The sequence below is a fragment of the Thalassophryne amazonica genome, chromosome 3 (assembly GCF_902500255.1).
Source record: "Thalassophryne amazonica chromosome 3, fThaAma1.1, whole genome shotgun sequence".
In the NCBI taxonomy this organism is placed as follows: domain Eukaryota; kingdom Metazoa; phylum Chordata; class Actinopteri; order Batrachoidiformes; family Batrachoididae; genus Thalassophryne; species Thalassophryne amazonica.
This window is the reverse complement of record NC_047105.1, coordinates 62,987,401-63,275,758: the sequence shown is the minus strand read 5'-3', so window position 1 is coordinate 63,275,758 and position 288,358 is coordinate 62,987,401. Positions and strand designations below refer to the sequence as shown.

At 40.8% G+C, this 288,358-nt stretch overlaps 4 protein-coding genes across 10 annotated transcripts in view; 1 reads left to right on the top strand and 3 right to left on the bottom strand.

The window, feature by feature from the left end:
• The window catches only part of LOC117506858 (glutamine-rich protein 1-like), a 22,481-nt gene extending 3,532 nt beyond the window's left edge, over positions 1–18,949 (bottom strand). The window contains exons 1-6 of one of the 2 annotated variants that reach the window (XM_034166518.1): positions 18,777–18,949; positions 17,852–18,111; positions 8,521–8,589; positions 4,709–4,840; positions 3,812–4,633; positions 1,935–2,094 (exon numbers count right to left, since the gene is read on the bottom strand). In XM_034166518.1, the coding sequence (XP_034022409.1) occupies positions 1,935–2,094; positions 3,812–4,633; positions 4,709–4,840; positions 8,521–8,589; positions 17,852–18,094 (1,426 nt within the window). In that variant the 5' untranslated portion in view covers positions 18,095–18,111; positions 18,777–18,949. The remainder of the gene's footprint in view (positions 1–1,934; positions 2,095–3,811; positions 4,634–4,708; positions 4,841–8,520; positions 8,590–17,851; positions 18,112–18,776) is intronic. The other variant, XM_034166517.1, reaches the window with a different exon arrangement.
• Positions 18,950–51,886: 32,937 nt separating this feature from the next.
• On the top strand, positions 51,887–86,706 carry tmcc1b (transmembrane and coiled-coil domain family 1b). 4 transcript variants are annotated; one of them, XM_034166516.1, is made up of 8 exons: positions 51,887–51,984; positions 62,438–62,616; positions 67,392–67,435; positions 70,359–70,624; positions 82,758–83,183; positions 84,563–85,047; positions 85,143–85,278; positions 85,392–86,706. In XM_034166516.1, the coding sequence occupies exons 4-8, from the start codon at positions 70,400–70,402 to the stop codon at positions 85,704–85,706; spliced, it is 1,587 nt and encodes a 528-aa protein (XP_034022407.1). In that variant the 5' UTR covers positions 51,887–51,984; positions 62,438–62,616; positions 67,392–67,435; positions 70,359–70,399; the 3' UTR covers positions 85,707–86,706. The 4 variants fall into 4 exon arrangements, with proteins under 4 accessions (XP_034022407.1, XP_034022405.1, XP_034022404.1 ...); XM_034166514.1 differs by having other exon boundaries at positions 69,848–70,624; XM_034166513.1 differs by having other exon boundaries at positions 69,845–70,624.
• A 5,346-nt stretch (positions 86,707–92,052) lies between these two features.
• LOC117507775 (protein B4) lies at positions 92,053–93,072 on the bottom strand. Its single transcript, XM_034167582.1, has 5 exons — positions 92,976–93,072; positions 92,633–92,880; positions 92,450–92,558; positions 92,333–92,379; positions 92,053–92,265 (listed from the first exon to the last, which is right to left on the bottom strand). Exons 1-5 carry the CDS (start codon positions 93,070–93,072, stop codon positions 92,053–92,055), a joined length of 714 nt encoding a protein of 237 aa, XP_034023473.1.
• Positions 93,073–141,724: 48,652 nt separating this feature from the next.
• Positions 141,725–281,684, bottom strand: cacna2d3 (calcium channel, voltage dependent, alpha2/delta subunit 3). Of its 3 annotated transcripts, XM_034166510.1 has the most exons (40): positions 281,549–281,684; positions 279,735–279,816; positions 276,510–276,737; positions 272,921–273,037; positions 267,951–268,010; positions 222,935–223,097; positions 222,478–222,609; positions 216,158–216,218; positions 215,930–216,080; positions 215,782–215,856; positions 215,601–215,690; positions 209,853–209,966; positions 206,351–206,429; positions 201,051–201,184; positions 200,101–200,118; positions 188,626–188,697; positions 188,470–188,550; positions 188,297–188,371; positions 187,417–187,500; positions 184,134–184,205; positions 183,981–184,042; positions 183,834–183,901; positions 183,668–183,713; positions 183,457–183,554; positions 179,713–179,806; positions 179,463–179,558; positions 179,252–179,373; positions 178,775–178,852; positions 178,608–178,669; positions 173,484–173,528; positions 173,330–173,392; positions 167,785–167,855; positions 167,611–167,686; positions 163,964–164,004; positions 160,634–160,689; positions 160,415–160,532; positions 160,179–160,291; positions 159,952–160,034; positions 148,748–149,032; positions 141,725–141,736 (listed from the first exon to the last, which is right to left on the bottom strand). In XM_034166510.1, exons 1-39 carry the CDS (start codon positions 281,671–281,673, stop codon positions 148,940–148,942), a joined length of 3,498 nt encoding a protein of 1,165 aa, XP_034022401.1. In that variant the 5' UTR covers positions 281,674–281,684; the 3' UTR covers positions 141,725–141,736; positions 148,748–148,939. The 3 variants fall into 3 exon arrangements, with proteins under 3 accessions (XP_034022401.1, XP_034022402.1, XP_034022403.1); XM_034166511.1 differs by lacking the exon at positions 200,101–200,118; XM_034166512.1 differs by lacking the exons at positions 141,725–141,736; positions 148,748–149,032; positions 159,952–160,034; ... (1 more) ...; positions 160,415–160,532; positions 160,634–160,689 and having other exon boundaries at positions 167,785–167,851.
• Positions 281,685–288,358: the final 6,674 nt, after the last annotated feature.

The following is a 288,358-nucleotide window of genomic DNA, read 5'->3' as shown; positions in this document are numbered from 1 at the left end:
TTCCATCTGCATCAGAAGCTTAAAGTGCTTTACAATTATGCCTCCCATTCACACAAACACCGATGTCAGGGTGTGGCCATGCTATTAGCAGTAAACTCCTTGTGTGAAGCAAATCAGCTCAGTTTTTACACTGTTTAACACAAATAATTTAAAGTTTAAACAAGGCACACTCGTGTGCTGAGCACCCCTGCTGGTAATTTGCATCAGGGCAATCAATTGGCTTAAATCATTCATTTTCTGAACTACAGAAAAAAATAATGAAAGCAAGACTATGTTGCCATCAGTATCTATTGCTTTCTTATAACTCTGAATCACTGAAAGCACTTTGCAGCATTTAACTATGCAGCAGTTCAAATGTACATTTCACTACGACCTTCATTTAGGAGTTCTGGCTACATCTCACTGATGTTAAGTAGACAGTTCACATTTCTATAAAGGGTACCGACACTAACAAGGGAATCATCAACAGACACACAAAGTGCCTGCTGCCCCCCCACCCTTACTACTATGTTTTGACTGGAAAGTATTCCAACAAAGGAGGAAAGCAATTCCACCCTTCAGCTATACCCTTAAGCCCCGTTTACACATAGACGGTAAACTCTCCCGGAAGCGTCCCAGCAGAGATTTTGCTCCCTCCGGGCCGTTTTAGGGATCAAACGCCGTAGTTAACGCTGGCGCACGGGGGCGTGGTTTGGTTCCGGCTTCACCGGGAATCGTCGAAAAAATCATTCAACATGTCGAATAATTCCGGGAGCGCTCCCGGAGAAGGGACCTGACGACGGAGACAACGCGAACAACGGCGCTTGATACTTTTTAATTGCCGTGTCATCCCGCCCCTTCCTGTAGTGCTGCAGTTTACACTGCCGCAATTGGTGGCCGGCGTTGTATCCCTAATCAACAGCGTGTAAAACGGCGATTGAGCCCACATCGGCGTCCTCAAAGGCGTTTTAACCGGTGACAGGCAGACAAAACGGCGGCGCTAGTGGACAGTACGCTGTTCTAAACGCCGCCTCCCGGTTAACGGTGTTCCAAACGGCCGATAGGCGGCGGTCAGTATAAAAACAGTAGCGCGCTGCATGCAGGTCTCTCACTCGCGGCCAGCTCCAGATATTTTTGCAGAGAAGCTCCAGTATACCTCCTAAAATAAAATTGGCAGCGGCAAGGACTTACCAAGAGGTGTGGTTCAGAAGCAGAGGGTAGTCCTGTGGTGCAGACGAGCAACACATTGAGGAGGGGAAAAAGAGAGAAAAGAAAAGGCTGAGAGATGAGCTCCCTGTCACTCCCTCCCCCTGCACTGACAGCTGCTTCAGCCTATTATACTCTGGGAGCGGTGCCTATAAGCAAAAGTTCCTGGAGTAACGCAGGATTTGCCTGGATAAATCCAGCGGTACACAGGGCATTATCGGCGGCAGCAGAACACCGCCGTTCTCACGCGCGTCTTAACCTGCGATTGTAAAGGATAGAACTGAGTATTAACCCCTGTTGCCTGACGTGTGCCGGATGCTACAACGTCAAAACTCCGCTTTATTCGGCGGATTTAGCGACGTTTTATCCGCGTATTTGCGGCTAGTACAGCGCTCAAAACGCTGGCGAAATGCTCCGCCCCTTTCCACCGTGAAAACAGCCGGAACTACCGCGAACTTCGGTCTACGTACTACCCGCGGACAAAACCGTCTATGTGTAACCTGGGCTTTAGAAACTGCTGCTGTAGCTCCACTACCCTGTAACTACTCAGATTTGGCTTTAAAAGTGCATCTATTTTCCAAAGTATAATGTTGTGGGGTGTTTTTTTTTTTTTTGCCTTTTCAACTAGTTTGTAAAGTCCTAGTCTGTCTATTTTCTCTGTCATTTCTCTCCTGCTTTATTAAGCTTAAATGTTTTTTTTTATTTTTCCTCTTTTGTATTTTTATTGTGTAGAATATATTATGACTTACGTCCTATAGGCGCTAGCCTTGTTGTTTCTTGCTTGCTCAGCTCTGTGTTTTTTCGCTTGGCCCAAAGACGCCACACGTTGAGACCTTCCTCTGGCTTTAGACATGGGGGAACCAAAATCTCTGTAGTAGGCACAGCATCAGCTTCTGCCTCCACTGGACCCTGTGTATAAGACAGACAAATACTTCCTTGGAAAAAACAGCAACTATGATGATTACACCAATGTTAATCACATTATAAATAATATACAGATATTTTAACATTAAAGCATTTCAGGGCTGGTAAAAAAATACTTTTTTTTTTTTTTAAAAAGTCATGATTTTTTATTTTTTTTCAATTTAAATACACTTATTGATTTGAATAGATATTTTCCATTTTTATTTATTTCACTCTTCTAGATATGCCTATACAAATAATATCATTAGTTATGATCTTTATTGACATGTTAAAACAATGCTGTGCATACAACATGTACATGCATCATTAATGAATGGTGCTGATTTCATATTTCAGTGAGGTTTTAAGTACCGATTAAAAAAAAAAAAAAATTACTCTAATTACTCTATTTGATTTTTTTTTTTTTACAGCAATTTAAATCAACTGATTTAAATCATACCAGCCTTGCAGCATTTCAAGTTTCTTTTTTTTTTTTTTAACCCCAATACCACTTTGACCAGAATCTTGAACAAAAAGTCCAGCTTTTCAAAATACTATAGCATGTATTCATGAGTTACAAGGTAGCTCAGTATGATAGGAGTTGGATAATATGCAAATGTGGGTTCAATTCTCGGCAACTCTACCTGTCTGTGTCCTGGGATGACGCTGCTTCTGCATCGTCTCAGGACACCCCAGCTATAAATGGGTCCTGGTCTTGATTAGGAGGATAATGTCTGATGTACCATCCAGGAGAAGTTGTAAACTGTTATCCATTTAATGCTATGGAATTTGGGGGCAAAGGGCAGCTTAGCTAAAAAGTTCCGTAACTATTGATCATTTTGTGACCTAAGCAACAAATTTGGCACACATATTCTAAATTAAGTAATGTTTATTTTCAGATATGGAGGCATCCTGGAACTATGAAGAATTACACAGGGGGTTAAAAATGTTCCAGTCACATTTAAAGATTATGCCATATTATTTGTCTAAGCATAAGGATTGCAAAAAGGTAGTTTGGACTATCTATGACTGTATGTTATGTATTTATGGTATTAAAAAAAGCAATATGGATGGCAAACATCAATTTCAGTTTGTATAGGGGTCAAAAGTTAAATTGCTCTAATTTTGGAAAAAAGTGATGCAAATTATTGGATGAGTTAAAAAGGAATACTTTGCGCCATCTGTCATGCTTAGTTATCATATTATGAGGTAACAAATATATGTCATAGAAACCAACAGGTGTCAACCTTGTTTGACCTTTATTTTGGAGATGAAGCATTCAACACAGACAAAACTATTCCATTTATTAATCCCATTAGCTCAACCTATAATTTGCATCACTTTATTACCAAAATTGGCACAACTTATGACCCCTGTACAAACTGAAATTGACCTTTGTCATTGTTTTTTTCTGTTTTTACCCCATAACTCCATAACATTTGGTCAAGGATAGTCTAATCTATACTTTTTGGAATCATTATGATCAGACAAATAATGCGGTCCACCTTTCATTATGATTGGAACACTTACATTTTGACTGCTGTATAATTCTTCATCGACCCCTGTAGGTCATTAGAGGTCGGCTCCACGATGCCTCCACATCTGAAAATATTACTTAATTTAGAATATGTGCCAAATTTCATGCTTTACTCACAAAAAATGCACAATCATTTTACCTATGTGCTGCACTACAGGACCGATGCAGCACTTATGACTGACTCACCTGCAGCTTGAGATGCTGTTCTTCTGTCTCTCCTTCACACTGTGGTTGAGGTGCATCCAATATGTGAATTGACTGTGTAGCGTTATACGTCCCTCCTGCTGTCTGCACTGCCACAGGGATGTGAAGGTTCCCGTTCATAAACTGCGCAGGGAAAAGGGTCTGTACTATTTCTTCTTGTGTACCAGAAGACGTTGACTGAACATTTGTAGAACCTGCTGAAGAACCTGGGGGTATTGTGTCCTTAGATTTAGTGGTAGCAACTTGAACTGCGCTGTATGACTCCTGTGGGATTGTAATTTGAGCTACACCTTGCTGTTGTGGAGTAGAGTATACAGGGATGGTCCAAGTCTCACCTGTGGGACCTGTGATTGTTCCTGTAGTGCTGTACAGTTGGGAACTGTCAACAGTGAGTAAATCTGGCCGTAGGGATACATAACTTTGCTGCTGTCCTTCAGGTATTGCAAGGACAGTGGCCACCTGCTGGCCCTGTGTAACAGCATAAGATACGGCAAGGGGGACATCCACTTTGCGCTTCTTTGCAGGCTGAATAACAGTGGAGAGAATGCCAGACCACCCTGCTTCTCTCTGAGAGTCCTCTTGTGTTGGAGACATAGCCTCTATAGTCTGGATCTGTATCTGTTGACCTCCTTGTAGCTGAATTTGTTGGCCAGCTTGTAAATGAATCTGTTGGCCAGCTTGAAGTTGAATATGCTGGCCCCCTGGAAGCTGAACCTGTTGTGCTCCATGCAGCTGTATCTGTTGGCCACTTGGCAACTGAATTTGTTGTCCACCAGCTACAGCTGCTACCAACTGTGCCTGAAGCTGTAAAATACAGGCAGCATAGCATGAGCCATACAGTTTGAGTTACAAGGACGTGCAGTTGATCAAACATTGTACCTGCTGTTGTTGCTCCTCTGTGAGCTCTTCTCCATGAACAAGCTGGGCTGTTGACAAAGCCTGGAGATCCTGTTGAGTGGCAACCCGGAGCACCTGGCCAATAGTTTGACCCTGTTGTCCCTGGATCTCAACCTAGCATAGAAAGGGGGTGTGAAACAGGCTTATCTGCAATGACACTGGGAAATATATAACTTACTGTTCCATGAGATTACTACAATCCTTTTTATGGAGTCGTGGACTATAATCCTGCTGTCGTTTGTGCAGTAATAATGCAAAGTTACATTTACACAGTGGTGGGCCCTGTTCCGCTAATCTACTAACCACTAATTATCGAAGCTAACTTTTTTGTTATCTCATTAGCTTTTCAGCTAACTTCAAAAACCATCAGTGGACAAATTAGCTTCCGCTAAATTCAGTTTCAGTAATTTTTAGTACGCTAACGCTTTATTTGCTGGCATAATAAGTAAAGCCGAACGGTCAAAAACTTTTGTAAACCCTAAAATCACACGTTAGTTCTTCCCTGTTGTGTTTTGCAGCAGACAAGCAGCTGTGAGGACCTGTCTGAGCTCAACACGACTCCAGCAGAAGGAGCCTGGATGCTACAATAAAAAAGTCATTTTCCTTCACAGCATACAGAGCCCGACGTGAGGCAGAAGTCATGAAAAGCAAAGCAGCTTTGACTTATGGCTTGATTTAAAAACCAAACTAATTCTGGACGGTTTATTTATATTAACGCTGTTATTTTTACAAAGTGAAAATATCACAAATATCTTTTAGTTTTAAAGTAATGCACTAATTCTAAATGTTTGCACATTACAACTCACAGATGCCCAGAGGCATTATGGGAAATGGAACCTCCTAATCACTGGTTGGCTGTAAAAAAAAAAAAAAAAACACTACTTAACGTGTATGTTGGTTTTTACAACTAAACCTGAATTTGCAAATATGTATTTTTTTTCATTTGTTAAAAAAAAAAAGGGATCTGCAAAACGGAAAATTCTGTTTAAGTCTGACTGATACAGCGCACCAAATGGCGACCGTATGACAGTTGGATGCTATTTACACTTACACCGCCATCCAGCAGATGGCGGTGTTCTATGCATTTTGGTCAAAATTTTTTATTTTGGGTGAGAGGATTTTAACCGCACGCTGCGGTCTGGCTCTACGTCCACATCTATGCTGTGAAACACTCCTGGACCACTGTTGGAGGTGAGATTTATGTTTATTAATTCTGTAACAGCCTGGCACAACAGTTCCATGTCATATCTCCTACAGAGTTAGAAGGTGATCATATATTACAGCGCAAGATCCATTTAGCTCCGAGCCTGACGCATGCAATGACGCGTTACTGCGCAACACGGAGAGGCACAGCTGCCCATGTTATATACAATTTTGATGGAAGCAATATTCACATTAGTGACATTGCCCATGGGGAGGAATGAACAAATATCTGGACTGTAAGGTCTATTGTGGATATAACAGCCTGTTCATATTTGCAGCGGTGTGCACACAGCAGCGTACCAAGCTTTCGGTTTGATAGCTGCTGTTCACATTCACTGTACATGATAATAATAATCATCAATTATTATCATGATGAAGTGTGCCACATACATTTCAACAGTTCCTTTGCACTCTGCGGGTGGGGTGGACATTATTATATGTGGCACATGCAGATGGCTGTCAGAATGTTTTAGAACTGAAATCCGACACTTTTCGGATGTGCACCAATTTGTCATTCTGATGCCATTCTGCATGATTCCAGCTATGTGTGACGGGGTATAACTCCACACATACACTGATATTTTAAAAATGGGAATTTCCTGCCTTCAGATCTGTTCTCTGAACACTGTTTCTAAGTAATGGCAAAACACAGTGTTCAAGGTTCTACATTAATTAAAAACAAACAAACAAAAAACCTCCAATAAGCAACACCAGGGTTTAAATTAACTAACTAGACTGGTGGCCAGACAATCTAATCTGTCCCACCACAGTCACTCCCCCCCAATAAAAAACAAAATTACACTCCTCATAATAACATAAAAGATATCTAATGTCTCAGTGTCTCTTATTCCATCATTCAGCCTCCTTCAGCTCCACTCCTCTCCCTGCTGTACAATCACACGGTGACTCAAACATGCACTGGAAATACGGGGTTGTTTTTAAAATGCCACATCATTCACAGCAACGTTAAATGCTACAGCATTCACTTGTCTAAACAACTTTATAACTGTCAATATATGACAGCAAACATACTGATGAGATCATTGAACAGAAACATTAATTTATAGTTAGCTAAATTAGCATGCTAGTTGTCAGCCCTCTTGCTAATGTCAGCCAACATATCAGCTGCTTAACATAAAAGACAAACTATAATGTATGTCATGTTATATCCAACTAACATTAGCTAATCATCTAAAATCAGCCATTACCAGTGGTTTCGGTTTTCCTCAAAGACCAGAAAAATTAAGCACAAAATAACATGTCCGCTACTAAGTTTTTGCTTTCAAGGCCTAGTGCTGGAAAACCTACTCAGATCATTTAATTTTAAAAGTAGTAACACCACAATTTGCAAATACTATTATATGTAAATATGCGGCATTTAAAATGTTACTTAAGAAGTATTAACATCAAAACATACTGAAAGTATCAAAAAAATAAAAGTACTCCTGTAGAATGGTCCATTTCAAAATGATGTACAGTATGTTTTGTCATATACCGTAAATACTGACATGAATGTGTTCACTTTAATGTTCCAACTGCTAAATATATCTATACATGACTTTACATATTGCAGAGGAGCTTATGCATTTCCAACTACGTACCAATAAAGCCATATTGATACAATAATATATTTTATATATTAATTTTGGTTTGTTAGTAACCTGAATTGCCAAAGTGACTAGCAACTAAAGTTGTCAAACAAACATCATAGAGAAAAAATTAGAGAAAAAAAAACCCTCTGAGGTTTAGTGGGGTAGAAAAGCACCATGAAATATAAATACTCAAGAAAAGTACCAGTACCTCAAATTTGTACTAAAGTACAGTACTTGTGGAGGTAATAGTCTAGTGGTTAAGCGTTGGACTTGAGAGCAGAGGATCCTCGGTTCAAACCTCAGCCTGAGTGGATACCACTAAGGACCCTTGGACAAGGTCCTTAACCCCCAGGCTTCTCCCAGTGTGTAGTAGCACCTTGGATGACAGCACCCTGACAGCAGTATGTGAGTGTGTCTGTGTGAATGGGTCGATGCAAGGCATCATTGTAAAGGACCCTGAGCTTCTGATTCAGATGGAAAAGCAGTCCATTTACCTTCATCATTTTTTTTTTAAACCAAGTTTAAAATTGTATTTTTTTATTTTGTATAAAGTAAACCAGTCCACACAGGTAACCACTTTGAATTCATTTGTTTTAAAGGCTCAAATGTGTTTGATTTTGTGTTTTGACCATTTGTGAAGTGTGTTAAACTCAGTGTCATTTATCCTTTGTGGGTGTAACTTTCTTCCTGTATCGTGATTTACATTTATAAGGCCAATGTATTTATAATTAATTCACCACTGGACCACAAACTTGTTAACAAGTACACAATGTTCAACATAGCTCTAAGCTCTTAGAGCTGCTCTTAAAGAGCACAGGACATGCATTTGACTTTAAAATGTACTAAACTTTTTTTTTTTTTTTTTTTGCTTAAAACAGGGACAACCCCCCCCCCCCCTCCCCCCAGAGCCCACCTACAAGGTCTGATGTCCCCCCCACCACCAGAGTCTCAAATACTCCTGTGTTAAACACTACATACATCAATACTGAGAAAAACAACCTGCACTTGCAGTGGCTGTTCAGACTCTTGCTGTACTGACAACTGAGGAGAAACTTCTGCTGAGGTCACCTGTATACACACAGAAAAAAAAAGAAAGACATTTATGAATACTGCAGATCAACAGGCATTACATCACGCAATCCACCTGCATCAAATATAAGGCACTTTTCCACCACAAAGACGAGATCCTGCGTAGCATACTACCTTACTTAAAGGTACTAATAACAGCTACAAAGCTAGGTCCTGCACTCAAATTTTTGTTTTCATGTCCGTAACTTTGAAACAACAAACATCAGCAAGTGACCTGTATGAACGGCTATGTTACCATCTAAAAATTAGTGTTTTCATCTTCAGATTTATGTAAAATCTGGTTTCTGTCCATTATTAAGAGCACATCAGCATGTGTAAAAGCAATCAAAATTCAGAATAAAGGTTCAAAATAAAGGTTTGCGTGGGCCACAGAAGATTAGTAGATTTCAAAGTGGGCTATATGTTTTTAAGTTCAGGAATAGCTGGTTTTGGCCATCACTGTGATATGTTGCTCATTCAATTAATTTAGTTTATATAGCACTAAATCACAACAAAGCTGCCTCAAGGCAGCTTCACAAAAGTAAGATCTAACTGCACCAACCCCGAGAGCAAACACACAGGTGAACATGTTAAGGAAAAACTCACTCTGATGATATTGAGGAAGAAACCTCAAGCAGACCAGACTCAGAGGGGTGACCCACTGTTTAGGCCATTCTAACAATTACGAGGTTTTTGCAAAGTTTTACAAAACAGAACATAACAAAAGATGCAATATTTGATGAGAAGTCTACGCATACATTCATTCCACAGACAGGGGTCATCCAGCATTCCTCATGCCATCAGTGGGCCTGTTCCCGTGGCAGAGTCCATTCCAAACGCAGACTGCAGTGTGCTGCATCAGCTTCAGGCATAGCACCTCACGGTGAGTCCGGCACCCTGCGGTAGGCAGTAGTCAATCCTGCAATCCCACGTGACATTAACAGTACCTCGGACAGAGAGAAAAAGAGCAGAATTGGATGGCCGGAAAAAACTACACCCAAGATATAATTCATCAGCATTAAATCAACAGAAAAGCAGAGACAACAGTAACTAATATATTAGTATGCAACAAATGATATATACTCATTACTTGTATATACAGCAGTTAGGTAAGTGGGATAAAGATTTTGGGCTACCAATATGCCAACCTGGGTTAATTTCCTGGTTGCGTTACCTGTCTGCGGCCTTGGGCAAGACACTTCAAGTGTATTGTCCCAGTACACCTGTAAACGGGCACTAGCCTTGGCTGGAGAAGTAACTTGCACAGGACTGGCATCCCATCCAGGGGCAGTCATATACTCTCATCAATTTTACACTATGTAATCAGTGGATATGCATCAGCACCAGTGGGGCTCTGGGTCTGTGTAGGAATCACTTCTTTCAGCTCAGGCAGGTATTTCTTTAAATCGGTTAAACATCATCTAGTTTTCAGTGCAAAAGGTGAAGGGGTGTATGCTCATTTAACAAATTTGGTCTGTTTTATTTCATTTGAGAAAAAAAACTAATCTACAAAAATTATTAATACAAACTATACTGAAGTTTCTGGATGTTATTGGGCTGTTGCGACTGACATGTCTATACGATCTTGCAATGAAGTCAGGGACAGTACCTCACCATTGCCAAACGGGGGTGGTGGACAGGAATCACACTTCATAGCCTTCCGGAGGAAAGCTTATCCCAGGGTACCAGAGAGGAGACTTGCAGTGCATCCAAAAAGTATTCACCGTGCTTCACTTTTTCCACATTTTTGTTACGTTAGTCTTATTCCAAAATGGCATTTTTTTTTCCTCAAACTTCTACACACATTACTCCATAATGACAACATGAAAAGCTGTTTTTTTATTTTTACATATTTATTAAAAATAAAAAAATAAATAACGTGTACATAAGTATTCACAGCCTTTGACATGAAGCTCAAAATTGAGCTTCATGTCAGCTTCATTGAGGTGCATCCTGTCTCCACTGATCATCCTTGAAATGTTTGTACAGCTTAACTGTAGTCCACCTGGGATAAATTCAGTTGACTAGACATGATTTGGAAAGGCACACACCTGTCTACATATAAGGTCCTACAGTTGACAGTTCATGTCAGAGCACAAACCAAAAATGAAGTCAAAGGAACTGTCTTTAGACAGAATTGTCTCAAGGCACAAATCTGGGGAAGGGTACACAAATATTTCTGCTGTTTTTAAGGTCCCAATGAGCACAGTGGTCTCCATCATCTGTAAAAGGAAGACGTGTGGATCCACCAGGACTCTTCCTAGAGCTGGCCAACTCAGTGATAGGGTTAGAAAGGCCTTAGGCAGGGAGGTGACCAAGAACACAATGGTCACTCTGTCGGAGCTCCAGCATTCCTCTGTGAAGAGAGAACCTTCCAGAAGGACAACATCTTTGCAGCACATTCAACAATCAGGCCTGTGTGATAGAGTGGCCAGACAGAAGTCATTCCTTAGTAAAAGGCACATAGCAGCACACCTAGAGTGTGCCAAAAGGCACCTGAAGGACTCTCAGACCATGAGAAACAGCCACATCTATCACTCAAATTTTGACTCCAGTGCAAGAGGGGTTACAGTTTTAATTGGGCACCGCAGTCTTGTTTGAGGGCGGGCGCTAAAGGTGTAAAATATGTAATTTCTCTACTTCCGGGGAAAAAAAACACAGCATTTTTCTCTGAGTTTTTGGGCAAATTACATGCAAACAAAGTGAAAATGCACAAAAAGTGATGAAGCGGTAGAAAGTGGACATGTGTTGCAGTTTCTATGTCAACATTTTATTGAGTCTTAAAGTAAATCAGTATGAAATTGGTCACTGGATCCTTGATCTCTGGACATAAATAGAAAGAAACAAAATCTGTAGTTTTTGTCAAAAGCTTTTCCTTTCAGACATTAATCAATCAATTTTCAATCAATTTTTTTTTTATATAGCGCCAAATCACAACAAACAGTTGCCCAAAGGCGCTTTATATTGTAAGGCAAGGCCATACAATAATTATGTAAAACCCCAACGGTCAAAACGACCCCCTGTGAGCAAGCACTTGGCTACAGTGGGAAGGAAAAACTCCCTTTTAACAGGAAGAAACCTCCAGCAGAACCAGGCTCAGGGAGGGGCAGTCTTCTGCTGGGACTGGTTGGGGCTGAGGGAGAGAACCAGGAAAAAGACATGCTGTGGAGGGGAGCAGAGATCAATCACTAATGATTAAATGTAGAGTGGTGCATACAGAGCAAAAAGAGAAAGAAACAGTGCATCATGGGAACCCCCCAGCAGTCTACGTCTATAGCAGCATAACTAAGGGATGGTTCAGGGTCACCTGATCCAGCCCTAACTATAAGCTTTAGCAAAAAGGAAAGTTTTAAGCCTAATCTTAAAAGTAGAGAGGGTGTCTGTCTCCCTGATCTGAATTGGGAGCTGATTCCACAGGAGAGGAGCCTGAAAACTGAAGGCTCTGCCTCCCATTCTACTCTTACAAACCCTAGGAACTACAAGTAAGCCTGCAGTCTGAGAGCGAAGCGCTCTATTGGGGTGATATGGTACTACGAGGTCCCTAAGATAAGATGGGACCTGATTATTCAAAACCTTATAAGTAAGAAGAAGAATTTTAAATTCTATTCTAGAATTAACAGGAAGCCAATGAAGAGAGGCCAATATGGGTGAGATATGCTCTCTCCTTCTAGTCCCCGTTAGTACTCTAGCTGCAGCATTTTGAATTAACTGAAGGCTTTTTAGGGAACTTTTAGGACAACCTGATAATAATGAATTACAATAGTCCAGCCTAGAGGAAATAAATGCATGAATTAGTTTTTCAGCATCACTCTGAGACAAGACCTTTCTAATTTTAGAGATATTGCGTAAATGCAAAAAAGCAGTCCTACATATTTGTTTAATATGCGCTTTGAATGACATATCCTGATCAAAAATGACTCCAAGATTTCTCACAGTATTACTAGAGGTCAGGGTAATGCCATCCAGAGTAAGGATCTGGTTAGACACCATGTTTCTAAGATTTGTGGGGCCAAGTACAATAACTTCAGTTTTATCTGAGTTGAAAAGCAGAAAATTAGAGGTCATCCATGTCTTTATGTCTGTAAGACAATCCTGCAGTTTAGCTAATTGGTGTGTGTCCTCTGGCTTCATAGATAGATAAAGCTGGGTATCATCTGCGTAACAATGAAAATTTAAGCAATACCGTCTAATAATACTGCCTAAGGGAAGCATGTATAAAGTGAATAAAATTGGTCCTAGCACAGAACCTTGTGGAACTCCATAATTAACCTTAGTCTGTGAAGAAGATTCCCCATTTACATGAACAAATTGTAATCTATTAGACAAATATGATTCAAACCACCGCAGCGCAGTGCCTTTAATACCTATGGCATGCTCTAATCTCTGTAATAAAATTTTATGGTCAACAGTATCAAAAGCAGCACTGAGGTCTAACAGAACAAGCACAGAGATGAGTCCACTGTCCGAGGCCATAAGAAGATCATTTGTAACCTTCACTAATGCTGTTTCTGTACTATGATGAATTCTAAAACCTGACTGAAACTCTTCAAATAGACCATTCCTCTGCAGATGATCAGTTAGCTGTTTTACAACTACCCTTTCAAGAATTTTTGACAGAAAAGGAACATTAATGGCATGAATCTCTCTCCAGACATCTGAGCTGAACTCAGACTGCTGCTGGAGTCTGCAGATCTGCAGCCACACAGTCCGGGGCTGCTGCACGTCAGCGCAGGACATCTCATTTTGGGAGGAAAAAACATTTTGATCGATTGCAGTTTACAGCGTTTGGAAAGAGGTGTCATTCTATTTAAAGTGGCAATTCGTTTTTAAGTTATTAATTCTGACCAGACATTAGACTCAGTAGAGAGCGGCGCAGTGTTTGGACCAACGGAACAGAGGACGATTCTCGTTTCTTTCTTGCAACAAGAAAGGAGTCCCAGTTAGTCACTTTAATCTGCACAAAAGTGACTCACGATTTACATATTTTAATGGCTTTGAGAGGGGTTAAGAAGCGGAGTTGCCGCTTCTGAAGAGGAGCAAGGCAATGAACCAATGAAGCAGTGGCTTGAAGCACTGCTTCGTTGCTTCATTGCTGCAATCAAGATGCACAAAAGTGACTCATGATTGACATATTTTAATGGCTGTGAGAGAGGTTAAGAAGCAGAATTACCGCTTCTGAAGAGGAGCAAAGCAATGAACCCACAAAGCAGCGGATCGAAGCACTGCTTCATTGGTTCAAGGTTCAAAGCAGAGCCACCCTGCAGAAACAGGTGATTGCAGACCCGCTGCAGGGACTGTAATAAATGTAGAGAAATGATCATTTTCCCGACAAACACCCATCAAAAACAATGGCCGATACGGGAAGGACCGATACGGGAATCGTTAAGCAAAAAGACTATTGATATCGGTGGTTCGAATAATTTCTTAACGATACCCAAAAAGAACCAGTTCTCGATACCCGATACACACATACATACATACACATACATACACATATACATATAAAAATTTCCTCCACTAAACATCCTTGGGAGGACCTCTTTGAATTTATGCCCCATAAAAAAGCGCTTATATTGCAGATATACGTATAATCTTGTTCTTTCAATGTACAATCATCCAGTCAATAAAATTATCTGTAATTGGGAACAAGAGTTGGGTCTGGAGTTTGGGGAAGGTTTCTGGGATAAGGCTGTAGACAGAATTTGTATGTCATCATCTTGTGCGAGACTTTCCCCAAATTCAGTTGTACACAGAGTGCATTTATCAAAGTCCAAATTATCCAAAATTTATCCCAAAGTTTCTGATCTGGGTGACAGATGCAACTCCTCTCCCCGTAATTTAAGTCATATTTTTTCTTTGCCCTGAACTTCAACCATACTGGATTTCATATATTCTTAGTCACACTGAGGTGTTGTCTGCTGGTCGCTATTTATTTATTTATTTAGCTATTTACTAACTCATAGGTAGATGCAATTGCCTTTATCTCATTGCTAGCATGACGCAGATTATTATTATCCTGGAAAGCTCCATGCCCCTCATCCATTTCTTTATGGTTGAAAGATCTTGGTTTTTTGTTTGATTGTTTTTTAAATCAAGTTTAGACTCAGAGGGGGGGCTGATGGGTTTCTAAAACGGTGGTAACCTTGTATCGCTTATCCTGGATCGTTGAAAACTTTGGACCTGATTGAACTGATTGTCAGGTCTGTGTTGTGTGTGTTTTATTTTTTATTATTATTTTGTATGGCCTATGGTTAGTATGTTGGGATTGGATGTTCATGAATGTTTATGAATTTGGTTTTACTTTAAATGTGCTTGTACTTTTGAAAATGATGTAGTAGTATTTTGTTCAGTACCAGTATTTTGAATAAATGTTTAAAAAAATCTGCATAATGGGTTCTTGAATGACAACCAAACGCAACTCACCACCCTGAAAATGATCTGAACAGATTTGATTCCAACGTTTGTGCTCCCACTGATTTTGTCGGCTGGCCTGCTTCCATAGTCTGAACTGTCTACAGTCTTTGGCTGGAAATCAACAGTATTCACTGTCATATAATGGCTGCGTGGATCTTTCTATTTTGATTGGTGCTTTGTAAATCATGTCACATTTAGGGTGAAAATTTGGTTCCATTTACTGTGCAAATTTGGTTTCATACATTTTGTACCATTGCACGCTGCTAACCCCGCCCATGCACACACGAGTGGTGGTGGCATTTAGGTAAACATGGCAGAGTTTGTTTTGCTGACGGATGACAATTTGAAGGAGCTAATTCTTCTAACACACACAATAAAAAAAAAAAAAAAACAAAAAAAAAAAAAAAAACAAAAAAAAAACATCCACTACGCTGTAAGCCATCTGGAGGCATAAAGAGCTTTTAGAATGAAGAGGGTGAAGCTAGGATGAAAACTTGGGCAAATTTCTGACGCGGTTTTTTGCTGGGCTGAGGAAGTACACAAAGTCAGTGCACGGCATCACAGACTACATCTTCAGAATTATTTTTGAACTATAGCTGTTTTTCCAAGTTGACTGAGAACAATTTTGGACTCCTATTTAAAGTTTGTGTTGGATTGTTGACATCAAAACACCAGTGATGAGCACCAAAATGTAAGTCCCTTTTCTGTTGTTTATAAATTAATATAATATCAAATGACAAGGATCTATTTTAGCCGTTATATAAAACAAATAATAAATGTTTTTACATTCTTTCAATGGAACAAATATTTAATTCAGTGAAAGTTGAACATCATTCACTTCATGAAATATTCATATTATTGAACTCAAACATTCATTCTTTGTATACTGTTTATGTGCACTCTACTTGCTAGACCCACTCAAGCTACAAGGTGCTGATGGATCTCAGTGCTGCGTTGATACCGTGGATCATCATATTCTACTTGATAGTCTGGAGAATCATTTTGGGATTACTGGGAGTGCCCTTGTGTGGTTGACGTCATACCTGACCAGTTGTTCTCACTGTGTTTTGTACAATAACACTCTCACCATAGTGACATGAAATTTGGGGTTCCACAGGGGTCGGTCTTAGGCCCCGCTTTTCTCCCTTCATATACCACTCCTTGGGCACATTTTGCGGCATTTTGGGATTACCTTTCACTGCTATGTTGATGATACTCAGTTATACATGCATACAAGTTATACAAACCTACCATCCCTGGTTCTCAAGACTAGGCACCTAAATGGCTCTACTCTAGTCTATTTTTTTTTTTTTTTAGATATACCTTAGTATACACTTGTAGAGTTCTACCTTAGAATTGGAATGTATTATAGAAGACATACCTTACTGAATTTTCATGCTGATAACTGCTGGTAATCTCATCCACATAAAATCCTTAGAAGATTGCCTTGCATCAGTGAGAAGCTGGATGTCTAGCAACTTCCTACTTTTAAACACTGATAAGACTGAAATGATGGTTCTTTGTCAAGTGAGACATTGACATTAATTTGACCAGCTAACGCTTAGCCTAGGCTCGTGTGTCATACTTCATACTGACAAAGTGAGGAACCTTGGGGTAATTTTTGAGCCTACATTGTCCTTTAACCTCCACATTAGAGATATTACGAGGACTGCTTTCTTCCACCTGCGAAATATAGCAAAGATTTGTCTTATCCCGTCTATGGCTGATGTTGATACCCTGACTCATGCGTTTGTCTCTTCTAGATTGGACTACTGCAATGTTCAATTTTTTGGTTTACCGCAATCGAGCATGAGGGCTCTCCAATTGGTTCAAAATGCTGCTGCCAGACTTTTGATACGAAGCAGAATGTTTGACCACATTACACCCATTTTGGCATCTCTTCACTTGGTTCCTGTCCCAGTGAGATCAGATTTTAAGGTTCTGCTACTAGCCTATAAAATTGTTCACAGACTGGCACCTTCCTACTTAGATGACCTAATTAAACTCCATGTACCAGCCTGGGCTTTGCGTTCTCAGGATGCAGGACTACTTTGTGGCCCTAAGGTGAATAAAAAGTCTGCGGGTCATAGAGCTTTTGCTTATCGTGCCCCTGTTCTGTGGAATGATCTCCCTGCATCAAAAAACATTCAGATTCTGTAGACTTTCAAGTCCAGACTTAAGACACACTTATTTTCCATTTTGTATGGCTAGCATACTGTCATAGTATGTTACTATGCTTTTTACACTTTTAATTAATTTTATTAGGACACGGAGCGGGCCACGGCCTCAACTTTATCTAAATTCTGGGTCTTTTAGTGAAGCTTAGGGTTAGTGGCCGGGGATCACCTTATTTCTTTTGTTCTTGTTGCTTAATGATGACAAATTATACTGTATTTGTTGTCTTTCTGATGCCTGATTCTGTTTTCCCCCCTTTCTGTTTAAAGTGCAGCTTCATCCAGAGATGAGTGTGGTGTCTGTTTCTGAAACCCTTTTGTCCTGTGCACCGGCAACATTTCCTGTATATTCGTTTTGTGAACTGTTTTGTAATTTGTGTTGGCAGCATGGCCAAAGCAGAGGGTCACCCATTTGAGTCTGGTCTGCCTGAGGTTTCTTCCTCAGAGGGAGTTTTTCCTTACCACTGTCGCCTGTGTGCTTGCTCTGGGGGTTGGTACGGTTAGACCTTACTTGTGTGAAGCGCCTTGAGGCAACTTTGTTGTGATTTGGCACTATATAAATGAAATAAATAAATAAATAAAACAAGGGATTGTGGAGTACCTTGAAAAACTCTATTGCATAAAATTAAAAAATAAACCTTTTCTTACCGGGCAAGCCAATTCCAAAATCTTACCGGGCAAGCCAATTCCAAAAGTGATCCAGCCACCTCGGTGCTGTCGGTGTAAACACAGTTGGTGTCCTGCTGCTGGTACACCATGGCTGTAGTGGTTCCACCCTGTTGGCTGAACTCCTGCAGCATCTCTGAACCTTTGGCAAGAGACTCCAGGAACTCCTTCATCCTGTGCTGGGGCACCGTGGGGGCCTTTTGACGCACGTACTCATCAAAGGAAACCACACCACTCTCTTGCTCATTCATGATCGCTGATCTAGATTCTAGAAAGATGACCAAAAAATGTCTTTAAAAAAAATGCAAACAGCACAACTTGGGTGTATTTATGCCCAGAAAGAGTAAGCAATCAAAGTACACACTCAATCTACTGAAAATACAAAACTCATGTTGCATATTCAAGGAAGGTGGGGATCAGAGGCTTCACTGGTTTATTTCATAGTTTATATTTTTATGTGTAAGAATTAGATTAAATAAACACAACAAAGTCAGGCGTTACGATAACAAGAAGGCAGGGTGCAGTCCCATTTGGTTTTTATGCTAATGCAAAGCTGATGTCGGGCTTTTTCCTATGATGTTGTTATATTTAAATTCAGTTTAAATTCAGTTTAGAATTCAACAACAGTTTAAACACAACCACGTGGCAGCTCATTTTACAGTGTTTAAACGACAACAAACAACATATTAGCTTCACTAGTTTGTGTTTGCAACATGCTAGCAAGCTAGCACTACAATTCCAGCAAGGTTTTCAATCCCGAACGATAACTGCTTTGAACTAACAACTTTTAACGGTACTCAAATATCATTTGCAACGAGACATGTGCTCTATAAAATAACGGTTTAAACATGTTTCTGAAAGACAGAGTAACAATCCATTCATTGAGCTCATGCTATCTAGCTAACTCTGTCGCTGCGAATCGTGTCATGCTACCTTAAATAAAACCAAATCCTCTCCTTTCCGCCAAGACTCCGAGTTTAAAACTTAAAAAAAAACTGATAAACAGCTGCGACTATCAGCAGCATGGCATTTATTGCGCTACACGGGTAATGAAACGGCAAGGAAGAAAATTAGAATGCAGTAAAAATGAACATCACCACCGAACAGGCGAGGTGTCACCAGATGATCTGTTCTAACAACTCCTACTGTTCCTTTAAAGCAAAGAGCGTGCATATAACGGAGTACGAAGTACTATTAATACCATCTACCACATATTTATCAGGAAGAACATGCTCTGTATTTATCCAGTAAAATATAAAATGACGGAAGTAAGTAGGCCCCGAAAACAACGCGACAACCGGCCTGCACCGTTTTATTATCGCTGTATGTCTCAAGCTGTACTCAAATTTTAATATTTTTTTAACTAATCAAATGCACCAAAATACATCTTAGATGGATGACATGATAGGAAAATTCAAGTATTTAACAATATGCAGGATTGTACAGATGATTCAGATAGCTAGACAGGCAAAAATACGGTTTCTAAATAATTTTACAATGCTTTGTTAGTTCTGGTGATGCCTGGAATTTTTATCAACGTCTGTACCTTTAACAAAATCTAACAGTGCCGGTCTGCCTTAAAGATCCGGGCATGTGCTGCAGAGGGTCTGCCCTGCTCTTTTCACAACAAACTGCCTCTCGCCCCTCTTAAGGTGGATCGAAAGAGTTGTCCAGTGTGTATTGGGTATCTACATAGTACACCGACTAGGAAGGAGTTAATTCACACACTCTGAAGGCCACCTAAGAAGTAGTGGAATCAAGAATGAACTTTTTCTAAGAAAAAAGTATTACAAATGTGACAATTACAAATTTTATGAACTCTCAGTGCTTATTTATCAGTACAGTACTACTTGTCCATTGTCTGGAAATATTTTGCTGTGTCGGTCATCCGGGGTAATCTCAGTACATGACATTGTTGGTCTGAAGGATACCATGGTAGATGAAACTTCTGTAGGGGAAACCGGGGCACAGTGGATCAGAAATGTTGTTTTGTGGTAGCATAAACACATTATGCATAGGTTTAGGTCATTCTATTGTGGATTTAATACAGATATTGTTTATAAGCAGGGGTGCACATAACTGGTACTCATCATGCTTGTGTGTGCTCAACATCATTAATGCACAGCAGAGGGCAACACTTTTCCTACAATCTGTCATTGCTTTCCTCTTATGAAGCACTTTTCTTGTGTTTTCTTCTGCGCATCATTTATTTTTAGCATGCACAAGCACCATGAGTACCAGTTACCTGCATGCCTGTTTATAAGGCTGTGTTATTTATTTCTCCCCAAGTGTAATTTACAGGTGTTTAAAATCGATTTTAAATTTTTTTTGATTCACTGTGCCCCGGACACAACTTCACAGGTCACAGTGAGTCAACTTAGAATATAATGACAAAACACATGATTATAAAGATTTCTTCAAAATTATTAAATATATGCTGATGCATATACAAACTATAATCCAGCAAACCAGCTATGTAATGTGTGAGTGTCTTATATAGTGATATAAGTCCTTTACAAACTATTATAAATACAACTGTCATAATTTCTGTTCAAACGTGAAAACAGTTGTTTAGTATACACAAATTATAGAAATAATTCATTCGCCCTATTGACGTTTCAAATCCCTCAAAACTTCGAAGAGTTCGCCGCTCTGCGAGATCTCAGTAACATTGAGAACTGCATTGAGATGCCCTGATCACGCTGCACTTTAACCGCTGTGCACGGACAACACCATTAACATCGCAACATCAAACTATTTTTATATTGTGCCTAAAACTCTAGTGAATATATTCTCTGGGTTTATAGACGTTGTTATTGCGTTGTTTTATGTAAACATGCGAGAATCACAGGCTGTCTCTCCGTTATTTTCAATGGGAGTTGCTGTGAGCTACACTCACTTCCTGATCATGTCGTTCTGGGGGAAAGTGAAGTTTGCTCTCTAACGTCTTGATTATTGTTCTTTACAACACTGTTTGTCCTCTTTGTTCCAGACTAATGTACGTATATAATATGTCTGAAATTCGGTTTCCGTTTATTAAATTACACGCAGATTAAATGACTTAGGCATGTCAGACCATAAGTGCATCTCCATGGAACTGCCTTTAGCAGGCCCATACAATAAAACAAAACGCCAAATCCATTTTAGAAACATAAAAGCAATAGACAGCAACCTTTTCAACCAGGATATACAAGACATCTCACTAGTCACACAGTTCACATCAGTTAATGGATCTGTTGACTATTACAATTCTAGCCTCTACAATATCCTTGAGTCTCATGCACCAATCAAAACAAGAACAGTTACATTTTCCAAGTCAGCCCCATGGTACACCACAGAGCTCCGCAAAATGAAAACCGCTGGCCGTGCCCTAGAGCGGAAATACACCTCTAGTGGCTTACAAGTAATCAAACAGGCCTACCATGATCATCAAAAATCATACACCAGAGCACTCGCCATAGCCAGGTCCCAATATTTCTCACTAAAAATCTGAAACAGCACTGGAAACTCCAAGTAGCTATTTTCATCAATACATTCTCTGCTCAAATCTCCCACACACGCACAAGCCAACAGCAGTATAGATCAATGCAATAGGTTCATGGACTTCTTCACAAATAAGGTGGCATCAATCCAGTCAGCCCTCCCTGTTACAGCCCCATCTTCCTCTGACATCACTCTCTCAACTCCACTCAACAGTTTTTCTGTCTTCTCAGGCGTTACTCAGACAGAGGTGGAGAGGATCATAAAAAGCATGAGGCCATCCACCTGTTTGCTGGATCCTCTCCCCACAGCACTATTAAAATCTCACATTACAGCCATCAGTCCATTAATCACAGCAATAATTAACCAGTCATTACACTCTGGTCAGGTTCCTCCAGCTCTCAAAACTGCTGTCATTCGCCCCTGTCTGAAAAAGCCCTCACTCGATCCCGAAATCCTGGCCCACTACAGACCCATTTCAAACATTCCGTTCCTTTCCAAAGTCCTGGAAAAAGTTGTAGTAGCCCAACTCCACAGTCATCTTCACATCCATAACGTGTATGAAAAATTTCAGTCTGGTTTCCGATCAGCTCACAGTACAGAGACAGCCCTGGTCCGCGTCATGAACAACTTGCTTATGACTGCGGACCAGGGCTCACCATCACTCCTCTTATTACTGGATTTATCATCTGCTTTTGACACAGTGGACTACACCATCCTACTCCATCGCCTCCAGTTTATAGTTGGACTTTCTGGGACCACACTCAACTGGTTCGGGTCATACCTCACAGGCAGGACAGAGTTTGTGACCCTAGGACAGTCCAAATCATCACCTCATACAGTTAGCTGCGGAGTGCCTCAAGGGTCGGTCTTTGGGCCGACCCTTTTCACCATCTACATGCTCCCACTCGGTCAGATAATCAATAAACACAAGGTGTCGTTCCATTGTTACGCAGATGACACACAGCTGTATATAAAAAAGGACTCCACTTCCACCACAGTTCTGCCATCTGCACTTCACTGTTGCCTGGAGGAGATAAGGGCATGGATGGCTGATAACTTTCTTCAACTGAACAGCAGCAAAACAGAAGCCATCCTTATTAGTACCCCTCACCAAACCCAGTCCTTCTCGAACTTAAACAGTATCTCGATCTTTGATCATAACATTTCCCTGTCCTTATCCGTTACAAACCTTGGTGTCAGATTTGATTCACATTTCACATTCGACTCCCACATCCGTCACCTTTGCAAGGTCTCTTTCCTCCACCTTAAAAATATCGCAAAACTCCGCCCCTCCCTTTCCCAACCTGATGCAGAGAAGTTGGTCCATGCCTTTTTCTCCTCCAGATTGGACTACTGCAATGCCCTCCTCGTCGGGATCCCTGGCAATAGTCTACAAAAGCTGCAGCACATTCTGAACTGTGCTGCCCGGGTCCTGACGAGAAGGCGCAAATATGATCACATCACTCCAGTCCTCAGATCCCTTCATTGGCTGCACATTCAACAAAGAATTCAGTACAAATTCTGTCTCCTTACCCACCAGTGCATACATGGAAATGCCCCTGCCTACCTCAGTGAACTCCTCACACCACACACCGCCCCAAGAACCCTCCGCTCCACCACATCCACCTACCGCCGGACCCAGCCCAGATCCAAGCTCTCCACCATGGGAGACAGGGCCTTCCAGGTAGTGGCCCCACAGCTCTGGAATGCCCTTCCAGAGAACCTGAGGGCACCACAGCGTGTAGGGGCATTTAAAAAAGGCCTTAAGACATTTTTATTTAAAAAGGCCTTTTAAAATGTTAAAATGTTTAAAATGTTATGATTTTATCTGTGTGGTTATGCTTTATAAATATTTTATTGTTTTTGACTCTGTATATTGTTTGTATTTAGCCTTTGCTCTGTAGCACTTTGAGATTCTATGGAATGTAAAGTGCGTTATAAATAAAATGTATTATTATTATTATATATACAGTTTCAGTATATACATCATATATACAGTGTCAGTACATGCATCATACATCATATATACAGTGTCAGTATATGCATCATATATATACAGTGTCAGCATATGCATCATATATCATATATACAGTGTCAGTATATGCATCATATATACAGTGTCAGTATATACATCATATATACAGTGTCAGTATATGCATCATATATCATATATACAGTGTCAGTATATGAATCATACATCATATATACAGTGTCAGTATATGCATCATACATCATATATACAGTGTCAGTATATGCATCATATATGCAGTGTCAGTATATATATCATATATGCAGTGTCAGTATATGCATCATATATCATACATACAGTGTCAGTATATACATCATATATACAGTGTCAGTATATGCATCATATATATACAGTGTCAGTATATACATCATATATACAGTGTCAGTATATGCATCATATATCATATATACAGTGTCAGAATATGGATCATATATACAGTGTCAGTATATACATCATATATACAGTGTCAGTATATGCATCATATATACAGTGTCAGTATATGCATCATATATCATATATACAGTGTCAGCATATGCATCATATATACAGTGTCAGTATATACATCATATATACAGTGTCGGTATATGCATCATATATCATATATACAGTGTCAGTATATACATCATATATACAGTGTCAGTATATACATCATATATACAATGTCGGTATATGCATCATATATCATATATACAGTGTCAGCATATACATCATATACACAGTGTCAGTATATGCATCATACATCATATATACGGTGTCAGTATATGCATCATATATACAGTGTCAGTGTATACATCATATATACAGTGTCAGCATATGCATCATATATACAGTGTCAGTATATACATCATATATACAGTGTCAGTACATGCAACATATATCATATATACAGTGTCAGTATATACATCATATATACAGTGTCAGTATATGCATCATATATCATATATACAGTGTCAGTATATACATCGTATATGCAGTGTCAGTATATACATCATATATGCAGTGTCAGTATATGCATCATATATACAGTGTCAGTACATGCAACATATATCATATATACAGTGTCAGTATATACATCATATATACAGTGTCAGTATATGCATCATATATACAGTGTCGGTATATGCATCATATATCATATATACAGTGTCAGTATATGCATCATACATCATATATACAGTGTCAGTATATGCATCATATATACAGTGTCAGTATATACATCATATATCATATATACAGTGTCAGCATATGCATCATACATCATATATACAGTGTCAGTATATGCATCATATATGCAGTGTCAGTATATACATCATATATGCAGTGTCAGTATATGCATCATATATCATACATACAGTGTCAGTATATACATCATATATACAGTGTCAGTATATGCATCATATATATACAGTGTCAGTATATACATCATATATACAGTGTCAGTATATGCATCATATATCATATATACAGTGTCAGAATATGGATCATATATACAGTGTCAGTATATACATCATATATACAGTGTCAGTATATGCATCATATATACAGTGTCAGTATATGCATCATATATCATATATACAGTGTCAGCATATGCATCATATATACAGTGTCAGTATATACATCATATATACAGTGTCGGTATATGCATCATATATCATCTATACAGTGTCAGTATATACATCATATATACACTGTCAGTATATACATCATATATACAATGTCGGTATATGCATCATATATCATATATACAGTGTCAGTATATACATCATATACACAATGTCAGTATATGCATCATACATCATATATACAGTGTCAGTATATGCATCATATATACAGTGTCAGTGTATACATCATATATACAGTGTCAGCATATGCATCAGATATACAGTGTCAGTATATACATCATATATACAGTGTCAGTATATGCAACATATATCATATATACAGTGTCAGTATATACATCATATATACAGTGTCAGTATATGCATCATATATCATATATACAGTGTCAGTATATACATCGTATATGCAGTGTCAGTATATACATCATATATGCAGTGTCAGTATATGCATCATATATCATATATACAGTGTCAGTATATACATCATATATACAGTGTCAGTATATGCATCATATATACAGTGTCGGTATATGCATCATATATCATATATACAGTGTCAGTATATGCATCATACATCATATATACAGTGTCAGTATATGCATCATATATACAGTGTCAGTATATACATCATATATCATATATACAGTGTCAGCATATGCATCATATATACAGTGTCAGTATATACATCATATATACAGTGTCAGTATATGCAACATATATATACAATGTCAGTATATACATCATATATACAGTGTCAGTATATGCATCATATATCATATATACAGTGTCAGTATATACATCATATATGCAGTGTCAGTATATGCATCATATATCATACATACAGTGTCAGTATATACATCATATATACAGTGTCAGTATATGCATCATATATCATATATACAGTGTCAGTATATACATCATATATACAGTGTCAGTATATGCATCATATATCATATATACAGTGTCAGTATATACATCATATATACAGTGTCAGCATATGCATCATATATACAGTGTCAGTATATGCATCATATATACAGTGTCGGTATATGCATCATATATCATATATACAGTGTCAGTATATACATCATATACACAGTGTCAGTATATGCATCATACATCATATATACAGTGTCAGTATATGCATCATATATACAGTGTCAGTGTATACATCATATATACAGTGTCAGTATATGCATCATATATACAGTGTGAGTATATACATCATATATACAGTGTCAGCATATGCATCATATATACAGTGTCAGTATATACATCATATATACAGTGTCAGTATATGCAACATATATCATATATACAGTGTCAGTATATACATCATATACACAGTGTCAGTATATGCATCATACATCATATATACAGCGTCAGTATATGCATCATATATGCAGTGTCAGTATATACATCATATATACAGTGTCAGTATATGCATCATATATATAGTGTCAGTATATATATCATATATACAGTGTCAGTATATGCATCATATATCATATATACAGTGTCAGTATATGCATCATAAATCATATACAGTGTCAGTATATGCATCATATATAATATATACAGTGTCAGCATATGCATCATATATACAGTGTCAGTATATACATCATATATACAGTGTCAGTATATGCATCATATATCATATATACAGTGTCAGTATATACATCATATATACAGTGTCAGTATATGCATCATATATACAGTGTCAGTATAGGCATCATATATCATATATACAGTGTCAGCATATGCATCATATATACAGTGTCAGTATATACATCATATATACAGTGTCAGTATATGCATCATATATCATATATACAGTGTTACTATATACATCATATATACAGTGTCAGTATATGCATCATATATACAGTGTCGGTATATGCATCATATATCATATATACAGTGTCAGTATATACATCATATACACAGTGTCAGTATATGCATCATACATCATATATACAGTGTCAGTATATGCATCATATATACAGTGTCAGTGTATACATCATATATACAGTGTCAGTATATGCATCATATATACAGTGTCAGTGTATACATCATATATACAGTGTCAGTATAGGCATCATATATACAGTGTCAGTATATACATCATATATACAGTGTCAGTATATACACCATATATCATATATACAGTGTCAGCATATGCATCATATATACAGTGTCAGTATATACATCATATATACAGTGTCAGTATATGCAACATATATCATATATACAGTGTCAGTATATACATCATATATACAGTGTCAGTATATGCATCATATATCATATATACAGTGTCAGTATATACATCATATATGCAGTGTCAGTATATACATCATATATGCAGTGTCAGTATATGCATCATATATCATACATACAGTGTCAGTATATACATCATATATACAGTGTCAGTATATGCATCATATATAATATATACAGTGTCAGTATATACATCATATATACAGTGTCAGTATATGCATCATATATCATATATACAGTGTCAGAATATGCATCATATATACAGTGTCAGTATATACATCATATATACAGTGTCAGTATATGCATCATATATACAGTGTAAGTATATGCATCATATATCATATATACAGTGTCAGCATATGCATCATATATACAGTGTCAGTATATACATAATATATACAGTGTCAGTATATGCATCATATATCATATATACAGTGTCAGTATATACATCATATATACAGTGTCAGCATATGCATCATATATACAGTGTCAGTATATGCATCATATATACAGTGTCGGTATATGCATCATATATCATATATACAGTGTCAGTATATACATCATATACACAGTGTCAGTATATGCATCATATATACAGTGTAAGTATATGCATCATATATCATATATAGTGTCAGCATATGCATCATATATACAGTGTCAGTATATACATCATATATACAGTGTCAGTATATGCATCATATATCATATATACAGTGTCAGTATATACATCATATATACAGTGTCAGTATATACATCATATATACAGTGTCAGTATATGCATCATATATCATATATACAGTGTCAGTATATACATCATATATGCAGTGTCAGTATATACATCATATATGCAGTGTCAGTATATGCATCATATATCATATATACAGTGTCAGTATATACATCATATATACAGTGTCAGTATATGCATCATATATACAGTGTCGGTATATGCATCATATATCATATATACAGTGTCAGTATATACATCATATATACAGTGTCAGTATATGCATCATATATCATATATACAGTGTCAGTATATACATCATATATGCAGTGTCAGTATATACATCACATATACAGTGTCAGTATATGCATCATATATCATATATACAGTGTCAGCATATGCGTCATATATACAGTGTCAGTATATGCATCATATATCATATATACAGTGTCAGCATATGCATCATAAATACAGTGTCAGTATATGCATCATATATACAGTGTCAGTATATACATCATATATACAGTGTCAGTATATGCATCATACATCATATATACAGTGTCAGTATATGCATCATATATCATATATACAGTGTCAGTATATGCATCATATATACAGTGTCAGTATATGCATCATATAATATATACAGTGTCAGTATATGCATCATATATACATTGTCAGTATATGCATCATATATCATATATACAGTGTCAGTATATACATCATATACACAGTGTCAGTATATGCATCATACATCATATATACAGTGTCAGTATATGCATCATATATACAGTGTCAGTATATACATCATATATGCAGTGTCAGTATATACATCATATATACAGTGTCAGTATATGCATCATATATCATATATACAGTGTCAGTATATGCATCATATATACAGTGTCAGTATATACATCATATATCATATATACAGTGTCAGTATATGCATCATATATCATATATACAGTGTCAGTATATACATCATATATACAGTGTCAGTATATGCATCATACATCATATATACAGTGTCAGTATATGCATCACATATCATATATACAGTGTCAGTATATGCATCATATATCATATATACAGTGTCAGTATATACATCATATATACAGTGTCAGTATATGCATCATATATACAGTGTCAGTATATGCACCATATATCATATATACAGTGTCAGTATATACATCATATATACAGTGTCAGTATGTGCATCATATATACAGTGTCAGTATATGCACCATATATCATATATACAGTGTCAGTATATACATCATATATACAGTGTCAGTATATGCATCATATATACAGTGTCAGTATATGCACCATATATCATATATACAGTGTCAGTATATGCATCATATGTACAGTGTCAGTATATACATCATATATACAGTGTCAGTATATTCATCATATATCATATATACAGTGTCAATATATACATCATATATACACTGTCAGTATATGCATCATATATCATATATACAGTGTCAGTATATACATCATATATACAGTGTCAGTATATGCATCATATATCATATATACAGTGTCAGTATATGCATCATATATACAGTGTCCGTATATGCATCATATATCATATATACAGTGTCAGTATATGCATCATATATAGTGTCAGTATATGCATCATATATCATATATACAGTGTCAGTATATGCATCATATATAGTGTCAGTATATGCATCATATATCATATATACAGTGTCAGTATATGCATCATATATACAGTGTCAGTATATGCATCATATATCATATATACAGTGTCAGTATATACATCATATATACAGTGTCAGTATATGCATCATATATCATATATACAGTGTCAGTATATGCATCATATATAGTGTCAGTATATGCATCATATATCATATATACAATGTCAGTATATACATCATATATACAGTGTCAGTATATGTATCATATATCATATATCATATATACAGTGTCAGTATATGCATCATATATACAGTGTCAGTATATGCATCATATATCATATATACAGTGTCAGTATATGCATCATATATAGTGTCAGTATATGCATCATATATCATATATACAGTGTCAGCATATGCATCATATATACAGTGTCAGCATATGCATCATATATCATATATACAGTGTCAGCATATACATCATATATACAGTGTCAGTATATGCATCATATATACAGTGTCAGCATATGCATCATATATCATATATACAGTGTCAGTATATGCATCATATATACAGTGTCAGCATATGCATCATATATCATATATACAGTGTCAGCATATACATCATATATACAGTGTCAGTATATGCATCATATATACAGTGTCAGCATATGCATCATATATCATATATACAGTGTCAGTATATACATCATATATACAGTGTCAGTATATGCATCATATATCATATATACAGTGTCAGTATATGCATCATATATAGTGTCAGTATATGCATCATATATCATATATACAGTGTCAGTATATACATCATATTTACAGTGTCAGTATATGCATCATATATCATATATACAGTGTCAGTATATGCATCATATATAGTGTCAGTATATGCATCATATATCATATATACAGTGTCAGTATATACATCATATATACAGTGTCAGTATGTGCATCATATATCATATATACAGTGTCAGTATATGCATCATATATACAGTGTCAGTATATGCATCATATATCATATATACAGTGTCAGTATATGCATCATATATAGTGTCAGTATATGCATCATATATCATATATACAGTGTCAGCATATGCATCATATATACAGTGTCAGCATATGCATCATATATCATATATACAGTGTCAGCATATACATCATATATACAGTGTCAGTATATACATCATATATCATATATACAGTGTCAGTATATACATCATATATACAGTGTCAGTATATGCATCATATATCATATATACAGTGTCAGCATATGCATCATATATCATATATACAGTGTCAGTATATGCATCATATATACAGTGTCAGCATATGCATCATATATCGTATATACAGTGTCAGTATATACATCATATATACAGTGTCAGTATATGCATCATACATCATATATACAGTGTCAGTATATGCATCACATATCATATATACAGTGTCAGTATATGCATCATATATCATATATACAGTGTCAGTATATACATCATATATACAGTGTCAGTATATGCATCATATATACAGTGTCAGTATATGCACCATATATCATATATACAGTGTCAGTATATACATCATATATACAGTGTCAGTATGTGCATCATATATACAGTGTCAGTATATGCACCATATATCATATATACAGTGTCAGTATATACATCATATATACAGTGTCAGTATATGCATCATATACAGTGTCAGTATATGCACCATATATCATATATACAGTGTCAGTATATGCATCATATGTACAGTGTCAGTATATACATCATATATACAGTGTCAGTATATTCATCATATATCATATATACAGTGTCAATATATACATCATATATACACTGTCAGTATATGCATCATATATCATATATACAGTGTCAGTATATGCATCATACATCATATATACAGTGTCAGTATATACATCATATATCATATATACAGTGTCAGTATATGCATCATACATCATATATACAGTGTCAGTATATGCATCATATATCATATATACAGTGTCAGTATATGCATCATATATACAGTGTCAGTATATGCATCATATATCATATATACAGTGTCAGTATATGCATCATATATACATTGTCAGTATATGCATCATATATCATATATACAGTGTCAGTATATACATCATATACACAGTGTCAGTATATGCATCATACATCATATATACAGTGTCAGTATATGCATCATATATACAGTGTCAGTATATACATCATATATGCAGTGTCAGTATATACATCATATATACAGTGTCAGTATATGCATCATATATCATATATACAGTGTCAGTATATGCATCATATATACAGTGTCAGTATATACATCATATATCATATATACAGTGTCAGTATATGCATCATATATCATATATACAGTGTCAGTATATACATCATATATACAGTGTCAGTATATGCATCATACATCATATATACAGTGTCAGTATATGCATCACATATCATATATACAGTGTCAGTATATGCATCATATATCATATATACAGTGTCAGTATATACATCATATATACAGTGTCAGTATATGCATCATATATACAGTGTCAGTATATGCACCATATATCATATATACAGTGTCAGTATATACATCATATATACAGTGTCAGTATGTGCATCATATATACAGTGTCAGTATATGCACCATATATCATATATACAGTGTCAGTATATACATCATATATACAGTGTCAGTATATGCATCATATATACAGTGTCAGTATATGCACCATATATCATATATACAGTGTCAGTATATGCATCATATGTACAGTGTCAGTATATACATCATATATACAGTGTCAGTATATTCATCATATATCATATATACAGTGTCAATATATACATCATATATACACTGTCAGTATATGCATCATATATCATATATACAGTGTCAGTATATACATCATATATACAGTGTCAGTATATGCATCATATATCATATATACAGTGTCAGTATATGCATCATATATACAGTGTCCGTATATGCATCATATATCATATATACAGTGTCAGTATATGCATCATATATAGTGTCAGTATATGCATCATATATCATATATACAGTGTCAGTATATGCATCATATATAGTGTCAGTATATGCATCATATATCATATATACAGTGTCAGTATATGCATCATATATACAGTGTCAGTATATGCATCATATATCATATATACAGTGTCAGTATATACATCATATATACAGTGTCAGTATATGCATCATATATCATATATACAGTGTCAGTATATGCATCATATATAGTGTCAGTATATGCATCATATATCATATATACAATGTCAGTATATACATCATATATACAGTGTCAGTATATGTATCATATATCATATATCATATATACAGTGTCAGTATATGCATCATATATACAGTGTCAGTATATGCATCATATATCATATATACAGTGTCAGTATATGCATCATATATAGTGTCAGTATATGCATCATATATCATATATACAGTGTCAGCATATGCATCATATATACAGTGTCAGCATATGCATCATATATCATATATACAGTGTCAGCATATACATCATATATACAGTGTCAGTATATGCATCATATATACAGTGTCAGCATATGCATCATATATCATATATACAGTGTCAGTATATGCATCATATATACAGTGTCAGCATATGCATCATATATCATATATACAGTGTCAGCATATACATCATATATACAGTGTCAGTATATGCATCATATATACAGTGTCAGCATATGCATCATATATCATATATACAGTGTCAGTATATACATCATATATACAGTGTCAGTATATGCATCATATATCATATATACAGTGTCAGTATATGCATCATATATAGTGTCAGTATATGCATCATATATCATATATACAGTGTCAGTATATACATCATATTTACAGTGTCAGTATATGCATCATATATCATATATACAGTGTCAGTATATACATCATATATACAGTGTCAGTATATGCATCATATATCATATATACAGTGTCAGTATATGCATCATATATACAGTGTCCGTATATGCATCATATATCATATATACAGTGTCAGTATATGCATCATATATAGTGTCAGTATATGCATCATATATCATATATACAGTGTCAGTATATGCATCATATATAGTGTCAGTATATGCATCATATATCATATATACAGTGTCAGTATATGCATCATATATACAGTGTCAGTATATGCATCATATATCATATATACAGTGTCAGTATATACATCATATTTACAGTGTCAGTATATGCATCATATATCATATATACAGTGTCAGTATATGCATCATATATAGTGTCAGTATATGCATCATATATCATATATACAATGTCAGTATATACATCATATATACAGTGTCAGTATATGTATCATATATCATATATCATATATACAGTGTCAGTATATGCATCATATATACAGTGTCAGTATATGCATCATATATCATATATACAGTGTCAGTATATGCATCATATATAGTGTCAGTATATGCATCATATATCATATATACAGTGTCAGCATATGCATCATATATACAGTGTCAGCATATGCATCATATATCATATATACAGTGTCAGCATATACATCATATATACAGTGTCAGTATATGCATCATATATACAGTGTCAGCATATGCATCATATATCATATATACAGTGTCAGTATATGCATCATATATACAGTGTCAGCATATGCATCATATATCATATATACAGTGTCAGCATATGCATCATATATAGTGTCAGTATATGCATCATATATCATATATACAGTGTCAGTATATGCATCATATATAGTGTCAGTATATGCATCATATATCATATATACAGTGTCAGTATATGCATCATATATACAGTGTCAGTATATGCATCATATATCATATATACAGTGTCAGTATATACATCATATTTACAGTGTCAGTATATGCATCATATATCATATATACAGTGTCAGTATATGCATCATATATAGTGTCAGTATATGCATCATATATCATATATACAATGTCAGTATATACATCATATATACAGTGTCAGTATATGTATCATATATCATATATCATATATACAGTGTCAGTATATGCATCATATATACAGTGTCAGTATATGCATCATATATCATATATACAGTGTCAGTATATGCATCATATATAGTGTCAGTATATGCATCATATATCATATATACAGTGTCAGCATATGCATCATATACAGTGTCAGCATATGCATCATATATCATATATACAGTGTCAGCATATACATCATATATACAGTGTCAGTATATGCATCATATATACAGTGTCAGCATATGCATCATATATCATATACAGTGTCAGTATATGCATCATATATACAGTGTCAGCATATGCATCATATATCATATATACAGTGTCAGCATATACATCATATATACAGTGTCAGTATATGCATCATATATACAGTGTCAGCATATGCATCATATATCATATATACAGTGTCAGTATATACATCATATATACAGTGTCAGTATATGCATCATATATCATATATACAGTGTCAGTATATGCATCATATATAGTGTCAGTATATGCATCATATATCATATATACAGTGTCAGTATATACATCATATTTACAGTGTCAGTATATGCATCATATATCATATATACAGTGTCAGTATATGCATCATATATAGTGTCAGTATATGCATCATATATCATATATACAGTGTCAGTATATACATCATATATACAGTGTCAGTATGTGCATCATATATCATATATACAGTGTCAGTATATGCATCATATATACAGTGTCAGTATATGCATCATATATCATATATACAGTGTCAGTATATGCATCATATATAGTGTCAGTATATGCATCATATATCATATATACAGTGTCAGCATATGCATCATATATACAGTGTCAGCATATGCATCATATATCATATATACAGTGTCAGCATATACATCATATATACAGTGTCAGTATATACATCATATATCATATATACAGTGTCAGTATATACATCATATATACAGTGTCAGTATATGCATCATATATCATATATACAGTGTCAGCATATGCATCATATATCATATATACAGTGTCAGTATATGCATCATATATACAGTGTCAGCATATGCATCATATATCGTATATACAGTGTCAGTATATACATCATATATCTTTGGCTGCTTTCAGTGATGCCGGTATTTGGTTAGACTCTTTCTCTCCGATTGTTCTGTCTGAGTTATTTTCATTAGTTACTTCATCCAAACCATCAACATGTTTATTAGACCCCATTCCTACCAGGCTGCTCAAGGAAGCCCTACCATTATTTAATGCTTCGATCTTAAATATGATCAATCTATCTTTGTTAGTTGGTTATGTACCACAGGCTTTTAAGGTGGCAGTAATTAAACCATTACTTAAAAAGCCATCACTTGACCCAGCTATCTTAGCTAATTATAGGCCAATCTCCAACCTTCCTTTTCTCTCAAAAATTTTTGAAAGGGTAGTTGTAAAACAGCTAACTGATCATCTGCAGAGGAATGGTCTATTTGAAGAGTTTCAGTCAGGTTTTAGAATTCATCATAGTACAGAAACAGCATTAGTGAAGGTTACAAATGATCTTCTTATGGCCTCGGACAGTGGACTCATCTCTGTGCTTGTTCTGTTAGACCTCAGTGCTGCTTTTGATATGTTGACCATAAAATTTTATTACAGAGATTAGAGCATGCCATAGGTATTAAAGGCACTGCGCTGCGGTGGTTTGAATCATATTTGTCTAATAGATTACAATTTGTTCATGTAAATGGGGAATCTTCTTCACAGACTAAAGTTAATTATGGAGTTCCACAAGGTTCTGTGCTAGGACCAATTTTATTCACTTTATACATGCTTCCCTTAGGCAGTATTATTAGACGGTATTGCTTAAATTTTCATTGTTACGCAGATGATACCCAGCTTTATCTATCCATGAAGCCAGAGGACACACACCAATTAGCTAAACTGCAGGATTGTCTTACAGATATAAAGACATGGATGACCTCTAATTTCCTGCTTTTAAACTCAGACAAAACTGAAGTTATTGTACTTGGCCCCACAAATCTTAGAAACATGGTGTCTAACCAGATCCTTACTCTGGATGGCATTACCCTGACCTCTAGTAATACTGTGAGAAATCTTGGAGTCATTTTTGATCAGGATATGTCATTCAAAGCGCATATTAAACAAATATGTAGGACTGCTTTTTTGCATTTACGCAATATCTCTAAAATCAGAAAGGTCTTGTCTCAGAGTGATGCTGAAAAACTAATTCATGCATTTATTTCCTCTAGGCTGGACTATTGTAATTCATTATTATCAGGTTGTCCTAAAAGTTCCCTAAAAAGCCTTCAGTTAATTCAAAATGCTGCAGCTAGAGTACTGACGGGGACTAGAAGGAGAGAGCATATCTCACCCATATTGGCCTCTCTTCATTGGCTTCCTGTTAATCTAGAATAGAATTTAAAATTCTTCTTCTTACTTATAAGGTTTTGAATAATCAGGTCCCATCTTATCTTAGGGACCTCGTAGTACCATATCACCCCAATAGAGCGCTTCGCTCTCAGACTGCAGGCTTACTTGTAGTTCCTAGGGTTTGTAAGAGTAGAATGGGAGGCAGAGCCTTCAGCTTTCAGGCTCCTCTCCTGTGGAACCAGCTCCCAATTCAGATCAGGGAGACAGACACCCTCTCTACTTTTAAGATTAGGCTTAAAACTTTCCTTTTTGCTAAAGCTTATAGTTAGGGCTGGATCAGGTGACCCTGAACCATCCCTTAGTTATGCTGCTATAGACGTAGACTGCTGGGGGGTTCCCATGATGCACTGTTTCTTTCTCTTTTTGCTCTGTATGCACCACTCTGCATTTAATCATTAGTGATTGATCTCTGCTCCCCTCCACAGCATGTCTTTTTCCTGGTTCTCTCCCTCAGCCCCAACCAGTCCCAGCAGAAGACTGCCCCTCCCTGAGCCTGGTTCTGCTGGAGGTTTCTTCCTGTTAAAAGGGAGTTTTTCCTTCCCACTGTAGCCAAGTGCTTGCTCACAGGGGGTCGTTTTGACCGTTGGGGTTTTACATAATTATTGTATGGCCTTGCCTTACAATATAAAGCACCTTGGGGCAACTGTTTGTTGTGATTTGGCGCTATATAAAAAAATTGATTGATTGAATTGATTGATATACAGTGTCAGTATATGCATCATATATACAGTGTCAGCATATGCATCATATATCATATATACAGTGTCAGTATATACATCATATATACAGTGTCAGTATATGCATCATATATCATATATACAGTGTCAGTATATGCATCATATATACAGTGCATCCGGAAAGTATTCACAGCACTTTTTTCACATTTTGTTTTGTTACAGCCTTATTCCAAAATGGATGAAATTATTTTTTCTTCAAAATTCTACACACAATACCCCATCTCTCTTTGCCTTGTTGTGTTAAGAGACAATACAAACAATAAATAAAATGTATATTAACAGTTTTTTTTGGTGGGGGGGGGATTGAAGCATTTCATAGCCTTGGTGGTCCCCTTAAATATACTTTGATTTGACGCTGAAATTTGTGCTGTAGTAATTTCTTGGGTCATGTAACAAAATAAACCTAGGCACACTGGCTACACTCCTGTTCAGCATTCACCCCTGCAGATCAAATTAATAATGTGCATTGTCATGGAATGAAAGAGAAAGTAAATCTTTTCTGCACGTGCCTTCACACTGTCACTTCATGTGACTTTGTGCTACTGTAAGAATCTTAACGTAATCCTTTAGAGAAGGGATTTACCTCAACACAGCTGTGGTAGAAAAAGGTTGGTAATGCATGTAGGCTATAATTAGCAGGGAATTCTTTATAATATGTTGTATTTTTCAAACAGGTATAATCATGTATTGGTGCATTTTTTTTTCTTTTTTAAAAAGCCTTGTTTCCTGGTTTGGTTTTGTCCTTGTATTCACAGGTGACATTAAGATGGGAAGATGCCAATGAAGCAGCTGGTGCAGTAATGAGAATGAGACGTCAGACTGAAGTGATGGTTGTGATGCTTGTTAATCCAAAGCATACAACCTTCACACAGACTCTTGATGAGCCTCATAAACTCAGATGTTACACATTTTTACACTGCACCTATACGAGTATATGGAGTGTTTCCCATGACACGATTAAAAAAGAAGCAGAGCATCAGGATCTCAGGTATGTGTTATCTGCTGAGCATTTTGATTAATATGTGAAGTAATGTTATGAAACAAAACCCCAATATACTTTGACATGCATACAGTTATCAAGGTTTTCAGTATTTTGGGGTAAAATATGAAGAATTTAAATGATACAGTACAAGACATTTTGATTTTACTCATATTTAGATCATATAAGTGGACATAAAGAGGAATAATGCTTAATGTATTTGTCATCTGAGCCTACTAATTCTTTGAGAAACTAAGTAATTACATAATCATTATAACATAATATTTATTAGACAAATAATGTATCCATTTTATTTTATTTATTTATTTATTGTGAATTTCAATGGTTTGATCATGCTGTGTTATATATTTACAAACACAAGTCATTTACAGTCATTTATATAATATAATAATATAATTATATAGTCATTTATATAAATCCACTAGACTGTAAAGGGAATTTCTTCTGCTTCATATGATTTAAATACAGTTGTATGCAAAAGTTTTGGCACCCCTGAAAATTTTCATGATTTCCTTTATAAATCATTGGTTGTCTGGATCAGAAATTTAGGTTAAATATATAATTTAGCAGACAAACACACTGATAACTGATAAGTGAATTGAAGATTGTAGCATTTACAGAAAGTGTACAATAATTATTTAAACAAAATTAGGCAGGTGCATAAATTTGGGCACCCTTGTCATTTTATTGATTTGAATACATTTAATAACTGGAACACAAAATTGGTTTGGTAAGCTCATTGACCCTTGACCTCCTTACACAGGTGCCATTTGCAAATGTTTCCCCTCTTTGCATCTTTTCTAATGAGTGGCAACGTGGGAGCCTCTAAACAACTCTCAAATGACCTGAAAACAAAGATTGTTCAAAATCATGGTTTAGGGGAAGGATACAAAAAGCTATCTCAGAGATTTCAGCTGTTAGTTTCCACTGTGAGGAACATAGTGAGGAAATGGAAACTCGCAGGCACAATACTAGTTAAGGCCCGAAGTGGTAGGGCAAGAAAAATCTCAGGTAAGATGAAGCAAAGGATGGTGAGAACAGTCATAGTCAACCCACAGACCTGCTCCAAAGACCTACAACATGATCTTGCTACAGATAGTGTCTCTGTGCATCGTTCAACTATACAGCACACTTTCCACAAACAGATGCTGTATGATGCTGTAATGCAGAAGAAGCCTTTTCTGCGTACATGCCACAAACAGAGTCCCTTGAGGTATGCTAAAGCACATTTGGACAAGCCAGCTTCATTTTGGAATAAGGTGCTGTGGACTGATGAAACTAAAATTGAGTTATTTGGACATAAGAAGGGGTAGTATGCATGGCTGAAAAAGAACACAGCATTCCAAGAAAAATGCTTGCACAGTAAAATTTGGAGGTGGTTCCATCATGCTGTGTGGCTGTGTAGCCAGTGCAGGTACTGGGAATCTTGTTAAAGTTGAGGGTCACATGGATTCCAGTCAATATCAGCAGATTCTTGAGAACAATGTTCATGAATCAGTGACAAAGTTGAAGTTGCACCGGGGCTGGATCTTTCAACAAGATAACAACCCTAAACACTGCTCAAAATCTACTAAGGTATTTGTGCAGAAGAACAAGTCCAACATTCTGGAATGGCCATCTCAGTCCCCAGACCTGAATATTATTGAAAATCTGTGGTGTGATTTTAAACGGGCTGTCCATGCTCAGAAACCAACAAACCTGAGATGTTTTGTAAAGAAGAATGGTCCAAAATACCTGAATCAACCAGAATCCAGACTCTCACTGGAATCTATAGGAAGCATTTAGAGGCTGTTATTTCTGCTGCATACAGAGGATCTACTAAATACTGATGTATTTTTTTCTGTTGGGGTGCCCAAATTTATGCACCTGCCTAATTTTGTTTAAAGAATTATTGCCCACTTTTTGTAAATCCAATATACTTCATTTCACTTCTCAAATATCACTGTGTTCGTCTGCTATATGATATATTTAACTGAAATTGCTGATCCAAACAACCATTGATTTATAAAGAAAATCTTGGAAATCATCAGGGGTGTCCAAACTTTTACATACAACTGTATATTGAATGGACTGCATTTATATAGCGCTTTTCCATCTGCATCATACGCTCAAAGCGCTTTACAATTATGCCTCACATTCACCCCAATGTCAGGGTGCTGCCATACAAGGCGCTCTCTACACACCGGGAGCAATAGGGGATTAAAGGCCTTGCCCAAGGGCCCTTAGTGATTTTCCAGTCAGGCGGGGATTTGAACCCATGATCTTCTAGACTCAAGCCCAACACCTTAACCACTAGACCATCACCTCTCTTACATTAATATTAACATTTTGATAACACAATGTTAATCTAAATTTTCCCATCAACCTTCTTACTTTGGAAACAGAAAAAAGTAATCAGATCTACAGACATGAAATTGCATTTAACTTTTCTTTGTATGGTGATCCAGTTTGGTGATGGCGATATCTTTACAGGACAACAAAGGTCCAAGTCTTTCGGTTCCAGTGCTTCCTGTCTTACTGTATGGTTGAGACTTGGATACTAACCAGTGACCTAAGGTAATGATGGGTGGGATATCATGGGGGTCCTTGAGGGTCCTTGGCTACCACTGGAATGACTGTGTGACAAATGAGCTATTACTTATGGAGATTCAGATGAGGAGTCTCAGTTGTATTGTGAGGAAAATATCAACTTTGACATTTTGGCCATGTGGAGCATTTCTCTGCATGATCCAGCACATAGGTACCTGAGTGTTGAGGATCCTAACGGCTGAATAAGATGAAAGGGACACCAACAGTTCACCTGGTTGTGGCAGATAGATGGCTACTTTTGACAGGTGTGGATGGACCGCTTACCCTTCACCTTTTTCAGTTGCTGGTGCCCCCAACACTCATAATAGGTTAATAATTAGGGAAGTGCACCACATGACTGTACTGTCATAGCTGATGTTCCCTCACAATGCAGGTAATATGGCTCATCTCAGTCTCCCTAAGTAACTATGTATTTGACACAAAGCCATTGTAGTTGTCCTCAAGGATTCTACAAAGACCTCTGGAACCAAAAACATCCAGTTACTGTCTAAGTGCAATGGCAAGTGTTCAAGTCTTACAGCCATACAATAAACTGGAATCATTTGAGCCCTCATTTCAATAGTATATGAACAGACATGTTCTTGTATGCATATTTATTTCTAAGAAAAGTGTGGGATTCTTTCATTTTTTTTACTTGTGAATGTGCGTAAATTTACACACCTCTGACCATGTGTGCGCATAGTAGTTTGTGGAAGATAAGTCAAACTGTTAATGAAACACCATCCATCAGATAGAGTAAGGGCTAACATCCATCCATTTTCTATACCTGTCAATTCAGGGTCACATGGGGCCTATTCCAACAGTCACAGGGCGTGAGGCAGGGTAAAGACCTGATTTAATGGAGCAAATTATAATCCATAATCCATTAATAATTTCTTCATGCATTTCAGGTATAGACACTTATACAACTAATAGTGTTTTCAGGGTTCTATTGGATTCATTAACATGGCATTTTGAATAATGAAGTCAGTTAGAAAGACACTGGAATGTAGGATTGCAGACAGTTTAGTTTCACCAGTTAAATATGAAAGCCAACGCTGTCGTTCCAATTATGCTTTAGATGTACTGGTCCATAGCAAACAGGGTAGATTCACTCTGTTCCCCTGCTGGTGCACTTATACCCATTTTCTAGTTAATTGTTGTTTTTTGGCATGTTTTCAAATGTAACTATTTGTTTTCCATTACTGCACTTTTTCCAAAGTCAAGCAGCATTATTTTTCCAAAACAGGTGACGATCTGTGAGCTGCAATATGGTTTCATGCAGAGAAAGAGCACTACAGATGCAATGTTTGCCCTGCGAATAATGATGGAGAAGTATATAGAAGGCCAGAAGGAGTTGTATTGTGTGTTTGTGGATTTAGAGAAGACAGGGTGCCAAGAAAAGAGTTGTGGTATTGTATGAGGAAGTCTGGAGTGGCAGAGAAGTATGTGAAGGCAGTGCAGGACATGTAGAAGGATAGTGCAGCAGCAGTGAGATGCGCAGTAGGAATGACAGGCTCATTCATGGTGGAGGTGGGATTACACTAAGGATCAGCTCTGAGACTTTTCTTGTTTGCAATAGTGATGCACAGGTTGACAGATGAGATCAGACAGGAGTCTCCATGGACTATGATGTTTGCAGATGACATTGTGATCTGTCGTGAGAGTAGAGAGCAGGTTGAATCTGGTGTGGAGAGGTGGACATATGCTCTGGAGAGAAGGGGAATGAAAATCAGTAGGAGCAAGACTGAGTACATGTGTGTGAATAAGAGGGAGCCCAGTGGAATAGTGCAGTTACAAGGAGTAGAGGTGGTGAGTTTAAATACTTGGGGTCAACTGTCCAAAGTAATGGAGAGTGTGGTAGAGAAGTGAAGAAGAGAGTACAGACAAGGTGGGGTAGGTGGAGAAAGGTGGCAGGAGTGATTTGTGACAGAAGGATATCTGCAAGAGTGAAAGGGAAAGTTTACAAAACAGTAATGAGACCAGCTGTGTTGTACAGCTTAGAGACGGCAGCACTAACAAAAAGGCAGGAGGCAGAGCTGAAGATTCTGTGATTCTCTTTGGGAGTGATGAGGATGGACAGGATTAGGAATGAACATATCAGATGGACAGCTCACGTGGAACGGTTTGGAGACAAAGTCAGAGAGGTGAGATTGAGATGGTTTGGACACATACAGAGGAGGGACCCAGGGTATATAGGGACAAGGATGCTGAGGATGGAGCCACCAGACAGGAGGAGAAGAGGGAGGCAGGTAGTAAATCCGACAGAGGAAGTTACAGAGGACAGGGTGAGATGGAGATGATTGATCTGCACTGTAAAAAAGAATAGTTGAGAATACTTCAAATTTGCAGGCAACAGTCTGCACTTGTTGGGAAAGTGTAGTGACACGGACCCACAACAAGGGGGCGTAAATGAACGGACAATGAAAGAGTCAAATATGAACACTTTACTGTTGTGAAACAAGCACAACCAAAACACAGATGATTACAGAATTTATGCAAACAGTCAACCTAGAAAGGTGACGTGTGGGCAGGCTCGAGGATAGAAGATGTCTGTCCTGAGAAGAACCGGAACCACACGATTTGCTCCGCCACCGAACCTGGAGAATACTGGAGCCGCCAAGTCCCGAATTCCCAGGTGGCCACACTCTCCGGATGTCGGATCTGGTACTGCTGGCGAGGAGCAAAAACAGTAAGAGGTGGGTGCGTGCACACCCAGTAACAACAATGGTGGAAATATCACCTCCACCTCTAATACAAGAACGTGCAGAGTAATGCAGTTATCTCTCAGGGGGAAAAGGAATACAGTCCTAGCTCCCAATCACCAGCTCCTGCTGTCCTGAGATTAAACAGGTACTCCTGCAAAACACGTACAGAACAAAGACTTATGTGTAAGCACACGAACGGCTGAGAGTCGTTACCTCTACAGGTAGATGATATCTCGGCAGCGAGGTGGAGATGACATCCGGCTTTTATGGAGTGATGAAATGAAGATGGGTGACAGCTGTCACGAGTTGATGTGTGACAGCTGTCACTCCCGGCTGTGTCCGTGGCGGCAGCGCCCTCTCGTGCCTGAAGCCCGCACTTCAGGCAGGGCGCCCTCTGGTGGTGGGCCAGCAGTACCTCCTCTTCTGGCGGCCCACACAACAGCACTAAGACTTTTATGTTGTGCTGATGATGAACTATATATAGTTCATCATCAGCAGTTACTATATAGTTCATATACTATATAGTTAATCATCGGCACAACATAAAAGTCTTAGTGCAGACTGTTGCCTGCAAATTTGAAGTATTCTCAACTATTCTTTTTTTACAGTGTGCTGTGACGACCCCTAATGGGAGCAGCCGAAAGAAGAAGAAAGAGGCAGCATTTTTTCCATTTTTCTTTAAATGTTTTGTTTTCCCATAGTTATCTGAACCAATCCAAAATTGCTCTGCCTACCCTCTTAGTGGGGCCCTCTCCCTAGATTGTGAATCACTGGTTTAATTAATGAACAGAAGTTAAAATGCCTTTTATTAACTGAATGACATCTTTTGTATTTCCAGATGTGAGCATTCCTGCTGCAGCAATGGGGACTTTATCTTTGACCTTCGTTGTACTAATGGCACCTCTGTCTTCATTTGGAAGCCTTATTCCAGCTTCACAATCACTACAAGATAGCCCTTACTCAGTCTGGATGACTCAAAGTGCAAAAGGAAGAATTGGTGACAAGGATGTCCTGACTCATGAAGAATTCTTTAATTCAGAGATCGGCAGTGATGCTGTGGAAGCGAGTGGACACAATGCTGACAGTATACAGACAAGAGAACTGTCTGACAGCTACACTGAAATCTCTCCATCACATCAAGATGGAGACAGTAGAAATTTAGAAAGACTCATATTTAAACCCTCCTTCCTGTCATTCTTATTGGGACCCCAGAATATCACCAAAAGGAATGTCATTCCAAAGGAACCCAATCAAGTCATCCACAAAAATCAGTCTGGAACCACAATAACTACAACCCCTGCAGTTACTCCACCCATGATAGGAAGTAAGGGCAAAGAAATGGGCAAATCTGTTACTTCAGCTACTGAATTGTCAAACTCAGATTTGATATCAGAGAAATCTCTCTTTGAAGAAAGTCAAATAAGAGATGTACAATTTACTGCGTTCATGGAAAATTACAATTTTATTACTGGTAACTTCGTATTATGGCTCAAGTTAAATCTACAGTTTACCCACTTTTGGGCTTTTACATATTTTTATTTTCTTTTTAAGCATGTAATTACTTATATCTGGATGTATGCATAAATTGTGCACATATGTATAATTTTAATTTTTGTTTTATTTTTTGGAAAAACCTGAAATCCAATAAATATATTGATTGATTTAAACAAATTAATTCTGCATTATGTAATAGCTAAAACTGTGCTAGTTACATTCATGGGTAAAAACTGTGACACCACTAAACTGATAAACATTGAGTGAAAGCTGCAGATAATAATTAACTCTTACCTTTTAGTAGATTAATTTAGCTTTAACCATTTAGTTTTATTATAATGGATTTTTTGGGTGGTGGTGGTGGGCCAATGAAATTAAACAGGTTACATTCAACAGCTTATTCATGGTGCAGAAAGTATTAAAGAAATTTGAAGAAATATGTAAAAATACTGATGGTAAATAATCCCAATTAATGAATTTACTCTGGTTTCACCTCTTGCTGCTCTACAGTGCATCCAAAAAATGTTCACAGCACCTTATTCCACAATGGAGTAAATTAATTTTTTCACTCAAAATTCTACTTACAACATTCCATAATGACAATATGAAAAAAGTTTTTTTTTTTAAGTTTTTACAAAATTATTAAAAAAAAAACAACAACAACAACAACTCAGCATTAACATGTACACCCTTTGCTCAATACTTTGATACACCTTTGGCAGCAATTACAGCCTCAAGTCTTCTTGAATATGATGCCACAAGCTTGGTGCACCTATCTTTGGGCAGTTCTGCCCATTCCTCTTTGCAGCACCTCTCAAGCTCCATCAGGTTGGATGGGGCGCGTCGGTGCACAGCCATTTTCAGATCCAGAGATGTTCAATAGGATTCAGGTCTGGGCTCTGGCTGGGCTTTTCAAGGACATTCACAAAGTTGTCCTGAAGCCACTCCTTTAATATCTTGGCTGTGTGCTTAGGCTCATTATTCTGGTCAAAGATGAACTGTCAGGAGCAGGTTTTCATCCAGGATGTCTCTGTACATTGCTGCATTCATCTTTTCCTCAATCCTGACTAGTCTCCCAGTTCCTTTTGCTGAAAAACATCCCCACAGCATGATGCTGCCACCACCATGCTTCACTATAAGGATGGTGCCTCCAAACACGATACCTGGCATTCACACCAAAGAGTTCAATCTTCGTCTCATCAGACCAGAGAATTTTGTTTCTCATGGTCTGAGAGTCCTTCAGGTGACTTTTAGCAAACTTCAGGTGTGCTGTCATGTGCCTTTTACTAAGGAGTGGCTTCCATCCGACCACTCTACCATACAGGCCTGATTGGTGGATTGCTGCAGAGATGATTGACCTTCTGGAAGGTTCTCCTCTCTCCACAGAGGAATGCTGGAGCTTTGACAGAGTGACCATCGGGTTCTTGGTCACCTCCCTGACTAAGGCCCTTCTCCCCTGATCACTCAGTTTAGATGGGGCAGCCAGATCTAGGAAGAGTTTTAGTGGATCCAATCTTCTTCCATTTACTGATGATGGAGGCCACTGTACTCATTGGGACCTTCAAAACAGCAGAAATGTTTCTGTACCCTTTCTCAGAGGTCTACAGACAATTCCTTTGACTTCATGCTTGGTTTGTGCTCTGACATGCACTGTCAGTTGTGGCACCTTATACAATGTAGACAGGTGTGTGCCTTTCCAAATCATGTCCAATCAACTGATTTTACCCCAGGAGCACTCCAATTAAACTGAAGAAACATCTCAAAAATGATCAGTGGAAGTAGGATGAACCTGAGTTCAATTCTGAACTTCATGGAAAAGGATGTGAATACTTATTTACACGTGATTTCTTAGTTTATTATTATTATTATTATTATTATTATTAATAAATTTGCAAAAATCTAAAAAAACCAAACCAAAACAAAAACAACCAAACTTTTTTAAAATTGCCATTATGGGGTATTATGTGTAGAATGTTGAAGAAAAAGAAGGAAAAAAAAAAAAAACAATTTCATGCATTTTGGAATAAGGCTGAAACATAAAAATATGTGGGAAAAAGTGAAGTGTAGATGCACTGCATATTCTTGACGTAAAGACCGTTGCCTTTGCCAGATGTCTTGATTTTGTTTACCGGGTTAGTGTTTAAGCTCCAGCAGGAACAAATGTATAATTTTAAGGTTCATGAACATTTTTGACCATGAAACTTTATGTTGTTTAAAAACTCAAATGACTAAAAGTTAGTAGAATTAAATTTAGTGGAAGCTAATTAGTTGGCTAATGGTTTTCACATTTCGCTGAAAAGCTGAACTATTAAGAAAAAATAGCTTAGTTAATTAGGTGTTAGCTGAACTGTGCCCAATACTGACTATAATATCTATGTCCTTACTTTAGTTGTGTTACTTTAGTTGGCTTTTTAAATTTAAGGGTGGAATTCAAAATATTTGATAAAAAAGCCCAATTCATTCTTTTATTGATTTCATACAATAAAAATATGGAAAAGCCCAATGGTGAGGAGACAATCCAGTGTATGTTGTCAGAGTTCTGGCTTTTGTAAATGAAGATTTAAAAGAAATCTGTTCAATCAGCTCCCGATGAACCACTGAGTCATTTTAGTGATGCAGTACAAAAATCCAAATGGAATAAAATATTAAAACTATTCAATACAAATGCACTGCTACACTGATTTGTCACCATGTACTCCTTCCTGCTCTGTCTCTTTTAGGTCTAAGCACAGAAAGCCCTGTCCAAACCGAGGTGTTTGCTACCATGTCAAAACTGAACCTGTCTGGATCAGGACGTCCCTGTGTGCTTGGTCGTAGTCCTTGTGTTGTTCCTGCCAACATAAATAGCACAAGCCTGACTTGGGATGACATGAGGCGCACGCTGACATTTGCCTGGGAGCTACATGTTTTTGGATTTGCTACCCTTTTCATATTATTGGCATGCCTGGCTGTTTTGGGAATAGCTGGTGCATGGACTCTCCTTCATCCCCTCTGTGATGCCCTGACTGTGGCAAATAGTCTTTTGATAGTAATTGGTACCCTGCGGGCAGTGTTCCTTTTGCTTGATCCTTATGGTACCCGGCAGATTTTGTCTCTTCCTACTCTGGCAGCACTCTATAATGCTCCTCTTCAGCTCCTTCTGTGGGTACAGGTTGCTCTCTCTCTGGTTACATTCAAAGAATTGAAAGTCATCCTTTTCTCCCTGCAGCTCCAACTCCCTTGGGTGGCCTGTGGACTGGCTGTTTCACATTGCACTCTGTTACTGGTAGCAGATATTCTCTCTCCAAAGCTGACCCCGACTCTGCCTCTGTTGTTGCAGACACTCTCGCTCTGCTGGGGCCTCCCATCCTGTCTGGAAATTCTCACCAAGTCTTTGACCCATTTACGTCCCTTTACCACATCCTCTGCACCACAGAGATTAGCTTCACAGAAGACTGAAAACTCTGCAAACCGAATAACAGCACTGTGTGCCCTCCTTGGGGTTCTCTGTTGCAGCCTTCAAATGTACAGTCTTCTCTGGCTGTACGGGTTACTGGGGAACTGGAGACGCTTTGGTTGGGTCTGGTGGCTCTGCCAGGTTTGGGCGAGAATTCTTGAGTTAGCATGGGGATTTTCTTTGCTTGTTCTGGGATCCTGGTTCTTCTGGACACCCACTAGGGGATATTCAAGGGGTGGCCATGTGAAGGGCAGAGGTAAAGGGTTGAACTGGGCACAGGAGACAAACCTTTGTGGCAGGGCATTGACAAACCTTTGGAAAGGATGCAAAAGAAAATCAGAAAAAAACTGGGAAGATTTGATGCCAAACAACTGGGCAAGGTATAAATTGTCTAGAACAGGTGTCAGCAACAATATAATGTCTCCTTATGATGACCAGTCTTGTACCATCATAACAGAATACAACCTTGAGCCATTTAGCAATGGCAGCTGTGACTCTCAGCCTGCACAACTGTGGCAAAAATTTGGCGAACATGAAGGTATTCTTTCCCTTATAGATTTTGACATCGGATCTCCGTCTCCTATTAACCTCAGGCGCAGCACTAATGATGCCCTCCATCAAGGGCATCTTGTAGCAGAGTTGTTCAAATCGTCACCTCCTATGCAGAATGTGGGCATTGGTGATGAACACAGCGGTAAAACAATATTCTCTCCACCTTTTTTCTCTGGGAAGATGTTGAACACAGAATCTGTTTCTACATCTCATGACCATTTCCAAAAGAAAGAGTCAGTGCAGTCACAGACCAGTGCTTCTGGTGATAATGGTAGCACTGGGCCTTCAAATGGAGGACATCTTCGGGACTTAATTTTCAGTTGAAAGGTATTAAACGTTCAGCAATGGTGGACAGGCAGCAGGCAGTTCCACACAAGGAATCTGCTTCATGAAATAATGTTTTGGAAGTCTGGCATTAATATTTGAGTCAGTTTGATCATGTCTTCTGTATGATTTTTGTTTCACTGTATATTGTGATATATTTTCGTGTTTGTGCACAAATCCATCCTCTAATGAAGTACATGGACATGGCAGCAGCAAAGTGCAATGCTTATTTTCATAAGGTGTACATGAGAATTTTTCCCCTGAGAGTTTATTTTTTATAAAGCTCAGTTTTATGCTATATATCTGTATGGAGGTCATTGGGTCAAGATCACGGAAGTCAACATCAACTTGATAGAAATTGAACTTTTCAGCTCCACACTTAACAGGTATGTATCTTGCAGTAAGATCTCAGACCAGCTTGGATATTAAGGTTGCAGTTATTAATTTTCTGTATATTTTGTATTTTTGACCTGATCATAATAATGCAGTAGATAACAGAAACACGGTGATACAAGCACCAAATTCAGCACAAATGCTCCTTTGACATTACTCTTTGGAAAAAAAAAAAAACTCAAACCAAACCAAACAAAAAATGACTAACCACTTGAATTTTCAATAGGCAAGAATTGCACAGGGGTCAAAATTTTAAAATATTCCAATCATATTGAAAGCTATACCACATTATGTGTCTGATCACAAAGATTCCAGATATGTAAAGCTCGGACTGTCTATGACTGAATGTTATGAAGTTATGGGGTAAAAACATTAAAAATGGTGACAAAGGTCAATTTCTGTTTGTACAGGGGTCAAAAGTTAAAGTTACTTCAATTTTGGTAAAAAAAAAAAAAAAGTGGTGCAAACTGTTGGTTGAACTAATAGGATTAATAAATGGAATAGTTTTGACTGTGTTGAATGCTTGGTCTGCAAGGTAAAGGTCAAACAATGTCGCCGTCCATTGCATTCTGTGGCATGTGACATATGTAACCTCATAACATGATAACTACGCATGATACATGGCGCAAACTATTCCTTTTTAAACCCCATCAATGCAAACAATAATTTGCATGATGCTTTACAATAATTGGAGCAACTTTAACTTTTGACCCCTGTACAAACTGAAAATGTCCTTTGTCACTGTTCTTGCAGTTTTTACCCCATAACTCCATAACATTTAGTCATAGATAGTCCAAACTATACATTTTTGGAATATTTATGTTCAGACAAATAATGTGGTATAACTTTCAGCATGATTAAAACATTTTTAAATTTTGACCCCTGTATAATTGTTCAAGTGACCCTTACCTTTCCGCCTATTGAAAATTCAAGTGGCTAGTTTTTTTTTTTTCAAAAGAGTAATGTCTAAGAAGTATTTGTGCTGAATTTGGTGCTTGTATCACCATTTCAAGGATTCCTCTGTAAATATTCTATGATCTGCTGCACTATAGTTATAAAAGCATCAGCTTCTGTGCTTATTGTTTATTCATGTAAAAAAAAAAAGCTTTGGGTGTTCAGATTCCAAAGTTCTGTCTTGTGCTTAAGCTGCACGTTTTATTTAACACACTGTGACACATTAATTTCCATTTGTATCAGGGATTGTCCCGTTATTATCTTAAGTATGTCTCTCTTTTTCCTAGACTTTGAATTCTGTAATTTGTTTTATGTCTCCAAATTAAAAAGGTAGTTCAGAATTTTTTTTCTTTATTTTTACTGGGATTCCACCTAATTTCTGCAACCAATATGTTGCTTTTCCACCAACACCACTGTGGCAGAAATAAGTTTTAAGTTTTCAAACAGCGCTTGTCTTCGATCACCCTTTGGTAAACGTCATAGCCTGTGTGCGTGCGTGCATCGTACGGGATGTCAGCTGACCTGATGCTATCTGACGTCACCGTGGGCGTGTTCGACCATCGGGAGAAATGAACGGTCATCAACACAATCCTCTCAGCGCTCATGTAAGTTAATGCTGTAAAAACCTCACTCGCACATTTTGTTGTTGGACTTTTGAATGAAACGTGTCCCCACACGTTGTGTGTGTGTGTCCGGAGGTTAATGTTATTTATCTTATTGCCACCCTGTAGCTGTATTTTTTTTAACAGAAAGCCTCGTCAAGTATGCGTTTGTTTTAAGTACCAGCACAATGCGGAAGGGCGGTGTTACGGATAGAGAATTTTGTTGGAAAAGTGAAACGTTGGAATTGACAGCCAGGTCGACACTTAATTATAAACATTTAAAAGAATAGTTTTGCTTTGTTGAATTTAACCTTAATAGACCCATAAAAGCTGTTGAGGACCTACCTATGTGCCATAGCTTATCTAATCACCTTTATAGAAAATAACAAATTTTCTTGTATTTTGCAAGTAAAGTCCTTAAAATCAATTGAAAATTCGTCAAAATTTTGAAATCCTGCTAAACATTTGTGCTTAAGTAACACGTTTGTATTTGAAAGCCATTTTATTGTTTCTATGAAAGCCAAAAGGTGGGATTGCAACTGATTTTTAAAAAATTGTTCTTTTTTTCTCTTTTAAAAAACTGAAATGCACGTTACATTTTTCTTGAGTTCAAAGTACTGTCTACACACAAACAGAATTTTTGCACTCCAAAACTGGCCTTCATTTCTGAAAGTGCCTCAGTGTGGAGGACTCCAGCAATGATAAAGGGCCAAGGGGATGCCCATGTTTCATGCATATTGCAAATCTGCAGTATTCTCACATGGGACCTGGACCTGGACTTGGAATTGTGCAACTGCTGTGATTAAGGACCAAAAGTATTGTTCAAATGTTCACATATTTTAGAATAGAATAGAATAGAATAATTCTTTATTGTCCACCGATGTGGAAAATTGTCTTTGGCTCACCAGCACAAAAAAGACAAAAAAACAGTCATAAAACATTCATACAAACACACGAATAAAACAAAAATAAGATACATAAAATACATGGAAGTAAAAGAAGAAATAGAATAAGACCTAGTAAGATAAATAAAATGTACAGTAAGATCTAATAAAATCAAATAAAACAGAAGTAAAGCAGTTCAGGTTTAATTTGTGGAGTGGTCACTTTTTTGAGTTCATTATGGTGACGGCATTTGGTATAAAAGATTTTTTGAAAGAACCTTTGGCCAGAGGAGCTCTGTAGCGCCTCCCAGACTTCAAGAGCTCAACAAAAATTATCTCCTAATTCGAACCCTTATTCTAAGGCAAAAAAAAAGTAAGTCCCTTCGCCCGCTTCCTTGTCTTCACTCGGGGTCACCACAGGTGATCCGAGGTGGATCTTGCATGTTGAATTGACACATTTTTTTTTTTTTTTTTTAACACCGGATGCCCTTCCTGACGCAACTCCACATTACATGGAAAAATGTGGCAGGGGTGGGGTTTGAACCGGAAACCTTCCGCACTGAAACCATGTGCACTAACCACTTGGTCACCATCCCCTATTCTAAATCATTTAAGGTAAAATGATTTGCAAAATTGCTAGGCAGTCGAGACTGGTTTAGAGGCTCTGTCCAACCCCAGAAGTGCTTCCAGAAATTGCGGTTACATTCACGAGTAAAAAAAATTCCCACTTTCCCCAGGTTTGCAAATTGCGCAAAACACTGGATTCTGTAGGTAGATAGATGGTTACTTTCTGGAGATGAAGGTGGACCAGTTGCCTACACCCACAGTGGTTCTGTAGTGTGGTGACTGCAGTGGTACACAGTCTTACTGTTAGCACACACTCACAGACCAGGCTTGTTGCCTCAGACGTATTTGTCTGCGAATGGGAGGGGAGTACTACGGCGACGTGGAGCTGCCAGCCATATAAGTATAATTTGACTCAGTAACATGTAATAACGTGAAAGGTTTCATGTTATAACGTGATATTTATTACGTTATAACGTGATATCTATCACGTTATTTTGTGATGCACAACTATCATGTTATTTCATGATATGGTATTTTCACTTTTTATCGTGAAATTATGTTATTTCGTGATAAGAAATTATAACGTTATTCTGAGATATGAATCTATCACGTTATTTCATAATATGAAATTATCACGTTATTTCGAATTATGAAATTTTCATGTTATTTTGTGATAAACATTTATCACGGTATTTCATGGTATTTTTACGTTATAACGTGAAAACAATATGGTTTTACTTGGATACACAGCCATATACCTGTTCTGCTATTCTGCCACTAGAGGGCGATAGAATACCAGTAAAGGGCGCTACTTGTCTAAGGCTGTTTGCTTTTTTTTTTTTACTCTGATTATAGTGAAAACAAATAGCAAAAGTATTGGCTTATGCTTTTTATTGATCCTTAAATCCCCCTACATCACAGACGAGCCATGTTCCTTGACTGAACCTGTGAAGTGTTGAAGCGCTGAATTACCTGAATAGCCTACATATCATGAAATAACATGATAAATGCTTAACACGAAATAACGTGATAGTTGCATATCTCAGAATAACGTGATAATTTCTTATCTCAGAATAACGCGATAGTTGCATATCTCGGAATAACGTGATAGTTGCATATCATGAAATAACATGATAGTTTCTTATCTCGGAATAACGAGATAATTTCATATCACGAAATAACGTGATAATTTCTTATCTCAGAATAACGTGATAGTTGCATATCTCGGAATAACGTGATAGTTGCATATCATGAAATAACATGATAGTTTCTTATCTCAGAATAACAAGATAATTTCATATCACGAAATAACGCGATAATTTCTTGTTATAACGTGATAATTTCTCGTTATAACGTGAAAATAGCGCATCATGAAATAACATGATAATTTCATATCACGAAATAACGTGATAAATATCACGTTATAACATGAAACTTTTCACGTAATTACATGATACTGAGACAAATATATATTAGGGCTTGGCAGCTCAGAGCTTCCGTAGAGTACAACCTGTCCCAAGAATGATCATAAGAAGTTAACATTTGTATGATGTTTTGCATTTTATCTCACTAACCTCACTGTTCTTCCTTTATTTGTAAAAACTAGTGCAGCGCCCATAGCGAGTTTGTATTCCTATAGAAAATTGGGAGCTTAAGTAGATTTCTCATGGATGGTCGTATGAGGCTGTGTTTGAAGGTGGGATGTACAAAGAGGTGTCCTTATGTTATATTATTATTTGAATATAGTATTTAATATTGTTTTAAAAAAGTTTTATTATCATTTATATGAAAATAAAAGGATTTCTACTAAATACACTCACATGGACGCTTCTTGTTTTATAGATAGATAAGGTTCTTCTGAAGTTGATGTTTGCAACATGTTATGACATGGTTGCGACAGTTACATTTTAACAAAATAAACATTATGAAATATTCCAAAAAAATGTCTTAGACAAGTGATATGATAATACTTGTATGAAAAACGAAAGGTGTTTATGAAAACTAGTTACCTTAATCTTCACCAAAACAAACCCTTTAAGGGCAGTTCTTGGGTGAACATTTATCCACATATAAAATTTAGCCGAAAGCACAGCACAGTGGCTTAGTGGTTAGCACTGCTGCCTCACAGTGAGAGTCCTGGATTCCCATCCAACCTGGTCCTTTCTGTGTGACGTTTTGCATGTTCTCTCTGGGTGCTACATCTTCCTCCTACTTCCAAAGACATAGCCTACAAGTTAGGTAAGTTAGTGACTTTAAATTGATTGTAGGTGTGACTGTGTTTGTCAACAGGAGCAGCTAAAAAAAATGTTGTGAAAATGAAGAAGAATGAAGAATGTCCTGAAAAAGTTGCATATTTTTGTCAGGTATTTCAGAAAGTGCAAATTTAACATATTGTAGACTCATTCCACATAAATACAAATGTTTCAAACTTTTTAATTTTGATAATTATGGCCTACAGATCCATAAAAGTATCTCAAAAATATTAGAATATTTAATTTCAAGCATAAATACCATGAAATTCTAGTCTGGTTCAGTATACACAACCACAATCATGAGGAAGACTGCTGACTTTGGAGTTGTCCAGAAGCTACTCATGAACAGACACCATCCACAATGAGGGTAAGGAGTATATTTATGGAAGATTCACTGGAAGGGAAAAGTGTGGTTGGAAAAGACACACAAGTAACAGGGATGACCGACGCCTTGAGAAGACAGTTAATGCTGATCCAGTAATTTGGGGGAGCATGAGTAAGAGTGGACTTTGGCTGGAGCTAGTGTATCAAGAGCCACCATGCAAAGAAGTGTCCAGGAAATGGACTACAAGTGTCACATTCCTAGTGCCAAGCCACTGCTGAACCAGGGACAGTTTCAAAAGCGTCTTACCTGGGCTAAAGAGAAAGGAACTGGACCATTTTGAAGAGTGGGAAGGCATAGGCTAGAATCAAAGTTGCTTGAAGTCTGGTATGAAATTTCCAGTCAATGATGATTTGGGGTGCCATATCATCTGCATTTACTGTGTTTTATCAAGTCCACAGTCAGTGCAGCCATCTACCAGGTGATTTTAGAGCACTTCATGCTTGCATCTGCTGACAGGCTTTCTGGAGGTGCTGATTAATTTTTACAGCAAAACGTATCTGCCCACAGTACTAAAACAACAGTAACTGATTTGAAGACCATGATGTTAATGTATTTAATTGCTCCCATAAAACAATACCCCATCCATTCTCAGTGGGATATTATCAAGAGGAAGATGAGAAGCTTTTATGGAACATGGACTTCCATGACACCTCAGCAGTGTCACAGGCTGATTACCTCCATGCCACACCACATTGATGCAGTAATTTGTGCAGAAGGAGTCCCAGCCAAGTACTGAGTGCATAAATAAACATACGAGGTCTGTTAGAAAAGTATCATACCTTTTTATTTTTTTCAAAAACTATATGGATTTGATTCATATGTTTTTACGTCAGCCAAGCTGAAGGGATTTGCTTGTGATGAATCTACAATATGTAACATTTTCACTTTCTGAAGTTCTTAACAAAAAAAAATTAAACTTTTCCACAAGATAAAATTTTACAGTAATTCTAATATTTGAGATGCACTTGTGTATGTCCCTGCGATAGACTAGCAGCCTGTCCAGGGTGTACCCTGCCTTTCGCCCAGTGACTGCTGAGGAAGGTTCCAGCTCGCTGTGACCCTTAGCTGGAATAAGGTAGTTTCGAAAATAGATGGATGGATCATTGTCACTTATGGATCATCAAAAACAACCACAGGAACCTAAAAGCTCAGCTTTGATTCTGATTACGGACTTGTGATCCTGATCTTTGTTACACTAATACTGATGTAGGTACGTGCATATTATCTAAATATGGCGTCCGCTGCTGTGGCTGTATCAGCTGCACCTGAGTTGTGAGACTTTCCAGGCAGCAATGCTGAGTTTGCGCTTTGAGGAATGCATTTATTTTTGACAGTCGGGAATCTCCCTGTTTGATGATGTAGATTAAATCCCCCTGCAACCTTGTTTTCAAACGGTATTCCTGTGATGAGTAGAAGTTAGGAAATTCTGTGAAAAATTTAACTGAAAAATTGTGTTGAAAACATTCGCTTGTAAAGATCGGTTTTCAAATAATATAGAACATGTAATTCAAGTGACTATGTACCCTTCTGTGAAGTTTGGTGGTGATCGAAGCCTTCGCATGCATATTTTTATGAACCACAACACCGATGTCAAGCCAGCAAGACGGCAGACATGTCAAAATAGCCATTTTTTTTTTTTTTTTTAGCTTGGAAACTTCTGTCAGAAAACAGTGTTTATATGGTGGATCATTGCAAATCACACATTTAAATAAGGTAATAATTAGGTTTGAAATGTAAACGAGACACCGGTCACAGCTTTCTGGTGTTTTTCTCTTAAAGCTAGAATGGCGGCAATCTTCAATAGATAAAATATAGTCTGAAGTTTAATATATATAAACTACATCATATTTTGAACCCATTAAAATTTTGGGGGAATTTTTAATTTGTGGGAACATACATAATTTGAGGGAAATCCATAGCATATTTTGCCCCAGCGAACGTTAAAACCTGCAGACGAATTCAAGCCGGAAGTGTGTATGCGCTTGCGCAGATGCACTTAATAACTCAGATAATAACAGACTCAGATAATAACCATAACTGTACACTGTAAGACACCAGTCACCAAGCAACTTACCTGTGCAAAAGCAGTGCTGCAAAATCCTCGTGAGTTCGATCGCCAGTCTTCTGTCGCTGCAGCTAGCGATGAAACCCCCCCCCACGTGACCTGTGACGTCACCCCAATGGCGTCCTGGCTTTCAAATTTTTGGTACGTGCCAATAATTCAGAATTTGTTTCGATACGGACGAATTTTAATCATGTTCAGACTAATATTTTGGGAATCCTTTATATTCACATTAACGAACAAAATTACTTTGGTCCCCATCAAAATTCTAACAATCATCTCAATTTCAATATGCTTCCTGGCACTCTAGCTTTAAGCACACAGACGTAATTTACCAAAATCTACCGACCTTCAAATGCTCATACGTTTCTTCATATGTGACATAGAACAAATATTTAAACACCATTTTGAAGGTCTCTGTAGGGTCTTTCCAAACCACCCCATTTCTGTTACAGTTCCTTTAACTTTAATTTTTTATCATATACCTAACTGATGTTTATTTCCAAAACAGTCTAGCATCAAATGTTGAGGCATTTGTAAATGCAGACCCAACAATATTCACAAATTGCTTGTAAATATTGAATATTTGCATTTTTCATGCCTTTTTGGGGATATATATATGATATTAAGATGCAAGGCATTTGTAGACGCTACTACAGCACTCCCTTCTTTGTATTTTATGTGCTTAAAGATTAGCTGATAACTAAACTGTTTAGTTGTGAATATAACCCTCATGTGGGGGCCAGCGACATCACCCCGCCCAGCATCTGCGGCGTGTGCTGTGATATTAAACCAACGTATGCCGGGGCACCAACTTAGCTTGTGCTGCTAGCTGTTCTGACAGAAGACTAGCCACAAAAAAAGAGAAACATGTTGTATTTACACTTTATATCTCCCAGCGGTTAGCAGCACTGAAGACTAATACGATTAACTACGTGGATGTTTGCATCATTTGTACTGGGCAGTCGCGTGTTTTAACGACCAGGCCTGTGAACATGAGCTAACGAGGTGCTAATTTCATCCTCATATCTTTAGCGTCAGACGTGCGTGGGATCTGGCTATTTACTGCAACTTAATAGGAGCACAGTTGCGTTTTGCGCAGCTCCAGTTTTCGCCGTTGACTGCGTGTAAATGTTTTCAAGTTTGCGGATATTATTTTTTAGTAAGGTATAGGTAATGATTTTGTGTTGTATTTTCATAGAATCTGTTCAACATGGATGTTATTACTGATGTGTAACTAAATATTAACGTATCCGAGTATTTCCTTGTGCAGAGTAACGTCTGTATAAACAACATGACCTTGTTTACTGTTTGGCGTGTATCCTTATCTTATTTAAACAGAAACGTAAGACTAGATAGCAGTTCATGTGCTCTTCATATTCCCCAAAGGTCTCTTGCACTTTTAATTAACATTATGTAATTAAATAAAAAGCCTCAGGCACATAACGCATTTCCATTTTGACATATTAATTAAGGCGGTGTATGAAGTAGAGGCACTTCTGTGAAAATGTTGGCTATATTTTCAGAGTATTTGCTTCAAATATTATTCTGTGAACTCAGTATTTGCATCGTGGAGTGAACGTGAACATTGTGTGTGTAGAAATAGTGACAATTCAGAGTTGCAATGATATAATATACTCTGCGTAATGGATTTAAAAATGTCATGAAGTAAATTAAAGAGGGCTTTAAAGCGTTACTTAAGCAGGATTTTCAGGCTCAACTTTTCATTGGCGACAAAAACAATTTGTGCAGCATTGAATTGTTAACACAGTCATGGGCTAAATAGCTATACAATGTAAGTTTAGAGGGCAAGTTGAAATCTGCTTCATGCTGCCACCAAGTACATAAAATTGTCTTTAGAAGTGCCTGGTTGCATGGAGAGGATCCCTGTTGGAGGAAATGCTGTGTTCTGTTTACCTCGGAAGTGGTAGGTCGTGGCTGGGAATGATGTCATACCCAAGGTAAATGTCTTCTCTACCAATTTAGGAAACATTTCAAATTTTTAGGTGCATCTCTGTCTGGTTCATTGTGTAATAACCAGCTGTTTCTCCCTTCATATTTGGACTCTGCTTTTTTCAGTGTGGCATAAAAAAGTGTAAAATGTCTCATTGATTTGTATTCCGATGATACATTTAACAGCTTTGCCAGTTTGTCAGCTTCATGTAGTCTGCCTTCAAATCATTTATTTAGGTATTTTCAGGTTAGACATTTTGTCTCCAAAGCTTTCTCTTATTTCCTCACGTTACCTCCTGTACAATCATGGGCGAGCTTGTTCTCTTTTGATACACATCGAAGAGGGATTGTTTCAGAAACTTATAAAGCCACATCTTGGATCTCTGTGATCAATCAAACTACAAATTAAGGACTGCTCGCTTGGAAGGCGGAGCTGGGACTTTGGCTCACTGATGAATGGTGGGATAGAGTTATTGGAGAGTTAAGTACAGTCTCATGCTTGCCTCACGCTCATACATTTTAAAGTCATTCATAGAGTCCATTTTTCAAAGTTAAGTCTTTCTGAAATCTACCTGGAGGTGCAAGATGCTTGACTGATGCTTAAACCCACATTGTTGCATGTTTTTCCTTTGCCCTGGTTACAGACTTTTTGGTCAAGTTATTTTTGCATTCTTTCTACTATACTGGAAATTGCTTGCTTGTCCATTAATTTCTATTTTGGGTCCCCAAGATCAGTTCACTTCTTTAACTTCTTTACAAAAAGAAATGATTAGTTTTTCACCTCTACTGGCCAGATGACGTATTCTTCTGCTATGGAAGTCCCCCAACTCTCCCTTTATTTCACAGTGGCTCCAGGATATTGTGTTTTTCTTCGTATTTGAAAACATCAAATGCACATAGAGGGTTAATATTGATAAGTTCTACCATAAATGGGAACCTTTTCTTTCATATTTTACTGATTTGCAGGTCTTACATGACTGAGGGCTGGGTCATGTAGTTTTGATGATGTGCATTTTTACTTTGTGTACTCATTGAGCCGGGGTAGTTGAGTGGGTGGGTGTTTTTTGTCTCGAGGTGTGGGTTGTGGTTTTGTAATTTTGTTGTTCAATTTATTTATTTTAATATATAAAAATCAAAATATACCTTTGTACTAGCGTCATTGTACCATTCATTGTGGTTTTCAATAAAAATATTTGAAAATGTCTTCCATTTTCCACACAGCCATGGAATGAGCTGGATACCTCCAAGATTTTGGAGTATGGAGTACTACAAAAAATACATGGTCCACCAAAGAGACCTTATGGAAGAGAGCCAATAGTGCAGAAAATACATTAAGGGATGGGGCATAACTGGGAAATTCCAACCTCTGAGTACAAATGGAATGCATCATGAGCGTGGGCACTGGGCATGCTTATCTCAGTAAATGCAAGGACATTTGCCAAAATGACTGATTATACAGGCAGCGACTTCACATAGCTTTCTTTCCTGTTTGGCAATACCACTGTCCATGAAGTCCATGCAAGTCGGCATATTATTAAAGGTTTGTTCTTTTGCTTGCTCTTTGATGGTTGAGTTGTATGGACTGCATGATGTTGCAAAATGCAAATAAAACTACAGTGAATGTCTGTATAATCCAGGGTGGGTAACTGTGTACGAGGGCTAAAATGGTGCAGATTTTCCTTGCTACCAGTCACCTCAGCAGGTGATTTTACACGATCAAGAGTTTTTAAAGAGTAATTTTGTCTAATTACAACTAAGTCTCTATTTTTAGATATTTTGAGGGTCATCTTTTCACTCCAGACAAAGAGTAACTGAGTCACCACATTATTTATTTACAATGCAAGCAGAAGCTATCTGGTTAATTAATGTTACTGGGCTTGGGTAAAGAACTTGGAGTAAACACTTCTTGTCACCACTGAACAGGTGAATACATCATTAGAAGCTTCTGGTTGTACAGACCACTTAATTGTGCAGCTAAACATACACACATTTACCTCACTAAATGTTACTGAACTTTTTAAAATGACAGAGCACACAGTTCTCTGTTGTGGCTGTCTCATAAAGTGCAGTCAAGTCAACTGTGCAGGAGAAGCTGGGTCTTGGAGAACAAGTCCCTGCTCCTCTTTTTTATTTTATTTTTTTTCCTCTCGACATTGCCAGCATATTCTCCAAATTTTTCACAAGTCGGCATACGCTGACTAAATCGTCAAGGTGTGACAGGCCCATTAAATTGGATGGAGCTGTGGACTTTGGCAGATACAAGTACTCTCTGTGTGCCCTATTTTTTGACAGTATTGCTATTCTGCTCCCCCCATGCTACCTTTTACTCAGTTTTTTCTTTTCTCTTTTACAGCATGTGATTTTTCTAAATGTCCATGGAAACAGCTGACTAAAGTTTGGCAGCCATTCTGCAAACATTCATTTGGAAGAATTACTCTGACGACGTGACGTTGGCAACTTGGTTGGCCTGGCTTTAAAACTGCTTCCTGTTTTACCTGATCACAGCTTGTCTGTTGATGACCACTATTGAAGGTATGCTTTACCACAGTTTCACTGTTACTGGGTTCAGTGCTCTTACGACATACAGACAGGTGTCAAAGGGAAAAACCTGAGTGGAGAAGCAATGATTACCCCCCTATACATAGGCCATGAGGAGTCATTGAGTGATTTGATGAGTATGAAATTGTTGTGAATCATATCCTTCCTACTCACCAGATCTCAACCTAATTGAACACATAGGAGATTTTGGACCAAAGAGAGAGACAGTGCTGTCCAGAACCATCATCAAACCAACAAATGAGGGAATATCTATTGGAAGACTGATGTTCGATCCTTCCTGTAGAGTTTTAGAGACTCATAGACTCAATCCCAAAGCACATTGAAGCTGTTCTGATTGAGCACAGTGGCCCAACACCATACTAAGACACTTCATGTTGGATTTTCTTTTTATTTGTCACCATCTGTAAAGTTGTTCTTTTCCCCAGAAAAACTGACTAAAAGAAACATTTTAATAATTTGTTACTTGGTTTATTTATGTCTAGAATATGTTTTATGTTAAAAAATAAAAAAATACAATATGGCCAGCATAATTGTGCTGTGTGGAATATTGTTTCAATATGCTGTATATGCGATATTTCAAACTGCCTAATAAATAAACTTATACTGTAGGTGACATTCTTCTTACATACAGATAACAAAAGTATTTTATTGTAAGTTGGTATGCAAGGACCTGTCTTGGACATGATGTTACACTTTATCCAGAACTGCAGGTTGCCTGCAGATAACTCCTTCTGAGGGATTGGTGGCAAGATTGACATTCCAGCCACAATAAAAACATGTGGAGCGCTCAACACTGGAAAAGAGGATTGTTGTTTCTGCGCTATTTGCAGCCCTGGACTGACCATATGGATGTTTGGAGCACTTCCCAATGGCCTGGCCTGTCTGATATGAGATGTGACCTGCCACCACAAAATTTAGTTTTAAATTCAGCCCAGAAATACCAGTGTGGGCCAAATAATGTAAGTGAGTGCAACAGGCCATGAAAGAGTTAAATTAAGGAAAGAGGGAGGGTAGGGAATGCCCCACTGCCTCCAGTCTCAGCTGGTACAGAGTGGACTGCGCTGACATTGAACTGTGGGAAAATATGTGAGAGAGGGAGAGGGAGCTGATGTCCTAAGTAAGTAAGCTTGCTGCACATTAGAAGCCACATTTCCAATTGAACTGAACCTTTTTTCCTCCCATGCCACTGTAACTAAATAAAATCTTAGTAACTATACTGCTTCTTGGTGGCCAAGTGGTTAGTGCGCTTGATTTCAATGTGGAAGGTTCTCTGTTCAAACCCCACCCCTGCCTATTCTCCATGTAATGTGGAGTTGCATCAGGAAGGTCATCCGGCGTAAAACGTGTGCCAAATCAACATGCAGATCCACCTCGGATCTGCTGTGGCGAACTCGAGTGAAAATAAGGGAGCAGTCGAAGGGACTTACTTTTTATCCACTGTCATGCCAACAGTACAGTAGTGTTCAGAATAATAGTAGTGCTATGTGACTAAAAAGATTAATCCAGGTTTTGAGTATATTTCTTATTGTTACATGGGAAACAAGGTACCAGTAGATTCAGTAGATTCTCACAAATCCAACAAGACCAAGCATTCATGATATGCACACTCTTAAGGCTATGAAATTGGGCTATTAGTAAATAAAAGTAGAAAAGGGGCTGTTCACAATAATAGTAGCATCTGCTGTTGATGCTACAAACTCAAAACTGTTATGTTCAAACTGCTTTTTTAGCAATCCTTTGAATCACTAAACTAGTATTTAGTTGTATAACCACAGTTTTTCATGATTTCTTCACATCTGCGAGGCATTAATTTTGTTAGTTTGGAACCAAGATTTTGCTCGTTTACTAGTGTGCTTGGGGTCATTGTCTTGTTGAAACACCCATTTCAAGGGCATGTCCTCTAGCATAAGGCAACATGACCTCTTCAAGTATTTTGACATATCCAAACTGATCCATGATACCTGGTATGCGATATATAGGCCCAACACCATAGTAGGAGAAACATGCCCATATCATGATGCTTGCACACCACCATGCTTCACTGTCTTCACTGTGAACTGTGGCTTGAATTCAGAGTTTGAGGGTCGTCTCACAAACTGTCTGCGGCCCTTGGACCCAAAAAGAACAATTTTACTCCCATCATTCCACAAGATTTTCTCCCATTTCTCTTTAGGCCAGTTGGTGTGTTCTTTGGCAAATTGTAACCTCTTCTGCACATGTTTTTTATTTAACAGAGGGACTTTGCGGGGTATTCTTGCAAATAAATTAGCTTCACACAGGCATCTTCTAACTGTCACAGCACTTACAGGTAACTCCAGACTGTCTTTGATCATCCTGGAGCTGATCAATCAAGCCTTTGCCATTCTGGTTATTCTTCTATCCATTTTGATGGTTGTTTTCCGTTTTCTTCCACGCGTCTTTTTTTTTTTTTTTTTTTGTCCATTTTAAAGCATTGGAGATCATTGTAGATGAACACCCTATAATTTTTTGCACCTTCGTATAAATTTTCCCCTCTCCAGTCAACTTATTAATCAAACTACGCTGTTCTTCTGAACAATGTCTTGAACGTCCCATTTTCCTCAGGCTTTCAAAGAGAAAAGCATGTTCAACAGGTGCTGGCTTCATCCTTAAATAGGGGACACCTGATTCACACCTGTTTGTTCCACAAAATTGACAAACTCACTGACTGAATGCCACACTATATTATTGTGAACACCCCCTTTTCTACTTTTTTTTACTAATAGCCCAATTTCATAGCCTTAAGATTGTGCATATCATGAATGCTTGGTCTTGTTGGATTTGTGAGAATCTACTTGTACCTTGTTTCCCATGTAACAATAAGAAATATACTCAGAACCTGGATTAATCTTTTTAGTCACATAGCACTACTATTATTCTGAACACTACTGTAGATTAATTACTACCAAGATTAAACACACTCCAATACAGAAGGTGGTGGTATGCACCTCTAAAGCTGGTTTGTGTTCTGCCAATAAACAAAGAAGAAGCGTGCAGCAGCGTTCATCAGTCAAGTCACATAGCACTACTATTATTCTGAACACTACCGTATGTTATCGGCATATTTTATGACTGACGGTGGAGACATGCCATACATTTACTTTGACTTCTGTTTCACTGCAGACAGTATGAAACAAAGATATTTCATGCTTTGTATGGTCAACTTCATTTCATTTGCTAATATACATCCATTCTTGCATTTAAGGCCTGTAGCACATTCCAAAAAAAAAAAATTATTCTACATATAAGGATTAAATCATTACTTTTACAGTCAGTTTTCTGAAGACAAGGGATGGTTACATTAACATTTCCAAGTCACTGAATATGTGTTGGATTTCATTTTCGTCAATCATTAATAAATACAAGCAGAAGGGGTGTCAAGGTACACAGAAGTCATGATTTGCTTCATATTTGTGTTTAGACCTCATGGTTTGGTATGATTTTGTTTTTTATATACAGTACCTTTAATCTGTGAGCAGTAGGCACAGTTCTGTTGTGTGGGCCGGAAGAAGAGGAGGTACTGCTGGCCCACCACCAGAGGGCGCCCTGCCTGAAGTGCGGGCTTCAGGCACGAGAGGGCGCAGCCGCCTCACAGGAGCAGCCAGGGTGACAGCTGTCATGCATCACCTGCAACAGCTGTTACCCATCATCTGATCAACAGGGGAATATCAGCAGGACAACGCCTCCACCTCTTTGCCGAGATATCGTTCTACCTGGAAGGTAACGTACCTCAGCTGACTGTTTTGACAGTATTTTTTGTGACTTGTGCGTTGTTAGTGTGGACTACTTTTCCAACGAGAGGTGGAGGTAGCATTCCTGCTATACGGATTCCTGGGTGCAAACGCGCCCTCATTTAATTGCTTTTTGTTCCTCGCCAGCAGTACCAGGTCCGACACGCGGAGGCAGTGGCCACCTGGGAGTTCGGGACTTGGCGGTTCCAGTATTCCTGGGGTCTGGTGGCGGAGGAAATCATGTGGTTCCGGTTCTGCTTTGGACAGGCGTCTCCTATCTTCGAGCCTGCCCACACGACATCTTTGTGAATTGACTTTTGTCCATTGTTGTAATCTGTTGTATTTGTTGTGCACATTCACAACAGTAAAGTGTTGTTATTTGACCTATTCCATTGTCCGTTCATTTGCGCCCCCTGTTGTGGGTCCGTGTACCTACACTTTCCCAACAAGTTCCACTAATCTGCTAATTGCCAATTAGCAAAGCTAACTTTTTGTTGGCAGATTTGCTTTTCAGCCAACTTCAAAAACCATCAGCGGACCAATTGGCTTCCACTAAATTTAATTCCACTAATTTAGTCTGCTAAAGTTTTTTTTTTTTTTACATAGTTACTGCTCTTTTGAATTTTTGTATGGTCTTGCAAAACCATTTGTGATTGAACTATAAAGGTGGTCATCTAATTCAAAACCTGAACTGTTTAGTCAGCTCAAACATAGTCACAAATATTCCGGTGGCGCTTACGTGACTTTGAAATTCAAGCACAGCAGGTGGTTCTGGTTTGTGTGAGTCACACATGCAGAGGTGTAGTCCAACCAGTTGAGCTGTGTGAATGATACTGGCATTAGAAATGGGTAATGATGTTTGTTAATTTAATATGCTGAAATATTATTTTGTGTGTGATTACTTGCTACAGGCTTTATTTTAAAAAAATATTTTTTTATTGTATAGTATAATAAGCTATCTCTTTTTTTATTGTCCGTATTTCTGCTGTATTTTGCCAGTCCTGAGTTGTGCGTCAGAAAAGGAGGAGAAGCTGGGGCTGATGGTGAGTACTTTGTCACATCTAATTTCTTTTCTAATGTCTTTAAAAAATGTTTTTGTATAACCTGCTGCCTGAGATTCAAAATTTGGGTCAGTCCTTTACAGTGTTTAAAGAGTCTACAGGAAGAGCTCACTGCGGATTGCTGAACACTGAGAATTAGATGTCATTCACTTTCCATTTAGACTGTCATTTATACAACCCCTGGCAATAATTATGGAATCACCGGCCTCGGAGGATGTTCATTCAGTTTTTTAATTTTGTAGAAAAAAAGCAGATCACAGAAATGACACAAAACTAAATTCATTTCAAATGGCAACTTTCTGACTTTAAGAAACACTATAAGAAATCAAGGAAAAAAAATTGTGGCAGTCAGTAACAGTTACTTTTTTAGACCAAGCAGAGGGAAAAAAAATATGGACTCACTCAATTCTGAGGAATAAATTATGGAATCACCCTGTAAATTTTCATCCCCAAAACTAACACCTGCATCAAATCAGATCTGCTCGTTAGTCTGCATCTAAAAAGGAGTGATCACACCTTGGAGAGCTGTTGCACCAAGTGGACTGACATGAATCATGGCTCCAACACGAGAGATGTCAATTGAAACAAAGGAGAGGATTATCAAACTCTTAAAAGAGGGTAAATCATCACGCAATGTTGCAAAAGATGTTGGTTGTTCACAGTCAGCTGTGTCTAAACTCTGGACCAAATACAAACAACATGGGAAGGTTGTTAAAGGCAAACATACTGGTAGACCAAGGAAGACATCAAAGTGTCAAGACAGAAAACTTAAAGCAATATGTCTCAAAAATCGAAAATGTACAACAAAACAAATGAGGAACGAATGAGAGGAAACTGGAGTCAACGTCTGTGACCGAACTGTAAGAAACCGCCTAAAGGAAATGGGATTTACATACAGAAAAGTTAAACGAAAGCCATCATTAACACCTAAACAGAAAAAAACAAGGTTACAATGGGCTAAGGAAAAGCAGTCGTGGACTGTGGATGACTGGATGAAAGTCATATTCAGTGATGAATCTCGAATCTGCATTGGGCAAGGTGATGATGCTGGAACTTTGGTGCTGTTCCAATGAGATTTATAAAGATGACTGTCTGAAGAGAACATGTAAATTTCCACAGTCATTGATGATATGGGGCTGCATGTCAGGTAAAGGCACTGGGGAGATGGCTGTCATTACATCATCAATAAATGCAGAAGTTTACGTTGATATTTTGGACACTTTTCTTATCCCATCAATTGAAAGGATGTTTGGGGATGATGAAATAATTTTTCAAGATGATAATGCATCTTGCCATAGAGCAAAAACTGTGAAAACATTCCTTGCAAAAAGACACATAGGGTCAATGTCATGGCCTGCAAATAGTCCGGATCTCAGTCCAATTGAAAATCTTTGGTGGAAGTTGAAGAAAATGGTCCATGACAAGGCTCCAACCTGCAAAGCTGATCTGGCAACAGCAATCAGAGAAAGGTGGAGCCAGATTGATGAAGAGTACTGTTTGTCACTCATTAAGTCCATGCCTCAGAGACTGCAAGCTGTTATAAAAGCCAGAGGTGGTGCAACAAAATACTAGTGATGTGTTGGAGCGTTCTTTTGTTTTTCATGATTCCATAATTTTTTCCTCAGAATTGAGTGATTCCATATTTTTTTCCCTCTGCTTGGTCTAAAAAAGTAACCGTGACTGACTGCCACAATTATTTTTCCTGATTTCTTATACTGTTTCTTAAATCCAGAAAGCTGCCATTTGAAATGACTTTTGTTTTGTGTCATGTCTGTGTCTACAAAATTAAACAACTGAATGAACATCCTCCGAAGCAGGTGATTCCATAATTTTTGCCAGGGGTTGTAGTTTCATAGTCTTTCTCCTCATCCAAACACTTGTTTTGATTATGAATTTGCACAGTTTTTACTTTCTGAAATGTACTTATTCATTTGTGTGTGTGTGTGGGGGGGGGGGGGGGGGGGAGGGCGTTGTGTACAGTAATTGGGCTTTAAAAACCCAGAAATTAATCAGAAACAATTAAAGGCATCAACTTTCAAAGTACACAATATGACAAAATAAGAACATTTCAGAAATCGTTCCCAAAGTCTTAATTTATTTTGTTTGCTTTTGTTATGCTGGTGGGCTGGTGCTGTTAGACATACCACGTGCTGAAATGGATTTCTACTCTTAATGAGTAGAAGGAAAATATTAACCTTTGATTTGTTAAAAATTATTTGCAAAAGAATCCTTTAATTAGTAATGTTGGTTTGTGAAACATGGAAGACTGTGTTACAGTATTTATGCATCAGTCCACCTTGTACAGTTTGGTTATGGTTTATTTCTGCTCTGCTTCTTTACATTCATCACTCACTGCTGCATGTCATAATTCATTTGATTTTCCTTCTGTAGTAGACAGGCATGACATTGAGCCAAGCCACAGATGCATGTACGTTCAAAAGGCCCAACTGAGTGCCATCCCCTCTGCTTCTGGACTTTCAAGCAGCCTCTTAGGGGGAGGTGTCGACGGGGTACAGCTCGTCCCCTTCACCCCCAAGTAAAACCTCACTGTGAAACTGGAGGTCTCTGATGGATCAGGGTAGTAGTGAGCAAAGTCCAGACGAACCAGACACAGGAGACCGAGCGGAGCTGGAGGTTGGCAGGAGGGCGTCGGAGTCAGAGCATGGCTTGTCTAAAATCACCCATAATGCCCTGGAGAACATGGGAGCGTTGGGCCATGGCCTAAAGCAGTTCTTCCAGCCACAGCGCCGACGCTCCTCCGTTTCCCCGCATGACTCCGCCTTGTCCTGCACAGGTGCCCCTCCCTCCGAGCCCACTGATGTAGGGTCAGACGTAGGGGAAGTTCCTGCATCCTCAACTCTCCCTTTGGATTCTGACAACCATGCTGCTTCCGCCCCCCCTGCAGCTCTGAGTCGTGTTCTGCAGCAGATCCGAGGTGCTCCCCCAATGATGAAGCGAGGGACCAGCCTGCAGAGCCGCCGAAGCAAAACAGGGGGCACTGGGGAACCTCCCCAGAAAGGTAGCCCTCAGATTCACCGACAAAGCACCCATGAGGCCCTGCTGCAGGCTGGACGCCCACGCTCGTCCTCGACCACAGATACACCCAGCAGCCCAGCCCTAGCAGATATGCTGCTGACATCTGGTTATCACTCCACTGAGGAGCCTGATAAGGTGAGTAACCTCACCTCAGAGATGGGAACCCATGCATGCTCTTATACAGTGAGGAAAATAAGTATTTGAGCACCCTGCAATTTTGCAAGTTCTCCCACTTAGAAATCATGGTGAGGTCTGAAATTTTCATCTTAGGTGCATGTCCACTGTGAGAGACATAATCTAAAAAGAAAAATCCAGAAATCACAATGTATGATTTTTTTTAAATAATTTATTTGTATGTTGCTGCTGCAAATAAGTATTTGAACACCTGTGAAAATCAATGTTAATATTTGGTACAGTAGCCTTTGTCTACCATTACACAGGTCAAATGTTTCCTGTAGTTTTTCACCAGGTTTGCACACACTGCAGCAGGTATTTTGGTCCACTCCTCCATACAGAGCTTCTCTAGATCTTTCAGGTTTGCAGTTTCAGCTCCCTCCAAAGATTTTCTATTGAGTTCAGGTCTGGAGACTGGCCAGGCCACTCCAGGACCTTGAAATGCTTCTTACGGAGCCCCTCCTAAGTTGCCCTGGCTGTGTGTTTTGGGTCATTGTCATGCTGGAAGACCCAGCCATGACCCATCTTCAATGCTCTTACTGAGGGAAGGAGGTTGTTTGCCAAAATCTCGCAATACATGACCCCATCCATCCTCCCTTCAATACGGTGCAGTCGTCCTGTCCCCTTTGCAGAAGAGCACCCCCAGAGTATGATGTTTCCACCCCCATGCTTCACGGTTGGGATGGTTTTCTTGGGGCTGTTATCATCCTCTAAACATGGTAAGTGGAGTTGATTCCAAAAAGCTCTATTTTGGTCTCATCTGATCACATGACCTTCTCCCATGCCTCCTCTGGATCATCCAGATGGTCACTGGTGAACTTCAAACAGGCCTGGACATGTGCTGGCTTGAGCAGGGGGACCTTGCTGCCCTGCAGGATTTTAAACCATGACAGCATCATGTGTTACTAATGCAATCTTTGTGACTGTGGTCCCAGCTCTCTTCAGGTCATTGACCAGGTCCTTCTGTGTAGTTCTGAGCTTTCTCAGAATCATCCTTACCCCACAAAGTGAGATCTTGCATGGAATCCCAGACCGAGGGAGATTGACAGTCATCTTGTGTTTCTTCCACTTTCTAATAAATAATCATAACAGTTGTTGTCTTCTACCAAATATGCTTGCCTGTTGTCCTGTAGTCCATCCCAGCCTTGTGCCGGTCTACAATTTTGTCCCTGGTGTCCATAGACAGCTCTTTGGTCTTGGCTATGGTGGACAGGTTGGAGTGTGATTGATTGTGTGAACAGGTGTCTTTTATACAGGTAACAAGTTCAAACAGGTGCATTTAATACAGGTAAAGAGTGCAGAATAAGAGGGCTTCTTAAAGAAAAATTAACAGGTCTGTGTGAGCCAGAATTCTTGCTGGTTGGTAGGTGTTCAAATACTTATTTGCAGCAGTAACATACAAATAAATTATAAAAAAAAAAAAATCATACATTGTGATTTCCGGATTTTTTTTCGATTATGTCTCTCACAGTGGACATGCACCTAAGATGAAAATTTCAGATCCCTCCATGATTTCTAAGTGGGAGAACTTGCAAAACCGCAGGGTGTTCAAATACTTATTTTCCTCACTGTAACTGAATTTTGACAGATTTGGGAGATTTCTGACTTTTGAGCACAGATTTGTGATAAAGATTGAAAGATATATTTTGTGTACTATAATACTAAAATCTTAGTACTGTAGCATAGACTTGAGAAAAGAGGTGTGCTTTTGGAACTGTGTCAGAGAAGTGGCAGAACGGATGATGGGGCAGGCCCTTCCACAGGGCAGGGGCAGTTACACAGAAAGACCTATCTCCAAAGGTTCTGAGTCTGGTGCGGGGAGAGGAGAGTAGGTGTTGCTGGCGGAGCACAGGGACCGTGACTGGGAGTAGAGGTGAAGAAGGTCGGTGGTGTACTTGGGTGCCAGTGAATAGACTGATTTGTAAGTAAGGAGGAGGATTTTGTAGCTGATGCTTACTTTGACTGGGAGCCAGTGGAGTTTCTTGAGGATGGGGGTGATGTGCTGCCAGGGCTTGGTGTGAGTTAGCACCCTGGCAACTGAGTTCTCGACATACTGCAATCTGTCTAGGGCCTTGTTGGGCAGCCCAGACAGGATGCCATTGCAGTAGTCCAGATGGGAGGTGATGAAGGCATGGATGAGTGTTTCGGTGACTGAAGCGGTAAGTGACGGTGAGAGTCTTGAAATGTGCAAGTGGAAGAAGGCAGATTTGATGATGCTCTTGATATGGGAACTGAATGAGAGTGTTGAGTCCAGAATGACACCCAGGTTCCTCACTTCGGATGTTGGAGAGGTGGTGCAGCCATCATTGACCACGGTGAGGTCTCCAAACATCTTGAGCAGTAGTGCTGGGGCCACCACCATGAGCTCTGTTTTGTTGGTGTTAAGTTTCAGTAGGTTGGTGGTCATCCAAGTTTTGATATCCTGCAGACAGTTGTTGAGTTGTATTGGTGGGAGTTGTGAGGAGGGCTTGGTGCTGATATACAGTTGGGTGTCATCAGCATAACAGTTAAAACTAAGTCCATGGTTGTGGATGATCTGACCAAGGGCGAGCAAGTAGATCGTAAAGAGGAGGGGGCCAAGGACAGATCCCTGGGGGACGCCATGGTTAACTGCTGCTATGATAGAGTTGAAGCCTTGCAAAGTGATGTATTGTTTTCGGTTAAAGAGATAGGACTGGAACCAGGAGAGAGCAATGTCAGTAAGGCAGATGAGCTTGGAGGGACGAGAGAGGAGAATGGAATGAGAAATGGTATCGAAGGTAGCGGAGAGATCTAGGAGGACGAGGATGGAGACAAGGCCATTATCTGCAGCAATCAGGAGGTCATTTGTGATTTTGATGAGCGTGGTTTCAGTGTTATGATGGGGTCGGAAGCCAGATTAGAGAGGTTCAAAGAGTTCATGGTGGGACATGTGGTGTTGTAGCTGGGCAGCCAGTGTGCTTTCCAAGATCTTACTAAGGAATGGAAGGTTGGAGATCAGGTGATAGTTGTTGGGGTCATCTGGGTCCATGCCTGTCTTTTTGAGAGTTGGAATTATGGCTGCCAACTTAAAGCTGGAGGGTACCACACAAGAGCTAAGTGAGGCGTTGATGATGGCAACCACCGTGGGGCAGATGGTGGGGAGACAGGGTTTCACTAGGGTTGTGGGCAGTGGGTCCAGTCTGCTGGATGAAGTCCTGGCTTTGATCAAGAGGTCGAGGACTTGGTCAACATCCAGCAGGGAAAAGGTGGAGTGGTGGCATTGTGGTGGGCAGGCAGAAGGATTGTACATGTCCTGCCGAGGTAGTGTGGCCGGCAGGGAGGGTGTAGTTGCCTGGAGCTGCTGATGGATGGTATCCACTTTCTGATGGAAAAAGTCCAGGAACCTGGAGCAGAGGTCGGCGGCATCACAGGGTTGCGGGGCGTCAGGAGGGTCAAGTAGGCGCTTGATGGTAGAGAAAAGCATTTTGGGATGCTTTTGTTGGCTGCTAATAAGTGTGGAGTAATAGAGTATTTTTGCCAGGGTGAGAGCCTCTTTATAGCACTTGACATGGTCTCTATAGGCTTCAAGATGGACAGTGAGGCCAGATCATTTGTGAAGTCTCTCAAGCCGATGCCCCATGGACTTGAGCCTCCGCATCACTGGGGTAAACCAGGAAGCGGGGCGGGCGTAGGAGACTGATTTGGTGATAAGTGGAGCAACAGAGTCCAGGCTGTGCGTGAGGGCGCTGTTGTCGTGATCCACCAGGCCATCGACAGTGCAGTTGGAGGGGTGGATAGCGAGTTTGGTTGCTAGGGTGTTAGCCAGCATAGGTATGCACACACGTTTTGTATTCCTGTATGTGATGGACTTTTTTGTGGGCTGCATAGGGAGGGACACAGAGACGGAAAACAGGATGGCTTGGTGGTTGGAGACAGCCAGGACTCTGCAGCAGATATGGGAGGGGCTTGTGCTAGCACAGCAGACCAGGTGCATGATGTCCCACTTGACATGAGTCGGGCCCTGTACACATTGTTTAATATTAAAGCAGTCCAGCAGTGAGAGGAAATCCACAGCGAAGGAGCCACTGCTGGAGTCTACATGGATGTTAAAATCCCCCAGTATTAAAGTAGCTTGGGACATAGGGCAGACAGAGGCCAGCAGCTCTGAGAGCTCCAGTAGAAAGCAGGTGGAGGCATTTGGGTGTGGTAGACAAGGACTACCCAGAGCTGTATGGCACCAGACAGCATAAAGTGGAGGCACTCAAAAGATGTAGTTGTCACAGGGATTTCCTTTAACAGGATGTCAGCGCGGTGTATAACGGCCAGGCCGCCACCACGGCTGCAGCTACAAGGCTTTTGGATGTAGGAATATCCAGTGGGAGTGGCTTGATTGAGTGTGATAAATTCTTAAGGATTCTGCCATGTTTCAGTCAGGCAGAGAAAGTCCAAGGTTCTATCCAGAATTATATCGTGGAGGAGTAAGGCCTTATTGTTAAGTGAGCGAACGTTCAGCAACATAACTGAGGCAAATCTAGGCACTGTGATAGCAGACACATTGCTGGCAGCCACACTAGCCAGAGAGCTCAAAAAGACAGGTGGTGGGCGTGGCCTAGGTCGATGGCATCCCCGTAGTGAGGTTAGGACCCTAACAGCCAGCACAGACAAAGTTGTAGCCGAGTAAACAGACTTATGCCTGGCAGCCCTATACACATAGGGCACAGGAGCCGGAGAGTTTTTATCACCTCTTGGCAGTTCGGGAGTGCATGCGGACTGATGTTCTTGAGTTCCGTTGCGGAGTATTTGAGGAGAGACATGGGGCAGCGTTCTGTTGTTAGCAGCCTAGCTTGACTTGCTAGCTCCAGGTGAGTTGAAACCGGGAACAAGCCGCGGCTGTAGCCTTCAGATGAGATGTTCGCTATGTCCAGGCGATACAGCAGCCAGCCGAGATGGAACCAGGCCGGAACGCTGAAATGTCCACGGTAGGGGAATTCCACTATCGTTCTAAATGTGATGATAGTAGAGAGCTTGGCTGGGTTCTTGATTCGTAGCGACCAGTTTGTAGCGTAACACAATTGTGGTTTACGCGCGACAACAGTACAGCGGTAGAGCAGTGTGGAAAGGAAACACACTATACCAGGTAAATGCGTTTAGTTGAATAAACATGTTTAAGCAGCCAAAAAAGTCAGGAAGGTCACATGTGAGAAGCAGCGGAATACATGCCAGCATCCTCTCAACAACTGGAGAAACAAATGTTGTGTTTCCAAGCAACACAATGAAATCTGTTGAAGAATAACAAAACTAAAATGGGTTAAATGACTTTTAAGAGCTCTCATATTCCTTGAAGACTGAATGAGCTGTCAGATGGATGAGCTGTCAGTGGTTGAAGGTCACAGATTGCTTTTGAGAGGTTGGTCGCTATGTTCTTTAGGCCTGTCTAAATTTAGCTTCTGCTGTCTCTGGGTTTACTGTACGTCTTGTCAGAGAATGCATGCAAGGCTCAGTAATGTTTGTTTTTTTATTTTTTACATACATGAATCATGTCTCCAACACGAGAGATGTCAATTGAAACAAAGGAGAGGATTATCAAACTCTTAAAAGAGGGTAAATCATCACGCAATGTTGCAAAAGATGTTGATTGTTCACAGTCAGCTGTGTCTAAACTCTGGACCAAATACAAACAACATGGGAAGGTTGTTAAAGGCAAACATACTGGTAGACCAAGGAAGACATCAAAGCGTCAAGACAGAAAACTTAAAGCAATATGTCTCAAAAATCAAAAATGTACAACAAAACAAATGAGGAACGAATGGGAGGAAACTGGAGTCAACGTCTGTGACCGAACTGTAAGAAACCGCCTAAAGGAAATGGGATTTACATATAGAAAAGCTAAACGAAAGCCATCATTAACACCTAAACAGAAAAAAACAAGGTTACAATGGGCTAAGGAAAAACAATCTTGGACTGTGGATGACTGGATGAAAGTCATATTCAGTGATGAATCTCGAATCTGCATTGGGCAAGGTGATGATGCTGGAACTTTTGTTTGGTGCCGTTCCAGTGAGATTTATAAAGATGACTGCCTGAAGAGAACATGTAAATTTCCACAGTCATTGATGATATGGGGCTGCATGTCAGGTAAATGCACTGGGGAGATGGCTGTCATTACATCATCAATAAATGCACAGGTTTACGTTGATATTTTGGACACTTTTCTTATCCCATCAATTGAAAGGATGTTTGGGGATGATGAAATCATTTTCAAGATGATAATGCATCTTGCCATAGAGCAAAAACTGTGAAAACATTCCTTGCAAAAAGACACATAGGGTCAATGTCATGGCCTGCAAATAGTCCGGATCTTAATCCAATTGAAAATCTTTGGTGGAAGTTGAAGAAAATGGTCCATGACAAGGCTCCAACCTGCAAAGCTGATCTGGCAACAGCAATCAGAGAAAGTTGGAGCCAGATTGATGAAGAGTACTGTTTGTCAATCATTAAGTCCATGCCTCAGAGACTGCAAGCTGTTATAAAAGCCAAAGGTGGTGCAACAAAATACTAGTGATGTGTTGGAGCGTTCTTTTGTTTTTCATGATTCCATAATTTTTTCCTCAGAATTGAGTGATTCCATATTTTTTTCCCTCTGCTTGGTCTAAAAAAGTAACCGTTACTGACTGCCACAATTTTTTTTTCCTGATTTCTTATAGTGTTTCTTAAAGCCAGAAAGTTGCCATTTGAAATGACTTTTGTTTTGTGTCATGTCTGTGTCTACAAAATTAACTAACATCAGTTAGGTATATGATAAAAAATTAAAGTTAAAGGAACTGTAACAGAAATGGGGTGGTTTGGAAAGACCCTACAGAGACCTTCAACGTCTACGTCTGTGTGCTTAAAGCTAGAGTGCCAGGAAGCATATTGAAATTGAGATGATTGTTAGAATTTTGATGGGGACCAAAGTAATTTTGTTCATTAGTGTGAATATAAAGGATTCCCAAAATATTAGTCTGAACATGATTAAAATTCGTCCGTATCGAAACAAATTCTGAATTATTGGCACGTACCAAAAATTTGAAAGCCAGGACGCCATTGGGGTGACATCACAGGTTCATGTTTTCATCCCCTGACGTTTCTTGGAAAATGCTGCAGGCCTTAATTTAGGAAATTACGCATGATCCGATTAGTCGACTAATCGCAAAAATAATCGTTGACTAGTCAACTATCAGAATAGTCATTTGTGGCAGTCGTAATCGGCAGGTGTGGTCTTGGACTGGAAACCTTCCACTCTGGAAACAAATGCACTCACCGTTTGTCTACCAGGCTGTCAAATAGTTTAAAAAAATCCGGGAAGAAAAGATAAATACACTTGCAACATGTTTGATTTTATTAAAATGTAACTTATTATTTTATTTTACAGTCTTTATGTCAGTTAGCGTATTTATGCACATCACAAAAACAAATTTGTGGGGTGGGAGGGCAGGGGTGTATATGTAGAATTCACCCTCTGTGCGTCTATCCATGACTCTTGTAAGCACAATTTCAGTGAAACGTTACAAAATGAACTGAAGTAATTCTGATCCAGCATCTTCAAGGGTAGTGATTAAACTTTTGTGTTTAATTAACGCTTCACGTTATTGAGGTCATAATTGCGACTCCTCATAAACCGCTTTATGGATTTCAAAGAAATGTCACATAATGGTGGTACACCACATCGTAATTTTCAGTCACACACAGTGCATCCAGAAACACTTTCTTGACATTTTACATTACAGCTTTATTCCAAAATGGAGTAAAATCATTTTTTCACCCTCAAAATTCTACTCACTACACCTGACAATATGAAATTTTATTTATTTATTTATTTTGAGCAAAAAAACAAAACAAACAACAACAACTAAGAAATCACGTGCACGTAAGTATTCACACTCTGTGACCAATACTTTGTTGATGCACCTTTGGCAGCAATTACAGCCTCAGGTCTTCATGAGTATGATGTCACAACCTTGGTGCACCTGTCTTTGGGTAGTTTTGTCCATTCCTCTTTGCAGCGCTGCTCAAGCTCCATCAGGTTGGATGGAGCATGTCGGTGCACAGCCAATTTCAGATCTCTCCAGACATGTTCAATCTGATTCAGGTCTGGGTTCTGGCTGGGCCACTCAAGGACATTCACATAGTTGACCTGAAGCCACTCCTTTGATAGCTTGGCTGTGTGCTTAGGGTCACTGTTCTGCTGAAAGATGAACCTTTGCCCCAGTCTGAGGTCAAGAGCACTCTGGAGCAGGTTTTCATCCAGGATGTCTCTTTACATTGCTCCATTCATCTTTCCCTCTATCCTGACTAGTCTCCCAGTTCCTCCTGCTGAAAAACATCCCCACAGCATGATGGTGCCACCACTATGCATCACTGTAGATGGTACCTGGTTTCCTCCAAACATGACACCTGGCATTCACGCCAAAGAGTTCAGTCTTTGTCTCATCAGAACAGAGAATTTTGTTTCTCATAGTCTGAAAGTCAGCAGCACGGTGGCTTAGTGGTTAGCACTGTTGCCTCACAGTGAGAAGGTCATGAGTTCGATTCCCACCTGTGGCCTTTCTGTGTGGAGTTTGCGTGTCGTCACTGTGTTTGCGTGGGTTCTGTCCTGGTGCGCCGACTTCCTCCCACATTCAAAGACACACAGGTTAGGTGGATTGAAAACTTTAAATTGTCTGTAGGTGTGTGTGCGGGTGTGGATGTGTTTGTTCGTCTATATGTGGCCCTGTGATAGAGTGGCATCCGTGTCCTGTCCAGGGGGAAAACCTCCCTCTGATGATACTGAGAAAGAAACCTCAAGCAGACCAGACTCAAAGGGGTGTCCCACTGTTTAGGCCATTCTGACACTTGCAAGGTTTTGCAAAGTTTTACAAAGCTGAAGAGAAAGAGAAAATAGAAAATCAAACAACATAATAATAATAGTATAAGGATGATGAGAAGTCCACACAGGCATCAGCACCACAGGCAGGGGTCGTCCACGCCGTCAGTGGGCCTGTCCCCGTGACATTGTCACTTTCATATGAAGACTGCAGCATGCAGCACCTGCCTTAGGTCTTCCACCTCACAGTCCGTCTGGGCCCGTCACTTCGGATCCGTCCATCGTTCGTACCTTGGACAGAGAGAAAAAGAGCAGAATATGGTATATGGTACATATGTTGAGCAGTGTAATTCAGGTATTTCATCACAAATGATTAATCACCACCAATATATATACAGTAGTGTTCAGAATAATAGTAGTGCTATGTGACTAAAAAGATTAATCCAGGTTTTGAGTATATTTCTTATTGTTACATGGGAAACAAGGTACCAGTAGATTCAGTAGATTCTCACAAATCCAGCAAGTAGTAAAAAAAAAGTAGAAAAGGGGGTGTTCACAATAATAGTAGTGTAGCATTCAGTCAGTGAGTTTGTCAGTTTTGTGGAACAAACAGGTGTGAATCAGGTGTCCCCTATTTAAGGATGAAGCCAGCACCTGTTGAACATGCTTTTCTCTTTGAAAGCCTGAGGAAAATGGGACGTTCAAGACATTGTTCAGAAGAACAGCGTAGTTTGATTAAAAAGTTGATTGGAGAGGGGAAAACTTATACGCAGGTGCAAAAAATTATAGGCTGTTCATCTACAATGATCTCCAATGCTTTAAAATGGACAAAAACACCAGAGACGCGTGGATGAAAATGGAAAACAACCATCATGGATAGAAGAATAACCAGAATGGCAAAGGCTCACCCATTGATCAGCTCCAGGATGATCAAAGACAGTCTGGAGTTACCTGTAAGTGCTGTGACAGAAGATGCCTGTGTGAAGTTACTTTATTTGCAAGAATCCCCCACAAAGTCCCTCTGTTAAATAAAAGACGTGCAGAAGAGGTTACAATTTGCCAAAGAACACATCAACTGGCCTAAAGAGAAATGTAGGAATATTTTGTGGACTGATGAGAGTAAAATTGTTGCTTTTGGGTCCAAGGGCCACAGGCAGTTTGTGAGATGACCCCCAAACTCTGAATTCAAGCCACAGTTCACAGTGAAGACAGTGAAGCATGGTGGCGCAAGCATCATGATATGGGCATGTTTCTCCTACTATGGTGTTGGGCCTATATATTGCATACTAGGTATCATGGATCAGTTTGGATATGTCAAAATACTTGAAGAGGTCATGTTGCCTTATGCTGAAGAGGACATGCCCTTGAAATGGGTGTTTCAACAAGACAATGACCCCAAGCACACTAGTAAACAAGCAAAATCTTGGTTCCAAACCAACAAAATTAATGCCTCGCAGATGTTATGAAATCATGAAAAACTGTGGTTATACAACTAAATACTAGTTTAGTGATTCACAGGATTGCTAAAAAGCAGTTTGAACATAATAGTTTTGAGTTTGTAGCGTCAATAGCAGATGCTACTATTATTGTGAACACCCCCTTTTCTACTTTTTTTTTTTACTAATAGCCCAGTTACATAGCCTTAAGAGTGTGCATATCATGAATGCTTGGTCTTGTTGGATTTGTGAGAATCTGCTGAATCTATTGGTTACTTGTTTCCCATGTAACAATAAGAAATATACTCAAAACCTGGATTAATCTTTTTAGTCACATAGCACTACTATTATTCTGAACACTACTGTATATATAGTTGTGCTCAAAATTTTACATACCTTGTCAGATTTTTAGGGGGTTTTTTTGTGCCATTTTTCAGGGAATATGAATAACACAAAATCTTTTTTTTTTTTCTTTTTTACACATGGTTAGTGGTTGTGTGAAGCCATTTATTGTCAAACAACTGTGTTTGGCCCGTCATTGGCTACAGCAGAATAAAGTGAAGGTTCTGGAGTGGCCATCCCAGTCTCCTGACCTCTGTATTATTGAGCCACTCTGGGAGATCTCAAACCCAGGTCCACTTTTGGCGACTGCACCTCAGACAGACATAACAAGAGCATAATCAGTAGGCTGGAGCAAATGGCACCGAAAGCACCAGTTCCCAGCAATAAACCAACAGAAAAGCACAGAGATTACTAATGCGGTCACTGGCAGCTAGCCCTTTGCTTCACTAACAGAACCATAATTTAGATGTAACGAGGTTGAGACCTGATCCATCGTTAATAATGGTTTAAAAGGAGAGGAGAAATGGTTCGATAATGTGCTAGTATGCTGGGCCGGGGTGGTGGTCCTGCAGTTAAGTGTGCTTGTTTACAGTGCTGAAGGTTCATGGTTCAAGGCCACCCCTGCCCATTATTCATGTAATGTGGAGTTGCATCAAGAAGGGTGTCCTTGTGCCAAATCAACATGCAGATACACCTTGGACCTGCTGTGGCAACCCCAGTGTGGTGACTTAGTGGTTAGCACTGTTACATCACAACAAGAACGTTATGGGATCACTTCCCCACCCAGTCCTTTGTGTGTGGAGTTTGTATGTTCTCCCCCGTGTTTGTGTGGGGTTCCTTCCAGGTGCTCCGGCTTACCCCCTACCTCCAAAGACATGCAGGTTAGGTGAAGTGATGACTTTAAATTGACTGTAGGTGTGTGTGTGTGTGTGTGTGTGTGTGTGTGTGTGTGTGTGTGTGTGTGTGTGTGTGTGTGTGTGTGTGTGTGTGTGTGTGTGTGTGTGTGTGTGTGTGTGTGTGTGTGTGTGTGTGTGAATGTGCTTGTCTGTTGATATGTGGCCCTGTGATAGACTGTTGTCGTGTTCAAAGTGTACTACTGGGACAGGCTCCACCTCTCCCCCCACTTAGAAAAATTAGGTATAGAAAATAAATGAACACAGCTTGTCTAATCGTTATGCACGCAGTGTATATTTGTGGCTCTTATCCTCAACCACAGTTTGAAAGAGTTCACATGGACAGGCAGTTTCCTTGTTTGTTGTGTAGTTAACACAGTTCATCCTCTGTTTGTGCCTGCTGAGGACAATGTAACATTTATCCTGAACATTCAGTTATAGTTGCTCAGATTAAATAAGAATTTTAACACCAGTACTTGAGGGACAGAGGTTGTAGTACAGTGTAAATATACTGTACTTTTGAGTTTGTTGTTTTGGGTCATTGTAGATTCTAAAAGATTTTTTAAAAAAGCATTTCAATAAACAGTTCCATTAACTTTCTTTTATCCTTGTTTGACCAGTCGGATCGCTATGATGCACCTGGACCTGCTGTATCACCCAGTGCCCTTTCCTACGGTGCAGATGTGTATGGTGTTGACGTGGTTGACAGCACTCCGGACCCCCAGCGAACTAAACAAGCAATTGCCCAGCTACAACAGAAGATCTTAAAGCTCACGGAACAAATCAAGATCGAACAAACTGCACGTGATGACAATGTGGCTGAATACCTGAAACTTGCTAATAATGCAGACAAACAGCAAAGTGCACGCATCAAACAGGTGTTTGAGAAGAAGAATCAAAAGTCAGCCCAAAGTATCCAGCAACTGCAGAGGAAGCTGGAGAATTACCACCGGAAGCTTCGTGAGGTGGAGCATAATGGCATTCCTCGGCAACCAAAGGATGTTTTAAGAGACATGCACCAGGGGTTGAAAGATGTTGGTGCAAAGGTATGTGCTTTCCTGATATCTTTAGTGTTGTAATAATTCCATGAATTTTAAATTTTGTCTGAAATGAGGAAATGGTTAAACATATTCATTAATTTAGCAAAAGTTTTAACATGCCAAACATGTGTAGCTGTTCCCAGTGAAAACAACTGTGGTTTTATGTATATATTTCTTGTGATTAGCATGTCAAGCCAATAGTTCCACAGAGCTTCCATCTGTAATGCTATAAAAAGTACTGTATATTCAACTATGAATTCACTTAAGTCTAATTCAGTTTATTTATACAGTAATTTAATTTAAATGGTAAATGGACTGCATTTATATAGCGCTTTTCCATCTGCATCAGATGCTCAAAGCGCTTTACAATTATGCCTCACATTCACCCCAATGTCAGGGTGCTGCCATACAAGGCGCTCACTACATACCGGGAGCAATAGGGGATTAAAGGCCTTGCCCAAGGGCCCTTAGTGATTTTCCAGTCAGGTGGGGATTTGAACCCATGATCTTCTGGACTCAAGCCCAACACCTTAACCACTAGACCATCACCTCCCCTCCCCTAATTTAATTAGCTTATAATGCACCAAATCACAGCAAGAGCCATCTCAAGGCGCCTTACATAAAACAATTCAACATAAAATTTAATAAATAATTAAAAATGAATTAAAAAAAATCAAATACATAAATAAAACAGAAGTAAAAGAATAAAACGGATAAAAAAAACTTCATAAGAAAGAGAATAAAAATTGATTTTCAGTCTTGACTTAAAAATGTCCAAGGACTCCGACTGCCTCACGGTCGCAAGAAGACTGTTCCACAGGGGGGTGCACGATACGAAAAGGCTCTTTGACCTGCTGACTTCTTCTTCACCCTTCACAGTACCAAATCATTCTTAACCTCACCAAACTCATGAGAAGGAATTTGATTGGGTTTGTTATACTTCACTAGATAAGGTTTGGGGATGGGGGTGGGGTATGTAGGAATCACCCTGTGTGACCGTCTGTCCATGAGTCTTTCAAGCACAACGCCTCCTAAACTGGTTTTTGGGTTTCAGTGAACCTTCATACAGTTGTAGCACACTATATGAAGGTGTGCTTGAAGGAAATGCTTGTCCCACATATTTATGGAGAGCTAATTGGACCTCCTATTAAATGAATTATCCAACTTCAAGGTTCCTAAAAAAATAATGCAGTCATATTAGTACAACTAACATGCAGCTAAGTACAGTGTTTAGGGAATGCTATTACCTGAGAGAGAACACTTTACTTACATTCAGAATGTACTGTCACTGATACCAAACCACAGGTCACAGAGGTCATAATCATGCTAGTGTAGAAAGGTTAAATGACGACGCCTGAATGTTTACCTGTTTCTATCCGTTACAGGTGACGGGTGGCCTCTCCAGCTTCTCACAAGCTACTCATTCTGCAGCTGGAGCTGTGGTGTCCAAGCCCAGAGAAATTGCTTCCCTCATCCGTAATAAGTTTGGCAGTGCTGATAACATTGCAGCCCTGAAAGATTCTATGGATGAATCTCAAGGGGATGAAGGTGTTGGCTCGGGGGAACCGAGAAACTTGCGGGCAGGGCACTTGCAGTCTAGCCCAAAGTATGGCAGCGACGATGACTGTTCCAGTGCTACATCTGGCTCCGCAGGGGCCAACAGCACCACCGGAGCTCCTGGAGGTCCCCCGAGCTCAAAGGGAAATACACTTGACCATGCGCAGAGTTCAGGATTTGATGCTATATTCCATGAGATCCAAGACCTTCGTGAAAACCAAAGACGGCTGGAGGAGTCTGTTGAAAAAGTAAAGTCCCACTATCAGAAGGACTACACAGTGATCATGGAGGCCCTGCAGGAGGAGCGATACAGGTAGCTCAGACCTAAACTATTGTGCTATACCACTGTTTGGACAGAAAGGGCATGTCTGGTTACTGATGGACTATTGTGTCATTGCTATTTTCCAGATGTGAACGTTTAGAAGAACAGCTCAATGACTTGACAGAATTACACCAGAATGAAATTTTGAACTTGAAACAGGAGCTAGCCAGCATGGAGGAGAAGATTGCTTACCAGTCTTACGAAAGGGCGAGAGACATTCAGGTATGTTTTGCTAGAATAAACACAGGGAGGATTCTTTTATGTATGCGATTCCTCAACAGTTTGTCTTCAGGCTTTTTAGTGATAGTTTTTTTTTTTTTTTCTTCAACCCGTAGGAAGCGTTGGAAGCATGTCAGACCCGCATCTCCAAGATGGAACTGCAGCAGCAACAGCAGCAGGTGGTGCAGCTTGAGGGCTTGGAAAATGCCACAGCCCGGACTCTTCTGGGAAAACTCATCAACGTGCTGCTAGCCGTCATGGCTGTTGTGCTGGTGTTTGTGTCCACAGTGGCTAACTGTGTTGTCCCCTTAATGAAAACACGCAGCCGCACGCTTTCCACACTGCTTATCGTGGTCATCCTGGTCTTCCTCTGGAGGCACTGGGATGCTATTTCAGAGTATCTGCATCACCTGCTTCTGCACACCAGATGACCGCCTTCGGAAGGCTGAGCTAAATGAAGGGACAGGGTTTGAGGTTGTTGTGTAAAAGAACACTGAATTGCACACAGAGTTGAAATGCTGGTCCTACTTTTTTCTTCAGCTTTAGCTGCTTCTCAAAATACTAAGAAGGATTGTATCAGAGTTTTGTCACTTTAAAATGTGTTTTGAGAAGCTTTAAGTGCGGGATAAAGGTAGAAAAAGCTGGGTGTATTGCTGTCTTTGGTGCAATTGTGGCAGAAACCCGTACAAGTGCATGTGGCACAGTTGAAGGACGGTCTGAGAGAACTGCACAGTTGATTTCTCTCGAGTGAATTTGTTTACACTTGGAAGACTTGTATTGATGCTCCACAGAAGAAATTGTAATTCAACATTGATTACTTTGGAGCCAATTCAAGTGGTACTGTTTTATTAAGTCACTTTTTTAATGGAGTTGGTTGATGGCTTATTGCTTTTTTTAACAATGAGCTAACAGTATTCTGGTAGTTCACATTCTTTTTTGAAGTTCTTTCATTTCTGGTTTTGCAATTTGGAATTTAATTTGTTTACCGACTTTAAATTTCAGTTCACGTGACCAACTCTTCGTGCTCTTGTCACTGAACAACGGGGTGCTTGCACATCAGCTACATTTCTCTGAAATCAGCCTTGACACTGGATCAAATAGTAGTTTGTTCTTAACTTATTTCTTTCAGTTCTTTTGGAATCTGTGCAGCCAATACTCATTGGCTATGACATAGCCAGGATCAAGATTTCAAGAACCTGCAGTTTGGAGTTCCCGCTGTGCCCTCTGATCCAGCTGGGTCCCACAATGCCCTTCTGTCCTGCTGGGGTTTTTTCACTACAGAATCTATGAACTGAATTAACATACTTGAAGAGCGGTTACAGTGCTCAAAGACTCAGTGCTTCCGTACTGTTTCTAGTGACAATGAAATAGTAATACTTTTTAGTTTGTTTTTTTTAAAGGTGAAATAAATTTGCTGTTTTGAAAGTGGAAGCTGAATGTGTAACTTCTATTTGTGTGAAGAAATATAAATTCTACACTGCAGTGGACTGTATTTTCATGTAGTTTAATTCAGAAACAAACACTGCAGGTTGCATCACATTATACAGGTCTGGGAGCATATGGAAAATCCACCAAACAAAAGAACCAGCTGTAGATGACAACAACCCAAACAGACAACCAGTCCATCCTCAGTCTTTGACAGAACCCACCTACAGTGCACCTGTAAAGTTTTCACAGTGCTTCACTTTTTTCCACATTTTGTTAATTTACAGCCTTATTCCAAAAATGGAGTAATTTCTTTTTTTTTTTCTCTCAAAATTCTACTCACAACACCCCATAATGACAACATAAAACAGCATTTTGTTTTTTAATTTTTGCAAATTGATTAAAAACAAAAAATTAAGAAATCATATGTACCAAAATATTCACACACATTGTTCAATACTTTAGCAGCAATTACAGCCTCAAGTCTTCTTGAATATGATGCCAGAAGCTTGATGCATCAATCATTGGGTAGTTTTGTCCATTCCTCTTTGCAGCACCTCTCAAGCTCCATCAGGTTGGATGGGGAGCGTTGGTGCACAGCCATTTTCAGATCTCTCCAGGTGTTCAATTGGATTCAGGTCTGGGCTCTGGCTGGGCTTTTTAAGGACATTCACCGAGTTGTGCTGAAGCCACTCCTTTGATATCTTGATTGTGCTTAGGGTCATTGTTCTGCTGAAAGATAAACAGTCACCCCAATCTGAGGTTATGAGCACTCTGGAGCACATATTCATCCAGGATGTCTCTACATTACTGCATTCATCTTTCAAGGGAAAGGCGAATGCAGATGCAGTCCTGATTAGTCTCCCATTTCCTGCCACTGAAAAGCATCCCAACAGCAAGATGCTGCCACCACCATGGAAAGTTCTCTCTCCACAGAAGAATGCTGGAGTTCTGACAAAGTGAGCATCAGATTCTTGGTCACCTCCCTGACTAAGGCCGATCGCTCAGTTTAGACGAGCAGCCAGCACTAGGAAGAGTCCTGGTGGATCCATACTTCTTCCATTTGCTGATGATGGAGGCCACTGTGCTCATTGGGATCTTCAAAGCAGCAGAAATGTTTCTGTATCCTTCCCCAGATTTGTGCCTCGAGACCATCCTGTCTCTGATGTCTACAGACAATTCCTTTGACTTCATGCTTGGTTTGTGCTCTGACATGCTGTCAACTGTGAGACCTTATATGTAGACAGGTGTGTGACTTTCCAAATCATGTCCAGTCAACTAAATTGACCCCAGGTAGACTACAGTTAAAATGTAGAAACATCTCAAGGATGATCAGTGGAAACAGGATACACCTGAGCTCAATTTTTGGGCTTCATGGCAAAGGCTGTGAATACTTGCGTACATGTGATTTCTTTCTTCTTTTTTAAAATAAATTTACAAAAACCTTTTTCACATTGTCTTGATGGGGTTTTATGTGTAGAATTTTGAGGAGGAAACATTTCATCTATTTTGCAATAATGGGCCTTTCTGTAACATAAAAAGTGGAAAAAGTGAAGTACTGTGAATACTTTCTGGATACACTGTATCTGCCACAGCCAGGTGAAATGTGGTCATCCTCATGACCTCAGGTTGCTGTGAACCTTGATGCACCGGCATGCTGGTTCATGCCCAGAGAAACGCATGGCATGGCAAAAATGTCCTCAAATTTCCTCATGATGCTAGTGGTACTCCTGATAATTAGGCAACAATCTTAAAATATAACTATGCTCTCATTAAGGTAAACTCATTCACGTAGGCTTCCATATATGGCTACGATATTAACTATTTAGTAATTATACATAATCCCTCCATTTTCAGAGGCTATGCACAAACTAAATGTATGAATTATTACTAATATAATAAAAAATATATGTACAGTTACACAGGGTGTGCCTTAATCTCAATTAAGGCACAAAGATGGCAACTTTACTCTTTAAAGCTGAAATATCAAAAATCAGCAGCATGCGCTGTACCTTATCCACAGGCTTCTGGATGCTGTCTGAAAGTTTTACATAAATACGGGCATGATAAATTTAGTAAACCCTAATAGCTGCCATAGGCAAATATATAGTGCCATAAAGTCACAACATGGGGCAATTAAAAAGGAGCTGCCTCAGGAGCATAATGAAACATTTAGAATAGGCAATAAAAGCAAAGAAAACCAATAAAATAAAAACTCAGTATAACAAAATAAATGAGCCAATAAAACACTTCATCATAGTGATAACATTGCAGCAAATCTACAGTGTGTTATTTGCTGCAAGGCATTTGAGTGTAGCTGATAAAAGTACTTTTGAGCACTCCAACGTTTAATCAGTTCATCATCCTTATGTACAGCTAGGTAAGAATAAGATCTTATCCAGTTCATTCATATTGAAAGGCTTATCATCCATTTCAAAATGAACAAATATTTGCACAAAACAAAGTTTATCAGTTTGAACATTAAATATCTTGTGGTGTATTCAATTAAAAATAGGTTGAAGAGGATTTGCAAATCATTGTATTCTGTTTTTAATTTACATTTTACATAACATCCCAACTTCAATAGAATTGGGGTTGTATTAGGGGACTGTTTTTCCACCTTAATATCAATCATTATTTACCCTGTACAGAGTTTGAGAAAACTTCAGGGTAATTTGGTGGAAAAGTAGGCCTTCTACTCAGGAAGTGTTTCATTTCAAAGCATATCCAGAATAATATTTAATGTAATTTCTGCAGCTGGTCTGCTCTGTGTCAGCCTGATCCTGTCAGATCTCAGAAACTAAGCAGAGCAGGATCTGGTTAGTACTTGGATGGGAGACCTCTTTGGAACACCAGTGGCTGTGTTTCTCCAGGTAAAACTGGAGTTGCGTCAGGAAGGGCATCCGGTGTAAAACTTGTGCCGATTACCAATGTGGATCTGGCTGTATCCGCTGCAGTGACCCCAAACAAAACTGGGAGCAGCCGAATGAACAATATTTAATGTAATTTCTCCTACTGATCCATTTCATTTGTACTTTGGTAATAAAGTTGGCCTTACTTGCACTTCAACTCACTGAAGGACAGATCAATATGATTGTTTGGGCTATACGAGTGCTCTAGTTTCCTTTAATTGATAGAGCCATAAGTAATCTGGATCAACTGTAATACTTTTGATTCCATCAGCAAAGACCTCACCATTTGCGGAGGTTAAAGAGCATTTTAGCACAAAAAGGCACACCCATGCAGTCCTCTAACTACCCAGTTTAGCAAGAGTGGCAAAAATTATACTGTGGTGGGTCTTGCTTGGAAGCTACACAGAGTCCCTCAGTCCATCCCTACCTGTCAAATGTAGACTCTCCTGCAAACAGGCAATATGCAAAGAACACGCCAAGCAACTGATCTGAGCCAACCTGTAGGAGCTACTACAATACTGTTTACAACATGCAGTGGTTCAAGTACTGTCAATTCTTTTGATTCTCTGAACACAGTACTGAGGATTAGTGGGTAAAGCACAGTTTCGGGCGTAATTTTCTTTCGTCTACCGTGCCAATGAAGCCTTAAAGATCACAGAAAATGTATAGTGTGTAACATGAAAATAAGGATATGGCTAGTGCTGTATGCTGATGAAACAGCTTTTTCTGCAAGTCCTGAGAGGTACAGACAGTTGCCAGTTCCAGCTCACCTTTTTTAAAGTCCCGCTATACGGAACCATAATGCAACTGAATGTCCTTTATTGGGTATTTGGATGTTATCTCGCTGAAAAAGTCTGGGTGGAGTAGCCCTTCTACTTGTGTGAAGCCACATTATGTGTGGTGTAAATATTTGCCGGAAATGGATCACTTTGCCCGGTTCTGGATCACGACACTGTCACTTTGGGGGCGTTCCTGGCATCTGGCTGGAGCCCTTCTAATGCAGACTGGTACACACTGTGCCCGAGAATGCGTTTTGAACACAAAATGATATAAATTATACTTATTAAATGAGAATTTACTTAGTTTCGAAAGGTACTGTTATACATTTTTACGAGCAAAAAATTAAGTGTGGAGGTGAGATTTCTCCCAAATTAAAGAGTAAAAACCCCCACATTCACACCCATTGGTGATGTTGAGATGACCCCCAAAGGGCATATGGCTTAAGTACTGACACCAGACTGCTGCATCAGTGATCCACAACTGGCAGATTTTTGCGTAGGAGATAAATGCGTACAGCAATTAAACAGCAAGACATAACACTGACATTTTCTACCCAAGTAAGTATTTTCCCCTCTCTAGAACCAATGATGCCAAATGACTAACTCAGCTTTCCTACTTAGAGATTGTCACTTTCACAAATGAGTGAGAAAATGTGCGCACACCACCGAGACCAGGATGTTTTGATTCCTGTGCTGATCACAAAGATGGCTGGATCCGTTCGAGCTTGTGGTCGTTTGTAGACAAAACAGCCTTTCCATTGGTACCAAGTATTAGCTTATTCCTGCTGATTACGAGAAACGGCGGCACAAATACTACAGCAGTGATCCAGAACTGGGCAAGTGACTGTACAAGATTCACCTGAAACTTTAACCTTGAAATGGTCAAATATTCGAGGTATATGAATTAAAGACTAGCTGGAAATGTTCATAGATTTCAGGTATTGTACCATATTTATCCCACTCACATTAGTTTTCTCAGGAGGCCTAGCATAACTTTAGCACACACACAAAAAAGGCACACTCCTGCAGGCCTCCACTACTTTAGAAAATATTAGCACTCAAATTGAGTACTCACTTTAATTTGAGTTTCAGAAAGGGCAGAGGGTGTAAGTTTTCTTTGCAATGTCCCACTCCCACTAGGTGATTTCACTGATTAACTTTCCACCTGCTCAAAGTGACTAATCAGTGAAATCACCTGGTGGAGTGGGTGGTTGCAGAGAAAGCATGCACCCTCTCGGCCCTTTCTGGGAAGTTTGAGACCTCTGATTTAAGAAGTCAGCAGAAATCAGAGTTAGATTGTAGCTACGGCCACATTTTCTCCAACACCCTGAGGAATTGAACAAGCTCAGGATGGGTTAAAATAAAGTCTGAAGATTTCACAAACTGGTCACCATAAAATCTTCACCGTTGGCTCAAGGCAGGAACAGATCTGTGCCTTGATAAAGGTACAGTGGTATAGACTGGTTATGCCTCATCCATTCTGGTGCTTGAACCTGTAATGGTTTAGTTGGAAGAGTGGCATTACAATGCTACAATTGAGGCCATTAAGAACGTCACTTTCTACACATAACCAGGCACTTCGGGTAACAGGCAAAGTCAAATACCCAAAAGATTTTATTGCAAAACAAGATTGTGTTAAAAAAAATAAAGTTCTTATACATTTACTGCACACTCTTTCCTCGTTTCCCTTTAGAAGAGTCACCGGCCGCTTTCGGAGCCTTGGTCTTCACTTCCTTTCCAGACTTTGCTTTAGCAGGTCCAGTAGCACCTTTGCCAGCTACACCCTCTGCTCGTTTAGCTTTGGGCTTCTTTGCTGGAGCAACTTCTGAGGCGGTCGCCTCTGCTCCTTTTGACTTTTTGGGAGGTTTTGCATCCTGAAGTAGAGACAAATACAGGTAAGACTATAATAGCCCCCCGGTGCAGCTTTAAAGTCAGCCTTACCTCAGAGAGAGTCTTTTTGTTTGCAGAGCCTTTGTCTTTTGCTGCACCTTTAACAGAAGGAGTCAGTTAAGTTTCACTCAGACAAATAAAGACAGCTGGTCATCAAGTCACAGTTACCAGTTTTTGTGTGTTTCTTTGCCCCTTCCTTCACTGGTTTTTGGTTCACTTGCACATTGGGATCAGCATTCTCACTCCTTGGTTTTAGCTGCTTGGCTTGTGGTGCAAGCTTTAAAAAAAAAAAAAGTGATGCAAGTTACTGTGTGGTTCCCCCGTCTTTCTTAAAGCAAGTTTGTATCTCACCCTGAATTTTCCCTGCGCGCCAGTGGTGACCGTAGCATTTGCAGGCCTCACCAGTGTGCCGGTTTCAAGTCCTTTTTTCAAGACTCTGCGAACCAAATACTTGAGCTTCAACAAATCCACTGTAGGGTATTTCTGTTTAATGTAGCCCTGTATTGCCTGTGAAGAAACGCCTTTCCGCGAGTCCAGCTCCTTAATTGCTTCTCTCACCATAATGGCTGTTGAGGGATGAGAAGCAATTTTACGAGTTGCTGCTCCGCCTAAAAAAAAAACCCCCAAAAAAAAACAAAACAGTTTTTATACCAACCACAAGAGTGCTCAATACTTTATCATCTGACATTTGCACTCGAACCTGATTTTTCATTGTCATTCTTCACCTCTACTGGCAAATCTACAGAGGTAGATGCAGGAGAAGAATTTGTTGCTGTCTTTTTCGCAGGCATTTTGTAAATAATAATAAAAAAAACCCACAAATATCTCTGCACAAACTTCACCAAAGCTGCTTTCAGCCAGACTATGCTGGAATTCTGTCTTTATGTAGGTTGGTCTGATAAAATGAGACCAGGTGTGTTTCATTGCACAGGTGAAACTCATTATGTTTGTCATTGTAAGTCATCAGAGATCACAGTGAATCAGAGTTTGTGCTTGACACTATTCAGTGGGATTAGTTTACCAGAAAACAACCACAGGAGTATTTCACAGCTTTACCAGGTATCCTGTAGTCTATGAGCCAGTCATCAGTTTTGACCTAATCAGTACCACGTAAGGTGACCAAACAGCCTCAGTGTACCACGGCCTACACAACAATGTATGATAACCATCCCGGGGTGGCAGCTGCAGCCAGGTAGGGGTCAGTGAAGAATTACATAGAGATCAAAATGTAAAAATGCTTCAGTCATGTTGAAAACTATATCACATTATTTGTCTGATCATACTGATTCCAAAAAGTAACTAAGTAAATTTTATTTATACGAGCTTGTATAGCACTTTTCCCAGATAAAAACCACAAAGTGCTTCACAATGAAAGTATAACATATCACAACTATACAAACAATAGAATACAGCATAAAACAACAAATTAATTAAAAGCTTGTCTTAATAAAAATGTCTTCAGCTGCTTTTTAAAAGAGTCAATGGAGTCTATACAGTGTAAAGACAGGGGAAGAGAATTCCACAGCCTTGGTGCCACTACCTGACAGGCCCGACACCCACGAGTTTTAAACCGCGTATGTGGAACCAACAGCAACCTTTGACCTGATGATCTAAGACCTCAGGATGAAGAATAAGATTTCAACAGGTCAGAGATATACTGAGGAGCTTGAGCATGTAAGGCCTCTAAAGTTAAAACTACAATTTAAAATGAAACCCAAAATTTACTGACAACCAATGAAGAGAAACCAAAACTGCAGTGATATAGGATATTCTATTGGTGCCAGTTAAAAGCCTTGCTGCAGTATTCTGTACAGACTGAAGGTGATCCAAAGATGATTTACTGAAACAAGTAAAAAGACCATTACAATAATCCAAACGAGAAGAGATAAAAGCATGAATAATCATTTCAAGTTCAACCTTTGACACCAGTAATCTGAGTTTTGAAATATTCCTTAAATGATGAAAACAATTTCGAACCAGCTGTTTGGAGTAATGCTCGAGGGACATTGAACTGTCAATAATGACAGTTAAAAGGTATAGTTTGGACTATCTATGACTGAATGTTCTGGAGTTATGGGGTATAAACAACACAAATGGTGACAACATGGTGGTCATTTTTTAACTTTAACTTTTGACCCTGTACAAACCAAAACTGACCTTTGTCACCATTTGTGTTGTTTTTGCCACATAACTCCAGAATCAAATTTTTACCACAGATAGATATTAGGACATGGAAGACTCTGGATCTAGATTCTGGATCAAGATTTCACTTTATATAGACTTTGAAGGATTTCTTCAAAACTACTTCACAGATTCTCACCAAATTTGCACCATACATAAGTATTAGGGTAGGGGTGGCCAAGTTCGGTCCTCGAGAGCCACCTTCCTGACACTCTTAGTTGTCTCCCTGCTCCAACACACCTGAATCCAATGAAAGACTCTTTAGCAGACTTTTAATGAGCCTTTCATTGGATTCAGGTGTGTTGGAGCAGAGAGACAACTAAGAGTGTCAGGAAGGTGGCTCTCGAGGACCGAACTTGGCCACCCCTGTATTAGGGCATGGAAGACTCCACTGCATTTTGGAGGTGATCTGGATCCAAACTGGTGGACGTCAGAAATCTTTGATTCCTCTTGTTATTTTTTGGAACAGGCCCAGTTTCTTATAAATGCACTGTGGTAAACCAGAGATGAATACAAACCATGTACTGTGAACATTGCACAGTACGACTGTCGTCTTAGTTTCTCTTTCATGCTTCCTGTGGTTTTTATGACAATAGATTCTGCAAAATGCCAGGAACCTGTCTTAAGGTCTTTGCAGTCACAGAGGCAGTTAGTTCCTGTTTTGGGCATCTGAACAGTCTCAGGGTTCATGTTCATCATGATCGGACACCTGTCCTTCATCATCCTCATGTGTGAGTGAAGCTTTGTTTATTATGTTAATACAAACTTATGTTCAATTGGAAACAATGTGCAATTTTTTTCCTTTTTGTAGGTGTTTTATATTATCGCACCTTTTAATAGAACTATATATTATTGGGAACCTAAAATTTCGACATCTTAATAATTGATCAATAATCATTAACTTTTTGTCATTAACACATTATTTGTTCAACAGTTTTCTTTCATGAGATCAAAGTACAAGGTCAGTCTTTCTCAAATACCTATCTGGCTGTTTTTTTTTATTATAACCCTTTTCATGAGATGTTTTTATCAGTACTGGGCACAGCTTCAATAACTGATAATCCACGAATTGAAAAGTTAACAAAGTGGATATTCTTCCATGACCGGAAGAGGACTGTCTTTAGCACGGGTGACGAGTGACTTTTGGGGGGGGGGGGGATCTGGGGTGACATGGGAGGTTTGGGGGGGAGGAGTTATGGTTGGGGTTAGGGGAAGGGAGAGGGTTGGAAATAGCAAAAAAGGTAAAAAAAAAAAGCACATTATGAAAATATTTAAAACTCAGTGACCGCTAAAGTGAGTCACATGATGACATCATTGCACTCAACCAATCACAGCACATTCAGGACCAATCACAGCATGTTCCAGACAAATAAACAAACTTCTTCTGGTCACGGTAGAATATCCACTATTAACTGTAATAATGCTAAGACAATAAACTGTAAAAACATTTTGCTGAGGCTACCGCTAGCCGTAAACTGTTATGATGAATTTAGACTTTGAAATTTGCCTTTTTCTTTTGTTTGTTTTTGGCTGATTAACCATGGAACATCTGGGACGAAGGGGTACCAAGAGCCACCGGGCCTAAAGAGCCAAATGCTATAGTGTAAACATGGAGATTACTAAAAAGCTTTCCCCAAGTCAAAATCGTATGATTAAAATGTACATATAAATAATAAAACGAACAAATTAAACAGTTCATTCAACATACAGTTTATTCACAGTACATAAAATAATAAATGAAGAATTCAGATGTAAAACCCAGTATCTCCAAAATCATAAATTTTTAGTTCAGGCCAACATGTACTTGGCTGTCAAGGGGACCATCAGTGTGCACAATATGAAAGAATTTGAACAAACTGTTTTCATTTGATTGATGAATGTCTGTGCATTTCCGAGTATGGTTTCCTTTAAATCTCCATTTTCAACTGCATTTTTCTCCATTTTAAAAAAGAAATACTGTACTTACCATGCCCATATATAGAGGGGGTTCAGGGGGTTCATGTAGACACACAATTACACTTGTCTGGTTTGTAAAAGCATGTTTGTATGTATAAGCTGAGAAATAAAGGGAGCTTCTCCCTCCTGTTGCAAATACTGTAAAGGTGCAAATATTCGCGTGGGATTTATTATGCAAATTTCACGAATTAAACAAGGTCGCCAAATTAAATATGGCTATTTTAATACATAACGTACATATACGTACATATTCATAATGTAAACGTGAATATTAATACCGCTCAATACGAGGTCTGTTAGAAAACTATTCGACCTTTTTATTTTTTGCAAAAACTGTATGGATTTGAATCATGTGCGCTTGCATCAGCCAAGCTTGAACGTTCGTGCGCATGCGTGAGTTTTTTCACGCCTGTCGGTTGCGTCATTCGCAACTGGTTGCGTCATTCGCAACCGACAGGCAGGTGTAAAGTTTGCATTAATGTTATCTTGGTTCTTCCTGGGTGGTTCTTATGGCAACTGATCCAATCCCAAGCAAGGACTATTTGTATATAAAAATGTATTTCCTAAAATGATACATTTTGGGTTTCGAATGAAATTTATGTAGCTTTTTACCCCTCGAAATCCTCAAAAAGCTTCTGCTTTGGGGGGCTTCATCCCCCTGAGCCACCCAAGAGGGAGTTGCCCCTCGACCCCACTCTGTGGCCCACTGGACCCCCAACTCAAGGATTTGAACCCCCCCTTTCACATTCCTATATACGGCCCTGCTTACTGGGTTTTGCATCTGAACTATTCAGATGGATAAGAAATATTACGAAATAATAATGGACATAGAAAATAATTTTTATAGTCAACTAATCACTGCATTTACTCTGGTGTGACATCTCCTCGAGATGATGCTTATATGATGATGATGTAACGGCTGAGTGGATCCTTGTCATTTTATTGGTGCTTTGTATGTCACGTGACATGGATTATTCGTACCATTTGTGTTGCATTGCATTTAGAGTGCAATTTGGTTCCATACATTTGGTACCATTGCACTCTGCACACACGCACACACACACATACACACACATACCTGTGCGCTCCCGCACACACAAAACAAATCCACTGCGCTGTGCCGTCTGACGTGATTTTTTTTTTTTTTTTGCTGCACTGAGGAAGTACACAGTCTTTTTTTTTTTTTTTTGGTAGTACACACGTGCACAAGCACCGTCTCACTTGTGTGAGCGCGCGTACGCTCATGCTTACACAAGCCGGACGGTGCTTAGCTTTAAAATAAATATGGTGGGGTTTGTTTTGCTGATGGATGACGATTTGATGCATGGCATGGCTTCATCCTCAGAATTATTTTTTGACTCCTATTTAAAGTTTGTTTTGGATTGTTGATGTCAAAGCAGCAGTGACACACCAAAGCTGGATTAATTTCTGACGTGATTTTTTTTTTCTGCACTAAGGAGGTACCAAAATCTAAGTCCCTTTTCTGTTGTTTGTAAATTAATATAATATAAAATGACAAGGATCTATTTTAGCTGTTATATTAAACAAATAACGAATGTTTTTACATCCTTTCAATGGAATGAATATTTAATTCAGTGAAAGATGGAACATTCCATTCAATGAGCCTTGTTGAATGGAATGTTCCATCTTTCACCTCATGAAATATTCATACCATTGAACTCATAAACATTCATTATTTGTATATTATTAGGTTACTGGAACAAATGCATGATTATAGGGTTTAAAAACATTATTGACCATTGAACTTAATTTTAAAGAGTTAGCTGACTTAAAGTTAGCAGAAGCAAATTTAGTGGAAGTTATTTGGTCCACCAATGGTTTTTAAAAGTTAGCTGAAAAGGCTAGCTTTGCTAATTAGCTGCTGGCTGATTAGCTGAACTGTGCCCACCACTGATTTTTATTCTTTAATAATTGAATCACAAGATATCATTTGTAGTACTATAATATATAATCAACATAAACACATTTAACACATATAATTATGCGTAATCTTGCAGAACTGGCTCCGCCTACGCTGGCAGTTAGTCCGGCGGTGATCACAGAGAAAGACTCGGTCCTGTTGAACTGTCAGCCTCCATCATCTGCTTTTCCTGTGGATCACTGTCTTTTCTACACTGTGAAGGGAAACATATATTTAAGAAAACAGTTATGTCAGTCCACACTGACGGGATCTGAGCTGCTGCAGGAGATCAGACAGAGATCACCCGCTGAGGTCAAAGTGAAATGTTATTACTCTGTGAGAGACATATCTTCTGCACCCAGTAGCACATCTACCATAAACATACAAAGTAAGTGATTCCATCATGTCCTGATTTAATATGTTACTGAAACTTACACTAACAAAAATACAAGGATTCATAATTTTTTTAAAAAATTGCTTTGGAATGCATGTTGCACATTAACATCAACTGAACAATTCTTAATTTTGCTTTGTTAATTTAATATAATTACAGTCCATGATGATGGCAGTACAGGAATACTGTGAATGTGGATATAACGTTCTGGCTGTTTCTGACATTTCTGCTCCAACAGGCATGCAGTACTGCTCAACTACGGCCCTCTTAACGCCCCACTATTTTTAGCATTTTTCTTTATTTGCATCTCACATGGAAAGTCCTCACCATCTTATTTAGGTCCTTGACACTTTATTTTCAGTAAATGCATCTGGGTAGCATTACCATGGCTACAAACCTTCAGCTCATGGGGTGCTTCGCCCCCCCCCAGACCCCCCAACTACGGCCCTCTTAGCCCTCTGCCATTTTAATTATTTTTCTTAATTTTCATCTCACATGACTGAAAAGTCATCATCATCTCATTTAGATCCTTCTCACTTTATTTTCAGTAAATGCTTCTGGGCATTAGCAAGTGTTAACCTCCAAAACGTGAATCAGTTGCAAATCATGAATTATCTGCAAACCGTTAATTGCAAAACATGAATACTGAAAAAATATCTCACAAAATGTGAATGCAGGTCTCGCAAAACGTGAATACCATTCATATTATATACAGGTGCTGGTCATATAATTAGAATAGCATGAAAAAGTTGATCTATTTCAGTAATTTCATTCAAAAAGTGAAATTTGTATAATGTATACTCATACATTCATTACACACAGACTGATATATTCCAAATGTTTATTTCTTTTAATTTTATTGATTATAATTGGCAACTAATGAAAATCCCAAATTCAGTATGTCGCGGCTCGTCTTTAGTCTTCTCAGGATGTCGTCTTTTAGATAACACAAACTAATTGCAAGTGATATGCTAGAAAATGACACAACACTTTAGAATAATTCAGCCTTAAGCAAGATAAAATGCACAGAGTTTTTAAGTTTATTTAAGCCTTCGACACAAAGCTTAGACAAACTGAGTCCTCTAGAGAGACTGAATAAGTGACAACCGCGCTCATCTATTTATTGGAGACCCGCGGGCATCGCTCCTCCTTCAACTTTTTTATTTATTTCATTCCTAAGACATGGTTTTCTATTGGAAGCGTCCTCTAGTGAACCCTAAGCAGGTGTTAGGCCATTATTTCAATGTGACAAACGCTCCCATTAAAACGTGAAGGATTTACAACTGATTTTTTTAAAAGACCTTCAGCCACAGGTGCAGCTGGCCTGAGGCCCCCTCCGCACGTGGCCTCAGCCACACGTGCAGCTGGCCTGAGGCCCCGGCACGTGGCCTGCGGGAAAGCACCTAAAAGGCCTTGGAAAGCCCCTGACAGACTGAATGACTAATAAAGCCCTTTTTTTGGGTTGAACACCTGCTAGTTCAACCAGAGGACATACAGTTCGGATCAGGACACTTGATAGTTCATCACAGTTCAAATATGGACCTAAAAATTCTTCTACAGTCCCTCCTCTCGGACTCGAAAGAGTCCCATTACATCAATTATACTCTTGGGTTGTTTACTGACAAGACATCCTCATTTGTGCATTGCAAACACATCACTCGACTTACTGATAACTCTGGTGCGGATATGACTATAAGTGATTCTTCACACAGTAAATATATTTAAGTGTAAGTGCAGGTGAACCTACATACTAAGGCACATGGTGATCAATTAGCTGGATTATATCAACGCAAGGTGACATTCAAACATTGAGTTTTGGTGTAATTCAAGGCACTTACAATGGCCACATAAAACAAGTTACATCAACCTCTTAATCATGGCAAAGTAAAGGCTTCACATTGACATCAGTGCAACCAATCATCTTCTGGCATCTATTGACTCACTCAACCAGAGGCTCCAACCCATTATACTTGGTTCTACATATTATTTTGTTAAAGAGTCACACATTTATTATTTAAATGCATCAAATAACCCCTACGTTACCACTATTTAGTCAACCAATCAAGAAACTATTCTAAGGTTAGCGCAGCTATGTCTAGTTAAATGATAAACACAATAAATGGTTTCCCTTCATGTCCGTCCTTAAGTCATTTGCCTTAGTCAATCATATAATGGTTTTCATTATAGGCCATTTCTCAACATTCTCCACTTTGTTTTTCTTCTTTTTCAGCTTGTTTTCTAATGCCCTTTTTGGCCAGACGCCAAATTTAGGCGATGCATGTCTCTTGAGGCATGCTACAATTTAAGGAAAAAGGGGTCCCTATGGTGCATCTTTACTACTAAATCTACAAACACGCCGTGTAAGGGTCCCCTTTTTTATAACTTTGCAATGTGATATCTATGTGTATGCATTTAGCTTTATCTGTGTTACGCAGATGATGGTAAGGACAGACATTTACCCAACCTTCGTTACTAACATATATCCTTCTTTGTTTTATTTACACTCAGATTTCTGAAACCAGTCCGCAATTCAAACTCAAGAACCAAGATCATAGTCCGTGTTCAGTGCCATTACGTCAGTCCGCGCTCCTCAGCATTTACTCAGCATCTGAAGTTTTGGGAGAAGTTGGGGAACATGGGGAGGTTGGCCTTTCAGGAGTAGTGGGGGGAGGATCAGGAATTCTGGCTTTCAGACAGTCGTGCAGTTCTTTGATGGATCTTTCCAGCTCCTTGTGCTGCTTGGCCAGGTTGTACAGGGCCCCCAGAGAATTCTTGCCCACATTCAGGGTGGTGGTGGCCAGCCCTAGCTGTTCCCTTTCCATATGCTCCATCATGCAGGCTAGCATGTCCATACTAGACTGAAGACCACACAGTTGAGTATGGAGGCCCTCCTGAGCACAAGAGATGTTGGCATTGTCACGGTGTATCCTGAACAGGTATGCAGCTGTCTGACTTAGTTGTGGCATGATTTCCTCAAATAGCTCATGGGGAATGTGATTTGTGAGGGGCAGGAGCTGCTCCAAGGTTTTTGGAACAGACTCTTGTGGAAGACGAAGCTCTCGAACCAAGATTGCCATGTCCTGTGGGGTGACCATGACCAGATTAAGGTTGTGCAGTCCAGGGGACAGGAAGTACAAGGGGGAAGGCATTTCGTGTGTGGGGGGAGTATTGTTGATGTCGCACAGGCAAGTGGGTGGGACACTCTGGGCATTTAGCAGCCTGTACAAAGCTCCCCTCTGTCCTGGTGGGTGAGTTCGGCTAAGGTCTACCCCTGCTGATCCTCCTCCAGAGGTACTGGGCTGATCAGAATATCTCTCCTGCCTTGGGGGTGGAAAGCTGGGGACAGGGCCTAGCAGTGAATTGGGTCTAGGATGCACTCGGACGGTTGCTGCATATGGCCGACCTTGGCTGCCTCCCCTGGAGGGTATCGTTGCCACTGGCACATGTGACTGTCTCCATGGCATCTGCGGAAGGGGTGTGTTCCTGAGTCCAAAGGGTCCTTCAGGTGATGGTGGAGTCCTCGGGCCGACTCTTGCTGCAGGCAGATTCTGTGAAGCCGTCATCGCCAGGTGCTGGAACGATGAAGATCCTTCTGTTGCCAACTGGTTTAGCTGCTGGATGGATGGCGGCTGTGGCGACCAATCATGTCTCGACCATCCCTCCTGTATATCCTCTTCTCCAAACAGTTCTGAGAGTCCAATCAGACTTGATAGAGGCAGATCAGGCATAGGTCCCTGATCAGGGGAGTCTGGTCTCTCAGCCATACTCCTGTGTCCTAGTAATATACATATACGTTCATTATTACAGCTCCATGTCATTCTTTCAGATATTGTCTATCCTATCCCTCATTTTTGTGGGTGCATGAGTGTGAATGTAAATGTGCGTGCATGTCTTCTTCCTCGTCTACAATATCACCAAGCACGGTCCATCCCAGTCCTCCCTATCTGGGGTGTACGCCACAATATTAGGGAGCTGGGGGCTGTCGGGGAGGATAATTGGTATTTCATCCATTTCCATATATTCTGGTTCTGTCTGTTTCGTTTGTGCTTTCTTCTAGGGCTCGGATGGCTAACAGTGGGAGCTGTCCTACTGTGGATGAAAGCAATTTATTGACCAGAAATTTTATCAAGGGAATACCACAACATATTACCAGCAAGACCGCCACCCCTGTTAGTGCCAAGATTACACCTATCTGGTATAACCAGTCTTTCCATGATATCCACCCTCTCCTTAGAGTCCCAAACAGTGAAAACAGTGGGCCAATATTCATTCCATTCCCTACAATGTATCCAGAATCGTCAGTTTCATTTCTCCCTCCTATGGAGTTACTTAACAGTTCCTGTTGCATCTCTTCAAGTGTGATTAAGAGCTCTGTCAAATTTCCGTCTTCCCCTGTACGCATGGGAATAGCTGTGCAACATTCGGTGGCTTTGATCATAATACAAACTCCTTGTTCATCAGCCATCATCATCTCGATAGCTAATCTATTTTGCATTGTCATTAGCGAGGTGGCGTGCAGTTGTTCGGTTAAGGCTCCTACTGCTGCCAATGTCCAGTTCAGGTATCTTTGCTGATTATACCACAAGTAATTAATCCACTGCACCTCCTGGAACCTAGAACGGATTTTTGGAGTAACCCCGAACAGAGCCAATGCCCATCCCCATTTATCCGCATCTTCATCTGCTTTAACTCTGCTACTGTCTATGGCTTCTAACTGTCGGGGTATCCCTTCTGGTATCCCGTTTCTTACTGTGATGTTGTAGTCTGTTTTAAACGTCATTATTCCTCTTTTCTTACGAAGTTTCTGTGGCATGGGTTGTATTGAATTTGGCATTTCAATTACTGTTATAGCTCCTGTGAGCATCACAGGAGCACAAAGGCCCTTCCAATTAGGGGACAGCGATGACAGGAGTTTCCTTCTTTGTCCGCATATCCAAAAGATGTCAGCTAAGGGTACCGTTCCCTTAGCTAAATTTGGAGTAGATACCCATGAAGCATGGGTGAGATTCAGTCCAATTACAGACCCCCCTGTGGCCGGTACTATTTGTTCACACTGTATGCCTGCTGCTGGCAGGGTGTGACAGACGGTAATGTTCCATGCTGTTTTGGCCGGTTTGTATTCTTGCTGCTTTTGCATACACTGTATGTGGTGTTTTGGCTGGGTCGTCTCTACCTGCCAATCACTTATGTATTGTGCTACTAAGCCTTTAGCTATACAGAATGGGTGTATCATCCCTTTCTCTATTTTAATCATAGGTGGAACGGTTCCTTCTGTACTTAGGGGCACTGGACAAAGTTTACTGTCGGCAGCATATTTTTCATCACCTACTGCCATTTTCATAACACATTGTGTATAGCATTCTGCTTGGTCTGAGTTATGTTGGGGACTCCTATAACAGTTGTTGATATCAGGTAGGGGTTTAGCCTGAGGTATCACACCTTTCCGGTGACAGGCTATGCAAGGCTTTTCACTGATCTGCCTAGCCGAAAATTTCAACCATTGGTAAAATAAATTGGTCTTCAACCCTTGTGTGCGGGCTAGGTCTGTACTGGGATCCCATCTCCCTAAGTGACTGCTTGTTTCTAGGCTTCTAATTGTCCTCTTTTTCCTTGGTTTGATTTTTACCCATTTTGTGGCTTCATGTACTGTAACAGTTACGTCTTGCTTGGTTTCCCTGCATCCTCTTTTATCACAAATTACCTCTATGTTGAGTGTTCCCTCCTCTTCACATTTGATGCTAATGGCTTCGCCTAATATGTAATCCCCCAGCTTTCCCTGTATTCCTATGTTCTTGTAGGCTTTTGATTTAATGTATACCAAATTATATGTTTTTCCTGTGTTTAGAATGCCTTGTTTAGCTGCTATTGCGGCCATGGCCACGGCACAGTCCGTTGTATGTTTTGGATGTCTATTTTCTCCCATACTGACCACCAGTAGTATTGTCAATCCCTTGAATAATTCCTTAATCATTGCTCTGATGACTGTTGAGATGTGCTACTAGATGTGCTACTAAGTGAGCCGTCACTAGATGAGCTGTCACTAGGGATGTGTGGTGTATCTGTGCTTTGTCTGGGTTGTACTTCCTGCGGTTCTTCTGTCGGTAAATCTACTGAGTTGCTGTCCGAGTCTGATGTCTCCTGTGGCCTGTCTATCTGTCGGTCTGTATTTCTGTGTGTCTGTTGGCCTGCGTCTCCAGTTGTTTCTGAGTCTGCATCTGAGTCTGTCGCTGCTCTATCTGGCAGGGATCCACTACTCTCTGAAGCTGTGCGTCGTCTTTGTTCAATCAGTCTCTGTGAGCGCCTTGGCCAGTGTTCGCCTGGCTGCAGGGAGGCGTGGCCTTCCCTCGGTGCTTCTTCTGGCTGCAGGGAGGCGTGGCCGTCCCTCGGTGCTGCTGTAGGGTCTCTGGCTTCTCCTGCTTCCCCCCTTGGCCCGGCGGCTCTGCCAAGACGAGCTTGCCGAGGCCGCAGGGGCGCTGGGCCACCAACCCTACAGCAGTGGTTTAAATGAAACCAAGTGTCCTTACCGTCTACTTTGACTGCTGTACGTGAGGCAAGAATAACTTTAAAAGGACCTTCTCGGCGGGGCCTGTCCCACTTCTTTTTGAACACCTTGACGTAAACCAGATCACCAGGCTGGATGCTCTGATTTTCGAGTGGAATCTCTGCTTCTCTGTCTTCTGTAGCACCTTTGACCTGCAAAAAGATAGTTTTGTGTATTTGGGTTAACTGTCTCAGATAATTATGCCATTCGTCTTGTAGCTGCTCCAGCGATGGTCCTTCGTAGGGTCCTCTCAGGTATGGAATAGGCATCGGCCGACCTGTAAGAGCTTCAAATGGTGTCAAATGGGTTAGTCGGTTAGTTTGTGAGCGCATTGACAATAAAGCAAGCGGCAACGCATCCAGCCAGGTTAGTTTGCCATTGCTGTCTGCTATGATTTTTGCTAGTTTGTTCTTTAAAATGCCATTAGCCCGTTCCACCGCCCCATTTGATTGGGGGTGATAAACACACCCAAACTTCTGTTTGATACCCAATTGTTTGAATGTTTCTTGTGTAACCTTGGCTACAAAAGCCCTACCGTTGTCAGATGAGATAGTATCTGGAATGCCAAATCTTGGAAAGACGTCTCGGCACAAGAATTTGGCTACCGTTTTATGGTCTTGATTTGCAGAGGCTACTGCCTCAATCCATCGGCTGAATCTGCATATCACTACCAAAACATATCTCATTCGTTTAACTCGATTTTCAGCTCCCATGTCTATGAAATCCATCATAAGATGTCTGAATGGCCCATCAGGGACCGGAATGTGGGCTAAAGGGGCTGTGAATGATTTCCGGACATTGTACTGTGCACATACCTCACACTCATTCAACAAACGGTCCACTGTTGCTGCCATATATGGTGACCACCAGACAGCTTTTAGTTTGTTCATAATTTGGACTCGCGAACAATGATCAGGTCCGTGGGCCCAAATGATTGCATGTCGTAATAAATTGGTGGGTAACACAAAATGTCCATGACTACTGCGCCACAGCTTGTCCGCTGGCCCCTTACTGCGTGTCTCAATAGCGCCTCGTTTAACCCACATTCGTTTTTCTTCTCCACTGGCCCTACTTTGAGCCACTATCAGTGCGTCAAGTGAAACCAGTGGGGCACAATCTTGGATGGTTAGCAGGGGAAACATATTTTCTCCTTGTGCTCCTTTGCGAGCTGCGTCATCTGCTAAGTTGTTACCTTGAGCTATGATGTTATTATTCTTTTGATGACCTGCACATTTAATGATGGCTACCTCAGACGGTAATTGGAGAGCTTGTAACAGTTGGGAAATCGCTTCTCCATGAGTGACAGGGGTGCCATCTGCTCTCAGGAATCCCCTTTGTTTCCAAATGTTTGCATGTACATGACATACGCCATAAGCGTAGGCTGAGTCTGTGTAGATATTAACACGTTGATCTTTAGCTATCTGGCAAGCCATAGTTAAGGCTTTGATTTCTGCCAGTTGGGCTGAACAAGGCTGATCAATTCCTTGGGACTCCAGTAATTCAAAGGTCTCGCCATCCGTGTTTAGTTTAACAATCCCCATACCCGCATGCAATCCCGCGGCATCCCGAAAGCATGAGCCATCCACGAACAGGGTTAGATCTGCATCTATGGCGTGATTATACAAATGTTCTCTGGCTCTCAAAAATTTCTCTGTCTCTGCCACACAGTTATGTGGAGTACCATCTAACGGTGTGGTCAATTTGGTGGCGGGATTCACCGTGTGACAACGTTGTATTGTTATTTCTGGAGCGGACAACACAACTTCATATCCAGTGCGTCTAGCTTGTGTTAAGACAAAACGTTGACTGGTTAGCAGGGCATGTAACTGATGCGACGTGTACAACGTTACTGCATGTCCCATGATTATGGATGATGCTTTTTGAAATGCAAAGGCAGCTGCTGCTAGACCCTGATAGCATGGTGGCAATCCTGTTTCAATGTTGTCAAGCTTTGTACTATAATAGGCCAATGGTTGTTTTCCTTCATTTGTTTCCTGCATTAGTACAGCACAAGCATATCCAGCTTTTTCAGTAACATACAAATGGAAAGGTTTCCCATAATCTGGGTTACCTAACGCGGGAGCAGATTGCATGTCTGTTTTTAGGGCCTCAAAAGCTCCCGTTGCCTGATCTGTCCAGACGAGGAGAGCTGCATTGCTTGTTTGCCCCACTGCTCTAATCATGGCACGCAAAGGTGCAGTTTTTATAGCATAATCACAAATCCACGGCCGACTGTACCCTGCCATCCCAAGGAATGAAAGCATCTGTCCCACTGTTTGGGGTTTGGGAGCCTTGATTATAGCCTCCACTTGGCTTGGGGCTATACATCGCGTGGTCCCACACAACTGTCTTCCCAAGTATTCTACTTGTTGTTTGCAGAACTGCAATTTGTCCTTACTTACTTTATGACCTCCATCTGCCAATGCATGCAATACAATTAATGAATCTTTTTCACACTGTTCTTGAGTCTCTGATGCAATAAGGAGATCATCCATATATTGCACCAATGTACTGGGTATGTCAAGGTGTTGTAAATCTTCAGCCAGGACTTTGTTAAAGATGGCTGGGGACAGGTTCAGTCCCTGAGGTAGCCGTGTATACGTTAGCTGTTGTCCCAGAAATGTGAATGCAAACAAATGTTGTGAGTCTGGGTGCACAGGCACACTGAAATAGGCTGAACACAGATCTATTACTGTGTACCATTTTGCTCCAGCAGGGATGCTTGATAGTATAGTATGCGGATCAGGTACTATAGGTGGATCCATTTCTATTATTGCATTGATAGGACGCAGATCATGTACCAGCCGATACTCTTTGGTATTGTTTTTAGGGATAGGATAGATAGGAGTATTGCATGGGCTTGCAGTTTTTATTAGAACTCCAGCTGCCATTAGTCCCTTAATTACTGGTTTTATGCCTTCAATAGCCTGAGGTTTTAATGGATACTGCCTTTGGTGAGGCAGTTTTGCTCCCGGTTTTACTTTTATTTTTACTGGTAAGGCTGTTTTTACTAGTCCTACATCCGTTTTGCTTTTGGACCACACCACTGGTGGTATTTGCTCTAACAATTTCTCTTGTTGGGCCGATAACACCATCTGTCCCTCTGGTCTAGGATTGAGCTCCACTTTTTGAGCTATAGCCTCATCATTTACTTTTAAATTAATTCGTACAAACTGCTGGTCTTTTGACAGATGTACTTGTGGACTTTCCATGTTTTGCCATTCTTCAACTTCTGAGGCTGTCTTTACCATTGGACCTAGGTCATGGAATTCGTACTTTTCAGAGACTAAAAGGGTCACATGAGGTGTGGCATTCGGCACTTGATACCATTGTTGTTCAGCTGAAGTTAGCTTGACAGAAGCTGCGGCCCCTTGGGGGCCCTGTGTGGCTGTTACCACAGGTGCCTGTATGGTGGCAGCAGTGTTTGCCGTAGGGCCTAGGCTTGCCGACTCAGAAGGAACAGGGGTCATCATTGGTGCCTGGGTCTTTGTTTTTTCTTTCTTGACTTTGGTTAGCTCTCCCAACTGCATCTGCACCAATTTTTTCGTCAGGGATTTTGCTGCATCTTCTTCTTTTTGTTTTTCTTTCTTGTAGATTTCAAGATGGTGACAAATATGCTCAGAGTATAAAGCCCAATTCATTTTCGATAGTCCCACAACTCCATCTAGGGCTTTCTGAACCTCATCTGGTAGAGCCTTTTTTACAGTTATTTTAAACAGGATTTCAGTTGCTGGAGAATGGTTCCATGCATTTCCTGTTTCCTCCGCCCATCTCTTCTGGAATCGGTGCAGGAACTTCTTTGGGCACTCTTCAGGTGTCCACTCCTCATCATCCAATTTAGAGGGATCCAAGACCTCAGGGTACTTTCTTCTCAGTCCTTCCCACATGGAGTTTCTATAGCGATTAAAGGGGACTTCATCATGTTGATTAGTGCCCATCATTTGTGTTAGTCCAACCTTTCCTGCTAATTCTTCAGTGTCATGTTTTCCCATGACATGCATTAGCAAGGCTTTTATGTCACCTAAAGACAAGGTTACCCCTGCAGTGTGTTGTGTGGGCCGCTGAAGAGGAGGTACTGCTGGCCCACCATCACCAGAGGGCGCCCTGCCTGGAGTGCGGGCTCCAGGCACCAGAGGGCGCCGCCGCCTCACGGGAGCAGCCTCGGTGACAGCTGTCACCCATCACCTGAGACAGCTGACGGCAATCATCAGTGGGGTATATCAGCAGGACGGCATCTCCACCTCATTGCCGAGATATCGTTTCTACCAGAGAGGTAACATATCAAAGCCTACTGAGTACACAGTTTTGACTGAGCTAGTTATTGGTTTACTGTTCCAACGAGAGGTGGAGGTACCTTTCCTGCCGTTCGGAGTTCTGGGTGCAAACGTGCCCCCATCTAACTGTTCTTTTTCCCTCGCCAGCAGTACCAGGTCCGACACGCGGAGGCAGTGGCCACCTGGGAGTTCGGGACTTGGCGGCTCCAGTATTCCCGGGGTCCTGTGGCGGAGGAAGCCGTGTGGTTCCGGTCTTACCTTGGAGAGGCGTCTCCTATCTTCGAGCCTGCCCACACGACACCTTTGTGTATTGACTTTTGTCCATTTCTGTAATTGGTTGTATTCGTTGTGCACATTCACAACAGTAAAGCGTTGTTATTTTGACTTACTCCATTGTCCGTTCATTTGCGCCCCCTGTTGTGGGTCCGTGTTCCTACACTTTCCCAACACAGTGCCTTCTTCTAAGGCAGTTATCCATCTCCCAGCTCCTTGGGTGATGTCTGGCAGTCTGTTGGCCAGCCCCACCATGTCTGTCCAGCTCCATGGGGTATACACATGATGACCATTTCTAACCACCAATGGGCATATGAGGTCTTCGTCCTCCTCTTCTTCTGTGCGGGCTCCATACTGTCTTCCAGATCGAGTGCGACTGACTGGTTCCAGGCAGTCCATCCAGTCGGTTATATTCTGTTCTAAAGCCGCTATGTCTTTGGCTACACATTGTTGTCTTTGCCTGAGTCGGGCCTCTTTTGCACTCTCAATGATGATCTCACCAGAAATTTTTCGGGTGGGTGGCTGTATAATGTGATTCCCTTGATTGGGCGTCGACTGTTGTAATATTCTTCTTTCCTCGGTGTCCCTATGTCTTTGTATTCTTTCCTTCGCTAGCCGAAGTTGCTCAGCTAGTTCTTCATTATCTCTTCTGGCCAGATCCAGTGTGTCACAGAAGCTCTTGTGCCACTCTTCGGAGCCTCTATAGCCTGTGAAGGTCCAGTCGGCTGACTTATGGTGGGAGGGGACGGTTTTCAGTGGACCTCGATGTGCAGGCGGAGCCTTCAGGTCTCTCTCTTTATCCTCGTCTGCCTCAGTGTCACTGTTATTTGTGGCCCCCCCTGCTGGTCGTGGTGAGCGACCACTTACTTTCGGACTTGGAGACCTTGTATGATCCATTTGACAGACTGAGGACCTGTCTCCTTGTGGCTCTCGAGCTTTTAGTGTCAGTGTGAATTTGCCCTCCACATCCATGCCTTGGTCCTCTTCACGAGTTTCTAATACAAATTGTCCAGCTGTCTTTCCCATATCATGACGTTTATATGGGGGTGGCTCTGATTCCCAGCTCGGTGCACTGGCTTTAGTCTCTTTGGATCTTTCCTCTGTCATTTTTTCTCTTTTCTGCTGTAGCCTCTGTGCTTCCTGCTTGAACAAGGCCAAAACTTCTTTTTCTTCAGTGCGTTTTTTGTTGTTTTTTACGTTCTTCTGCTGATCTTTAATTTCTTTTTTCTGTATTTCTACCGCAACTGCTTCACACATCACCGGATCAAATGATCCCACCAAAGGCCATTGCCTGCCCCCATGTGACCTTTTCTGCCACTTTCTCATACATTGGTTGGCCTTAGTGCGTTTTCCTGGATATTTTCTTAGTACTAAGTCTAGCGGGGTACTTTCCCGACCTTGACCTTGAGAGTTACCCATGTAACCCTGACAAACGCTATGTGAGGTGTTTCTATGGTGTTCTGGTAGTCCCTCAGGGGCTGTCCTGATCCAGACCAATAACTTGCTGGCTGTAACACCTGTTTTGTATTTTAAACCCCTAAAAGGATTAAATTTCCAACTGCTATGCCCGTCTTCTTTTTCTTTAACTAAATATGAAAATTTACCTGTTTCCCACCGAACCTTCCTTGGGACCACAGTCAGAGTCAACCTAGGAAACAGTTCTTCACCTGGATCGGTTGGTAGTGTTACTAAATGATTTAATGGTATGCTAAGTTCTTTATTAGGGTCAGCACAAAGCAGCTCCAGCCACGGGGTTAAACCCTGATGCCACAGACGTCTTATCAGCAGCTCCCAATTAATTAGAGGGAATTGTTCTTTCTTTTGCTTCAGATTGATTACCTTAGTAATCTGCCATAATTTCTGATTGATCTCTTGTTCGTCCTGCCAATGTTCTGCTCCTACCCTGTCAAAATAGGTCCTTTCCAGCCAAAAATGTGTCCTGATTCCCTGGGTTTCGATGTCTCCGTCAGTCAAGTAATGTTCTGGGAGTATTATTTCATCATCACTTAAGTCTCCCATCAAAGACTGTCCCAAGCATTGATCAGTCTGTCAGCTTTTTCACTATAATCTAAGCTTTAACTCTTTTGATTTATAACCAACTTTATTTATTTAATCCTCTTACAACCCTAACACTTCCTAATGTCTTTGCTCCCGACTTTCTTCTATTTTCCTTCTAATTTTTTAACTTTCTGCTTCTTCTTTCTTTTTCTGCTATGTTTGTTTATTAGTTTTCTCTCTTTGAAATAATATCTACCTTTTCTGTATTTACATAGCACTCTTCTCCTGTCTTTTTCTTCACTGTCTCTGTTTCACACTTTACTCTCTGCCTGTCATGCCCCTCCCAAGTCCTCCTGTTGGGTCTAAATACCTCCCCCTCGTACTCTTTCACATTAATCTTGTATGTCAGCCAGCTTGCAAGCCCACAGCTTTTTGCTTGCACCTCCCCGCTTACTCTCCACTCTCCCACACACAATTTTCAACAGCTTTATACACAAAAATTATTAAAAACAACTTTCTATATATCTCTATCTAGACTTCTGCCACTTTTCACTCCGCGGCTTTAAACAACCTTTTTATTCACTTAACACCAATGTGTTCTGTTTAAGCATGTATCTCTTCGTCACGTTAGACAGCTTCTCCGGCGCTGTCAGCAACTTCATATATTACTTTTTTACAAGCCCTCTTTGAGCGTACAATATTTCATTTACTTCTACGCCTTACCGCGCCTCGCGTGCGTATCCTGTGCTTAATATATTATTTTTCACCAGCTCCTTTCTGAGCATACAATATTTCATTTATTTCTACGCCTTACCGCGCCTCGCGTGCGTATCCTGTGCCTTTCTGCACTTTCTTCTACCTTTTTTCACTTACTGAGCTCCTCGTGAGCTTAATGTGCCTTTGCACTGAAAATATTCTCTTTTTCTTTTCTTATAAAAAAACTCATATTACTGTGTACTTAATTACTTATTCTTCTCCCACGCCCCACAAGCGTGTATCTGGTGCCTTACTGCACTATTTTCTGCTTCATTAATTCTCATGTATTCTGCACTAACTCTTCATTTATTTATTTATTTTTTTTTATAGTTTTTCTCTTTTCTTAAAAAATGACATCCTTTATTGAGCTCTTTTACTTACTGTCAGCTGTGCCACTTTGCACTTTTAAATCTCTTTATCACGTACGGTATTTCTACTGCGCCCCCTCAGGCGCTTATCTTGTGCTTCCTCTGCACGTATTCTCTGTTAAACTCTTTTTCTCACTTATTTCACTTCAGTCTCTGTTAAACTCTTTAAATAACCTTGTATTACCTTGTATCTATTTGTCAGTATACTCCCCTAAATTAACCCCTACAGCGCATGCTATCAGCCGGCACATTAGTAACAAATTTCAACACCAATTATTCTCCAAGCATCCAGGTTAGTTCTTCACGCACTCTTTCCGCACCAGAGTTCATGAACATTCCTGACCTTTCACTCACATAGACATTCTTTTTCCCGGGAACACACACACCTTCTGAGCATTTTATCTACAAGGCCTGATAATTTTCAATCTTATCTTTTTTAGTCTCTTATCAATTTTCTTAGTCCAGGTTCTTTTGGGTAAGAGGCAATTAAAAATATCACCTGTCAACTTGGGCGGAAATCCCGACTCACTCCTCCAGATCGTGCAGAAATTATAAAAGGTTTCTGCTTACCTTTTAGTCGTGATCACTGTTATTTACGGTCTGGAGGGATGAGCTGGACTGCCCCAGGCTGCCGGAATGCCCCTGGACCCTCCTGAAGCTGGCTCGCCAAGTTCTGTCGCGGCTCGTCTTTAGTCTTCTCAGGATGTCGTCTTTTAGATAACACAAACTAATTGCAAGTGATATGCTAGAAAATGACACAACACTTTAGAATAATTCAGCCTTAAGCAAGATAAAATGCACAGAGTTTTTAAGTTTATTTAAGCCTTCGACACAAAGCTTAGACAAACTGAGTCCTCTAGAGAGACTGAATAAGTGACAACCGCGCTCATCTATTTATTGGAGACCCGCGGGCATCGCTCCTCCTTCAACTTTTTTATTTATTTCATTCCTAAGACATGGTTTTCTATTGGAAGCGTCCTCTAGTGAACCCTAAGCAGGTGTTAGGCCATTATTTCAATGTGACAAATGCTCCCATTAAAACGTGAAGGATTTACAACTGATTTTTTTAAAAGACCTTCAGCCACAGGTGCAGCTGGCCTGAGGCCCCCTCCGCACGTGGCCTCAGCCACACGTGCAGCTGGCCTGAGGCCCCGGCACGTGGCCTGCGGGAAAGCACCTAAAAGGCCTTGGAAAGCCCCTGACAGACTGAATGACTAATAAAGCCCTTTTTTTGGGTTGAACACCTGCTAGTTCAACCAGAGGACATACAGTTCGGATCAGGACACTTGATAGTTCATCACAGTTCAAATATGGACCTAAAAATTCTTCTACAAGTATCTCTGAAAATTAGAATATTATTAAAACCAATACAAAAAAAAAAAAAAAAAGGATTGGCCAACTGAAAAGTATGAACACGAAAAGTATGAACATGTACAGCACTCAATATGTAGCTGGAGCTCCTTTTGCCTGAATTACTGCAATCACTTTTTCATGATATTCTAATTATATGACTACCACCTTATATATTTTTTTCAGTTTAAGTAGTTTATGGATTTCAGTTTACAGATCAATTACTACAGGAAATCTTGATCACAAACCCTATCACTGTAAATATATATATATTTTTAATTTTAATTTTAATTTTTTTTTGGTGGGGGTCATGACAGTTTGAGGAGGCGATTTGAGCAGCTCTTGCTTCTGGTGTCAAGCGCCCGGCCACGCTGGGTGTGTCCCGCTCTGGAGACAGTGTCAGGTGAGGAGTTTGACTGAGATGGTCCACCTGTCAAACTCACAGAGAACAGACCCCCCCCCCCCCCCCCCCCGGTAAACGGCTCAACAGTCTTAAGAGAAACCTTGTAGAAAAACAAAGAACACTAGATTCTAACCTCAGGAAGGTTACAAACTAGTGTAGGTATTTTTTCTTTTTTTTTGTAACTTTGAGACAAACAGAAAGTTACACAAAACCTTACAGAGAATAAACATAGCAGAGCAAAAACAACGCAATGAAAAATAGGTTAATACCCTCTACTGTTGCTCCAGGAAGTGGTTACATTTTACATTTCCTTTTTCACTGTGGGCTCAAAATGTGGCAGTTCCTGTTTCAGTGTCAACTTGCCACTGAATTTCTATGAGATCCCACAAGATCTCCTCTGTTGTCAATCCAGGAAATGTTCAACATTTGACAATTCCTGTTTCACAGTGTGCTCAAAATTTGGCACTTCCTGTCTCAGTGTTATCTTACCACTGAATTCCAGCAAGACCCCATGAGATCTTGTCTATTGTCAATCCAGGAAGTGTTCAACATTTGACATTTCCTGTTTCACTGTGGACTCAAAATTTGGCACTTCCTGTTTGGGACTCCCTGTACCATGAGCGACATAAACATAACACGCTACCGAAGGACCCCTATCCTGTCATTTGGAGTCCAGTGGCTGACCATGTCAAGTCCTCAGGGGAACACCTAGGCAGAGTATATTAGAGGCAGCTTGCCCAAGGATTGTCACTATGCTCTCCTCCATCTACCAGCAGATCCAACATCCTGTCCAAGTTGGATGGCCGCATTTGTTAGCTATATATTTAGGGGTGCTTGAGCACCCCTAAATATATTTTAAGCACCCCTAAAAAATATATATATATATCAGGGTTCTAGCTAGCGCAAACTTGCATCACGGCCCGTTATGCTGTAATTTTGGACCATTACGATTTTCAATACAGCGTCTGTAATCAACCGTTTCTGCAGCGCGACTCCAGTTTGAAGCGTGAATCGAAACAATGCTTCGCAATCGAAGCAATGCTTCGATTCAATGGCTCGTGGCTCTTTGATTCGCTGCTCTTCAGAAGTGGTAAGTCCGCTTCTTAACCCCTCTGAAAGCCATTAAAATATCATGAGTCACTTTTGTGTGGATTAAAGTCACTAACTGGGACTCTTGTCTTGCAGTCGACAAAACGAGAATCATCCTCCGTTCCGCTGTCAAACCTTTAACCGCTGCGCGGCTCTCTACCGAGACAGAGTCCGCTTGGATTTACGTAATAACTTCAAAACGAATCGCCGATTTAAATAAAATGACACCTTTTACAAACGTTGCAAGACAGACAATAAACTACAATCAACTAAAATATTTTTCCTCCCAAAATGAGACGTCCTGCATTCTTTATAAACCTGACCTGCAGCGCAGCTGCAAGAACTCAGCTCATAGATATGGAAATACATTCATGTCAATAATAATGTCTGAAAGGAAATGCTTTTGACAAAAACTAACAGATTTTATTTCTGTTTATGGCCAGAGATCAAGGATCCACCATGTAGAGTTTATTATGTCCAGAGTTTAAGGATCCAGTAACCAATTTCATATTTATTTACTTTAAGACTCAATAAAATGTTGTTCAATTTCAATTTAATCAGCTTATAAAGTGCGAAATTACAACAAAAGCCATCTCAAGGTGCTTCACACAGAACAGTTCAACATAAAAAAAAATAAAATAAAAAAAAATAAATAAAAAAAATTCAAATACCTAATTAAAAACATAAGTAAAAGAATAAAACATAAAATAAAAACTACTCATAAGAAAGACAATAAAAATAGGTTTTAAGTCTTGACTTAAAAATGTCCACGGACTCCGACTGCCTCACTGAGGTCCATGTACTGGCTAACCCAGAAAGAGATTGCCCACTCAACAAACTTCCCCAGCCTTATGGACATGATGAAGGGACTTGGGCTGTCGTACCTGGCTTTTCCCCTTTTGGTACCCTAGAATGGCCAATTTTTACCTTGAATTTTCAAAAGCTTCCCCCTTCTGCACCATCACCCCCTCCCCCCAGATTTCTGACTCTCACAGACCTGTAACTTCTTCTTTAAGAAGCTCTTCTGTCCTCCACCGGTTACCGGTATTAATGGAATCTGTTGGAACTCATCTGTATAAAAGACACCTGTCCACAGCTTCTAACAGTCAGACTCTAAACTCAACCATGGCGAAGACCAAAGAGCTGTCGAAGGACACCAGGAAGACCTGCACCAGGCTGGGAAGAGTGAGTCTACATAGTGAAGCAGGTTGGTGTGAATAAATCAACTATGGGAGCAATTGTAAAAAAAATGGAAGACCATTGATAATCTCCCTCAATCTGGAGCTCCACACAAGATGTCATCCTGTGGGGTCAAAATGATCATGAGAACGGTGAACAAAAATTCCAGAACTACACGGAGGGACCTGATGAATGACCTACAGAGAGCTGGGACCAAAGCAACAAAGGCTACACACTACGCACAGAGGCACTCAAATTCTGCAGTGCCAGGCGTGTCCCCCTGCTTATGCCAGTACATGTCCAGACCTGTCTGAAATTTGCCAGAGAGCATATGGATGATCCAGAAGAGGACTGGGAGAATATCATGTGGCCAGATGGAACCAAAATAGAACATTTTGGTAAAAACTCAACTCGTTGTGTTTGGAGGAAGAAGAATGCTGAGTTGCATTCCAAGAACACCATATCTACTGTGAAGCATGGGCATGGAAACATCATGCTTTGGGGCTGTTTTTCTGCAAAGGGGATAGGACAACTGATCCGTGTTAAGGGGAGAATGAATGGGGCCATGTATCGTGGGATTTTAAGCCAAATCCTCCTTCCATCAGTGAGAGCACTGAAGATGTAACATGGCTGGGTCTTCCAGCATGACAATGATCCCAAACACACCACTCAGGCAACGAAGGAGTGGCTCCTTAAAAGCATTTCAAGGTCCTGGAGTGGCCTAGCCAGTCTCCAGACCTCAACCCCATAGAAAACTTGTGGAGGGAGTTGAAAGTCTGTGTTGCTCAGCGACAGCCCCAAAACATTACTGCTCTAGAGGAGATCTGCATGGAGGAATGGGCCAAAATACCAGCTACAGTGTGTGCAAACCTGGTGAAGACTTACAGGAAATGTTTGACCTCTGTCATTGCCAACAATGACAGAGGTCAAAAATCCTACAATGTGATTTCCTGGATTTTTTTCTCATTTTGTCTCTCACAGTTGAAGTGTACCTATGATGAAAATTACAGACCTTTCTCATCTTTCTAAGTAGGAGAACCTGCACTATCAGGGACTGGCTAAATACTTTTTTGCCCCACTGTGTGTGTGTGTGTGTGTGTGTGTGTGTGTGTGTGTGTGTGTGTGTGTGTGTGTGTGTGTGTGTGTGTGTGTGTGTGTGTGTATATATAAACGCCCAAGCACCCTCTGCAGGTGTGGATGGTCCAATCAAACCATAAGTCTGTTTGAATACACCACAGTCTGTAGTGACAAAGGACCCACTTTTATTAGACAATAGATTATTCAATTTGTTAGGCTATTTATTGGCTTACCTTGTCATCCACAACTTTCTATCACGCATCAGAACCAAGCTCCGAACCTATGCTCAAACTATCTCTGAATGCTTCACATGCAGCTGACATATCAGGTGCAGGTTTTTCATGATCAAGGTTTTAGTTCTCGTCATCAACAGAAAATTAACAGGAGAAATATTTATTTTGGAGTGACATTTCTTGCTTGTACGTGAGATTTTATGCTGAAAGCATGAGTGTCAGACCAGATGCGTGCGAGTTGGCAACCCTGAACACTTATATGGGTGATTCTTTAACTATAGGCACTATTGGCCTTGTAAATGTAATTTCCACCACACCATTGCCTTACAATATAAAGCGCCTTGGGGCAACTGTTTGTTGTGATTTGGCGCTATATACATGTGCTCTGATGTCACTGTTTATCTCCATAGAAACTACCCAAACAATCTTTCAAACTGTTTAAAGGGACATTGCAGTGTTGTGGTGGAAATTACGGCAATAGTGTGGGACAATTACATTTTGTTTAAAAAAAAATCACAACAGTTGTATGACATTGAATACCCCAATTATGTTTTGATTATTTTACTGATATTTTATTCAGAGATATTTTAAAACATTAGAAAAAACATTTCTTTACCATTCATTTTTATCATTGAAGATCAAAAGTCTGGGTGTGGGACAAGCACAAAACGGCAATATTTGCATATAATGATGCTGAAAAAAGGTGAAAAAGTCATCATAGACTACTAGAACAAATTTCTTAACACACATTCATTGTAAAGATAACTATAAAAGTGTGAAATTTCCCCTTTTTTCTGTTTTTCATACAATATGATCAAAGGACATAATAAGTGCCCGTAGTCTAAGAATCACCCATATGGTCTTTGACCATTGAAGTGATTTTAAAAAGTCAGTTGACTTAACATTAGCAGAAGTAAATTTAGTGGAAGCTAACTGGTCTACCAATGGTTTTCAAAGTTAGCTGAAAAGCTAATGACAAAGGTAAGGTTTGCTAATTAGCTGCTGGCTGATTAGCTGAACTGTGCCCACCACTGATTTTTATTCTTTAACAATTGACTCACAAGATATCATTTGTAGTACTATAATATATAATAAATATAAACACATTTAACACGTGTATTTATGCATAATCTTGCAGAACTGGCTCCGCCTACGCTGGCAGTTAGTCCGGCGGTGATCACAGAGAAAGACTCGGTCCTGTTGAACTGTCAGCCTCCATCATCTGCTTTTCCTGTGGATCACTGTCTTTTCTACACTGTGAAGGGAAACATATATTTAAGAAAACAGTTATGTCAGTCCACACTGACGGGATCTGAGCTGCTGCAAAAGATCGGACAGAGATCACCCGCTGTGGTCAAAGTGAAATGTTATTACTCTGTGAGAGACATATCTTCTGCACCCAGTAGCACATCTACCATAAACATACAAAGTAAGTGATTCCATCATGTCCTGATTTAATATGTTACTGAAACTTCAACACTTCAACAAAAATACAAAGATTCACAATGAACTGTTATTACTTTTAAATTATTGGGGAAAACATAAATTTAAATTAAAATAGCTGCTGTGGGAGGACGTGTTATAGAGTCTTTTCAAAGTTGTTGTTCACATCAACTGAACAGTTCATTTTGCTTTGTTAATTTATTATAATTTAATCCATGATGACGACAGTGCAGGTATACAGTGGATGTGGAATTTCTGAAATAACTCTGCTCAGTACTACTCAAAGGTTTTTGGCACCATATAATTTAAATATTCATATGTGGTGGTCGCTGTTGTTATTTTTAAACTTTATTAGTGGGTCAACAGAAAATCAAATGTCAGATTTTTAAAATATATTTTACTAAAGAAAACAAATCAATTATCGAGGTGCAAATTTCATAAAAACATATTCTTTATTTGTTAATTAATTTATTCATATATTTCTTCTTATTATTATTCCTATTATTATTACATAAAGACAATTGAGGGTGAGCATTTAATAATGTAATGCCTGCATCAGTTTCATTAAATATAAACCAAATTTCACAACTTCCACTTGTGGACATATAGGTTTGCATACATCTTGGATTTCCAATTCCAAATGCAACTTTCCATTTCTGTTCAGTTGTATGACTCAGTACGTGTGTAAAAGTCAGCTGCAACATCTACTTTATTTCTGTAAAAATGTAATTAAAAATAATAGTTACAAGATAGATGAAATCAATGAGCGTGTGCAGGACTCTGATGACTTTGTTTTATCAGTGTTTTATTGAATCAGTCCTGACATTTTGTATGGTGGTGTGGCCAAGTGGTTAATGCGCTTGGTTTCAGTGCAGAAGGTTCCGGGTTCAAATCCCACCCCTGCCACATTTCTCCATGTAATGTGGAGTTGCATCAGGAAGGGCATACGGCGTAAAACCTATGTAATGTGGAGTTGCGTCAGGAAGGGCATACGGCGTAAAACCTATGTAATGTGGAGTTGCGTCAGGAAGGGCATACGGCGTAAAACCTATGTAATGTGGAGTTGCGTCAGGAAGGGCATACGGCGTAAAACCTATGTAATGTGGAGTTGCGTCAGGAAGGGCATACGGCGTAAAACCTATGTAATGTGGAGTTGCGTCAGGAAGGGCATACGGCGTAAAACCTATGTAATGTGGAGTTGCGTCAGGAAGGGCATACGGCGTAAAACCTATGTAATGTGGAGTTGCGTCAGGAAGGGCATACGGCGTAAAACCTATGTAATGTGGAGTTGCGTCAGGAAGGGCATACGGCGTAAAACCTATGGCAATTCAACATGCAGATCCACCTTGGATTTGCTGTGGCGACCCCAAGTGCAAACAAGGGAGCAGCCGAAGGGACTTACTTTGGTGTGGTAGTCTTCCAATGATCAGCGAGCGTAAGCTAATAAACATGGCATCTAAAGTGGTTGGGGTACCGCTACCACAGCTACAACATATTTATGATAAACACGTCAGAGGACTAACCAAATTTTGAACTGCCCTGAGCACCCACTCTTTGGGGAGTTTAATTTGCTCCTCTCTGGCCGCCATTTTAGGCTACCCGAGTCATGCCAGGGATTCTTTTATTTCTGTGGCTATCAGGAATTTGAATGTATTGAACTGAGTTTTTAATTTTTTTTTTTTTTTTTTTTTACAGGATTTTTGAATATTGTGCTTTTAAAAATTTTTTTATTCCTGTCTAAGTTTATGAGTTTTTAGTTGTGTATTGTTCATTGGCTTTTGTCATTGGTTTTTTGGGGGGGAAGGAGTGTTTTTATTGTTGAGTGTCTTGTGTTGTGTGTACAATTGCTGTGGGCGGCTGGTGATGATGCTCTGTTGTGCACGTTTTGGACATCAGAATCACAATCAGAAGAAGTTTATTGCCATTGCCAGTGAACAGGATTCACAGACTAGGAATTTGCTTCGGTACAATGGTGCAACATTAAGAAGAGATAAAATGCTAGGATAAAATATAACATATGTGTCAAAATAAGATAAAATAAAAGATAAAAAAAAGAAATATGAAATATGAAAGGCTGTGTGCAACAGAAAAACAGAGAAACAGAAAAAACAGTGCAGTGGGAGGAGTGCAATTAAAAACCAAAGTACATTGTCTAAAGTGACCCGAGATAAAATGATAAAGTGACAGAGTTAAGCTTAAGGTGACTGAGTTACGAGGTGTTCATGAGTCTAACAGCAGAGGGAAAGAAACTGTTCTTATGGCGGGAGGTTCTGGTCCGGATGGACCATAGCCTCCTGCCCGAGGGGAGTGGTTTGAATAGACCGTGTGCAGGGTGAGAAGGGTCATCTGTGATCCAACCTGCTCGGCACAGAGTCCTGGAGACGTGCAGGTCGTGGAGAGATGGAAGGCTACAGCCGATCACCTTCTCAGCAGAGGCCACAATGCGCTGCAGTCTGTGTCTGTCCCTGGCTGTGGCTCCGGCGTACCACACCATGATGGAGGAGCAGAGGATGGACTCGATGATGGCCTTGTAGAACTGCACCATCAGCTGGACAGGCAGCTTGGCCTTCTTCAGCTGCCGCAGGAAGTACATCCTCTGCTGGGCCTTCTTGATGAGGGAGCTGATGGTTGACTCCCACTTGAGGTCCTGGGTGATGGTGGTGCCGAGGAAGCGGTGACAGACCACAGTGGTGATGGGGCTGTTGGTGAGGGCGAGGGAGGGCTGGGGGGCTGTGGCTTTCCTGAAGTTCATGATCATCTCCACTGTTTTCTGGGCGTGGAGCTCCAAGTTGTTGCTGCTGCACCAGGTCACCAGCTGGTCCACCTCCCTCCTGTAGGCAGACTCATCCCCATCCGAAATGAGTCCGATGAGAGTCGTGTCATCCGCAAACTTGATGAGCTTTACAGAGTCGTGGCTGGAGGTGCAGCAGTTAGTGTAGAGGGAGAAGAGCAGAGGGGAAAGGACACAGCCCTGTGGAGATCCTGTGCTAAGAGCCAGAGTGTTCGAGACATTTTTTCCCAGCCTCACACGCTGACTCCGGTCCATCAGGAAGTCTGTGATCCACCTGCAGGTGGAGTTGGGCACGTGGAGCAGAGAAAGCTTGTCCTGGAGCAAAGCTGGAAGGATTGTGTTGAATGCAGAGCTGAAGTCCACAAACAGGATCCTAGCGTAGGTTCCTGGGGAGTCCAGGTGCTGCAGGATGGAGTGCAGGGCCAGGTTTATGGCATCATCTACAGACCTGTTGGCTCTGGAGGCAAACTGCAGGGGGTCCAGGAGGGGGTCGGTGATGGACTTCAGGTGGGATAAAACCAGGCGTTCGAAGGTCTTCATGACTACAGACGTGAGAGCCACAGGATGGTAGTCATTAAGTCCAGTGACGCGTGGTTTCTTGGGGACTGGAACTATGATTGAGGACTTGAAACAGACTGGAACATGGCATGACTCCAGGGAGGTGTTGAAGATCCCCGTGAAGACTGGGGCCAGCTCATCAGCACAGTGTCTCAGGGTGGCAGGAGAGACACAGTCTGGGCCCGGGGCCTTACGTGGATTCAGCCTTTTGAAATGTCTCCTCACGTCCTCTTCTTGGACCGAGAGGGCAACAGGGGGAGTGGGGAGGGCAGCAGTGAGAGGGGGGAGGTCCAGAGTGTTTGAATATCCAGTTGTGTGGGGGGTGGGGAGGTGTGAGTCCTTGTCTTCAAAGAGTGAATAGAAGACGTTCAGGTCGTTGGCCAGCTTCAGGTCGTCAATAGAACGAGGTGCTTTGGGCTTGTAGTTGGTGATCTCTTTCAACCCCCTCCACACAGAGGTCGAGTCGTTGGCAGAGAACCTTTGCTGCAGACGTGAACTGTACATGGATTTAGCCTTTGCCACCTCCTTGCTAAATCTGTACTTTGCACCTCTATAGCTGTCTCTGTCTCCTCTGAAAGCCACCTCTTTCTGCTGACAGAGCTGCTGGAGTTTAGGTGTGAACCAGGGCTTGTCATCGTTATATCTCACCCTGGTACGCTGTGGGATGATGCTGTCTTCACAGAAATTAATATATGACGTCACAGTGTCCGTGTAGTCATCTAGACTCTGTTGAAGCCTCAAACATATCCCAATCCGTGGTGGCCCAGCACGCGCGTAGCTCCTCTACAGCTTCATTGCGCCACACTTTAGACGTCCTCACAACAGGTTTAGAGAGTTTAAGTCTCTGTCTGTACGTGGGGATCAAGTGGACCATCACGTGATCTGAGAGTCCCAAAGCTGCACGGGCCACCGCGCGGTAGGCGCCGCTCACTGTCGTGTAACATTGATCTAACGTGCTCCCTTCTCTGGTCGGGCATTTAACAAACTGTTTGTATTTTGGTAATTCCTGACTGAGATTCCCTTTGTTAAAATCACCGAGAATTATAACAAGAGAGTCTGGAAAGTCTCTCTCCACGCTCATAATCTGATCCGCGAGCGCGCGCTCGGCCTCGTGCACGTCCGCGCTCGGTGGAATATACACAGAGCAAAGTATGAAAGAGTTAAACTCACGTGGAGAGTAGAACGGTATGCAGTTTATGAGGAGATATTCCAGAGAGGGACAGCAGTGTTGGGAGATCACAGTCACATCGGAGCACCAGGCGTTGTTGATATAGAAGCAGAGTCCTCCACCTCTTGTTTTTCCACCAGAGAGTGCTCGGTCTCTGTCTGCGCGGAGGAGTCGGAATCCCTCTAGTTGGAGCGCGCAGTCCGGTGTCTGTGCATTTAACCACGTCTCCGTGAAGCACAGTACACAAGATGAGGAGAAATGTCTATTCTTCTTCATCAGCAGTGCCAGCTCATCCATCTTCTTGTGGAGTGAGCGGACGTTGGAGAGAAATATCCCAGGTAGGGGCATGCGCGTGCCCCATTCGTGCCCCATCCTATTGCACTCTAAAATTCCTTTTTAAGGATAAATAAAGTGAAACTTGTAACTTGTACAGATTTACATATTTCACTTTTTCTTCACTATGTCAGATTTTCATTGGGTCACCCGTTTAAACACACCAGGACAAATGCCTCTTTAAACAATACAGAACGTTCCAGAGGATTACAAAATTGTATGGCATTACAACCCCAATTCCAATGAAGTTGGGACATTGTGTAAAATGTAAATAAAAACAGAATACAATGATTTGCAAATCCTCTTCATCCTATATTCAATTGAATCACCACAAAGACAAGATATTTAATGTTCAAACTGTTAAACTTTATTGTTTTTGTGCAAATATTTGCTCATTTTGAAATGGATGCCTCCAACACGTTTCAAAAAAGCTGGGACAATGGTATGTTTACCACTGTGTTCCATCACCTTTCCTTCTAACAACACTCAATAAGCATTTGGGAACTGAGGACACTAATTGTTGAAGCTTTGTAGGTGGAATTCTTTCCCATTCTTGTTTGATGTACGACTTCAGGTGTTCAACAGTCCGGGTTCTCCGTTGTCGTACTTTGCACTTCATAATGCACCACACATTTTCAATGGGGGACAGGTTTGGACTGCAGGCAGGCCAGTCTAGTACCTGCACTCTTTTACTACGAAGCCACGCTGTTGTAACACGTGCAGAATGTGACTTGGCATTGTCTTGCTGAACTAAGCAGGGACGCCCCTGAAAAAGACGTTGCTTGGATGGCAGCATGTGTTGCTCCAACACCTGGATGCACCTTTCAGCTTTGATGGTGCCATCACAGATGTGTAAGTTGCTCATGCCATGGGCACTAACACAACCCCATACCATCACAGATGCTGGCTTTTGAACTCTGCGCTGGTAACAATCTGGATGGTCTTTATCCTCTTTTGTCCGGAGGACACGACGTCCTTGATTTCCAAAAACAATTTGAAATGTGGACTCATCAGACCACAGCACACTTTTCCACTTTGCGTCTGTCCATTACAAATAAGTTGGGCCCAGAGAAGGCGGCGGTGTTTCTGGATGTTGTATGGCTTTCACTTTGCATGGTAGAGTTTTAACTTGCACTTGTAGATGTAGCGACAAACTGTGTTAACTGACAATGGTTTTCTGAAGTGTTCCTGAGCCCATGCGCTAAGATCCTTTACACAATGATGTAGTTTTTTAATGCAGTGCCACCTGAGGGATTGAAGGTAATGGGCATTCATTGTTGATTTTCGGCCTTTCTGCTTAGGTGTAGAAAGTTCTCCAGATTCTCTGAATCTTCTGATTATATTATGGACTGTAGATGATGGAATCCATACATTCCTTGCAACTGAATGTTGAGAAACATTGTTCTTAAACTGTTGGACTATTTTTTTTCATGCAGTTGTACACAAAGTGGTGATCCTCGCCCCATCTTTGCTTTTGAACGGCTGAGACTTTTGTGGATGCTCCTGACACTCACAATTAGTATCCTCACTTCCCAAACACTTATTGAGTGTTGTTAGAAGGAAAGGTGAACATACCACTGTCCAAGCTTTTTTGAAACATGTTGCAGGCATCAATTTTAAAATGAGCAAATATTTGCACAAAAACAATAAAGTTTATCAGTTTGAATATTAAACATCTTGTCTTTGTGTATTCATTTAAATATAGGTTGAAGAGGATTTACAAATCATTGTACTCTGTTTTTATTTACATTTCACACAACGTCTCAACTTCATTGGAATTGGGGTTGTACTTGTAAAATCTTCTGAATATCTAATTAGTATAATTTGGTGTGATTTCCACAAGTCATGTTCTTCTGTAGGAGCCACTGGTAAATATTAATGGTATTATGAGCAAAAGTACACTGAATTATTAAAAACATATATTAAAAAAACGCATGACCATACAGACTGCATCATTGACGAAAAAAGTCAGACTCAACACCCAGGAATTATTGATTGATTTGAACAATACATCTTTTTTGAAAAATACCGGCACATGCAAATGATAATACAAGAAAGGACGACTTATTTTCATTGTGGTCCTCATTAACAACTTTTGGTTTTAACTGTAATTTTAAAATCATTTTCTATGGAAATGAAGTCGATATTCTAACTGACAAGACACATTTTGTTGAAAAAATGGAAGGTGCAGTGTGGGAAAATTTAGTTTATTCTGACGTACATGGTGTATGTGAATCTATGTCTACAAATGTAAAAGGACTCATGTATTTTTAAGGGTGAAAATTGGGTGCATATTTGAAACATTTTTATTTAATCAAAAGTATTTAGTAGCTTTCTGTTACATTTCAAAAGCTTTAAAACATCTGTACATTTATTACAATATTACACATTCAGTAACACTTGTTTGTGCAGGTCAAAAACCACAACTTAGTCGCCATCACGATGTTGGTGAGCAGATTGTCTTCGTTTGCTTGCTGCCTGGATCTGCTAAAAGTGGCACCACATGCAACCTGTACTTTGGAGAAGAAGGCCATAACTTTTTATTCACATCCATCCAAAAAACCTCAAGAAGAAAGCAGGGGATCTGCATATTCTATGTCCCAGTAGATGATTTTCTGACACGCTTACAGTTCATTCAACAAAAAGATGTGAGCTGTGATTACAAATTGAGAAGTGAAGCCAACTCATTGTCTCCTCGTAGTGACAGATGCAATGTGACTGGTGAGTACAAGCAGATGTGAATACGTGTCAATCTGTCATTATGTCACGTCAATTCCCCCGGCTCTTTCTGTAACACTGCTCCACACAAAGTACAAACTCGAATTACTCCACACTTTTAAATTTATTCAAAGTCACGATGAAAATCAGGCCTGGCCTGAAGAACTCCTCTCACAGATGAGATCCGCCCTTTCAGAACCAAGAGCAATGGACACAAGCAGTTTTCTAAAACCTTCCATGGGCATGACAAAGGCGGACCTTAGTTCGCACAATCCTTCCCTTATTGGTCCCCATGGGCATTTGAGGGAGGTCCCACTCCCTGCCACTGATCCATACAATAATGGGACATGTATGATTTATAATGTAATCTGAATCTATTTGTCCTAAGTGGTACAACTGGTGAAATCCAGTTTGACATACACATTCCAGCAGATGCACATTCCAACAGAGAGCAATAAGTAAAATAACTATAATACCAAATCAAATAAACAAAACAGAAAACAATAATTAAACACAGAAATATATCTAACAACTCCCCCTCTTGACATGACACTGTCATGTCAATCCAACTTCCTGGTGCCTCCAAGACCTCAGAGTGGCATCCTGGATGCCAGCCCCAAACATCCAGACAGATGGCAAACACCCCCCCGCCCCGAGATCTCAGTTGCAGCAGAGGGAAAACCTGGACCCATATTGCTCACCTCGTAATCGTAAACCTCCAAAGTCCACTGGATGTGGACCATGGGCACAGGAGATAAACCCCCTCACAACCCTGGTCCCCCTCCAGCACCCTGGATCCTAGGCAAGCAATAACCTCCCCACTAAACAATTCGTACAAATAAACATTACAACCTAATTCTATGTCAGGGTCCTCATGCCTCTCCTGGATGGCATGGGTGTCTACTGGCATGGCTCCACTGGGGAGGACTAAATGGTAAATGGACTACATTTATATAGCACTTTTCCATCTGCATCAGATGCTCAAAGTGCTTTACACATTAATGCCTCACATTCACCCCGATGTCAGGCTGCCATACAAGGTGCCCACTACACACCGGGAGCAACTAGGGGTTTAAGGAACTTGCCCAAGGGCCCTTAATGATTTTCCGGTCAGGCTGGGATTTAAACCGAGGATCCTCTGGTCTCAAGCCCAACACTTTCTACCACTAGACCATCACCTCCCCCTAAACTAACAGGGGTCCCCTGGATGTACCTCATGCCCTGGCCAGACCCTACACTACACATTATTCATAAAATGATCATTAATGCTAGAAAGAAGGAAAGGATAGAAAGAATAAAACTACCTGATAAATTAGAATCTTCTACTTCCTACAACTGAACATTCCGCCTAGGCAGTCTAAACGCAAGTATCTAACCACTCATCAGCTACTTTAATGCCAAAACAACTAAAGAAAACAATAATTAAACATCTAACAGGAACACAAATACTTCTACAGATGCATCTAAGATAAGAATTAGAGTTTGAGTCTGACTTGTTTTATTCATGACAATGTTACATAAGAAGCCAACTTACTGGCCGTGTTCACTCGTTCACTCACACAGTTCTGGTTTGTTTCAAAAGCCTGTTTACTGTTTTCATTCCCATGCATTTTTATTTCATATATTTAATCCACATATCAGCACATTAAAGCACATACATCTACAACACAGTTATGTACATATTAAAAGTGACACAGAAATCTGTCTCCTTCTAGACATTCTGGAAATAGAGTCATATCAGACTGAGATGATGCAAATGTCCCGTATGACCACAGGTACATACAGTATTATACATCCCAACAGCAAGCATGCCCATTATAAAAATTTTTTACACCAATATTTATTCGTCCGAGAGGTTTTATATGCTGTTAAAAGTCTTTTTATTCATCAGGTCTGACTGCCGTGAGTCCGAATACTTTTACATCTACAACTACTGTGAAACCAACATCAGGTAACAAAATGATTTATAAAATTGTCCATGTCCATGACTGTCTGCAAAAATCAGTATAAGTACAGTGTCACAGTTTGCACCTTTATGACGTCCACCAAGGACGTAATAAAATCATCAGCATTTATTTATTTGTCTGTCTGTCTGTTTGACTGTTAGCAGGATTACGTCACAACTACTACACAGATTTTGAAAAACTTTTCACCATAGATAGATATTAGGCCATGGACGAAACCGTAAACGTTTGGAGGTGATCTGGATCCAGATTCTAGATCAAGTTTCACTTTATATAGACTTTGAAGGATTACGTCAAAACTACTTCACGGATTCTCACCAAATTTTCACCACAGATACATATTAGGCCATGGAAAACTCCATTAAATTTTGGGGTGATCCGGATCTGGATTCTGGATCAAGATTCACTTCATATTAGTTTTGAAGGATTACCTCAAAACTACTTCATGGATTCTCACCAAAGTTTTACCACAGATAGATATTAAGCCATGGAAGACTCCCCTGAATTTGGGAGGTGATCCGGATCTGAATCTGGATTCAGGAACAAGATTTCCCTTTATACAGGCTCTGAAGAATTACTTCAAAACTACTTTGTGGATTCTCACCAAATTTGCATATTGGGGCATGGAAGACTCCACTGAATTTTGGAGGTGATCCGGATCTGGATTCTGGATCAATATTACTCTTTATATAGGCTTTGAAAGATTGTAGCCGGTCTTCTCTGTGTCAGCCTGATCCCGTCAGATCTCAGAAGCTAAGCAGGGCAGGATCTGGTTAGTACTTGGATGGGAGACCTCTTTGGAACACCAGCGGCTGTGTGTGTTTCTCCAGGTAAAACTGGAGTTGCGTCAGGAAGGGCATCCGGCGTTAAAACTTGTGCCAATTACCAATGCGGATCTGGCTGCATCCGCTGTGGCAACCCCGAACAAAAACCGGGAGCAGCCGAATGAACAACAACATAGGCTTTGAAAGATTACTACAAATTACATGGATTCTCACCAAATTTGCACTACAAATAGATATTAGGGCATGGAAGACTCCACTGAATTTTGGTGGTCATCTGGATCCAGATCCGGATTCTGAATCAAGATTTCCCTTTATGTAAGCTTTTAAGAATTACGTCAAAACTACTTCACAGATTCTCACCACATTTGCACCACAGATAGATATTAGGACACGGAAGGCTCCACTGAATTTTAGAGGTGATCCAGAAAACCGGATTGGCGGATGTCAGAAATCTCTGCTGTTGTTTCTGGATATGTTTTGTGCGTTGCTCTGCAATATAACAGTGTAATGTAATACATGATGGAAGTCAGTGAAATAAATCATTTCTCATGTCTGTCATTTATTATGTCAGCTGCAGAGCAGTTTTTTTTTCCTGAATCATGTTGTAGTAGTAGTAGTAAAGTTGTCTGTTGTTCTGAAACAGGAAGGCATATGCTGATGTTGGTGATAATTGTGATGGGTTGTGGAGTGTTTCTGGGCATCATCTTGTTGGGATCAGCTGTGCTGTATCCAAAAAAAGGTGAGAACATTATTTCTGTATTTGTCTTAAAAGGCCTGGGAACTCTCATTGTGGTTTACTGTTAATAACTAAAGATCAGAATTTCAGGACAAAAGTATAAAGCTATCCCTGTCAAAATAATGTGTTTGTAATGATTAAAAACAAAGAAACAAAGAAGTCTGTCATCACTACTGCTAAAGTAGCTGCACCATGTTGAGATTTATGAATACTGTTTAAAGTTTGCACATACTATGGGGATTTACTAAGATCCCAGATAGCGAGTGCTAAATTGTGTGAGCAATCCAATCTTTTGTGTGTTGGGGTGGAGACAATTTTGTAAATGCACAGTTAATACCCGGTGGTAATGTGACATAGACAGTAGTATGTAAATGAGGGATTTTTGCGGATTTATGACCGTAAACTCAAAATGAAATTACACGATGTGGTTGAACTCTGCCACATGGCTATCACTCACTGGAAGTAAAATAAATAAATAAATAAAACGATCTCTTTCAGATATTTAATTATTGTTCCATCCATGAAAGTTGAGCAGAATGGTGAATATATAAGCTGTTTTCTGCTGGTGGAACAAACAGACAACGTGCGTTCCACCAGCAGAACACAGCATAATTATTCACTAGTTTGCTAATCTACCACGGATGGAACATTAATTAAAAGTCTGAGGTCAGACATTTTTTGCAAACAAGCTGAAATGTTCAAACAATCTTTCATGCATAAATGTCGTGGAATGTGGTGAGATCTAATCGCCCACACGATGTGCAGCTCGGCAAGTGGAGTAAAGAAGTTAACAGAGCGAGTGGTGACGTCAGCGGATCGCATCAGAGCGCAGCTCATCTGAACATTATAACAAGAAGTTAAATCTGTTATAAACATACTTTAACAGCTGCACACAAGAAGGAAAGAGCACACAGCTGTTTTACCAAGCCATGACAATGAAAACATGACAAATAATTACCTTTTTAGACGGCTCAAAATGCTTTCTGCAGCTTGTTAGGTGTGCACGCGCGAACAGCTGAAGCTGGAGCGGTTCTGTGTGATTCAGGAAGTGATTAGAGCCATTTTCAATAGCAAATTTGCAGAGAAAATGATTAATCCGACACAAAATAATTATTTTATATACACAGCGTCCTGCGCAGAACGCGTGGCAGCCGGTAGAACAAAGAACAGCGTCCAGCTTGGGTCAGAGCAGGTGGGATCATCACGGCGATGTGCGTGCTACTACGTGTCAGGGGGCCTTTAGTCGGCTCTTGTCTGCCTCGCTGAGTCCCACAATTAGATGCGTGTTCAAGTTTGTGGGGGCGTGGCTTTGGACGGAGCACTGACTGGGTAGGGGGGAGGGGGTGGAACCTAGAGGAGGTGCTACTTTCAAATCTTCCTAGCTCTCCAGCTAGCTCTCCAGGACTACCACCTCTAGCTTTAAATGTATTGAAATTATAAGCCATCTTTGAGTAAACTCAGTGGTGGCAGCATCATGCTGTGGGGATGTTATTCAGCAGCAGGAACTGGGAGACTAATCAGGATTGAGGGAAAGATGAATGCAACAATGTACAGAGACATCAATCAATCAATCAATCAATCAATTTTTTTATATAGCGCCAAATCACAACAAACAGTTGCCCCAAGGCGCTTTATATTGTAAGGCAAGGCCATACAATAATTATGTAAAACCCCAACGGTCAAAACGACCCCCTGTGAGCAAGCACTTGGCTACAGTGGGAAGGAAAAACTCCCTTTTAACAGGAAGAAACCTCCAGCAGAACCAGGCTCAGGGAGGGGCAGTCTTCTGCTGGGACTGGTTGGGGCTGAGGGAGAGAACCAGGAAAAAGACATGCTGTGGAGGGGAGCAGAGATCGATCACTAATGATTAAATGCAGAGTGGTGCATACAGAGCAAAAAGAGAAAGAAACAGTGCATCATGGGAACCCCCCAGCAGTCTACGTCTATAGCAGCATAACTAAGGGATGGTTTAGGGTCACCTGATCCAGCCCTAACTATAAGCTTTAGCAAAAAGGAAAGTTTTAAGCCTAATCTTAAAAGTAGAGAGGGTGTCTGTCTCCCTGATCTGAATTGGGAGCTGGTTCCACAGGAGAGGAGCCTGAAAGCTGAAGGCTCTGCCTCCCATTCTACTCTTACAAACCCTAGGAACTACAAGTAAGCCTGCAGTCTGAGAGCGAAGCGCTCTATTGGGGTGATATGGTACTACGAGATCCCTAAGATAAGATGGGACCTGATTATTCAAAACCTTATAAGTAAGAAGAAGAATTTTAAATTCTATTCTAGAATTAACAGGAAGCCAATGAAGAGAGGCCAATATGGGTGAGATATGCTCTCTCCTTCTAGTCCCCGTCAGTACTCTAGCTGCAGCATTTTGAATTAACTGAAGGCTTTTTAGGGAACTTTTAGGACAACCTGATAATAATGAATTACAATAGTCCAGCCTAGAGGAAATAAATGCATGAATTAGTTTTTCAGCATCACTCAGAGACAAGACCTTTCTGATTTTAGAGATATTGCGTAAATGCAAAAAAGCAGTCCTACATATTTGTTTAATATGCGCTTTGAATGACATATCCTGATCAAAAATGACTCCAAGATTTCTCACAGTATTACTAGAGGTCAGGGTAATGCCATCCAGAGTAAGGATCTGGTTAGACACCATGTTTCTAAGATTTGTGGGGCCAAGTACAATAACTTCAGTTTTATCTGAGTTTAAAAGCAGGAAATTAGAGGTCATCCATGTCTTTATGTCTGTAAGACAATCCTGCAGTTTAGCTAATTGGTGTGTGTCCTCTGGCTTCATGGATAGATAAAGCTGGGTATCATCTGCGTAACAATGAAAATTTAAGCAATACCGTCTAATAATACTGCCTAAGGGAAGCATGTATAAAGTGAATAAAATTGGTCCTAGCACAGAACCTTGTGGAACTCCATAATTAACTTTAGTCTGTGAAGAAGATTCCCCATTTACATGAACAAATTGTAATCTATTAGACAAATATGATTCAACCACCGCAGCGCAGTGCCTTTAATACCTATGACATGCTCTAATCTCTGTAATAAAATTTTATGGTCAACAGTATCAAAAGCATCCTGGATGAAAACCTGCTCCAGAGCACTCTTGACCTCAGACTGGGGTGACAGTTCAGTGACCCTAAGCACACAGCCAAGATATCAAAGGAGTGGCTTCAGGACAACTCTGAATGTCCTTGAGTGGCCCAGCCAGAGCGCAGACCTGAATCTGACTGAACATCTCTGGACAGATCTGAAAATGACTGTGCACTGACGCTCCCCGTCCAACCTGATGGAACTTGAGAGGTGCTGCAAAGAGGAATGGACAAAACTGCCCAAAGATAGGTGCATCAAGCTTGTGACATCATATTGAAGAAGACTTGAGGCTGTAATTGCTGCCAAAGGTGCATCAACAATTGAACAAAGGGTGTGAATACTTATGTACATGTGATTTCTTAGCTTTTCATTACCTCCGCCAAGGAGATTATGTTTTCGGTTGCGTTTGTTTGTTTGTCTGTCTGTCAGCAGGATAACGCAAAACGTTTTGAACAGGTTTTGATGAAATTTTGTGGAGTGGTTGGAAATGACAAGAGGAACAAGTGATTAAATTTTAGTGGTGATCCGGATCACGATCCGGATCCCGATGCTAACGCGTTAGCATGTCTATGGCATTTTCAATGTTAAAAGTTAGCATTAAGTAGTTGCAGCTGTCATCACGTTCGGGTGCATTTGTTACCTCCGCCAAGGAGTTTGTTTTCGGTCGCGTTTTTTTTTGTCTGTCTGTCTGTCAGCAGGATAACTCAAAAAGTTTTGAATGGATTTTGATGAAATTTTGTGGAGTGGTTGGAAATGACAAGAGGAACAAGTGATTAAATTTTAGTGGTGATCCGGATCACGATCCGGATCCCGATGCTAACGCTTTAGCATGTCTATAGCATTTTCAATGTTAAAAGTTAGCATTAAGCAGTTGCAACTGTCATCACGTTCAGGTGCATTTGATTTCAAATTGTAATATTTCTTAAATTTATTTTTGTTGAAATTTTGTGGAGTGGTTGGAAATGACAAGAGGAACAAATGATTAAATTTTAGTGGTGATCCGGATCACGATCTGGATCCCGATGCTAACGTGTTAGCATGTCTATGGCATTTTCAATGTTAAAAGTTAGCATTAAGCAGTTGCAGCTGTCATCACGTTCGGGTGCATTTGTTTTCAAATTGTAATATTTCTTAAATTTATTTTTGTTTATATATTAATAATCTAATGATTATTATATACAATTTTAGAGAAAGAGACAAAAAGAAATAGATCACTGTGCTAAGGAGGGAATCTCTTTAGGGTCAGTGACCCTATGGCCTTGTTTAGAGAAGTGTTTCATAAATGTTAAAAAATTCATATATTTGCAGTTTAGTTGAATAATATATTGAATTTTGTCTCTTATTTGTTTTTGTCTATAAGCACATGCAATATCAATATCAGTGCTCAGATGACAGTAGCTTCTGGGAAAGGTGCAAGCTGCAATAAACTGCCAAGCGCTAAGGATACATGCTATCCAGTCACAGCAGATGAAACTTTTTTTTACTACTGAGCAAACATCATTGTTAGACTTTTTTAGGTTCAATGATTCCACGGCGTGTAGATGTTATGGCGTCAGTGACCCCATGGCCTTGCCGGAGGTTTGCACTCTCTGAGTGCTTCTAGTTTTTAATAGATTAGCTAAATAAATAAATAAACAATATTTTCACATTGTCATTATGGGGGGTAGAATTTTGAGGGAAAAAATGAATTCACTCCATTTTGGAGTAAATTCATTTTTGGCTGAAACGTAATAAAATGGAAAAAGTGAAGTGCTGTGAATACTTTCTGGATCGCACTGTACAGATACACTTCTGCTATTAACACCAGGTAAATTTCCTTTTGAACTTAATAAATCATGTTACATGTGCAAACATCACCAACTTATTCATTCCTAGAAATCTCTGTACTTGGGTGGACACATCTTAAATCGCATGTGCGTGAATACAAATGTGCTAAATGGACAACAGCCGTTTCGCGCAACTGACACAATCCTCACTGGGTACTAACAGCATGCAGCTATATTTGCAAGTGCAATGGTGTTTGTGCACAAACCTTTAGTAAATCAGGTCCTATATGTTTTTTTTTATGCTGATTGGGTTGAATTATGAAACAGATTCTAGTCAGTAGCTGTCAGTTTCCTACTCTTTTTGGTCACTTACCTATTGTTATTGTTTTTGCATTTTCCAGAAAAACCTGCTTTTATGCGTAAGTAATCCTTTTTATCCTTTTTTGAAAAGCAGTGCTGTTCTACATTGTGTCCCATTTACTATGCAGTTGTTTCAAATAAACACTTCAACCATTCTTGCAGAAAAACCGGTCCAGCTTGGTTGTCAATTTTACAGAAAACATTTTTCCCCATTTATGTGTGGGAAATCAGTGAGTGAATAAGAAACAATATTGCAAATGAAAATCTCCTGGGAAATTAGTTGTTGGGGAAGATGAAAATGGTCAGCCAAACCTGGGATTCATAGCTTCACCACAAATTTATTTCAGCTTTGAAATATAGCACTGTGTAGGAAACACCAGCCAGCTATAACAACATTGTGTCTGTGGTGAAGTGAAAAACAATAATGATCTCATTACAGCAGTATTTGTCAGTGGGTGGGATATATTAGACAGCAACTGTTATCCTTGAAGTTGATGTGTTGGAAGCATAAAGATTTGAGTGTGTAATATCAAAATTATTCATTATTTGCCTTACAGATAGCCTGCCTATAACTTTTGCATCTAAACTCTCTATCTCTGTACTAAATTGCCCTTAGGTAACCTTAACGTAATGTGTTGTGGCAGCTGCATTAATAACCGCATTGTCTCTGCCACACGATACTCCTTTTCCTCCCTAGCAGAAACTGTGATAAGAACATTCTTCAGCTAGAGTTTTCATGGGAAAAGCTGAAAACAGTTTTAATTGGTAGCAAATGTATTCATGTGTATGTGACTGCTTGCTGTGCACCTGCCCTAGCTGGTGTACAAACAGCACTGGCACGAGCTGCCTTGTGCACACACTTTTTCAGATTTTGCCGTATGCATCCTGACCTTGTGTGTGTCAGTTAAAAGCTTCGAATTAAAAGCCTGTTATTCTGACAATCTGTCAATTCCTTGACTCTGTTTCCACAAACAGCCTCAGACAGCTTGGTCTAAATCCTTTTTGCCTCCACAAGCTCTTGTCAGAAGTAAGGATTTTCTCTGGACCTTGGACTGAACCGGGTGGCTGGCCAAACAGATCCAGTAGGGATCTGTCTCATACCCAGCTTTGGCTTTGATGGAAGGAGGGCCGACCGGTTCGGGTTCCCAATCACCAGTGCAGCAGTTCCACGAACAGTGAGGTGTTGTACCAACACAGCACCAATGAACAAGGCTGTTCTTTCTTTGTGGAAATTAAATTTGACCGGTTAACAACAGGAATTGTAGGTTAAAATAAGTAAAATAACTTTATTTTAACTAAGTTTGGGTCCTGGTAGGAGAATTTTAATTCTCTGAGTAAATTGTAGGGGGTCAAAGACCTTTGAGTTGTAGGAGATTATACCACAGTGTGTTATTTCTGATTTGTAGGAAATAAAAGACATTTTATTTTTGAGTGTAGGGAATAAAAACATTTCTTTTTTTTGAGGTGCAAAATGAGGAACAAACAGGAAAAGAAAAACCTGAAAAAGCTGACTGGTGTTCTCCAATTGTCCAAATAATGGAGCGTGGCGGAATGGCGGAATCTTCTCCGTGTGCGGGTATCCCGGGACAGGAGCTCTCCTCCAGCAAACGAGGCAGGCAGCCTTTGGAAGCAGACAGACAAGGTGTGAGAACGGGTTTGAATGTCACCAGAGAGAACAAACTGCCCACTTGTGGAAAAAAAGTTTGCAGAAATGAGAGCCTGCCTATTTGTAAAGACAGTTTAGAACTTATGCTGTGTTCACATTACTAGTTGAAGTGACTGAATCTTACCCTTTTTTGTGTGCCTGCAAGAGTATGTGTTTTGACAAAAATTTTCCAGCAGCTTGCAACTCAAAATGAGGCTTATCTTCATAATTAACTGGTTTATTTGAGGGAGAAAAATAATCACAATTTGATTTCATTGGCATGGGAATGTAGTAACATTTCAGTTTAGAATTTCTTTTGACCCACAGATGAAGAGCAAAAATTAGGGAGGAAAAAAGGCAAATACTACATTATCAAATTTCTGTCAAACCTAAAACTTTAGCAGATTAGTTAATGCTAAGTATTTACACATTTACCCTAATATTTACAAACATCAAGCTAAATATTTAGTTAAATGTTGAGACGAATATGCACCTTAATAAAAGAGCTAATTGTTCCTCCTTAATGACAGACATTTAAAATGTAAGGGTGTGTTAATTCAAATTTACTCATGGATGTTTTGAGCTATTTTGTATCCTGCAGTCTTTTGATATCAATTTCAACTGAAGGGGCACTTGTAAAATACTAATAATAAAATAATATTTTTTTTAAAAATGGCTGTTTGTGCAAAATTTTGTGTTTTGTGGCGGGGGTGAGGGCGGCGCTCAGAGGGGGTCTTGCCCGGGGAGTAATTCAGTGTAGAACCACCACTGCTGACCAGCCTCTTAAAGACACTCATTCCAGTCCAACAATATTTGAAAATCCAGGCTGTGGTTGAACGACCAACAGCACAAAGACAGAGCGGAGACTCACCTGGGATAACACCAGTCAGTATGAAATGCATGTCAAAGTCTGTGATGACATCAAAGCCAAATGTCCAGCCACAGTGGACATGGCAGTGATCCAACCCTGCAAACAAAAGCCTGGTGAGATTGTGACAGACTTTTTCATCTGGCTGGAGAAAGAGTGCATTGCACACAGTGGACATGAGAGACCTGACGGAGCTTACAATGGAGATGGAGAGACACCTTTTGAAGCTGTCCTAAAGTCCTGTCTGGTCCCTGACCTATGGTTAGAACTCCATCAGGGAGTCGAACAAACCCTGATAGGAGGATGGGCTGACAACCAAGGAAAGAAATCCTAAAACATACACGTCATGCTGAAACAAGAGCGGTGAGGAAAGCCACCAAGAGGAGAGACAATGACCACCAGACATTATTGAATGCCCTTGAAACGTCCGCTGCTGCACTCACCATGATGTCCATCGAAAGAGGGTCTCCTCGTCAACGTGGCCGACAGAACTTTGATTGGAGGCCAACCAGTAGCCCTCGATCCAGAGGCAGGTGATCCAGGCCGCTGTTTTATGTAGGGTGTCTGACCACTGGTCCTCGCGGTGCCCACAATGGGGAACAACACGATGTGGAGGCTTCTCTCCTGGGCTAGGCAGATGCAGTGGAGGATGGGGTTCAGTTCAACAGAACCACGACACCCTAGCGGACTGACCACGACAGACGGCCAGCTTGGCAAATAGTGACTCAGACACAAACACTACACTAACTCGCGCCGTGAAACATGACACAGACACAAGCTTTGAAGACAAAATAAATGATTATTTGCAAAAAAAAACAAACAAATGCAAATCCCTGGTTTTAATAAGATTGCAGACTTAAAGAAACTTCCTAATCCATACTATATGTTTTAAAACCTCAACCTTTTGAAAGGTCTCAAACTTGGGGATAAGACACGTGTCAGTCTGTGCTGCCACCTACTGGTGAAATACTGTTAAAATATGGACCTCTGGTTTCAGCCCTTTTAGAAGCCATTTTGCTTCCTTCATTTATTGCTGTTTGTAAATGTTCAGTCCATACTTCCCACACTGACACAATCTCTTTAGGTAATAAGTTTGCTGATTTTGCTGCAAAGCAGGCTGCCCGTGGGTCTCCTGCTTTTACCCTCATGTCTGTTTCAGCCTTCCATTCCCTGTTGCTGACCTTCCCCTCCTGAGCCCTCTGAACCTAGCTTACCTCATGCCCTTTTCAATTATGTTGTTTTGTCACATGGTCGAGACCACGTGTCAAAAACAGGGGACGTCTGCTGACATTCAAAATGTTGGTTTACAAAAGGCTTTGTGGTCTGTGCAACTGATTTTTGCAAAAGGTGTTTAATCTGTGCACAAAACAATTCAGGCACCCCCCAAGGCCCTTTTCAACCCCTTATGATGGATTTCATTGAAATGACCCCTGCAGAAGGAAAGAAATACTGCCTTGTAATAGTGGACATGTTTTCCAAAAGGGTTGAGGCCTTTCCAACAAAACACGCATCAGCAAAAGCAGTGACGAAAGCTTTAATGACAGACATTGTCCCCAGATGGGGAGTGCCCCAAAAATTATCCTCTGAGAATGGCACATTAAACAAATTGGCAAAATGCACTGCTGAAACAAGCCTGAACTGGGTAAAATGTTTGTCTCTAGTAATGATGCAAATGAGATTTCACACACGACAGAGAAACAACTTGTCACCCTTTGAGATCCTGTTTGAGAGACCTCCTTGCACAGGGCTCCATACCAAGGTATAGACAGTGGAAGACACTGTGTTTGTTGATCACAATCTTGTGTCTTATTGCACCGTGGAAAATTCTACAGCTAGCCAGGCCCCTGTAGTCGGTGCGGACCAAGGTAGCTTAGCCGCCGTTAGTTACCCCCTGGCAGATCCTGAGCAGCCGGGAAAGCAGGCCGACTGGGTGACTGTGAGGAGGAAGCGTAGTCCTAAACAGAAGCCCCGTGTACACTGCCAACCCGTTCACATCTCTAACCATTTTTCCCCACTCGGCGACACACCCACCGAGGATCAAAGGCTGGTTATTGGCGACTCTGTTTTGAGAAATGTGAAGTTAGCGACACCAGCAACCATAGTCAATTGTCTTCCGGGGGCCAGAGCAGGCGACATTGAAGGAAATTTGAAACTGCTGGCTAAGGCTAAGCGTAAATTTGGTAAGATTGTAATTCACGTCGGCAGTAATGACACCCGGTTACGCCAATCGGAGGTCACTAAAATTAACATTAAATCGGTGTGTAACTTTGCAAAAACAATGTCGGACTCTGTAGTTTTCTCTGGGCCCCTCCCCAATCGGACCGGGAATGACATGTTTAGCCGCATGTTCTCCTTGAATTGCTGGCTGTCTGAGTGGTGTCCAAAAAATGAGGTGGGCTTCATAGATAATTGGCAAAGCTTCTAGGGAAAACCTGGTCTTGTTAGGAGAGACGGCATCCATCCCATTTTGGATGGAGCAGCTCTCATTTCTAGAAATCTGGCCAATTTTCTTAAATCCTCCAAACCGTGACTATCCAGGGTTGGGACCAGGAAGCAGAGTTGTAGTCTTACACACCTCTCTGCAGCTTCTCTCCCCCTGCCATCCCCTCATTACCCCATCCCGTAGAGACGGTGTCTGCTCCCAGACCACCAATAACCAGCAAAATCTATTTAAGCATAAAAATTCAAAAGAAAAATAATATAGCACCTTCAACTGCACCACAGACTAAAACAGTTAAATGTGGTCTATTAAACATTAGGTCTCTCTCTTCTAAGTCCCTGTTGGTAAATGATATAATAATTGATCAACATATTGATTTATTCTGCCTTACAGAAACCTGGTTACAGCAGGATGAATATGTTAGTTTAAATGAGTCAACACCCCCGAGTCACACTAACTGTCAGAATGCTCGTAGCACGGGCCGGGGCGGAGGATTAGCAGCAATCTTCCATTCCAGCTTATTAATTAATCAAAAACCCAGACAGAGCTTTAATTCATTTGAAAGCTTGACTCTTAGTCTTGTCCATCCAAATTGGAAGTCCCAAAAACCAGTTTTATTTGTTATTGTCTATCGTCCTCCTGGTCGTTACTGTGAGTTTCTCTGTGAATTTTCAGACCTTTTGTCTGACTTAGTGCTTAGCTCAGATAAGATAATTATAGTGGGCGATTTTAACATCCACACAGATGCTGAGAATGACAGCCGCAACACTGCATTTAATCTATTATTAGACTCTATTGGCTTTGCTCAAAAAGTAAATGAGTCCACCCACCACTTTAATCATATCTTAGATCTTGTTCTGACTTATGGTATGGAAATAGAAGACTTAACAGTATTCCCTGAAAACTCCCTTCTGTCTGATCATTTCTTAATAACATTTACATTTACTCTGATGGACTACCCAGCAGTGGGGAATAAGTTTCATTACACTAGAAGTCTTTCAGAAGCGCTGTAACTAGGTTTAAGGATATGATTCCTTCTTATGTTCTCTAATGCCATATACCAACACAGTGCAGAGTAGCTACCTAAACTCTGTAAGTGAGATAGAGTATCTCGTCAATAGTTTACATCCTCATTGAAGACAAATTTGGATGCTGTAGCTCCTCGAAAAAGAGAGCTTTAAATCAGAAGTGCCTGACTCTGTGGTATAACTCACAAACTCGTAGCTTAAAGCAGATACCCGTAAGTTGGAGAGGAAATGGTGTCTCACTAATTTAGAAGATCTTCACTTAGCCTGGAAAAAGAGTCTGTTGCTCTATAAAAAAGCCCTCCGTAAAGCTAGGACATCTTTCTACTCATCACTAATTGAAGAAAATAAGAACAACCCCAGGTTTCTTTTCAGCACTGTAGCTGACAAAGAGCTGACAAAGAGTCAGAGCTCTATTGAGCTGAGTATTCCATTAACTTTAACTAGTAATGACTTCATGACTTTCTTTGCTAACAAAATTTTAACTATTAGAGAAAAAATTACTCATAACCATCCCAAAGACGTATCGTTATCTTTGGCTGCTTTCAGTGATGCCGGTATTTGGTTAGACTCTTTCTCTCCGATTGTTCTGTCTGAGTTATTTTCATTAGTTACTTCATCCAAACCATCAACATGTTTATTAGACCCCATTCCTACCAGGCTGCTCAAGGAAGCCCTACCATTATTTAATGCTTCGATCTTAAATATGATCAATCTCTCTTTGTTAGTTGGCTATGTACCACAGGCTTTTAAGGTGGCAGTAATTAAACCATTACTTAAAAAGCCATCACTTGACCCAGCTATCTTAGCAAATTATAGGCCAATCTCCAACCTTCCTTTCTCTCAAAATTCTTGAAAGGGTAGTTGTAAACAGCTAACTGATCATCTGCAGAGGAATGGTCTATTTGAGAGTTTCAGTCAGGTTTTAGAATTCATCATAGTACAGAAACAGCATTAGTTAAGGTTACAAATGATCTTCTTATGGCCTCGGACAGTGGACTCATCTCTGTGCTTGTTCTGTTAGACCTCAGTGCTGCTTTTGATACTGTTGACCATAAAAATTTATTACAGAGATTAGAGCATGCCATAGGTATTAAAGGCACTGCGCTGCAGTGGTTTGAATCATATTTGTCTAATAAATTACAATTTGTTCATGTAAATGGGGAATCTTCTTCACAGACTAAAGTTAATTATGGAGTTCCACAAGGTTCTGTGCTAGGACCAATTTTATTCACTTTATACATGCTTCCCTTAGGCAGTATTATTAGACGGTATTGCTTAAATTTTCATTGTTACGCAGATGATACCCAGCTTTATCTATCCATGAAGCCAGAGGACACACACCAATTAGCTAACTGCAGGATTGTCTTACAGACATAAAGACATGGATGACCTCTAATTTCCTGCTTTTAACTCAGATAAAACTGAAGTTATTGTACTTGGCCCCACAAATCTTAGAAAACATGGTGTCTAACCAGATCCTTACTCTGGATGGCATTACCCTGACCTCTAGTAATACTGTGAGAATCTTGGAGTCATTTTGATCAGGATATGTCATTCCAAAGCGCATATTAAACAATATGTAGGACTGCTTTTTTGCATTTACGCAATATCTCTAAAATCAGAAAGGTCTTGTCTCAGAGTGATGCTGAAAAACTAATTCATGCATTTATTTCCTCTAGGCTGGACTATTGTAATTCATTATTATCAGGTTGTCCTAAAAGTTCCCTAAAAGCCTTCAGTTAATTCAAAATGCTGCAGCTAGAGTACTAACGGGGACTAGAAGGAGAGAGCATATCTCACCCATATTGGCCTCTCTTTATTGGCTTCCTGTTAATTCTAGAATAGAATTTAAAATTCTTCTTCTTACTTATACGGTTTTGAATAATCAGGTCCCATCTTATCTTAGGGACCTCATAGTACCATATCACCCCAATAGAGCGCTTCGCTCTCAGACTGCAGCTTACTTGTAGTTCCTAGGGTTGTAAGAGTAGAATGGGAGGCAGAGCCTTCAGCTTTCAGGCTCCTCTCCTGTGGAACCAGCTCCCAATTCAGATCAGGGAGGACAGACACCCTCTCTACTTTTAAGATTAGGCTTAAAACTTTCCTTTTTGCTAAAGTTTATAGTTAGGGCTGGATCAGGTGACCCTGAACCATCCCTTAGTTATGCTGCTATAGACGTAGACTGCTGGGGGGTTCCCATGATGCACTGTTTCTTTCTCTTTTTGCTCTGTATGCACCACTCTGCATTTAATCATTAGTGATCGATCTCTGCTCCCCTCCACAGCATGTCTTTTTCCTGGTTCTCTCCCTCAGCCCCAACCAGTCCCAGCAGAAGACTGCCCCTCCCTGAGCCTGGTTCTGCTGGAGGTTTCTTCCTGTTAAAAGGGAGTTTTTCCTTCCCACTGTAGCCAAGTGCTTGCTCACAGGGGGTCGTTTGACCGTTGGGGTTTACATAATTATTGTATGGCCTTGCCTTACAATATAAAGCGCCTTGGGGCAACTGTTTGTTATGATTTGGCGCTATATAAAAAATTGATTGATTGATTGATTAAGCTTTCACAAGCTCTTTCTGTGTGCAGTTCTCATGTGAAGGAAGCTTTCTCATTGTTGGCTGTACAACCACTCCATGACATCCGACCCAGATGACAAACCTGCTGACTCCTTATTTTGTATTGATGATGTTTTGTACTTTTGCATTCCTCCTATTCTACCATTTTTTGGTGGTCATCTAAAGGCCGACAAAAACAGTACATTTCTGTCAAACTTGTTTATGCTGCGTCATTTGAAACATGATGTTTTTACGAATGTTTCTTTTTGTGCATATGCTTGATGTTATTGGAATGTTTTGATTTCTTTCTTTTTAAGTGTGATTGTATTATTTTACAATTTTGACTTGTGTGTGATCATATATGATCAAGAGAGAGGAATATGTAATATCAAAATGATTCATTATTTGCCTTATAGATAGCCTCCCTAAAACATTTGTATCTAAACTCTAACTCTGTACTAAAATGCCCTTAGGTAACCTTAACCTAATGTGTTGTGGCAGCTGCAGCTACATTAATATCCGCATTGTCTCTGCCACACAATACTCCTTTTCCTACCTAGCAGAAACTGTGATGAGAACATTCTTCAGCTAGAGTTTTCATGGGAAAAGCTAAAAACAGTTTTAATTGCTGGTAAATGTATTCATGTGTATGCGACTGCTTGCTGTGCCCCCAACCTAGCTGGTGTACCATGAGCTGCCTTGCGCACACACTTTTTCAGATTTTGCTGTATGCATCCTGACCTTGTGTGTGTCAATTCAAAACGCCGAAATAAAAGTCTTGTTTTGACAATCTGTCAATTCCTTGACTCTATTTCCACAAACAGCCTCAGACAACTTGATCTAAAATCCTTTTTGCCTCCACAAGTGACTTTGACAATGGCCAAATTGTGATGTTGGTTGACTGGACCAGAGCATCTCCAAAGCTGCAACACTTGTGGGATGTTCTCAGACTTGCAGTAGGCAGCACCTGCTAGAAGTGGTCCAAAGAAGGAAAACCCATGAACAGACAACAGGGTCGTGGATGGCCAAGGGTCACTGATGCCTGTGAGGAGTGAGGACTGCCTCATGTGGTCCAATTCAACAAAAGGATCCACTTCTAACTTCTTGGTGCCATTTGACACTATCAATAAAGGGACCCTACTGGCAACCACCCAGGGGTTGCTGCCACTCGCCTCTCAAAAGTGACCACCAATTTGCTACAACCAGGTGAAACTTGACCTTCTCCAGCCATTGGGGTCCTCACCACTGAGCCACCTGTATGCTGGATCATGCACAGAGAAAAGCACCACATGCCCAAAATGTTGAATCTGATGTTCCGTTATTTTCAGTAAAATACATCTAATAAGGTTTACCTCCTAAAAATTGTCCAAAAATCTGTTTTGGCTTCATATGCAATGTATCTTCTCTGGCTCTGTGTTACAACCACTTTTATTGTTCAACTGAAGTGTAAAGAAGAGGTTCATTAACGTGGGTAGCCAACGAAAGCACTTTATCAGCAGCTTGTTTCCAGAAGGGCCCGTGGCAGGTGTCTCTCATTCTTCCCCAGCACATCTGTTCAAGGTGCCAGTTGTGAGCTTGGCTGTAATCAGGAAGCAAACCTGGATCGCTGGAATCCCAGTCCAACATGCAAACCGTTACACCACCACCACCACCTCCCTAATGTGAGATTCTTTTGGCTGTTCCAGTGTTGCTTAGCCTTTGCAGAACAACACGTGGATCCAGTTTGGATCTGCGTGTTTATTTGGCATGTTTTACACCAGGTCCCTTTCTTGACACAGCTCCAGATGCACAGGAGGATTTGGGGATGGGTGAACTTTGAGTGACGAGTGCTGCCGCTGCGCCAACCTGTTTATAAACCTTATCTGTCCTCAGTACATTTCGCTGTGGCCGCTTAGTTGGTAATCTCTTTGTCCATGATTAATGTGCAGGGCTGTGAAAACTCCGCGGATCCGCGGGATTCCGCAGATTTCATCATGGGGAGGAGGGTGGGGTGTTAGTGATGTACTCTTTAATCGTGAACATTACTGAGTTTTTAAAATGCTTATCACAAAGCGATATCTTTTTTTACGACATCGTGTAAGTTTTATAAGTCCACGGACACTGATCTGTGTGTTACAGATACAAATCAGTTTCCTCGGATCCGCGGAGTTTCGTGGAGGAAAAATGCCACTCAAGGCGTAGCTGTTACGGCAGTTGTCGTAAAGCAGGACTGGTTGGTTGCTGCGGCGATGCTGTGTGGATCCTGTGCGATGCCACAGCTAATCTTAGCACGTGGAGATCCCAAACTTTTAGAGCTTTCAAGTTTTTAAAAGACGATTTGTGCAGCATGTCTGTGTCATGGACTGACGTCGCACAGAGAGAAGATTGTGAGAAAGACTTTAAAAAGTCTTATAAGGACAAGAATCCGTGGAATCGTCGCTGGCTTCATCAACACACCTGGAAGATAAAAGAAACGGGAAAAGTGAACTGTGCCCTCTCAGGAAAACACGGTAAGAATTTTTCTCTACCTGGAAAATAAACATTCTGCTGTTGAAAACAGGATTTTAGACAAGATTATGTGACTTTTTTCACTAATCTAGACTTTCATTGTAAAAAAGACATTGTGGCTTTGAATGGATTTAGGCTGCGTGAATTTACACAAGAATATAAGTGACTTTTTACTATAAGGTATGTTATTGATATTTTACCCTGATTTTCCAAATATTCTACAAGCTTTAGCTGTGGGTTTTGAAATGCTGTAACAGTCTTTTCAGTCTTCATAAATTTCATGTAGTTGAATTGTTCTGAGTTTGGTTTACAATTAAAAGGAAAATCATTCCAGGTCCTACTTCCATGTCATATTCTGTTATTTCAACATCATCGACAGGTCAAATAAAAGGTTGAATGCAGGATCATTTAAATATCCACTAATTTTGAGATTTGTTCTTCCAGGAGATGCTGAAAAAGTATCATTAGGGAGCTGTACCCCCCCTCCCCCCAGACCCCCTGCAAATTTTCCTCGGATTTCACAATTTTCATTTCACAGCCCTGAATGTGTGTTGTAGGGTTTTTGTTTAGTTATGTTGCAGTTGGCAAGTCTGTACTCACCATCCAAGTTTATATCTGAACCCTTTTTTGTTAATGGTCAAGAGACTATCAACTTCAATCAATCAATCAACTTTTTTTTTTTATATAGCGCCAAATCACAACAAACAGTTGCCCCAAGGCGCTTTATATTGTAAGGCAAGGCCATACAATAATTATGAAAAACCCCAACGGTCAAAACGACCCCCTGTGAGCAAGCACTTGGCAACAGTGGGAAGGAAAAACTCCCTCTTAACAGGAAGAAACCTCCAGCAGAACCAGGCTCAGGGAGGGGCAGTCTTCTGCTGAGACTGGTTGGGGCTGAGGGAAAGAACCAGGAAAAAGACATGCTGTGGAGGGGGGCAGAGATCGATCACTAATGATTAAATGCGGAGTGATGCATACAGAGCAAAAAGAGAAAGAAACAGTGCATCATGGGAACTATGCATTGATGGTATGTGAGCGTCATTGCCGTGAAGCTGTATGATGACAATTGGTACCAACAGGATGTGCTGCTGTGATCCAAGTAGACTCTGATTATTATTGTTCATTTTAGCCTTGTAATCTTTGATAAAAATAACACAAATTTACAAAATGAAAATAGTCCTTTATTTTTATTCATGGACTTGATAGAACATATATTTGGGTCAAGATGTGTGTGGGACAAGATTTCAATATTCTTTATAACTTGCTGTTTAAACTTCAACATGCATCTTCAGCTCGTCTAAAGTTTTTTGTATTAACACAACAAAATGTCAAAACAAATGCAAAATTCACATCTTTTTTTAGTTGACACATCTGTGTACTCTTGACATAATAAACTGAGCTCCAGTTAAAACTGTATTCAATGAAGTAAAGCAATTCATTGAAAGAACCACCGATATTATTTTCAAAGTACATTTGTGATTCTGTAATTTTTTTAAATAAATATTTTCCATCATTTTTCCTTCACACATATGTTAATACAAGTCTTTTAACATACAAGCTGTTTTTTTTGTTTATTTCATTAAATCATTTTTGTTTACTGTCAACATGTTTTTGTTTTCCTTCTTTCGTTTCAACATACATTCAAAGCAAAATGTTAAATTATGAGTGACGTGATAATGCTCTGCAGCTGAGCAGAGGCTTTTGTTGTACCATATATGTTTCACTGTATTTTTTTTTTCTGCATTAATGACATGGGTCTTAGTGCTAAAATGGAGTTTTGCCTGTTGCAGAGTTTCAGAGGTTGAAGCAGCTTATTTTTGGACTGGCTGTGGTTTCTATGTCAGTAAGTGTCTTGGCTGTTTGTCCACGTTGATCTCTGGTTTGGTTCTGTCTCTGCTTGGGTGCAGAGCTTTGGGTCACCTGCTGATGGTCGCTGCTATCAGAGGAAGCAGAGCTGCCGTTAGCGGACTGCAGAGACGTGTCGCTGATCCACACTCCATGGCATTTTCCTGTAGATCATGATGATTATGATTTGTGGGAAGCTGCTGGTGTGACTTTAAAATCTAATACAGCTAAAAATGCAATCTAAGTACAAGATGGGCCTAAAATACCCTATTTCACAAATTAAAATATATTTTTAAAATGAGTTCATGTCTCTGGGTCTTCAGGATACATCTGGGCAGACCTTAACCCCTTTGGCACCAAATCCAACCCCTCCCCCCCCTTTTTTTTTTTTTGCAAAATGAGGCAGTTAACACACTTATTAATAACAAACCCCTTGGCGCTATGTGATACATATACATGAGTCTGTATTTCCCAGGGGTGTAATCTCAGAAGTCTGGGATTCCAAGTAGACACAATGCAGTGCGCACAGCAGAAGCAGTCGCAGAATACTGGGTCTAAAATATATCATTTTTTCCCGTTATTTTGCAGAGGCAATTCTAGAAAAACACCCCCTTTTTCTATTTTCACAGACCAGTAAAATCCAAATTAAAAGCACTGAAAATCAGAATGTGGATGTGTAGTAATTGTGGCGTCCACTGACATGACTGGGGCGTCATGAGGTCACTGGACGGAGGTGTTTGGCCATGCTCATACTTTTGCAAGAGCCTGAAGATTCAAGTCTTTGGTTCCTGGTGCTTATTGTCACACTCTGTGGTTGTGAGTCTATGATGTTAACCAGATGACTAAATAGTTTTGGTACTAGGTCGTTTTGGACGACCTTTGTTTACTCCTCACTATAAAGCCAAATAAGTTGGGGTTAGGCTACCAATATGAAGAATGGGTTTCAATTCCTGGTCATTATACCCATCTGTGTCCTTGGAAAAGACACTTCAGCTGCATCGTCTCAGTTGTAAATGAGTACCGGCCTTGGCTGGGGATGGACTGGCATCCCATCAATACAGTACTATGGGACAAGCACCGGCACCAGTTAGACACAATGGGCCTCATGTATCAATGTTGCGTACAGCGATATTTGAGCGTATATGGGGTGTACGCCAAAACGGCTGCACTACTTGGCATTTATCAATGTGGTCGTTGGCGTACGCTGCACTGAAAATATACACCAGGTCGAGAGGTGGCATAAATTATACACCAAAATGAACCAGCACTGGAATCCACATAAAAATGAAGATGATCAACATGATAAACAGTGCCATTATACAAATCAATGCATATGTTACATAAATAACACTTTCCTGATTATACTACATAATAATCAATACAAATCCCGCTTTGCGGGATTGTTATGGAGCACGATCCGTGGCTACAGCGCTGACTGCAAAGACTCTCCAGACTTCGAGCCTGGAGCCAGAGCAGCGCTGAGCTTAACTTCATGTGGTGTGATCGTTTTAGACTATGAAATTGATAATAACAACTGTAGTTTCATCATTCCCTTAATTCGCCCGTGCTGCAGTCAGGTTTTGTTGTCTCCATTCGGTTGTCACAATAAAATAAATACAGAAATACATTTAAAAAATAAAGAAATCTGACAGATTAGGCGTGTCTTATTAATTGAGCGAGCAAATATCCACATGTCAAGAATTATTGACGTGAAAAGAGAATACAGTGGTCCCTCGCTATAACACCGTTCACCTGTCGTGGCCTCGGAGTCTCGCGGAGTATTTAGTCCAATTTTGCATGCCTTTTTTTTTTTACAGTGTTCTGTGTTCTGCGTATCTGTTTATAAGAATCTTGTCGCCCAGAAGAAAAAAGAGCGCCAACTACTCATAACTGTGTTTGTCACATGGAAACAAACACCTGCAGCCAGGTGTGAGTGGAAAAAGGCGCGGCGTCAGGACGCAGAGGCCCGATCTGTGACATATTGGTCAGTCACTATTAATAATTTCTTATGTGTCCGACCTCGTTCGTTGATCATTAAAATTAATTTGTTAGTTCTAAATGCCATCATAATTATTTATAGGAAATCTTTCTATTTTTATTTCTCAAACAAATGTTTGGGCCTGAAAACAGTTTGGTATTATTTTCCTACTAAGGTTTGAACTTTGAGAGTGTTTACACGTGAGAGAAAAGTGAGAAAATGTTCATGCCTGATTGAGAAAGTGTATAAACTGTGTAGTAAGAGGTTTTACAGCTTTGAAACGTCTATAATAATTGTAAAAAATAACGCTGCCTAACGTTGCGGTTTTGCGTATTTCGGGCTATTTTTTAGAACGTAACTGCAGCGATTAATGAGGGACCACTGTAACACTTTATTGATTATATACTACAAAACAATTGATACGATGGCCGCTTTTGACGTTCTATTGGCACGCGTCGTGATTGGTGGAGTTCTTTTTCATTGCCGTCTTCCTGGCTTCCATGTCGTAAAATGAGGGTGTGTCTGAAGCGGAGTCTGAATATTTATGGGTGTGTTTATTATAATTATGGTCGTTTCCACCCGCCGCATTTATCAAGATCATGTCAGGCGTATGCCAGAAATGGGCAGGTGCGCACTGCTTGATACATGTCACGGCGACTTTGGTGTATTTCAAGTTTATGCCGTAAATTTACGCCACAAGTGCGCAACATTGATACATGAGGCCCAATGTCTATGCAGGTCTTACATCTTCTTGGCATTTACAGGACATGGGCGTGAGGATGACAACTTGTTCAATTGTGCACCAACAATGACCCTTGCATTGCGCTGTGCACTGCTTTTCAGTGGGTGAAAAACTGGGCCCAGTATGGTGCATCCAGAAAGTATTCACAGCGCATCACTTCTTCCACATTTTGTTATGTTACAGCCTTATTACAAAATGGCTAAAATAATTTTTTTCCCTCAAATTTCTACTCACAACACCTTATAATGACATGAAAAAGTTTTTTTTTTTTTTTCAAAAACCTAAGAAATCATAAGTACATAACATAAGTATTCACACCCTTTGCTCAATACTTTGTTGATGCACCTTTGGCAGCAATTACAGCCTCAAGTCTTTTTGAATATTATGCCACAAGTTTGGCGCACCTGTCTTTGGGCAGTTTTGTCCATTCCTCTTTGCAGCACCTCTCAAAATCCTTCAGGTTGGATGGGGAGCGTCGGTGCACAGCCATTTTCAGATCTCTCCAGAGATGTTCAATTGGATTCAGGTCTGGGCTACTCAAGGACATTCACAGAGTTGTCCTGAAGCCTTTGATATCTTACCTGTGTGCTTAGGCTCATTATCCTGGTGAAAGATGACCCGTTGCCCCAGTCTGAGGTCAAGAGGGCTCTGAAGCAGGTTTTCATCCTAGATGTCTCTGTGCATTGCTGCATTCGTCTTTCCCTCAATCCTGACGAGTCTCACAGTTATTGCTGCTGAAAAACATCCCCACAGCATGATGCTGCCACCACCATGGCAGCATGGATGGTGCCTGGTTTCCTCCAAACATGACACCTGGTATTCATACCAGAGAGTTCAATCTTTGTCTCATCAGATCAGAGAATTTTGTTGAGTCCTTCTTGTGCCTTTTGGCAAACTCCACGTGGGCTGTCATGTGCCTTTTACTAAGGAGTGGCTTCCATCTGGCCACTCTACCATACAAGCCTGATTGTTGGATTGCTGCAGAGATGTTTGTCCGTCTGGAAGGTTCTACTCTCTCCACAGAGGAATGCTGAAGCTCTGATAGATGACCATCGGGTTCTTGGTCACCTCCCTGATTTAGGTCCTTCTCACACCATCGCTCAGTTTACGAGGTCTGTCCATAAAGTATAGGTCCTTTTTATTTTTTTCAAAAACTATATGGATTTCATTCATATTTTTTTACGTCAGACATGCTTGAACCCTCGTGCGCATGCGTGAGTTTTTCCACACCTGTCGGTGACGTCATTCACCTGTGAGCACTCCTTGTGGGAGGAGTCGTCCAGCCCCTCGTCGGAATTCCTTTGTCTGAGAAGTTGCTGAGAGACTGGCGCTTTGTTTGATCAAAATTTTTTCTAAACCTGTGAGACACATCGAAGTGGACATGGTTCGAAAAATTAAGCTGGTTTTCGGTAAAAATTTTAACAGCTGATGAGAGATTTTGAGGTGATACTGTCGCTTTAAGGACTTCCCATGGTGCGAGACGTCGCGCAACGCTCTCAGGCGCCGTCGTCAGCCTGTTTCAAGCTGGAAACCTCCACATTTCAGGCTCTATTGATCCAGGACGTCGTGAGAGAACAGAGAAGTTTCAGAAGAAGTCGGTTTCAGCATTTTATCCGGATATTCCACTGTTAAAGGAGATTTTTTTAATGAAAGACGTGCGGGCGGATTGCAGCGTCGGCTCGCAGCCGCTGCTACGCTCCGCCACAGGAAAAACACCTCTGTTGGAAGCCTTAAGGACAAGTTGGAACATGTCCAGCTGTTAAACAATTTCTCATATACTCACTCCACTGAAAGCCATCAAAAGCCGCCTGGATTTTACAAATGGTTATCAACACGGAGGTGTTTTTCCTGTGCCGCCGCACCGCGCCGGCTGCGTCCCGACGCGCGGACCCGGCCGCACGTCTTTCATTAAAAAAATCTCCTTTAACAGTGGAATATCCAGATAAAATGCTGAAACCGACTTCTTCTGAAACTTCTCTGTTCTCTCACGACGTCCTGGATCAATAGAGCCTGAAATGTGGAGGTTTTCAGCTTGAAACAGGCTGACGATGGCGCCTGAGAGCGTTGCGCGACGTCTCGCACCGTGGGAAGTCCTTAAAGCGACAGTATCACCTCAAAATCTCTCATCAGCTGTTAAAATTTTTACCGAAAACCAGCTTAATTTTTCGAACCATGTCCACTTCGATGTGTCTCACAGGTTTAGAAAAAATTTTGATCAAACAAAGCGCCAGTCTCTCCGCAACTTCTCAGACAAAGGAATTCCGACAAGGGGCTGGACGACTCCTCCCACAAGGAGTGCTCACAGGTGAATGACGTCACCGACAGGCGTGGAAAAACTCACGCATGCGCACGAGGGTTCAAGCATGTCTGACGTAAAAACATATGAATGAAATCCATATAGTTTTTGAAAAAAATAAAAAGGACCTATACTTTATGGACAGCCCTCGTAGATGGGCAGCCAGCTCTTGGAAGAGTCCTGGTGGATCTGAACCTCTTCCATTTACAGAAGATGGTGGCCACTTTGCTCATTGGGACCTTCAAAGCAGCAGAAATGTTTCTGTACCCTTCCACAGATTTGTGCCTCGAGACAATCTTGTCTTGGTGGTCTACATACAATTCCTTTGACTTGTAGAGAAGCTTGAATCTTCGACTAGACTGGGTTGCTTGACGCGAGGACATTTCGCTTCAAATCGCAGAAGCTTCCTCAGCTAAAATTCTTGCTCTGGTAGTCTGACGTCTGTCTTGACTAGGAAGCTTCTGCAATTTGAAGCTTCTTCTCTACAAGAGTCAAGTCCTCGCGTCAAGCAATCCAGTCCAGTCGAAGATTCAAGCTTCTCTACTATGGAAACCACCTGGACAACTGAGAGCCTTCACAGAAACATTCCTTTGACTTCATGCTTGGTTTGTGCTCTGACATGCACTGACAACTGTGGGAATATGTGTGTGTCTTTCCAAATCATGTCCAATCAACTGAATTTACCCCAGGTGGGCTCCAATTACGCTGCAGAAACATCTCAAGACTGATCAGTGGAAACAGGATGCACCTGAACTCAATTTTGAGCTTCATGTCAAAGACTGTGAATACTTAATTCTAATCAAATTACATTTGTTGATTGGTTAATCGTGTGAGATTTCAGACCATAAACTATCACGTTGACGGCGACAAAATATTCTACCGTTTCACATTTAATGTATTACTCCGCGCCCTGACTGCGCTGCTACGCAGATGTCAATAATGGCACTTTTCAGCTGAGAGCGAGAGAAACTAGTGCAGCGGCAACAATGCCGAAATGGGTGAATTTAATCTCCAAAAGTATTTATGTGGATTCTGATACAGAATTATTGTCTGTGAGGCTGCCAGCCCTGCTCCTCCGGAAAACGGCAAACTGGATCTGATCAAGTGGTCTCTGAACGCAATTGACACTATTTTTTCTACAAGACACTCGGGAGCGGAGGACCCGACCTGTCCTGCCGGGACACATGTGGCGGGTTACATGATGGACAGCTGGCAGAGGTGGCAAGTCATGTGCCTGTACACGTTGTCTGTGGAGGACGTTGAAGATGTTTACTTATTTGGAGCTGTGGTGACAGGGTGTCTGCTGTGTGGAGCGGCCATAGCACTGGTTTACCGGAAAATTAAGAAGGTGGAGGCGGTATTAATTGGCCCGTCCAGGCTGCCCCACATGATTGATTTGATTGGAAGGGCAGTTGGCGGGTGTTAACCACACGTTGGAATCCATCTCAGGGAGAATGGCTGCACTGGAAAACCGCTTTGATCGTCAGTAATGACCACATCTCCTCTCCTCTATTCAGATGTATTTGGGAGCCACTCTGAAGTTTCAGACGGTGGAATCTTTCAGGCGTCTGTTAATCTGGATATCTATTTGGTTTCCAAACACCAGCTGCCCTTCAAGGCCGCTGGGATAAAATCATCCCCCTGAGGAACACTCCTGATGCCTCGCTCCTCGTCTCCCCCGCCTCTTTGTCTTCTCCCTCCTCCCAGTCCTGAGATGTTGACTGTGGGACCTTGAGACTCTGGTGGAGTGAATCAGGACTGGGATCCCCCCCAGGATGGACAGATAAAGCCTGTCGATGGTGTCAAGGGCGGCCTTCCGGGCTGTCTGGCTGAACACTGGACACATTCAAGTCTCGGCTGTCTTCTGTTGTCTGCTGTGATTTGTTTACTGTTTTTCTGTGCTATGGGTTTTTTTTTCTCCAGTGCTGCTGCGTGAGTTCAACACAGCAGCAATGGAGGTTTTTCTTTTCCCAATTCTTCCCTTGTGTGTGCTTTTATATGTGTTCATGTACCAGGCCGGCTTATGTGTGTTGTGTGTGTTATGTGTGTGTTGTTGTTTGTTTGTCATGAGGCCGGTCAAGGTTTGCTCAGCCCTGCTCGTGACCTAGGGCAGGGATGTACATCTGGAGCTGGTCCCAGGGCGCCAAAAAGGCGACCTCTGCTCCTAACTGACAATTAGGATGGGTAAAATGCAGTAAACACATTTCATTGTGCAGGGAACATGTTCTTATGTGCATATGACAATAAACTCCTTTTGAATCCTTGAATCCTTATTGTTAATTGTTTGTTAACTTTTACATCAGCCTGTCAGGGACTACAGATGTGAAAAAGGAAATCACTTCACACATCCCTTGGCGACAGGTGCGTAAGAGAGGGCACATGGTCTGCTGAACAAGAAAACAAAAAAACTCTCACACATTGCCTCACTTGCAACACAAAGGTGAATTTAATCAAGCAACGATTCGGCATATTGAGGCAGGTCGCTTGATGTGTGTGTGTGTGTGTATATATATATATATATATATATATATATATATATATGTGTGTGTATGTGTGTGTGTACAGTATATTGAGCTGTCTTATACGAGGTCTGTTAGAAAAGTATCCAACCTTATTAGTTTTTTCAAAAACCATATGGATTTAAATCACGTGTGATTGCGTCAGACAAGCTTGAACCCTCGTGCGCATGCGTGAGTTTTTTCATGCCTGTCGGTTGCGTCATTCGCCTGTGAGCAGGCTTTGAGTGAGGTGTGGTCCACCCCTCTTGTCTATTTTTTATTGCGAATAAATGTCTGAATGATTTGGAGCTTTGCTGCATCAATTTTTTTCCAGAAACTGTGAGAGACCTCCAGGTGGACACCGTTCGAAAAATTAATATGGCTTTCAGGGATGATTTTATGGGGATTAAACAAATTATGGGGTGTTACTGCCCTTTTAAGGAGGGCCCACAACTGCTGAGAACGCGGCGCGCTCCAAGCCCCCATTGACAGGCTGACACCCCACTGGAACAACCAGATCATTTCCAACGTGAAAGCTTTGTTGATCCGGGACCTCGTCTGACTTTCACAAAAAGGCAGAAGATGTGGACATCAGCACTTTATCGACACATTCCACCATTACAGGAGTTTTTTTCATGGAAAGAAAAGCGGAGGGACGCACCACAGAGCCGTTCATTACGCGGCACAAAACCACCTCGGTGTTGGTCTCACAGGACGGCTTAAAGGTGGATTTCAGACGGATTCCGGTTGCTTTCCAGTCGTGTGAATATCCGATTGTGATTGTGCATGAGCTGGACATGCCAGAACATGTCCTGTGAGGCTTCATCACGGCGTTGCTTTGCGCCGAGCGGCTGCACCGCGACGCGCGGAACTCCTCCACACGTCTGTCTTAATGTGCCGGAAAAGTGCTGATGTCCACGTCTTTTCACAATTCCTGTGCTAGTCAGATGACATACCGGATCAAGACAGCGTCCAGTTTAAAAATGAACGGCACATTTCACTGTTACAGGAGTTTTTGTCATGGAAAGAGAAGCTGCTCCACCGCGCGTCGCGGTGCAGCCGCTCGGCGCAAAGCAATGCCGTGATGAAGCCTTCCAGGACATGTTGGGGCAGGTCCAGCTCATGCACAATCACAATCGGATAATCACACGACTGAAAAGCAACCAACAGCCGTCTGAAATCCACCTTTAAGCCGTCCTGTGAGATCAACACCGAGGTGGTTTTGTGCCGCGTCATGAGCGGCACGGTGGCGCGTCCCTCCGCTTCTTTTTCCATGAAAAAAACTCCTGTAACAGTGGAATGTGCCGATAAAGTGCTGATGTCCACATCTTCTGCCTTTTTGTGAAAGTCAGATGAGGTCCCGGATCAACAAAGCTTTCATGTTGGAAATGATCTGGTTGTTCCAGCGGGGTGTCAGCCTGTCGATGGGAGCTGGGAGCGCACCGCGCTCTCAGCAGTTGTGGGCCATCCTTAAAGGGGCAGTAACACCCCGTAATCTGTTTAATCCCCATAAAATCGTCCCTGAAAGCCATATTAATTTTTTGAACGGTGTCCACCTGGAGGTCTCTCACAGTTTCTGGAAAAAAATTGATGCAGCAAAGCTCCAAATCGTTCAGACATTTATTCGCAATAAAAAATAGACGAGAGGGGTGGACCACACCTCACTCCAAGCCTGCTCACAGGCGAATGATGCAACCGACAGGCATGAAAAAACTCACGCATGCACACGAGGGTTCAAGCTTGTCTGCCGCAATCACACGTGATTCAAATCCATATGGTTTTTGAAAAAAATAATAAGGTCAGATACTTTTCTAACAGACCTCGTGTATCCATGTCTTTTATGTATATAATACTTTTCAATTAATACGAGGTCTGTTAGAAAAGTATCCGACCTTTTTATTTTTTGCAAAAACCTTATGGATTTGAATCATGTGCACTTGCATCAGCCAAGCTTGAACCTTCGTGCGCATGCGTGAGTTTTTTCATGCCTGTCGGTTGTGTCATTCACCTGTGAGCAGGCTTTGAGTGAGCACTGGTCCTCCTCCCTCGTCGGATTTTCATTGTGAGGAAATTGTCTGAACGGCTGGAGCAGCGCTGCATCAAATTTTTCCAGAAACTGTGAGAGACAGCCATTTGGACACCATTCAGAAAATTCAGATGGCTTTTATGGGCATCACACAGATTAAGGAGTGGTACAGCCGGTTTAAAGATGGCGCACAATGGCGGAGGGTGCGCCGCGCTCCGAGCGGCGATCGACAGGCTGAAATGACCAGATCATTTCCAAACTGAAGGCTGTGTTGATCCGGGACGTCGTCTGACTACCAGAGAAATGGCAGAAAAGGTGGACATCAGCACTTTTCCAGCACATTCCACTGTTAAAGGAGATTTTGTCATGAAAACAGGAGTGGAGGAATTCGCCACGGAGCCGCTAATGGCGCTGAACGAAAGCACCTCCGTGTTGGTCTCACAGGACATGTGACATGCCCAGATCTTCGACAATTTCTTGGATACTCACTCGACTGAAAAGCCACCCAAAGCCGTCTGAATCTTCCGAATGGTGCAAGAGCTGGGCATCTCCTGTGAGACTTCCAACACGGAGGTGCTTTTTGTTCTGCGCCATTACGCGGCTCCGTCCTGGCGTGCAAATTCCGCTGCACGTCTTTCATTAAAAATCTCCTGTAACAGTGTAATGTGCCGAAAAAGTGCTATGTCCACCTCTCTTGCCATTTCTCTGGTAGTCAGATGATGTCCCGGATCAACACAGCGTTCACTTTGGAAATGATCTGGTCATTTCAGCCTGTCGATGGCCACTCGAAGCGTGGCGCGCCCTCAGCCGCTGTGGGCCGTCTTTAATTCGGTTGTAATGCTCCTTAATCTGTGTGATGCCCATAAGATCTTCACTGAAAGCCATCTGAATTTTCTGAATGGTTTCCACCTGGCTGTCTCTCACAGTTTCTGAAAAAATTTTGATGCAGCAAAGCGGCAGTCACTCGGCCATTTTCCTGAAAATAAAAATCCGCCGAGGGGGCTGGACCAGTCCTCCCACAAAGTGTGCTCACAGGCGAATGACGCAACCAACAGGCATGAAAAAACTCACGCATGCGCACGAAGATTCAAGCTTGGCTGATGCAATCACACGTGATTCAAATCCATATGGTTTTTGCAAAAAATAAAAAGGTCAGATACTTTTCTAACAGACCTCGTATGTACTGTCCCTTTAAAGAAATAAATAAGAAATAAGAAATTACCTAAGGACATGTGATTTTTTTAGTTTTTTGTTTTATTTTAATAAATTTGCAAAAATCTAAAAAAAAAAAAAACTTTGCACACTGTCATTATGGGGTATTGTATGCAGAATTTTGAGGGAAAAAATGAATTTAATCCATTTTGGAATAAAGCTGTAACATACCAAAATGTGGAAGAAGGGAAGCGCTGTGAATACTTTCTGGATGCACTGTACTTCTGCTTCAATGTCTCCTGTCTGTTCCTGTGTGGTCTGCTTTAAATCTCAGGATTACACATACAGAAACACTTAACACACATGCAGACAAGAGCAAAGATTTGCACACCTCAGGGTGGAAAGGATGACATGATTCAGGCTTCTTCCTGTCCTTCTGAAACTTCAGCCTGTCACATTTTAGTGACTCGTTGTGTTCAAAGGTGTTAAGGGTGATATTAAAAGAACCTGTGACCTGTTTAGATTTATGTGAAGCTGAAGACAGTTTATCCTCAAAAGCTTTCACTCAGAAAGGTACTGAACACGTGCACAATTCTGAGTTCCAACTAGAAAGGATATACATGATCTCAATGGGATCCATGGTTACAGCTGGAGCGTTGCTGCAGTCACACCTATTGTCCACGACCACCATGAAGAGGTTACTGCTGGGAATCTGCTGTATGACAAACGATCTGCAGCACAAGCACAGAGATATTTCATACAGTCGTGTCTGATCAAACAGCTGACTGGTCTGCATGAAAAGGGATGATGCATTCATGAAACAATTCATTTAGTGGGATGATCTAGTAGCCTACTGGACACAGCTGCCACAGTCAATGTTGCCAGTTGTTTCTTTTATGGTGCGCTCAGAGACAAAGGCGGGGTATTCTGTGTCACATGGTACCATCGTTGTTTTACCTCGAGGTCGTTGGGCTAAATGTATGACAAAGTTTCAGAAAACCACAGGTTAAGCAGAATGTACTTTCCGAAGACTGCTCTCACATTCTCTCACGTTTGCTCTAAACTTCAGGTACCTTTTGCAGAAAGATCGACATTCCACCAGCTGTACAGGTTAAACTCCAGAAGAAAACTGAAAAAAAAAAATCAACAAACAAACATCACATTTAAATTAACAGTCCTTCTTCATGATGATCCAGCTAAGATGTAAGCAATATTAATATTATAGGATTTGTGGTTTCACGTTTAAATGGAAAAAAACTAGAAGAATGTTTTTTTTTAAATTGTCTTCTTTGTCAGGGTAGTTAAACTGATAAGATAATACATACTATGTAAATATCTTTATGAAGGCATATAAATCCTACAGGAATGCATTAATTAACAGTAACTGTCACATTCATAGCTGGTGGGAGGAAGGTCCACTGTTCAGGACATCTTTTCAAGGCATTATTTTTTTTCATGATAAAATGCTATAGTAGAGAAGCTTGGATCTTCGACTGGACTGGGTTGCTTGACGCAAGGACATTTCTCTTCAAATCACAGAAGCTTCCTCAGCTAAAATTCTTACTCTGGAAGTCTGACTTCTGTCTTGACTCTTGTAGAGAAGAATAAAACAGAAGCCAACAAAAGATGGAGTTTTAAACCTAACCAGACCCCTCCTACTGAGAGGCAGACTGCTATAGGCTAGTGACTAAACAATAGCTCTAATTAGCAACTATTGTGCTCTAGTTAGCACACCTAATGACAGGGCAGCTGTCCCTCTAATGATGGGATGGATGCCTTTCTGATGGCTCCCTTGATGACGTGAATGACATTACCATGAACAAAAGACTGAAACTGCTTTGATCTGAGTACCCCATTGTAAACAGGGGATAAAGTGTGTCTCAGACCCCCTCCGCGGTTAAGGCTGGGTTTCAAACATTTCACAAAGAATGCCTCCTTGACCCCTCTCTCAAACCATTTCTTTTCTCTGGCTAATATTTTAACTTCCTTGTCCTCAAACGTGTGGTTAGTGTCTTTAAGGTGGAGATGAACCGCAGACTGAGGTCCACTGGCGCCCTCTCTGCGGTGCTCGTATAGCCTTTTGTGTAAAGGTTGCTTCGTTTCACCTATGTAGTGTTCGTTACAGTTTTCCTGACATCTGATAGAATACACTACATTGCTCTGTTTGTAACTAGGGATCATGTCCTTAGGGTGAACTAATTTCTGTCTCAAGGTGTTAACCGGTTTAAAGTAAACTGGGATTTTATGCTGTCTGAAGATCCTCTGTACTTTTTCCCCTACTCCTGCTAAATAAGGGAGAGACACTCCTCTTCTTCTTGTCTACGTCTCCTGTCTATCTGGTCTCTTTGTTCTCTGGGACTTCTGCACTTTGTCCAGGGACCATCGTGGGTACCCACATACTGTGAGGGCTTTCCGGACACGTTGTTGTTCTTTAATCCTTCCCTTTGCAGTTGTGGGCACCTGTAGGGCTCTGTGTTGAAGCGTCCTGATCACCCCGAGCTTGTGTTCAAGGGGGTGGTTTGAGCCAAAGAGCAGATATTGGTCAGTGTGAGTTGGTTTTCTGTAAACCTCTGTCTGGAGCTGCCTGTTCTCTCCAATCGTAACATCACAGTCCAAGAAGGCTAAATGGTTGTTTCTGGCATCCTCACGTGTGAACTTGATATTGGCGTCCACCGAGTTGATGTGTTCTGTAAAGTCCTCAACTTGCTGTTGCTTGATTTTAACCCATGTGTCATCAAACAAAAGTTTAAAACTCCAGCTTTTGTTGGCTTCTGTTTTATTCTTCTCTACAAGAGTCAGACAGAAGTCAGACTTCCAGAGCAAGAATTTTAGCTGAGGAAGCTTCTACGATTTGAAGCGAAACGTCCTCGTGTCAAGCAACCCAGTCCAGTTGAAGATTCAAGCTTCTCTACTATGGAAACCACCTGGACAACTGAGAGCCTACACAGAAACATGATAAAATGCTATTGACTCAAATAAGATAACACAAACTGTTTTCCTGACAAATTCTACATATCTTTTGCCGTAATCTGCACCTGGGGTAATAAATATCAGATAGGTGATCCCTGTTTTTATTAATATCAAATATGGGAATGTACATTGGTGAGAATAACAACTAATAAGAAGTGCATTTATCATACTGTTTTATTCCCCAAATTTTTGAATCTCAGTTAAGAGTTTTTAATACTTCAAACAATATTGGTAAGTTGTAAACATATACATATACAATTTCTATCCATTTGGATTATATAGGGCAGCACAGTAACTTAGTGGTTAGCATTGTTGCCTCACAGCAAGAAGGTCATGAGATTGATTCTCACCTGTACCCTTTCTGTGTGGAGTTTGTATGTTCTCCCCATGTTTGCATGGGTTCCCTCCCACATCTAAAGTCATGCAGGTTAGGTGGACTGGACACTTTAAATTGTCCGTAGGTGTGCGTGCGGGTGTGAATGTGTTTGTTTGTCTGTATGTGGCCCTGCGACAGACTGGCATCCTGTCCAGGGTGTACTCCGTCTCACCCCTATGACTGTTGGGATAGGCTCCACCCCCTGTGACCCTTGTTTGGAGTAAGCGGTTGAAGATGAGTGAATGAGTGGATTACAGTGGATTGCAAAAGTATTCAGCCCCTTGGTATTTCATACATTTTAATTTGTTTATGGCATTTCAAATACAAAAAGTAAATAAATCAAGCTTCTCAATATAAATATTTCTAAAATTATCTTCCTTAGACTCAAACTGAAAGTAAATCTCTACATCTTGATATAAATTAATTAAAAATAAAAATGCCAAGATGATGGGTTGCATAAGTAATGGGCCCTTTTGTTATAATAGCTGTAAATAATCTGTTTAACTGCCACTTTTCTTCAGACAAGTCAGGGGATGGATACATGAACATTTCCAAGTCAGCGAATATGTCTTGGACTTTATTTACATCAATTATGAAGAAATAAAAACAGTATGGCACTCTATGGTAAATCTGTGTGGAGTAGACAGTTCTAAAAAACTGAGAAAGAAAAAAAATGCTTTAAAAGGCGAGGGGCCTTAGCTATGCTAATGCTCCCCACAACCATTTTACTGAAAAAAGTCTGAAGGACCTAAATGACATGGTGAGACGCTGAAGAGCTTTCCTCGTTCATGTCTGCAACATATGCATACTGTATGTCGCAGACATGAACAAGTTGCATTATTATTCCTTCATTCCTACATTCATACACATTCATAAATAAGCTTGTTTTTGATTGTGAGAGGAAACCGGAGTGCCTGGACCCAACACACAGAAATGGGATGGGGGTGGGGGAGCGATCCCATGACCTCCTTTCTGTGAGGCAACAGTGAACAAGTGTCAGTATTCAGGGTTAAATAATAAAAATATAAAATAATAAAAATGTTTGTGTTATTCTTACATGACAAGTTCAGTCAGGAGCCACTTAACAGCAGAGAAAGGCTGGAAGACAAAAGGTCACACTGGGTTCAAATTTCTCGGCAGAGGTGGAAAGATGTGCAAATGTTTATTTTGATATATTTTTATATTAACCTTCCACTAGTTGCTAGTGTTTGAATACCAAAGAGGTTATAAATGAGAACTAGAGTCCACACTCCCAATGCTGCCCACTAAACGCGAACGTCCCGTCATGGGCAGCAACATGACGCCTCCTAACCGGACAAAATATTGACGAAGTTCCCGGATGTTAATGCATTTTCAATGTGGATTTGTGACTGAGCACACTCTGAAAAACACTCACAAAATACGTGTTAAAATGCCATTCTGACGTGGATATCGAGCCAGTAAAATTAATTTACATTAAATTATGTCAGGAAAGTGTTAAACTTACTCTGACACCCACACATTCCGAAATATTACTGTTGAAAGTTACACAGATCTGATCTGTTGAAGCTGCGCTGCTGAACTGAGCTGCTGCTGCTGTGTTCAGTAGAGGTGGGCGGATTGATCCTAATATCGATAATATCGATACCAACGCTGGTATTGATATTGATCGATCCATGTGTAAAAAGATCGATACTCAAGATTTTTTCTCTCCCGCATGCACTGACTGCTGCACACACAGATTCATCAAAGTCTACTCTCTGTCTGTAAGAGCAGCACTGCTCTGTGTCACACAACACGGAGCAGCGCATCCTTGTATTGTGGTTTGTCAGCCCTCTCCCTCAGGAGATTTAGTTTTAAGTTGTGTTGAGTGATATTTTTTTAAACAAAAATGTTGATTGTGATAATAAAGTATTTTGTTGTCACGTACATTGTTTGGCGAAATTAATATCCTAGGTCTTTTGGATCCTTTGGATCTATGAAGCTTAAATATGAAAAAGTATCTGTATTGGTATCGATATCAGCAATACTGGGCCTGTATTTACTTGGTATCGGATCAATACCAAAATTCCCGGTATCACCCACCTCTAGTGTTCAGCGCAGCGCAGCTCCTAAAACCATTACAATACATTTATATATATATATATATAGATATAGATATATATCTATATATATATATATATATATATATATATATATATAATATTTTTATACAATTATGCTTTTTGACCAAGTTTCATTCATGAAATCAGTGGTGTGTGTACACATCTCTGTATGTGGGTGTGTGACTATAAGTGGCACAGCACGGGTCATTATAATCTCCGAACAGCAGCTCACTTATTTTAAGGTGCAAATTTAAAAAAAATGTTGGTCTTGTTGAACAATTTATTTTTTAAAAAATGTCGGTCTTGAACAATTTTAATCACTAACGGCAAGTATTTTAACTAGACATTGGTCTAGCAGGGGAAAATATCAACTAGACATAAGTGAAGAGTTAATGGTCTGTGTACACGGATGACACAGGCACGGCAGGCAACATACACCTGTTTATTGACCAAATATTACAGACAAAGAGACAAGAATAACCAAAACCACTTACTTATGGAAGGAAATATTGTCTCCCTTCTTCTTCCGATTGTGGCTTTGCCAACATGTGCAGCTTTCTGTCATATTCCATTTGTTTCTTGATGAGACTAACTGAGCGGCTATGGGCGCAAATCACTAAACTGCCCAGAATTAAAATGGTGACCACGCCTCCTTGCTGGCACGCAAATTTGCGAAACGTAGTATGTAGGGGAAGGTTCCGCCCTTTTCGCCTCTGATTGGCTAGAAGGAGTCTATCATGGTTGGCTATTTGATTTGGTCATAAAACGTCATCTTACGTTCAGGAACTGCCGTTGTCTTGTTTATCCATCAGTCTATCTCGATCGTAACTGATAAATGCGTGCCGTTATATTTATATTCCAAGCTCATGTTTTCATAGCCTTTTTAGAGTGTGTTTAGATAAGTCTTAGCTTTTTGGTGTAGTTTTGTGATGAAAATGTGAACTTTTAAGGTCATCACAATGTTGGATTGTTGTTTACGCTGTTGGCTCTCAAGCGTTGAACAGTATCCTATTAAAGCATATGCAGACTTGTGCAATGCCTGGGTCCAAATGTAGGCCTATGCAGTAAAATATCTCCTCCAATCTTAACCCATTTCAACCCATCAGTCACAATTGTGACCGGAAATTTTTTTGACACTTTCAAGGCTTTAAAAATGTTACTGAAACAATCATCAGTACATGTAGAGCAAAAATGGAGACATGGAAGGGTTTGAATGAAGTATGTGCAATATCAAGTGTGTCGTGCAATTTGTCACATGACCAGAGCTGTTTACATTATAGTGGCACAGATAGAATCAAATTGTTCCACCAAAGCTCTCAAACAAAACCTTAGGAAGGTTTGTTCAAATAAACATATCACCAAGATCGGCAAATGTTCCAGAAGTTACACTTTTCTCTGTGCAATCATCAAAATATGAACATATCTCACTCAGAAATGTTACTATGACTTTGTCCCAGCTCAGTTCAACACACTCAAATCAAAATCATAAACATACCCCCACCCCAGTGGGCCCAACATGTCATAATAGCCCAATATTTACACACTTTACAGCACCACCACTGTCTCAGCTTCGCCCCAATAGACCTTACATACTGCATTTTATATATATATTACCCTCTCCCCACACACACCTCATCCACCATTCACCACCCCACTGTGCTCACCCCACCCCATTGGACCAAACATACTTTCATAGTACAATTCTAATATATTAGGTCCACCCAGTTAGGGGTGGGGGGGATATGTTTAATATTTTGAAGTAAATATGTAGAACTGATCAAGGACGAACTATTCAAAACATCTCTGGCTGAAATATGTTAAAATGCTGAGGACTACACAGAGAAATGTGTCAGTTGCCCCTGATAATACATTATCCCACCACTCACTATTGTGACCGACCATAAAAAAAAACACCTTTTCACCTGCTTTTCCTTGAAAATAATAATAATAATAATAATAATAATAAAAAAAAAAAAAACAACAACAATTGATCATTTTAAAGGGGGTACTAATGGCACATGATTTACATATTTTCATGTCTGGGAAAAATTTGGGATTAAGTGGGTTAATGATTTGAAGTAATAACGAGGTGACTGGTAGTAAGATACACTGGGTCACGAGAAACTTTTTCAAGGCACCATTCAGTAAGAAACCAATGGTCTATAAGGGAAAGAAGGCATGAGCATGTATAGTTTATAACAGTTTATTACTAGAAAACATTTACTACTTTTAAAACATTGACCTCAGACTTCTACTGCTGCCCGAGCGTGCTTTACGGCCCAATTAGAGGCGAAAAAGGCGGAACCTTCCTGGCCAATCACAGGCAAAAAGGGTGGAACCTTCCCTACCATAGTATGTTTCGCAAATTGGCTGCCGGGACAAGGCTCTGTGCAATTGCGGCCTCTAGTTCTCATATATAACCTCTTTGGTGAATACAGAATTGCAAACCACACACACACACACACACACACACACACACACACACACACACACACACACACACACACACACACACACACACACACACACACACACACACACACACATCTCTGTGTCTGTTTCGAAGTGCAGATCACACAAACTTGTGTGTTTGTAGCAGTTGACTTCCTGTCTTACTTACGTCTGACAGCATGCGTGCACTGTCGCTGCTGCCCGTGTACTCTTTGCAAAGCGCCTGGTAGTCGTACAGTGTGATCCTGCCATTGCAAACAGACTTTCAGCATTAGGTGATCATACAGTGCTGCAGGCTTTGAAAATCATATGAAAACAGATTAGATTAGATTATGACTGAGACCTTTTGAAGGAGCCCATTTGAAGAAGTTTGTTCATAACTGCACCTTCCACTTCTCCAAAAAAGAGCCCTGTCTGAGATAGAAGTTACGTCAAAGCTTCCTCAGCACCATAGTGACACACTTTAACAACGGTTTTTCTGATGAAAATCTGTATATGCAGAACATTATATAATAACAAAGCAAAATAGATATCTTCATCTGTACACGTTAACAACTGAATATGCTGATAAATTGATTTGTAGACTATTCACTGTAACACAAAATATTCTAAACCACACAGACAGTGAATAAAATAATCCAACTGCAGCAATGTGCAACAAAAAGTGAGACACAAAAGTATTATTTTGTTTTTGTATTTTACTACACACTTCCTAGGGGTGCCCGATTAATTAATTAAAACTGCGATTTTGATTCATGCCTCCATGAACTCATTTCTTCATGACAATGATTCTGATACATTTCTACAATATGATTAATAACATTACACTTTGTGTTCAGGCTGTTTATTACAAAATGTGACAGATTATTACATAATGTGTGTGTTATTACATAATTAAATGAAGATGTATTACATTTTGTTCTATCAATCAATCAATCAATCAATCAATCAATCAATCAATCAATCAAGTTTATTTATATAGCCCTTTCCACAGCCCAGACAGTGACCAAAGTGCTTCACAGTCAGAAGAAAACATAAAGAATAACTTAAGACAATTTAAAAAAGGAAGCCATTCAAAAAAGGAAGGTTGTTAATTTAGATTTAAATTAACATGGGGGGGGCGTCCACAGAGAAAGCCCAGTCTCACCAGTGGCAGTATCTGGTATTGGTTCAGTTATCACATATTGTAGTACTATTACACAATGAAGTTAAAACGTATGACATTTGTTGAGTTACTGCATAATGTGTGTTATTGCATAATGAAGTGAAAATTTATTACATTTTGTTTGGTTATTAAATAATGTTGTGAGCTTGGTTTTAGTGCAGAAAGTTCCCAGTTCATATCCCAGCCCTGCCCATTTCTCCATGGTCTATGTGAAGAGTTTCAGTCAGGTTTCACCTGCATCCCCACCACTGAGGCCATCTCTGCTGTGAGGCAGAGACTGCTGGAAGATGTGTCTCTACCTGAAAGGACCAAACTCACACCAGACCACATCTGCCAACTCTTGGAGATCTGTCTTAACACCACGTATTTCCTGTTTAGGGGGAATTACTACAGGCAGATCCATGGTTGTGCGATGGGGTCTCCGGTATCCCCCATTGTGGCCAATCTGTACATGGAGCGAGTGGAGAAGACAGCCTTGACGTTGTTCACGGGCTTCTCTCCCAGTCAGGTTCAGATATGTCGATGACACATGGGTTAAAATCAAGCAACAGGAGGTCGAGGACTTTACAGAACACATCAATTCGGTGGACTCCAATATTAAGTTCACACGTGAGGATGCCAGAAACAACCATTTAGCCTTCTTGGACTGTGATGTTACGATTGGAGAGAACAGGCAGCTCCAGACAGAGGTTTACAGAAAACCCACTCACACTGACCAATATCTGCTCTTTGGCTCAAACCACCCCCTTGAACACAAGCTCGGGGTGATCAGGACTCTTCAACACAGAGCCCTACAGGTGCCCACAACTGCAGAGGGAAGGGCTAAAGAGCAACAACTTGTACGGAAAGCCCTCACAGTATGTGGGTACCCACGTTGGTCCCTGGACAAAGTGCAGAAGTCCCAGAAAACAAAGAGACCAGATAGACAGGAGACGGAGACAAAAAGAAGAGGAGAGTCTCTCCCTTATTTAGCAGGAGTAGGGGAAAAACTACAGAGGATCTTCAGACAGCACAAAATCCCAGTTTACTTTAAACCAGTTAACACCTTGAGACAGAAATTAGTTCACCCTAAGGACAGTGTTATGTGTCGGACGCAGCTCGGAAAACCGACCAGCGTTTGAAGGACCCAGTATGAAATAAGCAGAGCACGGTACAAAGGCTAACTGAATTTAATACATAACAGTGATACAAAATATACAAAAGAAAGTGCGGTCTGGCGTGGTGCGCTCCCAGCAGCGCTAACGGTCCGGAGCCAGAAGCTGTTCGGACCCAAGGACCCCGCCGACACCCCCCAGGTGGCCGCAACAAACCGAGTCTGTGAAAGAAGGAACCATTATGTGAGTCCACACTCTACACACAGAGAGAACACTTAAAGGTGTACACAAACAGCAAACACTTCCTGGCTTGATTACTAATCAGCTTCCCAACCTGCAGGCATGGAACATCCAGTTCACAAAACTCCAATGCAGTGGAAGCCGATACATGACTAACATACAGCTCAATATAAAAAGGTGTGAGGGACACCACATTTACTGACTGTATAAATGTTAGTCACAAAATCTAACGTACCTCAGGAAGTGTGCTGACGAGCGTGAGACCTCACCCCCTCCTCTTTCACAGACCGTGCATCAAACCCTGGACGTTCTCTGCATCCACTGATGATGAGATGGCTCCCGAGACGACGATCTCACCCGTCTGGTCACAAGGTCGAGTCTCTGGCAAATACACACTGTATACTCCAGTCTTAAATGCCACCATGTTCCAATCCATATAGATGCACCTCAGCTGTGAGTACTGATGAGCCGCAGGTGATCAGGGTGAGGTCCTGATAACCTCAGCAACACAGCCACTCAGTCCCAAATGCAAGCCACCTGGAAGGAGAAACAAAGGACAGAAACAAAAAGGCAGCCAGGCCCCCCCAGCCATATAACAGACAGGATCCCTAGTTACAAACAGAGCAATGTAGTGTATCATATCAGATGTCAGGAAAACTGTAATGAACACTACATAGGTGAGACGAAGCAACTTTTACACAAGAGGCTATACCAGCACCGCAGAGAGGTCGCCAGTGGACCTCAGTCTGCAGTTCATCTCCACCTGAAAGACACTAACCACACGTTTGAGGACAAGGAAGTTAAAATCTTAGCCAGAGAGAAGAAATGGTTTGAGAGAGGTGTCAAGGAAGCATTCTTTGTAAAACAGTTGAAACCCAGCCTTAACCGCGGAGCGGGTCTCAGACACGCTTTGTCCCCTGTTTACAATGTGGTACTCAGGTCAAAGCAGTTTCAGTCTTTTGTTCATGGTAATGAGTCATTCACGTCATCAGAAGAGAGTCGTCAAGGGAGCCATCAGGGGAGGCTTCCGTCCTGTCATTAGGAGAGTGCTAACTAGAGCACAATAGGTGCTAATTAGAGCTATTGTTTAGTCACTAGCCTATAGCAGTCAGCCTCTCGGTAGGTGGGGTCTGGTTAGGTTAAAAAACTCCAGCTTTTGTTGGCTTCTGGTTTATTCTTCTCTACAAGAGTCAAGACAGAAGTCAGACTACCAGAGCAAAAATTTTAGCTGAGGAAGCTTCTGTGATTTGAAGCGAAACGTCCTCACGTCAAGCAACTTAGTCCAGTCGAAGATTCAAGCTTCTCTACTATAGGGTTTGTAAGAGTAGAATGGGAGGCAGAGCCTTCAGCTTTCAGGCTCCTCTCCTGTGGAACCAGCTCCCAATTCGGATCAGGGAGACAGACACCCTCTCTACTTTTAAGATTAAGCTTAAAACTTTCCTTTTTGAAAAAGCTTATAGTTAGGGCTGGATCAGGTGACCCTGAACCATCCCTTAGTTATGCTGCTATAGACTTAGACTGCTGGGGGGTTCCCATGATGCACCCAGTGTTTCTTTTTATTCACCTCTTTTTGCTCTGTATGCACCACTCTGCTTTTAATCATTGGTGATTGATCTCTGCTCTCTTCCACAGCATGTCTTTTTCCTGATTCTCTCCCCTCAGCCCCAACCAGTCCCAGCAGAAGAGTGCCCCTCCCTGAGCCTGGTTCTGCTGGAGGTTTCTTCCTGTTAAAAGGGAGTTTTTCCTTCCCACTGTCGCCAAGTGCTTGCTCATAGGGGGTCGTTTTGACCGTTGGGGTTTTTCTGTAATTATTGTATGGCTTTTGCCTTACAATATAAAGCACCTTGGGGCAACTGTTTGTTGTGATTTGGCGCTATATAAATAAAATTGATTTGATTTGATTTGATGTAATGTGGAGTTGCATCAGGAAGGGCATCTGGGGTAAAACCTGTACCAAATCAACATGCAGATCAACCTCTGAGCTGCTGTGGTGACCCCAAAAAACAAGGAAGCAGCAGCGGGACGTACTGTTACATAAAGTGGTGTTATTACATAACGAAGTGAAATGTATTACATTTATTGAAATTATTACAGAACCATACAAAGCGAAAGCCATACATCAACAACATCCAGATATGCCGCCGCCTTCTCTGGGCCTGAGCTCATTTGAAATGGACAGACACAAAGTGGAAAAGTGTGCTGTGGTCTGATGAGTCCACATTTCAAATTGTTTTTGGAAATCATGGATGTCGTGTCCTCAGGACAAAAGAGGAAAAACACCATCCAGATTGTTACCAGCGCAAAGATCAAAAGCCAGCATCTGTGATAGTATGGGGGTGTGTTAGTGCCCATGGCATGGGCAACTTACACATTTGTGATGGTACCATCAGTGCTGAAAGGTACATCCAGGTTTTGGAGCAACACATGCTGCCATCCAAGCAACGTCTTTTTCAGGGACGTCCCTGCTTATTTCAGCGAGACAATGCCAAGCCACATTCTGCACGTGTTACAACAGTGTGGCTTCGTAGTAAAGAGTGCAGGTACTAGACTGGCCTGCCTGCAGTCCAGACCTGTTGCCCATTGAAAATGTGTAGTGCATTATGAAGCGCAAAATACGACAACGGAGACCAAGGACTGTTGAACAACTGAAGTCGTACATCAAGCAACAATGGGAAAGAATTCCACCTACAAAGTTTCAACAGTTAGTGTCCTCAGTTCCCAAACACTTATTGAGTGTTGTTAGAAGGAAAGGTGATGTAACACAGTGGTAAACATACCACGGTTCCAGCTTTTTAAAAACGTGTTGCAGACATTCATTTCAAAATGAGCAAATATTTGCACAAAAACAATAAAGTTTATCAGTTTGAACATTAAATGTCTTGTCTTTGTGGTGTATTCAGTTGAATATAGGTTGAAGAGAATTTGCAAATCATTGTATTCTGTTTTTATTTACATTTCACACAATGTTCCAACTTCATTGGAATTGGGGTTGTATAAACTTTCAAATGATATCCATATATAGTCTCAACATTTTCATCACCTTGTCGAAGCCTTGTATTATTGCTTTGTTATACGTTACAGTAATTTTATTAATTTTTGCTTGTTTTATTGTGTATTCTTGTTTTTATATACTTTATGAATTACACCAATGCGATGTATGCATTTGCCATTGTGTGTGAATAAAATATTGAATAATGATATTAAACACTAGTACACCAAAGGGTTTTAAGGAGTTAAAGTGATGTATAAAATCTTTCCATCAGCACTGCTGATTTTACTTTATGACATGATGAAAAATTTGCATGAAATTATACAATTTTTAAAGACTGAAGTAAGAAACTCAGTGTCCTGACACTTTAACTTGTTGATCCAAAAAATGCAGACGTTACCTGAGCTTGGTCCTCTGTGACAAGAATGAAGCCGTTGTTGTCAATCAGGTAACAGTTAATGCCCTTTCAGAGGGTGAAGAAAACACATCTTGAAGTCCAACAAATAATCCCTTCACAAGGAAATTAACTCTCAGTGGTAACTTTCTGTTCTTACCTCATTGTCACAACTAATGCTGCATTTTCCATCCAGAGCTGTACACTGAGAAAAACAAAACACGAGCAGATGAGTTTAATTGTTTAAAGGGGTCTTATTGCATAAAACCAGATGATCAGTACTTTCTTAAACAGTTAAATACAGTTAGGTTTTTATTTTACACATCATCAAAGTCTCACACTTTATGACTGTGCATGGAGAAAATAACACATCATCAGTGAAATTTAAGCATGAAATGTATCCTTGGGTCTTCTTTAAGAGGAGAGTGGGTGTGGCCATTAGCACCTCTACATTGCTTGTGGTGTCCCACAGGGGTCAGTATTGGGTTCGAAACTCTTCTTACTTTATATACATTATATTTTAATGTGTCCAAGATATTAAAATTAGTATTATTTGCAGATGACACAAGTATTTTTTGTTCTGGGGGGGATTTGCAGAAACTACTAAGGAACATCACTACAGAAATGGGAAAGCTGAAAATGTGGTTTGACAGAAACAAATTATCATTAAACTTAAGTAAAACAAGTAGGGATTAAACAACTCGAAGCCGTGCATTATACGGTTTGAATGCACGACGCGGAGTCGAAAACAGTATTTGGGACTATTTTATGTTTTGTCTCCGATGCGCTTACTGTGTCTGCGGGCTCACGCCGCAGCAGGCCACTCACACCGCCCCCCTCTCTGCTGTATGGAGCTGTGGCAAACAGGTCCAGAAACTATGCTCGCTGTTTTGATGTGAAACGCGGCAGCCCGCAAGGATAGAACCGTTCTCTTCTTCTTTCTTGTCTTCAATCTTGTCCAGTTCGTCCGATGTTAAATCTTTACGCCGTTGCTTTTGCTGTTCTTCTCATTTGCTCTCCTCCTCTTTCCTTTCCTCAAAGTTTTATTTTGGCCAAAAATCTTAAAATTAACTTGGAAACCCATGTTTTATCACGTTTCTGTCATTCACCTGTCAAAACACAGCTAATCTGCGCCAACTGATTTGCGCGTTGCTATGGTGATGACCAGAGCGGAGTGATTATAATAGTGACTTAACTCGCCCAACTACGTGTGCGTATATACGAAAATAATGCACACCAGTTAGACATGGAATTCTCACTGACCGTGGTAAAAAATATGTTATTTGGCAATTGTAATAAAGACATACAAGTACAGTTACAAGTACAGGGGGTGGATATTGAAAGAGTATATGAAGCTAAGTTTCTTGGGGTGATAATTGATGATAAAATAAACTGGAAGTCTCATATAAAACATATACAGAGCAAACTGTCAAGAAGCATTTCAGTGCTGAACAAAGTTAAATACATTCTGAACCACAACTCACTCCGCATTCTCTACTGCTCACTGATCTTACCATATATACACTATTGTGCAGAGGTCTGGGGCAATAATTATAAATGTACAACACAACCATTATTCATACTGCAGAAAAGAGCTATAAGAATAATTCATAATACTGGTTATAGAGACCACATAAATTCACTATTCTTAAAATCAAAAATTTAAAAATTTACTGATCTTGTTCATTTTCAATCAGTACGAATCATGTATAAAGCAATAAACAATTTACTTCCTGCAAATATTAAAAACATGTTCTTTAATAGAGTAGGGGATTATAATCTAAGGTGGGAAACTTAAAACAGTGGGCACGTACAACATTAAAAGGTTTTTGTATTTCTGTTTGTGGAGTGAGGATGTGGAACAGATTGAGGGTGGAGCTCAAGCAATGTCCAAGCATGAACCAGTTTAAGCAGTGGTATAGGTATATGTTTTTTTCTAGGTATAGAATAGAATTTAAAATTCTTCTTCTTACTTATAAGGTTTTGAATAATCAGGTCCCATCTTATCTTAGGGACCTCATAGTACCATATTACCCCATTAGAGCGCTTCGCTCTCAGACTGCAGGCTTACTTGTAGTTCCTAGGGTTTGTAAGAGTAGAATGGGAGGCAGAGCCTTCAGCTTTCAGGCTCCTCTCCTCTGGAACCAGCTCCCAATTCAGATCAGGGAGACAGATACCCTCTCTACTTTTAAGATTAGGCTTAAAACTTTCCTTTTCGCTAAGGCTTATAGTTAGGGCTGGATCAGGTGACCCTGGACCATCCCTTGGTTATGCTGCTTTAGACGTAGACTGTGGGGGGGTTCCCATGATGCACTGTTTCTTTCTCTTTTTGCTCCGTATGCATCACTCTGCATTTAATCATTAGTGATCGATCTCTGCCCCCCTCCACAGCATGTCTTTTTCCTGGTTCTTTCCCTCAGCCCCAACCAGTCCCAGCAGAAGACTGCCCCTCCCTGAGCCTGGTTCTGCTGGAGGTTTCTTCCTGTTAAAAGGGAGTTTTTCCTTCCCACTGTAGCCAAGTGCTTGCTCATAGGGGGTCGTTTTGACCGTTGGGGTTTTTCATAATTGTTGTATGGCCTTGCCTTACAATGTGGAGCGCCTTGGGGCAACTGTTTGTTGTGATTTGGCGCTATATAAAAAAAAAGTTGATTGATTGATTGATAGGGAGGAGGAAGGGTGTTGAGGGTTAGGGTGTTTTGTTGATCATTGTTTAGTTGTGCACTTTGTTTTTCTATCTTGTAAATATGTAGTATAAAATCACACGCATTGCATATGTATATATGTATGTGTAGGTGTATGTAGGTATGTGTATATATGTATTGTCATGCCCCGCCCAGTTCCAGGCTTCAGCCCTTATTTTTCCTCTTTATTTAGTTCTGTTCCTTTTGCCCCAGCCTTGTTTTATTAATTGCCTTCTTCATCATGTGTTTATTCTATGTTCTATTTTTGCTTTGGCACATTCTTCTGTTACTTTTATACTTCAGCCATGTTCCAGTTCTGTTCTAGTTTTGTTCTATCAGTCTGTGTTTTCATGGTTTATCATTTGGTTATTGTTTGCCTATTGTTTTTGCTGTTCTCATTTCATTTCATTAGGAAACGGAGCGGGCTGCGGCCTCAACTTTTAAAGTCTGGGTCTTTTAGTGAAGCTTAGCGCTAGTGTTCTTGTTGCTTAACACTGACAAATTATACTGCATTTGTTGTCTTTCTGATGCCTGATTCAGTTTTTTTCTCTGTGTTTAAGGTGTGGCTCCATCCAGAGATGGGTGTTGTGTCTGTTTTCTGTTTCTGTCACCGTCCTGTGCAAAGGCAACATTTCCATCATTTTCGTTTTGTGAATTTTTCTGTAATTTGTGTCGGTAGCATGGCCCAAGTAGAAGGCAGTGGCGGTCCTAGAGTGATTTACTCCCCGGGCGAAACCCCCTGCGTGCCCCCCCCCCCCCGCGCACACTAACGTGGCCACCACCTCCGCCCCACCACCCATGAAAAGACTAACTTCGTCCAGAACACCCACAATCCCACAAATTAACTCACAACAGCTATTTTCAAGAACAAATTTCCGGTTTTAATGACTACTGCAATAACAAACACAAAGAAATTGGCACAGTCTAATGTGTCATCATCCATGGACTTATCTGCAATGATCATCTCAAAAGTTTGCAGGAGGCATCATAATTGTTTGTCACAGTGCTCACTATCCGTGATGTGAAATTCCATCGAGTAGGAGCATTTCTGGGCAACCTTGAGCAGCCTGCAGACTCAAGAAAAGACATCCTCTTTGTGGATTTTGAGAAAAATGTGGCAAACCCAGAGAGTGATGCAAAAAATATTCTGCACTCAGATAAGCATTTAGCCCCCTGAGACAGAACCTGATTCAGTCTGTGTGCATAGCAATACACAAACATTGCACTGGGGGCTATTGCTTTAACTTTGGCCTGCAAACCATTGAGAGCTGAAGCCATGACAGCAGTCACGGCTTCTTCGTAAGGAAGACTATCAAATGACTTCGCCAAAATCCGGTCCACAACATTCAAATTGTCTGCCATTATGTGCAGCTTGCTACCTAGCTAGCTCTCTAGCTGGGACTGGCGTGAGGCTAGTGTGAAGTTTGTCCACCTGTGAGTGCTTTGTGACGGTGGAGGAGTTCAGCAGCACCCGCTGCTCGGTACGGACAGAAACTGGGATAGAAGTCAGAAAGAGTGATAGAAGTCAGTCTCCAAACACAAGCAGCTACAAAAAAACCCACCAGAAATAGAAGCTGGATTTGTCGCTAGTCGTTTTTAACAAAGAAAATTCCGCTAAGAGGATTAGGAAAGTCTCCGGTTCAACTCAGAACAGAATGAAAATTAAAAAAAATGCTCCCACGGATGTTTACACCAAAAGATCGCTGATTTGCTCATTTTGCTGTCAATCAAAAAGGGATTCAGCCTCAGACAGATCATCCAATCATCATGCAGAAGATGAGCGTCCGGGCCAGCCGAGGCCAGCCCACTGCCCCATAGACCCCCAGACACGCTGAGTGTCCGATGGGTGGGACAAAGCCCAGCATTTATCCAATGACTCGTCTCATTTCGCTGCATGCTTTGTGTCGCTATTGAAGTCTGTGGACACTGTTTAAAGCACTGTGAAGCTGCGGGTTTGAGTGAGAGGAAAGCCGCGTCGTTACCAGTGATAAGAAGCTGATTCTGAACAAAAGTTGAGCGCGTTGTAACCACGACCCCCCCACCCCGTTTTTTTTGGACAGGTTTTTTTTTTACCTTTTTTTTTTTTTACCCCGCACGGTCGTGCCGCCCCCCCCGGGGCGGCTGCCTGGTCGGCCCGCCTCCAGGAGCGCCCCTGGTAGAGGGTCACCCCTTTGAGTCTGGTCTGCTTGATGTTTCTTCCTCAAATCATCAGAGGGAGTTTTTCCTTACCACTGTCGCCTGTGTGCTTGCTATGGGGGTTGGTAAGGTTAGACCTTACTTGTGTGAAGCGCCTTGAGGCAACTCTGTTATGATTTGGCGCTATATAAATGGAAAATTGAAATTGACTGACCTTGTCAGGGCCGTTTTGGAATCAAACTGTGCCACATTTGGTCCAAATTGTGTTAAAAATCAAATTCCTTTGCAAAAAAAAAAAAAAAAATTAAGGACAGTTTTGGGGTCAGCCTTTATTGACAAACCAAGTTTGGTAGAAATCAGCAAAAGGGCTGAGATGGACAAGAACAATCTATAGACAGACAGAAAGGCACGCACCTATGCACATACAAACATTTCTCAAATTACAGCATGATTTTATTCCTTGTTACCTGTCTGCAAGCGGTCCAGAACTTTCTCTGAAAGAATTCAAGCTTCATCTGGATCCCTACAGCTGGAAATAAGATAAAAAAAATTAGACATCACAACATAAACCAAAATAAGGTCTAAGATGAAGAATGAGAACCTGTCATGATGTGAAGAATATGAAGATTGTTACCAGCAACAATCGGTGACTTTCTGTCATCGAGGAGCTGGATTGCCGTGCTGGCTAAAACCACACTTTTATTTTCTAAAGCTAGAAGAGAAGATGAGAGGAGAAGCAATCATCAAGTGATCATGGCATTTTCCCCCTCACTAGATAGCACTCTAGCTCCACTCAGAGAGAGTCCACCCTGGTTCTTCCAGCCATCAGATGACTCTAATAATCTGAGTCGGTTGCATTCGTGGGACATTTCTAGTTATGACTGCGGCACCTGAGTGGATGCAGCTTTAACACAAGAGGGCAGTAAAGGTTCTGGAGAATGAAGCCAATCTCTCCATTGCTGACTCTCAGAGAGAATGTTAATACCACAGAGAGGTGAGCTGGCACGTTCCAGAACACAGAAAAGGCCATCGAAAGGATACGGTAATGTACTTTATGTCCCACTGCACTGGAAAATAAAAAGAACATTGTGATGCTGTGACGTTTGAATACCTGTGCTGAACGGGATGGAGTAGACAAACGTGCCAGGGACCTGCTCTGCTGCTCTCTTGTACCACAGAGGGAAGTGATCAGCATTAAACACACCTTCCTTGTCCTCTGCTGTCAGAAAATCTCTGAGGAAGAACACAGAATGACGGATTCATCAAAGCCTGTCTCTCTACTGTGAGCGGTGATGAGACGAGCACTGACCAGAGGCACTCACTGATTGGAAAGTTGATCAGCGGCTACGAACAGGTGGATTCTCGACAGACCGGTGCGCGTTCCCAGGAAGGCGATCTCTACTCCTTTGTCTGAGTTCCTGTTTGTGTAATATAGATTTAACCCATTAAGGTGAAGATGAAGAGAATATTTCTACCACGCCATGAAGATAGGGCCTTTTAACTCTACAGCAGAACCAGAGGTCTAATTGTAATTGGATGTAGCATTCATGCTTTGTTTTAAAACAGACTTACTCTGATTTGTTGAGAGCCAGTCCAGTCCAATAGGCCTCCAGAGGAGCAGTGACCACAGCATCAAATAACACCTCTTGGATGAGCTCCCTGTCACCTGCAGAAGGTCATATCAGTTATCAAGTTGTTCACCAATGAATATGGCTTTATACACCCTGAAGAAAACCATGCACCCTGAGGCCGTAGTCATGTGCAAGATACAGGGCAGACTCTGGAGAGACCACCAGTCTTTCTCAAGTCTGTGATTCAACCATCAACACCTATATAAATTAAGGCAAATAAATGCTTAATTTGTGACCTTTTGGTTTGTAGACAACATGCACGACAAACAGGCAAAATCTCTACTGCTTGCTTGTTAACTTCTCCTCCTCCTTTCTTTTTAACCAAGACTGTCTTCTTGCTCAGGAAGAACATTAAATGCTATTTAATTCCCTTTTTTTGGTTTACTGATGCCGACTCAGATGGTACACATGCTGGAATTAGATAGCAAAAACAACACTGTGTGCTTTATTAGCTTTTCTGTAGTGAATGTGTGTTGTTTCTCAAGGCCTATCTGTGCAATAATCATGCTGTGTACTCTGCATCTTGATGTACCACAGCTGCCAGGTGGATGTTTATCTTGGCAAAAGTGAAGTGCTCATGATGACAATTTTTTTTAACACTATTTTTTATTGTTTTGCAACAGCATACAATAGCCAAAATAAACATAAGTGGTGAAATTGGTGAACCCTGAGGACAACCTCTCTTGATTTTGAAAGGCTCAGAGATTACTTCATTTGTCATTACCTACAGGACAGTCATGCAGTAATCAATGGCCCCTGCCGTTATGCCAGCCTTTAATGCTTTAATAGCTTCATCAATTTCATATATGATTCAAGATTGATTCTAACATCCTCAGAAAGTTTGGGAATATTAAGCCCATCAAGAAAAGCAGCTTGCATTGTTGCATTAATATATTCTGATTTGTACAAATTTTCATAAAATGATTTAAAAGCTTTATTTATTTCCACTGGATCCGCAGTAGTGTCTCCAATTTTGTAATTGCTCTTTGTGACTCCTCTTGTTTCAACCGCCAAGCAAGAAGTCTGCCTGGTTTCTCACCCTGATCGTAAAACTGCTGTTTTAACCTTTGTAAATTTGCTGCAGCTTTTTCGTTTGTTATTCTGTTATATTGAGTCCTAAGCAGTAATAGTTCTTTTAAAACATCATTGGTTGTTTGGTCAATTTGCAAACTTCTCTCTTCTAATATTTTTAGTCTTTCTTCCAGCCATTTTATATGCTTGTTTTTCTCTCTTGTCTTTGTACTAGTGTAATTAATAATTTGTCCCCTTAAATATGCCTTAAAGGCTTCCCATCTCACAGTAGCTGTTGTTTGAGATGTGCTGTAAGTAAAGTATTCGTCAATCTGTTTTCCCACAAATTCAAGAAATTGTTTGTCTTGCATCCATCTTATTTGAAATCTCCATTTACCTCATGTTTTAATTAATCTTGGTTCTGTAAATGTCATAGAAACAGCTGCGTGGTCGGAAATTACTATACCATTATACTGACAATCTTTTATATAAGGGATTAACTCCATTGATACCAAAAAATAATCTATTCTAGAATATACTCTGTGTGTGCTTGACCAACATGAATATTGTTGTTTCATAGGATTTTGGAATCTCCATACATCCATAATATTTAAATCTTTTATAAACTGGTGTAGCACTTTTCTGGTTCTCTTATGTGTATTATCACTGCCAGATGACCTGTCCTTGTCTGGGTCTAGCACACAATTAAAGTCATCAGCAATAATATGTTTTTCTTGGATAGCAGCGATCCTCAAAAACAAGTCATTGTAAAAGCCAGGATTATCATCACTCGGACCGTATATGTTAATCAGGTTAAGCCGTGATGACAGGAGAGTTCCTTGTATTATCAAAAACCTACTATTTTGATCATTTATCACTTTTTCGACTTGAAAAGGAACAGATTTATGTATCAGTCATTACTCCCCTAGAATTGGAAGAATAAGGTGATGAAAAAATTTGACCTAGCCATCTACGTTTTATCCTAACCATTTCAGAAGCTAATGTGTGTTTCTTGCATAAACACAATTTTACCTTTCAAGTGCTTTATCCTACTCATAACTTGCTTTATTTTTAACAATTTGCATATAGCTCTACAATTCCAAGAAATACAATCTATAAGGACATCAGTCATACTCTATCCATCAATTAACGAAAGGATTTTTACAGAAACAAAAAGAAAAATACTCTATAACATTACCCCAAATACTTATAAAACAAAAAAGAGAGAGCGGCCATTCCCAGGACTGTATAAGAACATACAGGCACCCCTGAAATACTTCTAATGCTCATCTGGAACAGGTCCACACTACTACGAGGAACTATTCTTCTACTTTCTTGCTACAGTTGCTTGTAACCAAAGAGAAAGATAAAAAATAAAATCCACCTCATGATTATATTTAACACCTGTAAGTCTGGAACAAATGAAATTATCAACTATAAACGTGTTTAAAGTACAAACAAAAAAAACCCCTCAAAGAAACAAACATGTCCCACAGTGACAGAGATATGTTACAGCATAACGGTGCCATCAGTGATACCAGTTACTCATCTGGTCTCTCCATCTTCTTTATGAAGTCGTCCACTTCGGCAGGACTGTCAAACACGTGTGCGCTCCTCGTAGGGTAGATGATCCAGTGTTTGGACAGCCCTTTTTCACGCAGCTTCTTCCTCACTCCGTCGTATTTTCTTTGCTGTTGGTATATCTCAGTTGGCAAGTCCGGAATGAATCTTATCCTGTTGCCTTTAAATGTTAGCTCTTTCTGCGTTCTTGCTGCGTTCATAATCTTCTCTCGATCTCTGTAGTTTAAACACTTTACAATCATGGTCCTCGGAGAAGTGACTGTGAGCTTGTTTGTTTTGATCCTGTGTGCCCTCTCTAGGACTGGGGGACTAATCTTCAAGATGTCCGCTATCCATTTTTCCAAAAAGGAGCATATTTCTGTACTGTTTTCTTCCTTTTCTGGCAGCCCTAGTATGCGGATATTAGAACGTCGACTTCTTGCTTCCAGGTCTTCCAACTTAGTGGTCAGGCTTGAAGATTTCTTTCTTAAACTCTGCATTTCACTTTTCAGCGCTTCTATTTCGTCTTCAGCGCTGGAAATTCGTGTCTCTGCCTTGGAGATACATCCTCCGCAATGTTGGATATCAGTTTGAGCGTTTTGAATTGCCGACATAACTCCGCTCACTTCCTCGTGAAATTCTTTCTTAAATGTCTGGATAGCCAACATCAGATCCATCGTGGAAGGCATAACCGAGCCTGCGGCATCCACCTGTTGGAACCTGGGCTTCACGTGAGCGGAGCCTGCTTCCTGGTCCTCTCCGCCTGCAGCCACCTCCTCGTTTGGCTCGTTAATACTTTCGGTCGTAATATGCCTGGATCTCAAATTTTTCGATGTATTTGCACTCTCTATTCACCCGTACACAATTTGTGCCAAGTTTAAAGCTTAGTTGTGGATTCTAGTCAGTATTTTCAGAAAGTGCAACCGAGCACGTAAGAAACACGACTGCTCAGAGTGCCGCCATTACCGGAAGTCATGACGACAAATTTTTAACAAATTTGTAAGCAATACTTGAGGGAAAGAAGTCTTAGAACTTTTACTTCAACTTATGACAAACAGGATTGAAACAAAAGTGTTGCAATTCTATTTTTGTTGCATATGTAGATGTGACTCACATTTGAGGTGGGGTCTACGGCCAGTCAAGAACAGCTTGATGGCCTGAATCTGGGTGAGGTGACGATGCTCATGCTGCTCCTCTGTGTTGCAGTAAGTCCTGTATTCCAAACACAGCCGCACTGTTACACCACCGGCCTAGACAACCCTGACACTGTCAGAGCAGTAACCTATATAATGCATGAGTGGCCCTTCCCACAACCCCTACATTACCATTCATCTGCCAGAGCGACATCTGGTTGTTCCAGATCACGGAGCCCTGAAAAAGGCAAGTCAGTAACGCTTCAGCAATGCCCGTCTGAGTAGACGGACACGATCGCCTCCCCCCAATAAAATTGGGTCAGATGTACTATGAATGACAAATGACGGGGCGACAAACCTGCTTCCACTGATACATTTCCTCTGAAGAAGTACTTGCCATGGCCTCTGGAGAGAGCAACTCCGACACTGCAGGTGAGGCACAGTGTGAAACTAATGGAGAAGTGAGGTTTTACAAACATAGACTGCATTAGGACTTTTCTTCAACCTGAATGGAGTTCCTTTGATGTCAGTGTAGTAATAGTCATTGTGCATCTTCAGGACGCGCCGCTAAAGTGACACAAGTAGAGGGTGTTACTCCTTTAATCCAAAGAGATCTCATCTGACAGGATTACACTGAAGCCTTTATCTGCTTCCTCACCCCTTTATCCACCGTCTTCTTCACTTCCATAGAGAATGTTCCTGTCCTCCTGTTTACCATAGCATTGCGGAGCTGAAAGATAAAGAAGTTGAGAGAGAGTCACAGATCAAATCTCACCATGATGCTGATAACATAAACATACAGTATGCTGATGTTTTGATATTACTATGACGACTGTTAGAGGGCACACAATCTAGTCACAACTCATTTAAACTCACTACATTTCATATTGCATATTATACACAATGTACAGTACTGTGTAAAGGTTTTACACATCCCTGGAATAAAAAAGTAGTGATTGTTATTCTTACGTAAATTATTTTCAGTAGACGTCACAATATGAAATGTGGTCAAAACTTTGGCCACTAAAATTCATGCCTATATACGAGGTCTATTAGACAATAAACCGACCCTTTTATTTTTTTTAACTATATGGATTTGAATGACGTGCGATTCCACCAATCATGCTTGAACCCTCGTGCGCATGCGTGAGTTTTTTCACGCGTGTCGGTGACGTCATTTCCCTGTAGGCAGGCCTTGAGTGAGATGTGGTCCCGCCCTCTCGGCTGAATTCCTTTGTTTCACACGTTGCTCCAGACGGCGCGCGTTGCTTTATCAAAATTTTTTCTGGACCTGTGAGGAATATCCGAGTGGACACTATTCGAGAAATTAAGATGGTTTTCGGTGAAAAGTTTAACGGCTGATGAGAGATTATGGGGTGTTTCTGTCGGTGTAAGGACATCCCACGGAGCAGGACGTCCTGCAGCGCTTCCAGGCGCCGTCTTCGGCCTGTTTTGACCTGAAAACATCCTAATTTAAGGCTTAATTCACCCAGGACGTCATGAGAGAACAGAGAAGATTCAGAAGAGGCCGGCATGAGGACTTTATGCGGACATTCCACTGTTTAAGGACATTTTTTAATGAAAGACGTGCGCCGCGACAGGAAAAACACCTCCGTGTTGAAAACCATTTATAAAATTCAGGCGGCTTTTGATGGCTTTCAACAAGTGAGTAACTGAGAAATTGTTTAACAGCTTGGGCATGTTCCAACTTGCCCCTTAAGGTTTCCAACGGAGGTGTTTTTTCCTGTCGCGACCCCCCGCGGTCGGGTCCGGCCCGACATGCGACTCTGCCCGCACGTTCTTTCATTACAAAATGTCCGTTAACAATGGAATGTCCGAATAAAAACAATGGAATGTCCGAATAAACTCCTCATGCTGACTTCTTCTGAAAGTTCTCTGACGACTTCCTGGGTCAACAGAGCCTGAAATGTGGAAGTTTTCAACTTGAAACGGCGAGACGCTGCCGCCTCGAAGCGCAGATCGCCATCAGGCGCCGTGGGCCGTCCTTACGGCGACACTACCAGACCAAAATCTCTCATCAGCCGTTAAAATTTTTACCGAAAACCAGCTGAATTTATGGAATGGTGTCCACTCAGTTGTGCCTTAGTTTTGAAAAAATTTTGATCAAACAAAGCAGCAGTCTCTGAGCCATTCCTAAACAATGAAAAAAACGATGAGAGGGTGGGCCATTCCTCACTCAAAGACTGCCCACAGGCGAATGATGTAACCGACAGGCGTGAAAAAACTCTCGCATGCCCACGAGGGTTCAAGCATGTCTGATGTAATCACACGTGATTCAAATCCATATGGTTTTTGAAAAAAAAAAATAAGGTCGGATACTTTTCTAATAGACCTCGTACCGTATGTGTACGGTACGAGTTTGTGTGTGTGTGTGTATTTATGACACTTTGGAGTTTGGTTTGCATTTGTTTGTTTTTTGGATTATTTTTTAAACAGTTATTTACAATTTTTGCCCTACTCAAACTATTTGTTTTGGTCCTCCAAACATAAGATATGCTCTCAAATGAAGTGAAATGTTTGCTCACTAACATACAGTGTGAAAATGTAGCACTGTGTTACAATCTTCCATCTATCCATTCCATCAATCATCCATCTATCCATTTTCTATACCCTATATTTTCTAATAATAATAATGACGATGATGATGATAAATTTATTTCATTGCTGGTGTAATGTCAGCAAATAACAAGTACGTGCCTTGTGCCTTGATTTAAATGAACATATATTAATGTGTTATACTGCAAGGGAAAGGACAGAGTATTACTAAATCTCCAGAGTCTTAGATGATGCAGTCTTAAAACATATCCCCAACTGTTCCCCAGAATGGCACGGGTTAATTTAATTTATTAACTTGATTTCAAAGAACTTAATTCATTCAGGTTGTTGTGAAAGTGTTGGAACACGGACCCACAACAGGGGACGCAATGAACGGACAATGGAGAAAGTAAATAACAAGTTTTACTGTCGTGAAAATGCACAACCAATACAACAATTGACAATTTGGGTTTACACCGAATTCCACTGGTGTCGTGTGGGCAGGCTCGAAGGTAGGAGACGTCCGTCCGAGTCGAGCCGGAACCACCCAGATTTCCCCTGCCACCGAACCCTGGAAATACTGGAACCGCCAAGTCCCGAATTCCCAGGTGGCCACTGCCTCCGCTCGTCGGATCCGGTACTGCTGGCAAGAGAACAAACACACAGGTGTGGATGCGGCTGCACCCAGTACACAGAGAGGGAAGAAGCTGACTCCACCTCACGTCAATACTGCAGAAAGGTGAGTACTTCTCCAAGCAATTTAGCTCACAATAATCAGCTGTCCTGCAAAGGTTTAACAAATCTTTTAGCCAGTTAATCAGAATATTAATGCAGAGAACGTTACCTCTAACGTAAGGCGATATCTCGGCACTGAGGTGGAGACGCCGTCCTCCTGATATACCTCTGTGCTGAGTGGAACAGCTGAGTCTGGTGATGGGTGACAGCTGTCACCCAGGCTACTCCCATAAGGCGGCAGCGCCCTCTGGTGCCTGGAGCCCGCACTCCAGGCAGGGCGCCCTCTGGTGGTGGTGGGCCAGCAGTACCTCCTCTTCAGCGGCCCACACAACACAGGTATTACCAATTGACACAATTCAATTAAGCTGGTTCAAATATTTTCTTTTTTCAGTGTAGTTTGCAGGAGGTCACCTTAAAGAATATCTTTTTAAAGGTGAAAAGTGATCATTTTACTTTATATTTATTTCTAAATATTATGGTTTTAGCAGCTTGTCAACCTTTGCACAGTACAGAATCTCACAATGATGAAGTGATAATTAAATCTGGGAGCATCAATAGCGCTTTACAACAGCCAGTTATCTTTACAAGATAAATAATTGCATCTTTTTGTAAACTTTTGCAAAGCATTGCAGTTGCACAGGTACACATACAATATCATCTTTGTCCTCCCACTCCACCTCAGACAGATCCACACTGCTGTAGTTGGGCTTTCTCCTCTTCTGACCCTCCTGGTACTGCACATAGGAACAGAATGAATCCAAGTTAATGATCACATTGCATACTGAGGCTTTATTCATTATTTTTTTTTTTTTAACCACGGCTTCAACATCTTTGTGTAATCTACCCTGAGCCAAATGTGTGTCTTTTGTGTTTCCCTGTGAAAATGAGAACTGAGTGTACATCCTGTTTTTGTCAGCCCTAATTCAGTGTTATGATGGTTTTTTTGCTCTGAGTAATTATTCAACAAATCGACTGTGAAATTAACACTATCAGGTAAATGAGAAAGAATTAACATGACTGACAGGAAATTCACGCTTTAACAAGTCGTCTACATCGATCTATTACACTGCACTGTACGACAAGTAAATGACTACAACCACAAAGCACACAAAACCAACACACACTAACACACACAGAGAGGAACAGCACTAACACTGGCACACACAGATCCACCAGCACAACCAAAGCTCCTGTGGAACCAGCGGTCCCAGGGCGAGCGGCTGTGGTCTCTGCCAGCGAGTGTTAAGTTACCTCTGGGAAATCTGAGGCCAGCCAGCCCTATGAGTGGCCTTTATCCCTGCATGCATACATCAAAGGAAAAGGTGGGGATTACAGACGATACAAGCCCATTTAGCCTCTTAACCAGATTACACATTTGTCTCTGTGAGCCCTCTGCATGGAAGGCTTTCAGGTCATCATGTACAGTTTGGGGGAAATGATACAGAGGGGGGATAAATAGGGTAGAGTCAGTGTTACTGCAGCTTGGGAATGATGTGAGACTGTGGTGCAAAGGTAAAGAGACGCACTAACCAGTGGTCTGAGGTCCGGATGGATCAGGATATAGCCATTGTTTGTAATGGCAAAGGCATAGCCATGGATTCCTAACTAAAGACACAAAACAAGATACATGAGGAACGTTTTTTGTTAAGGCACACTGATAAATTATTTCAATGACACCCAAAGAAGAAGACAGCTGACCGTACCATATGTTTGGGAATGAGCTTCATCAGCTCCTGCAGAGGGATGTCTGTTCCTACCACCCCCAACAGAATACCCTGATTCTTCTGCACACAGAGACAAACACATCTTCAGATTACTTTTTTTTACTCACTCACTCACTCATTCACTCGGTCACTCACGGTTTCATTCTTTGTGCTGAAGACAGGCATGGCTACTGTGGTCATCAGACTGGGCCCTGCTTTGTCATTCATCTGGAAAAAACAAAAAACACTAAACATTTAAATATTGTCAGTTAATGAGTGTTTTTGCACAAGAAAATTATGTCCTTTCTTTTTGAATGCATAGTGTTATTCATGCATTAATTGGGATGTTGGACTGTTTTTCATCAATGATAACTACATGACCAGTAAAATTATTGTAAGCTCTTAACATGATTTTAAAGGAAAATAAAAACAAAATTGTCCAAAATGCCAGTTTGTCAAAATAGAGTTAAGACCTCAGTTCCCCAGCTGTTGGCAACAGAAATAAAAAAAAGAGGTTTTTAGTCAAAATGCTCCTTATGCTTTGCACCAGGCATGTTCAAATTTGCCTTTTGTTGTAGCAAAGTGCACCATATGCCAATCCCTTTTGTTGTCAGAGCACTCTGTGTCAAGCGAGGTCAAACATTTTACAAAGATGGAACACAGGTTCAAAAAAGTGAAGTACAAGTTCTGGAAATCAACAGTGGTACACTTGGGGTTGGCACAGTCTACAATGGTGAATTCTGACAACATTATTTGCTCAAAAGGGCTAAAGAACTGGGCAAAGTTTAAACTCAGCATTCTAAAAATGGACAGAAGAGTCACTAACAAACAAACAAGCCAACTACTTAACCTGATTGACAGCATTGGCGTGACTAAAAATGTCAGGGCTTTCTACCAAGAAAGATGGGCCAGTGAATGATAGTGACAGTAATGATCAATTACTAACTGGTGTGAGATAGCAGTTACTTGGATTTACTCTCTACACGTAATGAGTAAACTGAGACTGAGGACTGGGACACAAGGTCCTGCAGTTATTGGACGATAGAGCATTTTGTGACAAAAACACTTTGATGCATATGGAACATTTTGCAGAAAATGAATGTATGAAGCATTTTGAAGACAAATCAGTTATTGTTTCTATTTTTTTTGTTTTGTTTTTAAATAATAATGAAGTTCAATTTCCGTGAATTTGCACATTAATTGTCTGTTTCATGCCCTGTCTATATCAGAGGATTTGGAGTTATTACATTTCAATTACTGTATTTTTGCCCTTTTTAAATGTATTATCAGCTCTTTACTTTGGAATTTTTGTGAATTGTTGTGTACTTTTATTACTGTCATTTACTCTTTTATTGGAGTTTATTTTTGTTTAGTGCTTTGTGGCCAGTCTGCTCTGTGTGGGCCTGATTCTGTCAGACCTCAAGAGCTGGCAGGGTGGGAGACCTCATATAAAGATCAGGGGCTGTGTGTCAGCCAGAACACAAAAAACATTTTTGTTCTGTGCTTTGATTCCCGGAAAAGCCCAATAGAAATAGCTAGTATTTTTATTATTAGTAGTAATGAATGCATGATTCAAACAAACATACTGTTATACCCATTATAAAATATAGGTAATAAACTAATTAACCAAACAAACAAAAACCACAACAACAAAAAAAATTTCTCAAAACAAGAAAATGGATACAGTACATTTTGCATTTAAACTCTTCAAATACAATGTGGCAGCACTGTGGTTTAGTGGTTAGCACTGTTGCCTCACAGCAAGAAGGTCATGGGATCAATTCCCACCTGGGGCCTTTCTGTGTGGAGTTTGCATATGTTCCCCGTGAGTGCGTGGGTTTCCTGTGCTCCGGTTTCCTTCCACATTTAAAGACATGCAGGTTAAGTGAATTGGGAACTTTTTAAGTGTCCAGGTCTCCCTTGCAAAAGAGATCTCGATCTCAGTGGGACTAACCTGGTTAAATTAAAAATATTGTGTCTACACACATTATATACATTCTCTCTCTCACATTAATGCACATTTTCAAAATCTATCGCACTGTTTTTAACTCTTAACATTTAACTCAAGGTGCTCATATTGTGGCAGTGTTTGAAATAAAAGTCCTTAAAAAAGCAGATTTCATTAAATGTTTTTGTGATCACTGATAGCATATAAAATGTGTGTTTTTTTTTAAAGCACTTCATTGCAAAATAGATTTCAAATGGAATTTTTGAACATTGAATATAAAGTTGTATGTAAAAATGTAGGCACCCCTGATGATCTCCATGATTTTTCTTTATAAATTATTGTTTTTTTTTGTATCAGCAATTTAAGTTACATATAGCAGACAAACAGTTATATTTGAGAAGTGAAATGAAGTTTATAGGATTTACAGAAAGTGTGCAATAATTCTTTAAAACTAAATTAGGCAGGTGCATGAATTTGGGCACCCCGACAGAAAAAATACATCAATATTTAGTAGATTATTCTTTTGCAGAAATAACAGCCTCTAAACACTTCCTAAAGCTTCCAATAAGCATCTGGATTCTGGTTGAAGGTATTTTGGACCATTCTTCTTTACAAAACATCTCAGGTTTGTTGGTATCTGAGCATGGACAGCCCAGTTAAAATCACACCACAGATTTTCAATAATATTCAGGTCTGGGGACTGAGATGACCATTCCAGAATGTTGTACTTGTTCCTCTGCAAGAATGCCTTAGTAGATTTTGAGCAGTGTTTAGGGTCATTGTCTTGTTGAAAGATCCAGCCCCAGCGCAACTTCAACTTTGTCACTGATTCATGAACACTGTTCTCAAGAATCTACTGATAGTGACTGGAATCCATGTGACCCTCATCTTTAACAAGATTCCCAGTACCTACACTGGGCACACAGCCCCACAGCATGATGGAACTACCTCCACATTTTACTGTAGGTATCAAGTGTTTTTCTTGGAATGCTGTGTTCTTTTTCAGCCATGCATACCACCCCTTGTTATGTCCAAATAACTCAATTTTAGTTTAATCAGTCCACAGCACCTTATTCCAAAATGAAGCTGGCTTGTCCAAATGTGCTTTAGCATACCTCAAGCGACTCTGTTTGTGCCATGTATGCAGAAAAGTCTTCCTCTGCATTACAGCATCTCCTTGTGCAAAGTGCGCTGTATAGTTGAACGATGCACAGAGACACTATCTGCAGCAAGATCATGTTGTAGGTCTTTGGAGCAGGTCTGTGGGTTGACTGTGACTGTTTTCACCATCCTTTGCTTCAGCTTATCTGAAATTTTTCTTGGCCTGCCACTTTGGGCCTTAACTATTACTGTGCCTGTGGTCTTGCATTTCCTCATTATGTTCCTCACAGTGGAAACTGACAGCTGAAATCTCTGAGATAGCTTTTTGTGTCCTTCCCCTAAACCATGATGTTGAATAGTCTTTGTTTTCAGGTGATTTGAGAGTTCTTTAGAGGCTCCCATGTTGCCACTCATTAGAAGAGATGTAAAGAGGAGAAACATTTGCAAATGGCCACCTTAAATACCCTTTCTCATGATTGGATTCACCTGTGTAAGGAGGTCAAGGGTCAATGAGCTTACCAAACCAATTTTGTGTTCCAATAATTAGTGCTAAATGTATTCAAATCAATAAAATGACAAATTTATGCACCTGAAAAAAAAATAATGAAATGACACGCACATCCGAATGTGTATTGACGTGCAGGATCTGAAGAGAGCTGGGACCACAGTCACAAAGATTACATTAGTAACACTTGATGCTGTCATGGTTTAAAATCCTGCAGGGCAGCAAGGTTCCCCTGCTCAAGCCAGCACATGTCCAGGCCCGTTTGAAGTTCACCAGTGACCATCTGGATGATCCAGAGGAGGCATGGGAGAAGGTCATGTGGTCAGATGAGACCAGAATAGAGCTTTTTGGAATCATCTCCACTTACCATGTTTAGAGGATGAGAACAACCCCAAGAAAACCATCCCAACCGTGAAGTATGGGGGTGGAAACATCATACTCTGAGGGTGCTCTTCTGCAAAGGGGACAGGACGACTGCACCGTATTGAAGGGAGGATGGATGGGGTCATGTATTGCGAGATTTTGGCAAACAACCTCCTTCCCTCAGTAAGAGCATTGAAGATGGGTCATGGCTGAGTCTTCCATCATGACAATGACCCCAAACACACAGCCAGGGCAACTACGGAGGGGCTCCGTAAGAAGCATTTCAAGGTCCTGGAGTGGCCTGGCCAGTCTCCAGACCTGAACTCAAAAGAAAATCTTTGGAGGGAGCTGAAACTCCAAACCTGAAAGATTTGGAGAAGATCTGTATGGAGGAATGGACCAAAATCCCTGCTGCAGTGTGTGCAAACCTGGTGAAAAACTACAGGAAACGTTTGACCTCTGTAATTGCAAACAAAGGCTACTGTACCAAATATTAACATTGATTTTCACAGGTGTTCAAATACTTATTTGCAGCAGTAACATACAAATAAATCATTAAAAAAATCATACATTGTGATTTCCGGATTTTTTTTTTTTTTTTAGATTATGTCTCTCACAGTGGACATGCACCTAAGATGAAAATTTCAAACCCCTCCATGATTTCTAAGTGGGAGAATGGGCAAAATCGTAGGGTGTTCAAATACTTATTTTCCTCACTGTATGCATGTTCTCCACTCAGATTGCAATAGCCAATCACAGTTTAGCCTTTCTGCCCATCATTTACCTGTATTTTGGCATGCTTGGTGCCAGAAAGTTATGTTGGATCCAAAGGGATCCAAAAAGGCTAGGACCAAAAGTTATACTGGATCGGTTCCCACTGACCAATAGCATTAGAGCTTACTGCCAACGCTAGCCAATCAGAGCATGGCATACAATTATTCATGAGATGACATCACTAATGATGTAGCGGAGGTCAGGAACTTGTTGACAGATGCTGGTTGAAAAAATGGCAACAAACATGTCAACAACAGCAGAAAATCATCTGCCAGCGAGGTTTGCTGAGTTCACAGAGGAGGAACTGATGGAAATATTGAACTCCAAGGATGCCAAAAACACTAAGAAGGTAGACAAGCACGCTACTGACATTTTAGAAACATTCATATGCTGTTCACAACAAAATAAATTGATCTAAATTACTTGACTCTTTGTTGTTTGCTTAATTTGGGAGGGGGGTGGAGAACATAACAATTGATGGATGGCAAGTCGTCCAACATAGAGAAATACTGGATCCAGAAAAGTTATATTGGACTCGACTACGCCTTGTCCAATATAACTTTTCTTCATCCAATATTTCTCTATGTTGGACTCCTTACCATCCATTATTTGTATAATATATTTCTTGCGATCATGTAAGGTAGATAACAAAAACAAAACATAAAAGCAAATTTCCTGTGCTAGTAACAGCATTGGGTTTAGGCAGCAAAAATATAGATGACTGAGAGAGTGAGTGAGTCATCCCAGGCAGTTTATGGAGATGATAACTCAAAAACAAGTAAAGCTATCATCTGGTAATGTAGTAAATTTAAAAAACATGCATAACAAGGATGAACTGATTAGTTCACTGCGAACATTGATGCACCAGCTTAGTCCCCAAAGCAAATTTGCTTTGCCTTTGCATTATCCTGTAGACATGTGTCTGACACCTGCTGGATGGTTAGTAGATGCACTCAAAAAAATGAGTCATTGGTTGAACTCAATTCAGTTATGAGCAGGATTTCCATCTAATAAACATATGTAGCCCCAACTCAAATAAAGCGCATCCATGCAAGATAATTTAATTTCATTTAGTTGGGACTACATATATTTATTAGATGGAAATCCAATCCAATGAGTCACTTTTTTGAGTGCTGGATGGATTATGAAAAATTATAAGCATCTGCCTGTTACCTAGTAAGCTGTAAACCACCTTTATATGATTGTAGGCTAGTGACAATCATGAAGGTGATGGGTCACTGGATCAATGACTTACTGAGCCAGTGAACCAATGAGTCAGTGGGCCAATGACTTACTGAGCCAGTAAGTCAGTGGACTGATGAGGCATTGCAACAGTGGATCAGTGGGTCAGTGAGTCAGTGAGTTATTGGGTCTGTAGGTCAGAGCGAGTCAGCTGGTCAATAAGTTATTGAGTCAGTGGATCGATGACTTATTGAATCAGTTTGTCAATGACTTAGTCAGTGGGTCCACAAGATTTGTTTTTGCTAGTAACTAGAGTTGTGCTCAAAAGTTTACATACCCTGGCAGAATTTTTGCTTTTTTGGGCATTCTTAAGAGAATATGAATGACAACACAAAACCTTTGTTTTCACTCATGGTTAGTGGTTGGGTGAAGCCATTTATTGTCAAACAACTGTGTTTCCTCTTTTTAAATCAAAATGACAAGCGAACTACCCAAATGAACCTGATCCAAAGTTTACATACCCCTGTTCTTAATACTGTGTATTGCCCCCTTTAACATCAATGACAGCTTGGAGTCCTTTGTGGTAGTTTGTGGACGAGGCTCTCTGATGGTAAAGCTGCCACTGAATATGTTTCGGAGTTTATTTACATCAGTTACAAAGAAATACAAACAGTATGGCACTCTATGGTAAATCTGCATCGAGTAGACAGTTCTCAAAAACTGAGTGACTGTACATTGCCAGTAGTAAGTCAAACCTGTTTCCAGTGCACGTTGGCCTCCGCCAGGGCTGCCCTTTGTCACCGGTTCTGTCCATTATTTTTATGGACAGAATTTCTAGGCACAGCCAGGGTGTAGAGGGGGTCTGGTTTGGGAACCACAGAATCTCGTCTCTGCTGTTTGCGGACGATGTGGTTCTTTTGGCTTTGTCAAATCAGGACCTTCAGCGTGCACTGGGGTGGTTTGCAGCCGAGTGTGAGGAGTCCGGGATGAAAATCGGCATCTCCAAATCCGAGGCCATGGTTCTCGACCGGAAAAAGGTGCTTTGCCCTCTTCAGGTCGGTGGAGTGTCCTTGCCTCAAGTGGAGGAGTTTAAGTATCTCGGGGTCTTGTTCACGAGTGAGGGACGGATGGAGCGTGAGATCGATAGACGGATCGGTGCAGCGTCTGCAGTGATGCGGTCGCTGTATCGGACCGTCGTGGTGAAGAGAGAGCTGAGTAGGGGGGCAAAGCTCTCGATTTACCGATCGATCTACGTTCCGATCCTCACCTATGGTCATGAGATTTGGCTCATGACCGAAAGAACGAGATCGCGGGTACAAGCGGCCGAGATGAGTTTCCTCCGCAGGGTGGCTGGGTGCTCCCTTAGAGATAGGGTGAGGAGCTCGGTCACTCGGGAGGAGCTCGGAGTCGAGCCGCTGCTCCTCCACGTCGAAAGGAGTCAGTTGAGGTGGCTCGGGCATCTTTTCCGGATACCCCCTGGACGCCTTGCTGGAGAGGTGTTCCGGGCACATCCCATTGGGCGGAGGCCCCGGGGAAGACCCAGGACACGCTGGAAGGATTACATCTCTCGGCTGGCTTGGGAACACCTTGGGGTTCCCCCAGAGGAGCTGGGGGAGGTGTGTGTGGATCGGGAGGTCCGGGCGGCTTTGCTTGAGCTGCTGCCCCCGCGACCCGACTCCGGATAAAGCGGAAGAAAATGGATGGATGGATGGATGAGTGACTGTGCAAGAAGTAGAAGAGTGAGGAAAGCCACCAAGACACCCAGACAACCCAGAAGAAGTTATAGGCTTACGTGGCTGTGATTGGAGAAATTATGCACAGTGCAAGCTTTGCATTTTGTATCACCAGTTATCCATCTTCATGATGAAGTGATACAGAGGAGGATTTTCCTTAAAAAGAAGACCTGAAAGTTTAGTTACAAATTTCCAGAAGGTACATCTGAGATGGAAGCCTGGATTTGATCTGTTTTGGTGAAAGAAAATCCTTCTCTGCTCTACTCCACTATGAAGCTAAGAGTAGTGATGCAAAATGCAAAGCTTGACCATCAGAGAGCCTCGTCCACAAACTACCACAAAAGACTCCAAGCTGTCATTGATGTTAAAGAGGGCAATACACAGTATTAAGAACAGGGGTATGTAAACTTTTCATCAGGTTCATTTGGGTAGTTCTCTTTTCATTTTGATTTAAAAAGAGGAAACACGGTTGTTTGACAAGAAATGGCTTCACCCAACCACTAACCAAGAGTGAAAAAAAAAGTTTTTGTGTTGTGATTCATATTCTTTGAAAAATGGCCAAAAAAGCAAAAATTCTGCCAGGGTATGTAAACTTTTGAGCACAACTGTAGGTAAAATCTACTACATACTCAGCTTTGAAATCTTGGATCCTGGTAGCTACAGGTGGGGACCAGAGAGCTTCCTATTTTGGGTCATGTGGACATCTTTTAACATCATAATTTGTCATTATTATTTTATACATCAGTTTAAATAGGAATGTTACCGCAGTGGGACATGTCAGAACTTGTTCAGTCAGGCTCAGGTAAAGGAGATCTTTTGTTTGCATGCAGTTTATGAAGCCGTGTTGCTAATGGCAAGGTCCTGGTGGTATATAAATTTGAAGGGGAAAAAATGTTTCCAATTTAGAAAACAAGCAGCCTTGGTGCTGTCAAAGCATGTGAGGCTCAGAGGAGGTCGCAGAGGGTCGCTCAGGATGAACGTTGACATCATTTAGCACATGAGACGATCTGTTATTCCTTAACCTCCTGAGTCACCACAGCTGAGCGTGTGCCTGACGTTCATTTGAGTTTGCACGTGCACTGCACATGCAGATGAAACCAGTGAGCTGTGAATTTTGGGAGTGCACTTGCTAAGCTTGACAAAATGAAGAATGGCGAGTCCCTAAATTCATCACAACACAACAATAGGTGTGGAAAATGGTGAGCGTCATCCTACACTGACAGGTAAACCCTGGGATGCTGAGCCGCCTCTTCTCTCCCCCTTCCTCTCTCTCTCTCCCCCTTCCAGTGTCAGTTTTATTATGGGCTTTAGGAGATAAAATGCAATGATCCACAGAATGATGAATGGTGTGTCTGTGCCTCAGACACAAGGGTGCACACACACACTCCAGAGGACAGTCCTTTTGTGTGTGTGTGTTTTGGTGCTTGCTCTCCGTCTTCAGATTGGTGGTAGCAGTGGTTGTGGTGGGGGGTATTACTAGTGTAATTTCTCCTGGTTGTTTTTGTAATTTACTGCTCCTTACCAAAAACCAAACCATTGTATTCCTCATTTTTAATTTATTAAAGGTCACAATGAAAACCGGGACCCTCACAGACAGTGTCCATCTTGTGAAAAGCCCTTAAAATGAGTCATACACTTTTTATACCATGTGGACATCACAGTGGGTGTGGTTTAGTCTCACATTTCTAATTTTACTGGCTTTCACCAACAGGGGGAGGTCTCCCTGTGTCTGACACTTGTACATACGATGGAAGTGAAACTTAATTTGCATTTACACTTTAAACCAGGTTTCAAAAACTCCAAACAGATAACAAAGACAAATACTTGATCGCTAACATAAAATGATGAATTAGCACAGATATTATCTAACACTAGAGTGCTTTTATTAGAGAGAGTGGCGACATGACGAGCCGAAAAAAATCGGTCACGTGACTCATGGTGCCATCAGCTTGGGTTCAAAATAGTGTTCATTGTTAATATGTCTGCATGTAAATCCAGCTATTTTATTTATTTAATTGCTGAAAATTATGGGTTGCTGTGCATTTGGAGGCACAAATACACACAGCAATGACTTCAAGATGTAGAGATTCCCTTCAGATCTGTACAGAGGAAACATTTGGGAAAATAAAGTCAGCTGTGTGGGATGGAAGTTGACTTGATCGTCAAAGCTTTGAGAGATCAATTTATTGTTCAGTCCCATGTACAGTAAAACTCACCTAAGCCGTCGCCGTATAAACCAGATGTTCGCAGTCACCGGAGAAAAAAAGTCCCAGAGTTTTTGTATTGTTTTCCATGTAATAAACACTGCATATAACTGATTTGTACAGTGGATTTTTCGCTCACATCAGATACAATGTCCTGTCCAATCGCAATATATTTCCATTTAAAACTCCGAGCAGTCTGGACGTGCAGAGGTACAAATTAAAGTTCAGTTCTGACACTCGCCAATTTGTGGAAAGTGGGAGAGGAATCATTTCTGTGATTAAAAGTCCAACCATTTATTTTTTTCAAACCGTGTTCAGACTTGGAGCCGCAGTCTGACGTGCACCTGTTAAATCAAACACAAAAGGCTGTGATTTGACACTTTTCTGCTTTTAATCCTTCGTCTGGCATCATATTATATAGCATGCACGCTGATAAATGGATCAGAAAAGTCCGCATCATATTTACAGCATGAAGTTGGTAAAAGAGGAACTTGTACAGCTTACCTTTGATTTGGAGGTGATGATTGCAGAAAGAAAAGCTTGTTGAGGGCCAAATGAATCCAGAATCTATATACATAAAGGTCTATGTCTGTCTGTCTGTCTGTCTGTCTGTCCGAGATAAACTCCCAAACTATAATATGTAGCCCTAAAAACTATATATATTCTGAATCCTCATGACATGGGGAACAAACTGGTACCATTTTTTAAAAAGTTGAACTGAAAATTACCCCCAAAATAGCTGGCTGTGGGTATGACCAGGCAGATTCAAATTTCCAGCCCTGTATATGTGTTGGCCATCTCTATTTATTTATTCCCTTCCTTCAGCTACTTTATGTTCTCAACTGTTAAGCACCTGACTGTCCTGTACAACCGAGTTTGCCGTCCTGTCTGAATACATTCATTTTATGTTTGTAAAATTGCAATGTAAAAACAGTGAAATACACCACTACCTCAATTCTGATTCATTGATAATTAATTTACTGTTACGTACCTTTTATGTGTAATTTTGTTATAAATTTGATTGCAAAACAAAGTCTGCATGAAGGACTTCAAATGTATTTGTCTTTTAACCAAGTATTTCCACTTAGTTTGGGGAGTCCACCTCTTATAGTTCTGCTGGACAAACTTTAGCCCATTAACTATTATATTTATAAGACATCAGCATTACAAAAACAAATGTTGGGCAATTGTTTTGATTAAAATGATTGGCATTTGGCTTATGTCTAAAACAGGTTAACCCAGGCAGTGCTGGGTACCCCAGCTAGTAAATCATAATCCAGAGACAGAAAACTTCAAAACTGTCACGCACATCATTGCATGACATGGAGTTAAAGAGCAGCAGCTGCATAAATCAGGCTTTAAATTAATTAAATAAATCATCATAAATTGTAAATGTATGTAAATTTGATAGCTTAACTATATTTATATTAAGCTTGATAGCACCTGTACCTGAATGTATTGCTGTATGTGGTTAAATAATTTTAAAAAATGTTGAAAACATTAAAGATTCATTCAGTAGTTCAGTGCAGTTAGAACCAAAATGGCACCATGTTCTGAGTTGATGCTACTCTCCAATCAAGGCACTCTTGGTATTACTCCTGCTCCTCAGACAGAATCCTCAATACAGGCTTTTTGAAGGATATAATATTAAAAAGTTGTGAAAACAAGCAGTTATTTAACCGGTCACAACTTTATTTTACTAAATGTAACTCAGAATTGCTCTCTACAACATCTCTGGTCAATTTTGTGCTAACAGTAAGCTGCTAAAACTGTTATAACTAATCTGGCATGTACATGAACCAGTCACATGCAGATATTTACCTTATAAGCCTGTGTAAGCTGTTGTGAAAGAAGACACAAATAAAGATGGAACATTTCAGTGCTGCACATTGGAGCAAAACATGCACATTTACAATGCGGATGTAGATTAATGAAGCTCATAATGAGGAATCATTCCTGAGGCATGATAGGTCATGATGAAAAAGTATTGCTGTACTGTGTGAAAGTTTTAAGCAAATCTATTGTGCTGCTGAGTTCCAAAAAAAATAATGGAAGGCTAATAAATATAATATATAACATATAGTATGATCTAAACCATAAATAGCTGAAATTAATATAAATAAACAAAATGTGTGGCAAATTTTCACCTTTCAAAAATACCTAATTTCTGCAGCAGTTTGTACAAAATCTGGTACCATTTAATGTGGATTTTTCAATTAACTATGTTTGCATTGTCGTGTATCAGGCAGTAAACTTACAAAGAAACAAATAAGGTTTGAAACTTATACTTTCTTCAATAAAAGAGCGAAAAAATCTATTTGGTTTATGTTGGAATATAGTAATGTTTTGATATTTCAAATCTGAAGAAAATTTATTTTTTTCCCCGTTGACCCATTCATTCATTTTAGGGGTGGGGGGGTGTCTCCCCCCCCCCCACCCCGTTATATTTCATTCAAAATAATAATATGCCTGAAACCTTTGCGCAGTATTATACACAAGCATGATAACTACACACAGATGGACTAAATAGTGTGGAGGTATTACAAATAATACAGAATGAGGAATGAACATTGCAGAAATAACAGTTCAAGTAACAGCGCTAAAATCAACAAAAATTAAACACTGCATTGGTCAAAAAGATGAATATGTTTGTGATGTCTTTGAAACATGAAAGACAAAACACATGAACAGGTTCATACAATATTAGACTCTCATACTGGAACCATAACTCGAAGACTAATCAACATTAACTACCACAGTAACATACTTACTGCACTGTCCACGTAAGCTTCAGTCCACACTGTGTCGTGCTCATGGTCGATAACTTTTGGGCGGCTCATCACGTGAAGATACCTCATCACATTCTCCTGAACATCAGCTAAGGTGGAGATCTGACTAAAATATCCTGCAATAAAAAACATACACACTGTGGGTATATCATCTACAATTTTATGCTCTTTAGAGCTTCAAATGCAGTCATGTCCCCTTCCCAAAAGATGACATAGGTCCTTATCTTACACATGCCACAAAGCAGCAGACATCTCACCCCAAGTGTCACTGTTAGTTCCCACCTGTGCAGCTGTCATTTTCATAACCAGCGCCCATGTTCTTTAAAAAGCAAGGCTACTTGTGCTCAACTGGGCATGCTGGTCTTAAAGTGAAGTGCGGTAAAGACACAGGAGGATGTGTTGCAGGAGGCCCTGTCAAGCAAATCCCTTTCCTCGCCAGAAAACCTCTCACTTCTGAATTTTCCATTTAAATAACAATGTACCAGTTGCTGGTGCACCTGCCTCTCAAAGGGAATGTCAGGTGACACTGTTTTATTTTATGTTTAAAGTGAAAACACACCAGTGACAAATGAAATTACTACATACAACCCATTGCAGCCTGTGTAATGGCAGCCAGCAGGAGTTGCTGTGTAGTGAAGTAAACCTCACTCCCTGATTCTCATGGATAACAATCTGGATGGTCTTTTGCCTCTTTTGTCTGGAGGACACAATGTCCATGATTTTCAAAAACAATTTGAAATGTGGACTCGTCAGACCACAGCACACTTTTCCACTTTGTGTCAGTCCATTTCAAATGAGCTCGGGATAGAGTGCCTACTTCCCATGGTAATGACTGTGAGTTCAAGTCCAGTTCAAGTCCTCCACAGCGCAGGTTACACTGGTGCCGTGACCCAGATGGGAGTGAGGTTTGGGGGGTGAGTATAACGGTGGCTTGCAGGAGGTGCTGTGCAGTGAAGTAAACCACACTCCCTGGTGTCAGAAGACATTTGAACAATAGACGTTAGAGTTCCTGCCTCCCACGCAGGTGACAGTGAGTTCAAGACCAGTGATGGACACAGCGCAGGTTACACCTGCACCCGCCTTTTTCCTCAATTTACTCACTGTGCAAACAACACAGGGGAGATGGCCAGGTCTCTGATGCATTTGCACTGTACAGTTTAGATCATGCACCATCAATCAATAGAAAAGCAAAGACAGGGCTCTCTGTGTTTATCAAGTATCACAACAGTAACAGCCCATTTTAATTTGTTTTCCTGAAATATTAATGTCATGAAACTTAATGACCATTAGATTTTTCTTTAACTTCCATTCCAAAACTCTACAGCTGAGTGGATAAGGAGCTGACCTGCCAATATGTCTATATATTATATTATATATTATTATTATATATATGTCTGTATATTATCTTGGGTTTAAATCTTGCTCATCCTGCTCCCATTTTTTTTTCTCATCCACACCCCCTCTGCAATTGTTCTGCACCCACAACTAGTGTAGATGGAATTGTGAGCACTGCAGTGTCTCTGATCAAGAAACAGCATGGTACAAAATTAATGCACTTTATGGTCAGAATCGTGAAAATTCAGAGGATGTTAATGGTTCCTCCTTCCTAATGGTTCTTCTCCTTGCACAGCCATGTTTAATATTATTATTTGTTGTCTACATTTTTGAAGATGTAGAGAACAAAGTTACAGATAATTCAATGAAGTACAGAAGTAAAGCACCTGAGCAAAGTACTGAAAGGCTGTGACACACTGGACACTGAACTGACAGAAATCACTTTTTTTAACCCTCGCGTGTGACAAGTCAGTTTCTGGCAGCATGTGCCAGTGCTGTGCACAGCCACATCCACCACATCATAGAACTGCCTTGGGTCCTGTATGGCAATAACCCAGGCAGAAAATGGGCCCATCCCCGCTCACCAAAGTAGCATCTGTGTGGTGCAGCCAAGTGAAACAGAAGTGTGTCCTTGGCCTTCTCCTACCACTCACATCTTCAACAATGAGACACCTGCATGTTGGATCATGCCTTGAGTTAACATGGCTAAAATGTCATAGATTACACTGTCTCATAATGTATGTGATTCTCTTCATCTTAGTCTCCCTGAGATTCACTTTTTTGATACAAAGTCATTCCATTAGTAGTCAAGGTCCTCTGAAGAGATCCGATACCAAAGGTATCTAGTCATCACCTTTGGTCACTAGTTAGCATCCAAGTCCCACAACTATACAGAAACACAGGAAGAACCAGGACCCTAAAAACTTGGATGTTTGTTCTCCTGCAAAGATATTGTCATTGCCAAACACCTCTGTCCAATGACCTCATGACTCTGAGCACTTCCCAGGCATATTAAATGGTGAGGACCCAGAGTCACAAATGTCAACACTTTCACAACATACAGGCAGACTTCATTAAAAGCCTGGGTAATCACAAACCTAGACACTAATTCGTCATTCAACTACTCAAATGTTGCAATTAAGGTATCCCTTCATTTCACCAAGATCACAACATTGTCTGTGAATTCAAGATCAGTAAACCTTACCTCGCAAATGAAGGCACCTAACCCACTGGATTCAAGAACCCTATGCAAAACCCAGTCCATGCAATCATTGAAAAGAGTAGGAGCTAGAACATATCCCTGATGAACACGAGTTTTCACTGGTTTCTGCCTCCACTCTGCATAGTACTCACAGTACCTGTTCATAGGTTGGCCATGATGTCCAGCGGCTTCTTTAGAATCCTGTATGTGGCACTGATCTGGTGTTTTCTTTGGTCAAGTTTGGAACATGTACAAGTACAGGTGCCTTGGGTCGCTGTATCCACCACACTACAGAACCGCTTTGAGTGCGGGATGTCAAACACCCGGGCAGACAATTTATCCAGCCTCACCTCCTGAAAGTAATCATCTATGTATTGCAGTCAGATGAAGTGTGTACATCCCTTTGGCCTTGCCCAGCCACTGGGATCCATAACACAGAGAGAAATGCATGACATGGACAAGATAATTTCTGAATGACTTCAACCACTTTTACCCATACTCCTAAATACAATACATATCTGATGTAATGCAATGCAAACTGAGTGACAACTGCCCAGCTGAATTTCTGTACCATTGCCTCATGTTTTGGTGCATTGTGCTGGCTGTCCTACACTCTCTCTATACAAGCATTTCAGCTGCAGTGCGTTTTTTTTCTTATAATTCCCATGTCACTTATCATCAGTCTTCCACAGCAAGTAATGCTATACACAAATCCCGAACAGCTACTGATGCATGTTGATCTTTTGACATGTAATGATAATGTCCAGGTTGCATGTTTTGCTGAATGTGCACATGTGTGGTTGCTTAGGGCAGACTTGCAGGTCACACATGAACATGAATATGAGCTGTGACAGCTGTAATGTGAGTGTCATCTTTAGTTACTCTGCAGCACTGCAGATGTTCCTGTCATTGCTGCACTACGAGGGCTGTCCGTAAAGTATAGGTCCTTTTTATTTTTTTCAAAAACTATATGGATTTCATTCATATGTTTTTACGTCAGACATGCTTGCACCCTCGTGCGCATGCGTGAGTTTTTCCACGCCTGTTGGTGACGTCATTCGCCTGTGAGCACTCCTTGTGGGAGGAGTCGTCCAGCCCCTCGTCGGAATTCCTTTGTCTGAGAAGTTGCTGAGAGACTGGCGCTTTGTTTGATCAAAATTTTTTCTAAAACTGTGAGACACATCGAAGTGGACATGGTTCGAAAAATTAAGCTGGTTTTCAGTGAAAATTTTAACAGCTGATGAGAGATTTTGAGGTGATTCTGTCGCTTTAAGGACTTTTCACGGTGCGAGACGTCGCTCAGCGCTCTCAGGCGGCGTCATCAGCCTGTTTCAAGCTTAAAACCTCCACATTTCAGGCTCTATTGATCCAGGACGTCGTGAGAGAACAGAGAAGTTTCAGAAGAAGTCGGTTTCAGCATTTTATCCGGATATTCCACTGTTAAAGGAGATTTTTTTAATGAAAGACGTGCGGACGGGTCCGCGCGTCAGGACGCAGCCGATGCGGCGCGGCGGCACAGGAAAAACACCTCCGTGTTGATAACCATTTGTAAAATCCAGGCGGCTTTTGATGGCTTTCAGTGGAGTGAGTATATGAGAAATTGTTTATCAGCTGGAGATGTTCCAACTTGTCCTCAAGGCTTCCAACAGAGGTGTTTTTCCTGTGGCGGAGCGTCGCGGCGGCTGCGAGCCGACGCTGCAATCCGCCCGCACGTCTTTCATTAAAAACATCTCCTTTAACAGTGGAATATCCGGATAAAATGCTGAAACCGACTTCTTCTGAAACTTCTCTGTTCCCTCACGACGTCCTGGATCAACAGAGCCTGAAATGTGGAGGTTTTAAGCTTGAAACAGGCTGATGACGCCGCCTGAGAGCGCTGCGCGACGTCTCGCACCGTGAAAAGTCCTTAAAGCGACAGTATCACCTCAAAATCTCTCATCAGCTGTTAAAATTTTCACTGAAGACCAGCTTAATTTTTCGAACCATGTCCACTTCGATGTGTCACAGTTTTAGAAAAAATTTTGATCAAACAAAGCGCCAGTCTCTCAGCAACTTCTCAGACAAAGGAATTCCGACGAGGGGCTGGACGACTCCTCCCACAAGGAGTGCTCACAGGCGAATGACGTCACCGACAGGCGTGGAAAAACTCACGCATGCGCACAAGGGTTCAAGCATATCTGACGTAAAAACATATGAATGAAATCCATATAGTTTTTGAAAAAAACAAAAAGGACCTATACTTTACGGACAGACCTCGTATAATGAAGTACTCTGAACAGGTTCACGGCAGTTCAGGTATTTGACTTGGTGTCAGCTCCTGCCGGTGCTGACCGTGTTCCATCTCGGACACGTTAGGTTATTTAACAGTGGGGGTCTGTATGTGAAAGGAGGTTTGAGGCTTGTTTCTCCACAATCCCACAACTGTGATCTGTTTTCGTGACTTCCCCTTCCGGAGCGCACTCATCCGAAGCACAGACACGCGGGAGCCATCAGCACTGAGCAGCCAAGAGGGAGACACTCTGACAGGAAGAGGGATTAGAGCAGCTTGACCTCTGACCTCCCCAAGTGCCACTTCATTACCTTTTGGCAGAAAGAGTCTGAGCCAGCATGCACACAAACACACCTGGAAAAAGCCTCATATAAATACACATCAGCCACACCACACATCAGCAACCTTTCATATTAGTACACGCAAACACAGTGATGGCGAGCTGTCTTGGAAAGTGATTATCAAGAATTCCCAAACCTTTGTTCGCACAAGCCATCCATTTGAGATTATCAGCAAACGCAGACTCTCGTCCAATCAGGTAAGGGAATATACGTACCTGTGCAGAGGACACATAGATGCTACAAAGATGCAAAGAATCAGATACAAACAAACATGCAAAGTGAAGCACCACCACAGTAATTCATCATTCAGGCCTGAAATAATCTGATTTTCACCAAGAACTTCCTTTCACAGCGTCATCAGGGAACTGTGTTTCCTCTTTTCTTTTGCCACGTTCCAGTTGCCTTGTAAGTCATAAGTCATGGTTGGAAATGAAATGAGGGTCACACCTAACTTAAATGTGTTTCAGTTTCCACACAGCGTTGCAAGTTGGAAATCACAATGGACACCTCAAAGAAAGTCTTGAAGAAAGTGTGGTTGTTCCTTTGGAGTATAGTGGGTGACAAAACATATGTGGTCCAGCAAAGAGACTTCATGGAAGAGTACACATGGTGCAGAAGGTATGTTTCAGTTTACTGCTCAGTTTGTAAAGCGGTGTAGCCAGTCACTGTAAGCAACAGCTACTACAACCACAATTCCAATAAAGTTGGGATGTTGTGTAAAATGTAAATAAAAACAGAATACAATGATTTGCAAAGCTTCTTCAACCTATATTCAATTGAATACACCACAAAGACAAGATATTTAATGTTCAAACTGATAAACTTTATTGTTTTTGTGCAAATATTTGCTCATTTTGAAATGGATGCCTGCAACACGTTTCAAAAAATCTGGGACAGTGGCATGTTTACCACTGTGTTACATCACCTTTCCTTCTAACAAAACTCAATAAGCGTTTGGGAACTGAGGACACAAATTATGAGGGTCATGATTGGGTATAAAAGGAGCATCCCCAAAAGGCTCAGGCATTCACAAGCAAAGATGGGGCAAGGATCACCACTTTGTGAACAACTGTGTGGAAAAAAAATAGTCCAGCAGTTTAAGAACAATGTTTTGTCAACGTTTAATTGCAAGGAATTTAGGGATTCCATCATCTACAGTTCATAATATAATCAGAAGATTCACAGAATCTGGATAACTTTCTACACGTAAGCGGCAAGGCCAAAAACCAACATTGAATGCCCGTGACCTTCGATCCCTTAGACGGCACTGCATGAGAAACCGACATCATTGTGTAAAGGATCTTACCATGTGGGCTCAGGAACACTTCAGAAAACCATTGTCAGTTAACACAGTTCATCGCTGCATTTACAAGTGCAAGTTAAAACGCTACCATGCAAAGCAAAAGCCATACATCAACAACATCCAGAAAGGCCGCCGCCTTCTCTGGGCCTGAGCTCATTTGAAATGGACAGACACAAAGTGGAAAAGTGTGCTGTGGTCTGATGAGTCCACATTTCAAATTGTTTTTGGAAATCATGGATGTTGTGTCCTCCGGACAAAAGAGGACAAGCACCATCCAGATTGTTACCAGCGCAAAGTTTAAAAGCCAGCATCTGGTATGGGGGTGTGTTAGTGCCCATGGCATGGGCAACTTACACATCTGTGATGGCACCATCAATGCTGAAAGGTGCATCCAGGTTTTGGAGCAACACATGCTGCCATCCAAGCAACGTCTTTTTCAGGGATGTCCCTGCTTATTTCAGCAAGACAATGCCAAGTCACATTCTGCACGTGTTACAACAGCGTGGCTTCGTAGTAAAAGAGTGCGGGTACTAGACTGGCCTGCCTGCAGTCCAGACCTGTCGCCCACTGAAAATGTGTGGCGCATTATGGAGCGCAAAATACGACAACGGAGACCCCGGACTGTTGAACAACTGAAGTCCGTACATCAAGCAAGAATGGGAAAGAATTCCACCTACAAAGCTTCAACAGTTAGTGTCCTCAGTTTCCAAACGCTTATTGAGTGTTGTTACAAGGAAAGGTGATGTAACACAGTGGTAAACATACCACTGTCCCAGCTTTTTTTTTAAATGTGTTGCAGGCATCTGTTTCAAAATGAGCAAATATTTGCACAAAAACAATAAAGTTTATCAGTTGAACATTAAATATCTTGTCTTTCTGGTGTATTCAACTGAATATAGGTTGAAGAGGATTTGCAAATCATTGTATTCTGTTTTTTGTTTACATTTTACACAACGTCCCAGAGAGAATGTGTGTGTGTGTGTGTGTGTGTGTGTGTGTGTGTGTGTGTGTGTGTGTGTGTGTGTGTGTGTGTGTGTGTGAGAGAGAGAGAGAGAGAGAGAGAGAGAGAGAGAGAGAGAGAGAGAGAGAGAGAGAGAGAGAGAGAGAGAGGCCAAAACCAAGAGGAGCAACTCACCTTAAATAGGTGAAGAGCTGCCAAACAGCTTTCTTCAAATCCCCACTGAAACCTTGTCCCAGTTTGCGCATTTTTTTTCTCGCAGACCTGAGCTCAATGTGCGACCACATGCTTCCGTAAAAAAACAACAAACAAACAAACTCAAAACTCAAACAGACTTGGCTCCATTTGTAAGAAGTGAGGCTGGGAGCCGGCTTGTGTCAGTGTTGTGCTGCTTCTTTTCCAGCTACCAAACTCCGAGCCAGAGTCAGTGTACGGCAGTTTGTGGTCGCTCCTTTATCCCAGGTTCCAAAATGCCTAATTAGTTGAGTTAGCTATGCAGGGAGATAAGCGTGGTGACTTCAGGACGCATTCCAATTGAAACTTCCTACATATAAACTGGAGAATTACAACGTCCGAGTGCAACTGGAACACCTCATTTCATCTCTTTTTTTTGAAAAGAAGCTAAAACTGTTCTTTTATAAAAGGAGGATCAATCTTTTTTCTCAAAGAGCAATGCATACACTTGAACTGTATTAATTGTTCTTGCGTGTGTGTGTGGGGGGGGGGGGCACGTGCACAAGGGCACTCTCCTTTCAGAAAACGCTGTGTGACATTTTGCCAAACCTGCGCGGCTCATTGCCTCCAGATGCTGTGCTCAGCATAAAACATATAGGAAACACTGACTTGCTGGCATGTTGCAGCCCTGAGGGTGCATAAAGGGGAGGGCAACAGATACGGCGCATTGCCAAATACTGGCCCATGCACTGCCAAAACACACAAGCCTGAGAGGAGCGTACAATAGCCCTGGAGCTACTGTTTATAACGGCTTTGTGAATGGCACAGCCGTTCATTCTGTGTTTAGGTCGCACAAAGGGGCTCAATAAAAGACGGCAACCCATGTGCTGAGTCCAGGATGATGTCCCTTGACCTTTAGGACTGAGTTGCTTGTACACAAACTGCCCTTGAAAGCAGGTAATTTCGGGCATTTTATTCCTCCCAGGGGAGAAACATTGCCCTGTGGTGGGTCAACACATTGAAAAACATCACATTAACATGTTTTTTATGTTACACTTATGACTGGTAATCAAGTCAGAAACCAATTCCTCAAAACGACAAGCTAGTAGTATTAAAATGAATCCCCAGTGGAAGAAAATTGCATTGCAAGCTGGAAATTCAGGGGGGGAAAAGAGGGACAACAGCATAAATAGAGAGACTCACTTTTCTTTCCGGCCAGTTGTACTTTTCGAAAACATCATCATACATTTCAGTGGCCCCGTCAGTCACCAGCATAATGGCCTGGCTGCACACACTGCCATGTCCAGTCTGGTTGAACTAAAACACATAAAGATACAATGGCATTATGTATATAAGTAACAAATAATACATGCACTTTTATTTAGGTAGCAAATGCTGGCTTTGTCACAGGTCTTCTTCTGCTTATGCTGCATGAAGATGTTCACCATCAAGCACCAATACAGATAAACACTCAGCAAATACACCTGAGGACTGCGGCTTCGCTTTGTTCTCACACCAGAAGATGAATCACAGTAATTAAGCATGTTATTGACCTGTGATAGAAGAGAGAAAAAGCACAATCTAAAATGCGCTGAGCTGCTTGCACACCAGCAGCTCAACATGATTATCTAAAAAAATAAATATATATGCTTTAATACCAACATGCATGTGTCATAATGATGGAACGTATTATTTTTTAATTATTGTTCCACTTTCAAATCTCTCGTGGACATGCTTGAGCTCCATCTATTGGTGCAAATAAACTTATTTCTTTTGCCAAAACTGTTTTCTTCAAAACATTCTAACATTTTTGATGCCCATTCTGATGTCTGAGGTTTATAAAAGAGTGCAAATTAAATGTGGAGCAGCAGCCCCTCCCATCATGAAAAACTGTGCTTCTCAAATCACTTTATTTAATTCACATCATCTCACTGCAGCTTTAATCAATGAGCTCAAACACACACAAACAAACCAACAAAAGCACTCAGTAATGGCACTGATTACATCAATTGATAATAAAATATTGTATTCTGATGTCTCTTTTCATTTTTTTTCCCCACTACAGCATTCCTTCCATCCATCTGGGTGTGGAATTGGTGCAGTGCAGTGCACTCCTTCTGAGCTGACTTCTACTTTTGATCTGGTTTCTAGTCTTTCTTTGCTGGGTAGTGCTGGAACAGTCTACTGGCTAACTGATTACCATATTCATTGCAGGGTTTTAATTAATCTGACAAATCCAGTGGTAAAAGCTCCCTGAGCTTCTGCAGTGTCGCCAAAGCCGGCCTGAAAACGGAGATAAAAGGAGTGTGCAGCGAGGCTTCTGGCCTTATCTGCTTTGTGTTTCAATCAAACACCTTATTAATCATTGACATTAATTAGAGCCATTAATCATGCTTCAGAATAGATGTGTCTGTGTTTGGAGGGCAGAGCGAAGATAGCGCTGGAGCGTTTCGACAAACAACACACCTCCTAACAGTCCAACGAGTGGAGCGTGCATGCTCAGAGTTGCACATCAGCACTTTCTGAGTGTGCAAACAAAAGCAGAGTGTAAATTATAACAAAGTATATTTGTGATGGATACACTCATCATTATATCTAATGAATAAACAAATTTGTTCATGAAAACATTTCTGCTTGTATTGCACTCTGGATGTTCCTCGACATTTAAGTGACAGATGAGACAGATGAGCATCCTAAAGATCTCATTCCACTATTCCTCACCACTTCATCCACCTCAGACCCAGAAACTGATCCAGTCATTTTGATTTGTGTAAAAGTTAAAACATTTCAAATTATGACTAGCAGAATTAGAAATTGTAATTCTAATCTGGACTCCCCCCCGCTCATGTTGCCACCTGTTGTTTGAGGTGACTGCAATGGATCTGCTTTGTTATCTGTGACATGCTTTATGCCAGATAACACAGTTACAGTGTTATGGCTGGAACCACTAGGAAACAAGGGTTGGACCCCAGTATGCAAACAGCCAGACAACAAAGGGTTAAGGTGCCAACAAAGGTGTTTAACCCACAGGTGTTAGTGAAAAATCCAAAAAGATCAACGTAAAAGTACTGCCAGAGCCAGGGTGAGTAACAAATGGTGGAAAACAAACAAACAAAAAAACAACTGTCAAAAACACGACAGTGAGGGAACAAACAGGTGAAGTGTGAACCAGTGGTATGACAGGGGAGGTCAAGGATGTACGGTAAAACACTGAGTCCAAGATGATCGACCGGCAAGGGCCATTAACAAAGGAGTGGCTTAAGTAATAAACAAAACAGATTACCCACAGGTGTGGTGATAACAAACGGAACCGAGGGGGCACATGGGAGAGATTGGGAGTGCACAAAAATGAAAAAACAAAAATGAAAAACAAACGGACAACCCGAGTGGAAACATACACGATCAAAAACATTTGACCAACAGAATGACACAGAGGTGAACAACAGAACTCCAATAAAAGCCAGGAAGAAATAAAAGACAAGAAGCGAAAAGAAGTGACACAAATAAGAGCACTAGGGTGGAGCCCTCTCAGCGAACAGCTGTTAAGACACTGCACTCAGCTGTCAGGCGTCACCCTGACAACCAAGTGCAGCAGTAGACCAGGAACTAACAGGTAAAATACTAAACAGAAATGCACGAGGGGCCCAAACCAGAACACAAACATGATAAGACAACAGAAAAAACAGAGCAACCTAACTCATAGTGAACAAAGAATGAGGAAACAAAACATGCACATACAAGGACTTGACCATACACGCTTTCACCCACATACACACACACACACACGCAGATCGCAGGGGAGACAGACACAGACCCGCACACGACAGACAGGCGACACCCTCACACACGCACCCACAGACAACAAGAGGAGATGCACACACGCACAGATGACCAGAGACACCAAAGGACACAGAAACAGGAACCACATCAAAAGAACACAAAAAAACCCTCACCCAAACCGAACCCCAACATACAGCTTTACATGGAGAAACACATGTGCTTCTCCTAGTGTTCCTCCCAGTCAAGTTGCTCTTTATTTTGGGATTTCTAAAATCAAGGCGTTATTATAAATACATCACACCTACTATTTGGCTGAACGACTCTTTGCAATTTTCGGCATGACTAGGCACTTGTGGTAGTCATCAACAAGCTTCTAATGCCTTTTGGGATCATTACCCTGTTGAAACAACCAAGTGTCCTAGTTTCAACTATCTTTTTGCAATACACCACTGACAATGACAACAAAACCAAGAGCATGATGTTGCACCATCATGCTTAACAGTTGGTACCAGTGGTGGATCTAGAGGGGTTTGGGAAAGGTCTTGCATAAACAAAGGTTGATTGATGAACGCTGCTGCACGCTTCTTCTTTGTGTTTATTGGCAGAACACAAACCAGCTTTAGAGGTGCATACCACCACCTTCTGTATTGGAGTGTGTTTAATCTTGGTAGTAATTAATCTACAGTAGTGTTCAGAATAATAGTAGTGCTATGTGACTAAAAAGATTAATCCAGGTTTTGAGTATATTTCTTATTGTTACATGGGAAACAAGGTACCAGTAGATTCAGTAGATTCTCACAAATCCAACAAGACCAAGCATTCATGATATGCACACTCTTAAGGCTATGAAATTGGGCTATTAGTAAAAAAAAGTAGAAAAGGGGGTGTTCACAATAATAGTAGCATCTGCTGTTGATGCTACAAACTCAAAACTATTATGTTCAAACTGCTTTTTTTTTAGCAATCCTGTGAATCACTAAACTAGTATTTAGTTGTATAACCACAGTTTTTCATGATTTCTTCACATCTGCGAGGCATTAATTTTGTTGGTTTGGAACCAAGATTTTACTCATTTACTAGTGTGCTTGGTGTCATTGTCTTGTTGAAACACCCATTTTCAAAGGCATGTCCTCTTCAGCATAAGGCAACATGACCTCTTCAAGTATTTTGACATATCCAAACTGATCCATGATACCTGGTATGCGATATATAGGCCCAACACCATAGTAGGAGAAACATGCCCATATCATGATGCTTGCACCACCATGCTTCACTGTCTTCACTGTGAACTGTGTCTTGAATTCAGAGTTTGGGGGTCATCTCACAAACTGTCTGCGGCCCTTGGACCCAAAAAGAACAATTTTACTCTCATCAATCCACAAAATATTCCTCCATTTCTCTTTAGGCCAGTTGATGTGTTCTTTGGCAAATTGTAACCTCTTCTGCACGTCTTTTATTTAACAGAGAGACTTTGCGGGGGATTCTTGCAAATAAATTAGCTTCACACAGGCGTCTTCTAACTGTCACAGCACCTACAGGTAACTCCAGACTGTCTTTGATCATCCTGGAGCTGATCAGTGGGTGAGTCTTTGCCATTCTGGTTATTCTTCTATCCATGTTGATGGTTGTTTTCCATTTTCTTCCACGCGTCTGTTTTTTTGTCCATTTTAAAGCATTGGAGATCATTGTAGATGAACAGCCTATAATTTTTTGCACCTGCGTATAAGTTTTCCCCTCTCCAATCAACTTTTTAATCAAACTACGCTGTTCTTCTGAACAATGTCTTGAACATCCCATTTTCCTCAGGCTTTCAAAGAGAAAAGCATGTTCAACAGGTGCTGGCTTCATCCTTAAATAGGCGACACCTGATTCACACCTGTTTGTTCCACAAAACTGATGAACTCACTGACTGAATGCCACACTACTATTATTGTGAACACCCCCTTTTCTACTTTTTTACTAATAGCCCAATTTCATAGCCTTAAGAGTGTGCATATCATGAATGCTTGGTCTTGTTGGATTTGTAAGAATCTACTGAATCTACTGGTACCTTGTTTCCCATGTAACAATAAGAAATATACTCAAAACCTGGATTAATCTTTTTAGTCACATAGCACTACTATTATTCTGAACACTACTGTAAGTCAAAGTCAACACAGTACAGAATGTGAAACATAAAACGACAAATAATCAACAATTGTCTTAATACTATTAGGAAATAGCACGTTTGACAGTTTTAGCATAATGACATTTTAAAAGAGTGAATAACTCTTAGTGTACTCTGAGTGCTGTAACTGAAAACCACCGCGTTGATGTGCTGATTACAATGGTGTACTCACACTTTATTTAATTATTTATTTTAAAATAAAAAAACATTTATTACGTGGAAACTAATCTTCACCCGAGGAAAACGGGAACCACTGCCAGTACTAACAGCAAGAGACGCACCTGCATCATCACAAACAATAACATGAAATAACATACTGTAAATGCTTTTTCTTGATTCTTCTCTCCTGTTATCGTTAGTGCTTTGTACATTTCTTAAGTTGGAAAGAAAATATGTGAAAGAAAATTAAAGAAATGTTGATGACTTCAACAGCTTTTGAATTCTCCCACAATCACAGAAAAACAAATGATGTTAAGCCCTGGTCAGACCGAATAATAAAGCCATGAATAATGAGCCACGTATGAATTTGTCATAAATTTCAGTGATTATTTGAATAATGAGTCACATATATGATGTTGTTCTGAAGGAATTGCAGGAAACAGATGTTAAAAAAAGGCTACAGGGGCTTTCTCCGAGTGGAACCTGTTCCTGTTGCATGCAGCCTGTTCTGTCCTTGTAACTGTCAGGTACTCAGATAATGGGCTTGTAACAGACTCGTACTCACGACTAATATGCCTCTAACATCCTCTTTTGTCCTTGTAGCACCTTGTACACAAAATGCCCCGCGCTAAATTTTGAACTTCTTCAAATTAGCAACTTCTTCAAATTAGCACCATGCTCTGAGATGAGCCCTGTTAGTCGAATATTCTGCCTCTAAGAGCCACTATTCTTGAATAATTCGACTCACACACATATAGAAAAAATTCATGCTACGTGGCTCATTATCATTGTTCACTATTTGGCCTGACCAGGGCTTTATGCTGTATGCTGTGTTGCTTACTTACTTCACTCAGAATCAGAAATGCTTCAGTCAAAGCTTCACCCAGTAGCCCAATGCCTTTGGCAAACAGCTTGTCCAGATGTTCTCTGAAGTGCTTTAATGGGAAACAAATATTTCAAGCATTAATCACACACATTTCTACCTGATATAGACATCTGTTGTATGCCAGTTTGATTGGGACTCACGTCTTTATTGGTTCTGTCAGCGCGGACAAGTGTGCCGTTCAGACATGGCTCCACATAGTGGATCTCCTGATTGTACTGGAAAACATATTGATGCTTAGATTTTAAAAAAGGCATTTCCACACACCAGTGTGCTTGAAATAAAACCTACTGCAATGATATTGAAGAAGTCGTCGTCTCCCAGTGTGTCTAATATGGAGGAGACGGTCTGCCTCGCGATGGTCAGTCTCAGCCCTTTCATGCTTCCACTAACGTCGACTAAGATAACCACATCCTTTGGAGACGTCGCTGCCTGGATGTACCTGTGATATGAATTTAATAAACTGTCAAGGCCGATAATGGAACAAAGGTTAGAAAGCTCAAAATAGCATGTGCATACCACTTCCTGTTTCTGCAGTCAAAACCAATGACACCGTGTTCATCAGGATGCCACTTCACCCCTGAAAAACAGATTAAGGTGAGAATTCAAAAAATGCTGGAACATAATAGGGGGTTCAGATATTATATTATCTGAGATGATACTGCCACATCAATGTGCATATCTAAACTTAATATATGTAAACCAAGGTGACTGTGGCAAAGTTGTTATAACATGTCCAATGTTTTATTTTGCTTTCCATAGTTACATTTCAATTTCATAGAAAACAACACTGCAGCCTATTTTATTAGACCGGTTGTCTGTTTGGGTGCAGTTCCTTGGTGAAGTAGATGCAGTGATTTGTGGCACCAACACATGCTCCCAGACCTGACCTGACCTTACTGGGGCACTAATATTCACCTCTTAGTTGTCTTTACAACCATCAATAGTTGTGAACTCTGGACCTTATATACCTTATTTTCCAGACGATCGGTCAGCTATTTTTACTGTATCTTCTGTGGCTGGTCCTGCAACTTATACATGTATTTCAAAGCAGCAAAGCTGCTCCAGTATGCTGATCTGAATAATGTACTGTTTAAGCCACACTCCAGAGCAGAAGGTGGCAGTAATGCACAATTAATCTGGATGCCAACTGCCATAAAAAAAGAAGAAGAACATCTGATTGAGAAGGATGTGCTGGGTCTCAGAGAATGAAAGAAATTAAATCATCCTGTTAAACTTAAAAACCACACTTTTAAATAAAGACTGGGAACAAGCTTTAGTTATTGATCTGTTTAGATATCATCAAAGTTCGTGCAAGATGTCGGACGTGGGAGGTTAGACGAAGTTGGACGACAGTCAAATGGAACGCAGACTGTACAGAAACTATGCAAACAATGAGTAACAGTCAAGACAGAAAGCAAAACGGAATATGGACGAATTGAGGCTGTTGTCAGAATTGGTTCACATTTTTCAACAGTTTGAAAATTCTGATGAAGCGCAGCTACAGGAACAAAGCTGGACAACGATTAAATCATGTCTCTGAAAGTCAATGTAAGTCCAGATTTCTTGTTTCGTTTTGGCTTCGGTGTCCTTCGTGAGTGCCATGTGACCGGGCATAAGGTGGTGGTGGGGTCCAAATTCATTGACATATGTGAACATTTTTTTAAAAGTAAAGGCCCCCTGACACGAGCATGACTTTTGGTTCACGCACTTGCACGCCTGTCGTTGTGATGATCCCACTTGTTGTGATCCCAGCTGGACGCCATTGTTTGTTCTACCAGCTGCCGCGTGCACTGCGCTGGACGCTGTGGATATAAAATAATTATTTTGTGTTGGATTAGTCATTTTCTCTGCAAACTGGCCACTGAAAACGGCTCTAATCGCTTCCTGAATCACAGAGGACCGCTTCAGCTTCAGCCGTTCGCGTGTGTGCATGCGCGCCTAATGAGCTGCAGAAAGCATTTTGAGCTGCCTAAAAAGATAATTATTTGTCATGTTTACATTGTCATAGCTTGGTAAAACAGTTGTGTGTTCTTTCCTTCTTGTGTGCAGCTGTTAAAGTGTGTTTTTGATAGATTTAACTTCTTGTTATAATCCTTCAGACAAGCTGCGCTCTGATGCGATCTGCTGACGTCACCACTCCCTCTGTTCACTTCTTTACTGGACTTGATGAGCTGCACGTCGTGTTGGCGATTAGATCGTGCCACGTAGCACGACATTTATGCGTGAAGGATTTTTTTAACATTTCAAATTTCTCTTTGCGCAATTGCACGTGCCAGCACTCCTCTCACATTCAGTCTACACCAGTTAAAGACGAGTTTACTTTCCTGCATGACACAGGTCATTCAAAGTGCGTGAATCAAAGTCATGCTTGTGTCAGGGGGCCTTTACAATACTTTCCCCAGTAACTAATTACTAATTACTTTTAAAATGCTTTTATTTGCTGTAACTCATTTAATAACACAATTACATTTTGGGAAAGTAATTAGTAACTTTTTTAAAGTAACGTGCCCAACACTGGCCTTGCATATGTTTGCTTTTTTCCTCTTCATGATGTATTTTTGGACAGATGCAACTAATACTCTGATGCAACATATTGTCCAGAACATATGGCATATGGCTGTTTAGCTGCAGATTTTCTGTCTTTGCATGCTGTAACTATGTGTTGTGCTTTATCCCATTTCGGTAGTCCTGTCAAAGCACATGGTCACCCCAGTGATTCTGATCTGCTTGAGCTTTCTTTCAGTAATTCAAAAATGTCTGAGGGAGTTCTTTTCTAATCACTGTCACCAGTGTGCTTGTTCGTGGGGTTATTAATGTGTAATCCTTGCTTGTGTGTAAGGCCTTGAGGTGACTTGGTCTCACGGAAAGTCGTGATTCAGCAGCACAAAATACGAGGGCTGTCAATAAAGTAACGGTCCTTTTTATTTTTTTCAAAAACTATATGGATTTCATTCATATGTTTTTACGTCAGACATGCTTGAACCCTCATGCGCATGCGTGAGTTTTTCCACGCCTGTCGGTGACATCATTCGCCTGTGAGCACTCCTTGTGGGAGGAGTCGTCCAGCCCTCGTCGGAATTCCTTTGTCTGAGAAGTTGCTGAGAGACTGACGCGTTGTTTGATCAAAATTTTTTCTAAACCTGTGAGACACATCGAAGTGGACACGGTTTGAAAAATTAAGCTGGTTTTCAGTGAAAATTTTAACGGCTGATGAGAGATTTTGAGGTGATTCTGTTGCTTTAAGGACTTCCCACGGTGCGAGACGTTGTGCAGCGCTCTCAGCCGCCGTCGTCAGCCTGTTCAAGCTGAAAACCTCCACATTTCAGGCTCTATTGATCCAGGACGTCGTGAGAGAACAGAGAAGTTTCAGAAGAAGTCGGTTTCAGCATTTTATCCGGATATTCCACTGTTAAAGGAGATTTTTTTAATGAAAGACGTGCGGACGGGTCCGCTCCGCCACAGGAAAAACACCTCTGTTGAAAGCCTTAAGGACAAGTTGGAACATGTCCTGCTGTTAAACAATTTCTCATATACTCACTCCACTGAAAGCCATCAAAAGCCGCCTGGATTTTACAAATGGTTATCAACACGGAGGTGTTTTTCCTGTGCCGCTGCGCCGCGTTGGCTGCGTCCCGTCCGCACGTCTTTCATTAAAAAAATCTCCTTTAACAGTGGAATATCCGGATAAAATGCTGAAACCGACTTCTTCTGAAACTTCTCTGTTCTCTCACGACGTCCTGGATCAATAGAGCCTGAAATGTGGAGGTTTTCAGCTTGAACAGGCTGACGACGGCGGCTGAGAGCGCTGAGCGACGTCTCGCACCGTGGGAAGTCCTTAAAGCGACAGAATCACCTCAAAACCAGTTTAATTTTTCGAACCGTGTCCACTTCGATGTGTCTCACAGGTTTAGAAAAAACTTTGATCAAACAACGCGCCAGTCTCTCAGCAACTTCTCAGACAAAGGAATTCCGACGAGGGGCTGGACGACTCCTCCCACAAGGAGTGCTCACAGGCGAATGACGTCACCGACAGGCGTGGAAAAACTCACGCATGCGCACGAGGGTTCAAGCATGTCTGACGTAAAAACATATGAATGAAATCCATATAGTTTTTGAAAAAAATAAAAAGGACCGTTGCTTTATTGACAGACCTCGTATACATTAATCTATTGGTTTGTGATTTTGTGATATTGTGACGTGGCGCCTCATTTTCGTCATGACAGCACAAATTCATTCTAATTCATTCTGTGATGGCTGCACGAAATTAAAAGTGAAGCGGTGGGGTCGGGTTGTTATGGTTAGGGTGGGGGGGAAGGAGTAGGTTTAGGTTATGGTTAAGGTTAGGGTTGGGGGTAGGAGTAGGGTTAGTAATAGTGAGTTGAAAAAACCCCTGTCACGAAAATTTGACTCATTTCATGACGGGAGCACGAAAAAAAATGTAAGACTGGGCTTAATTTTATACTGGATAAATAATTTAAGTTGAATTGAAATACAATTTGACTAGTCGTAGTTAGAGTGCAATAATAATATATATGTCAAGAATTATCATTCAGACAAATATTGTAATTCTATTTCTTTTGCATCCTAAAGGAGAATCTGAGACAGAAAATACTGTACTTGCATCTACAACCCCTGGCAAAAATTATGGAATCACCGGCCTCGGAGGATGTTCATTCAGTTGTTTAATTTTGTAGAAAAAAGCAGATCATGACATGACACAAAACTAAAGTCATTTCAAATGGTAACTTTCTGGCTTTAACAAACACTATAAGAAATCAAGAAAAAAAAATTGTGGCAGTCAGTAACGGTTACTTTTTTAGACCAAGCAGAGGGAAAAAAATATGGACTCACTCAATTCTGAGGAATAAATTATGGAATCACCCTGTCAAATCAGATCTGCTCATTAGTCTGCATCTAAAAAGGAGTGATCACACCTTGGAGAACTGTTGCACCAAGTGGACTGACATGAATCATGGCTCCAACACGAGAGATGTCAATTGAAATAAAGGAGACGATTATCAAACTCTTAAAAGAGGGTAAATCATCATGCAATGTTGCAAAAGATGTTGGTTGTTCACAGTCAGCTGTGTTTAAACTCTGGACCAAATACAAACAACATGGGAAGGTTGTTAAAGGCAAACATACTGGTAGACCAAGGAAGACATCAAAGCGTCAAGACAGAAAACTTAAAGCAATATGTCTCAAAAATCGAAAATGCACAACAAAACAAATGAGGAACGAATGGGAGGAAACTGGAGTCAACGTCTGTGACCGGACTGTAAGAAACCGCCTAAAGAAAATGGGATTTACATACAGAAAAGCTAAACGAAAGCCATCATTAACACCTAAAAAGAAAAAACAAGGTTACAATGGGCTAAGGAAAAGCAATCGTGGACTGTGGATGACTGGATGAAAGTCATATTCAGTGATGAATCTCGAATCTGCATTGGGCAAGGTGATGATGCTGGAACTTTTGTTTGGTGCCGTTCCAATGAGATTTATAAAGATGACTGCCTGAAGAGAACATGTAAATTTCCACAGTCATTGATGATATGGGGCTGCATGTCAGGTAAAGGCACTGAGGAGATGGCTGTCATTACATCATCAATAAATGCACAAGTTTACATTGATATTTTGGACACTTTTCTTATCCCATCAATTGAAAGGATGTTTGGGGATGATGAAATCATTTTTCAAGATGATAATGCATCTTGCCATAGAGCAAAAACTGTGAAAACATTCCTTGCAAAAGGACACATAGGGTCAATGTCATGGCCTGCAAATAGTCCGGATCTTAATCCAATTGAAAATCTTTGGTGGAAGTTGAAGAAAATGGTCCATGACAAGGCTCCAACCTGCAAAGCTGATCTGGCAACAGCAATCAGAGAAAGTTGGAGCCAGATTGATGAAGAGTACTGTTTGTCACTCATTAAGTCCATGCGTCAGAGACTGCAAGCTGTTATAAAAGCCAGAGGTGGTGCAACAAAATACTAGTGATGTGTTGGAATGTTCTTTTGTTTTTTCATGATTCCATAATTTTTTCCTCAGAATTGAGTGATTCCATATTTTTTTCCCTCTGCTTGGTCTAAAAAAGTAACCGTTACTGACTGCCACAATTTTTTTCCTGATTTCTTATAGTGTTTCTTAAAGCCAGAAAGTTGCCATTTGAAATGACTTTAGTTTTGTGTCATGTCTGTGATCTGCTTTTTTCTACAAAATTAAACAACTGAATGAACATCCTCCGAGGCCGGTGATTCCATAATTTTTGCCAGGGGTTGTAATAAAGGCTGAGCCCCCCCCCCCCCCCCCCCACACACACACAAAACCAAGCAGGCTTTTGGAGCCTGTTAACGCTTCAAGCCAAAATAAATAAAAGAATTCCTGATGAGTGAGCTCACTAAAGATGTTTAAGGACTGTTTCTATTTGCATTAAGGCTTTTTCTCGCTGATGAAACAAAGCTTTTCATTGCTAAGATAGTGAGGTCGTATCATTAGCTGGATCTCATCTCAGTCTTTTTTGCTGCAGTGAGCTCGCCGCCTGTTTCAAATCATTGCAGCAGTCTGATAACTTTGTTTGGCTCCAGCAGCTTCAGACTGTTCTTATTCAGCTGAAGAACTGCTCCAGCAAAGTCTGATTAATTACAGACCATATATATGCATCCTCTCTGATGGTCTGCAAAATTACATTAGCCAAATTACCCTTTTAGTAACGCCATGTCATTTGTACCGATCGTTTTTTTTTTTCTTTTATCCTGCACTGATGGCTGACAGAGGCCTAATTCTTCCCACATACACCAGCACAGATGACAGAGAACCAAAGAGCGTTGGGCACTCACCAGGGTACTGTCTGAAGAAGCCTTTTGCACTCCCAAAGTATTGCCAGATCAGTGTGGGGTCTCTCTCAAAATTATCCACAAACACTTTATTGAGCGCTTCAGACCAGTACACCCCATTCACTATGTCAGGATCTGAGGAGGTGAAGGATGCGGGAAAACACAAAGAAAGTGAAAGAGAGAGACAAATAAATTAAGAGGTGCTCATGGTAAGCCAAGCACACATTTGACCTTTGTGCCTTATTGACCCTGCTGAATGCTGGTGACTAAATCATTGCCTCCACTCCTCCTGCTGGATGCGCCTCCCTTTGTGTTCTGAAGAGAGAGTTATGGGGAGTTCATTACAGCTCCACAAAAGGAGTGCAGGCAGCACAAACGGAGAAGTGACACACACAACAAGGATCCTCCTGTTCACTCCCCACAGTGTGCACACTGCGTCCTCTGGCTGACATGTTCTCACCTTTGTTGTACATGTTGGTGGGCACCTGCACCACGCTGAGGCTGACGTTGACGGACAGGTTGTTGAAATGGTCATTGGGCTCCAGGATGAACTCTCCTCCCAGCTCCACATTATTTCCCTCCTCGTCCACTTCATTGATCAACACCGCGTTGAAGTACTCATACTGACAAAGAGACCGGACAACAGAAAGTTTTTGTCTGAATTAGCTGTAGAACAGAACAATAATAGTAATATTCATAAAAATATGTTGTCACTTGTATGTATATACAGTAGCCCAATATCCCAGAAGAGGCTGAAAGGAAAAAAGAATGTAATGCAACACATGGCTAAAGGCACGACAGCATGACATCACTGAGTCTGGTCTGCTGAGGTTTGTTCCTGTTTTTCTTTGCCATTGTTGTAAGGCGTAGCTCAGGGTCTTGTTCATGAGTGAGGGGACAATGGAGCATGAGATTGGCTAGAGAATCGGCGCAGCAGGGGTGGTATTACATGCGCTCTGCAGTACTGTTGTGACGAAAAGGGAGCTGAGCCAAAAGGCGAAGCTCTCAAGCTACTGGTCAATCTTCATTCCTACTCTCACCTATGGTCATGAGGTTTGGGTCATGACTGAAAGAACTAGATTGCGGATACAAAATGGGCTTCCTTAGGAGGATGGCTGGTGTCTCCCTTAGAGATGGGGTGAGCATCCACGGGGAGCTCGGAGTACAGCCGCTACTCCTTTATGTTGAAAGGAGCAGCTGAGGTGGTTCGGGCATCAGGTAAAGATGCCCCCTGGGCGCCTCCCTAGGGAGGTAGTCCAGGCACGTCCATCTGGGAGGATACGCCAGGGAAGACCCAGTACTAGGTAAAGAGATTATATCCCCACATTGGCCTGGGAACGCCTCAATCCCACAGTGGGAGGTGGTCAATGTGGTCTGGGAAAGGGAAGTCTGGTGTCCCTTGCTGGAGCTGTTGCCCCCATGACCTGATCCTGGATAAGAGGTTGAAGATGAATGAGTGAGTTGTTGTAAATGTGCTCATAAGGTCTCAACTAGAAGTCATCAACTCTGTTCCTGGAGAGCATATGTCTCATGCACATTGTGTGGTGGAGAACGCATTTGGAATTGCCTCAAAGGTAATTATTTATAATATATATATTGTAAAGGATTTGTAAAGCAGTTGCATTTTCATTCCTTCTTATATGTTAGATAATGTATCTGTATCATTATGTTTATTATAGATGTAACATCTTGTCCAGATGTGCTGCGGCAGTGAGACGCATTGACTCTCAGTGACACACTGTTTTGAATAGGTTGCACAATGTTCATGTCTAGTTCACAAAATGAATGCGTGGCAGAAGTTTTGAACATTTAAACATTTTGCTTGCGCACTTGCACACAGCCGCGCACAGTTCATGCACAGTTTACAATTAATTAACTCACTGGCACACAGATTGTGTGCCCGTGTGGTAAACAAATTCATGCAAGTGTCAAGGCACCTTTAGTGATCTCCTGGAGCAGAGCTGTTGACCACAGGTCAAGATATTTGTGAAGGAACTACACATTCTCACTCCCATCTTGTCATTTATGCTTGGTCAGTTCCCCTAGTGTTAATATGTGATTACTTGGGTACCCACCCCCTTGGTATCATTTAGTGATGTGCAGTGTAGCATGTTAACACACAGTAGCCTAATTTCTCTCTGATAACAAACAAAACTATCTTCTTGACTCTCATGTCATCCCTCAACACAGCAGGCAACATTTATCTACACAGTAAAAAAAAAGTCACTGCCAGTGTACATATGGTCCTACTCTGGTCAGAGTGGGACCATATGTTCACTGTCAGTGTTAATTTAATACTGACAGAGTTAATTTAACTTTAGTGATTTTACTGTATATGTTTGGGTTATGATTGGGGTTAAGGTTAGAGTTCTAGGGTTAGCATTTACCTGCACATCATTAAGGGCCCCTTTAGACACAGTATGAATGTGGACGAATTGCGCATGAATTGCACATGAAGCAGGAATTGTATACAATTGGTGTAAAATCGTAGCTGCCTCCAACTCCTCGTACACCTGTTGCTAAAACTATTTCCACACACCACCGGCTGTAAGACAAAGTGTGCGCCGTGAGAGCCCATTTGATCCCTCTCACGGCAGGTGTTGGCCAAATTCCAGGTGACACGCATGCACATCTAACCCCGTTTGCTTAGCACTTACAAAATGTGTGGCCATTCGCGCTATTAGCATGAAAACAGTCAGCAGATGATCACTTTTGAGCTGGATGTGAAATATGTCAAAGTGTCCCCACGAGTGTGGCTTTGCAAAGAGCAACACATCTGTGGTATGCATGTGCATCGCATGTGTGTGCGTGTGGTTCATGCCCCCTCCCCCACTCCCCCGACACATGTGGCGTACCGGGGGGGCATAAAATGCTGATATATATGCTGCACAGACATGATCACATGTGGGCCGGACAGGCAGGTCAGAGCGCACACAGCACAGCGAGGTGCCTGTCAGCTGCTGACCACAGACTCACTGACAGCTCACATAACACAGACACAGTGACACGCTGGTGTGTGCACTAACGTGTCAGGGGGTGTGGCCACTGACAGAAGCTGCTGTGGACATCTGTGGATCTGGACGTCCCAGGTGGAGAACTTGTACCGTGTTTGGACAAACATGACCTAACAACTGTCCACTGTGACATGTGTGTGCCTGCTTGCTGTCCTCATGTGGACATACATAAAAACATATATCGCTGTTGTGACAAGCTGCAGCGAGGGAGCGCACGGCGCGCACATTGACAGGTTACCCCAGGTGAAACGAACCATCAGATCATAACAAGCAGTGGGTGATCTGAATGTCACGTTACTCATGTGAACTCTGTTCCACATGACGCAGATGTGCGCAGAGGCCACCTGGACACACCAGGCCAGTAGATGTAGACATGATAAGAGCACCCTGCACCATTCATGTCATTTCATGACTGTATGTCTATGACCATGGGTCATATACAGAAGAACAGACGGTTCATACTTGCATTGTTCGCTTGATAAGAGGGATTCAGTAAAATGAAATGTTATTTTTATGGTGTGTGGTTTTATTTTTTAAAAATACATCCATGTCCATCTTGATTTCAGGCATTTCCTGCATCTTTTACAGGACAGCGATGTTAGCTTTTGGAAATTGCAGGTTCGAATCCCGTGGGTGGCATGTATTTTTTTTTTCACAGCAGCTGCGCGATATTGTGCATGCACGAAACCGTCGCAGCATGATCATTCACACCTGCCCATCGGCCCAATGTTTTCATGGTTCGCTCATACGAGCTGTTCCGCTGTGATTCGTCCTGATTTGTACTATGTGTGAAGGGGCCCTTAATGACACATAGGGGGTAACCAAATCAATCGCTGCTTGGACATGACAAGGGTTTTTCATCAAAATGTGATGAGTTGGATGTGATAATGTGTTGGAAAGAACATCAGCTATGACTTTTTTCTGGGCATAATCCGACACAGAGATTCCTTGATGTTGAGGATCCCGGACACTGGAGACACTCAAGGGGATGGCCACTTATCATCTGGCTGCAGCATATAGATGATTACTTTTGACATTTGCACCAGCGCATGGTCTCACATAACCCCCATATGACGAGAACACTGGACAAACTGCTGGACATTATGGACAATGACAGTCACCCTCTGCACACCGTCATCAGCAATCAGAGGAGCTTCTTCAGCCACAGACCAAGTGCAGGACCAACAGACTGAAAAACTCCTTTGGCCCTTAGGCCATCAGACTGTGCAACTCCTCACTCAGGGGGAGAAGGAGTAACAGGAAGACAGAGGAAGGGAAGGAGAGGAACAGTAGTAGCCAGTAAATCAATAGTTCTGGTCTTCATATTTGTATTCTAATTTAATCTATGGACCTCCATAACAATATTCTGTAACTGGTGCACAAAATTTGAGTTTTCAAACAAACACAGCTTGAGTATAAAAATTCTATTTGACAGTATGTGTTGAGTTGCAGAATTTATCATAACTCCATTTAAAAACCAGATAAGCCTGTAATGTGCTACATATGATTTGTATGACTTTAGGTATTTATGGGATTTATTTATTTATTATTTGCAACTTTTACCTTACAAAAAGATGAAGATTATGAATAGGTACAGGCAGTTCTGTGCCATTTTCCAATGTGAAATTTTTTTGTTTAAACTGGTGTTCAAGACAAACGTGTGCGTGCCAACAAGACTTTTCACTACAAGTAAAAAAAAAAAAAAAAAAAATCTATCACCAAAGAGAAAGCCATCTGCTTCACCTGTCCTTCACCAAGTGCTGCTGCAGAAGAGAGGCTGCCTCATCCTATCTGAGCGGCCTTCGTGTGGCCTCTGGTCCTTATTGTCTGCATTGGGAAAGTGCGGGGGGGGGGGGGGTGTGGCTGATGGACTCTACAGCATTGCACTTGGGGGAGGCCGCACTGGCATCACCATCAAGCAGCCGCTGACAGCTCATACCACGCATGAACAACCCTCTGACGAGCTGAGGCGGGGCGGGGGTGGTGGTGGGGGAGCCGCAGAGGGCGTCAGAGGAGAGAAACGTGCACTCTCAGCACAACTGATAGTGCTGTGGAGAGGCGCGTTAACCACCGGGGTTATTACTGTGGAACGGGCCTTGGGACACCGCAGCTGTGCGAGATGCCCCGCTGAGTCTTACACCACTGCAGTTAGCTGGAGGTCTCTCTGCAGAGATCTCACACACATACACACACTGCTTGGCCTTATGGTGCAACACATTCCCACTGTCTAATGGCTTCTCACAAAGAAAAACTCATCTACTTTGTTATTGTGTAGTACAACAGTGTCATTTTTCATCATATTATGCAAGAAAATATTAACATACAATGAAAATATGAACACTTCCTTGGAAGTAAAACCTGTTAAAACATGATGATGTTTGATAATAAGTAAGTCCCTTTGGCTGCTCCCTTGTTTTGCACTCGGGGTCGCCACAGCAAATCCAAGGTGGATCTGCATGTTGAATTGGCACAGGTTTTATGTTTGATACAATTCATAATTAAAATATTACTTTCTATCTTCTTTTTCATTTTTTAGTACAGTTGTGGACATGTGTTTACATGCACCTTGTATAAAACTGAAAGAGCACATGCACTAACTCAGAATGTCTACTTTATTTCCGTATAATGTTATGATAGTTCTAAAATTCAATTTTTGTTCATTACATGTCTGATATTCAGTGGGTCAACATACACCAAGAAGAATTCCTCCTTATACAGCATAAAAGACTGCAGAAAAGTCCAGAAATTGAAATAATTATTTGTAAAAGTTTCTAATTTTCATTATCAGGGATTAATTTAGGGAACAGCTTATTGTATTTCTGTACTTACTTAAAGAACAAGTGTCCTTGTCCATTCAAGAGCAAGAAAAATAATCTGAAAAATTAAGCCAAAGTTCACAGAGTAAATGTTTGGATCACCGCAAAAGCAGGTTCCTCTTTAGGAACCACCTTGAAATGATTTGTAGTTCCAGGAATAACTCTGCAATTGATTATGCAAACAGTATAAAAACTATACAAAAGCCGGACCCGGCACCACGAGGGGGCGTTTGGGGGCAACGCCCCCTCACGTCATCAACCTCGCCCCCTCGGATGTGAGAGTTATCAGAAATAAAAATAAAAAAGAAAGAAAAAGAAATACTGGAAAATATAGCGCCTCGCAGTTTGGCAGATTTTTTTAGTCCGATTTTGCATGCTTTTTTTTTTTTTTTTTACAGCGCATTGTGCTCTGCGTCCTCATCAAGCAGGCCGGTGTTCTGTCAAGATGACGGGACACCTGTTGCAGCACCGCGAAGGGAGAGTACACGCATTGTGTTCTGCGTGTCTGTTTATAAGAGTTTTCTCGCCCAGAAGAAACAAGAGCGCCAGCAACTACCCATAACTGTGTTCTTCACTCGGAAAAAGACACCTGCAGCGAGGTGTGAGTGGAAAAAGGTGCGACAGTGGCACAGTGCCAGGACGCAGAGGCGCGATCAGAGGAACTATGAAATACTGGTCAGTCACTATTAATAATTTCTTATGTGTTCAACCTCGTAGGTTGATTGTTAAAATTAAATTCGTTACTTCTAAAAGCCATCATAATTATTTATAGGAAAATGTTCTATTTTTATTTCTCAAACAAATGTTTGGGCCTGAGAACAGGTTGGTCTTATTTTTCTACTAAGGTTTGAACGTTGAGTGTTTACATAGGAGAGGAACGTGAGAAAATGTTAATGCCTGTTTGAGAAAAGTGTATAAAGTGTGTAGTGAGGGGTTTTACAGCCTTAAAACGTCTATAATAATTGTAAAAAATAACGCTGACTACTTCGCGGATTTCTCCTATTGCGGGCTATTTTTAGAACGTAACTCCCGCGATAAACGAGGGACCACTGTGTATCTACATGAAAGGTTTATCTTTGACCGGTTGTGTGACTGTCATGCCCAATTGCGCTGTGTTTGTGCTTGTGATGGAGGGCTGTATGTGGGGTTAATCTACTGTCTCGTGTCGTTTCTCAGATCAGTTGTTGGTTTGGTTTTGTGGTATGCAGGAGATCACTTGACCGAGGGTCTATACGTTCAAATAATAATTAAAAAGATACTGTCATCACTCTTTACTCTTAGTCAGTCTCTTACAACGGTGTAGCCTAAATACACGAGCTTTCTAGGAGCGCACCCAATTCATTACGCACACTCAGAGGCAGGTACCCTCCGGTGTGCACTTTTTTTGGGGGGGAGGCGACCCCGCCCCCTGTGATAAACTCATCGCCCCTTAATATTTTTTTCTGGCGCCGGGCCTGACAAAAGCATAACAAAAGTCGGGACCTTACCTATATTACATCATTGAGGAAGGAGGTCCAAAGACAAAATTAACCAATTGTCCAAAAGGGCTAACATCAGAATCACAACAAACAAACTGATTATGGAGTTGGAGGCATCAGATACAAATGTGTCATGATCTACCTTTAAGAGAGAATTCAGTCACCATGAACTGAAAGGAGGAATCCATTAATCCAAAAGTGGCACAAGGAAGGACTCAGCCTTTGTCAAATGTAAAGTTTTGTCAAGCTTTTTTTATGGTGGTTTTAGAGATCTTTTTTTTTCAGACAAACATCACGACCTCCATCATCCATGGTTTCAGACTGTCCTCTCAGCAATGGGTTGTTGAAAAACTCAGATTTCATACAAGTGCATTCCTCAGCAGAGGAGTTTGATTAAAATACTAAAATTAAAATACTAAAATTCTCTTCTAAGTCCCTGTTAGTAAATGATATAATAATTGATCAACATATTGATTTATTCTGCCTTACAGAAACCTGGTTACAGCAGGATGAATATGTTAGTTTAAATGAGTCAACACCCCCGAGTCACACTAACTGCCAGAACGCTCGTAGCACGGGCCGAGGCGGAGGATTAGCAGCAATCTTCCATTCCAGCTTATTAATTAATCCAAAACTCAGACAGAGCTTTAATTCATTTGAAAGCTTGACTCTTAGTCTTGTCCATCCAAATTGGAAGTCCCAAAAAAACAGTTTTATTTGTTATTATCTATTGTCCACCTGGTCGTTACTGTGAGTTTCTCTGTGAATTTTCAGACCTTTTGTCTGACTTAGTGCTTAGCTCAGATAATTATAGTGGGCGATTTTAACATCCACACAGATGCTGAGAATGACAGCCTCAACACTGCATTTAATCTATTATTAGACTCTATTGGCTTTGCTCAAAAAGTAAATGAGTCCACCCACCACTTTAATCATATCTTAGATCTTGTTCTGACTTATGGTATGGAAATAGAAGACTTAACAGTATTCCCTGAAAACTCCCTTCTGTCTGATCATTTCTTAATAACATTTACATTTACTCTGATGGACTACCCAGCAGTGGGGAATAAGTTTCATTACACTAGAAATCTTTCAGAAAGCGCTGTAACTAGGTTTAAGGATATGATTCCTTCTTTATGTTCTCTAATGCCATATACCAACACAGTGCAGAGTAGCTACCTAAACTCTGTAAGTGAGATAGAGTATCTTGTCAATAGTTTTACATCCTCATTGAAGACAACTTTGGATGCTGTAGCTTCTCTGAAAAAGAGAGCTTTAAATCAGAAGTGCCTGACTCCGTGCCTGACTCCGTGGAAAAAGAGTCTGTTGCTCTATAAAAAAAGCCCTCCGTAAAGCTAGGACATCTTACTACTCATCACTAATTGAAGAAAATAAGAACAACCCCAGGTTTCTTTTCAGCACTGTAGCCAGGCTGACAAAGAGTCAGAGCTCTATTGAGCCGAGTATTCCTTTAACTTTAACTAGTAATGACTTCATAACTTTCTTTGCTAATAACATTTTAGCTATTAGAGAAAAAATTACTCATAACCATCCCAAAGACGTATCGTTATCTTTGGCTGCTTTCAGTGATGCCGGTATTTGGTTAGACTCTTTCTCTCCGATTGTTCTGTCTGAGTTATTTTAATTAGTTACTTCCTCCAAACCATCAACATGTCTATTAGACCCCATTCCTACCAGGCTGCTCAAGGAAGCCCTACCATTAATTAATGCTTCGATCTTAAATATGATCAATCTATCTTTATTAGTTGGCTATGTACCACAGGCTTTTAAGGTGGCAATAATTAAACCATTACTTAAAAAGCCATCACTTGACCCCGCTATCTTAGCTAATTATAGGCCAATCTCCAACCTTCCTTTTCTCTCAAAAATTCTTGAAAGGGTAGTTGTAAAACAGCTAACTGATCATCTGCAGAGGAATGGTCTATTTGAAGAGTTTTCAGTCAGGTTTTAGAATTCATCATAGTACAGAAACAGCATTAGTGAAGGTTACAATGATCTTCTTATGGCCTCAGACAATGGACTCATCTCTGTGCTTGTTCTGTTAGACCTCAGTGCTGCTTTTGATACTGTTGACCATAAAACTTTATTACAGAAATTAGAGCATGCCATAGGTATTAAAGGCACTGCGCTGCGGTGGTTTGAATCATATTTATCTAACAGATTACAATTTGTTCATGTAAATGGGGAATCTTCTTCACAGACTAAGGTTAATTATGGAGTTCCACAAGGTTCTGTGCTAGGACCAATTTTATTCACTTTATACATGTTTCCCTTAGGCAATATTATTAGACGGCATTGCTTAAATTTTCATTGTTACGCAGATGATACCCAGCTTTATCTATCCATGAAGCCAGAGGACACACACCAATTAGCTAAACTGCAGGATTGTCTTACAGACAAAGACATGGATGACCTCTAATTTCCTGCTTTTAAACTCAGATAAAACTGAAGTTATTGTACTTGGCCCCACAAATCTTAGAAACATGGTGTCTAACCAGATCCTTACTCTGGATGGCATTACCCTGACCTCTAGTAATACTGTGAGAAATCTTGGATTAATTTTTGATCAGGATATGTCATTTCTTTGCGCATATTAAACAAATATGTAGGACTGCTTTTTTGCATTTGAGCAATATCTCTAAAATTAGAAAGGTCTTGTCTCAGAGTGATGCTGAAAAACTAATTCATGCATTTATTTCCTCTAGGCTGGACTATTGTAATTCATTATTATCAGGTTGTCCTAAAAGTTCCCTGAAAAGCCTTCAGTTAATTCAAAATGCTGCAGCTAGAGTACTGACAGGGACTAGAAGGAGAGAGCATATCTCACCCATATTGGCCTCTCTTCATTGGCTTCCTGTTAATTCTAGAATAGAATTTAAAATTCTTCTTCTTACTTATAAGGTTTTGAATAATCAGGTCCCATCTTATCTTAGGGACCTCATAGTACCATAACACCCCAATAGAGCGCTTCGCTCTCAGACTGCGGGCTTACTTGTAGTTCCTAGGGTTTGTAAGAGTAGAATGGGAGGCAGAGCCTTCAGCTTTCAGGCTCCTCTCCTGTGGAACCAGCTCCCAATTAGGATCAGGGAGACAGACACCCTCTCTACTTTTAAGATTAGGCTTAAAACTTTCCTTTTTGCTAAAGCTTATAGTTAGGGCTGGATCAGGTGACCCTGCAGTTAGTTATGCTGCTATAGACTTAGACTGCTGGGGGGTTCCCATGATGCACTGAGTGTTTCTTTCTCTTTTTGCTCTGTATGCACCACTCTGCATTTAATCATTAGTGATTGATCTCTGCTCCCCTCCACAGCATGTCTTTTTCCTGGTTCTCTCCCTCAGCCCCAACCAGTCCCAGCAGAAGACTGCCCCTCCGGAGGCAGTGAGAGAAGGGAGAGTTTTGTGTGTGTCTGTTTATAATCTTCTCGCCCAGAATAAAAAAGAGAGTGTTTACACAGGAGAGAAAAGTGACAAAATGTTAATGCCTGTTTGAGAAAAGTGTATAAAGTGTGTAGTGAGGGGTTTTACAGCCTTAAAACATCTATAATAATTGCAAAAAATAGCGCTGACAACTTCGCGGATTTCGCTTATCGCGGGTTATTTTTAGAACGTAATTCCTGCGATAAACGAGGGACCACTGTAGTAAGAGCCTTGCATGGCAGCACCCTGACATTGGTGTGTGAATGTAGGGCACTTTTCACTTTGGGTTTCTGATATACATAGATGGAAAAGCACTATATAAATACAGTCCATTTTGAGCAAATCTTTATCAATCACTGGGCTCCAAAGACAAAACACAGTTGGCATTCATGCTCCTTTCAAACAAATGTGAACAAATGTTTTTGTCAAACAGCAAAGCATGCTGCCGAATGACACCAACACCTGACAAAATATACAACCCCAATTCCAATTAAGTTGGGACGTTGTGTAAAATGTAACCTGTATTCAATTGAATACACCACAAAGACAAGATATTGATATTCAATGTTCAAACTGATAAACTTTATTGTTTTTGTGCAAATATTTGCTCATTCTGAAATGGATGCCTGCAACACACTTCAATAAAGTTGGGACAGGACAACAAAAGACTGGGAAAGTTGATGAATGCTCAAAGAACACCTAATTGGAAACAGGTGAGTGTCATGATTGGATATAAAAGGAGCATCCCCAAAAGGCTCAGCCGTTCACAAGCAAATATAGGGTGAGGATCACCACTTTGTGGAAAAAATGCGTGAAAAAATAGTCCAACAGTTTAAGAACAATGTTTCTCAATGTTCAATTGCAAGGAATTTAGGGATTCCATCATTTACAGTCCATAATATAATCCGAAAATTCAGAGAATCTGGAGAACTTTCTACACGTAAGTGGCAAGGCCGAAAAACCAACACTGAATGCCCTGACCTTCGATTCCTCAGGCGGCACTGCATTAAAAATACTGCACTGTGTAAAGGATCTTACCGCATGAGTTCAGGAACACTTCAGAAAACCATTGTTGACACAGTTCGTCACTACATCTACAAGTGCAAGTTAAAACTCTACCATGCAAAGCAAAAGCCATACATCAACAACATCCAGAAACGCCGCCACCTTCTCTGGGCCCGAACTCATTTGAAATGGACAGACGCAAAGTGGAAAAGTGTGCTATGGTCTGATGAATCCACATTTCAAATTGTTTTTGGAAATCAGGGACGTTGTGTCCTCCAGACAAAAGAGGAAAAACACTATCCACTTTGTTACTAGCGCAAAGTAGAGGATGACATTTTTCGGGAATTCCCGTGGGTCACGTGATTCCTGCGGGATTCCCGCGGGATGGGAGTCAAAATTTTATCAATCCCGTGATTGGGATGGGATGAGAATAAAAATGAATGGGAGCGGGCAGGAGCGGGAATGCCAAAAATAGATGATGATTTTCATCTATTTAAAACAACCAAAACGCGTTCACACCGGGCGCGATCAGACGCTACAAATTCGCGGGGGTCGCATGGTGACGGACGTGCCTCCTTCGCACGGTGTGTCGCTCTGCTTTTGCTGTGAAAATTCGCCCCGGTGCGTCATCAAATAGGAGGAGCTTCCATTCCGCTCGCCGGCTCCAGTTGTCAGTCAAGTTAACATGACGGACCTTGATCACACGGAGCGAGTTGTTGTGGAAAGCTCCCAATACAGAGAGTATCATTATTTGCTGCAGGAGCTGAGTCTGGATGACGGCTGCTTTCAGCGGTACTTCCGCCTCTGCAGGACCCCACTTGAGGACCAACTGTCCTGTTCACGCGTGCACATGTAAACAATAAAAAAAAAAAAAAGAAACTCCGCTGCTTGCTGCAGCTCGCTCTTCCACCAAAAAAACTCTGTCATAATTGTGTTTAGAAACCAGTCACCAGTTGTTTTATTATACATCTGTGTAGTTAATTAATAAAATATACTCCACAGACAATTCGCTCGCACGCGCACATAAGGAAAAGAGAAAGACAGAAACTCCACTGCTTGCTGAACGGCTGCTCCTCACTCTTTCCCAAAAAACTGTCATAATTGTGTTTAGAAACCAGTCACCATTTGTTTTATTATACATCTGTGTAGTTAATTAATAAAATATTCTCCACAGATGATTCGCTTGCGCGTGCACGTAAAATATAAAGAGAAAGAAACTCCGCTGCTTGCTGTGGTGCTGCTGCTTGCTCCAAAAACTCTGTCATAATTGTGAAATAAAGGACAAAAGAGACATAAGTCCTGCTCACAGGCTGCTACCAGATACACATGTTCACATCTTCAGTCAAACTCCAGACATCTCCACGTCACTACATATTCAGTCCCTGATTGATCATCATGGCGTGAGACATACGGAAGTGGGATGGGAGTGGGACTGATTTTGAGTGGGAGGGGATGAGATTGGGAGTCATCTTTACAGGAGTGGGACGGGATGGGATTTATTTTTTTACTCCAGTCCAGGATTGGGACAGGATGGGATTTTTTTATTGGGAGCGGGATGGGACAGGAGTGAAAATCCACTCCTGTGTCAGGCTCTAGAGCAAAGTTCAAAAGCCAGCATCTGTGATGGTATGGGGGCTGTGTTAGTGCCCATGGCATGGGCAACTTACTGTGATGGCCAATCAATGCTGAAAGATACATCCAGGTTTTGGAGCAGCACATGCTGCCCTCCAAGCAACGTCTTTTTCAGGGACGTCCCTGATTATTTCAGCCAGACAATGCCAAGCCACATTCTGCATGTGTTACAACAGCGTGGCTTTGTAGTCAAAGAATGCGGGTACTAGACTGGCCTGCCTGCAGTCCAGACCTGTTGCCCATTGAAAATGTGAAAATACGACAACGGAGACCCTGGACTGTTGAACAACTGAAGTCTTCATCAAGCAAGAATTGGACAGAATTCCACCTTCATAGCTTCAACAATTAGTGTCCTCAGTTCCCAAACGCTTATTGAGTGTTGTTAGAAGGAAAGGTGATGTAACACAGTGGTAAACATACCACTGTCCCAGCTTTTTTGAAACGTGTTGCAGGCATCCATTTCAAAATGAGCAAATATTTGCACAAAACAATAAATTTTCTCAGTTTGAACATTAAATATCTTGTGTTTGTGGTGTATTCAATTGAATATACAACCCCTGTAAAAAATTATGGAATCACCGGCCTCGGAGGATGTTCATTCAGTTGTTTAATTTTGTAGAAAAAAAAGCAGATCACAGACATGACACAAAACTAAAGTCATTTCAAATGGCAACTTTCTGGCTTTAAGAAAGAGTATAAGAAATCAGGAAAAAAAAATTGTGGCAGTCAGTAATGGTTACTTTTTTAGACCAAGCAGAGGGAAAAAAATATGGACTCACTCAATTCTGAGGAAAAAATTATGGAATCATGAAAAACAAAAGAACGCTCCAACACATCACTAGTATTTTGTTGCACCACGTCTGGCTTTTATAACAGCTTGCAGTCTCTGAGGCATGGACTTAATGAGTGACAAACAGTACTCTTCATCAATCTGGCTCCAACTTTCTCTGATTGCTGTTGCCAGATCAGCTTTGCAGGTTGGAGCCTTGTCATGGACCATTGTCTTCAACCTCCACCAAAGATTTTCAATTGGATTAAGATCTGGACTATTTGCAAGCCATGACATTGACCCTATGTGTCTTTTTGCAAGGAATGTTTTCACAGTTTTTGCTCTATGGCAAGATGCATTTTCATCTTGAAAAATGACTTCATCATCCCCAAACATCCTTTCAATTGATGGGATAAGAAAAGTGTCCAAAATATCAACGTAGACAGCCATCTCCCCAGTGCCTTTACCTGACATGCAGCCCCATATCATCAATGACTGTGGAAATTTACATGTTCTCTTCAGGCAGTCATCTTTATAAATCTCATTGGAACGGCACCAAATAAACGTTCCAGCATCATCACCTTGCCCAATGCAGATTCGAGATTCATCACTGAATATGACTTTCATCCAGTCATCCACAGTCCACGATTGCTTTTCCTTAGCCCATTGTAACCTTGTTTTTTTCTGTTTAGGTATTAATGATGGCTTTTGTTTAGCTTTTCTGTATGTAAATCCCATTGTCTTTAGGCGGTTTATTACAGTTCAGTCACAGACGTTGACTCCAGTTTCCTCCCAGTTCCTCATTTGTTTTGTTGTGTATTAGTTTTCTGTCTTGACGCTTTGATGTCTTCCTTGGTCTACCAGTATGTTTGCCTTTAACAACCTTCCCATGTTGTTTGTATTTGGTCCAGAGTTTAGACACAGCTGACTGTGAACAACCAACATCTTTTGCAACATTGTGTGATGATTTACCCTCTTTTAAGAGTTTGATAATCCTCTCCTTTGTTTCAATTGACATCTCTCGTGTTGGAGCCATGATTCATGTTAGTCCACTTGGTGCAACAGCTCTCCAAGGTGTGATCACTCCTTTTTAGATGCAGACTAATGAGCAGATCTGATTTGATGCAGGTGTTAGTTTTGGGGATGAAAATTTACAGGGTGATTCCATAATTTATTCCTCAGAATTGAGTGAGTCCATATTTTTTCCCTCTGCTTGGTCTAAAACAGTAACCGTTACTGACTGCCACTATTATTTTTCCTGATTTCTTATAGTGTTTCTTAAAGCCAGAAAGTTGCCATTTGAAATTACTTTAGTTTTGTGTCATGTCTGTGATCTGTTTTTTTTTCTACAAAATTAAACAACTGAATGAACATCCGCCGAGGCCGGTGATTCCATAATTATTGCCAGGGGTTGTAGGTTGAAGAGGATTTGCAAATCACTGACTATATGACTATAGAACACAACATAAACAATAACAGTGATTGATGCTATCGTTCCTACTGCAGCAACAGCAGCATAATCCGAGATACCAAATTATGCCAACAACACCTTTTCATAGGAAGTACTCTACAGCACTAAGGAGAAGTACCCAAATAATAATCGCTCACTCACTCAAATACTGAGATGCAGATAGGGATGCCCTACAACAGTGGTCTCCAAACTATTTCAGAAAAGGCCGAGAGGGTGCAGGTTTTCTTGGCAGCCACTGACTTCAGCAGGTGAGATGAGATGGTGGGATGAGTTCATCAGTGAAATCACCTGCTGGAGTCAGGGGCTGCAAAGAAAACCTGCACCCTCTCGGTCCTTTCTGGAATAGTTTGGAGACCACTGCCCTACAAAATGTGTTCCAACTGTTACAACCGCCAGTAAACACTGCAGCTGTTATATCACTACCATTTTGCAACATACTGAGTCAAACACCATCTCCTGAATAAACCTTTTTGCTATCCACAGCAAAAAATAATGATCATTACATAAAAGAGACACTGTGGCAGAGTTCCCACCAAGTGTTTTCTTCAATCTTCTCTTCCCCCTTCCTCTCAGACACGTGTGGGCCAGAGGGTGTGCTCTGTGCTGTTTGATATTGTTTGCATTACGTTGCATAACCTACAGCTGCAGTAAAAATCTGTTGTTTGTACCCATGTCTGCCCTTTTTAAAATGTGGATTAAATAAGAAAACTGTTGTGAGCCAGCTTTTGTCCTCATTTTGCTGTTATGCTGACATCACTAAAAACTTCACAGAGCTGGTGAAGTTCTGTAGGCAGCAAGGATTTAGATTTATTAATAACTGGTCCTCTTTCTGGGCCGCCATGGCTTGCAGATTCAATCAATCAATCAATCAATCAATTTTTTTATATAGCGCCAAATCACAACAAACAGTTGCCCCAAGGCGCTTTATATTGTAAGGCAAGGCCATACAATAATTATGTAAAACCCCAACGGTCAAATGACCCCTGTGAGCAAGCACTTGGCTACAGTGGGAAGGAAAAGCTCCCTTTTAACAGGAAGAAACCTCCAGCAGAACCAGGCTCAGGGAGGGGCAGTCTTCTGCTGGGACTGGTTGGGGCTGAGGGAGAGAACCAGGAAAAAGACATGCTGTGGAGGGGAGCAGAGATCGATCACTAATGATTAAATGCAGAGTGGTGCATACAGAGCAAAAAGAGAAAGAAACAGTGCATCATGGGAACCCCCCAGCAGTCTACGTCTATAGCAGCATAACTAAGGGATGGTTCAGGGTCACCTGATCCAGCCCTAACTATAAACTTTAGCAAAAAGGAAAGTTTTAAGCCTAATCTTAAAAGTAGAGAGGGTGTCTGTCTCCCTGATCGAATTGGGAGCTGGTTCCACAGGAGAGGAGCCTGAAAGCTGAAGGCTCTGCCTCCCATTCTACTCTTACAAAACCCTAGGAACTACAAGTAAGCCTGCAGTCTGAGAGCGAAGCGCTCTATTGGGGTGATATGGTACTACGAGGTCCCTAAGATAAGATGGGACCTGATTATTCAAAACCTTATAAGTAAGAAGAAGAATTTTAAATTCTATTCTAGAATTAACAGGAAGCCAATGAAGAGAGGCCAATATGGGTGAGATATGCTCTCTCCTTCTAGTCCCCGTCAGTACTCTAGCTGCAGCATTTGAATTAACTGAAGGCTTTTTAGGGAACTTTTAGGACAACCTGATAATAATGAATTACAATAGTCCAGCCTAGAGGAAATAAATGCATTAATTAGTTTTTCAGCATCACTCTGAGACAAGACCTTTCTGATTTTAGAGATATTGCGTAAATGCAAAAAAGCAGTCCTACATATTTGTTTAATATGCGCTTTGAATGACATATCCTGATCAAAAATGACTCCAAGATTTCTGAACAGTATTACTAGAGGTCAGGGTAATGCCATCCAGAGTAAGGATCTGGTTAGACACCATGTTTCTAAGATTTGTGGGGCCAAGTACAATAACTTCAGTTTTATCTGAGTTTAAAAGCAGGAAATTAGAGGTCATCCATGTCTTTATGTCTGTAAGACAATCCTGCAGTTTAGCTAATTGGTGTGTGTCCTCTGGCTTCATGGATAGATAAAGCTGGGTATCATCTGCGTAACAATGAAAATTTAAGCAATACCGTCTAATAATACTGCCTAAGGGAAGCATGTATAAAGTGAATAAAATTGGTCCTAGCACAGAACCTTGTGGAACTCCATATTAACTTTAGTCTGTGAAGAAGATTCCCCATTTACATGAACAATTGTAATCTGTTAGACAAATATGATTCAACCACCGCAGCGCAGTGCCTTTAATACCTATGGGCATGCTCTAATCTCTGTAATAAAATTTTATGGTCAACAGTATCAAAAGCAGCACTGAGGTCTAACAGAACAAGCACAGAGATGAGTCCACTGTCCGAGGCCATAAGAAGATCATTTGTAACCTTCACTAATGCTGTTTCTGTACTATGATGAATTCTAAAACCTGACTGAAACTCTTCAAATAGACCATTCCTCTGCAGATGATCAGTTAGCTGTTTTACAACTACCCTTTCAAGATTTTTGGGGAGAAAAGGAGGGTTGGAGATTGGCCTATAATTAGCTAAGATAGCTGGGTCAAGTGATGGCTTTTTAAGTAATGGTTTAATTACTGCCACCTTAAAAGCCTGTGGTACATAGCCAACTAACAAAGATAGATTGATCATATTTAAGATCAAAGCATTAAATAATGGTAAGGCTTCCTTGAGCAGCCTGGTAGGAATGGGGTCTAATAACATGTTGATGGTTTGGATGAAGTAACTAATGAAAATAACTCAGACAGAACAATCGGAGAGAAAGAGTCTAACCAAATACCGGCATCACTGAAAGCAGCCAAAGATAACGATACGTCTTTGGGATGGTTATGAGTAATTTTTTCTCTAATAGTTAAAATTTTGTTAGCAAAGAAAGTCATGAAGTCATTACTAGTTAAAGTTAATGGAATACTCAGCTCAATAGAGCTCTGACTCTTGTCAGCCTGGCTACAGTGCTGAAAAGAAACCTGGGGTTGTTCTTATTTTCTTCAATTAGTGATGAGTAGAAAGATGTCCTAGCTTTACGGAGGGCTTTTTTATAGAGCAACAGACTCTTTTTCCAGGCTAAGTGAAGATCTTCTAAATTAGTGAGATGCCATTTCCTCTCCAACTTACGGGTTATCTGCTTTAAGCTACGAGTTTGTGAGTTATACACGGAGTCAGACACTTCTGATTTAAAGCTCTCTTTTTCAGAGGAGCTACAGCATCCAAAGTTGTCTTCAATGAGGATGTAAAACTACTGATGAGATACTCTATCTCCCTTACAGAGTTTAGGTAGCTACTCTGCACTGTGTTGGTATATGGCATTAGAGAACATAAAGAGGAATCAATCCTTAAACTAGTTACAGCGCTTTCTGAAAGGACTTCTAGTGTAATGAAACTTATTCCCCACTGCTGGGTAGTCCATCAGAGTAAATGTAAATGTTATTAAGAAATGATCAGACAGAAGGGAGTTTCAGGGAATACTGTTAAGTCTTCTATTTCCATACCATAAGTCAGAACAAGATCTAAGATATGATTAAAGTGGTGGGTGGACTCATTTACTTTTTGAGCAAAGCCAATAGAGTCTAATAATAGATTAAATGCAGTGTTGAGGCTGTCATTCTCAGCATCTGTGTGGATGTTAAAATCGCCCACTATAATTATCTTATCTGAGCTAAGCACTAAGTCAGACAAAAGGTCTGAAAATTCACAGAGAAACTCACAGTAACGACCAGGTGGACGATAGATAATAACAAATAAAACTGGTTTTTGGGACTTCCAATTTGGATGGACAAGACTAAGAGACAAGCTTTCAAATGAATTAAAGCTCTGTCTGGGTTTTGGATTAATTAATAAGCTGGAATGGAAGATTGCTGCTAATCCTCCGCCCCGGCCCATGCTACGAGCATTCTGACAGTTAGTGTGACTCGGGGGTGTTGACTCATTTAAACTAACATATCCATCCTGCTGTAACCAGGTTTCTGTTAGGCAGAATAAATCAATATGTTGATCAATTATTATATCATTTACCAACAGGGACTTAGAAGAGAGAGACCTAATGTTTAATAGACCACATTTAACAGTTTTAGTCTGTGGTGCAGTTGAAGGTGCTATATTATTTTTTCTTTTTGAATTTTTATGCTTAAATAGATTTTTGCTGGTTATTGGTAGTCTGGGAGCAGGCACCGTCTCTACGGGGATGGGGTAATGAGGGGATGGCAGGGGGAGAGAAGCTGCAGAGAGGTGTGTAAGACTACAACTCTGCTTCCTGGTCCCAACCCTGGATAGTCACGGTTTGGAGGATTTAAGAAAATTGGCCAGATTTCTAGAAATGAGAGCTGCTCCATCCAAAGTGGGATGGATGCCGTCTCTCCTAACAAGACCAGGTTTCCCCAGAAGCTTTGCCAATTATCTATGAAGCCCACCTCATTTTTTGGACACCACTCAGACAGCCAGCAATTCAAGGAGAACATGCGGCTAAACATGTCACTCCCGGTCTGATTGGGGAGGGGCCCAGAGAAAACTACAGAGTCCGACATTGTTTTTGCAAAGTTACACACCGATTTAATGTTAATTTTAGTGACCTCCGATTGGCGTAACCGGGTGTCATTACTGCCGACGTGAATTACAATCTTACCAAATTTACGCTTAGCCTTAGCCAGCAGTTTCATATTTCCTTCAATGTCGCCTGCTCTGGCCCCCGGAAGACAATTGACTATGGTTGCTGGTGTCGCTAACTTCACATTTCTCAAAACAGAGTCACCAATAACCAGAGTTTGATCCTCGGCGGGTGTGTCGTCGAGTGGGGAAAAACGGTTAGAGATGTGAACGGGTTGGCGGTGTACACGGGGCTTCTGTTTAGGGCTACACTTCCTCCTCACAGTCACCCAGTCGGCCTGCTTTCCCGGCTGCTCGGGATCTGCCAGGGGGTAACTAACGGCGGCTAAGCTACCTTGGTCCGCACCGACTACAGGGGCCTGGCTAGCTGTAGAATTTTCCACGGTGCGGAGCCGAGTCTCCAATTCGCCCAGCCTGGCCTCCAAAGCTACGAATAAGCTACACTTATTACAAGTACCATTACTGCTAAAGGAGGCCGAGGAATAACTAAACATTTCACACCCAGAGCAGAAAGTGCGGGAGAGACAGGAGAAGCCGCCATGCTAAATCGGCTAAGAGCTAGTAGCTACGCTAAGCTAGCGGATTCCTAAAAACACGCAAAGTGAATAATGTGTAAATATTTAGAGGTGATTCAGCAGAAGGAGTGCTTTAGTTAAGGCACGTAAAGATTACACTGGGAAACAAATCGTAATCTAGATAACTAGATCAATCTAACTGCGCAGATTAACAGCTAACAGATACAGAAAAACACCGCTGTGCTCTGGAACAGGAAGTGATACAATACCGCAGTGAGAGCCAACCACCAGTAGAGGCAAGCAAGAGAGGTTCAGGATATTCAGGATAGCCTTCTCTCTAACTGGGGAAGGTGTCATCATCTTATCTGCAAACATAGATAGATTTTTACAGAGAGGATAACATTAGGATTCCATGGCAGGCCACGGAGCACGTGATTAGAGAGCCTGCGGGGCCTACTGTTAATGTGGGATCCACTAGATTAGTGGGGAAACTAGGTCAGGAAAACAACTATGGTGACATAAAGTAGTTAATGTGCAAGGAAGGGAAATTTTTCATATCAAGACTGTGGCCTGTTTCCATAGATGAACCCATAAAGGGTATAGGGGGTCGTGTTATGCAAACATCATGCCCATTACTCTTTCGGATAATACTGTAACAGGGGATACTCCACCAGCTGACTCTGTAACACATTAAAATCTTTTGCTTTTACTACCTTCAGCCCTTGTGGAATTTTGTAAACATAAACCAAATCTGAGACACCCATTAGGACAGAACCACTCTCAAACTCTGCCGGTCAATCTGCCATATCTAGAAATGAAGTCCTTAGCCTAGGTTTCATTAATATAAGGTCACTGTTCTCAAAATCACTGCTGATTAATTATCTAATTCTGGAACATCGCTTATGGCCCCTTCACACATTACATGGAGTTGGGCGAAAGAGGCAGAAACTGGCCGAAAAAGGCAAAAGGCAAAAAAAAAAAAAAACCCCGAACTGGCGAACCTTGAAAAACTCCAGCCCCTGTTGGGAGGGACAGACATTCAGACAGCCGTGTACGATCCCATGGCGATGGCTTTGTGCATGCTCATGTGAACGTGCACAAACACAATGCGACCACGTGAGAGGTGTGATACATACATATATCACAGCAGTGGCAGCAATTAAATATTGGACAAATGAACATAAATCGATGAAAATGTTTAAGGACAAAATAATGAGAGAGCACAGAACATTATAAGAACAATGACTGTACTGTTTGAAAGTAAGACATCATGTTACTGGTAATGATGTTGGGGTTCAGTTAGTGTGGAATCTTTTGATGTTCTTTAAGGTTTCTTCCTGTCCCGTGTCCTTCCCTGATCACATGCCCAGTCCTATTCTATCCTCCCACCTATCTGTGTGTTTGTGTGTGTGGTGGGTGATACGTGTGTGCTGGAGAAATGCACGCAGGTGTGGTTTGGTTTGTCTTCCGTGTGTAACTGTCCTTCTGTCCTCTGTAGGTGCGGTGAGAGAATGTGTGGGAATGCATGCCTGTTCGATTCACTATACAACTGTCTCCACTCCTTTGGTGTGTATCCTGGGGTGCGCGTACATGTGAGTGTGTGTGTCAGAGTGTGTGCTGGCTTCCCATGGTCTACGTGTGGGTGAATGCGGGTGTGGTCGAGACTTGGTATGTGCATCTGGGAATGTATGTGTGGAGTTCATCTGTCCTCGACATCAGTCGGTGTGTGCTGGCATGAGTATTTTCCAATTGTCTATTCCTCCTGTTGGTCAGTCACATGCCACCGTCCGGAGTCTCATCTGATGGCCGCACATGGCTTTGTGTGTGTGTGGGCTCAGTCCCTGTGATCAGGTGATGGTTCAACCCTGATTATGATTATGTTCTTTTATGTAGTATCTGTCATGCCCTGCCCTGATCTAGGCTTCTACTGTTCATCTCCATCTGCCCCAGCTTTGCTTTATTAGATGTTATTTTCATGATGTGATTATTCTCTGTTCTATTTTGCTTTGTCATTTTGTTTCTTTGTTACTTTTATTCTTTGGCTATATGTTCAGTTTGGTTCTAGTTTTCTCTAGCTTGCTTGTGTTCACATTATGGATCATTTAGTTATCATTTGCTTATTTTTGTTGTTTCATTCTGTCATTTTTCTGTTGTACTTTAATATCGGTTTTGCTTTCTGTTTATCATCTCGTCTTTGCTTGGTTATCTTTATTGTATTATGTCATTAGTCAGTTCCAGTTTAGTTTTGTCTTTTCTACTTATTATCTCTTGATTCTCTTTTAGTTCTCATGTCTCTTGTTCTGTTCAAGTTCCTGTTCATAGTTGTATTTTATTCTGCTCTCGGTTCTGTTGTTCTCAGTTTTTTTCCTCATTGCCATTTGTTTGTCTCATTCCACATCCTGCACCTGCCATTTTGTCTTCATCCCTCACTCGTATCTGATCATGTTCTCACTTCACATCACTGCACCTGCCCCATGTCTTGTGTTTATGTCTGCTTTGTGTTTTCATTCACTCCCACTCTTGCACTAGCTCACATATCTTTGTCTATTACATTACTCCACTTTGTGCACTCCCCTCCTCACAATCTTGCCTGTGCATACTCTGTCCAGAAGCCACGCCCCCTTTCTAGATCCTTCTCCTCACGTGCACCACATTAACACCATCTGTTCCTCATGTCACCTCCTGATTAGCCCACCTGTATTGAAACCTCACAGTCCTTCACTTCCCTGCCAGATTGTGTGTCTTTGTACACTTTCCAGCACCTTCCACAAGTCCTGAGCTTTGCCACGCCATGTTCCGATTACTGCTCTGTTCTCCTCGGACTATGCTTCTTGCTACTCTCCCCGGACGTCCGTGCTTGCTCGTACCACAGAACCTGCCCTGTCCATCACTGCATCTCAGCCTGACCCTGCTTGTACCTCTGCCTTGCTGACTGATTACATGTTGTACCATACCCAAGCCTGGAATAAAGACCATGATTTCCTCCACACCTAGCCTAGTCTGGGAGTCTGTATTGTGGGTCCAGTCGCTCCTGGTGCCGGGCTGACGCCCATTCTGACAGTCTCTTCATTTGTGGGGTCTGTTAGTATATGTCTGATTGTATTTATTCAGGTTTGTCTCATTATCTTTTATTGCTTTCTGTTTTTTGATCAGGTCTGAGTGATGAGGTTCTGCACTATGGTCTCTCACCTCCTATTGTCTTTTTGTTTCTGAATTATTTGTAGACTGTGGAGGTGTCTGGAGTTTGATGTTCAATTGTGGATTCAGTTTTTTCCACGTCACTGGATGGCTGTTTACTTATTAGTTTCTGGTGTCACTTTAAGATCACTCTGTTTCTCGTGCCTCACTCAGCTCCTCAACTGCGATTAATCAGTGTTACCTATTTAAGCCACTCTGTCTTATATGTGACTGCCGGCCGATTATGCTTCATCAGTTTGCATCCCTGAACTCCCTCATCTATTTGCACCAGTGTTTGTTTGTAAGTAATCTCTTTCTGTGATTTTTGACAGCTGTTTTTTTTTTGTATGGATTTTTGGACAGTGTTTTCTACATTTATGAATTTTACCACAGGAAGTTTTTTTTGTCACCACTGTATTTCACCATCCCTTGGGAATTAAAGCTACTGATTTTTGCAATTAACCGTTTGAGTTTTGCTGTCCTGCATTTTGTGGTCTACTTTTGACTCTTTGGGGTTCTAAACCATAACAAATGATGTGTAATTGATGCCTGATGACTTGACGGTTTGTGTTGGAAATGACAAAACAAATGGAATTAATTTTGTCTGTTAAAATATTTAATTCCTGTTACATCACACAGACCTGTTAATTACTATTTAAGAAGCCCTCTTATTCTGCACTCTTTACTTGTATTAATTGCACCTGTTTGAACTTGTTACCTGTATAAAAGACACCTGTTCACACAATCAATCACACTCCAACCTGTCCACCATAGCCAAGACTAGAGAGCTGTCTAAGGACACTAGGGACAAAACTATAGACCTGCACAAGGCTGGGATGGACTACAGGACAACAGGCAAGCAGCTTGGTAGAAGACAACAACTCTTATGATTATTTATTAGAAAGTGAAAGAAACACAAGATGACTGTCAGTCTCCCTTGGTCTGGGATTCCATGCAAGATCTCACTTTGTGGGGTAAGGATGATTCTGAGAAAGCTCAGAACTACACAGGAGGACCTGGTCAATGACCTGAAGAGAGCTGGGACCACAGTCACAAAGATTACATTAGTAACACATGATGCTGTCATGGTTTAAAATCCTGCAGGGCAGCAAGGTCCCCCTGCTCAAGCCAGCACATGTCCAGGCCCGTTTGAAGTTCACCAGTGACCAACTGGATGATCCAGAGGAGGCATGGCTGAAGGTCATGTGGTCAGATGAGACCAGAATAGAGCTTTTTGGAATCAACGCCATTTACCATGTTTAGAGGATGAGAACAACCCCAAGAAAACCATCCCAACCGTGAAGCATGGGGGTGGAAACATCATACTCTGGGGGTGCTCTTCTGCAAAGGGGACAGGGCGACTGCACTGTATTGAAGGGAGGATGGATGGGGTCATGTATTGCGAGATTTTGGCAAACAACCTCCTTCCCTCAGTAAGAGCATTGAAGATGGGTCATGGCTGGGTCTTCCAGCATGACAATGACCCCAAACACACAGCCAGGGCAACTAAGGAGGGGCTCCATAAGAAGCATTTCAAGGTCCTGGAGTGGCCTGGCCAGTTTCCAGACCTGAACTCAATAGAAAATCTTTGGAGGGAGCTGAAACTCCAAACCTGAAAGATTTGGAGAAGATCTGTATGGAGGAGTGGACCAAAATCCCTGCTGCAGTGTGTGAAAACATGGTCAAGAACTACAGGAAACATTTGACCTCTGTAACTGCAAACAAAGGCTACTGTACCAAATATTAACATTGATTTTCACAGGTGTTCAAATGCTTATTTGCAGCAGTAACATACAAATAAATTATTTAAAAATCATACATTGTGATTTCCGGATTTTTTTTAAGATTATGTCTCTCACAGTGGACATGGACCTAAGATGAAAATTTCAGACCCCTCCATGATTTCTAAGTGGGAGAACTTGCAAAAATGCAGGGTGTTCAAATACTTATTTTCCTCACTGTACATAACTCAGACTCATATATACTCATAACTCAGCCACATGGGGTGTGCAGCCAGTACATTCTGAGTGCCGATCCCAAGCCCGAATAAATGAGGAGGGTTGCGTCAGGAAGGGCATCCGGCGTAAAACAAGCCAACCCAACTATGCACACTAAGAATCGAATTTCCATACCGGATCGGTCACGGCCTGGGTCAACAACGTCCACCACCGGTGCTGTTGCCCAACAGGGTGCTGGTGGAAATTGGGCTACTGCTGGGCGAAGACAATGAAGAAGAGGAGGAGAACATTTCCACAAACAGCAGGAGAAGAAGAAAACTAGAAGGTGTGGAAATGAGAGTGGGGGACTTTGAATGTTGGTAGTATGACTGGCAAAGGGAGAGAGCTGGCTGATATGATGGAGAAGAGAAAGGTAGACTTATTGTGTGTGCAAGAGACCAAGTGGAAGGGAAGTAAGAGCAGGAGCATCGGTGGTGGGTACAAGTTGTTGTACCACGGTGAGGACAGGAAGAGAAATGGTGTTGGGGTCATTTAAAGGAAGAGTATGTTAAAGTGTGTTGGAGGTTAAGCGAGTGTCTGCAGGGTGATGAGTGTGAAGTTGGAAATTGAGGGGTGATGATGAATATCATCAGTGCATATGCCCCACAGGTAGGTTGTGAGATGAAGGAGAAAGAAGATTTCTGGAGTGTGTTAGATGAGGTGGTGGAGAGTGTGCCCAAGCATGAAAGAGTGGTGATAGAGCGGGACTTTCAATGGGCATGTGTGGTGAAGGGAACAGAGGTGATGAGGAAGTAAATGGGTAGATATGGTATCAAGGATAGGAATGGGGAAGGACAGATGGTAGTTGATTTTGCAAAAAGGATGGAAATGGCTGTGGTGAATACCTACTTTAAGAAATGGAGGATCAAAGGGTAGCATATAAGAGTGGAGGAAGTTGCACACAGGTGGACTACATTCTTTATAGGAGATGCAAGCTAAAAGAAATCAGAGACTGTAAGGTGGTGGCAGGAGAGAGTGTCATTAGACAGCATAGGATGGTTGTTTGTAGAATGACTTTAAAGGTAAAGAAGAAGAGAGTGAGAGCTCAACAAAGGATCAGATGGTGGAAGCTGAAGGAGGAAGACTGTTGTGTGAATTTAGCGAGCAGAAGCACTGGTTGGAGGGGAAGCATTTTGGACAACTGGAAAAGTACTGCAGATGTGGTGAGGGAGACAGCTAGGACAGTACTGGGTATGACATCTGGACAGTGGAAGGAAGACAAGGAGACTGGGTGGTGGAATGAAGAGGTCCAGGATAGCATAAGGAGAAAGAGGTTGGCGATAAAGTTTTGGGATAGTCGGAGAGATGAAGAAAGTAGACAGGAGTACAAGGAGATGCGGTGTAAGGCGAAAAGAGAAGTGGCAAAAGCAAAGGAAAAGGCATATTGCGAGCTGTACAAGAAGTTGTATAGTAAGGAAGAGAAAAGGACTTGTACCGATTGGCCAGACAAAGGGACAGAGCTGGAAAGGATGTGCAGCAGGTAGGGTGCTAAGTGAGGGCTGCTATGAAGAGGGTGAAGAGTGGAAAGTTGGGTCCAGATGACATTTCAGTGGAGGTATGGAAATGTCTAGGAGAGATGACAGTGGACTTCTAACCAGATTGCTTAATAAAATCTTGGAAAGTCAGAGGATGCCTGAGGAGTGGAGACGAAGTGTGCTGGTTCCTATTTTCAAGAACAAGGGTGATGTGCAGAGCTGCAGTAAATACAGAGGCACAAAGCTAATCAGCCACAGCATGAAGTTATGGGAAAGAGTAGTACAAGCTAGGCTTAGAAAACAGGTGAAGATCTGTGAGCAGCAATATGGTTTCATGCCGAGAAAGAGCTCTACAGATGCAATGTTTGCTCTGAGAATACTGTTGGAGAAGTACAGAGAAGGACAGAAAGAGTTACATTGTGTGTTTGTGGACTTAGAAAAAGCTTATGATAGGGTGCCAAGAGAAGAGCTGTGGTATTGTATGAGGAAGTCTGGAGTGGCAGAGAAGTATGTTAGGGTAGTACAGGACATGTACAAGAACAGTGTGACAGCGGTGAGATGCGCAGTCGGAAAGACAGACTCATTCAAAGTGGAGATGGGATTACACCAAGGATCAGCTCTGAGTCCTTTCTTGTTTGCAGTGGTGATGGACAGGTTGACAGATGAGGTCAGACAGGAGTCCCCATGGACTATGATGTTTGCAGATGACATTGTGATCTGTAGTGAGAGTAGAGAGCAAGTTGAGTCTAGTCTGGAGAGGTGGAGATATGCTTTGGAGAGAAGGGGAATGAAAGTCAGTAGAAGCAAGACTGAGTACATGTGTGTGAATGGGAGGGAGCCCAGTGGAATAGTGCAGTTACAAGGAGCAGAAGTGGTGAAAGTAGATCAATCAATCAATTTTTTTATATAGCGCCAAATCACAACAAACAGTTGCCCCAAGGCGCTTTATATTGTAAGGCAAGGCCATACAATAATTATGTAAAACCCCAACGGTCAAAACGACCCCCTGTGAGCAAGCACTTGGCTACAGTGGGAAGGAAATGAGAATGAAAGATATTGATTCTCAGCCGAGGGAATTCATTATCTTTGTCAGCTGATCGGGCCAGACGTCTGTAACATCACCCATCGTAGCAATGCCCTGACGATCAAGCAGATAATGTGCCTTGCGCTTAGATATTTTGCCAGTGGACAATTTATGTATTCCATCAGTGATGCTGAACATCTGAGCAAGAATACTGTATGTCGTATGATTCGCAAGGTAGTACTTGCTCTCTCTAAACTGTTGGATGCATTTGTCGTTTTCCCTGGCCATTTATCCGCAATGCAAATCAAAGAAGGGTTTATGCAATCGCGGGTAATTACTAATATCAAAATAGGTCTAATGCATGTCCATTAATTAGGCGAAGTGGGGCTTATCAATAACAATTTCTCCTAGGTTTCCCAAGAGTAATAGGAGCCATTGATTGCATGCAAATCCTAATCAGTGCACCCCTGGGAGAGCACGAGGGCGATTATGTCAATCGCAAATCTTTTCACAGTATCAATGTGCAGGTATAGCCGTTCTATACGGCCTATTTCATATACCCATTATCATGTAGTCCACTCTAAGCTCACCTTCTTTTTACTTATTTCAGCCACATAAGGGTTGCTTTGGTTTGGGTGATTTTTCTAAATATTCTAATATACAATTACTATACATATGACATATTTCACATTCTTTTTCTCCCCACATGGGGCTGTCCTGTTGGATAACCTTCATGCCAAAGTGATATATATGTAACTATGTTAACAGAATGACCATTAATGGCTTTAAATCCTTAGATAGGTAGCCTATTTAGGAAACATTAAATTAACCTAACATCTATTAGTAGGCCTATGCCCACTTCTGAATCGTGTTGCATCTGGGCATAATTAATGAAAAAAGGTCATTATTTTACACATAATCAGACATTCCACAGGTTAATCATCTCTAACAGATTTGGAGAATAATTGAATTGTACTCACGCATTTACCCGATCAGCAATACGTTGCCAACAAGCCTGTCTTGCTTTATTGGCAGACGATGTGTTCGATTTCCCCATTAACGTTAATTTAAATTCCTCGTAGCGCCGCATAATAATCGTGCATTCTTCTTCGGTAAAGTAAGGTGACCGCGAAATCTTTGAAAAATGGTGACGTGTGCTGCAACCTGCCCCTTTTATGTGAACGCGCACAAACTCCAATTAGGTTAACACAGGTTCAACAAATCAACATCTTAATCAGCGTCGTAGTACCAATAACACCACTTGAGAACACCAGGTTTTGTCAACCCCGGTTTAAGAGTTAACCTGAGTTACATCGGAGTAAGTTAACCCCACTTTGTAGTACAGGCCCCAGCTATGTTGTACGGCTTGGAGACAGTGGCACTAACAAAAAGACAGGAGGCAGAGCTGGAGGTGGCAGAGCTGAAGATGTTGAGATTCTCTTTGGGAGTGATGAGAATGGACAGGATTAGGAATGAACATATCAGAGGGACAGCTCAGGTGGGACGGTTTGGAGACAAAGTCAGAGAGGGGAGATTGAGATGATTTGGACATGTGCAGAGGAGGGACCCAGGGTATATAGGGAGAAGGATGCTGAGGATGGAGCCACCAGGCAGGAGGAGAAGAGGGAGGCCAAAGAGGAGGTTTATGGATGTGCTGAGGGAGGACATGCAGGTGGTTGGTGTGACAGAGGAAGATACAGAGTACAGGGTGAGATGGAAACGATTGATCTGCTGTGGCGACCCCTAACGGGAACAGCTGAAAGTCAAAGAAGAAGAATCATTGTTCATATACTCAAAATGCCAGTGAACTGTTCATTTTCTTTGTATATTTGTAAATAAAATGTTAAAACTCCTGCTGTGGTTTATTGTGTTCAGGTGGAAACAGTGTTGGTAAATCGTATTGTAGAAGTTCCGACATTCAGATTTGAGACTGATTAATGATTCAAGACTGATTAATTAATGACTGTCTAAATTAAAGTTCTTAGTCTTTATTTTAAAAGTATGTGGTGTCCTATTTCAAGGCAATTAGATATAATTCTAATTAAATATTGCTTTGCTAATGTGGCATGACTTACCTGGGTCACTCTAAGGAGGACCTTTCAATATTAAATATTAATAAATCTTAATATTCAAATTTGGTCCACCCATTTGATCCAAACAATTATTAAATCTTAAAATTGTTCATTATTTTGGTGACCCACTGATGAGGTCCAGTACAATTTTATCCAATGTAGGATCTTAATAATTATACTTGTTACAGCTTGTGCCGCTGTGTGTAGCCAAAGTTTACAATTGCAAATAATAATTGCAAATTATTTTTCACTACAGTATCTATGTATGGTGCGCCTGGGTGCAGCAAAGTTTAACTACTACTGCACTGCTAATTATTAATGAAATTATTTAAATTTGTTATAATAGTAATAAAGTGAAAAACCTTGGGGTGATCTTCGATGCAACACTGTCCTTGACCTATACATCCGAACAGCTTTCTTCCACCTCCGTAATATTGCAAGGATTTGTCATATTCTGTCTATGGCTGACGCAGACACTTTGATCTATGCTAGTGTCTCTTCTAAACTGGATAACTGCAATGTCATATTCTCTGTTTTACCAGCATTACAGATCTCCAACTCAAAATGCTGCTGCTAGAACTTTGACAAGAAGCAGAAAGTTTGACTATATTACTCTGATTTTGGACTCCCTTCATTGGCTACCTGTGCCTGCGAGGTCTGATTTTAAGGCTTTGTTACTAACTTAGAAAATCCTTCACGGACTAGCGCCTCCCTACCTGATCAACCTAATTAAACGTTATGTACCAGCCTATTCTGCATTGTCAGGATGCAGGATTACTATTTGCCTCTTAGGTTAAAAAGACGTTAGCAGGCCACAGAGATTTCTCTTGACCTGATGAGGTAAAACTGTCTGAAATTCAAATTCAAATTTATTAATTTATATAGCGCCAATTCACGATGAGATCGTCTCAAGGCGCTTCACACAACATAATAAAAACAGAAAAAACTGAATTAAAACTTTAAAAACACAATAAAAAGACAAAACCATAAAATAATACAAGAATAAAAGCACATCATAACACTAATGATAAAACAAGGAAAACAAATGAGTCTTTATGTTGTGGCTGGGGTGCCTGGCTGGCTTTTGTTTCTGTCCTCTGTTTTCTGTCTTTTGTTTTTCCTTCCAGGTGGCATGCATTCAGGACTGAGTGGATGTGTGGCTGAGTTATTAGGACCTCACCCTGATCACCTGAAGCTTGTCATGTGCAGCTCGTCAGGACTCACAGCTGTAGTGCATCTTTATGGATTGGGGCATGGTTGCATTTAAGTCTGGAGTACACAGTGTGTTTTGCCAGAGACTCGACCTTGTGACCAGACGGGTGAGATCGTCGTCTAGAGAGCCATCTCATCATCATGGATGCAGAGACCGTACCAGGTTTGATGCCATGGTCTGTGAAAGAGGAGGGGGTGAGGTCTCACGCTCGTCAGCACACTTCCTGAGGTACTTTAGGGTTTGTGACTAACATGAGTACAGTCAGTAAATGTGGTGTCCCTCACACCTTATTATATTGAGCTGTTATGTTAGTCGTTTAAATCAAGCTTCCACTGCAGTGGAGAATTGAACTGGGTGTTCCATGCCTGCAGGGTGGGGAAGCTGATTGGTGATTAAGCCAGGAAGTGTTTGCTGTTTATGTACACATTTGAGTGGTCTCTCTGTGTGTGAAGTGGTGGACTCACATGATGGTTTCTTCTTTCACAGACTCGGTTGGTCGTGGCCACCTGGGGGGTGTCGGCGGGGTCCTTGGGTCTGAACTGTTCTGGCTCCGGACCGTTTGTGCTGCTGGGAGCGCACCGTTCTTCCACCTCGCCAGACCGCGCACTTATTTGTTAGTAATTTAGCACTCACTGTTATGTTATTAAATTCTGTTATCCTTTGAACCGTGCTCTGTTTCCTTTTTGCTGGGTCCTGTCAAACGCTGGTCGGTACTCCGCCCGCGTCCGACACATAACAGTAGTCTCTGGCCATACATCACGGACCCAGCGGTAGCAGAGGCGGTTCTGCGCCGGGAAGGCGGCAGCAGACGTCAGAAGTTATCCGGATCAGTTGCGGGTGCTCTCCGCCCGGATGGTGCGTGTCGGAGAACCCATTATTGAATAGTGATTTGAGCTCTCTTGCAGCTGTGTTCCTGTGGTGTTGCCTTATCCGTGGGTTGTTGCGGACTGTGAATAGCGACGGCTTCGCGTCACACTTCGACCAGATAAGAGGTAAAACGGGAGCTGCATGTGTGTGTCTTTAATGGGTGAACGCGCACGGCGGAGTTCTGTGGCAAGGGTCGCTGTGCTTCCTGTTGTTACAGTTGTAGCCCCGTCTCCCCGGGTGAAGATAGCTACTGCGTCTGTTGTGTCAGCTCCGGCGTAATTTAGTTGAAGCACATTTTGGTTGTGTGTTACACATAGCTGCGCACTGGGAAAGCAGCGTGAGTTGTTTTCCTCGGTTTACCAAAGGGTTTTTATTTGTAGCACTTTGGCTCCCCCTGTTGGTGACTGAGTCACATTACCGTCATAGCTCTTAAGGTGGAACAGGTGCGTTCCATTTGTTTGAGCTTGACGGTATAAGTCACTTATTAGTTTTGTGTTGGTTCATTTTTTGTGGGTGTTTTTTGAGTTGGTTTTTGTGTGGGATGTTCTACACTATTAGTGTTCTGGGTCGTGACCTTGCAGGCTTTCTGGAGCATAGAAAGGACCCAGGTAACCTTATGTTAGTCTGTTAGTCTTTCTTTTTATTTCTTTTGGTTTCACCTCCCAGGGTCCTCTGGGGGGTGATGGGGGGGGGGGGGGGGGTAATTGGGTTGTTTTTTCTTTTTTCTTTGTTTTTTTTTTGTTTTTGTTGTGCCCTCTCTTCTCCTCTGGCTCCAGCCGTGTGAGCCGTAGGTTGTCGGCGTTGCTGGAGTGGTGCAGTTTGGTTATGCTGGGCGTTTCCCAGGTAACCTCTGAACCTGGAGGGGGGGTTCGGCCTTTGAGCCGTATGCCAATCGTGTAGCTGAGGTTTGGGGCATGGAATAATACCCGCAGCTGGTGGCTGGTTTGGGAAGTCGGAGGGGTGGCGCCGTTTTGTGCCGTCTGCATTACCGCTGTTGCACTCTTCCCGGTTGACCTTCTGGGGTATAGTCTGGTTGGTGACACTGGACGTACTTCCAGTTTCCACTGCGCCAAGGGGGTGGGGTTGGGGTTGTTTTGTTTGTATGTTTTGTTTTTCTTTTGTTTTTCCCCCCAGTTTTCCGCCCTCAGGGTGTGACTGTGGTGTCCTCTGGGGGGGGAAAGGGCTGTGGGTCCATCTAGCCATAGACCGGCCGGGACTGGGTCTGTTGGTCATGAGGGGGGGCGTCTCCTGGGGTTTGATGAACGGTCCTCTGGAGGCGCTGGGAGTCCCCGTGGTGACTTTGGATCCCAGAGGGACCCTCGGCTGTGGTTATTACTCCTGGAGCTGGCGGGATGTCCTCTGGGGGTGTTGGTCCCTACGGTCGTCCGGGGGGGGGGGGTTAGTGTTTTTTGTTTGCAAACTTAAGTTGGGTTGTGTTTTTCTTTTCTCCTCTTCCCGGGGTTTGATGGGACGGTCCTCTGGGAGGGGGGGGGGGGTTGTTTGGGTTGTTTTGTGTTTGTCTTTTTGTTTTATGACTAAACAGACTTTAAAACAGGTCGGACAAAGGCTGACCGCACAGTTCAAGAACTCCTGGCCACACCTGTGCAAATTGAATGACAGAAACAAAGGCAAGATGCGTCAGAGGTGAAGACGTCAACAGTTCTGTTAAATGAAGATTCAGGTTGAAGATGGAATGCAGATACTGTTTCCAGCCATGGTCCCTGGAGGGGGGTGTTTTTCCCTGGGCCAGGTTTGTGTGGTCGCCGGGAGGCTTCCCGTGAGGGTGGGGTGGCTGTTGTGGCTGGGGGGTGCCTGGCTTGGCTTTTGTTTCTGTCCTCTGTTTTCTGTCTTTTGTTTTCCTTCCAGGTGGCAATGCGTTCAGGACTGAGTGGATTTGGCTGAGTTTATTAGGACCTCACCCTGATCACCCTGAAAGCTTGGTCATGTGCAGCTCGTCAGGACTCACAGCTGTGGTGCATCTTCATGGATTGGGGCATGGTTGCATTTAAGTCTGGATACACAGTGTGTTTTGCCAGAGACTCGACCTTGTGACCAGACGGGTGAGATCAATCAATCAATCAATCAATTTTTTTATATAGCGCCAAAATCAACAACAAACAGTTGCCCCAAGGCGCTTTATATTGTAAGGCAAGGCCATACAATAATTAGGTAAAACCCCCACGGTCAAAACTACCCCCTGTGAGCAAGCACTTGGCTACAGTGAGGAAGGAAAAACTCCCTTTTAACAGGAAGAAACCTCCAGCAGAACCAGGCTCAGGGAGGGGCAGTCTTCTGCTGGGACTGGTTGGGGCTGAGGGAGAGAACCAGGAAAAAAGACATGCTGTGGAGGGGAGCAGAGATCGATCACTAATGATTAAATGCAGAGTGGTGCATACAGAGCAAAAAAGAGAAAGAAACAGTGCATCATGGGAACCCCCAGCAGTCTAACGTCTATAGCAGCATAACTAAGGGATGGTTCAGGGTCACCTGAATCCAGCCCTAACTATAAACTTTAGCAAAAAGGGAAAGTTTTAAGCCTAATCTTAAAAAGTAGAGAGGGTGTCTGTCTCCCTGATCTGAATTGGGAGCTGGTTCCACAGGAGAGGAGCCTGAAAGCCTGAAGGCTCTGCCTCCCATTCTACTCTTACAAACCCTAGAACTACAAGTAAGCCTGCAGTCTGAGAGCGAAGCGCTCTATGGGGGTGATAGGGTACTACGAGGTCCCTAAGATAAGGGGACCTGATTATTCAAAACCTTATAAGTAAGAAGAAGAATTTTAAATTCTATTCTAGAATTAACAGGAAGCCAATGAAGAGAGGCCAATATGGGTGAGATATGCTCTTCTCCTTCTAGTCCCCCGTCAGTACTCTAGCTGCAGCATTTTGAATTAACTGAAGGCTTTTTTAGGGAACTTTTAGGACAACCTGATAATAATGAATTACAATAGTCCAGCCTAGAGGAAATAAATGCATGAATTAGTTTTTCAGCATCACTCTGAGACAAGACCTTTCTGATTTTAGAGATATTGCGTAAATGCAAAAAAGCAGTCCTACATATTTGTTTAATATGCGCTTTGAATGACATATCCTGATCAAAAATGACTCCAAGATTTCTCACAGTATTACTAGAGGTCAGGGTAATGCCATCCAGAGTAAGGATCTGGTTAGACACCATGTTCTAAGAGTTGTGGGGCCAGTACAATAACTTCAGTTTTATCTGAGTTAAAAGCAGGAAATTAGAGGTCATCCATGTCTTTATGTCTGTAAGACAATCCTGCAGTTTAGCTAATTGGTGTGTGTCCTCTGGCTTCATGGATAGATAAAGCTGGGTATCATCTGCGTAACAATGAAAATTTAAGCAATACCGTCTAATAATACTGCCTAAGGGAAGCATGTATAAAGTGAATAAAATTGGTCCTAGCACAGAACCTTGTGGAACTCCATAATTAACTTTAGTCTGTGAAGAAGATTCCCCATTTACATGAACAAATTGTAATCTATTAGACAAATATGATTCAAACCACTGCAGCGCAGTGCCTTTAATACCTATGGCATGCTCTAATCTCTGTAATAAAATTTTATGGTCAACAGTATCAAAAGCAGCACTGAGGTCTAACAGAACAGTGCAGGGACGCCAAAACGGGCGTAATGTGGTCAAACTTTCTGCTTTGTGTCAAAAGTCTGGCAGCAGCATTTTGAACCAGTTGAAGACCCCTAATCCTGGACTGCGGTAAACCAGAAAATAGAGCATTACAATAGTCCAATCTAGAAGAGACAAATGCATGAATCAAAGTCTCAGCATCAGCCATAGACAGGATGGGATGAATCTTTACTATATTTTGCAGATGAAAGAAAGCAGTCCTTGTAATGTCTTTAATGTGGAGGACAAAAGACAACATAGGATCAAAAATTACCCCAAGATTCCTCACTTTATCCGTATGATGTATAACACACGAACCTAAGCTAAGTGCTAGCTGATCAAATTGATGCAGATACCTCGCTGGACCAAGAACCATCACTTTAGTCTGATTCTCTGGAGTCTAGATTAAAGACTCATCTGTTTGCCATTTCTTATGGCTACCATACTTGCATAGTGTCCTTACCATTTTTTCTCCTTTTAAGTTGCATTATAACAATGGAGCACGTTTCTACCTCATATCTCAATTTTGGATCTGTTAGTTAAGTAAAGTGCTAGCTGCCAGTGACCACGTTAGTACCCTTTTGGGCTTGGCTATTGGTTTATTGGTGGGATCTAGTACTTTAGGTGCTGTTAGCTCTGGCTGACTCATTCTGCTCTCTTTCACTCTGTCTGAAGGTGGAGTTCACCTTAACCTCAGCAGATCAAGGAGGTGTTGTGGGCTGGGGTGTTTGGCTGGCTTGGTTTTTGTTTTCTGTTTCTCCCACCAGGTGGTATGCATTCAGGACTGAGTGGCTGAGCATCAGGACCTCACCCTGAACACCTGAGGCTTGTTTTCACATGCAGGTCATTAGGACTCACAGCTGTGGTGTATTTTGTCATAATCAGAGATTGCTGCATTTAAACCTCGAATGCACAGTGTGTGATTGCCAGAGACTCGACCTTGTGAGCAGACGTGTGAGATCGACGTCAGGAGAACAATCTCACCATCACGGACGCAGAGACCGCTCCAGGTTTGACGCCACAGTCTGTGAAGGAGGATTGGGTGAGGTCTCACGCTGTTCAGCACACTTCCTGAGGTAATTCGGTTTTTGGTGACTTTTGTGAAGTAATGACAGTGGATTTGGTGTCCCTCACACCTTGTGTTAGTGAGCTGTCACGTTATGCTAATTGTCTAATCAGCTTCTGCTGCAGTGGAGATTTGAACTGAGTTGTTCCGTGCCTGCAGGGTGAGAAGCTGATGTATAGAGTTAAGCCAGGAAGTGTTTGCTGATTGTGTGCACCTTTGAGTTGTGTCTCTCTGTGTGGAGTTGGACTCACCTCATGTTTTCTTTCTTCACATTCTTGGTATGTCGCGGCCACCTGGGGGGTGTCGGCGGGGTCCCTGGGTCCGAACTGCTGTGGCTCCGGACCGTTTGCGCTGTTGAGAGCGCGCCGTGTTTTCACCTCACCAGACCACGGACATTTTTGGTTGTTTAGCACTACACTGTTATGTTTATTAAATTCTGTTATCCTTTGAACCGTGCTCTGCTTATTTTATGCTGGCTCCTTTCAAACGCTGGGTTCGGTGCTCCGACCGCGGTCCGAAACATAACAGGAGGTCTGCCATGACACGTCACTCACTGCACAATGATGATTAGAAGCTGATGTTTTTGACAGCTTGGGCCTATGTGCTTGCTCTAGGGGTTGGTAAGGTTAGACCTTATTTGTGAAATACATTGAAGGAGCTTTGTTGTGATTCGGCGCTATATAAATGTAATAAATTGAACTGAATTGTCAAAACATAGTCCATTTACCAAAACTACAAGATCAACACATTTTTTTTAGTGCAGGGAGTGAATCTTGAAATTATAAGTAAAGCTTTTAAGCACAAGGAGAGCAGAAATCAAATTTTAAGGTTAAGTTCATATTACGTACAGGAAAGCTTGATAAGTAGATGAAAACAAAGATTAAAAGCAAACCATTTTCTTCCTGCTGGTGATCCATCCTGTTTATTTGTATATTCATATTCGTGCCGAATACCATGTGGCAAAACACATGTATGACTTTACCCTGTGACCCATTTGCACTATTGGTCAGACTGATTCAAATTGAGATGCAGCTGGAGTTTCTCAGTCAGAGCTCATCTGCACAGCCTTGAAGTGGGAAATACACTTGGGGTCAATACAAAATGCTCGACTGAAACGACTTGAAGCAGCTGAGATAAGAGCAAGAGCTTATCTCATTGTGGTCGATGAAATGGTGCATAAAAAATGTGTGGTGTCACAGGAGGCGAGGTCGACTAAATGGTACCACAAGCAGCAGTATCATGACATCATATCGTTACCGCAGGTTAGATATTGAATTTTCCTCATTGTTATGATTATTGTTTTTTTATGACCTTTAAGATGAAATAGGCTAATACAGAATTTTACAACTGACTGAGTATGAAGCATCCTGCACCAATCAAAAGCATGGAAGAAAAACACAATAATGACTGCAGGGACTCCTACGAAATGCGAGACTTTACATTGCTCATGGAAAAAAAAAACATTAAGAAAGAAAGTAATTGCACAAAATGTGTCTAATGCAGGAAAATTTTATCTTAGCTATTTAAAATAGTTCTGGGAAAAAAGGCAAATATTTGTGAAAACTTATAAAAAGATAAAGCTGAAAATGCTACGTTTTTATTTCTGCTGTGATATGAGGTGAAATTATCCAAGGTAATGTTTGTTTTCATGATTTCAATTCATGTGAAATTTAATGAAAAAATAAATAAATCCCAGAAATACCTAAATCAGTCAATGAAGAGCAGTGTTAATACTTCTGGAATTACATTATAATGTACACTGTATTCACATCAATAACAGAAAATTAAATAAATTAAGGCATATACACACTAAAATACCTTTGACATATTTTTGTTTATTATTAATTCTTTAAAATTGGTTGCCAGATTTTTAAATGGTTAAAACATGAGGTACGTGGTTTGTGATGGATTCATGACCAGCAGAAAAATGGGCAGCGAACAAGGTGACAAAAATATATTCATAGGATGTAAATGCTTCTATCAACTGCAAAGCGCCGCCGTTATTTTAGTGTTTTGTTGCTCGAGTGAGTTTCCAATCTAAAGCCACGAAAGGGAAACAATGCACTGTGCAAGGAGTTCCATTTATCTTTGTCCACTGGACAGAGAGAGAGAGCGAGAGAGAGAGAGAGAGAGAGAGAGAGAGAGAGAGAATGAGAGAGAGAGAAATACTGCATTCCCTCTGCAGGAGGAAGCTCAGTGCACCCTGGTGGAAATCCGCAATGAGAGCCACTAAATAATGTCCCCTATTCAACAGAACCAGCTGAGCAAATCCTGTTAAATATAATTACAAAGGAACTACAGGCCGACCTCGAGCGCTCATTCTCTCTGCAGCAGCTTTGTTACATGAATGCAGCGTCCTCTCAGAACCCAAACCTGCTGATCTTCAATCACTGTTACAGCCCTGTTGGTCTCACCTCTAACAACCAAACGAGGAGGGCGGAGGTTATGTGATCACTCTGTTTGTATGTAGATGTTCGAACATGATGACTCCTTTAATCTTGGATAAATTGTGCAGATTTTGGTGGTGATCTGAATCTTTTTGATGATTTTTTTTTAATCTCTTCAATTCTTTAGGTGAGGCTATTCTTTGATCTAATTCAGCAGGCATGCTTTCTTTATGATGTTACAGAGGGATGACAGGGATAAATGACAGGTGTCTGACTGCCACCCTCTGTCCGTTATAATGCTCTAAATGGCCTTATAGGTGAGCCCTGTGTTCCAGGCCATTGTGGGCGAGACGCAGAGCTATTTTTGACAAATGACACTCAAAAAGAGTGAGTTATGACAGTATTTGGCTGCAGCCAAAAAAGCATTATGCATCATGTCAGTGTGAAGGATGATGCCACCACAATTAAAGACTTTTAAAGTCTCTTACACTTCTTTCACCTTGATTCTCTGCAAGTGATTCACTCAACAACCTGACACATTTTCTCGTGCATGCATAGGATGAGTACTGTATTTTCCAAAGTATAAGTTCCTTTTTTTTTAGTAGTTTTGGAGGTCCTGCAACTTCTACTCAGGTGCGACTTATATACCAAAAACTCAACCCAGTCTCACAAGTTTTTTCGTGCTCCCGTTTTTTCGTGCTCCCGTCAAAAAAGAGTCAAATTTTCATGACGGGTTTTTTCTTTCTCATCTCAATATTACTAAACCTACCCCTTCCACTAAACCTAACCATAACCCCCCCCAACTTCCCCCCACATCACTTTTCATTTTGTGCACCCGTCATGGAATGTATTAGAATAAATTTGTGCCCCCTTTACGAAAATATGGCACTTTTCATCACAATATCGTGAACCGATAGATTAATATTCATTTTGTGATGCTGAATCATGACATGCCATAAGATATGGTAGAAAAAATTACACATTTGTCCATGATCATTTTTGTCATTTTCTGCCGCTTATCTGAGTCTGGGCTGCAGTGGCAGTAGACCAAGCACCTCATCCCACACTTCTTTTAGGACAGGGACATATTTGTTATATACTACTATAAATCAAAAAAATCCTAAATTAAAGAGCTGATAATACAGAAAAAGTTGAGACTTACACTCCAGTGAGACCTATACTATGGTGTGACTTATATATGGGTTTTTCCTCTTATACTGTGACTTATACTCCAGCGAGTAAGTGGGTCTGCAAAATTTCAGTTGTGTAAAAATTGCTGCATATTCATTCATTTTCTACACCTACTTATTCCAATTAGGGGTCACAGGGGGCTGGCGCCTATCTCCGCAGTCACAGGGCATGAGGCGGGGTACACCCTGGACAGGACACCAGTCTGTCACAGGCCACAAATAGACAAACACATCCACACCTATGGTCAATTTAAAGTTTCCAATTCACCTAACCTGCATGTCTTTGGATGTGGGAAGAAGCCGGAGCATCTGCAGGGAACCCACGCAGATACAGGGAGAACATGCAAACTCCACAAAGAAAGGCCCCAGGTGGGAGGCGATCCCACAACCTTCTTTCTGTGAGGCAACAGTGTTAACCACTAAGCCACCGTGCCACCCTACTGCATATTCTGCTCTAAGATTTTGGGTTCTGACAGATACAGAAGACCAGTGACCTTCCTGGTTTGGGCAATGTTGGCATCTTTTAAGATGCACAAAGAACATAAAATTAACTAAAGTCAGACATGTGGTGTTCCTAATCATAGGGTGCTGTTATTTGTTAGTTGAGCCCACAGAGGAGTTTACGAGAATAATGTACTGTAATCACTTTGTCTGTTTGTGTGTCTGTGGCTGGATGAATATCTCAGGAACCACTTGTCTGATTTCATTTATATTGTACATGTAAATTGCTGGTGATTGCATTTCAGCATGACATTAATATGAAGGGCAAAGGACAAGGTCAATCAAGGTCATGCAATAGTCAGAAAAATCACATTTTTCACAATAACTTCAAAACAGAGACAGTCAGAAGAATGACCTTAAGTGTATATGAATCAGCAAGCATAAGTCATGGTTCACATCTCTGGTGTCTGTTTTCTGTCTGGTGGGATTTTTGGTAATTATACTCTTGTGCTTACTCACATTTTATTATGCTTCCTACTGAATTCTCTGCACTGTTGTTTGCTCGTGCTTTTATTTTGATACACTCTCCTTGTGTATTTTCATTGGTGTTTCTTCCTGTTTCATGGGAACCCTGGCTTCCGGTTTCACATGCACATTTGCTTCCTCACTAATTGAGTCATGCACTATATAATGAACCACAGTGATGATGTCATTGTACAGACTGTTGTCTCTGTTTGTTTTGGCTGTTTCACTACCATCACCTGCTAATGAAACTTGCTTGACCTGCATACCTGTGGAGTTCTCTGTTCAGGGGCTTCTGGTTGAACTGTTGCAACAGATTGTCATATTCTGATGTCATGATGACATCGATGTACGGTGCATCCGGAAAGTATTCACAGCGCTTCACTTTTTCCACATTTGCAATGTTACAGCCATTTTTTTTCTGTATTTTTTTTTTTGTAATTTTACACACAATACCCCATAATGACAATCTGAAAGTAGGTTTGTTTGTTTTGTTTTTTTACATTTTTGCAAATTTATTAAAAATAATAACATAAAATAAAAAACCCTAAGAAATCACGTATACATAAGTATTCACACCCTTTGCCATGAAGCTCAAAATTGAGCTCATGTGCATCCTGTTTTCACTGATCATCCTTGAGATGTTTCTACAGCTTAATTGAAGTCCACCTGGGGTAAATTCAGTTGACTGGACATGATTTGCAAAGGCACACACCTGTCTACATATAAGGTCCCACAGTTGACAGTGCATGTGAGAGCACAAACCAAGCATGAAGTCAAAGGAATTGTCTGTAGACCTCTGAGACAGGATGGTCTTGAGGCACAAATCTGGGGAAGGTTACAGAAATATTTCTGCTGCTTTGAAGGTCCCAATGAGCACAGTGGCCTTCATCATCCGTAAATGGAAGACATATAGATTATTAGGACTATTCCTAGAGCTGGCTGCCCATGTAAACTGAGTGATCAATGGAGAAGAGCCTTAGACAAGGAGGTGACCAAGAATCCGATGGTCACTCTGTCAGAGCTCGAGCATTCCTCGGTGGAGAGCGGAGAACCTTCCAGAAGGATACACCCTCTGCAGCAATCCAACAATCAGGCCTGTATGGTGGAGTGGCCAGATGGCAGAAACTCCTTAGTAAAAGGGCACATTGGCAGCCCACCTGAAGTTTGCCAAAAGGCACCTGAAGAACTCTCAGATCATGAGAAACAAAATTCTCTGGTCTGATGAGAAAAAGATTGAACTCTTTGACCTGAATGCCAGGTGTCATGTTTGGAGGAAGCCAGGCACCATCCTTAAATGGTAAATGGACTGCGCTTTACAATAATGCCTCACATTCATCCCAATTTCAGGGTGCTGCCATACAAGGCACTCACTACACACCTGGAGCAACTAGGGGATTAAGGACCTTGCCCAAGGGCCCTTAGTGATTTTCTGGTCAGGCTGGGATTTGAACCAAGGATCCTTTGGTCTCCTGCCCAAGGCTTAACCACTAGATCATCACCTCCCCCAACAGTGAAGCATGGTGATGGCAGCATCATGCTGTGGGGATGTTTTTCAAGAACTGGAAGACTAGTCATGATTGAAGGAAAGATGATTGCAGCAATGTACAGAGACATCCTGCATGAAAACCTGCTCCAGAGCGCTCTTGACCTCAGACTGGGGCGACAGTTCAAGTTTCAGCAGGACAATGACCCTAAGCACACAGCCAAGATATCAAAGGAGTGGCTTCAGGACAACTGTGTGAATGTCTTTGAGTGGCCCAGCCAGAGCCCAGACCTGAAGCCGATTGAACACCTCCGGAGAGATCTAAAAATAGCTGTGCACCGACGCTCCCCATCCAACCTGATGGAGCTGGAGAGGTGCTACAAAGAGGAATGGGCAAAACTGCTCAAAGATAGGTGCACCAAGCTTGTGGCATCATATTCAAGAAGACTTGAGGCTGTAATTGCTGCCAAAGGTGCATCAACAAAGTATTGAGCAAAGGGTGTGAATACTTACGTACGTGTGATTCCTTACCCTTTTTTATTTTTAATGAATTTGCAAAAATTTCAAAAAACTTTTTTTCATGTTGTCATTATGGGGTGTTGTGAGTAGAAGTTTGAGGGGAAAAAAATCAATTTCATCCATTTTGGAATGAGGCTGTAACATAACAAAATATGGAAAAAATGAAGCGCTGTGAATACTTTCTGGATGCACCGTATGCCATCATGTGACAGTATGTGATCCAAAAAACACATTTTTCTCAGTAACCCTGAAACTAGAACAGCTAGAAGGATGATTTTATAAATATAAAAAAATAGAATGTCATATTCTAACACATATACGAGGTCTGTTAGAAAAGTATCTGACCTTTTTATTTTTTCAAAAACCTGATAGATTTGAATCACGTGTGCTTGCATGAGCCAACCTTGAGCCTTCGTGCGCATGCATGAATTTTTTCACGCCTGTCGATTGCATCATTTGCTTGTAAGCAACCTTTGTGTGAGGATGGGTGGAGTCTCTCATCGTTTTTTCTTTGCAAGGAAATGGCGGAACGACTGGAGCAGCGCGAATGCACCAAATTTTGTCAGAAACTGGGCGACAGCCAGGTGGAAACCATTCGGATTATTCAGACGGCTTTCGGTGACGATGCTATGGGCATCACACAGATTAAGGAGCTGTACAACCGGTTTAAAGACGGCAAGAAGAGGTGAGCACGTCACAACGTGTCCTGTGAGACTTCAACACGGTGGCGCTTGTTCCACCATCAGCTTTGTGCCGAAGCCATCGGCATGAATTTCACGGCCACTCTTTTCATGGCCAAATCTTCTGTTACAGTGGAATGTGCCGAAAAAGTGCTGATGTCCACCTCGTCCGCAGTTTCTCGGATAGTCACACGACGGTCCCACATCACCACAGCATTCACTTTGGAAATAATCCGGTCATTTCAGCATGTTGATGGCCGCCCGGAGCGTGGCTCGCTCTCCACCGTTGTGCGGCTGTCTTTAAACCTGTTGTACCGCTCCTTAATCTGTGTGATGCCCATAGCATCATCACTGAAAGCCATCTGAATCTTCCGAATGGTTTCCACCTGGCTGTCGCCCAGTTTCTGGCTAAATTTGATCCGCCATTTCCTTGCAAAGAAAAAATGACGAGAGACTCCACCCATCCTCACACAAAGGCTGCTTACAAGCAAATGATGCAATCGACAGGCGTGAAAAAATTCACACATGCGAATGAAGGTTCAAGGTTGGCTCATGCAAGCACACGTGATTCAAATCCATCAGGTTTTTGAAAAAAATAAAAAGGTTGGATACTTTTCTAACAGACCTCGTACGATGTTGCATAGCAGACATCAAGTTTTATTATAGTTTGTAGTGGTGATCCTGACATGTACAAGTTTGTTTGTAAACAAATGCTTGCTTACTTTTGCTCACTTATTTGATTGTGATTTGTTGTGATCAACTTAATTTTCCATTGCTGCTACTGTGTTTGCAATAACTGCCAACACACGTATGAGGAGGTGGTTGAGGTAAGACAAAGAGTTCTCTAAAGGCTTCTTTAAATGAATCTTTGTTTGTTTGTTTTTATCCTGAAGAAACCTCACCTGCAGGTCGGGATCATCTTCATGCTGATGGTGTGCTTCCTCTGCTGCCTCCACCAGTCGCTGAAAATGTTATGGAGGAGAAGACATACTGTTTAACACAAATTTGTGACTATATGTAATATGAAACAAACCAATGTGCAATCTACAATATAAAATATTCAAAATTTCCCATGATGCTTCATGAAGACCTCATCCATCAGTTCAGTCATGCATGTTCCTCCACCACTCTTTAAAAAAAGGATTTGATGACTCCACTTGAGTCAGTGTGTAAACCTTGACATTTTTTTACCATATGTAACTCAATGCCACAACATCAGTCAAAACATAAAAATCCAAAAACTACTGAAGTGATTTTTGTGAAACTTGGTGGAAGGGTGGAGTATGGGACAATGAGGAATCTGTAAGGTTTTGGAGGAGATCTGATTATGGGAGTGAAATCATTAATTTATTTTTTTTCTTTATTTAATTTTGCAAAATATCACTACAAAAATGATCAAGGTGGCTCTACTTAAAAACCTTAAGTACAATTGTTCCACTGTTAAGTAAAATTGACACACTGAGAATTGGATTTCTTTGAACCAGCTCACAAACCTGAGTTTGTACAACCCCTGGCAAAAATTATCGAATCACCGGCCTCGGAGGATGTTCATTCAGTTGTTTAATTTTGTAGAAAAAAAGCAGATCACAGACATGACACAAAACTAAAGTCATTTCAAATGGCAACTTTCTGGCTTTAAGAAACACTATAAGAAATCAGGAAAAAAAATTGTGGCAGTCAGTAACGGTTACTTTTTTAGACCAAGCAGAGGGAAAAAAAATATGGAATCACTCAGTTCTGAGGAATAAATTATGGACTGCCACAATTTTTTTTCCTGATTTCTTATCGTGTTTCTTAAAGCCAGAAAGTTGCCATTTGAAATGACTTTAGTTTTGTGTCATGTCTGTGATCTGCTTTTTTTCTACAAAATTAAACAACTGAATGAACATCCTCCGAGGCTGGTGATTCCATAATTTTTGCCAGGGGTTGTAGTATGATAACTTGTGAAATTCAGTTGAAATTTCATAATTCATTATGTTCAGATGAAGTAAATTAAAGATTCAAGCTACAGTGACTTATTGACCTTTTTCAACAGTATAGATTTTCTCGCTATTTTGTCATTCAAGATGGAAAAAAATCTAGTTTGCTCTCCAGATCCATGCCAAATCTCACCTGTTCTGAGATATTAGCACTCTAAATAAAATACATGCATTCTGTTGTTTGGGTGCAGGGAAGATGGCCAAGTAGTTAGCCCTCTTGGTTTCAGTGTGGAAGGTTCCTGGTTCAAACCCCACCTCTGCCACATTTATCCATGTAATGTGGAGTTGCATCAGGAAGGGTATCTGGCGCAAAGCTTGTGCCACATCAACATGCAGATTCTCATTAAATCTGCTGTGGCAACCATGAGTGAAAACAAGGGACAAGCCGAAGCTGATTCTGTTTTAGGAAAATGTGGAAAAATGCCTCATCTCGCAAGTGAAAATAAAAATCACTAATATTTACAATGATATATCTAAAGAAGCATTTTGCAATGGGTCCAAATAGAGGAATGGATCCAAGGTTTTTTCATCTTTAAAAAAATGAGCAAGAGAATGGGTACTTCTTAGGGCACTTCAAGTGTTGGCAAAGGCATGCACTCTCTGAGTGCCATTGTTATACACTTTGTCAGCAAATACTTTCAACTTTTGAGGACTGTTATCAGACCTTTCATTTATCTTTGAGTTATTTTATAGATTAGGACTGGCTACATCTACAATAGTATAGATAAGTTGAATTGTGAGAAGGGTCTCTCAGTGGATATGGATACAGTCCATTCAGAAAATATTCACAGTGCGTCACTTTTTCCACATTTTGTTATGTTACAACCTTATTCCAATTTGGATGAACTTCATTTTTTCCGTCAAAATTCTATTCACAGCACCCCATAATCACTACATGAATGATGTTTTTGAAATTTTTGCGAATTTATAAAAAAATTAAAAAGTAAGAAATCACACCTTTTGTGCAATACTTTGTTTATGCACCTTTGGCAGCAATTGCAGCCTCAGGTCTTCTTGAAAATGATGCTACAAGACTGGTGCACCTATCTTTGAGCAGTTTTGTCCATTCCTCTTTGCAGCACCTCTCAAGCTCCATCAGGTTGGATGGGGAGCGTCGGTGCACAGCCATTTTCAGATCTCTCCAGAGGTGTTCAATCGGCTTCAGGTTTGGGATCTGGCTGGGCCACTCAAGGACATTCACAGAGTTGTCCTGAAGCCACTCCTTTAATATCTTGGCTGTGTGCTTAGAGTCATTGTCCCAATCTGAGATCAAGAGCACTCTGGAGCAGGTTTCATCCAGGATGTCTCTGTACATTGCTGCATTCATCTTTCCCTCAATCCTGACTCGTCTCTCAGTTCCTGCCACTGAAAAACATCCCCACAGCATGATGCTGCCACCACCATTCTTCACTGTAGGGATGGGGCCTGGCTTCCTCCAAACATGAAGCCTGGCATTCACACCAAAGAGTTTAATCTCTGTCTCATCAGACCAGAGAATTTTGTTTCCCATGGTCTGAGAGTCCTTCAGGTGCCTTTTAGCAAACTCCAGGTGGGCTGCCAATGTGCCCTTTTACACATTGCTGGTGATTGCATACCTGGTGGTAGAGTGGCTTCTATCTGGCCACTCTACCATACAGGCCTGATTGGTGGATTGCTGCAGAGGGTGTATCCTTCTGGGAGGTTCTCCTCTCTCCACAAAGGAATGCTGGAGCTCTGACAGAGTGACCATCGGGTTCTTGGTCTCAGGACTCTAGCGAGGGCGGTCATATCTCCTCCTCTCTCCTCTCCTCCTGTTTTGTCTCTATCTCTGCTCCAAACTTAAAATGTCGCTGTGAATTCTTCAAACTACATTTGGAATTAACCATGGAATTGATCAGCAGGTCTCTCAATGCTATCGACACCATTTTTTCAACAAGGAAATGAGGGCTGGGGGACCTGCATGCCCAGATGGAATCTATCCTGGGGGCCATGTTGTCGATGCCTGGGAGAACTGGCGTGTTGCGTGCTTGGCACCACTCTCCATGGAAGACGTTGAGGATTTATTTTTATTTGTTTTTATGGCAGGAGGGCTGGTGCTTATTGGTTTATGTGCTGCCCTGACCTACTGGAAAATTGGCAAGATGGCTGCTACCAGAACTACAACCCCACACCTGTCTGTCATGATTAATGAGGTGGGCAAAGCGGTGCAATCTCAGACTGCGTTAACTTTTGAACTCAAACGCAAGTTGGATACCATCTCGGAGCAAATGTCTGCCTTGCAAAGGAAGATGTTGGAGACCAGGGAATACTCACAAATTGGATTCAGACGGTCAGAGGAGCCATGGAATTTCTGTGTTTCTCTACCCAACCCCAAACATGGCAGCTTATCAACTACTGAAAGTGAAAATGCCCCACTTGTTTTTCCTCTCATTGGCCTTGGTGAAGCATTCGGCTCCCCTCTTATCTATCTGCCCTCCCCCACAGCCTCCTGTTGTCAAGGCAACTCCAGCATACATGGACAGAGACTGATATTAGCCACCTACACACATGGATGCATGTCCCTCTCACCCTTGTGTTTCTGTCCACCCACTACCCCGGCCTCTGCACCGCCACTCCTTTGCCCCTCCAGGAGGCAGCGCGGCTCAGATACTGCAGCTTTCCATTTCCCCCCGAGCTTGTGGCTGCGTGGGATACTGCTGCGGCCACCCCACACTCACATTGCCTCAATTCGGATGACGGACTGTCTTAAAGTTCAATGTACATAAACAATCAAATGTATATGTATGGCTGTTTTAATTCTGATGTATGCCATTATTACGTTCAACTAGTAATAATTGTGGATTAATTGCTGTATTTTTGTCTGAGGTGATTGGGTGTTAAGATAATTTCGTTGCACTTATAACTTGTTGCACTTGTAATGACAATAAAATCTATCCATCTATCTATCTTGATGATTTCTTAGTTGTTCTTTGTTTGTTTGTTTTTATAAATTTGTGAAAATCTCATAAAGGTTTTTCACATTCATTATGGGGTATTGTATGTAGAAAGTTTAGGGGAATAAAATTAGTAAGGCTGTAACATTAAAAAGGCGGAAAAAGTGAAGCACTGTGAATACTTTCTATATATACTTTCTATAATACTTTACATATATATATATATATGTGCATGTGTGTATGCACGTGCAAGGAAAGTGTTGTGGATTGTATGAAATGACTGATGGAGGCAGGTTGGAAAATACAGATTGTATAATAACAGAAATGTGCTTGGCTCTGACTTTCCACCTAAACCTTACAGTCGTTCTGCGCTTTGGAACCAGCAGGTAATTAACGCCTGTCATTTGTGTCAAAATAACTGCTGTGCAAACACAACTGATCCTCGCACATCAAACACATTTCACTGACCTCATGTTGACTTTGGTTACACATCAGCAGCAGTTGGCAATAAATAAATAAATAAATAAATAAATAATGTAAAAAAAAGTGTTGAATTTTAGTGTGTCTGAGTTGGTTGGAGAATAAATGCACCTAATTTTCATTTTAATGAAATGTAGTCATCATTTAATTTAAGCAAAGTGATGACTTATGACTGTATTTACATTTTATTAAAGCCCAGTTTGTGTTTTGCATTCTTGTTGAATCATTTAAATTTATTGCTGCATGTGACACAAATTCATTCGGGTTTATTAAATTAAGAGCCTCTTTAAGTGCTGCTTATGTTCATGAACTGTGGCACACAACAGCATGCAGGTGCAGATAAACGTTATCATTTCCCAGCAGCCCCTGCGACTCGATCACTGACATGGTTACAGCTGTCTGTCTGTGATTGTTTTGTACTATTAATAAGCAATTTAGCTCCAGACAGCTGCACTTGTTCAAAAATCACACAAAATAAAACTGAACCAAAATTTCACCTACACTTGTGGCTTCTGCTTTTTTCCGAAACATTTCTTCCAGCTTCACAGCCAGATTCTTGACCAGCTTTGCACCATCGATTTCTTCCACTTTGACAGATTTTTCAAATTCTTTATATTTCTGGAAAAAAAGTATCACAGAAAAAGTACAGCAGTTATCCAGTTAATCCTACAGGAAAACACTGCACATCTCTCATTCAACACAATTTGATGCAAAAACTCTACATTTAAAAATAACAACAAAACAGAAATAAACATCTTGCTCTTTCTCTAGTTTCTTTGCATTTTTTCAATGAGTAGGAAAGACTGGGACAGTTGTAATAGATTTAGTGTCACCATCTGTAACTCAGGACATTTGTGTTTTACAGTTCTAAAATTGTGTCCTCATGTACCGACATATGTGTGCTACAGATTACATCACAACATCACACAATTTAATAAACTGATGTCAAATGCACAGACTTCCATTGTTATGATTTAGTCTTGGGGTAGACTGTAGCAATAGTTGGGGTATGTTGCAACAGTCAAAGGAAAAAAAGTTAAGCCTATTTGTTACGATATAGCTTTATTCAAAAATGTAGTAAATTCTTTTTTTGTTTGTTTGGTTTTTTTTTTCTAATGATGGAGGCCACTGTGCTTATTGGGACGTTCAAAGCAGTAGAAATGTTTCTGTACCCTTCCCCAGATTTGTGCTTAAAGACTATCCTGTCTCGGAAGCCTGTAGACAATTCCTATGACTTCATGCTTGGTTTGTGCTCTGACATGCAACTGTGAATAGTTATGTACATGTGATTTCTTAGTTTGTATACTTTTAATAAATCTGCAAAAATCTCAAAACAAAACGTTTTGACTTTGTCGTTATGGGGTAGTGTGTGTAGAATTTTTAAGGAAAAAAAAAAGAATTTAATCCATTTTGGAATAACGCTGTAACATAAAATGTGGTAAAAGTGAAGCACTGTGAATACTTTCTGGATGCACTGTACAACCCCTGGCAAAAATTATGGAATCACCGGCCTCGGAGGATGTTCATTCTGTTGTTTAATTTAGTAGAAAAAAAGCAGATCACAGACATGACACAAAACTAAAGTCATTTCAAATGGCAACTTTCTGGCTTTAAGAAACACTATAAGAAATCAGGAAAAAAAATTGTGGCAGTCAGTAACGGTTACTTTTTTAGACCAAGCAGAGGAAAAAAATATGGACTCACTCAATTCTGAGAAATAAATTATGGAATCACCCTGTAAATTTCCATCCCCAAAACTAACACCTGCATCAAATCACATCTGCCTGTTAGTCTGCATCTAAAAAGGAGTGATCACACCTTGGAGAGCTGTTGCACCAAGTGGACTGACATGAATCATGGCTCCAACACGAGAGATGTCAGTTGAAACAAAGGAGAGGATTATCAAATTCTTAAAAGAGGGTAAATCATCACGCAATGTTGCAAAAGATGTTGGTTGTTCACAGTCATTTGTGTCTAAACTCTGGACCAAATACAAACAACATGGGAAGGTTGTTAAAGGCAAACATACTGGTAGACCAAGGAAGACATCAAAGCGTCAAGACAAATTTCCACAGTCATTGATGATATGGGGCTGCATGTCATGTAAAGGCACTGGGGAGATGGCTGTCATTACATCATCAATAAATGCAGAAGTTTACATTGATATTTTGGACACTTTTCTGATGTTTAAGGATGATGAAATCATTTTTCAAGAAGATAATGCATCTTGCCATAGAGCAAAAACTGTGAAAACATTCCTTACAAAAGACACATAGGGTCAATTTCATGACATAGGGTTAATGTCAACGAGCAGATGTGATTTGATGCAGGTGTTAGTTTTGGGGATGGAAATTTACAGGGTGATTCCATAATTTATTCCTCAGAATTGAGTGAGTCCATATTTTTTTTCTATCTATATATTTCTATCTTAGTGAGGAGGCGGGGTTGACCCCGTTGCTAGGTGTGACGTGGTCCTGTAAAAGTTGTGACTGGTTGTCACGGAAAGGGATGGGGAAATAAAAATAAATGCTCTCTGCGCTCCTACATATGAATGAACAGTAAAATCAACTGATCTTATAACTGCATTAAGAAATGCGTAATCGTGAAAATAATTTAATGATATGATGATGATACTCAGCATAATTAAATGGGAGCGATCGCCGGGCTGGTCGCTAAACCTGTAAATTCTTGCACTGCAATGCATTATGGAAGTTCTGGGTTTTGGGGTTTTAAATGTTGCTATTGTGGTTCATGTTAGTTTAAAAATGTTATTAGTGTTGTTTATTTATTGTGTTGTTGTAGTTCAATTGGTTTAGTTAGGTGTCATCATGTTGTCACCATAAGTGAAAAATGTATTGTGTTTGATGCCATCCCTGTGTTGTTTTATCTGATAAATAAGCGTGCCTCCTAGTGGCAGATTGCCAAAAAGACAAAAGCTCACCACAAAATTAAATGTTACACAGCTTGAAGATGTTTGAACATATCTCATTCATACGGCCCTGGTCTCTGGTAGAAGAGACGCAGTGTAACAACTGTCCCCAGTCTTCCCTACTGTTTCCCTGCAGCCCACTCTGGAGACAGGCGGAAATTGTTAAACGAAGCTTATAAGTCTTCATGCATGCAGCCGGTCCCGGATGATAAAAAGTGCTGCAGCACAGAGTGACTGATAGGCTTTATCTGCTTTCAGTCAACGGGCTGTAAATGCTGCTCCTTTCTCTCTGATTGGGTGGAGATGGCCGTGTTGGGTGGCCAGGGGGCGGGGATGAATCTGGAGACTGTGCATGATAAGGGAGAAACAGAAATGGAGTCAAAGCACTGGAGAAAGATAATAACATGTCAGGCTTGGGTGACTGTGAGTAATAAACTGCGCCTCACATCACGCTGATTCTGCAGGACCTCCTGCAATACAGAACAAAGCTCTGAGGAATACAGCAATACATAATCCAGCACCTGTCTGCCAAAACCAAACAAAAACCCTGATCCCTCCACACTGTCCAGCCACGAGGAGACACACCTTCCAACAGGCTCACTCACAAATAAACACAAGCGGCGACGGGCTCGTGTGGACGGGTCACACAAAAACACACAATACATGAGGCGACAAATTACCACATGAAAGGAAGAGTGTGGGCTCGCAGTGGAGCAGAACAGTTCATTTCACGCCTGTCCTCCTTGCCTCAGCACCCCCCCGTTCTTGTCCTCCTCCTTTCTCACACTCCTCCAGTCATGGAGTGGAGGTTAAACCCCATCCATCAGACGCACTGATCATGATTATTGATTAGAAAAAGCAGCAGTGCAGGAGTGAGGCCTGAAGAGGCCCAGAAGATCCTCGTCCCGGACAGAAATCTGAGTGAATTCAGGTAATACGCCATAAAAAGAGCATCTAATGATCAGCCTTAATGACTAGTCCCTAATGACCCGTCAGTCCCTTCACAGCTCACCGCTTTGTGCTGACTGGCTCAGTACAGCAGATGCACGCCTCCGACAACTGCCACATGAGCAAAATGCTTACGTGCACAAGAAAAAAAGGACGTATCACAATGTGCATTATTACCACAGCTTAGACCTTCAGTCTTTAAGGAACTGTCACCTCAAAGCAGGTAGGACTCGGGTTGGGTCCCTGGAGCCGCTTTCTGAGTGGAGTTTGTATGTTCAGCCCATGTTTGCGGGGGTTTCCTCCGGGGGGTTCGAAATCCTCCCACAGTCCCGGACATGCGGGCGAGGTCTTAGAGGTTATCCTGCTTTTACCCCTGACTGGGGGACTGGCCTCGGAGCTGGAGTTGATCCCCGGGCGCTGTGCTGTGGCAGCCCACAGCTCCTAAAAGAGTAAGAAGGGTTTAGTTTTAGAGGACGACTTACACTCAGTCAGCAGAAAAACAAAAAGTGTTCAACTATATGTTTTGCAAAAAGTATACAATCCTTCACAGATTTCCAGCACCTTGCTGATATTTTTAACGCATTTGTCTGAGTGTTTCCAGTTTTATGGTTGTAGTTGTTGTGCTGTTCCATTAAACTAAGTGCTATTGTTTGAGGCAAAACAGACATTTAGTAAGATTTTGTTGATTAGAAGGCTGAAGTTGTTCATGCAGGTCTGATCACTTTATTCTAAAAGACCCAGAGGCCTGTTTCTGGAGTGTCATTGGATTTAATTACAGTGGCAGTGATGTTATTGTTTGTTCTCATGCTTAAAGGCAAACATTATGTTGAAGCTGATTCCGTGCGGGGCTTCCTGGTGGCCTACAGAGGCTGAAGATGTGTATCGTGTAATTGCAGCATCCCCACACAAAAGTTTGGTTGAAAGTCAGTACTCCTCCCCCACTCATTTTCTTGGTTCTAAATAGTGAAGACAATAATTGTATTATGTTTTAATGTTCTGAAGCTGAGCATTTTTCAGACCTCTCAAAGGTTATTTTATGTCATCTAAACATAAAGCAAATATATGATTATATGTGTTATATGTTTATAGATATATGTTTGAATATATGTACTCAGTTCATTTCCATTGCATGTAAAGGTACAGCTGTTAAGAGTAGCTTTTACACACACACACACACACACACACACATATATATATATATGTGTGTGTGTGTGTGTGTGATATATATATATATATATATATATATATATATATATATATATATATATATATCACACACACACACACACACACACATATATATATATATATATATATATATATATATATATATATATATATATATATGTGTGTGTGTGTGTGTGTGTGTGTGTGTGTGTGTGTGATATATATATATATATATATATATATATATATATATCACACACACACACACACATATATATATATATATGTGTGTGTGTGTGTGTGTGTGTGTGTGATATATATATATATATATCACACACACACACACACATATATATATATATATATATATATATATATATATATATATATATATATATTCCAACAAAAAGTAAATGTGAGATGCCTTTTCTATTTTATCAAACAAACTAATTAAATGCAAAGGTATGCCATTAAAAAACAAAACAAACAAACAAACAAAAACATCAAAAAACAAAACCAACCATAATTCCTTTGTAGGTACATGGCAACATAAAGAAAGTTGTCTGTAATCACTTATGAAAATGATTGCAAAAAACAAAACAAAACTGATAAATGATACCTGATGTTCTTATAATTAGGAAGAGATCAACTAAAAACTAAACTAAAACATATATTATCTAAAAAAAAAAAAAGTGCATTTTTAAACATGAAAATTGGTCATACATTTTACTTGTGACTTTGCAAACAAATGTTAGAAATGTAACAGATTTTCAATCATTTTTAATGTTTTAGTTGGAGGAAATGTATCTAAAATTTTTTGAACAGTACTATGGGATTTATTTATTTATTTACAAATACATACAGAGCACTTTGCAGGAATCTTGGGAACAGTAAAATCGTTGTTATTAGTTTTCTTTTTATAAAACAACTTCTGTGAAAAACTTGAAGATAAATTTTGCTAAACATTAAAAACTAAAAACAAACTTGGATGATGATGCTTTTACTTAAAACTGAATTGTCTGAGGTGAACAATTCCCTGGATTTACATGAATTATGATTAGTATTCAGTGATTGTTGTCACTGTTTGATCATTTGCAGTGGGCTGGAAATAGGAAGGAAACCATTAATATGAAAAATGTAAAAGGTTAGTTCTGGTTTCTTATATATATATATATTACTTTTAAAAGACAGACAACATTCACTGTGATTTTTTTCTGCTACAAAAATGACAAAAAATAAGTTTTTTTTATTCTAATTTATTTACTTATTTATTTTTAAACTGACATAAGCATACTAATGAAGAAAAACAGTGCATGCTTATAACTTTTGTCTAAAAGGAAATCTTTTTATCCTATATGTGGTGTGTCATGTGTGAAGCAAAGAAACTAGTCAGATAAAGTATTAATGTTTTGCATTCCCCCTTGATTTTAGGGTTGTTCATCTCTTCAATACACTTTCCTTTTGTTGTCTCTTTATACACTTAATAGGAAATTTGGTGTAAATGTAATGTGTGTATAAAAGGAGAAAGCTTTCAGAAATAGAAATACAATAGACAAAAAACTAAATCACACAGCTCAGCACACACATGAATTTCTCAGTTTTGAATGAAAAAAATCTTAATGTAATTACCTTTTCTTGCATGTCATCTTCATGTATTGTTGTGTATGCACACACACACACACACACACACACACACACACACACACACACACACACACACACGCTGCAGTGCCTTCATTCATCAGAAGAGGATCAGAGCGTTAAGCAAACTGACATTCACACAAATGAGCTTCATCACCACACTGACACCTCATTCACACAACTCAGCCATGACCTTAAAGGCCAAGCACTGTGTGACCTCCACATGCACGGCTCGCTCATTCTCTTCAAGACCTCATCATAACTCCCCAGACCAAACTAACTACACACGCTCAGTCTGAAGTCTCAAGACACAAAGCCTCCTCATCTCTGCATCCAGAGGTTGAAACGCTTGACTCCAGAGAGTTAACTGCAGATGAGAGCGGAATTAATGTTTTGGTTAATGAGCCATATCAAGTACAAACACATGCACACAGGAAGCCCTGCCTCTGCTTGGCACACCTGAGTCTCCTGGAAAATAATGCATCAGCATGCAGCAGAGGCGACCAAAACCGTTAGGAGGGAATACAGCTCAGAATGCCTGGGACTAGATGGCCAGAGCAAAAAGAGAAGGAGCATGTGCACGCAAAAGATATGTGTGTGAGAGAAGAAATTAAAAAAAAAGGAAAATACCTTCTGCAGCAGTTGGGATCCAGAATATTTTGCAGAAATGGATTTAATTTCTCCACCAAATGCTGAAGCCCAGAGCTTTACACTGTAACACAAAAAGAAAAAAAAAAAAAAAGAAAAAAAAAAAAAAATTATATATATATATATATATATATATATATATATATATATATATATATATATATAACCTTTTAGTTTATGTTTCATCTGCAAAATAGTTTTTGTTCTTTTAAATAGTATTCAAAGAAAGGCCTCACAAGTAAACAGGTAAAAATAATCCTAAAAAGACTGAGAGAGCAGTAGTCACCTGTTCTGATGTTGATTATCCCTTTCATCACCATTTTAAACCCCGTTTCTTCTCTGATCACTCACAGAATATTGTCATGGTCCAGTGAAATTCACCTTGACATACTGTGTGAGAACTGTTGCAGATAACATTTGTGTCTTTTCTTGATTCCTGTCAATTTTATCAGATTCTTTGTTTCATGATTTAGCCTATAAAGTGTCATGTAATAGAGAAAAACAGCCAGAACATTTATGCAGATTCCATAATGTGCCTTCAAACAAATAATGTTGTTTACCAACACTCAAAAACTAAAATATATTAAATGTAAAAAGATATAAAAGAGAAAACAATAAATTTTGAGATACTTGGACCAGAGAAAGTTTTTTTTTGTAAAATAATTGCTTTTGTGAAAAAAAAAATACAGCTTCATTTAATATTTGTTTCAGCTCTAGATGTAAATGATTGTTAATTACTGTGGAGTTTCTGCTTTCTAGCTGTAAAATAATGAAATATTTAATGTTTTGTAGAAAGCAAACAGCTGTGCATAAGCTGGGTTTAAAGGTTTGAAACATAATGAAGCATGCTTTTAAAACATGATTCACGATGTTTTGCAGTAACAGGATCTTTTTTTAAAGCTGTCCTCCTCTGTGGGAGCTGCACAATCTTAGTTCTTTTGCTTCCTTTCTGCTGCTTTGCAGATGTACCACTGCTGTTGTGATATTGTGGCTTTAGTAATAAACTATTCATATTCTGTTGCAGAAAAAAAATGTGCAAGTTGTATTTGTGTAGTTTTGTTTGACAAAATATAATGCATTTTAAAACTGACATCAGTTTAATCTGGTGCAAGATTTATGATTGCATTTACACCTTAGATTTTTTTCCCACTCACATTCTTGTGTGAAAATGATTGCAGGAAAAACTCTGCAGCTAAATCGTTTGCAAAAGGTGTCAGAAATAAAAAGCGTTTTATTTAACGAACAAAATGAATGATCCTGCTGTATGTGCACAGGGAGAAATTAGACGTTTCATCTGCAAAGCACATTTGAACAATAACGAAAGATTTCACAGTTTAAAAAAATAATGGATAATTTAATTTAGAGCATATTTTCTTTTTTACATTATAGCGGAAAAAGGGGGAAAAAAAGAACATTTTAGAGAGAACAGAAAACCGACCCTGCAGCAACATATTTGTCCTTTTTATGCAAAATAAAAAATAAAGCAGAGTTTAACTTTTGAAGCTTCTTAAGGCAGACTATTTTTGCCATTTCAAAATGTAAAAACAATCAGTAAATAAGTGTTTGATACAACGAATAAAAATTTGTCAAGCGTGCATTTGAAAATTTCATTTTCAGTCAACAAATTAGTAGTTGAATTTCCTGGAAAACCCGCAAATTCTAATTTTCAGCAAAATTCTGCAGGATCCACACGCTTTCATGAGGACTAATTTCATTTCTCTACCTTTTTTATGACGCACAATTATTATTTTGCGTGTGATTAAAAAAAAGTTGCAGAGCCGCCAGCTGTCACTCACACTGACAGAGGGATGCCCGGCGGCGAACCCGAAACCTCCTCCACGTTCAAAGCCAAAGAGATCCACAGCAGCGGGAAACTGGTGCTGCACGCGCGCCAGAACAGAATCCGCCAATCCGCTCTCATCTTCGGCTCTGTTCACACTGCAAAAGAGCCCGAATCCCGATCCGGTACCAAGGACTGGAGTCCGGTCCACCTGCTCCAGCCGAGCGCCGAGAGAGAGAGAGAGAGAGAGAGAGAGAGAGGAGAGAGAGAGAGAGAGAGAGGAGAGAGAGAGAGAGAGGAGAGAGAGAGAGAGAGAGAGAGAGAGAGAGCTCCTTTGCTCGCTGGTAAAATACAAGATTTTAACCATGAAAGTAAAACTAATGTGAATTTTGATAGTGTTCATCCATTCATTCATTCCACAAAGTTCTGAGGAGGAAAACCACTGAGAAAATGTTCTGAAATTCTTTGAATTTTGAATTTGAACGAAATTGAACATTTTACAACTCATTCACTCATTCTTTCATTTTCTGCCACTTATCTGGGTCCTCTCGCATTAAAAAATAAATAACACACACTCACATTTGACCATTACAACCCCCCCCCCCCCCCAAAAAAAAGATGGTCCCTGAGCCACTGTCAGTGTAATAAAAACAGTGTGTAATAAAAACCCCTGTGATGATGTAGTCAACCCGATCTCACACCACATCTACACAAATGCGTGTCTGTGAACTTCTATAGTTCGCCACTAGGGGCAGTGCAACAAGAAGAAGACAGGCAGTGGAGCTGGTGGGGCCATACGACTTCAGGGTCCCATGATCCTTTGTGCACGCGGAGTGTTTCTGTCGTGCACTAACATGGTGTCACAAAGAGATTTTGTTGTTTCCTCGCATTTATTGGGAAATTAAGGACCTTCTGGAATGGGATATCTCCTTACCAAAAAGTAGTATATGCAAGTATGTTTCAAGTATACTTCTAGTTTACTTTTTATATACTTATCAGTACTATTTTTTGGTAAGGGATCGCCCTGTTGAGATATCCCATAATCCCTTGCGTGCCAGAGAGTCGCTGCAGTCTAAACAACATAGAGAAACTACATGACAACAATTGCAAATGAACATTATACTACCAAAATGTATTTTTTTTTTTGTGCTTTTCATCACGTTAATATGAGACTGCTGCATGAGATCCTGAAAACTTGCTAAAAGCAACCCAGTCCAGTCGAAGATTCAAGCTTCTCTACTATATAAAACAAATATTCCAAATAATCTGTGTCTGCTACGTTTAATCTGTGTGGATCTTCATGAACACAAACCGAATTTCAGACATTTTATATATATATTCCTCTGGAACAAACAGGACAAACAGTGTTGTAAAGCACAATAATCAGGATGTTAAAGCGCAAAGTTCACTTTCCCCCAGAATGACATGACCAGGAGGCGATCGCAGCTCACAGCAATTCTCACTGAAAATAACGGAGAAACAACCTGTGTTTCACATATGTTTACATAAAACAAACACAATGACACATCTATAAATCCAGATAATACAGTTGTATGCAAAGGTGTGGGCACCCATGATAATTTTCATGATTTTCCTTTATAAATCATTGGTTGTTTGAATCAGCAATTTCAGTTACATATATTATATAACAGACAAACACAGTGATATTTGAGAAGTGAAATAAAGTTTATAGGATTTACAGAAAGTGTGCAATAATTCTTCAAACAAAATTAGGCAGGTGCATAAATTTGGGCACCCCGACAGAAAAAATACATCAATATTTAGTAGATCGTCCTTTTGCAGAAATAACCTGCATGCAAAAAAGCGTGCATGCGCGCACACACAACATGTGCACGCACACAAAACAAATCTACTGTGCTGCCTGGAGGCTGTTAGCAGGAAGAAAGAAGAAAAGCTGGACTCATTTCTGATGTAATTTTTTTTTCACTGCACTGAGGACATACACAGTCTTTCTTTGGTAGCGCACGCACGCACAAGCACTGACCAGGTTGCGTGTGTGTTGACTGAGCTAACTAACGCTGCTAATTCTTGTAAGCTGGAATATACCATTCAACGAGGTGACTATGTTCCAGCTTTCACCTCATGAAATTATTCGTACCATTGAACTCATAAACATTCATTATTTGTATACTAAACACTTCCTATAACTTCCATTGGGAGTCTGGATTCTGGTTGAAGGTATTCGGACGATTCTTCTTTGCAACTTATCTCAGGTTTGTTGGTTTCCGAGCATGGACAGCCCGCTTAAATCACACCACAGATTTTCAATAATATTCAGGTCTGGGACTGAGATGACCATTCCAGAACATTATACTTGTTCCTCTGCATGAATGCCTCAGTAGATTTTGAGCAGTGTTTAGGGTCGTTGTCTTGTTGAAAGATCCAGCCCCAGCGCAACTTCAAACTTCGTAACTGATTCTTGAACATTGTTCTCAAGAATTCCTGATATTAACTGGAATCATGTGACCCTCAACTTTAACAAGATTCCCAGTACCTGCACTGGCCACACAGCCACACAGCATGGTGGAACCACCTCCCAAATTTTACTGTAGGTAGCACGTGGTTTTTCTTGAAATGCTGTGTTCTTTTTCAGCCATGCATACGACCCCCTTGTATGTCCAAATAACTAAATTTTAGTTTCATCGGTCCACAGCACCTTATTCCAAAATGAAGCTGGCTTGTCCAATGTGCTTTACACATACCTCAAGCGGACTGTTTGTGGTGTGTACGCAGAAAAGGCTTCCTCTGCATTATAGCATCATACAGCATCTCCCTGTGCAAAGTTTGCTATATAGTTGAACGATGCACAGAGGACATATCTGCAGCAAGATCATGTTGTAGGTCTTTGGAGCAGGTCTGTGGGTTGACTATAACTGTTCTCACCATCCTTCACTTCAGGTTATCTGAGATTTTTCTTGGCCTGCCACTTCAGGCATTAATTAGTACTGTGCCTCTGGTCTTCCATTTTCTCACTATGTTTCTCACAGAGGAAACTGACAGCTGAAATCTCTGAGATACCTTTTTGTATCCTTCCCCTAAACCATGTTGAAAAATCTTTGTTTTCAGGTCATTTCAGAGTTGTTTAGAGGCTCCCATGTTGCCACTCATTAGAAGAGATGCAAAGAGGAGAAACATTTGTAAATGGCCACCTTAAATACCCTTTCTCATGATTGGATTCACCTGTGTAAGGAGGTCAAGGGTCAATGAGCTTACCAAACCAATTTTGTGTTCCAAAAATTAGTGCTGAATGTATTCAAATCAATAAAATGATAAGGGTGCCCAAATTTATGTACCTGCCCAATTTTGTTTAAATAATTATTGCACACTTTCTGTAAATACTAGAGGCTTCTCAATATTAATGACATCTCGCAAAGCGGCGAACTCTTCAAAGTTTTACGTGGTTTTGCAGGATTTGAAACCTCAATAGGGCGAATGGCACATAATAACCTGGGTGTAAGCTGTGCAAGTGCACAGGGGATGATGGGACCCATTCTTCCGCTGACTTATTTCTTTTGTGTGTTTCCAGTCCAGCATGGAGCTCCACAGTCTGCACTCAGACACTTGTCTGTGTTTACAGCACATCAGCCTGGTGTAGCGTCTTATCTCTTCAGGGAAAAAAAAATTATTTTTGTATATTAAATTATATGTTCATTTTTTTCTTTCAAAGCTAGGTGGCATGTGGTCGTTCCCTCAGCCTCCTCTAGCTGCTGGAGACATCAGCAAAAACACTGAGGCATCTGTGTGCTGGAATCCTCCCACAGAGAAACACCTTACATAGCTAAAATATCAGAGTTGATGTTCCTTTAATGCAAATGATCCTTGTTGATTTGGCTTGGCTACCGTTGGAAGTTACTCCAGCGGAAGCCAAGCGTCCTCCAGAGAGACCTACCATCAAAGACATCCAGTCGTCTCTTCATGTCATCCACGTCTCAGCCACACAGACAGGAAGCACCAAGACTCTGGTCTCATGTGTTACCCACTCTTTTCTATGAAAGCTTCTCTTACCCCCCCTTTTTTCTGGTCTGGAATTTCCCTCATGCGCGTTGAAAAAATTGAACTTCTGCTGTTGTTTTGGTGAGTCTGTGTGTGCTGTTCACTTTGGAAAACTCACAAATTTTGTAAAGCTGACAAGCAACTTCCTTCATTTCAGTTGCTTGACTGTTGACATTCAAACGTTGTACTTGGGGAAGACAAATAGTTTAGAAACTTTAACACATTTTGAATATTAATGTTTTGCAGCAGCTGTAAGAGCTGTTTTTTGCCTCTAGAGTGTTCTGTGCATAGATCCCACACAACTGCCTGACAAAAAGGAGACAAAATTACCCTCTCATGGCTGCTGTAGTCTCTGTAATGAAATGCATGTTGTCGGGGGTTTTTGTGTTTGTTTGTTTCTCTTGGATTTATTTTTTAATAGAATGCAACGGGCCCCAGACCTGGGGTCTATAGTTGCACCCTAAACATTGCTGGCATTGTGTCCGAGGGCTATCTTAAGGTGCGTTTACACATAACCAAGACGCGTTACGAATGTCATTTTTCTGTCATTCGTGACACATTCCTGACATTCTTAATGTGACTTAACCCATCTGAATATGTTTCTTAATAGTGCGTGTTGGTGCATGATATTCTTGATATTCATGGAGCATGTTTTTGCCTGTCAAAAAATCTTCCACGAATGTCACACACCACCCTCATTTCGTCTCACGTCGTGGAGGTTGCAACAGAACGTATTGATCCGTCTTGATGAGTATTGATCCTTAATAGAAACTTGTTTAAGTAAGTTACATTGAATTGGTAAGGCAGCATGGTGGTTTAGGTGCTACAACGGTTGCCTCACAGCGAATAGATCTCAGGTTGGCTTCTGACCTGGTCCATCCTCCCCAGCTTCCTCCCACTTCCAAAGACATGCAGGTTAGGTGAACTAGTGACTCTAAATTGACCAGATGTGTTAGTCTGTCTATGTGTGGTCACGCAATAGACTAGCAGAGTGTACTAGGTGGAGCAACTGTTTGGGTCGTGTAGAGACAACAATCTGGTCCTCAACACCACTAAAACCAAGGAGCTGATTATTGGTTACATGTGGAAGAAAAGGGAATGTGTGGAGAGGGCAAAGAAGGCACAGTAAAGACTTTACTTCCTGGGAATGCTCAGGAAGAAACATCTCAACCAAAATGGCTTGTTTTCTGTAATCACTGCTATGCAGAAAGCATACTGACAGATTGCATTTGTGTGTGGTTGCCGGCTGCAGTCCAGACGAGAACACTCCAGAGGGTCGCTGGCATCGCTCAGAAGATCACTGGATGTCCTCTCCTCTTCCTGGAACTTCTTTACAGTTCCGAGTGCCGCAAAAAAGCCAAGAGATCCATATTATCCAGGACATTCTGTGTTTGAACTGCTGACCCCAGGCAGATGTTACAAAATGATCAAAACACAGAAACAGATTAAAAACATTTTATCCAAAAGTCATAATTAGATTAAATGCTGCTTGACTGATCTTGTCAAATTTTGAGGGGATGAACTGTACAATGAATACCCACGGAATGGGTTTTATTGTCTGCAAGAATTATTTTAGAATTTGTATTACTTATTTCTTTATTTTACGGTTATTTTATAGACTTCTTTTTATGTATATTTATATGGATGTATTTTAATAGTTTGTGTTGATGTTTGTACAAGGAAGACTGTATCCAGTTTCGTTGTGCATGTACAATGACAATAAATAAATATAAGATACGCCACCATTTGCCCAATGACCAGCTCATTGTGACCCTCAACAGGATTAAGCAAGTTTAGAAAAATGAATCAATAAATTGGTAAATCTTTGTTTTATTTTATGTGCTTTTGCTTTGGCCTCTTAAGCTGGAACGCTAGAGTTTTATTTTTTGTTTTGTTAAATTGTGAAAATAGTCTGTCTCCCCATCAGAAATAACTAAAAATATTTAACGTAATATGCTGAGTATTTATATTCACATAAGCAGGAAGTAATAACGGTGAGAAATACATAAATAAGAGATAATTAAATAAGAAATTAGAGAAATAGTTAATTAAAAATATACATTTTGTGTTTGTAAAAACTAATTTGGTATGGAAAGTCCAATCATTTAACAGACGACACAGAAATGACTTGAGCAATTTATGCAGTTGTGGAAGTTGTGGACAAATAAACTGTAGATCGTGTCCTGAAGTTTTTCATGTGATAAAATCCAAAACAGTACTCTTTATACTTACCTTAGGAAATTAATTTATTATTTTATTCAGCTCTGTGGTCATTTTCTCACATTTTTTATTTCTCTCTCTCTCTATATCAAGCAGACAGACAAAATATTAATTCATAAAGACTGTTTAATATAATGTAGTCCATTAAAATATGCCCTGAAAAATTCAAACTGTATTACAATATTGATTCAACAGACAAGAAACAACAGTTTGAACAAAACAGGACAATACACTCACCTTTATATTTCCCTTCATTATATTGTGCGTGTGTTTCTAATGTTCTGGTCACTGAGGATATGAAGGGATGAGATAAAGTTTTGATTGTGTTCAGCAGTGCTTGCTAGAAAACAGGACAAAAAGGATGCACCCATCACCTGCAAACGCTGATTAGGAAGCGATAATGATGTTCAAGGCAGCAGGATGCTTGATGCAGCCCGTCCTGCACCACAGCACAAGGACTGTGTTTCCATTTGAAGCTTTTATTAGTTAGTAATTGCATCGTACATCAAAGTTGTGAGGAGTCTGTACTGTCTGGGATTTGCCGATAAGCCGGTTTGTTGGATGACCAGACAATATCATCCAAGCTTTTCTC

What these genes read in the sequence shown, in the direction of transcription:
- tmcc1b (XM_034166514.1), top strand. Translation starts at nt 70,022, where the DNA reads ATGGATCAGGGTAGTAGTGAGCAAAGTCCAGACGAACCAGACACAGGA. An exon ending in CTGCAGGAGGAGCGATACAG is followed by an intron (nt 85,048 to 85,142) that starts GTAGCTCAGACC and finishes GCTATTTTCCAG; the next exon opens with ATGTGAACGTTTAGAAGAAC. An exon ending in AAAGGGCGAGAGACATTCAG is followed by an intron (nt 85,279 to 85,391) that starts GTATGTTTTGCT and finishes TTCAACCCGTAG; the next exon opens with GAAGCGTTGGAAGCATGTCA.
- LOC117507775 (XM_034167582.1), bottom strand. Translation starts at nt 93,072, where the DNA reads ATGCCTGCGAAAAAGACAGCAACAAATTCTTCTCCTGCATCTACCTCT. An exon ending in CAATGAAAAATCAGGTTCGA is followed by an intron (nt 92,881 to 92,975) that starts GTGCAAATGTCA and finishes TAGGCGGAGCAG; the next exon opens with CAACTCGTAAAATTGCTTCT. An exon ending in GCGCGCAGGGAAAATTCAGG is followed by an intron (nt 92,559 to 92,632) that starts GTGAGATACAAA and finishes TTTTTTTTAAAG; the next exon opens with CTTGCACCACAAGCCAAGCA.
- cacna2d3 (XM_034166510.1), bottom strand. Translation starts at nt 281,673, where the DNA reads ATGAGAGCGGATTGGCGGATTCTGTTCTGGCGCGCGTGCAGCACCAGT. An exon ending in ATCAAAGGAACTCCATTCAG is followed by an intron (nt 183,902 to 183,980) that starts GTTGAAGAAAAG and finishes CCTCACCTGCAG; the next exon opens with TGTCGGAGTTGCTCTCTCCA. An exon ending in GCATTAGTTGTGACAATGAG is followed by an intron (nt 173,393 to 173,483) that starts GTAAGAACAGAA and finishes ACCCTCTGAAAG; the next exon opens with GGCATTAACTGTTACCTGAT.